At 46.9% G+C, this 285951-nt stretch overlaps 4 protein-coding genes, 3 long non-coding RNA genes and 2 pseudogenes across 14 annotated transcripts in view; 5 read left to right on the top strand and 4 right to left on the bottom strand.

Moving 5' to 3' along the window:
• SMIM10L3 (small integral membrane protein 10 like 3) overlaps positions 1-13301 on the top strand; it is a 14468-nt gene extending 1167 nt beyond the window's left edge. The window contains exon 2 of the mRNA XM_084763927.1: positions 13164-13301. Within this exon, the coding sequence (XP_084620053.1) occupies positions 13164-13184 (21 nt within the window). The 3' untranslated portion in view covers positions 13185-13301. The remainder of the gene's footprint in view (positions 1-13163) is intronic.
• Positions 13241-15023, top strand: FAM220A (family with sequence similarity 220 member A; the record flags this gene model as incomplete). The annotated part of the gene is made up of 1 exon (XM_084763925.1): positions 13241-15023. The coding sequence occupies one exon, from the start codon at positions 13241-13243 to the stop codon at positions 14033-14035; it is 795 nt and encodes a 264-aa protein (XP_084620051.1). The 3' UTR covers positions 14036-15023.
• Positions 15024-55468: 40445 nt separating this feature from the next.
• Positions 55469-66085, top strand: LOC311587033. Its single transcript, XR_014775738.1, has 4 exons — positions 55469-55554; positions 57194-57269; positions 63883-63954; positions 65910-66085. It is a non-coding gene; the product is annotated as an uncharacterized lncRNA (long non-coding RNA).
• Positions 55706-56246, bottom strand: LOC311586324 (large ribosomal subunit protein eL43-like; annotated as a pseudogene). Its single transcript has 2 exons — positions 56232-56246; positions 55706-55986 (listed from the first exon to the last, which is right to left on the bottom strand). The product of its transcript is annotated as a large ribosomal subunit protein eL43-like (transcript).
• Positions 66086-76450: 10365 nt separating the features above from the next.
• Positions 76451-173426, top strand: CYTH3 (cytohesin 3). Of its 2 annotated transcripts, none has more exons than XM_084763447.1 (13): positions 76451-76649; positions 145800-145882; positions 147716-147780; positions 148441-148507; positions 155390-155508; positions 161693-161773; positions 164665-164777; positions 164984-165132; positions 166055-166166; positions 170210-170286; positions 170365-170436; positions 170526-170680; positions 170898-173426. In XM_084763447.1, exons 1-13 carry the CDS (start codon positions 76616-76618, stop codon positions 170968-170970), a joined length of 1200 nt encoding a protein of 399 aa, XP_084619573.1. In that variant the 5' UTR covers positions 76451-76615; the 3' UTR covers positions 170971-173426. The 2 variants fall into 2 exon arrangements, with proteins under 2 accessions (XP_084619573.1, XP_084619574.1); XM_084763448.1 differs by lacking the exon at positions 76451-76649 and adding an exon at positions 102988-103061.
• On the bottom strand, positions 173308-212104 carry USP42 (ubiquitin specific peptidase 42). 4 transcript variants are annotated; one of them, XM_084763445.1, is made up of 24 exons: positions 212053-212104; positions 210472-210627; positions 209612-209768; positions 204471-204613; positions 203182-203320; positions 201387-201502; positions 198666-198799; positions 192199-192445; positions 190902-191102; positions 187696-187806; positions 186884-186986; positions 186153-186220; positions 185490-185560; positions 184490-184572; positions 183608-183719; positions 183082-183222; positions 182814-182914; positions 181302-181455; positions 179926-180654; positions 179742-179836; positions 177536-179017; positions 176432-176724; positions 175010-175043; positions 173308-174518 (listed from the first exon to the last, which is right to left on the bottom strand). In XM_084763445.1, exons 8-23 carry the CDS (start codon positions 192434-192436, stop codon positions 175036-175038), a joined length of 3990 nt encoding a protein of 1329 aa, XP_084619571.1. In that variant the 5' UTR covers positions 192437-192445; positions 198666-198799; positions 201387-201502; positions 203182-203320; positions 204471-204613; positions 209612-209768; positions 210472-210627; positions 212053-212104; the 3' UTR covers positions 173308-174518; positions 175010-175035. The 4 variants fall into 4 exon arrangements, with proteins under 4 accessions (XP_084619571.1, XP_084619570.1, XP_084619569.1 ...); XM_084763444.1 differs by lacking the exon at positions 212053-212104 and adding an exon at positions 211603-211618; XM_084763443.1 differs by lacking the exon at positions 212053-212104 and adding an exon at positions 211425-211561.
• A 61-nt stretch (positions 212105-212165) lies between these two features.
• LOC311587032 lies at positions 212166-221349 on the top strand. Of its 2 annotated transcripts, none has more exons than XR_014775736.1 (2): positions 212166-212304; positions 216733-221349. It is a non-coding gene; the product is annotated as an uncharacterized lncRNA (long non-coding RNA). The 2 variants fall into 2 exon arrangements; XR_014775737.1 differs by having other exon boundaries at positions 212170-212309.
• Positions 221350-229927: 8578 nt separating this feature from the next.
• On the bottom strand, positions 229928-230897 carry LOC311587286 (small ribosomal subunit protein uS5-like; annotated as a pseudogene). Its single transcript has one exon. The product of its transcript is annotated as a small ribosomal subunit protein uS5-like (transcript).
• Positions 230898-262861: 31964 nt separating this feature from the next.
• On the bottom strand, positions 262862-274996 carry LOC311586272. The gene is made up of 5 exons (XR_014775505.1): positions 274742-274996; positions 273417-273472; positions 272234-272416; positions 264350-264501; positions 262862-262990 (listed from the first exon to the last, which is right to left on the bottom strand). It is a non-coding gene; the product is annotated as an uncharacterized lncRNA (long non-coding RNA).
• Positions 274997-285951: the final 10955 nt, after the last annotated feature.

Here is a 285951-nt window from a genome sequence, read left to right as displayed (position 1 = left end):
TTTTGTTTGTTTGCTTGCTTGTTTTTGTTTTTGGTTTTTTGTGGTTTTGGAGATGGACCCGGTGGGATCTTTGCATTTCCTATAGGCAGGGGCTCGCCCCGGCCCCAGACTTACTGTACACACATCGTTCCCTGGTGTACAGAGGAGCCAGTTCTGAGTAGCGTACCTAGTTTTTCTGTAGTTGGGTCAAAATAAAGTGTAATAGTCTTGGTGTGTGTAAAAATGACCTCTGACACAGGTGGTTACAGACCATGTGAAATGTGAAATGTGAAACCAAGTATGTAGATCAAAACTGGTGAAAGTGAGTTAAGAAAAACCAATTTTAAGGTCCAAATCGGGATGCTTTTACTTTTCTTTGGGGGTGGGGGTGGGATGTCAGGTGTGTACCATCCCACCTGGTTACGAGGTGCTGCTGGGATCAGCCTTGGGGCTTCCTGCTTGCTAGGCAAGCACTCTAACAAGGAATCTGTACCTCTGCTCCCAGATCAAGATACCCTTGCATGAACAAAGCCTTGTGGCATCTTAAGTGATAGCAGGTCTTGGGGCAGAACCAGCAAACTTTTACAGCAGGTGCCACAAATAAGCAGAGTGTTGGGTGTTGGGAACTGAGATAAACCAGGAAGCCTGTGTTCTTGCTGATCACCAACCTGTAGAAACAAGGCCCCGGTGTTCCTGCCTGATCTGGTAACCTTCTCTGAGAGAAATGAGGCATCCTGATTTTTAGACACCAAGTTAGCTCAGAGTTTTCAAGCAAAACAAGCAAAAAACCCAACAACAACAACAACACCTTTGGGGATAAAACAAATGTGTTTGCAGTACATGTTTGACCTATCCAGTTCCCACTTTGGAAACCTGGCATCTAGAGTTACATATGATTCATACTTAGTTAGCAAATGACATGAAAAACTACAAGAGATTACTATAAAATATTATGTCTTGAGGAGCGCGGTGGCTCAAGCATTTAATCCCAGCAGAGGCAGGCAGATCTCTGTGAGTTCAAGGCCAGCCTAGTCTACAAATAAAGTCCAAGACAACCAGGGCTATACAGAGAAATGCTGTCTCAAAAAAAGAAGGGAAAAAAAAAAGCTCCCAAAAATTGTGTCTCAAATTGCCATGTTTTGTAACATTAAAAACAACCACAACAGGCTAGGATGTGGCTCGGGTGGCTCAGGCTGCTTGCCTAGTCTGCACAGAATCCGAGGTCTAGTCCCCAGTGCCGCATAAACTGAGTGTGGTGCTCCATGCCTGGAATCCTAGCATTGGGGAGGTAGAGGCAGGGCAGTCAGGCCTAGGATCAGCTTTGACCATGTGTCCAGACCCTGTGTAAATAAACAAAACCTAACAGAACTTCCTCGGGTATTCATTTGTTTTCTGTACCCTTCCTTAGTCTAAGCCATTCTCCAGTTGCTAGCCTGGACTTTTATGTATTCTCCATCTGTTTCCCACTGGTCAGTTAGAGGCGTCACATACACATCTTACACACACACACACACACACACACACACACAGGATGCATCTATCTGTGAGTGTCTACCCCAGGAGGCCAGGAGAGTTGCTAGATCCTCTGAAATAGTTGCGAACTGTCTGACTCCCGTTCTCTGCAAGAGCAGCAAGCATCTCTAACAGGCGAGCCATCTCTCTGGCTCCCTAGAGAAGTCTTCTAAACATATATGTCATGTCCCGGCATCCTTAAACGTGGCCATAGCGAGGACATGCTTATCTTTAGCACGTGTGGATATGGCTTCCTAGCCCCTCACCCAGCTCACACCTCGATGACTGAGTAGGCCTTATTAGGGTCTCCTCTTTACTCCCTTCTCCCGGGGTACGGGGCGTGTCTTCCCTGGCAGGGACACTCTTACAGTTTAGTTCTTTCAGAGGGAACCTTTGTAGTCTTGCACCCGTTTCCTTTGCTGCAGTTTGTTTTATAAGCGATACCCAGCGGCAGATTCCATGCCCGGTGTTTCCTAATTGCGTATCTGTTTGTAGGACAGTGAGATCATCTCTGGAAAGGTGAGTCAGATCCATATTTCATAATGGGGAGCGCGCACTGTACTGATGAAAGGCAAGTGGGTTTGAAGGGTGGGAAGCGGATCTGTAACGCGTGGAGTGAGCAGTGAGTGCAGGCCCTATCCATAGCGCGTAGCAAGGGCAGCTCCGTGGGTTCCAGAGCAGGTCATGATTCGGGTCTAGCCAGCTTTAGAGAAAGGAGCTGGGGGGAGCCAGACACGGGCTGGGTCAAGTGGGCCCAGGTAGAGCGCTTTCACCAAGGGCTTTGGGAACGTCTTTTTTTTTTCCCTTCTGAGACAGGGTCTCACTGTGCAACCTTGGCTGGCTCAAAACGCTGTAGAATTCCTTATGTAGACCAGGATAGCCTTACATTCAAAGAGACCTGCTTGCCTCTTCCTCATGGCCCATGTACCACTGCCCAGCTAGAAGAGGATTTTCTAAGACCCTTGTAAGGCTTGATCTTGGACCTGGCCTTTTCATGCTGGGGGAGGGAGTGTTCTGGGTTACAATGCCATACCTGCGACCGATCAGACTCAATCAATCTCTCTCTCTCTCTCTCTCTCTCTCTCTCTCTCTCTCTCTCTCTTTCTCATCAATCACCACTGCACAGCTTCATACTTGAAACCTTTACATCTGCTGCTTTAAGCTCCCCTGAAGGCTCCAGGGCTTTTGTTCATCGTGAGAAATCACTAATTATTATTATTAATTATTATTAATTACTCTGACCTTTGGGCAAAGGAAAGCGCAATAAGAAGCAGTCTGACTAAAGGGGACGCTGGAGCAGCTCACGGCCCTTTTCCCTTCAGCATACTGTTCCCTTCCTTCATTATGGGGGAACTGGAATGTGTTTAAAAGACTGGGCCCTACAGAACGTTATTTCTCCCGTATTTGAATCTCTTGTTCAGGGGCTGGAGAGATGGCTCAGTGGCTAAGAGCACTGTCTGCTCTTCCAGAGGTCCTGAGTTCAATTCCCAGCAACCACATGGTGGCTCACAACTACCTATAATGGGGGTTGATGCCCTCTTCTGTCATACATGCAAATAGAGCACTTAAATAAATAAATAATAAATATTTAAGAAAAAATAAAAAATAAATCTCTTGTTCATACGTTATTTGGGGTCTCCCTTACCCCTTTGGCAGTCCTGGGTATGGAGTCCAAGGCCTCGTGCACACTAAACCTGGGTGTTCTTGCAGAGGACCTGGGTTCCTTTCCCAACACCCACAAGGTGGCTCACAACCGTATGTAACTCCAGTTCCGGGTCTGTAGGCACCAGATGGACATTCATACACACAGAGCAAATCTTTAACAAAAATTTTTATTTTTAATTTTTGTGTATGGATGCTTTGTTTGCATTTATGTGCACCGTGCTTGCCCCCGGTGCCTGTGGAGGCTGGAAGAGGGGATCAGATCCCTCAGAACTGGATTTGCCGGCAGCTATAAACTGCCATGTGGCTGCTGGGAATTGAACCCTGGTCCTCTGAAAGAGCAGCCCTTGCTCATATCTGCTGAGTCATCACTCCAGCCCGCAAATAAATAAATCTTTAAAAACAAACCAGTTTGTGGCCAGTGAGATGGTTAAAGGTGCTTGCCACCAACTTTGGCAACCTGAGTTGGCGCCCCAAGACCCACATGATCAAAGGAATGAACGACTCCTGAGGATTGTCCCGTGACAGAAGTGACCACAGAACTCCACACACACACACACACACATGTGTCCTCCCATTCTGCCCTCCCTCCTGTTTTCACCCTATTCCCCTCCCCTAGGTCTATGACCGAGGGGGGTAACAAAAAGTTTTTAAAAGTACTGTTTGCAAACAAATCGTGTGCGTGTGTATGTGCGTGTGTGTTCCCAGCTACTTGGGCTACTTGGGAAACTGAGACAGGAAGATCACTTGAGTCCAGAAGTTGGGGCGTGTTGAGTCTGTGTGCTTTAGGTGGCTTTAAGCTCACTAATTGGCCTAGATTGGCCGGCCAGGGAGCCCCAGGGATCCTCCTGTCTCCAGCAGTTCTCCGTGTCAGCACATGACAGCTCACACAGCTTTTTCCTGTGAACTCTGGAGGCTGGAGCTCAGCTCTCACGCTTGCGTGGCAAGTGCTTCACTGACTGAAGTGCCTCCTCAGCCAGTTTGTGGTCAGTGTGGGCAACACAGTGACAAGATCCCTGTCCCAAAATAGAAAAAGGATCAGAGAGACTGCTCTTGGAGAGGAGTGGAGATTCCTATCCAACACTGATGCTTACGCTCAGCAGGTCAGGACAGCTTGTAATTCCTGCTCCAGGGGACCTGTTGAGCTCTTCTGGCCTCTGAGGGCACTGCACTCACAAGAACATCCCCTCCCCACCTTAAAAATAAAATACCCCTCCCACCCCCCTGCTGGGTGTGGTGGCGCAGGCCTTTAATCCTAGCACTCTGGAGGCCAAGGCAGGTGGATTGATGCGAGTTCCAGGCCAGCCTGGTCTACAAAGCAAGTCCAGGACAGCCAAGGCTATACACTGAGAAACCCTGTCTGGAAAAACCAAAAAATAAAACAATAAATAAATAAAACAACCCCCCTCAAAATAAAGCCAGGTAATCTTTAATTCCAACACTTGACAGGCAGAGGCAGGCAGATCTCTGTGAGTTCTAGATCAGCCAGGGCTACACAGGTGCTCTATCTTAAGCATACAAAAAAGAAAGGGAAAAAAGTGCTGCTTTTAAGTAAGCCTCAGTCTTCTGAGGCTGTTAGCTTCCCAGTTTTTCACACAGCATGGGAATACAGATGGTGGAAAGTGTGAATCTATACCAATCACCCATAGTAAAAGCTCTGTGGGTGGGCCCTAGTAGCACACACCTGGAATCCTAGCACTTGGGAGGTGGGAGCTGGAGGATCAGGAGTTCAAGGCCAGCCTGGGCTACACGAGACCTTGCCCCTCTCTAACCAAGAATTAAAAATTAAAAATATCTAGTAGTTTAAAAAAAAAACAAACTGAGTGTTGGTGGCACACACCTTTGGTGGGTGGCTCTCTTGAGTTTTCCCATGAGAAGCATGGAGCAAATGTCTTAGCCCCAGGTGACCCAAAAAGAAGGCCAGAAAAGGACAGAGAAAAGACGGTGAGAATCACAGACCAGGAGATGTCCTTGTTTTGCCTGCTGCTGCTTTCTCCCTTCTGCCCTATGCTCAGCAACCCTTCTGTGCTCTTAACCACTCTGCTCTCTGTCTCCCTCTTCCTCCCCTTCCCTCTCTGACCCCCTACTCTCCCCCAAACCCCCCCACCTCCCCATCCCCATTTGTTGAGGCAGGGCTTCTCCTCTGGCTGTCCTGGAACTGGCTTTGTAGACCAGGCTGGCCTTGAACTCAAGATCTGCCTGCCTCTGCCTTGACTTAAAGGCATGTGCCACCACCCACCCACTTCCTTTCCTCTGCTTTAGTTTTGGGGATTGGACCCATAGCCTCTTGCCCACTGAGCTACATCCCTGGCTCCTTGCTCCAGTCTCCTCTTTCTGTTATATCTTAATTGTTCTGTGTGCATGTGTGCCTGAGTGTGTCCATGTGCCCACAGGATGTCATATGGCTGTGTGGAGGTCAGTGCACTACTTGCAGGAGTGTCTTGTCTCCTACTGTGTGGGTCCTGGGGCTTGAACTCAAGGCATCAGGCACGATAGCAAAGCACATTTCCCCACTGAGCTTTCTCACAGGCCACAGCTGCTCTTTCTCCTCTCTCTTCGTGGGTTTCAGGGCCCTCTCACCACCTGGACATCTTTTCCCCCTTGTGTTTAATAAGTGTTTGCTTTACCAAGCATTGTGCCACACGCCTGGAATCCAGCATAGAGAGATGCCAAGGGAGGAAAAATTCATAATGAACATGAACTCACATCTCAAAAGGCCAAAATATAAAAAATGAGAAAGTATCATACTAGTTAAGTGTATAATTCAGGGAGGTTAATACCTTTCCCTATCGGGCGCTGTCACCTCCCCCATTCTCAGAGCTGCTGCTTTACATGGAAGTCTCCCTCTTCTTCTGAGGGGGAAGGGGAGCTGGCTGGCATCCGAATAAATCAGAGAGGACCTCAGTGATAAGCGGACACTTTAGTAAAACCTTGGCAGAGGCGTTGCCTCATTCATGCCTGGGTGTGAGGATTACAGAACGTGGACAGAGGGCAGAGCTGTCACCAGGACCCACGCCTGGGGCGAGCCTGGAACAACAGGAAGCTGGCGGCTGGGGTAGTGAGCCAGGAGGCGCGTGCTAGATTTGTGCAGAATGCATTGGAACAGCTCCCTCTTTGCTTTTTCTTGGTAATTTAGAGGGGGGGGAGTGTGTGTGTGTGTGTGTGTGTGTGTGTGTGTGTGTGTGTGTGTGTGTGTGTGTGGGTTGGTTGATTGGAGGTTGATTTGTCTGAATCAGTTCTCTCTTTCTATAACGTTGGTCCTGGGGATCAAATTTGGGTCATCAGGTTTGGCAAGAAAGTGCCTTTACTTGCTGAGCCATCTCACTTGGCCCAGCACCTACATTCTTTTTTTTTTTTAATGTGTGTGTGTGTTGATGCAGGTGCCTGTGGAGGCCACAAGTAAGGTGTTGGATCCTCTGGAGCTGGAGTTACAGTGTGGGTGCTGGGACCTGAACTTGGGTCCTCTCCAGGAGCAGCCAACCCTCCTGTCCTCAGAGCCATCTATCTCCCCAGGCTCTTTCCTGTACTCTGGACTTGCTTAGTTGTGTTGAGACAGCCTCGCCAGCCTGACCTAAAACTCATCTTAATAGCTTCGGCTACTGGGATTTCAAACCCTTTGCCCTATCCTCCTAAGTCCTGGGGTCACAGGCTCGTGCCATCACGGCAGCCCCCTTGACCTGTGGGGTCACAGGTTAGTGCCATCACGGCAGCCCCCTTGACCTGTGGGGTCACAGGTTAGTGCCATCACGGCAGCCCCCTTGACCTGTGGGGTCACAGGTTAGTGCCGTCACGGCAGCCCCCTTGACCTGTGGGGTCACAGGTTAGTGCCATCACGGCAGCCCCCTTGACCTGTGGGGTCACAGGCTAGTGCCGTCACGGCAGCCCCCTTGACCTGTGGGGTCACAGGTTAGTGCCATCACGGCAGCCCCCTTGACCTGTGGGGTCACAGGTTAGTGCCATCACGGCAGCCCCCTTGACCTGTGGGGTCACAGGCTAGTGCCGTCAGGGCAGCCCCTTGACCTGTGGGGTCACAGGTTAGTGCCGTCACGGCAGCCCCTTGACCTGTGGGGTCACAGGCTAGTGCCGTCAGGGCAGCCCCCTTGACCTGTTTCAGAACGATATGTTTCTGAATGAGTTTTAGAAATAACTGTGTGTGGTTCAGGCAGATTTTACAGTGTGTGGATCTGGGGCTGCGGAAAAGGTGAGACCTGACACCACAGATTGTCCTTGACCTTCATATGTGCGCTCATGCATGTGCCCATCACACATATAACGACTGTTTTAAAGTATGTGAACTCATTCTATTTATAGCAACGTTAGAAGACATTTATCATATTTAAGATGATGGGGACACACGAGCGTAAAACTGCTTACTGCTTTCCTCTGGGCCTGCACTTAGCATGTGCTGGGCTCTGGGCTCCAGCCCCAACCTGTCTGTTCTTGGAGAGGGAAGGCCCAGTTTCTTCCCTCCTGTTAGTTTTGTAAGGGTGCAATAAAATTGTATAAACATGAACTCCTTCTACCTGCACAAGAGTGAATGCAGAGGAGCTGGGACTGTAGCTCAGCAGGGGCGAGGGCCTGGCTTAACATCGTGGGCACGGGGCTGAAAGGACCACCCACAGAGTGGAAGAAAGCATTTCTTGGTAAGTTAATTTGGTAAAGGGTTAATACCCTGAATAGAGAAAGATTTCTTACAATTAAAAAGAAATAGAATGAAAACCGAGCAGCCCAATCCAGTTATTGGCAAAGTGCTGGAATAGAGATTTATCTAAGAAGGCACACAGCTGTCCTTGAGAAGATCCTGGGCTCTAAGAGAAAGCAGATTTCAGGAGCAGTGGGAGGCCATGTTATACCTGTTAGGATGGCTGGTGTTACGGCAGAGGGTGGGGGGAAGGGTTGCAGAAATAGATGTTGGTATAGGTATGTGCCCTCAGTACTTGTGTGCTGCTGGTGGGGATGTAAAATGCTCGGCTGTCATGAGAGACTGGTGGTTCTTCACACAGCGGAACGTGGACTTAACACACAGTCTAGTAAGTCTGTTTCTGGGTATGTACCTGAGAGGTCTGAAATCGGTTTAAAGTCCAGTGCTCCAGTCTTAGTAAACAGTGGCCCAAAGGCGGCAGCAGCAAGTCTGTGGACAGGGGAGTGGATAAATATTGGCCTGGGGAATGTGGCTAGGCTGGAAGAGACCTTGTCTACATGCCCTGAGCCCTGGGTCTCATCCCCAGGGCTTCATACAACCAAGGCAAGGTGTGCTAGGCCCGTAGTCCCAGTACACAAGAAGCGGACTCAGGAGCATCAGGAGTTCAAGGTCATCTTCAGCTATATAGTCACTTGAGGTCAGCCTGACTTTTTTTTTTCTGAGACAGGGTTTCTTTGTGTTAGCCTTGGCTGTTCTGGACTTGATTTGTAGACTAGGCTGGCCTTGAACTCACAGTGATCCCCCTGCCTCCGCCTCCCGAGTGCTGGGATTAAAGGCATGTGCCACCACGCCCGGCTCCAGCCTGACTATTTGAGACCCTGCCTTCACGATAGATAGTTAGGTAGATAGATAGATAGATAGATGATACATATAGATAGATAGGTAGATAAAAAAGAAAGGATAAATTAAGGACACAGTCCTGAGAACCCCTGCAGACCTTTCCCTGCCTTCTCTAGCATGAGCATACTACTTGGATGGCCTCAGTTTCTTCCACCCTTGTGCTTTTCCACTGCTGGATCCCTCTTTGAATCTATTAATAGTTGCCACTTCTGCAGATCATCTTCAGTTGGCTGCCGCACCTCTGGGCTGTTGTCACTCTCTGACAACGAATTATGCTGCTGTGGGCATCTTTGTGCGCATGTCTGTGTGTGGTTGTGTGGAGCATGTGAGTGTAGGTGCATGTACTCAAGCGCACACTGAGATTAGCTTCTCACTGAACCGGAAGCTCACTGTGTCAGCAAGCCTTGCTGAGCAGCAACCGCTGGGGATTTTGTCCCTGAAGTCCTGGGGTGACAGGCGCTCATGTGGCCACACCTACCTTTTTGAGGTGTGTTTGTTTTAAGTGTGGGGGATTTGAACTTAGGTTCCCATGCTAGCACAGGAAGTGCTGTTACCCACTGAGCAATCTTCCCAGCCCTGCTTTGTTTATTGAGACAGGGTTTTCCGACCTCCACCCTGACTTTATACCCAGGCTGTCTTGGAACTTAGCCGTGTATTTTTACACAGGTCTTGAACCCAAGATGGTTCTCTTGCCTCAAGCCCCTGAGGCACTAGTCACCCATACCTAGCTGTTACTTGAAGTTTTAAAAAGTCTGTTCCATTAATTAATTTTTCTAAAAGTTTTGTTCGTTTGTTTATTATGTATACAGTGCTCTGTCTGCATGTATACCTGCAGACCAGAAGAGGGCATCAGATCACATTATAGATGGTTGTGAGCCACCATGTGGCTTGCTGGGAATTGAACTCAGGACCTCTGGAAGAGCAATCTGTGCTCTTAACCTCAGAGCCATCTCTCCATCCCCAATTAAAGATTTTTTTTTTAGCATGTTATATTTTGGATTTGCTTGTGGTCATGCTTGTGTTTGTTTACTTTTAAGGGAGGGGAGGTTTGAGACAGGAGCTCATTGTATGGTCTAGGATGGCCTTGAAATAGAATTTTTCTTGCCTCATCCTCCCAAGAGCTGGGATTCAAAGTATACCATGGTGCTCACCCTGAAAATCATTTTTGAAGGTTTATTTCTATTTAATGTATATGTGAGTGCCCACAGATATATCTGTGCCCCACATTGCATGCCTGGTCCTCAAAGGCCAGAAGAGGGTGCAGATTCACTGTAACTGGAGTAACAGGTGCTTGTAAGCAGTCATGTGGGTGCTGAGTTCAAACACCAGTCTTCTGCAAGAGCAGCAAGTGCTCTGAACTGGTGAGCCCTCTGTCCAGTCCCCTGAAGTTTGTTTTGTGGAGTCAAAGACAGGGTTTCTCTGTGTAGCCTTGGCTGTCCTGGACTCGGCTTTGTAGACGCCTTGAACTCATAGTGATCTGCCTGCCTCTGCCTCCTGAGTGCTGAGATTACAGGTGTGTGCCATCACACCCAGTGCTTAACAATCTTTCTTGATATTTGATGTTTGTTATCACTAGAAAATCCTTCCCAACCCCAAGGATATGAGGGATTCACATATATATTCTGGTGCCGTTACTTTATATGCTTTTGAGATAGAATCTTACAATGTAGTCCATGCTGGCCTCGCGCTGGGGAGCCTCCTCCACACCTGCATTACAGTCATGTACACCATACTCGTTGTAACTTGGGGTGTGTGTGTGTGTGTGTGTGTGTGTGTGTGTGTGTGTGTGTGTGTGTATGTGTGTGTTTGAATCAAATCAAATCAAATCAAAGGCTTAGCCAGCCGTGGTGGTACACACTAGCACTTGGGAAGCAGGGGCAGGCTGATTTCATTGAGTTCAAGGGTAGCCTTGTCTACCTACATAGTAAATTCTAGGCATAGTAAGACCCTGGTCTCAAAAACAAAACAACCAAATCAACTAAGAGGTCTGTGTGTACAGTACAGGCTAAAGGGCTCTCCCATTGGGCTTTCCTCCTGTCCCTCCGTATTGATTTTGAACCCTAAGCTGGCCCTCGGACACTAAATAGTTGAGGATGACCTTGAACTTCTGCTCCTCCCTTCTCTGCTCTGTGAGTGCTGAGAGGACAGTCGTGCGCCACCACACCAGGTTCACGTTAACTTTCAGAGGCCAAGGACAACCTCCAACGGCTTTCCTCAGGTGCTGTTCATCTTGTTTCCTAAGACAGTCTAGTCTCTCTCACTGGCCTGGAACTTGCTCAGTAGGCTAGGCTGACTGCCCAGCAAAACTCTTGGACCTGCCTGTCTCCACCATCGTAGTGCTGGGAATAAAAACTACTGCTTCCCCTTGGGTTATAGGACTGGAATTGGGGTCTTTCTAGCCCTTATTTTCATTTTAATTAAAAAATTTTATTTGTGGGTGTGTGTATGTCCACAGCAGCCAGAAGAGGATATTGGCTCGCTCAATGCTGGACTTTTAGGCAGTTGCAAGTTGCCTTTCTTGGCTGCTGGGGACTGAACTGGCTGCCCCACTGAGATGCCCTTGTCTATTGTGGTTTCTTTTCTGCCTTCGCTTTACCAAACATCCCAGCAGCCTATCATTTATTCCCCGAGACACTGGGCAACACTGACGACAAAAGCTGCTGCCACCGCCGCTGCCTGTGGGATGCTGGCTGGAGAGGCTGCTCGGCGCTGTCCCACGCTGAGCCCACAGCCCCACTGGAGGAAGGACGCCAGGTTGCCCAGCTCCCCCAGAGCTGGGTGCATAGCTTCTCTATTGAATGTGCTTTTGAGCAGATGTGTGGCCAGGAGACAAGGCGTGGCTGTGGGACACAGATGCTTGCCTAGTCAGTGGAAGAAACTTAGTGATGTGTTCTCCCTGTGGTCATGAGTCAGCTTCCCTTAGAAGGGTGGTGATGCCTGTCCTCATCCTCCTTAGCGTGGGCCCAGCCGGGGCCCAGCCGTACCACAGTCCACTTACCCACGCTCCACACCTGCAGGCAGGCTAATCTTAGAGTGTGTGCTGGAGCCATCAGCACCCAGGATCCTGCTGGCCCATTGTCCTGCCCTTAGGACTAGCCTTGCTAGCTTGCTTTGGAAAGTATCAGGGGCAGGATATTTTTAGGTTACAAAGCAGTGGTAGTCTGGATTGTCAGGTGCCTGAGGCCATTAATAGCCTGGGTTAGGGAAGGTGAGGAGACAGGCATCCGGCAGGGCGGCAGCTGCCTAAGTGGGTCAGGCCTATTGTCATCTGGCAGGTTGGCTGCCTCATACAGGGCAAGGGCTTGTGTGATGCCTTCTCCCGGCTGCCATGCGGATCTTGGACGTACCTGGGAGCCTTTGCGCCCACTGCTCTGTTATGTCTCTTAGCATCTTCACATGGCGAAGGGACTGGATGTTGAGGGGCTGACTCCCCCAGTATTGCATTTTACTTTTCCCTTGAACTTGGAAATAAACCCTCCTCTGTCAGCGTTTTGCTGGGCAGGTTTGTTTGCCGTGATTTACCAGTGTTGCTTCTTTTGTGGACTTCACATGGATGGGTGTTGGGGCGCTATAAGACCTGGCCCAAAGGGGTTGTTTGTGTCTTTACATATACACTCACAGAGCAGAGAAAGGAGGATCTTGTTTGTTTGTTTTTTGGTTTTTTGAGACAGGGTTTCTCTGTGTAGCCTTGACTGTCCTGGACTCAAGCTCACAGCGATCCACCTGCCTCTGCCTCTTGAGCGCTGGGATTAAAGGCATGCACCACCACACCTGGCTTGTTTCTTTGTTTGGGTTTGTTGTTGTTGTTGTTTTTTATATATGTTTTATTCACATATTTGCGTGTTTGAGTCAGGGTATTATGTAGCTCAGGCTTGTTACAGTATTTTGTATCCGTTCAGCCTACAAAGCCAATAACTGACACAGGGAGACTGAAACATACTTTAAAGCGGCCAGCACTTCGCCGGGCAGAGTCTGAACTGATTCTAATCTACTCGTAAACTAAACAAACTACTCTAAACCTTATAACATACATATATTCCGACACTTTCCACTATGACCCCTGGGCCGGTCCATGTTCAGTTCCCACCATCCTCCTCCAACCATCCAAAAACCTCTTCCCTCTCCAACTGTCAAACTTTTCTCCTCCCTTCCAGGAAGTCCCACCTTCCACTTCCTGTCCTTCTGCCCAGCTGATTGGCTAAACAGCTCTTTATTGACGATTGATACATTCATTTAGCATTCCTCCACAATGGCGGGCTTTAGACCTGCACTGGCGGTCCTCCTGGCTCCATCTCTGTGCTGTAAGCCCACGCTAGTCTGGAATTCGTTACAGAGCTGGGCTGACCTATGACAGTGGTCAGTGCTCCCACTCTCTGGCTTCTGCTCACTCTGTGTTTGTGGATACTTCGTGTGTGTGAATGTTTTAACAATCCTCTGTCACAGATTTTCATTTGATTATCTTTTCCAGGTTCATATTGAGATCCACTGAAGGCCACCCCTGACTGATAGGCATCACCCAGCTCGCTGCATCAGAGGGCGCAAAACATGAGGGGCGGAAGAGGGGCCTTGGGTGTTTGCCTGACCAATGTAAGGCAGTCACAAGGAGGTGACCTGGACAGACTATCATGCGGCCTTAAGAAGAGAAGTCAGAAGGGGAGCCCCAGCCCATCAGCCGTGCCTTTCTGGACAGACCAGCCTGCAGCAGATACCGATGGAAAATCACAGGCCACGGTGGCGGCATCTTTGGAAGTGACACATGATCAGAGCAAGGCCAACCTCACACTTCACAGTGGCTACAAAGTGCTTCAGTATCTGAAGGGGTCAACGGGAAGAGAGGCGGCTCTAGCGGCCCCTGTAAGCAAGGCTGTGGCTCTGTCCTCTGCTCCTTCGGAAGAGCATCTAGCTGGGGTGTCCTTTGGCATTGTGGAGGCATTGGGAAGTGACTGGCCAGGAAGAGGGCCCAGAGCCACAGACAGCCGTGCACAGTACCCCAAAGGAGAGTCCTGGGTGTCAGGATGGCCAGGCCATCCAAAACTGAGAGAAATGGGATTCCTGAAAGGTGAACCGCTAAGCGCTATCCCCGAGGGGCTGGGCACCGGGTTGGAACTGCCTTACCCATATTCTGAGCCATGCCAGCTGCCATGTGCTTATGCCCAGTACAAAGCTCTGCCAGAAGAAGAGACGAAATGTGTGTCCCTTGACCATTTAAACCCCGTGTTTTCAGAGCAAACAGTAGGGTCCGAGAATGCGCTCGTACGTATTTCCGATGATCTGCAGATAGTCGTGGGGTCGCTGGCTGTGCAGTCCTCCAGAGTAGCAAGTCTCAGCTGCCATAGTTAAGGTGCAAGCCGAACAATAAAAATAGCAGAGTAATTTTAAAGGTTGTCTTACACTTTCTTTTGCATTCAGTCTGGCACACGCTGCAGCCATTCGGTTCCTGCTCCAATTCCTGTGGCCAGACACCTTGCCAGTTGATGCAGAGGGACATTTTTTGAGCGTGTTTTTGATCATTTCAGAAAGACACTCAGAACTGGGAAATAATTAACTGTGTCTTGGGTATGCAGCTTATAATGTCCACTCCTTAAATGACCTTTATAAAAATTAACAAAGTACAAAGAGAGAGAGTTACTTTGGGGGAAAAAAGTCTTCACTTAAAAGAGGTCACACAAGTCCTGTATCTGTGAAAAGGAAAATACTTCATTTGTGATCTCTGTTTTGTCAGCAGATAAATCTTAAACTCTCCTGTGATTTAAAATTATCGTAAATTTAATACTGCAACTTCTCCAAAGTGCCTCCATTGAAAAACTGCAATTCAAACGGAAGGCGAGGAGCCTGCGAGAAAGGACATTTGCTGGCTGGTCTCAGACTATAAAACGCAGAACTGGTAAGACTGGACATGGCCAGAGCGAGGCTCACAGGAGGCGCAGAGGACAGCTACCGTCAGACGGCCAGAGGTGAGCGGGGACAGGCGGCATCTGGGATGCTTGCCTTGAGAGTGGCTCTCCACAACGAAGGACTCTGCGCTCAATGGCTCTCCTCTGATCAGTCATCCGGAAGGACGTGTTCGCTTTAAGATCTTTTTCTCTGAAGTAACTCTCCCTTTGTGGTTTGTTGATAAGTTTAATAAAGGTCATGTAGAGAGTGGACGCCTTTAAGCCTCCCACCCAAGGGATAGTTAAAAACAGCCATGGGGGTGGGGGCTGACTGTATATGTCATTTATATTGTGTGCTAAATTACTATATGCCATGGGCTATTTTAGTGTTTTGGGAAAATAATAAAATCTGTCCTTTAGCATAATAAATATGTTTTATTTTGTGTGTGCGCTTATATTCTCGTCTTTTTGTTAATGTCGTCATCTTCCTAAAGTTTAATCATCTTTAGCACTGGGTGAAAGATGTTGCTGTTGAGCTCAAAGATGAGCTTGAAGAAAGTTGACACAAAGATGAATTTGAATTTTCCCCGTCTTCCTCCTCCCTCCTTCCCTTCTTCCTTCCTCCCTTCCTTCTCCTTCCCCTTACCCCCTTCCTCCCTTCCTTGAGCTCTTGAGCCCCTTTTCTCTCTCTTCAGATTCTGAATTAATGCTTTGAGGCCAAGTATGGTACCAGACACCCAGCACTCAGGAGGCTGAGGCCTGAATTCTGGGTCAGCCTGTGCTGTTTCATGAGTTCAAACACAGCCTGGTCTATGAATTAAGTTCTAGACCAACCTGGAATCCAAAGCAAGACTGTCCCAGGAAACAGAAAAGGGTCTAGGGAAGCAGCAGCATGCTTTCTGTGCAAGCCTGGCCTGAATTTGATTCCTAGAGCCCATGACAGCCGCCCATCATGCTGTGATTGTTACAGCACTAGGGGGGGGGTTGAGTCCCAGGAACTTGGCCAGCAGTTCTAGCCTAATTGGTAAAGTGCAGACCAGCGAAAGAGCCTGTCTGAAAAAAGGTGCATGGCCGTGGGAGAGAGTGACACCTGAGGCTGATCTGGCCTGCACACACCTGCATGAGCATCCCCACCTGAGCCTCCAGGTGTGCAGGGTCCTTGCCAAGCAATCATCTCTGGTTGGGTGAGGTGGCACACATGTGACCCTGGCAGTTAGGGTTTTTTTGTTTTTGTTTTGTTTTTAAGACAAGGTTTCTCTGTGTAGCCTTGGCTGTCCTGAACTTGCTTTGTAGACCAGGCTGGCCTCAAACTTTAACGGTGATCCTCCTGCCTCTGTCTCCCAAATGCTGTAATAAAAGGTGTGTGCCACCACGCCCGGTGACCCTGGCACTTGGAAGGCAGAGACGTGGAAGTGTCTAGAGGTTAGGGCTAGCCTGGGCTATACGATGAGAGACTCCAAACACCAAGAAAGCTGGACATAGTGTCTCACACCTGTAATCCCAGCATTCAGAAGTGGAACAAAAGAACAAAACCAGGCATATGGCTTCAAAGAAGGCCTTTGATAAACATTTGAGAGAAATAGTACAGCAATATGGTTCTTCAGAACCCATAATCCTAGCACTCCTCAAGCAGAAGGGTTGGTTTGTTTTGTGTTTTTGAGTTTGAGGCCAGCCTGAGCTGTATATACAATGTTCTATATGTATACAATTAGGTATATAATGTTCTGCCTGCCATGTGTGCTTGCCCACCAGAAGAGGGCATCAGATCACATTATAGATAATTATGAGCCACTATGTGGTTGTTGGGAATTGAACTCACGACCTCTGGAAGAGCAGACAGTGCTCTTAACCTCTGAGTCATCTCTCCAGCCCTTATTTAAAGACAAGGTCACATGTAGCCCAGGCAGGCCTTAAAACTCACTGCTGGCTGAGGACCTAGAACCCCAAGTGCTGGGGTGAGAGCCCTGTGTTTTATACGCCAAGTATATTCCAAACTCTATATTTTAACTGGAAAAGTTGGGGGTTGTCTTATATGCCAGAAAATACGGTAGCTGTGGATGACCTCCGACTAAACCTCTTCATCTGGAGTGCCACACTATGAGCCTGGACCTGTGTTGTGTGGTGTTGGGGATGAACACAAGGCCTCCAGCATGCCAGGCAAGAACTCAGTTTCTAGGTTTCTGTGTTGCTCCACATCCCCTACAGCTGCTGCCCTCAAGGACCAAACAATACATTTATTTTGCTTTTAGCAGCTATGCCTAGTAGAAAATGTCGGGCTTGTTATTCGCATCTGGAGATCATGATTTCCTTTCTTGAAAACAATTGGCACGAGTGACTAGGTCTTGAAATCATTAGGTGGTTGCAAGGCTGTGGAGGGTAAAAAGTGAATTAAGAAACGCACATGGGTAAATTGGCCTGGTGAGAGGGCTCAGTGGTTAAGTTGCTCACAGCCAAGCCTGACAGCCTAAATTCACATGTGGAAGGTGCGAACTAGTTACTAAAAATTGTCCTCTGGCCTCCCTGCACAAATAGTAAGTGAATAAATAAATACAGTTAATCTAGAGAATCCTACAGAACAATTCTGTTATGTCTGAGCAGTCAGTCTATAAATTTGAGTATATAATACATGGTTTGTGCCTATATGTAAAACCATAGATCGCATAACGATCTATTATTGGCTGGGCGTGGTGGCAAACTTATTTGTAATCCCAGCACTCTCGCTGTGAGTTCGAGGCCATCCTGGTCTACAAAGAGTCCAGGACAGCCAGGGTTACACAGAGAAACCCTGTCTCCAAAACAATGATTTTGTTTTTTTAAATGAAAATCCCAAATTCTTCTATTTTTACCAGGAGCCATGTGTTAGAGTGAAAAACCTGCTAGCTCAGAGAGGCAGAGAAAGCACCAGCTGACCTTCCTACTCAGCCCATGTCCTGATGGAAAAGGCCAAAAAACCCAAGGGCAAAGGCTTGCTAGCCCCAAAAGACAAAAGGCCAAGGAGGTGAGGAGCTAGAGCGAAAAGCCCAAGAGCTAAAGAGTGTTGCTTCTACATGCTGTTTTTTTAATATAGTTTTTTTTCTTTTAAGATTTATGTATACAGAGCTCTGCCTGCATGTACAGCTGTGCGCCAGAAGAGGGCACCAGATCACGTTATAGATTTTTGTGAGCCACCATGTGGTTGCTGGAAATTGAACTCAGGACTTTTGGAAGAGCAACCAGTGCTCTTAACCTCTGAGCCGTCTCTCCAGTCCTAAACACTGTCTTAAATACCCCTCAACTCAGCCGCTGATGGTGGCGCACGCCTTTAATCCCAGCACTTGGGAGGCAGAGGCAGGTGGATCTCTATGAGTTCGAGGCCAGCCTGGTCTACAAAGTGAGTCCAAAACAGCGAAGGCTACACAGGGAAACCCTGTCTTGAAAAAAACCAAACCAACCAAAACAAAAACCCCTCAACTCAAAGTCCCTCTTACTCTTTAGCTCCTGTCAGCTGGTTTCTTGATCTAGGGTTAATTTTATTAAATCCTGTATTCAGAAAGCTCTTCAAAAAAAGGTGTGTACTAGAGCTGACTGAACCGTACCTTAATCACCTGTTTACAATAAACAGAAAGTTCTTGGATTAAAGGTGTGTTAGGGCTCAACCATGCTAAACAAAAGACAGGTTTTTACAGTCACGGTCTCTGGGATCAAATATCCTGCAACATGATTTCTTTACATACAAGTATTTCTTTTTTAAAAAATTATTAAATATTTCTTGTGTGGATGAGTAAGCAGGCATGTGCTACAGTGCTAGTGTGGAGGTCACTATAATTATGTGTGTGTATATGTTATCAAAACCCATCAGTTAAGAGGCGTCTAATTTTCATTTGTACTTCGAACTCAACCCTTCATTAAAGAGCTATTTGTACAATTAAAAAAGAAATCTGAGGAGGAATGAGAGGCAGAGACGGGTGGATCTCTGAGTTTGAGGCCAGTTTGGTTTATATAGTTCCAGGCTAGCCAAGACTACATAGCAACCCAGTATCAAAAAAAAAAAAAAGTTTTCTTAAAAGTTCTTTCATTACAGATGTGTGTACATGCACATGGCCTGGCACAGAGGTAGAGTCCAGGGGACAACTTACAGGAGTTACTTCTCTCAAACATACGGGGTCCCGGGATTGGACCGGGCTTGGTGGCAAGCACCTTAACCTGCTGACAGGGAAACTCTGTCTCAAACCAGGTGTGGTGGCGTATGCCTTTAATCCCAGCACTCTAGAGGCAGAGGCGGGTGGATCTTTGTGAGTTTGAGGCCAGTCTGGTCTACAAAGAGTCCAAGAAACCCTGTCTCAAAAAACCGAAAAAAAAAAGAAAGAAAAATCCTGTCTTGAAAAATAACAAAAAACGTTAGGTATTGGGTTCCATCTGTAGCAACACACAAGTTGTTTGGAGGGACGGGAGCATGCCTCAGTGCCTTCATTCCCCAGTGTCACATAAAAAGATTTCAGTAGAAAACTCTAACCTAAAGGTGAACTGCAAAGCAGCAGTGGTGGCGATGCCGCTGACGGCAGTGGGAACCTTCAGCATCCTTGCGTGCAAGGATCAGACCTGCCAGAAGAGGGAGCCCCGTGTCCATCTAGGCAAATGAGCTGCTTCTGAGAAGCCTTCGCATTTTCTTCACCGGTTAGTTTCTTGAGGTCTTTGTCTCCCTGTTTCTATCTTCTTCCTTTCCTCCCTCCCTTCCTCCCACTCTCCAACTAAACTCCACATTTTGTTCATAGTATGTGAAGTTATACATACATACATACATACATACATATATATATATATATACACACACACACACAGACATGTTTATGGTGAAACACATACACACAATTTTTTTTTTTGAAACAAGCTTTTTTGTTTTTTTGAGTCAGGGTTTCTCTGTGTAGCCTTGGCTGTCATCGACTTTCTTTGTAGGCCCAGCTGGCCTCGAACTCACAGAAACCCGCCTGTCTCTGCCTCCCTGGGTGCTGGGACTGCAGGCATGCATCACAGTGCCTGGCTGACACAAACTCTGACTGACCTGGAACTCTTGGCAACTCTGTTTTACCCACCTGGGTGCTGGGATTACAAACATACATCATTATATCTGGCTTTTCTTTTTTCTTTTTTCTTTTCTTTCTTTCTTTTTTTTTTTTTTTGAGGAAGAGGATTTTGAAGCCCAGCGTGGTGGCTCAGGCCTTTAATTCCAGCACTTGGGAGGCAGAGGCAGGCAGATCTCTGTGATTTTGAAGCCAGCCTGCTCTACAGAGTGAGTTCCAGGACAGCCAGGGCTACACACCCCCTGTCTGGGGGGTGGGAGAAGAAGATTTTGAAGCATGTCCTTTTGGAGGTCAGAGGATAAATTTGTGGGAGTCAGTCCTCTTTTTGCACCATGCAACTTTCAGGGACCAGCTGCAGGTCTTTAGGCTTGCAAACAGTGTTTTTGTTTGTTTGTTTTTTTTTTTTTTGGCTTTTTTTGTTTTTACCCGTTGAACCCTCTCACCAGCCCCATGTCCAGCTTTTAATTAACATTCGATCAGTTTTCCATTTGCATTCTTTTTATACAATTCGTAAAGCTGCGCGGCACATAACACACATCAACTTGTGTACGTTTGCACCCGTTGTTGGAGAATGAGCCTGGGGCCCTGTGCGCGTGCCAGGCAAACAGCCGACTTGGGCACACCTGCGACCCCAGTGTGCACAGACACCTGAGAAGATGAAGCACTAGAGTTCACTAGTCTTGCTTATTTGCTCACACACAAGGAAGCGGATCACAGATAAACCTGGCCAGAAGTTAAAAGTGTAATTTGTATAAGAAGTGAAACAATGAAATAGATTCATGGTTCTGAGAGATTATTCTGAATTCAGTACCTCAGGCCACTGAGTTGGCTCGGCCCTCTTGACTTCATGTGTGCATTCTCTTGTTTTAAGAAATACTTATTTTTAGGCCAGGCGTGATGGTCGCACACCTTTAACCCCAGCACTTGGGAGGCAGAGGCAGGTAGATTGCTGTGAGTTTGAGGCCAGCCTGGTTTACAAAGCGAGTCCAGGACAGCCAGGGCTACACAGAGAAACACTGTCTCAAAAAACAATAACAAAAAACCAACATATATTTTTACAAACTGTGTGTGTGTGTGTGTGTGTGTGTGTGTTATATGTGTACAGGTACCCAGGGAGCCAGATCCCCTGGAATTGGATACACACACACACACACATCTTTGTGTATATATTATATATTAACATTAATAGAAAAGAATGAAAATTACCAAATTAGAACAAAAATAACGTTTGAAATAACTCATCAAGAACTTATAGCAGACAAGAAAGAATCATAACAACGTGTATGTTTTTATTTTTTTGAGATTTTATTTTTATTTTATGTGTATGAATGTTTTGCCTGTATATGTTAGTGTCCTACATGTCTACATGTGTGCAGTGCCCACAGACATGAGAACATTGGATCCCTTAGAATGGGATATAAATGACGTGTGTGTGTGTGTGTGTGTGTGTGTGTGTGTGTGTGTGTGTGTGTGTGAGAGAGAGAGAGAGAGAGAGAGAGAGAGAGAGAGAGAGAGAGAGAGAAGTGAAGATGGCAGCAGAGGCCAGACATGTCGGGTCCACCTGTAGCTGGAGTTTTAGGTCATCATGAGTCACTCGATGCAAGTGCTGGGAACTCCAGCTCCCCGTGGAGATGCAGGCATTACTCTTAGCCGCTGAGCCATCACTATGGCCCCTAATAAAATATCCTAAGTTCTAGGAATACTCCACCACATTTGACAAACTGAGTTTGATCCTCAGTACCCGCATGGGGGAACCCCCAAAGTTGTGCTCTGACTTCTACTTGGCGATTGTGGCCCAGACACATGTGCACTCCAAAATAATAGACAAGCATAAAAGGTTGTGGGCTGCCGCTTTAATTCCAGTGAATTGCCGTGAATCCTTGTGGGGTTTTGTCCGAGGTCTGTCAAGGAAAAATGCTTAATGATAAACTGGGGTGATCAAGTGTGTATAAATAGCCTGCAAGCTAGTTAGCATCTTAGGGATGCTTGGAGCACCACTTAGGACTTGTTCAAATAAAGCAGTTTGCTGGGATAAACTCCAGGCTTTCTCTTTGTTAAATATTTCTGTTTTAGCCTGTTACAGAGCAATTGCCAGGGTAGCTATTTCCTGTCTTCGGCTTGAGTCCCTCATGTGATATTCAAAACTCCTCTGATGTGTTTCCAAGATCTCAGAAACCAGAAGGAATTTATTCTAGAAATCTTTATCTTTGCGTTACACTGCTCATCGTTCTACAAGAAAAAGTTTAAATATTAATCACACTTATTTAACGTGTGTGTGCAAGAGCCACTGGGAAGACATAGAGGTCAGAAAACGTTTCCAGACTGTGGGGCGTGGTGGCACATATTTTTGATCCCAGCACTCGGGAGGCAGAGGCAGGCGGATCTCTGAGTACGAGGCCAGCCCGATCTACAGAGTGAGTTCCAGGACAGCCAAGGCTGCACAGAGAAAGCCTGTCTTGAAAAACTAAAAAACAAAACAGAAAAGCCCAGACTTGAAGGAGTAGCTTCTCTTTCACCACGTGGGCCCTGGGACTTGAACTCAGATCACAAGCCTTACCTAAAATTACCTTAACCCTCTGAGCTATCATGCTGCCTCCCCTCCCCCACCCAAATTTCTTTTCAGATAGGATCTTCTGTATCCCAGGCTGTCCTGGGATCCTCGTGCCTCAGCCTCTCGAGTACTGATTACATCCCTGTCTTCACAAGGTTGTTACTAATTATTTTCTTTTTGACCCAGGGTCTCAGGTGACACGGGCTGACCTCAACATCACACTATAGCTGAGAATGATCTTAAACTTCTGTTATTCTTGTTTCTGCTCCCCCCACCCCCAGTGTTGGGGTCACAGCTGTGGCACCTCCATGCTGTGTTTATGCAGTGCTGGGGATGGAACCCAGTACTCCCGTCAAACTGGGCGAGCACTCTAGCCCCCGAGTCACACACCCTGCCCTTTGTGTGTGGTTTTCTTGTGGTGAAGGATGGAAAGTGTTCATCAGCACAGTGCTGGGTACCTAGTCCATGCTCCGAGTGACATTCTCTCTGCCTTGATTTTACATTAGTTTGAGTATTTCAAAATCTATAGTCTTGAATTCTAAGCAGCTTCTTCTGCAATATGAAATGTTTTCAAAGTATCTTATCTTATTCCTTTTGAAACATTTCTTTTTTTCTTTTTTCTTTTTTCACATTGTATTATTTTTTAAAGTATATATATATGGCTGTGCATGTCCATGTAGATGCCTATGAAGGCCAGAAGAGGGCGCTGGGTCCCCGGTGCTGGAGTCACAGGCTGTTGTGAGCTGTCCAACGTGCTGGCAACCAAACTTAGGTTCCCTCCAAGTCCCGGGCTGGAGAGATGGTTAAGAGCACTGTGCTGCTCTTCCAGAGGTCCTGAGTTCAGGTCCCAGCAACCACATGGTGGCTCACGACCATCTATAATGTGATCTGACACCCTTTTCTGGCCTGCAGGCATACATGCAGACAGAACAGTCATCTACATTAAATAAATAAGTAAAAGAGCACTAAGTTCCTTAACTACTGAGCCATCTCTCCAGCCCCATCTGTCTTCTTCCTTAGCTCCTGCACTCCACCCCACCCTGTGCATGCTGGACTAGGGCTCTACCACTGAGCCATGTCGATGGCTCCTCACTGGGATATCCTGGAATATTCTAGGCCTGGGCTCCCAGCATCTAAAACACCATTTTTCATTCTGCTACAGCCCAAATGTGCAACTTCCGGCAGCAGAGTCAGCCACCCTCATCGCACTCCAGATGAAATCCATATTCAGGTTTCAAACTTGACCTTGGCATTGGTTCTGGAACTGTTCATCAAATTTGGGATGATTCATGAGAACATCCTGTACTGTCCCCCACGAGAGCTGCTGAAGACTCAGCCTTTGGGAGCCGATGCCCAAGGCAGGGAGGCAGGACTTGAAAGTGTCTGTCCCGGTGGAACTGCAAGGCTTCTTAAGGCGCCGTTGGGCATCTTCCAGCTCCAGGCGGGACTTGGCCTCCCCCCCTCGTTGCCTCCAATATTACCTCTTTTTCCCATAAATAGGATTTGGAACATTCCCCATGTGACATAATGCATCTTATAGTCAGAGGCAGGAAGTGAGTGTTTTCCGGCCGGGCCTGAGCGGTCCCCTGGAGGTGGAGCTGGGCAGGGAAAGGTTTTTCTTTTCATTCCCACTCTGCTGTGGGACATTAGGGCCCTGCTTAGAAGATGGTTAATGTGTCTCTTCGTTCTCTTTCATTTCTTTTTTACTGTGTGTGTGTGTGTGTGTGTGTGTGTGTGTGTGTGTCCCATGCAAGTGTGTATGGAGGACGGAAGACATTATCTTCCTTAATCACGCTTCACTTTTTTTTTCTTCTTTATTTTGGTTTTTTAAGACAAGGTGTCTTGGGATGGAGAGATGGCTCAGAGGTTAAGAGCACTGGCTGCTCTTCCAGAGGTCCTGAGTTCAATTCCCAGTAACCACATGGTGGCTCACAACCATCTGTGATGACATCTGGTGCCCTCTTCTGGTGTGCAAGTGTACATGCAGGCAGAGCACTGTATACATAATAAATAAATAAAAATCTTTTTTTTTTCCAAGATAGGGTTTCTCTGTGTTAGCCTTGGCTGTCCTGAACTCACTCTGGAGCGCAGGCTGGCCTTGAAATCACAAAGCTCCATCTGCCTTTGCCTTCTGAGTGCTGGAACCAAAGGCGTGCGCCACTGCCGTCCAGCCACTCTCCACAGATTTGAGGCGGGGTCTCTCACTGAACTGGAACTTACTGATTCTGCTAGGCTGACTGGCCAGTAAATCCAGGGTTACAGGTGTGCAAAGCCACACCCAGCTTTCATGTGAGTGCTGGGGATGCAAGCTTTAAGTCTTTATGCTTGCATAGCAAGGACTTTACTGGGCCATATCCCCAGCTCCCTTTAGAAGGACTTTTTCGTAAGCCTAGAAAAAAAATATATATATTTTTTACTTTCAAGTTTGTGTATGTATGTGTAATTAGTCAGGGTTCTCTAAAGGAACTGAACTCATGAAATGAGTGAGTGTGTGTGTGTGTGTGTGTGTGTGTGTGTGTGTGTGTGTGTGAACGCGCGCACGCACGCGTGTGTGTGTGTGATGGAAAGGCCAAGGACCCAGACATTATTCAGTCCACCAGGATTCCCAAAGAGTGGCTAGTCTTCATTCTATGCTGGAATCCTGGAGGAGGTGGCTCTAATACCAGGAAAGGAACGCCTCAGCAGCAGGGCAGATGAACTTGCCAACGGGAGTGAAGGGCAAACAGGCAAAAAGCAAAAGTTTCCTTCTCGCCTGTCCTCTGTGTGGGCGGCCATCAGAAGGTGAACCCAGATTTAGGGCAATCTTCTCACACATGATCCAATCAATAAACTCCCCCATGGAAATGGCCAGCGACTCACGTTTTAGTTGATCCCAGATGTAGTCAACTGATGTGTATGGGAACGTGCAGCTGTGTGCAGATGCCCATGCAAGCCGGAGGCTTTGGGTCCTCCGGAACTGGAGTTGCAGGCTGCCCAATGTGAGCTGCCCAATGTGGGTGCGGGGAACGGAACTTGGGTCCTCTGCGAGAGCAGTGCTCTGTTTAACTGCTAAGCCATCTCTCCAGCCCCAGTACGTTCTCTCTTATTGTTTTGAAAGCTCAGATAGCTCAGGCTGGCCTCGAACTCTGCGTAGGCAAGATTGGCATCGATCCTACTACCTTTTGTCCTTAAGTGCTGGAGTCGCAGGCTTGTGTCACCATGCTGCCCCTGGCACCAAATCTGTTCTCCTAAAGCATGTTAGATTTGCCTAGGCTAGGAAGCTGTCCATGTTGAGCATGGTCATGGGCATTGGTCATCACAGTATTAGAATTGATGATGCATGCTGGGCATGGTGGCGCACACCTTTAATCCCAGCACTTGGGAGGCAGAGGCAGTTAGATTACTGTGAGTTTGAGGCCAGCCTGGTCTACAAAGTGAATCCAGGACAGCCAAGGCTATACAGAGAGAGAAAAAAAAAAAGATGATGCAGGAGATGGGAGTTCAAGGTCATCTTGGGACACATAGCAAGATCCTACGCCCTACGCCCGCAAAAAGGAAGAAGATGTTAACATTACTAGACTTGGATGCTTCGGGGTGTGTCTACTTTATAAACAAAGTCAGCACAAATATTATAATGGTGCTTCCCATCTGCTTGGACCCTGTCCTGGGCTCTGCAAGGCTCCCATAAACAGTGAGGTCACCCGTCATTAGGGACACATCAGTTTCCTTCAGACGATGAGAGCAAAAGTGGGGCATGGTGGCTCACCCCCTATAACCCCAGAAATTGGGAGACTACATGATGAGCGACGAGGCAGCCTGGGTTACAGTGAGACCCTGCCTCAATCTCGAATATGTTTTCGAAACACAAGATTAGGGCAGGCAGCAGCCTTTGGCCGGCTGGTCTCGCGTATGAGTGAGAACCGTACAGCCAAAGCCAAACAGACGGGTCAGGTCTTGGAATATCCTACAGTAGTCATTTTGATTTTTCCAGGGAATGTTTTTCTTTCATTCAGCAGCATGCCAAGCTCTAAAGATAAACAGATGAAGGAAACAGGAGTCCATCTCACGCATCTGCAGGCTCGGAAGGAAATCGGTTGTTAACGTACAGCTGTGTGGAAGGCCTGAGACTGTTCTCAGGGCTGGGAGGGATCCAGAAGATGCTGGAAGAGGCTCTCACAGGCTCGCTGGCTGTGTGTGGAGCTTCATGGGTGGGGCTTCTGTCATACCAGCCCCGTTTTAGGTCTGGATTACCACTTCACAAGTGTCTTGCTTGTTTTAGGTGCTGGGAATTGAACTTGAGGAGATGCATGCTAGGTGTCTTTGTCCCTTCCTTCCTTCTTTTTGTTTTGTTTTTTGGTTGTTTTTTGAGACAGGGTTTCTCTGTGTAATAGCCCTGGCTATCCTGGAGCTCTCTTTGTAGACCAGGCTGGCCTCGAACTCACAGCAATTTGCCTGCCTCTGCCTTCAGAGCGCTGGGATTAAAGGCGTGCACCGCCGTGCCTGGCCTTTTCCTTTCTTTTCTTTCTTTCTTTCTTTTTTTTTTTTTTTAAAAGGTTGGTTTGTAATGTGTATGAGTGTTTGCCTGGATGTGTGTCATGTGTGTGCCTGGACTCCATGGAGACCAGAAGAGGGCGTCAGATCCTATAACACTGGCATACTAGACATTTGTGGCTGCCTCAGAGGTGCTGGGAACCAAACCTGAGTCCTCTGTAGGAGCAGCCTGTGCTAACTGCTGCTCTCTCTAGCCTGTGCTAGCTGCTGCTCTCTCTCCAGCCCATTTCTTCTTCTTTCTTCTCTTTATTTTCTATGTTTGGATATTTTGCCTTCATATATATCTGTGTACTACATGCGTGCTCAGTGCCCTAGCTAGACAAGGCCGCTGAATCTCTAGTATAACTGGATTTAACAAGTAGTTTTGCGACATCATGTGGGTGCCAACAATTAAATGTGGTGCTCGGGAAGGTCATCCAGGCCTCCTAACCTCTGAGCCATCTCTCCAGCCCCCTTTCTTGGTGCTGTGATAAAATACTCTGACAAAGGAAATAGTTTAGGTCATGATTCAAGGTCGGTCCCTTATGGTGGGGTAAACAGTTCACCAGGGCTTGAAGCAGCCGGCCACTTTAACATTCTCTGTTGTTTGGGGTTTTGTTTTTTGGGGCAGGGTTTCTCCGCCACTGCCTGGCACCAATTAACATCATTAAAATAGTCATCCAGCGGAATGCCCAGAGCTCTGTCTCCCAGGCTGTCCCAGATGCCGTCAAGCTGATGATTGTCACTCACCATCACACTCAGTGTTCTGTGGCCGAGCCACACCCTAAACACTTAATGGTGGATTTTTAAAAAAAAGATTTATTATGTATACAGTATTCTGCCTACACATGTGCCAGAAGAGGGCACCAGATCTCATTATAGATGGATATGAGCCATCATGTGGTTGCTGGGAATTGAACTCAGGGCCCCTGGAAGAACAGCTGGTGCTCTTAACCTCTGAGCCATCTCTCCAGCCCTTAATGGTGGATTCTAGACAAGGGCTGAGCTATAACTTAAGCTTTTTTTTTTAAAGTGTGTGTGGGAGTGTGTGTGTGTGTGTGTGTGTGTGTGTGTGTGTGTGTGTGTGTGTGTGTACATACACGCGCGTGCACACACAAGAGAGAGAGAGAGAGAGAGAGAGAGAGAGAGAGAGAGAGAGTGCTCTTGATGATGATGATGATGATGATGATGATGATTGGTTTTTTGAGACAGGGTCCCTCTGTGTAGCCCTGGCTGTCCTGGAACTCTCTTTGTAGACCAGGCTGGCCTCAAACTCACAGAGATCTGTCTGCCTGTTCCTCCCTGAGTGCTGGGATTACAGGCGTGTGTCACTATGCCCATCTGTGCGTGCAGGTGCCCTTGTGCCTTGGTGCTTGTGTGGAGGTCAGAGGACAACCTTGGGTATCTGTCTTCACCATCCACCTTGTTGGAGCCAGGGTCTCTCTTGTCCACTGCCTGTGGGTCTCAGCGCTCTGGAGGCTCAGGCAGGAAAACTGCTGTAACTTCAAGGCCAGTCTGGACAATAGAGCTTGAGAACTGGGTCACAACACACAAACACGGGGGACTAGAGAGATGGCTCACCGGTTAAGAGTATGTTCTAACTTAAGAAATGGAATTAACAGCCTGGACTACAAAGCTAGTCCAGGACAGTCAAGGCTACAGAGAGAAATCTGTCTCAAAAAACCAAAACCAAACCAAACAAACAAACAAAAAAATGGAATTAAGATCCGAGCACCCCCCCCCCCAAAAATCCGAGCACCCACATCAGGTGACTCACATCACCTGAAAACTCCAATTCCCTTTGGAGTTTTCTGATGTCCCATTTTGGCCTCCTGGGGCACCCATACATACCCATGCACATATACTTACATAGAGATACATACACGTAAAATGAACAAAGGTCTGGGCTGACATAATGAATACCTAGCAAGCATGTGACAGTGGATTCACTCCCAAGTATGGAGACACACACATATACACAGCTCACACATACACACAGCTCACACATACACACAGCTCACACATACACACAGCTCACACATACACACAGCTCACACATACACACAGCTCACACATACACACAGCTCACACATGCACACAGCTCACACATGCACACACCTCACACATGCACACAGCTCACACATGCACACACCTCACACATACACACACCTCACACATACACACAGCTCACACATACACACAGCTCACACATACACACAGCTCACACATACACACAGCTCACACATACACACACCTCACACATGCACACAGCTCACACATGCACACACTTCACACATACATACAGCTCACACATACACACACCTCACACATACACACACCTCACACATACACACAGCTCACACATACACACACCTCACACATACACACACCTCACACATACACACACCTCACACATACACACACAATGTGAAAAACACTGTGACTAATGAGAGTCTAGTTTTATTTTATTAACTTAGCAACAAACTAATGTTTTATTATTACCCCCTTCCTTCCTTTCTCTTTCTCTTTCTTCCTTCCCTTTTCTTTGTTTTTGTTTAGAATCTCACTATATATCCCTGACTGTTCTGGAACTTTCTATATAGACCAAGGCTAGCCTGCAAGTCACAGTGATCTGCTTTTCTCTGCTTCTTGCTGGGATTAAAAGCGTACAACATATCTATTCCCCTCACCCACACCCGAAACGGGCTCTCCTGTCGCCCAGGTTTGCCTAAAACTAACTATATATCTGAGGATGACCTTGAACTCTTTCTGTTTATTTTTCAAGACAGGGTTTCTCTGTGTAGCCTTGGCCATCCTGGACTTGATTGATAACCAGGCTGGCCTCAAACTCACAGGGATGCTCCTGCCTCTGCCTCCGTGAGCCCTGGGATCACAGTCATACACCGCTGGGACTGACTAGCTTGAACTCTTGATTCTCCTGCCTCCATCTCCTGAGTGCTAGAAAAAGCCACCATTTTATGTGGTACTGGGGCTTGATGCACTAGGCAAGCACTCTGGTAATGGAAGCACACCCAGTTCTCATGCCGTTTTCATGCCATTTCCAGAAGTACTGTTTTACTTCGCTCATATTCCCTGAGCCCTTTCCCTTGCCCAACTGGTCCCCTTTCTTTTCTCTAAATAAGGCCTCTTGGAAGCCATTTTCACTTTGAAGCTTCAAGCAATCCATTATATGTTCTTTCCCCCTTCGTTTTATTTGTTTATTTGGGTGTGGGAGGCACATGTGGAGATCACAGGACAGCGCGCTGGAGTCAGTTCTCTTCTGCCATGTAGGTCTGGGTCCTCCAACTCGGTCATCAGGCTTGGCGGGAAGCGCTTTTACCCATTGAGCCGTCTTGCCAGGCCTCATTGTAAGTTCTAATACAGGCAACACCTCAGTTACTTTTGGTGACAAATGGAGAAAATTTCCACTAATTGGACTAGCTCTCAAGTGTGGGTTTGCTACCAAATCAAGCAGCAGATTATTGGGAAGACAGGGTGAAAACGAAAGCTTTGTATATCGTGTCTGTGCTCAGCTTGATTCCTGCACTCAGGACCCCCTGCCTAGGGAATGGTGCCGCCTCTACTGGGCGGTGTCTTCCCACATGAATGAATTTAAGACAGTCCTCCACACATGCGCACAGGTCAACCCAAGGTAAAAATTCCTCTTTAAGACGGTTGTCGCAGTAGTGGTGGCAGAGCACGCCTTTAATCCCAGCACTCGGCAGGTAGAGGCAGGTGGGGATCAATGTGAGTTCGAGGTCAGCCTGGTCTACAAAGAGATCCAGGACAGCCAGGGCTACACAGAGAAACCCAGTTTCAAAAAACAAAACAAAACAACAACAACCAAAAGGCTCTGTCCTAGCCAGGTTGTAGTGGTAGCGCACAACGTTAATCCCAGCACTTGGGAGCCAGAGGCAAGTGGACCTCTGAGTTTGAGGCCAGCCTCGTCTACTGACTGAGTACCAGGACAGCCAGGACCACACAGTGAAATTTTGTCTTAAAACCCAAGCTGGGCATGGTGGCGTACACCTGTAATCCCAGCACTTGGGAAGCAGAGGCAGGCAGATCTTTGTGAGTTCGAGGCCAGCCTGGTCTACAAAGTGAGTCCAGGACAGCCAAGGCTACAGAGAGAAACCCTGTCTTGAAAAACCAAAAACAAACAAACAAAACAAAACAAAAACCAAAAACTAGGCCAGGTATGGAGTCATGTCTGTAATCCCAGCACTTGGGAGGCAGAGGAAGGTGGATCTCTGTGAGTTTGAGGCCAGTCTGGTCTACAGAGTGAGTCCAGGATAGCCAAGTCTATACAGAGAAACCCTGTCTCCAAAAACCATCCAACCAACCAATCAAACACACATTTCCCATCCCAGGTAGTTCCAGTTGCATCAAGTTGACAGGTAAAACCAACCGTCACAATGCCCCCCCCCCCGAAGATCTATAGATCTATATGTCTACAGGTCTGGTCCTCCCATCTCTGAATGATCAGTTCCTCACAGGAAATGACACCTGTGAGGGTCTGTTTTATGGTCCAAGGACCTCACACTTTAAGTATGCGTCACTTCCCCATGCCACCGTCCTGGAGACCAATCCTTCAACACTCGGGCTTTTGGAGACTAACCACACCCAAATGTGACAGCATGTGTCAGCGTGTCTCACAGATTCAAGACTGTCCGCTCCTATGTTCTTACTGCAGGAGTCCGTAGGGGCCAGATCACAAAGCAACACTTAGACCTGGGGCTGCATCTCAGCTGACTGCTCACTGGCAGTGACTTCAATGGTCTGACCTCAGTTTCCTTACTTGCGAAGTCCAGGCTTTACCAAGTATGGTGGCACGTGCCTGTACAACCAGTGTTTTTCTAGGCAGGAGGACCACATGTTTGAAGTCACCTGGGCTACATGAGGAGTCTGTCTTAATCAGGGTGTCTACTGCTGTGATAAAACACAGTGGCCAAAAGCAGCTTGGGGAGGAAAGGGTTTATTTCCGCTATTAGCTCCACATCACAGTCCACCACTTGAGGAAGTCAGCAGGAACTCAAACAGGGCAGTAACAAGGGGGTGTGGGAGCAGAGGCTGTGGAGGGGTGCTGCTTGCTGGTTCTCTCAGCCTGTTTTCTTTTTTCTAAATATTTTATTTAAGTTTTTAAAATTTATGTGCATTGGCATGGGGGTGCCAGATCTTGGAGTTACAGACTGTCATGAGCTGCCATGTGGGTGCTGGGACTTGAACCCTGGTCCTTTGGAAGAACAGGCAGCACTCTTAACCACTGAGCCATCTCTCCAGCCCCCTCAGCCTGTTTCCTTATAGAACCCAGGACACCAGCCCAGCGCTAGTACCACCCAGGGTGAGCAGGGCCCTTCCACATCAGTCACCAATCAAGAAAGTGCACCACAGGCCAGTCGGGTGTGGACGTTTTCTCAATTGAGGTTCCTGTTTTAAAAATGTCTCTAGCTTGTGTCAAGCTGACATAAAACTAGCCAGCCTGGAGACCTTTATGCTGGGAGTGTTGCTCAGCAGTATAGCCTTTGACTAGATTCTCCCAGAGAAGAACTAGAGGTGTGGCTCAGTGGTAGAGCACCTGCCTAGAATCCCCCAGTGAGGGGCTAGGGTGTGACTCAATGGTAGAGCACCTGCCTAGAATCCCCCAGTGAGGGGCTGGGGTGTGGCTCGGTGGTAGAGCCCCTGCCTAGAATCCCCCAGTGAGGGGCTGGGGTGTTGCTCAGTGGTAGAGCCCCTGCCTAGAATCCCCCAGTGAGGGGCTGGGTTGTGGCTCAGTGGTAGAGCACCTGCCTAGAATCCCCAAGTGAGGGGCTAAGGTGTGGCTCAGTGGTAGAGCCCCTGCCTAGAATCCCCCAGTGAGGGGCTGGGGTGTGTGGCTCAGGCTCAGAGAGCTTGCCTAGCATATGCAAAGCCCTGTGTTCCATTCACTGTAAGCACACACACACACACACACACACACACACACACAGAGAGAGAGAGAGAGAGAGAGAGAGAGAGAGAGAGAGAGAGAGAGAGAAAGAGAGAGAGAGAGAGAGAGAGAGAGAGAAAGGGAAATTGCACTATTATCCTCCCAAAGCCAATGCAAAAAATAAGTGAGAAGATTGAGTCACATCCACATAATAGACACAGGCTGATTTATTCTCTTCCCCTTCTCTAATCCTGAGGGGCGGGCAACAGTCTCAAGCTTGTAAGAATGCAGAGCCATGCAGGGAGAGGAAACACGGACCGCCATGCTCACCCTTGGCCTTTCAGCATGAATGGGGAACGAGAGATGAGTCATATCTATAACCACCGCCAGTGAAAAGACATCCAGCATCGTTAGCCAGGATGGAAATGCAGACTGCGTGCCCCAAACTGCTCTCAGCAGAGAGCCCTGGGGAGTTTGCAGGGAGGAGGCAGAGACATTGGAGCCTTGGGGTGCTGTCAGTGGGAATGCAGGGGTTGTCAGCGCATGGGGAAACTGTTTGGCAGTTCCTCAGAGAGTTACACGCAAGACCCCGGCATCTGGAATTAGAGGGGGTTGTGAGCTGCCCGGTGTGGTTGCTGGGACCCTAGCCCGAGTCCTCTGGCAGCAACTTCTCTTAACTGCGGAGCCATCTCCTCGGCTCCTGCATCGTGAAACTTCCTGCCTCCCAGAATAATGACAAACAGATGCCTGTATTTTGTTTCATTGCTTGTTATATATATATATGGATATTTTGCCTGTAGTTATGTCTGTGCATCCGTGCGCATGCCTGGTACCCATGGAGGCCAGAGGAGGGCATCGGATCCCCTGGAACTGGAGCTACAGATGGTTGTGAGCTGCCGTGTGGAGGCTGGGAATCAAACCCAGTTCCTCTGTAATAGCAGCCAGGCTCTTACCTGCTGAGCCATCTCTCCAGCCCCAAATTTGTTAGTTAAACCACCTACCCGGTGGGAATTTATGGTAGCAGCCTGAAAGATGATCAAACCATGGAGACAAAAGCAAAAACAACAACACCAACACCAAACCAACAATAACAACAACCGAACCCAACAACGACAACCAGAACAAGAGGGGAGTAAGGAGGCTGAAGGATGTCACGCAGTGGTAGAGTTGCTTGCCTAGCATGTGCAAGGCCTGGGGTTGGCTCTCTAGAACCGGAAAAGGAAACAAATGTATAAATGTAAAAAAAAAATGTATAAATGAATGAAGCAGAGCTGGGGCCAGTCAGCCAAGCGCTGGCCTCGCAAACACGAGACCTAAGTTTGGTCCCTAGAACCTGTGTACAGAAGCCAGGTGTGGTCCTGTGCAGTTTTAATTCCAGCACTGGAGAAACAGGACGGGAGGCTCCCTGAGGCTAACGGGCTGGACACCCTAGCCGTGGAGGCCGCAAGCAATGAGGATAAAGCTTGAGGGACAACACCTGAGGCCAAGCTTTGGCCTGCATATGCAGCTGCGCAAACACACACACACACACACACACACACACACACACACACACACACACACACAGAGTGAAATGGGATTCAGGGGGTTTGGATCAGTGCATTGCCCAGCAGTCCCCTAATTTGATACCTAGTAAGAAGGAGGATTTGATAGATTCTACAACTCCCATGAATTTTGTAATCATGTGAGAAGGCCAGACACAAAAGGTCACTTATTGCATAATTGTACTTACATGAAATGTCAGACAAAGTGAATCTACAGACAGCAAATACTGGTTGCCAGAGACTGGGGCGAGGGTCAAAGGACTAAGGGGACAATGAGTAAGGGTTCAGGGGACATTTTTGTTTTTTAGTGGTGATGAAAATATCCTAAAGTTGAGGATAGTGATGTTTGCACAACTCTATGCACATATGAGACGACATTGAGTTGTATACTTTTTATTTTTGAGATAGGATCTTTTTTTGTTTTGTTTTGTTTTTTTCAAGACAGGATTTCTCTGTATAGCCTTGACTGTCCCAGACTTGCTTTGTAGACCAGGCTGGCCCCAAACTCACAGCTGTCCACATGCCTCTGTCTCGAGTGCTGGGATTAAAGGTGTGTGCAACCACCGCCTGGTGAGATAGGATCTTTTGTGGCCCAAGCTGACCTCACATTTGCTATGTCGCTTGACCTGAATCGTCCCGCCTCCACCTTCTGAGTCCTGGAATCAGAGGCATGTGCCTACACACACAGACTGCACTATATCCACTGAGCCATGCTCTCAGCCCCTCACTGAGGAATTCTAAGCAGGCACTGTACTGTTAAGCTACACCTCCAGCCCCTCACTGGGGGATTCTAGGCAGGGGCTCCACCACTGAGCCACACCCCAGCCCCTCACTGGGGGATTCTAGGCAGGGGCTCCACCACTGAGCCACACCCCAGCCCCTCACTGGGGGATTCTAGGCAGGTGCTCTACCACTGAGCCACACCCCAGCCCCTCACTGGGGGATTCTAAGCAGGTGCTCTACCACTGAGCCACACCCCAGGCCCTCACTGGGGGATTCTAGGCAGGTGTTCTACCACTGAGCCACACCCCAGCCCCTCACTGGGGGATTCTAGGCAGGGGCTCTACCACTGAGCCACACCCCAGCCCCTCACTGGGGGATTCTAGGCAGGGGCTCTACCACTGAATTATGCCTACAACTCTCTCTCTCTCTCTCTCTCTCTCTCTCTGTCTCTCTCTCTCTCTCTCTCTGGCTTGTTTTTGTTTTTGTATGAGGCAAGGTCTCAACCGAGTATAGTCTGACCTTGAGTTTACTAAGCTGCTTATACTGCTCTCTAACACTAGAGCCTCCGACCTCGGCCTCTCTAGTGCTGGAATTACAGGTGAGCACCACCACACTCAGCAAAGCCACTTCTTCTCTTTCTCTCCCTCCTCCTCCTCCTCCTCCTGCTCCTTCTCCTCCTCCTCCTCCTGCTCCTCCTCCTCCTCCTCCTGCTCCTTCTCCTCCATGTATCCCTGGCTGTCCTGGAACTCTTTCTGTAGATCAGGCAGGCCTGGAACCCACAGAGATCTCCCCCTTCCTCTGACTCCCGAGGGCTGGGATTAAAGGCGCGTGCCACCACTGCCCAGTGCAAAGCTGCTTCTTAAATCATACTTGGAGAAGTAGGTGTGGGGTCGGGTGTGGGGGTGCGGTTGGAGTGGCATGCAGTTTGGGTTCAGGTGTGCTCCCTTTATCATTGATGAAGGTTAACTTTTTAAAAATAGAAAGTGAGTCCAGGACAGCCAAGGATACACAGAGAAACCCTGTCTTGAAAAACAAAAACAAAAACAAACAAAAAAGAAGAAAATTCCATTTCAGCAGAGAATTTACTCCTCACAGCAGCTCCCAGCATTCCTTGCTTTTCCTTCTTTGCTCTTCTCACCCAGAGCAGTGAATCTATCGCCTGCATTTCCCACGGCTGAGCTAGTCAACAACCGGCTATTTTTGCTAATCTTTAGGATTAGTCTTTGAACTGCTAGAAAATCACCGCCTTAAAAAGGAAATGTTTCTGCCTTAGAACTTCTGCTCTGGTGGAATAAGCCTGATCAGTCCAAAAAACAAAACAAAACAAAAATCCTGTGTAAGTGCCCGATGGCATACCTCAAAATGGGCCCCAGCAGCTAAAAATAAACCCTTACAGAACAGCAAAACGTAGGCCAGGCACAGAGTGACCAATAGACCCTTCTCCAGGTGAGGAGTCTCAAAGCCCAAAGGCTGACCTGCTCTTGACTTACTTTGATCTAGTACCAAAGCTGATGGAGATATATTATACGTATGAATCAAAATGCTACTCTGCCCCTTATAAATATATTCAATTATAACATGTCACTCAAAGGAAATATAAGCTGGGGGCATAGCTCAGTGGTAGAGCACCTGCCTAGAATCCCCCAATGAGGGGCTGGGGTGTGGCTCAGTGGTAGAGCACCTGCCTAGAATCCCCCAGTGAGGGGCTGGGGTGTGGCTCAGTAGTAGAGCACCTGCCTAGAATCCCCCAGTGAGGGGCTGGGGTGTGGCTCAGTGATAGAACTCCTGCCTAGAATCCCCCAGTGAGGGGCTGGGGTGTGGCTCAGTGGTAGAGCCCCTGCCTAGAATCCCCCAGTGAGGGGCTGGGGTGTGGTTCAGTGGTAGAGCCCCTGCCTAAAATCCTGCAGTGAGGGGCTGGGAGTGTGTCTCAGTGGTGGAGCCCCTGCCTAGAATCCCCCAGTGAGGGCCTGGGGTATTGCTGAGTGACATGGTACCTGCCTAAAATGTTCCAATGAGTATTTTAGGACTGAACAAGCATGCATAAGGCATTGAGTTTCATCTTCAGGACTGAGAGATAAACAGCAAACTAATTGGTCTTCTAACTACTTTTGGATTAACCTCACACAGAAGTTGGTTTCAACCAATGGATGTGGTTCACTTTAATTCCGAACAATGAAGGTAAAGGTTGTAGAAGGAAGCACCCATGTTTGAAAGTGATGTCTCATTAAGTGGCAGAAAAAGTGAGGAATCAGAGAAAGATTTGACAGAGTAGGACCTGTCCAACTCTCACGAGAGAGGAAAGGGTTGCAGAGAGAGAGAACAAGCTAGAAACAGGCGAAGACAGAATGAGCCAGAGAATGAGAAAGAGCTAGAAGATTAGATCAGATTGCTAGAGTTAGTTTGAGGCCAAGCCGAGCCTCTCAGAGAAGCTGAGAGAAGCCAGTTTGAACCAGTCAGGGGAGGAGTTTTGAGCCTGAACGGCTGAGTTGAACCAGCCAGCAAGAGTTCAGGAAGAACTAGAAAGGGTGAGCTTATTCAGCAGTAAGTCTTGGAAGCTGAAAACATTCTAGGCCTAGATTAGATTGAATGGAGGCTAGACGCTCCCAGGATGAGGCGTAGGTTAGCAGACAGAGGCAGTTAGCCTCCCAGATGACAATTACTTCAGACGAATAAAAGTTACAAACACAGGCACACACAAGAAGTGGGTGATTCATTCCGAGGACTTATGAGCATCTGAGGTATGTGAAACACGCTGTCTACAAATCCTGTAAAGACAGGAATGAAAGGTTAATAAAATTGCTTAATAACTCTGAGGGCCTTAAGAGGTGTATTTAACTAAGACCCTGCCCTACCCCTCGCCAGGTATGGACAATTAAGCCTGGAGGTATTGGGCAACTCCACAGTGGGTTTGAAAGAGTTCACTCAGTTTATTTCCATCATAATTTGGATGCTTGCTGTGAGGTTGAAAACTGTTTAAAATAATGTTATGTGCCTGGGGGCGGTGGTGGTGCATGCCTTCAATTCCAGCACTCAGGAGACAGAGGCAGGTAGGTCTCTTGAGTTTGAGGCCAGCCTGGTCTATGGAGCAAGTTCCAAGACTACAAAGTGCTACACAGAGAAACCCTGTCTGGAAAAACCAAAAAACCAACCAATCAACCAGCCAACCAACCAAAAACCTTTATGAGTTGGGAGCATGGCTCAATGGCCACAGTTCTCACCTCTGACATTCTTCAGCCGTAAAATACAAAAATGGTACCTCGTAGCCAGGTCTGGTGTTGCAGGCTGGTATTCTTAGCAGCCAGGAGGCGGAGGCAAGAGACTACAAGTCCAAGGCCTTGCCTGGGCTACAGAGGGAGTTACTTTGGTGAGGCGTTAAATGAACATAAACAAGTAAACAAAAGAAAATAAACAAGTAGTTGCAAAAATAAAAAGTAAAAAGGTGGTGGGGGATAGTTCCCTTGTAGAGCACTTAATTGAGCATGCTTGAGGCTCTGGAATTCATCCTCAGCACAACAAACAATAAAAATAGAGACCAGAGCTCAGGGGGTAAGAGCACTGGCTGCTCCTGCAGAACACCTCACCTCCATGTGGTAGCTCATAGCTGCCAGTAGCTGGCCGGGCGCTGTGGCGCATGCCTTTAATCCCAGCACATGGGAGGCAGAGGCAGGCCAATGTCTGTGAGTTCGAGGCCAGCCTGGTCTACAAAGTGAGTCCAGGACAGCCAGGGCTGTTACACAGAGAAACCCTGTCTCAAAAAACCAGAAAAACAAAACAAATGACTGCCTATAACTCCAATGCCAGAGGATCTGATACCCTCTTCTGATTTTCATGGGCACCTGGCATGCCAGAGGTACACATACATACAAACAGGCAATATATATATATTTACACACACAATATAAAAAGAAATCTTAAAGATAGAGTGAGACACTTACATTTTTGACCAAGTCATCAGTGTCTAAGCTTTCTATGTATTGAATTTGGGTCTTTTCTTCTTCTTCTTCTTCTTCTTCTTCTTCTTCTTCTTCTTCTTCTTCTTCTTCTTCTCCTCCTCCTTCTTTTTCTTCTTCTTCTTTCCTCTTCTTCTTCCTTCTCCTCCTCTTCTTTTTTTTGGTTTTTCAAGACAAGGTTTCTCTGTGTAGCCTTGGCTGTCCTAGACTCGTTTTGTAGACCAGGCTGGCCTCGAACTCACAGCAATCCGTTCTTTTTGGCTTTTTGACACAGGGTTTCTCTATGTATCCTTGGCTCTCCTGGACTTGCTTTGTAGACCAAGCTGTCCCTGAATTCATAGAGACTGGCCTGCCTCTGCCTCCCCGAATGCTGGGATTACTAGCAAGCACCACTACACTTGGCTGAATTTGGGTCTTTGCAACTTTTTTTTTCCAGGTCTACTGAGGGATGACGAACACATCAAACACATTACCTTTGTTGATTTACCAGTCTTATTTGTTTATTTACCTAGTCATTTATTTATTGGTTTTCCATTTTTTGGTTTAAATTTTTTTTATTATGTTTTATGTTTTTGGATTTTTCTAGACAAGGGTTCTCTGTGTAGTTCTGGCTGTCCTGGACTTTACTAGACCAGGCTAGCTTTGAACTCACAGAGCTCCTCCTGCCTCTGCCTCCTGAGTGCTGGGATTAAAGGTGAGCGCCACCATTGCCTGGTGTTACCAGTTATATTTATACTACAGCCTGCCTTCTTTTAATAAACTACCAGTGTGGTTCATCTGTTACCTCTTCCGTCATCATTGTCATTCTTGTTTCGAGCCAATGTCTCACTCACTATGTTACCCAGGCTAGCCTCAAACTCACTATGTAGCCCAGGCTGGCCTTGGGATCCCCCTGCTTCAGCCTCCCGAGTGCTGGGATTACGGGTATCAGCCACCAGACCTGGCTTTTTTTTTTTTATCCCTATGTGCTGTTGTATAGAGGTACCACAGTGTGCTTAGCTAGTCAGCCGTACTTGGGCATTGGGACTGTTTCTGCTCACACTTATGGGACTAGTTGGCCCTGAAAACCCAATTTTATAACTGGAATACCCCTTTATATTTAAAAAGTGATGTTTTATCTATTTATTGTGTGTGTATGTGTTTAATCACACCTATGTGGAAGGAGCTGGTTCTTTCTTTCCATCATGTGGGTCCTGGGGCCTGAACTTGAGTCTTCAGTCTTGGCAGCAGGTGTCTTACAGGCCCCGCCCCCACATCATTTTTGTTTGTTTGTTTGTTTGCTTGTTTGCCTGCTTTGGGGGACAGGTTTTCACCCTTTATTCCCTGCTGGCTTGGAACTCACTTTGTAGACTATGGTGTTCTCAAACGCATGGGCAGTAAGTAGATCCTCTTCTTGCCTCCTCCAGAGTGCTAGGATTATAGGCATGAGGGGCCACACCCAGCTGCCCATACCTTTGGTGACATTTTCTTTATGTGGCAGAAATGTAATGAAATAAAAGTGAGGGCAGGCTGGATAGCTCAGTGGGTGAAGTGCTTGCCTTGCAAGCCTGATGGCCTGAATTCCAACCCTGGAATCCATATAAATGTGAAGGGAGAAGAGAGAGAGAGAGAGAGAGAGAGAGAGAGAGAGAGAGAGACATAGAGACAGAGAGAGAGAGACAGACAGACAGAGAGAGAGACAGACAGACAGAGAGACAGAGACAGAGACAGAGAGACAGAGATGGAAGGAGAGAGCTGAGTCCACAAAGTCATCTTCAGAACTCCGTATGCACACCAAGTCACAGATGTGTTTATGTAATGGAACATACATCATGCAGATGTGCACACACAGAAACACACATACACTAAGTCCAATTCAAAAGGAAAAAAACCCCACCGCATAAACCCATGGAAAAATAATTCAACTTTCTGGTGACCTTGTCTCAAAAACAAACAAATAAAAAAGACAGAAGACATCTGTATATACCGCCCCCCCCCATTTCACAAAATATAATTAATCCGTGAGCCCTTCGGGATTACAGAAAGACACAGACTGCTGGGGCTCACCCAGCCTTGTTAAATCAGATGACAGCGGGGTGGGATTTGGTGCTCCATGCTTTTGTTAAGTGTTTCCAGTTATTATTATGACTGAGCTTTCAGCCACTGGTACAGTTTATACACTAAGAGTCAGAGAATGCTCCAAATACAACAAACATCTTGCAGCGGTTGGAAGACGTTATGAGCGAGGTCACCGAAGTGACAATGACCTCTCTGACGTGAAGGAGAACACAAACTGTTCCAAACATGGACCACAAACAGAGATCCTAAAAGAATAAAGCTCCCTCAAAGAAAAGCAATTCAACACACCCAGGTCGTGGAAACCACCGAAATTCATTTTTAAAAAAAATTCAGTTTCTCCATTTTAAAAACAATTTGTGCTGGGTGTGGTTTTGCAGGCCTCTAGTCCCAACACTCAGGGGGGCAGGAGTGGGTGGATTTCTATGAGTCTGAAGCCGGATTGGTCTACAGAGTGAGTTCCAGACCAACCGGGGCTACACAGAGAGACCCCCCCCAAAACCAAACCAAACAAACAAAACTTCTGTGGTTTTTGTTTTGTTTTATTTTGTTTTTTAAATGATTTCCTATTATTGCGAGCATGAATGCCTGTGCTCCCCTAACCACGCACTTGGAGGTCAGTGGACAACTCAGGAAAAGTCTTCCCCGTTCTACGTTTATGTGGGCTAACCTCCGGCTGTAGAGCTTGTCAGCAAGCACCTTTATCAGCTGAGACAGGGTCCCTAATCCTGAGGAAACCTCTGTCTCCATATGACATGTTAATTGTGTTAAAAATATAAGATATATGCCGGGTAGTGCTGGCTGGTCTCTGTGAGTTTGAGGTCAGCCTGATCTACAGAGAGAGATCCAGAACAGTTCAAGGCCACACACACACACACACACACACACACACACACACACACACACACACACCCTGTCACACATGTATATCCCCCCCCACATGTTCCCCTGCTTTTCCTCTTCCCTCCATCTTCCCCTCCCCCGCCCTTCTTTTCTTTTTGTCCTTCTCTTCTTTACTTTTAAAAAATATTTATTATTTTATTTTATTTTATTTTTATTGTTATCGAGGTAAGGTTTCTCTGTGTGGTTCTGACTGTCCTGGAACTTGCTCTGGAGATGAGGGTGGCCTTGAGCTTAGAGATCCACCTCCCTCTCCCTCCCAAGTATTAGAATTAAAGGCCTGTGCCACCACCAAGTGTTAAAATTAAAGGCTGAATTTTCTACCTTTTAAAGCTAATTGATGTTGTATGGCTTCTTAGTCAGTGTTCTATTGCTGTGATGGAACACCATGACAGAGGTAACTCTCTCTTTATTTTTAAAAAAGATTTATTTATTTTTTATTTTTATACAGTATTCTGCCTGCATGTGTGCCTGTGCCCTAGAAGAGAGCACCAGATCACATTATAGATGGTTGTGAGCCACCATCTGGTTGCTGGGAGTTGAACTCAGGACCTCTGGAAGAGCAGCAGGTGCTCTTAACCTCTGAGCCGTCTCTCCAGCTGGCTCACAGTTTCAGAGGTTTAGTCCATGATCATCATGGTGGGAAGCATGGCAGCGTGCAGATATCTGGATCCACAGTCAGCAGGAAGATACACACAACACACACACACACACACACACACACACACACACACACACACACACAGCATCTGACTTGGGCTTTTGTAACCTCAAAGCCCACCCCTAGAGACACACTTCCTCCAACAAGGCCACGCCTCCTAACCCTTTCAAATAGGACCACTCTCTGGGGGCCCAGTATTCAAATCTATGAGTTTAAGGGGGGGGCATTCATTTTTGTTGTTGTTGTTTGTTTTTTTGTTTTTGATTTGGCATCGTAAGCCTGTGGATATTTTAAAAAATATTTTATTAATTTATTCATATTACATCTCAATTGTTAGCCCATCCCTTGTATCCTCCCATTCCTCCCTCCCTCCCGCTTTCCCCTCCCCTATGACTGTGACTGAGGGGGACCTCCTCCCCCTGTATATGCTCGTAGGGTATCAAGTCTCTTCTTGGTAGCCTGCTATTCTTCCTCTGAGGGCCACCAGGTCTCCCCATCAAGGGAACGTGGTCAAAAATGGGGCACCAGAGTTCGTGGGAAAGTCAGTCCCCGCTCTCCACTCAGCGGTGGAGAATGTCCTGTGCATTGGCTAGATCTGGGTCGGGGTTCAAAGTTTACTGAAGGGGGGCAGGCATTCTTACCCAAACCACCACATATGGCTACACATTTTCTTTATCCATTCCTTTTGTTTTTGTTTTTGTTTTGTGTCCTTTTTTTCAAGACAGGGTCTCTCTGTGTAGCCTTGGCTGTCCTGGACTCGCTTTGTAGACCAGGCTGGCTTCGAACTCTCAGCGATCTGCCAGCTTCTGCCTCCCGAGTGCTGGGATTAAAGGCGTGCGCCACCATGCCCGGCTCAGCTATTTTATTTATTATCACCGCGCGTGTGAATATGAAGTGCGTGTGTCTATGAATGTGAGCGCGTGCGTGCGCGTGCGCGAGTGCCCTGCCATGTGTACGGAGGTCACAGACAGCTTTTGGGAGTGTGTACAGGTTGCCACGGCACACATGAAAGGTCAGAGGAGAATGATTCCGGAGTCGATCCTCTTCTTCCCTCATGTGGGTTCAGGGGATCAAGTGTAGGTCATCCGGCTCAGTGGCAAGCATCCATACCCCTGATCCGGCCCATAAACCGGTGCCTCGTCTGGCTTTTTAAACATGTGCCTCATTATCTGGTTAACAGACCGGGCTTTCGCGACAGTGCAGCAGCCTGCCGGTCATCTTGCATAAGCAGGCGTGCGCCCAGTGTTTTTCAGGCTCTGCTTAGGTCTGGCCCCAATCCTCCTGAAGCGCAGGGTTGTTTGTTATCTTTCATGCTCCCAAGTCTAAAAGAGCTCAAGCCTTTAGCTGAGAAATTAGTCACATGGGCTAAACGCCCTATTCAGTTTTTTATAAAGTTTCCTTAACACCGATGACCCCCTTCCCAAGCTCTGTCCTCCAGGAGGCTCCTGTTCCAGGTTTGATTTGACATCAAAGGAAAAAAATAACTCTCTGGTTTCGAGCTCCCATAGACCCTGGGAACAAAACTCCAGGATCTTTTCTTTGCTACTTTGTGGGAAAAAAAAGATCTGATGTTCGGCACAAAAGCGCCTGACTGACCTTGTGACTCAGATTAAGAATCAAAGTCCTCACTATGGCTCCCAGCCCTGCGGCATGGCATCGGGGCTCCCTACGCCTGCCTCCCCAACTTGGATGGATTCCAGGCACACCGGAAGCTTGGTGTGGACCCCTCTGGTCTTCGTTCCTCCTTAAGAGAGCTGCTATCTGAGCTGCGCTGCGGAGTTCCCTCTTTGGGCTGCCTTTCTCAGGAGCTGGTGGCCTCAGACCGTAAAGTGCTTGCTAGGCAGGCATAAGGACCCGAATTCAGATCGTCAGCACCCGTTTAAAGATGGGTGTGAAGCCGGGCATGGTGGCGCAAGCCTTTAATCCCAGCACTCGGGAGGCAGGGGCAGGCAGATTACTATGAATTCGAGGCCAGCCTGGTCTACAAAGCGAGTCCAGGACAGCCAAGGCTACACAGAGAAACCCTGTCTTGAAAAACACAAAAATAAAATAAAAAATAAAAAAATAAAGATGAGTGTGAAGCCGGGCGTAGTGGCGCACGCCTTTAATCCCAGCACTCGGGAGGCAGAAGCAGGCAGATAGCTATGAGGTCGAGGCCAGCCTGGTCTACAAAAAGGAGTACAGGACAGCTAGGAATGTTACACAGAGAAACCCTGTCTCGAAAAACCAAAAATAAATAGATCAATAAATAAGTATGGATGTGGTGGCCTATGCCTGTAATCCCAGTGCTGGGCGAGGTGGGGACAGGATCCTTGGGGCTGGCTGGGCAGTCAGTCTGCCTGACTTGTTAGCTTCAGGTTCGGTCTGTTGAGAAAACATCTCAAAAGATAAGGTGAAGAGGGACTGAAGAGGACAGCCAGTGTTGACCTCTGACCCACACACTCACACACAAGGGATACACACAGACATTCAAACACTCACACATATACACATAGGAGCACACAGAAAAACATGGACACGCGTGCGCACACACACACACACACACACACACACACACACACACAGAGCAATCCTCCTGCTTCAACCTCTTGAGTGTGAGATCACAGCTGTGCACCACCATGCCTGGCCTGCACATTAATTCATGACACAGTTACTTCTCCAAAGAGCAACTTCAAAATCTTCTCAGCAGGCCAGGGAGATAGCTCAGGGGACAACGGCCCCTGCACCAAAGCCAGGTGACCCCAGTTAGAACTCCGGGACTCCAGTCCTCTGGAAGGAGAGGACTGACTCCCACACGTTGTCGTCTGACCTCCACATGCTTGCACTGGTACAGGTGCACACTGACACACCCATACACACTACAGTGTTGGGCATGGACCCCGGGCTTTGTGCATACTAGGGAAGCAATTCTATCAACTGTCATTTGCAACATAGTAAATAATTCAATGTAAGTTAAACATTGTAACGGAAAGGTTAAAAAGGAGGAGCTGGAGAGACGCTTCAGTGGTTAAGATTGCGTGCTTAGCGGACTTCATCGGCCTGTGATTCTAGCTCCTGGGCTTCGACCACCTCTTCTGGCTCCTCCGGGTCTGCTCAGTCATGACAGAACAGGCATTCACACACACACACACACACACACACACACACACACACACACACACACACACACACACATTTTTTTCAACCCTGTCTTGAAAAATCAAAACAAAAAACAAACAAAACAAAACAAAAACCCAAACTTTTTTTGAAAAATAGTTTTAAAATTAAAATGATCCCATTGCTTGCTTGCATACTTTCCCCTAGCCAAAGCCCTTTTTTTCTTTTACTTGTGGTAAAATAAATATGACATTTTAAAAAATGTTATTTAGGGACTAGGGATGTAGCTCAGAAGCAGTGTTTGTCTTGCACGCACAAAAGCACTGGATTTAACACCTGGCACTGTGGGGTCGAGGGAGCTGCCCCTGAAGCTATTGCCACGTGACTAGTCCATTGGCATCAACACACTCACTGTTGTGCATCTGCAGCCTCCATCTTCCATAGAAGATTCTTCATCTTTTGAAAAAGAGATTCATTAAATGCTGACTCCTATACCTTTCCCCTAGTTCCTAATGGTTCCACACAGTGTGCGTGTGTGTGTGTGTGTGTGTGTGTGTGTGTGTGTGTGAGAGAGAGAGAGAGAGAGAGAGAGAGAGAGAGAGAGAGAGAGAGGGTCTCCTGTAGCTCATGTTGGCTTCAAACTCAGTATATCGCTGAGGCTGACCTTGAACTCCTGACCCTTCTACCTTTGCCACCTCCCAAGGGCTTGGATCACAGGCGTGCATCACCAGGCAAGGCATCTATCTATTTCCTGCTTCCTCCTTTGTAATTTTAGTAAATCACTGGGACATAGTTGGCCATTTGTGATGTTTGCTTCTTCCAGACTCTTGAGCAACCATTGCTACTGTCTGCTTCCTGGACATTTTCATCACCCCAAAAGGAGCCTGTATCCAATAAGCAGACACGCCCTCTGATCCTCCTGCGGCCCCTGCTCTCTGTCCCTATGGGTTTATCCAATTGCGGAAGTCTCCTCCCAATGGAATCATGTAACGCACAGTCTCAATGTCTGGCTTCTTTCTCATGGGGTGATATGTTCCGATAATAGGAGTATTTGGCCAGGCTCTAAGTTCTGTGATGAGAGTCTGCATTCTTGCCTGGGCCACCCTCCCTCCCTCCAACCTGACTTCTGGCATTGCCTCGGTGCACACGGAGCCCCAGCCTTTCCTCCCAGCTACCCTCCCACTGCAGAGGGTCCTATTCCCCAGCCTGGTGTTCTCTGCCCCTCAGTGATGGGCTGCGTCTTCTCCCTCTGCCCTGAGTCACCTGGTCTAGCTCTCAGGGCCTGTCTGGATAAGCTCCTAGTGTTAAGGGGCACCTCACTGCCTCCCCCTACCAAGCTTTCTCTTTTTCCCATTCATCCTACCTCCTTATAACCTATGTGGGGACGTGGCTCAGTTGGCAGAGTGCTTGACTAGCGTGCTTGAGGCTCTGGGTTCTATCCCCAGCATGTACTGTAAGCCTGGTGTGTGCCTGTAGTCTCAGCACTCAGGAGCGGGAAGCAGAATAGGAGTTCAAAGTGATGCTTGGCCACAGAGTGAGTTTGAAGCTAATTTGGGATGAGGCTGCAGTGAGAATTCTGGAATTTTGGTTTCTTTGTTTTCAGGGTTGTTGTTGTTTTTTTTTTTTTTTTTTTTTTCTCGTTTGTTTGTTGTTTTTCGAGACTGGGTTTCTCTATGTTATCTTGGCCATCCTGGACTCCCTTTGTAGACCAAGCTGACCTCAAACTCACAGTGATCTGCTTGCCTCTGCCTCCCGAGTGCTGGGATTAAAGGTGTGCACCACCATGCCCGGCTTGTTTTCATTTTAATCTCAGGTGTGGGGATATGGGCCTGCTTTGAAGCCAGCTGACTGGGACTTGTCTCCTGCTCTAGCAGGGGCGTGATTTTGCCAGCTGCTGATAGTTTCTGTGATTGTGTGACTTTTTTTTTTTTTTAATCCTGTGAACAGGATCCACCTGTCTCTGCCTGCTGAGTGCTGGGATTACAGGTGCGTGCCACCATGCCCTGCCCTTTTGCCTCTCTTCTTTAGTGTTATGGGGTTGAAAGGGTGGAAGAAAAGGAGTTGAGTAGGGTGGAAGAGAGAAGAACCCACAAAGTAACCAACACTTGGCCATGAGACTCTGTCTCAAATGTTTGGTTTTTATAAAATCACATTAATGGACAAATAACTTAGAAAACGTATGATTCTATAAGGGGATGGTTTATCTCATTTGATTCTACTCCAGCCCAACCCTCTCTGGAAAAAAATAGAATCAAGAGTGTGTGTGGTCATGTTCAGAGCACTAGATATATTTAGAAACAGAAAGTAGATTCTTTAGTGGGAAACATGTGAATGCGGAGTCCACCCATCTTTTTTTTTTTTTTTTTGGTTTTTTTTTTTTTTTTTTTTTGGTTTTTTGAGACAAGGTTTCTCTGTGTAGCCTTGGCTGTCCTAGACTCGCTTTGTAGACCAGGCTGGCCTCGAACTCACAGCGATCCGCCTGCCTCTGCCTCCCGAGTGCTGGGATTAAAGGCGTGCGCCACCACACCCGGCCGTGAGTCCACCCATCTTTGAAATGTTTTCTGTAAACTTTTTTTGGCCTTGAGAATTTTCAGATGACAAGTTCTAAGAATGGAGCTGGTAGATGCAACTCAAGGACAGAGCGTGCACCTCCCCACTCTCCCCTCCCCCCACCTCACTAAGAATATATACTAAGGGTCAGTGAGCTGGCTTAGTGGGGGAAAGTACTTGCTGCTAAGCCTGACGACCTGAGTTCGATTTATAGGCCCCACACAGTGGAAAGAGAGGGCGGACTCTCACAGTTGTCCTCTGATTTTCAAATGGGTGTTGTGGTATGATTCCCCCTCACATCAATCAACCAATCAGTACTTGTGAAAAATGTGTTTTAAATAAAGGAATCACACCGGGTATGGTGGCACATGCCTTTAATTGCAGCACTTGGGAAGCAGAGGCAGACAGATCGCTGAGTTCGAGGCCAGCCTGGTCTACAAAGCAAGTCCAGGACAGCCAAGGTAACATAGAGAGACCCTGCTCAAAAAAGAAAAGAAAAAAAAAAAAAAAGAATGACTCCAGGAGTGACCACAGGATGAAGAGTTCAAGGCCATCTTTTGTTTTGTTTTGTTTTGTTTTTTGAGACAGGGTTTCTCTATCTAGCCTTGGCTGTCCTGGACTCGCTTTGTAGACCAGGCTAGCCTTGAACTCACAGGGATCTACCTGCCTCTGCCTCCCAAGTGCTGGGATTAAAGGTGTGCGCCTCCACCACCTGGCTTCATGGTCATCGTTAGCTACTTAATGAGTTTCAGGACCCAGGCTCAAGGTTTGCACTCCACCCCCTCTCTCCTCTATCTGTCTGTTTGTGTCTCTCTGTCTCTGTCTCTCTGTCTCTCTGTCTCTCTGTCTCTCTGTCTCTCTGTCTCTCTCTCTCTCTCTCTCTCTCTCTCTCTCTCTCTCTCACACACACACACACACACACACACACACCAGAAAGGAGAATACACACACTAAACTGCAACATTTGTCATCTAAGCCTTTTGCAAGTTCATGGGCATATTGAGAAATGAAATATGACCTTAGGCCTTGAAATCTCATAGCTGTTTTTAGATCCGTAAACAGCTCAGAACCAGACAGTGGCCCCAGAAGTGAGGGATGGGTAGGGAAGCCGAGTGAGCAGGTCCAGGCGTTCCTGTTTGTTCTTGATGAATCTCTGCCCCCAAGAACCCTGACAAGAATCCTCCTGCAGATAAGCTGTGAAACAGAACTGAGTGCCATGTAGCCCAGACTGGCATCCAATTTGATGTGTAGCTAATAATGACCTTCAACCTCTCATGCTCCTGCCTCTACCTCCCTGATTCCCCACGTGTTCAGCACCACAGTTTTGTTCATATGGAACCTAGTGCTTTGGATTTTTTGTTTGTTTGTTTTGTTTTGTTTTTGTTTTTTTCGAGACCGGTTTCTCGGTGTAGTCATGGCTGCTCTAGACTCACTTTGTAGACCAGGCTGGCCTTAAACTCACAGTGATCCACCTGCCTCTGCCTCCCCAGTGCTGGGATTAAAGGCATGGGCTACCAGGCCCCACCAGGAACCCAGGGCTTTGTATGTGCTAAGGAAGTACACACTACCAACCGTGTCATTAGCATAGTGTGTGTGTGTGTGTGTGTGTGTGTGTGTGAGAGAGAGAGAGAGAGAGAGAGAGAGAGAGAGAGAGAGAGAGAGAGGATGAAAAACCAGAGCCTCACACAAGCTTGTCATGTGTTCCACCACTGAAATACACAAACAGTCCTGGGACTGTCGTGTGGGCGTGGCCTGTACTCCTAGCCTCAGAACTGTAGAGATGGGGGCATCCTCGCAGCAAACTAGTTAGCAAATTGAGCTGTGTATAAGTGACGTCTGGGTTTGATTGAGAGGCCCTGTTTTGTCTACTAAGGTAGAAAACCTCATCAACCTCAGACCACACACACACACACACACACACACACACACACACACACACACACGTGGACATGGTGGGAGGATGGGGGAGCCCACTTCCCTCTTTGTTCCTCACGTGGTGTAGGCTCCAATCATGTTAGGAAACATAGCAAACCTTCAACATCCGTCAAATCAAACTGAATGTGCTGCCACAAAGCCCTTTCAGGTTGTAAAGTGGAAATGACACCTGTTTTGTTTTGTTACATTTTTGGAAGAGAGTCTCCTTCAGCTCAGGCTGGCCTCAAACTTATTACAAGGCCTGCCTCATAATGATTCCTGCCTCCCCCCTCCTGGATGCTAAGAATATAGGTGCTCACAGCTGTATGTGGCACTGGGGACAGAACCCAAGACTCTGGGCATGCTAACCAAACACCCTTCCAACCAAGCCACATTCCCGGCCAATGTTTGATTGGTTGGTTTTGTTTGAGACTTGGTCTCACTGTGTAGCCCAAGGCTTCCTTGAGCCACAGAGATCCACCTGTCTCTGCCTCCCAAGAGCTGGAATTAAAGGCCACTCTGCCTGGCCCCATGAAACTTTAAACATGTCCTTTCTTTGTTTGCTTTGTTGTTTTTAACTTTTTTTTTTCTCTTTCATGCGTATTTGGTTTTTATTTTTGTCTTGGATTTTCGAGGCAGGGTTTCTCTGTGTAGCCTTGGCCGTCCTGGACTCGCATTGTAGACCAGGTTGGCCTCGAACTCACAGCAATGTGCCTGCCTCTGCCTCCCAAGTGCTAGGATTAAAAGCGTGGGCCACCACCACCTGGCGCTGGCATTCATGTGTATTTGGATGTGATATATGTGTGGTGGTTTAAATAGCTATGACCTCCATAGACTCGTGTGTTTGAATGCTTGGCCCATAAGAAGTGGCACTATTAGGAGGTGTGACCTTGTTGGAGGAAGTGTGTCACTGTGGGGGTGAGTTTTGATGTCGCCTATGCTCAAGCTGTGTGCCCGGTGTGGCACACAGTCTTCTGCTGTCTGCTGATGTAGAACTCTCAGCTCCTTCTCCAGCACCCCGGCTGCCTGCGTACCACCACGTTTTCCACCATGATGATAATGGACTAAACCTTGGAAACTGTAAGCCAGCCCCAATTGAAGGTTGCCCTTTATAAGAGTTGCCATGATCATGGTGTCTCTTCCCAACAATAAAAACCCTAACTAAGATAGTATGTTCGTTTGCATATATGTAGGGGTGTGTGTGTGTGTGTGTGTGTGTGTGTGTGTGTGTGTGTGTCTGTATAGTCCCAAGATTGATGTTGGGTGTCTCGCTCAGTCATTTCAGTCATTCTTCACCTTATTTACTGAAGGAGGGTCTCTCAATTAAACCTGGAACTCACCCTCTATGGCTAGTCTCAACAGCCAGCTTGCTCTTGAGGCTCCCCTGTCTCTGTCTCCTGAGCATTACAGTTACTATGCCTGCCTGCCCCCTGTTGCTGTGATGAAATACCCTGACAGAAAGTAACTTAGGGAGAAAGGGGCTTGGTTGCAGCTGACAGTTCCTAGTCACGTGTGGGAATTTCAGTGTGGGAAAGGTAAGGTAGGAACTTCAAACAGCTGGTGACATCACGTCCAGTCAAGAGCGGAGAGAAATGACCGCATGCAGGCTCGCTCGTGCTCAGCTCGGTTTTCTACTCTCATACAGTCCAGGACTCCCTCTGCCTAGGGAATGGTGCCGCCCAGAGTGGGCTGAGTCTACCCCTGTCAATTAACTTGAGACCATTCCCCACACCAACCCAAGATAATCAGTCCCACACTGGACTCTCTTCCTAGGCGAGTCCAGCTTGTGCCAAATTGACAAAGGTAACCATCATCCGCGGGCTCTGGGGGATCCCAAACTTTTTAACTGCTCACCATCTTGCCATCTCGAACAAGTAACTTTTGCCTTGAAATAGCTACTTGGCCCTGGCCTGTTGTAGAGTTCAGGTCTCTTTAATCAAACAGAAAATTCTTATGTTGAAAGGTACTTCCTCTTGTTATTTGATTGCCTTCCAGGTTTAGTCCAATTTCATCCAGATTGCGGTCAAATTTCTTGGTCATTTTTTAATGTGAGTATTAAAATATCAAGTCCAGAGTCTTTGTTCTGGGGTATTGGATCTTCATGCATACTGAGACATATTTTGGGACTTTTTTTTTTTTTTCTTTTGGACTCTTGACAGGAAAGAATGCTTGCTTTTATTTTTTTTTTTAATTTAAAAATTTTATTTATTTATTTATTTTAGTGTCTTGAAGCTTCCATGGTCATGTTCAAGTTCTAAAACTGTCATGCATTCTGATGAGGCATTTTATTTAACAGAGTATTTTGTCTTAATTAAGCCCATCTGAGGAGACATGCAGAGCCTGAAAGAATGTGCTCTCTCCTTTACAAGTCAATTATATTTATAGCATTCATAAACTAAATCACGAACAAAAGCAGGATTTTAGCTGTGGTGTGGCTGTGTCTTCTAAGTTCATGGGGATGGAAGAGGGTAGGGCCAGGCTTAGTCCAAACATGGAAAATCAAGACATTGAAAACAGGCAATTTTTTTTTCAGTGTTTTTTAAAAACAGTGCTGATTTTGTTTGGTTGCTTGAATTCCCCTCCCCCCCAAGATAGGGTTTCTCTGTGTAGCCTTGGGTGTCCTGGACTTGCTTTGTAGACCAGGCTGGTCTCGAACTCAGAGAGATCCGCCTGCCTCTGCCTTCCCAAGTGCTGGGATTACAGGCATGGGCTACCACGCCTGGCTTGTGCTGGGTTTTTATTTTATCCTTTTAAAACTTATGGGCGCTCTACCTGCATGTGTGTCTATGCACCATATGTGTGCCTGGTACCCACAGAGGCAAGAAGAGGGTATTAGATGCCTTAGAATTAGAGGTATAGATGGTTGTGAGCCACCAGCTGGGTGCAGGCTGTAAGGTTTGGCAGCAAGCTCCTTGCTCCTTTGCCACCTGAACCATGGTACTAGCCCTTTTATTTTTGTGAAAAAAAATTGAAATGTTTTTGGTGTGTACAAGTATACGTGGTGTGTGAAGATATATTCGTGCAAGCGTCCATAGCCATGCATGTACAGATGTCAGAGGAAGACAGTGGGTTTGTTATTTATTTCCTTGATCCTAATTTCTTTTTTTTTTTTTTTTTTTTTTTTTTTTGGTTTTTTGAGACAGGGTTTCTCTGTGTAGCCTTGGCTGTCCTGCCTTGATCCTAATTTCACTCCCTTCCAACTGCAGTGACAGGTGTCATGGGTCTTGGTGACTTGAACTCAGGTCGTCAGGTTTATACAATAACTACTCTTCTACCCTGATATTGGGATTTTATTTATTTTACTTGTAAGTATCAATTTATTTTTATTTTATGTGTATGTGTGTGGGGTGGTGGTGGTGGTGGTGGTGGTGGTGGTGTGTGTATGTGTGGTGTGTATCTGTATGTGTCTGTGTGTGTGGTGTGTGTATGTGTGTGTGTCTGTGTGTGTGGTGTGTGTATCTGTGTGTGTATGTATGTGTGTTTGTGTGGTGTATATGTGTATTTGTGTAGGCACAGTGTGAATATGGAGGTCAGGGGACAACTTTTAGGAGTCAGCTCTTTCTTACTGTGTGTGTTTTGTTTTTAAGATTTTTTATTTTATGTTTTTATTTATGCAGTATTCTGCCCACATGTGTGCCTGCGCTCCAGAAGAGGGCACCAGATTTCGCTGTAGATGATTGTGAGCCACCATGTGGTTCCTGGGAATTGAACTCAGGACCTTTGGAAGAGCAGACAGGATCTTAACCTCTGAGCCATCTCTCCAGCCCCCTAGTGCGTGGGTTTTGAGACTCTAACTCAGGTCATCAGCCTGGCCTAAGCTTCCCAGGGGTTGAACTCAGTTTGCTGGGCTTGACCACAGGTACTTTCCCACTGACCACCCTCATGGCACTCCATCTTATTTCTTGTTTGGGGGCGGGGCTTATGTGGCAGTTCCATAACACTGTCCATCATTAAAGGAAATCACCTTATTTCTTAAGACATGGTTTCTAACTGAACCTGGAGCTTCCTGGTTCACCTGGACTGTCCCTCCCTGTATCCATGTCCCCAATGATGGCACTACAAGTGTGCGCCACCGTGCCTGGTTTTTGCAGGGTTGCTGGAGATCCTAGTTTATTAACAAATACTTACCCATCAATCTTCCCACAGCCCCTCACCATTATAACTTCTAAAGGTTCAGATATCATCTGTGACCCACATTATGAAATAGAAATTTAAGAGCAGCTTTGTGACTTTGAGATGGCTTTGAACTCTCCTAACTTGAATATTCAGAGTCATGAGAGAGAGAAATGAGACAAGGTTTTGTTTTTTGAGACAAGGTTTCTTCGTATAGCTCTAGTTGACCTGGAACGAGCTCTGTAGACCAAGCTGGCCTTGAACTCCCAGAGATCCATATACCTCTGCCTCCTGAATGCTACAACTAAAGGCATGTGCCTGGTAGCTTCACTATGTAGTTCAGGCTAGCTTTGTACTCACAGAAGACTTGCTTGCTTCTCTCTTTCTCCAGGGGAGGCTTTTGTTGGTTGAGATCTCCTCCCTGGGGGAGTCCAGGCAGATGCTCTACCACTGAGCCACATCCCAGCCCCTCACTGGGGGATTCTAGGCAGGGGCTCTACCACTGAGCCACACCCCAGCCCCTCACTGGGGGATTCTAGGCAAATGCTCTACCACCGAGCCACACCCAAGCACCTCACTGGGGGATTCTAGGCAGGTGCTCTACCACTGAGCCACAGCCCAGCCCCTCACTAGGGGATTCTAGGCAGGGCCTCTACCACTGAGCCACAGCCCAGCCCCTCACTAGGGGATTCTAGGCAGGGCCTCTACCACTGAGCCACACCCCAGCCCCTCACTGGGGGATTCTAGGCAGGGGCTCTACCACTGAGCCACACCCCAGCCCCTCACTGGGGGATGCTAGGCAGGTGCTCTACCACTGAGCTACATCCTCAGCCCTCTCCATTTTTTCAGTATGCAGCAGTGGGTAGCTCCATTTCCTGGTCCAACAGGCACAGCTCCTCCAATCTCCTTGCCTTAGGTTTCATAAGAGTCATTTTGTTTTCCATCCTCCAGGACAGGCAAAGTCAACATCTATAATTAAACGTGTCACTTATTAAATTTCACACCTAAATGAGTAGCTCTTGCTGAGATGTGAGGATTGCAGTATGTCTCAGAATCAATGAAGAGGCAGTGTTGCCCGGCGGGGGGTGGAAACGGAACCTCCTCCGGGGGCTGAGTTGCAGATCATGTCCTCTCCGTGGGACTTCTCACTGGGCTCTGTAAGCCAGCACTCATTGCTCTTGAGGATGGATATTTGGGACTTAAGTGGATAACTGTAAGTCCGGTTTTAGTTGTCAACAGTGGCTAGGGATGGGATGCTAAGTAAATAAATATATCATATTCAAATTGCATTGCATTTCCCTCCCTCCTCCCCTCCCTCCCTCCCTCCCTTCCTTCCTGTTGTTCTCTCCCTCCCCACTGCCCTCTCTTGACAGGCTGTCTTCAAACTCTTTGTGTAGCCCAGGATACCCGTGAACCTGGGGTCCTCCTGCCTTCATCTTCCAAGTGCTGGGATTATAGGTGTGTACCATTATGCCTGGCTTGCCCCCCCCTCCTTCCATCCCTCCCTCCTTTAGCTTTCTCTCTCTCTGTTTTTTTTTTTTTTTTTTTTTTTTTTACCGTATATTAACCCATTGGTTGCAGGCTAGGCTAGTCTCAAATGGTAGCGCTTCTACTGGTCTTTCAGTTCCTCGAGTTTTCTGATGGCAGACTTCACCATGACGGCAGAAGTGGGGTCGTAGGGCCAGGCCCCACCAGCTACTGTTTTTATGCAGGAACCACAGTGCCAGGTGCCAAGGGCTCCTCTCTTCATCTTGGTCTTGCCACAGAAGGAGCAAGTGTACTTGGCGTGCTGGCTGATTTCAATTTTCTTCACCATTTTCCGGAGGGAGGCACCATATAGCAGGTCCCGTATTTCCCAACGATCCTAACCTTCTTGGTGCATTTAGCAATCTCATTGGAAACCAAAGTCAGAGCCTGAAGAGCTCCATTATTATTATTTTTCCCTAGACAGGATCTCACGTAGTCCTGTAGCCCCCACTGACATGTGCCTCATGATCCTCCTACCTGAGCCTCCTGAGTGGTAAGATTACAAGTGAGCACTATCACACCAAATTTTGATAAGCTGCTGGGGATTTAACCCAGGGCTAAGGTTCATGCTGCACCATGTCACAGACCCATCTTTTTCTCTCTATTACTTCTCTTTCTTCCATGATAAACTTGTGTGGGCATGTATCAGTGGTGTGGTAGAGCACCTGCCTAGAATCCCCCAGTGAGGGGCTAGGGTGTGGCTCAGTGGTAGAGCACCTGCCTAGAATCCCCCAGTGAGGGGCTGGGGTGTGGCTCAGTGGTAGAGCATCTGCCTAGAATCCCCCAGTGAGGGGCTGGGGTGTGGCTCAGTGGTAGAGCACCTGCCTAGAATCCCCCAGTGAGGGGCTGGAGTGTAGCTCAGTGGTAGAGCAGCTGCCTAGAATCCCCCAGTGAGGGGCTGGGGTGTGGCTCAGTGGTAGAGCACCTGCCTAGAATCCCCCAGTGAGGGGCTGGAGTGTGGCTCAGTGGTAGAGCACCTGCCTAGAATACCCCAGTGAGGGGCTGGGGTGTGGCTCAGTGGTAGAGCACCTGCCTAGAATCCCCCAGTGAGGGGCTGGGGTGTGGCTCAGTGGTAGAGCACCTGCCTAGAATCCCCCAGTGAGGGGCTGGAGTGTGGCTCAGTGGTAGAGCACCTGCCTAGAATCCCCCAGTGAGGGGATGGAGTGTGGCTCAGTGGTAGAGCACCTGCCTAGAATACCCCAGTGAGGGGCTGGGGTGTGGCTCAGTGGTAGAGCACCTGCCTAGAATCCCCCAGTGAGGGGCTGGGGTGTTGCTCAGTGGTAGAGCACCTGCCTAGAATCCCCCAGTGAGGGGCTGGGGTGTAGCTCAGTGGTAGAGCACCTGCCTAGAATCCCCCAGTGAGGGGCTGGGGTGTGGCTCAGTGGTAGACCACTTGTCTAGAATCCCCTAGTGAGGGGCTGGAGTGTGGCCCAGTGACAGCAAATGTTTAGAATGCCCAAGACTTCGGGTTAAACCCCTAGTACTACAATAAATTAGCATAAGGTGTCACAAGTGTGATCTTCTGAAAAGTGGAAGTTCAGTTTGCTTCATGTGCCTCTCCCTTTCTTAGGTCTGGAATTCTTGGTGAGAGAGAGGCATACGCTATTGTGGTCTCAGAGTCAGCATCTGAGAGTGCTTCACACCAGGTAGGTGGCTTGTTGGCCAGCTCCCCTCAGTTTTCTGGTTGAAGATGATTTAGATAGGAGCCAGAGAGAGTGAAGGCTTCAGAGAAACAATGTTTCCTTGCTTTCCTCTTTTGCCTATATTTCGGTTATGAGCAATTGGTTTTTTTCTTTGAAAATATGTTTTCTATTTTATTTTATGTGCATATGCGTGTATATGTTTGTGTATATGTGTGTCTTGTGGGTGCAGGTGCCCATGGAAGCCAGAAGAGGATATCAGATTCCCTTGTTGTTGAGCTGCCTAAAGAGAATTCTGGGAGCTGGACCCTGGTCCTCTGGAAGAATGACAAGTGCAGCCAGGAGGTGGTGGCGCACGCCTTTAATCCCAGTACTCAGGAGGCAGAGGCAGGTGGATCACTGTGAGTTTGAGACCAGCCTGGTACACAGAGTGAGTCCAGCACAGTCAAGGTTACACAGAGAGAAACCCTGTCTACACACACACACACACACACACACACACACACACACACACACACACAAAACCAACAAGAACAACAAAAATAATGTTTGGTGAGTGATTGATGTGGTAGGGCCAGCCCAGTGTGGGTGGGACTACCACTGGGTTCTGTAAGAAAGCAGACTGAGCAAGCTATGATGAGCAAAGCAGTAAGCAGCACTCCTCCCTGGCCCCTGCATCAGTTCCTGCCGCCTGGTTCCTGCTCTCAGTTCTTCTTCTTCTTTTTATTTCTTATTTTTGTTTTGTTTTTTCAAGACAGAGTTTCTCTGTGTAGCCATAGCTATGTTGGACTCACTCTGTAGACTAGACTGGCCTCGAACTCACAGCGATCCTCCTGCCTCTGCCTCCTGAGTGCTGGGATTAAAGGTGTGTGCCGCCATGCTCGGTTTTTGATTCCCCCCCCCCCCCCCATTCTAATCATGGAGTCCGTCTAGGCTGTGGCTCCTTCTGAGAATCCAGGCGCTCACAAGATCGCTCTGTATCGCTCTTGCTTGTCTTATAGCCCCATCATAAATAATTAATCCGAAGTCACGCCCAGGAAACTAATGGACCGGGTGCCGTCAGCTGTGTTGCTTGGGAGGATTTTTTTGTTTGTTTGTTTCTTTTCCTCAGGGGTCCTTTACCCCATTCACAAAAACCCAGGAAGCGGATAAGGCCTCTTCCATTAGCAGGAATGAGTTGTCTGCACCGAACACTTAGATCAGAAACCACAGCCGAATCACCTCGCCTCTTGTGCACTTCAACTTGAGGTCTATCAGACCCTGGACCACATATTTCCCCCTGTGGATCTCTCACAAGCCCCCTAAGGAAAAGGCCTGACTGAATTATGTTGTTTGGTTTGTTTCTGTACTAGGGACCAAGGTTTTGTGCATGTCCACGCTCTACCACTTAGTTATACCCACAACCCTCCTTTTACTTTGTGCGTGCATATGTGCGTGCTGGCGCGTGCGTGCCATAGCATACATGATGAGGTCAAAGGACAACCTTGGCTTGGCTGCTGGTTCTTGCCTTTAACCTTGTTTGAGGAGAGGGGGGCGTGTCTCTTTGTTGTTCACCTCTTTATATCTCAGACTAGCTCGCCCACGAGCTTCTGAGGATTTCCACGTCTATGACTCCTTATAGGCGTACGCTACTACAGCCGGCTTTTTGTGGGATTTGAACTCGGGTCCTCACACTTGTATAGCAACCAAGTCTTTATCCACTGAGCCATCTCCACAACGCCCCGCGTCCTCCTTGAGAACGAGTAGCCCAGGCTAGCCTCTAACTGGATATGTAGTTAAGCATAACCGTTGAGTTTCCTATCATACTTCCGGAGGGCTGCCTGGGGTGGCAGGAGAGTGGACCACCATGATGTCAGGTTTTTATTTTTATTTTTGTTGGGCTGTTGCTGAGCCTAAGGCATCAAGCAAACTAGTAAGCGCTCCATCACTGAGACACGGCCCCCCGCTGCTACTCTTTTTTTTTCCTTTTCCTTTCTGACACAGGAGCTTGCTGTGCTACCCAGGCTTTGCCTCGAATTCACGATGTATTTTGGGCTGGCCTCGAGATCTTCCTACCTCAGTCTCCTAAATGTTAGGAATTACAGGTGTTGCGCTACTACCTGGCTAAACATCGTCAAGTTTATACTGCGTCCAGTTCCCAAATATTTTCAACAAAGAAAGCCTCAGACCCACCCTGAAGTCATCTCCTCCCTCTGCAGCCCCAGTTCCTGGCAGCCACTTGATTCACTCCCTGTCTCTATGGATTTTTTTTTTCCCCGTATCCCAGCCATTTCCTATAAATGGAATCGTACAATCTGTGGTCTTTGTGTCTGCTGGCACTGTCACTTAGCGTGTTTTTGGAGCTTATCCATCCAGCGTCATGTATCAAGCCTGCCTTTCTTTTTAGTTTGGCTGGGTATGTGTAGGCATGTTCATATGTGTGCGTGTACCCATGAGTGTGGAGGTTACAAGTTGATATCCAGTGTCTCCTAGGTATCCAGGCAGGGTCTCTCACTTGAACCCAGAGCTCTTTGGTTAGGCTTAATCCAGCTAGCCAGCTCTCTCCAGGGATCCCCTGCCTTTCCATCCTGAACGCTGGAAACCCAGGTGGGCTGCCACACCTGCCTGGCATTTATTTTATTTTATTTTTTTCTGCCTGGCATTTATATGGGTGATGGGGGACCTGAATTCTGGTCCTTTTGATTCTTTTTTTTTTTTTTTTTTTTTTTTGGTTTTTCATGACAGGGTTTATCTGTGTAGCCTTGGCTGTCCTAGACTCCCTTTGTAGACCAGGCTGGCCTCGACCTCACAGCAATCAGCCTGCCTCTGCCTCCTGAGTGCTGGGGTTAAAGGCGTGCGCCACCACACCCGGCTCCTTTTCATTCTTTAGGAAGTGTTTTTACCCACTGAGCCGTGGCTCGAGTCCCACACCTTCCTTCCTACAGTTACATTCCACTACATGGATAGATTGCCATTTGTTCATGCAACTATACATTCACGGACCGATGTCTGGCCAGTTCCCTCCTTTTACAGCTCAGGAATGCTGCCGCTTTGAGTGCATTGTGCAGCAGGGATTTGCTTGGATGCCTCTTGCTATGCTGACTGACTGCTCTTTGTTCTCAGTTTCTGTATTAGCCAAGAGGCTGGCTCCCAGCTATGGAAAAGCCGTGGTGGCACACTCGTGTAATTCTAGCATCCAGGAGGCTAAGACATGAGGATCACAAATATGAAATGTAGCTTGAACTACCTATGGAATTCAAGGCAAGTGGGGCCTATATGTCAAGTTATTGCCTAAAAAAAAAAAAAAAAAAAAAAAAACAACCAACCAACCAAACAAACAAAAAAACCAAGCAAAACCAAAACCAAAAAACAGGGCTAGCTAAGATGCTAAAGTGCTTGCCATGTAAAAGAAAGCTTGGAGGCCAGCTGGTGGTGGTGTAGACCTTTAATCCAAACACTCCAGAGGCAGAGGCGGGCAGCTCTCTATGAATTTGAGGCCAGCCAAGACTACAGAGCTAGTTTCAGAAAAGCCAACACTACAAAAGAAACCCTGTCTTGAAAAAGGGGGGAAACAAAGTAAAATAAAATAGGAGAAAGAAAGAAAGAAAGAAAAGAAATCTCAAGGTACGTTGGCACAGTGCTGGGGAGATGAAGACGGGTAGACTCCTGGGGCTTGCTGGCCAGCCTAGTGGTGGGTGTGGGTGCGCACGCCTTTAATCTCAGCACTCAAGAGGCAGAGGCAGGCTGATCTCTGTGAGTTCAAGGCCAGCCTGGTCTACAAAGCAAGTCCAAGACAGCCAAGCTTACATAGAGAAACTCTGTCTCGAAAAATCAAAATAAATAAATAAAATAAAATAAAAAAGTAAAAAAAGAAAGAAAAAAGTACCTCATAGAGAAATACTCAAAGCATGAATATTGCATGCACATACATGTGGACACATACACACACACACACACACACAGAGGATCAAAAGAACAAAACAAAACAAAAGGCTGGTATTTCTCCTTCCTCACTTGTAGCCAGGCTGATCCTGCTGTGACCTCCTGGACGTTGTGTGACAAGCAACCCTCCTTGGCAAACCTGATGGGTAACATGTCTCAGAGGGTCACAGCCCTCCGTGGCCACCCATTAATTAGTAAGCTGCCTTGTCATATGTCCTGGGAAGGGTGCCCTAGGATGTGGTTTACACTTCTGTTATTAGTTTTCCAGAAGCTCGCAGAAGAAATACCAGATTCTGTGGGACAGGTGTAACGAGAATCCACCGTCCTGAGTCACCTCCCAGAGAGCCGTAATTTCAAGTCTCTGGTCAGTCTGTCTCACCTGAGTTTGCATGCTGACAGGCCCCGGCAAGCAAGGAGACACAGAAGTGGGAGGGGCCGAGTAGGAAGGAAATTGTATCCTCGCTTGGCTCTTCACAGGGTCTGGGGATTTTGTCGTCATGACTTTTCCTGGGGGAGATGGCCGTGAAGTCCCCACATCTATCTTCGCCAGTGAGTTTATTCAGGTGACTTATAGGACTATGGGTAAGGAGTTTAGTCGGTAGCACTGAGAGGCCCCTTGAAAAGCAAAACACTAAGACTGCAGAGAGCTCTGTACAGCTGGCAGGCAGCTCTCATAACAGAAGCACCTCTTCTCTCCTGAGCTATTTTATGAGTGAACTTGGGCACCTGCGCTAGCGCGCGAGTGTGTGTATATGTATGTGTGTGTGTGTGTGTGTGTGTGTGTGTGTGTGTGTGTGTGTACACACAGATGTGTGGGGAGGATGTCAACCTTGGGTATAGTTCCTAGGAAACAACCGCTTACTATTATTTATTTATTTATTTATTTATTTATTTGTTCGTTCGTTCATTCATTCGTTTGTTTGTTTGTTTATTTACTTTGTTTTGGTTTTTTTGAGATAGGGTCTCTCTATGTACTTCCTGGCTGTCCTGGGATTTTGTGGGTGGCGGCCTCTTTGTGGGGTCAAACGACCCTTTCACCGGGGTCACATGTCAGGTATCCTGCATATTAGATATTTACATTGCGATTTGTAACAGTACTAAAGTTATGGTTACGAAGTAGCAACACACGTAATTTTATGGTTTGGGGTCACCCCAACATGAGGGACTGGAGTAAAGGGTGCAGCGATAGGAGGGCTGGGAATAGCTACACTGTGTAGAACAGGCTGTCTGCCTCTGCCTCCTGAATGCTGGCATTAAAGGCATGCAGCACCACATCTGATCCTTTCTTTCTTTTTTTTATATTTTATTAATTTATTCTTGTTACATCTTAACGGTTATCCCATCCCTTGTATCCTCCCATTCCTCCCTCCCTCCCATTTTCCCCTTACTCCCCTCCCCTATGACTGTGACTGAGGGGGACCTCCTCCCCCTGTATATGCTCATAGGATATCAAGTCTTTTCTTGGTAGCCCTTCTGCCTGCCTGTCTTTCTTTCTTTCTTTCTTTCTTTCTTTCTTTCTTTCTTTCTTTCTTTCTGTTTTTCAAGACAGGGTTTCTCTGTGTAGCCTTGGCTGTCCTGGAATTGCCTTGTAGACCAAGCTAGCCTCAAACTCACAGCAATCTGCCTGCCTCTGCCTCCCTGAGTTCTGGGATTAAAGGACTATGCCACCGCATCTGGCTTACTCCTTAATTTTTAAGAGAGATTTGTTTTATTTTATTTATTTTGTATACTTGTGTGTACATGTTTGTGTTTATGTGTCTATTCATATATGTTTGTGTGTGTATGGTTTTTTTTGTGTATATGTTTGTGTTTTTTAGGAGCTTCCTGAGTCTTAGGTGTTGTTTTACTTCCTGTGCTTTATAAGTGTCATTTGCTTCCTCACTCTCACCCCACCTTCTAGGAGAGAGGCAATTAGGTTTGGAGGAAATAGCCACATAACATGGACATACACTAGGTAGGCGTGGTGGCACACACCTTTAATCCCAGCACTAGAGAGGAAGAAGCAGGGAGATCTCTGAGTTCTAGGCCAGCCTGGTCTCCAGAACTAGTCCTAGGACAGCTAGAAGATAGGTTAAAAAAAAAAAAAAGCTTGGCCTGGTGGCATAGACCTGGAATCCCAACTTCCTAGAAGCTGAGGCAGGAGGATCACAAGTTCCAAGTTCTGGGCTACAGAGTGAGTTCAGGACCTCTTCAGGCAGTTTAGGGAGACCCTCTCTCAGAATAAGGGAAAAGGAAAAAAAGGTTGGGGATGTGGCTCAGTGGTAGAGCCCCTGCCTAGAATCCCCCAGTGAGGGGCTGGGGTGTGGCTCAGTGGTAGAGCCCTTGCCTAGAATCCCCCAGTGAGGGGCTGGGGTGTGGCTCAGTGGTAGAGCCCTTGCCTAGAATCCCCCAGTGAGGGGCTGGGGTGTGGCTCAGTGGTAGAGCACCTGCCTAGAATCCCCCAGTGAGGGGCTGGGGTGTGGCTCAGTGGTAGAGCCCCTGTCTAGAATCCCCCAGTGATGGGCTGGGGTGTGGCTCAGTGGTAAAGCCTTTCAGTGAAGGCCTAGGAGCATGGCTCAGCTCTAGAACATTTGTCTAGCATGTTCACAGCCCTGGACTCCAGGGCCAGTACTCTGGGAGTTGGAGAGGGAAGAATAAGGGGGAAAGAAAAAGTAGGCAAAAGACATTCTCTGAGACTGAAATATTTCCTGTCTCTTAGATTCCAGAGGAACACGGCCAGTGGAAGCAATATGTTTGTTGGCTCCTCTCCTGCCATCTTGTGTGGTCTTTGGTAAGTTACTGTCTGGGAGCCTCACTTCCCAGGCTCTAAAAGGGATAATATCTGCCTTGTTTGGTGGATATGGAGAGGATTCTGGGAGCGCTCCAGACAAAGCGTGAAGGGTACTTAGTCTCCAGAAGGTCCTCAAAAGTAAGGGAGGCAAGGCGAAGGCGACATCGGTGGTGTTGGTGGACTTGCAGGGGTGGGCAGAATTGAGCCTCGAGTCACTCATTCTGTATACAAAATCTAGGAGAGAAAAGAAAACTGAGCCAGGAGCGGTGATGGGCACTTGTGATCACAGCATCTAAGAGGCAGACAGATGGCGAGTTCAGGGCCAGTCTAGGCTACAGTGCAGGGAAAGAACAAAAAACAAGAAGAGAGGTTGCAGTGACTAAGTGTGTGAGTGTGTCTCACCACATAAGCATGAGGCCTTGGCTTTGAATCCTCAGTTCCCAAACTAAGAAGCCAGGAGTGAGTCAGGAGGTGGTGGTGCACCCCTTTAGTCCTAGCACTCAAGAGGCAGAGGCAGGAGGATCTTTGTGAGTTTTAAGGCCAGGGTGATCTACATAGAGAAATCCTATTTTGAAAAGTGAGTGAGAGAGAGAGAGAGAGAGAGAGAGAGAGAGAGAGAGAGAGAGAGAGAGAAAGAGAGGGGTGGGGTGGGGAGGTGGGGGTGGGGGAAACAGACAGACAGAGACAGAGAGAAAATTTTGCCAGGCATAAGTGTGTGTGTGTGTGTGTGTGTGTGTGTGTGTGTGTGTGTGTGTGTGTGTATCTGTAAGCCCAGAGCTATGGGGGAGGAGACAGGAACATCTGTTGGCTACCATCCTAGTTTCAGGGTTAGTGAAAGACCCTGGTCTCAGGCCAATAAGGCAGGATATGCTAAAGCAGGACATCCAACATCCTCCCTGGCCTCTGTGAGCACGCATGGGTGCACATCTGCACACATATGTGCATACATCATACACACAGAGCACACAGAAACATGCTAAGATACCAAAAAATGGTTGGGGCTGTGGCTCAGTGGTAGAACACCTGCCTAGAATCCCCCAGTGAGGGGCTGGGGTGTGGCTCAGTGGTAGAGCCCCTGCCTAGAATCCCCCAGTGAGGGGCTGGGGTGTGGCTCAGTGGTAGAGCCCCTGCCTAGAATCCCCCAGGAGGGGCTGGGGTGTGGCTCAGTGGTAGAGCCCCTGCCTAGAATCTCCCAGTGAGGGGCTGGGGTGTGGCTCAGTGGTAGAGCCCCTGCCTAGAATCCCCCAGTGAGGGGCTGGGGTGTAGCTCAGTGGTAGACACCTGCCTAGAATCCCCCAGTGAGGGGCTGGGGTGTGGCTCAGTGGTAGAGCCCCTGCCTAGAATCCCCCAGTGAAGGCCTGGGGTGTGGCTCAGTGGTAGAAGTTTTTCTTATTTAATAAGCAAAAGGGAAGCTGAGTGTGGTACCACACACCTTTAATCCTAGCAGAGGCAGGAGGATCTCTGTAAGTTCCAGGCCAGCTTGGTCTATATAGCAAGCTCCAGGACAGCCATGGCTACACAGAGAAACCTGTCTTGAACAACAAAACCAAACCACCAACCAAACAGCAACAACAACAACAACAAAATACCAACCAACAAACAACACCAAAGGAGAGGGATGAAGAAAGGCAGGGGAGGCATGGAAACAGACATTTAGACGAATGGAAAGACTTTTCAGAAGCCAACGCACCCTTTCACCCTGCCTCATCTGCTCCCTCAGAGAGTGTGTCCCTGAGCCTCCTCTCTGCCTCCTTTGAACTTGCCCTGTGGAGGATGTTTAAAGAGCCCTGATTATTAAGCTCCCAGCCAATGGTCTCAGAGGCTTATGACGCCCCAGGCATCACATTGATGTAGTGTGGCCCCTAGAAAGTGAGTTTTGTTTGCTTGGTTTCCAACTCCTCCTTCCTCGCAGAAAAATGCTGCCTGGTTGAGGGAGTGTCTCTCTCTTTTTGTAGAAGCCAGTTATTCAGCTGCAGATAAAATCTGGGACTTTTTTCCTGGAGAGACAGCTAAGGTGACAGCTCCAACACTGTCTCCAGGAGTTGCTTTCTCCCCGTGACGTTAGCAAGATTCCCTGTAATGTACCCTGTCATCCCAGCCCCCAGGAGGCCAAGGCAGGAGGATCTTGAGTTTTGAGGTCAGCCCTGGCTATATAGTGAGACTTCTCTTTTTAAAAAATATTTATTTATTTATTATGTATATATACAGTGTTGTGTCTACATGTACAACTGTACGCCAGAACAGGGAAGCAGATCTCATTATAGATGGCTGTGAGCCACCATGAAGTTGCTGGGAATTGAACTTAGGACCTCTGGAAGAGCAGTCAGAGCTCTTAACCTCTGAGCCATCTCTCTAGCCCTCTAGTGAGACTTATCTTGAACATTAAAAGGATAGAAATTAGCCAGACAAGGTGGCACACACCTGTAATCCCAGCACTCGTCAGGCAGAGGCAGGCTGATCTCTGTGAGTTCGAGGCCAGCCTGGTCTACAAAGAGAGTCCAGGACAGCCAAGGCTGTTACACAGAGAAACCCTGTCTCAAAAAACCAAAAACGAAAACAAAAATAAAAACAAAATGAAAGAAAGTAGCCAGCTTTTGAGGTACACACCTTTAACATCAGCATCTGGGAGGCAGAGGCAACTGAATCTCTGTGAGTTCCATGACAGTCAGAGCTATGTATGAAGACCCTGTCTTTAAAAAGGGGGTGAGGTGGGGATAAAAATAGAGACTAGGCTTGTAGCTCCACTGGCAGAGTGGCTGCCTGGCATGACAAAGCTCTGGGTTTGATTCCTAGCTCTGCAGAAAACCAGGGAATCCAGCAGTTGAGTCAGGAAGACCAGACATTCAGAGTTAGTCCTCAGCTATAGTGCGTTCAAAGCTGTCAAAAAAATAAAAGGGGGTGGGGTGGGGGGGGTGGGGGCTGGGGGCAGGGAGTGACTGAGTCAAAGGATATTAGTTCCCTACGAGTGTTTTAATGAATGAGGGCAAACTAGGTGGATTAGAAAATAACTGAAAGGGCTGGAGAGATGGCTCAGAGATTAAGAGCACCGGCTGCTCTTCCAGGGGACCCAGATCTCCAGCACCCCAAATCCTCCCACCTCAATTTCCTGAGTACAGGTATTCACAACCGTGCTAAGGGTTTTTTGTTGTTGTTGTTGTTGTTGTTTTTGTTTTTTTTTTTTAGTTTTTCGAGACAGGGTCTCTCTGTGTAGCCTTGGCTGTCCTGGACTCACTTTGTAGACCAGGCTGGCCTCGAACTCAGCGATCCGCCTGCCTCTGCCTCCGCCTCCCGAGTGCTGGGATTAAAGGCGTGCACCACCACCGCCTGGCCCTGTGCTAAGGTTTTGATAGACGATTTTAATAAATTATATGGTAGGAGACTCTGCAGGGGCATCTCCTCATTAGGACTGGTTGCGGGTGGGCGTTGAGGTTTTCCACTTGACCTTGGCTGACATACCGGGTTGCTGGGGCACTTCATTATGGCTGAGCGTAGGTGGACTTGCTGGTTACCCCTAGGCATCGGCAGGTGGAGTGATCTCCCCATAGACCTCCCCTAACATCACCTCTCCGGGGGGAAAGGAAGGAGGTGCCTCATTTACTTTGCTGCTGGAATCAAATCCATTTCCCTGCTTAGCCTTTTGGGAAGGGAGGCATGGGGCCACGTGTCCTGGCAGCCTCCAGGGAGGGTAGGAGAGAGGTTCCCTGCTCAGCCTTTTGTGTTTGTGGTGGGAGTCCCGGTGGTAGAGGCTGAGCCTTATCGGCTAAACATTCTCTGTCCTGTCTGGCTACGCCTTTCCTGGTCTTGACTAAAGAGAGCAGTTTTTTTCTTTTTGGACACCCTCACAACCAACCCCGATCCCTAGATGCCAGCTAGTGTTTCTGAGCATTTGAATGTCTGGCTACTCTAGGATAAGTGGGCAGAAAGAAAAGGCAGGAACTTATCACCTGGTGTTCCTTGGGGCCTTACGCCCAGAGTCCATCTGCTGCTGCCTTCTCCCTACATTTTCCATCTTTTGATATTTGCTTCATATGCAATGCTCACCCACATCACTTGTATTAGTGAGAGGATTAGAGATCGCTTTTAATCCATCTGGAATCAGGAGTCTGTAGAAATGACTGCTTATTTATTTATTACTGCAGATTGAACACAGGGCCTGAAATGCTAGGCACACATTCTACCACTGAGCCACGCCCCCAGCCCCTCACTGGGGGATTCTAGGCAGGTGCTATATCACTGAGCCACACCCCAGCCCCTCACTGGGGGATTCTAGGCAGGGGCTCTACCACTGAGCCACACCCCAGCCCCTCACTGGGGGATTCTAGGCAGGAGCTCTACCACTGAACCACACCCCAGCCCCTCACTGGGGGATTCTAGGCAGGTGCTCTACCACTGAGCCACACCCCAGCCCCTCACTGGGGGATTCTAGGCAGGTGCTCTACCACTGAGCCACACCCTAGCCCTTCACTGGGGGATTCTAGGCAGGGGCTCTATCACTGAGCCACACCCCCAGTCCTTTTTTTTTTTCTGTAACAGGGTCTTATGAAATTGCCTAGGATTGTCTTTGTACTCTCTCTGTAACCCAAGATGGTCTTGAACTTTTGGTGCTACTGCCTCAGCCTCCTGAGTAACTGGGATTCCATGCTGGTCATCATCTTCGAAGTCAAAAGATATAGCAGTTCCAGAGCAACAGAGTCAAGGCAAGAACCTATACTGGGCTATTGACCATTTAGAGCAGAGTACCAGAGTTTTAGAAACCCTAAGATGCTCTCTAGAGAGCGGAGGAGAGAACCGGGGATGGGCACATCTTATTTATTTATTTATTTATCTATCTATCTATCTATTTATTTATTTATTTATTTAGTGTATGGATGGTTTGGCTGCGTGTATGTATACTTGTGGGGCACATTTTAATTATTTATTGTGTGTGTGTATGGGTGGTTTGTCTAAATGTATGTATATTTGTGAACTATGTACATGCTTCCTATCCGTTTAGGTCAGTAATGGGCATCAGTCTTCCTGGCACCGGCACTGTGGATGATGGTGAGCTATCCTGTGGTTAGTGGGAATGAAATCAAGGCCCTTTGGAGGGGCAGCCAGCGCTCTTCCTGGCCCTGATGCTCTTGCTTCAGTTTACCAAGCACTGGGATTACAGCATTTACCACCACGCCCAGCTTTCCAAGGGCAGTTTCTCATGGCGTCTCTCTGGGCCAGCGCTTGGTGTTGGTCTCATTTTATAGAAACGAAGGCAGAGAAGTGAACCGGGTTGCACAAGGTTACACAGCCAGGGAACAGAAATGTCCCGTCCCTCTGATTTGACACTGTGGGTTATCCAGGCACCAGTAGCTGTACCTTGTGATGATGTTTCATGACCAGGACCCAAAGGCAATCCCTGGGTGTGACGTGGCCAGAACTCATGATGGGTGTCTGCCCTGCTAGAGGCCAAATTACAGAAGCACAGTTGCTTGGGTATAGTCAAGCCCTCTTGAGTCATAGTCCTCACACTACAGGACCACTCAGCATCCTGTCACTTGCTGGCAAGGAACACACTTTCTGCATAGATGACCTCAATCACAGACAGATGTTCTGTGTCATTTTCCGTCCTCCCGCCCTCCCCCCCGTCCCCCAGCAAGATGGGATTTCTCTGTGTAGCCTTGGCTGTCCTGGACTTGCTTTGTAGACCAGGCTAGCCTCAAACTCACAGCGATCGATCCACCTGCCTCTGCCTCCCAAGTGCTGGGATTAAAGGCATGCACCCCATGGCCTGATTACCCTTTACCTTTTAAATCAACCGATTATACGTTCTGTACTCCAGGACAATATCCAATGACAATTTATAAAGCTGTGTTCCACAGACTGTGACTTAACTTCTTTGTGTGTATGTGGAAATTAAGTAATTTTTTTTTTTTAAATTTCAGTAGGGCAGGGACAAGCTCTAAAAACAAAACCAAACAAAAAGCCTGGATAAAGATAATAGCATTATTCAGGTTGGTGTACCGATAAATATTTAGTGGGTGGAAACAGGAGAATCATGATTTTAAGGACTGTCTAAGCTACTGTTGAGTGAGTACTCCTAGGAAGACATGGAAAAAAGAAAGGAAGAAAGAAAGAAAGACGCATTATTCACCTTCCTGATAAGGCAACAATGACAGATGGAAGAAAGGATCCCACCCAAAGTCTGGCTTAGTGAACCACTGAATATATTGATGTTACTTACAGGAGCATGGGTGACGCAAAGGCTGCTCTGTCACCAAAAATCCCACTCCACTATGGGTTATGGCTCATGAAAAAGCTATGTCCCTGGAGCTCTTAGGGGGAAGGTTCTTTTCCAGAAATTCCTGATGCTTACATAACCTGGTTGGGGAAAGGTAATCCTGGGAATCCTGTTAAGTTTTGGGAACTTCCTGTGCCTTGTAAGTTTTGTTTCCTCAGCCGTTGCTGGAGGTTTCAGTTCAGTGGCAATAGCAACAGCAAGCATCTCATCTCAAAAAAGCTGAGTGTGGGGCCTGAGGAGATGACTTGGCAGTGGTTTTTTTTGTTTTTGTTTTTGGTTTTTTTTTTTTTTTTTTTTTTTTTTTTTTGTGGACCCATGATGACTGGAGTTTGGATGCCCCCAAAATCCACATATATAAATGTCTGATGGGTGTGGTGCCCCCCCCCCCGTAATTTCAGCCACAGAGGATCAAGATGGGGTGATGAGAGATAGCTGACTCTAGAGATCCTTTCACAACAAACAAACAGAAAAAAAAAGAAAAAAAGAAATAGAAAAAAAAAAACCCCCACAGCATTTTATTGCTGTAGAAGACAATTTAAGTTATAATAACAATAATTGGTCCTGCCTAGCATGCCTTTCTTCCAAGGACAAATAACTGGGAATAGGGATCAGTTATTCTTTCCAAGTTTACCGTGAAAAAAGAAAAAAAATCTGGCCACCTTTGTTCCTGGAAAAAAAGGAGGCGGGGGGGGGGGGGGGGGAGGCAGAAATCAATCTAAAACAAATTAAGCTGCCCTCGGTAATGTGAGGCCAGGCAACAACTGATGTCAACGCTGGATTCCAGGGGGGAAAATGAGACCAAGTGGATGGCACTGAACAATTTGAAAGACAGAGCTTGAAGGACAGAGTGTCTGGGCTTTTGAAAATTTAATGAACGCTGTGACTCGCCATGTGAAATCCTCCTGTTTGTTTGGGCAGAGTGGAGCCTGGAGCCCACTAATCTGTTCAAGATCCTCTCTCTTCCTAGGTGAAATTAGATTTTTTTTTTTTTTGGGAGGGCAGGGGGAGTCGGGGGCATTGCTTTCCTTCCGTGACTGTGAGCCCACAGGGAACTAGCTGGCTGGCTGCCTCTATGTGTGTTCCCCAGACTGGACCAGACCCCTGACCACATGTAACAGATTAGTTGAGGTCTTGGTCCGCTGACTGTCATCACTGTGTCTGCATTCTTTGACCGTTATCAAAGGAGCTGGGAACTGTTCTGTCCCGGATCTGGCAGCAGCCATGGCTCGGCAGTGTGGGCGGTCTTTTTCCTGATCATGCAAAGAGAAAAAAGGGCCAAAAGAAGAGGGCATCTGAGAGCAGCGGTGCATGTCTCTTAATTGCAGCATCCAGAAGGCTGAAGTAGGAGGCTGTTGAGACCAGCCTGGGTTACATAGGAGATGTTGCTGGGACAGGAAGGGAGAAAGGAAAAAAGAGAGAGCAAGGGAGGGAGTGACAGAGATACACAGAGAGGGGGGGAGGACTAAATATTTCCTAATCACAGAAGCAGGAGGGTCAGGAGTTCAAGATTGTCCTCACCTGGGTTGCAAGTTCAAGGCCAGCCTGGGCTACATCACAGAAAGAAAAAGAGATAGGAGAGAGGGGAGGAAGGGAAGAAGGAAGGGGGGAAAAGAAAAAAAAAAACCTGGTTTAGGCAGGCCTTGGCTGGTGTGCCCTTAATTCTAGGAGAAGTGACTTCTGTCTGCTTTCACAGACTTCCTTGGACAAGAATGAGATGAATGTATTAAGGGAAAAAAAAAAAGTCCCAACCTCGTTGATGGAATGTGCACATTTTTGATTTCTTTGACTATTTCCTCCTTGGTTAAGAGACTGATAAGTAGGTTCCAACATGTTTGCCGACTGTCTTCCTCCAGCAACAACTGTTGTTTTTCTCCCCTTTTTTTTACATGGCCACACCCTGCAGGAGGTAGAAGAGAGAGACGACAGTCTCTTTAAGGCTGCAAAGGCAGTAAGGCATGAAAGGGCAAACATGAGAAAGGCTGTAGACAGGAAAGGGCATCAAAATCATAACGGGTAGCGTGGACACTTAGCATCTGTCCTGGGTTCCATTCCTTGAACCTGTGTGTGTGTGTGTGTGTGTGTGTGTGTGTGTGTGTGTGTGTGCTAGGATGGGATATAATTACTTCCTTGATGACTCTCTTTGTCCCTTTCAGTCCATCAATCCCAGGAAGACAAGCTCTGAATCTTAGTCAACTTTGTGTTCTGAGCACCTAGACCAGAGACCAGAGTATAAGAGATGCCAAAGGGGCTGTAAGGTAGCTTGGGTAAAGGTACCTGCCGGCAAGGCTTAGGACCTGAGTTCTAGCCCCAGGACAGGGATTTGAGTTTGAGTCCTCAGGGTTCACATGGTGAAAAGAGAAAAAAATCAGCTCTTGAAGGTTGTCCTCTGCCTTCCAGACACATGCCACACGTGTGCCTCTACACACACACAATTAAATGTAAAAAAGAGTGGTACCTATATCTATTTTCTGACCCAGTAATTGCAGCAATGTAATAATCCTGCTTAATAAATTTTCTCAGAGCAAGCCTTTTTAGAAGAGCCCTTTTATTTACAAATTTATTTAGAAAAATTTCAGTACCTCAGCTGGCTCAGTATTGAAGGCACCTGGCATCAAGCCTGACAACCTGAGTTTAATGCCAGGACTCACACGTTTCCTGTAACTGTTCTCTGATGGTCACACCTGTGCCATGCATGCATCCATGCACTGCCCCCTACAAATAAATTAATGTAATAAAAACATCTTTTTAACATCTGAAAAAAACAACTCAAAACTAGCCATAACTGAGTGTCTTAGTGGCTCCTGAGAGCCTTAAGTGTCCTTATATGAAGGTATAGCAGATATCTTTGTGGGATTTATGAAATACCAAAAAACCCCCTCATTTAAAAATTTTTTTCCTGATATTAGTACTTGTGAAATTTGAGTATCTTAAAGTTTTCTGAGTTCTTCAATAAATGGCAGAAATGACACCCTAAGCCTTTATTATTTTTCACCTAACATTCTTTCTCTTTCTTCCCTTCTTTCTTCCCTTCTTTCTTTCTTTCTTTCTTTCTTCTTTTTTTGAGATAGGGTCTTTCTGTGTAGCCTTGATTGTCCTGGAACTTACCCTGTAGACCAGGTGGGTATCGAACTCTGCGATCTGCCTACCTCCTCCTCCCAAGGGTTGCAATTAAAGGCTCGCACCACCACCGCCTGAAACACTGAGCCATCTTTTCACCCAACATTCTTTCTGGCTTTGTCAAAATGGGGCTCAGGGTAGCGCACAGGGCTAATACACGTTGCTTACAAACAACTTGTGTGCGCGTTATGCTAATGGAATCGGATCGGATGGATACCAGAAGCCGACTTCTAGACATGGACTCTGAGAGACGTATCTATAGACCACGCACCAAGAAAACAGAATCAAATACGAGTTAATATTAATATATACTAAATTGTACTATTGCTGCGTGCGCGTTCGTGTGCGTGGGTGTGCTATGAAGCACGTACGGAGGTCAGAGATGAACTTGCTAGAGTCCGTACTCTCCTTTTACCATGTGGGTCATGGGCATCAACTTCCTGTGTGGTCAGGCTTGGCAGCAAGCTCCTCTCTACCCACTGAGCCGTTTCACCAGCTCAGGGAATTAATAATGAAAAGCATTTATAATTGATGACATCTGAGCCCGAAGCTGCACCCTGGCACATTATCATGTTCAAAGATACGAAAGCTGTTATCTTTTGAGATAGCAAAACTGACAGGAACAGGATCAGGATCAGGAAGTCACGTGTTTGTTCATTAGAACTTGAACCTACATCTCTTTACTCCCGATCCGTTCTCAATGTGTCTCTGTCACAAGCCGCTAAAACCGCTCATCAACTCCCAGAAGCGAACCTTATGGTCTAGGAAGGACCAGAATGTCCGGTGTTATAATTCTTGAGCTTATCAGGAAATTGAACCCTTTGAAATCCTCCTTTAACCCTGAGCACAAAGGTGAAGGCTGTCTGCTTTGACAGACGGATGGTGGAGGAAGTATCCTTTGATTCAACGAGCAATTTGTAAATAGGAAACAACAGTTGCTGGAAAATTTTATTACAGATGAGCTATCTCCTCCCTTATAACGTTTGCCTTTCTTTAATGCAATTGAATTCGAGCAGAAAGGCTTGGGAGGGCTAACATTCAATGCTAAGGAGAGGTTACTGGAAACGAGACAGACGAGAGGAGAAAAGCCAAGCTGTAGATTTGGAACACGGACGAATGGAGGCCGTCTGCCCGGCCCTGGGCTGTGCCCACGGGAAATTGAATTCAGAGCTTCTGCTGCACCATAAATCCAGGGCAGCTGGCAGCAAGCCAAGGGAGGCTAACGCTCAACTCCAAGGGCATCTGACGCCAGACTGGCCAACCCCTCTAATAATGCTTTCTGAGAGCTGAGCCCCAGCTGTGCCGGACTTGGATTAGGGTTCAACGTCATGACTGCATTCATTTACAAACCTAATACTTTGTTAATGTTAAAATGCATCCAATCCGCAGGAAAAAAAAATGAGACTCCATTATTGTTATACACCCAAAGGATAAAAGGCTGGAATTACCCTAACATCCTGAAGGTGAAGAAAGGGTGGGGGCGGGGACACGGGATGGGGCGGGGCCGGGGGCGGGGGTGGGGAGAGGCTGACTTCTCAGTGGGCTCATTTTCAGATTTTGTTTTGTTCTATTGTTCTTGTTTTTTCCGAGACAGGGTTTCTCTGTGTCGCCTTGACTGTCCTGGACTCACTTTGTAGACCAGGCTGGCCTTGAACTCACAGAGATCTGCCTGCCTCTGCCTCCCTGAGTACTGGGTTTGCAGGTGTGTGCCACCCTGTCTGGCTCAGATGATGATGATGATGATGATTTCAGGCAGGATCTCACTAGGTAGCTCTGGCTAACCTGGAACTATCTATGTAGACGAAGCTCATTTTGAATTCAGAGATCTATCAGCTGTGAGTAAAGGTATTCACCATCACATTCAACTTTTATTATTTTTTATAATTAAAATTTATTTTTAATTTATTCACTTTACATCCCGATTGTAGCCCCGTCTCTCATCTCCTCCCGGTCTCATCCTCCCTCGCCCCTTCCCCCATAAATTTTTTTTTTCCGAGACAGGTTTTATCTTTGTTGCCTTGGCTATCCTAGACTCTCTTTGTAGACCAGGCTGGCCTCGAACTCACAGAGATCCTCCTGCCTCTGCCTCCCGAGTGCTGGGATTAAAGGCGTGCGCCACCAAGCCCGGCCCCCCAAAAATCTTTGTTTTAAATAAGCACTTTAAAAGAAAGATTTGTTTATCTGGGCATTGTGGCTCATCCTTTTAATTCCATCATTAGGGAGGCAGAGGCAGGAGGATCTCTCTGTTGGAGGCCAGTCTGGGCAGAGAAACCCTGTCTCAAAAATGTTTTTACTTTATTTCATGTGTTTTGCCCGCATGTATATATGTGTACCACAAGCACGCCTTGTGCCTGTGGGGGCTAGAATGTGCCAGAGACGCTAGAAGTGGAGTTAAGGACCGTCGTGTGTGACCATATAGGAGCTACGAGTCACGCCCAGGTGCTCTGGAAATCAGCCAGTGCTCTCGATCTCTGAGCCAAGCGGTCTCTCCAGCTCTTTATTCTTTAAAAAAATTTAATTAAAAAAAATCAGGTGTATGTCTGTGTGGATATGTGCATGTGAGTGCAGGTGCCCTTGGAAGCCAGAAGTAGTGGATCCTTTTTGGAGCTGGAGTTACAAGGGTTCTGAGCCTCCTCGTGTGGGTGCTGGGAACCAAACTCTGGTCCTCTTCAAGAGCGGCAAGAACTTGACAGCAGAACTTTTGTGTATGTGATGTGTGGACCGCCACGCATGTTAGGTCACAGTACAACTTTATAGAGTCAGTTCATCACTTCTACCTTTACAGGGGGGCGTGCAGTTGAGCCAATCATCAAGCCTGGCTTCGAGATCTTCTCCGTGCAGGCGCGAGTCGCAACCCTAGCCACCTGGTTTTGCAGAGCGGGGCGTCCCCGCGTTCCTGATTGACAGGGCTGCGTCTCCAGGATGCTCTAGAGTGGGTGACTGGAGTCTCGAAGCAGGGAGCTGCGCTGCAGGGTCCAAGTCTCCCGGCTAGCAGCTACCGCAGCTACTGCAAGGCTGGGCGGGGTCTGGAGGGCGGGACCGCTCGCGTCGAGGCCCCGCCCACACCGACAAGAGGGGCGTGGTTTGCATCACGTGACGGCGCCGGAGCAGTGAGGCCCCGCCCGGCCCTCCGTGGAGGCCCGGCCGCGACCCGGGCCGCGCGCGCTGAGGAGCTCCTCGGTTCTTCCCGCGGCCGCTTCTCCTAGTCTTGGCTTTCAGCCTCGTCGCTCCCGCCGGCTCCGGGCTCGCCGGCTGGCGGGGAGTGACCTCAAGATGGACGAAGGCGGTGGTGGTGAGGGCGGCAGCGGTGAGTGATGGAGGTGTGGCCGGCTCGCCGGGCGGCCCTGAGGCCGGGGGTCGCGCTGTTGAGAGCCCAGGCTTGAGGCGTGGGGGCCAGGCGTGGGGTGGGTGGGGTGGCGGTGACCGTGGGGACGTGCTCGGGCTGAGGCCGGGATCCGGGTTTCGCTGCGCCGGTGAGAGGACGTGTCGGAGGCAGCGGGGTCGTCGCCCAGCGTGGTCGAGGGTCGCAGGTTCGAGGCCGGGGTCTCCGCGGCGCAGCTCCTAGTCGCCTTTCCGAGATGGGGGGGCACGTTGCGGGGCCGACCTTCCCAGCGTCTCATTGCCAAGGGCGTCCACGCCCTCCTAAGTCCAGCTGTTTCAGACGGGGGGCCCCCTTCTCCTTTTCAGCTCTCCTCAGGTGTCTGGAGCTTGGGAGCTAGTGGATGGGGAGTGGAAAGTTTTCAATTTGGACGTCTTGGATGGCGGTGGGGGCGGGGGGGATGGTTGATCCATCGGGGAGATCACCACATCTTTGGTGTTTAGATAAGAAGTGTTCTCTGGGAATGGCTTAAGCGACAAGAGGGGCAGGCAACTCGAGGCTAGGTCTCAGCACGCATTTTTATCAAATTGGAAAAAAAATTGCTATAGGGAAGGTGTGTGTGTGTGTGTAAAAATAAAGAGTATTAGTAGCTCATGATAGAATCCTTGTCTACCATACTCGAAGCCCTGGGTTTGATTCCCCATCACCACCAAAAGGAAAATATAATTAAGAAATTAAAGGGATCAGGTAGGATCTCTTTAAAGCCGAGGGTGGGAATCTGGAGTCACGGCCAGCAAAGCTGTAAGACTCCCAAGACAGGTGCTTGTGGCAGACACCCTTGCAGAGTTGTTGGGTCGTCACTTCTCAGTGTTGCTCAGGCAGCTTGTGCCTGACTTTGAGTTCCATCCTGCTGCAAATTGGTTGTAAATTACTCAATGGCATACAAATTACTGTTGTGTCATCTTGTGAATCTGGTTTCCCAAAACAATAAGGGTCTCCGTTTGTGGAGTGCGTGGTTGGTTGAGAAAGCAAAGGGCTATGTATCCATCATTTTTTTAACCAAGCACCCCCAAGTTGAAGCAGTCTGGACTTTGAGTAACGATCTTCCTTTTTGCTGACAGAGTGATCAGAATCCCATGTAATAAGGGAGTGTTTAGGGGGAGAAAAAAAAGTCTTAATTACAGTCTGCTAGAGCAGCTGCCTGTAAAAATCAGCAGTATTGAAGGCTTCCTGGTGAAGTGGTTAATCAAGGTGCCTTCTAGAATTCCAGAGCTTCTCAGATTTTTTTTCCCCCTCTGTAAGGAAACGAGATAGCTGGGCTGGTAGGAAGTTGGCACTCCTGGTGGCATTTGCCAAGTTCAGTTCTCATAGTAAATGTCTGGGATAGCACAGTGGCACCGAGTGGGTGTTTTGTTTGTGAAAAGAAGGAGCCCAGTTGCAAACCCTCCTACATACCGGCTGCCGGCCTGGAGACGAGGTCTCTGTGGACGCCTGGCCTTTCCCTACATCACAGTTTGACCACAGTAGTTAGAAAAGACAAGACAGTGGCGATTTGACATTGGAATCCAGGAAGCTGTCTGGGTTGGCCACTGCAGGTGCTTCAGAGTCTGAGCCAACAAATGGGAAAGGTTTGAAGGTAAAAGCAGATGCAGAGGGGAAAACTTAGAAGCCAATGTGTATTATAATTCGAGAATTATAATAGAGGAGGATATTAAATATCAAAAGGGCTTAAAACTATCTCTGGACTATTAATAATCTCCTCTGGGACTATATCCCAGAGAAACACTCTTATAATTTAAAAAAGATGTTACAGTCAATGACACTGCATTCCATTGTAAAAAGTTAAAAAATGAGAGTAGTGCCCAGCAGGTAAGATTACTTAGAGCAGACATTAAAAATAAGTAATTACGGGGCCTGCTGTGAGGACAGCCTGACAGGCAGACTTCAGGAGCCATGTGGTGAAGGAGAGATCTGACGCCCACAAGTTGTCTTCTGACCTCCCAAGGCAAGCAGCAACAGGCTGGTACACACACTCAGTTTTAAAAAGTAACCAAGAATAAGAAGTTATTTTATACATTCTGGTCTAAACAATGTAACCACTGATATCTTTGTGGATTTTTCTCTTATATTTTTCAGGTTTTTTGAATAAGAATACATGCATTATTTTCAAATTAGAAAAAAAACCTCAGCTTATAAAATATGCTAAACATATACTGCTGTTTAATTCACCTTCCTGGAACATTGAGTAACTGAGAGATTTATTGATTTTTCTACTGAAATGCCAGACAGCATGCTAGGTGATAGAAAAGAACTTTTTAACTTTTATTGATTCAGCTTATCAAAAAATCCTTCTTACATTGTGAAAAAATACCTCCAGATACTTTTGGCAATCTTAAAGTATTTAATTTTGAACCAAGTAAAAATTTTCCACAATTTTGAAATGTGGGTCATTGTATAGTTCTTGTATGGATTTGATGCCTTCTGTATAGCGCTTGATCCATGGAGGTTTGAAGTTAACATACAGTTCCTTGTAGTAATCCCATTTCCATTTTCAAAAGCTCCTTTTCTTTAAAAAAATATTTAAAAAATCAGCCCATTGATAAAACTGTTTCAGGTGCCAGGCAATTACAAAGCATGGCATTATTTGGCATATCACTAAGAGTATAGGAGGGACATTTCATCTGTATCTGCAACTCTGTTTCAGCTTGCCTAGAAGATAAAAGTGAAATTTATTCCAATGGTAGTTATAGCAGGGGCCAAAGACCATTTAAAAGATCTTTTTATTGTTAGCGTGTTGGTCAGGTAAAAGGGACTTCAGAAATTGATTCCACTTGCCATTTTTATAATTGAACTGTTGGTCCAGGCTTTAACTATTTGTTCCTTGCAATGCAAGATAAGGAAAGGATGGAGCATGAAAGGCTGGAAGGCGGTTACAAGGAGGAGCAAGTGGGGGTACAAGATTACAAGAACACATTGTTCCTTGTAATGTGTGCAGGGTGTAGTTAAGGTATTTTTGCTTCCTTTGGCGTTGGGTGCCTTTCAGATTTTTCTAGAATGGTTCTTGAACTAGGCTTCCAGTTTAGAAAGTTCCTGGCTAGCTTGGCTCCTTGCCATCACCCGATCCCTGTCTCCCAGTGTGCCAATGGAGAGATGAAGTAGTGGGCGGGAATTGTACCCCCTGCATTCCTGTCATGTGGCTGCGGGTGCAGTTTGTGTTCAAGTGCTCTGAAGCTCAGGGTATCAAAATAAATACTGAAAGTAAAGCTAGGCTGAGATCCCACCTTTCACCTGTCAGACAAGCGCCAAGCCTCAAGTTTGAAAACAGTGCTGGTGAGGCCGTTTCAGCTTTTGCTGGCAGCAGTGCGAATTAGTCACGGCTCTCAAGAACGCTTAATGTACCCTGGGACCTGTTGGCTTACCCTTCCCTTGGGGGAGGGACTCCCTCCTGCAGGTGCATTTCCCAGACTCAGGGAGTGGTCTTTCAGAGCTGGATTTTGCCGGTGGGAGCATTTGGGGGAGTTGGGAGGCAGAAAGAAAGGAGAAATCAGGTTCTCGGCTAACTGTTCTGCCTCAGGCAGTTTCTCTGCAGCTGCTGTGCTTTAGGCTCCTGCCCCTGCCACAGAGCCTCGGCTTTTCTAGAGGCTGTCCTTCCCAGCCCCCTCCACCCCCACCCCCCTCCGGCTCTGAAAGTGCCTTCTGCCTTCAGCCTTCAGCCTTCCTACAGAAGGGAGAGCTTGTGGCTCCTGCTGGTCTCTGGGTTGTCTTACTGTTTCCTGTTTTTCTGTCACATGTGTAACCAATTCCCTAGGCCAGTTTCCCTCTACTTCAGAGCCTTAAAGAGATGGCTGTTTCCCTGTTTAGACCCTGATGTCTCTGGGAGCACCAGGCAATAGCTTTTAAGATCACACTATACATCTGTATCTGTAGACCCAGCAGTGCCGTTCTAAGAACTTAGCGTGGGGATACATTTGTACTTGTGTGAGGCAATAAAGACAAAAGATTATTCGTTGCCATGAATCTCCCATCAGCAGACCTGGGAGAATAAACTCTAGTGTGTGGGGTGTGTGTGACTGTGACTGAAGTTACAAAGTTGAGGGAAAAGGCAATGAGTTGATACAGAAAGACCTCCATGATGTTTTGTTAAGTTACAAAGGCAAGGGAGGAAAATAATGCATTGTTGGCTAGTTTTTCTTTTTCTTTTTTAAGGAAGTGCTTGTATAGGAATGAACATTTTTTTTCAGGAAGGTTAAACAAGGAACTAAGAACAATGATCACCTGTTCAGAGAGGCTGACGAATTGAAGTGCGGGAGGAAATGTTTTATTTTCTGCCTTTTATTTCTTGAAATTGGCTAAAGTTGAAATAAGCCTGTCTTCACCTTGCTAAAATTAGAAAACAAGTTTCAGGGGGAAATATGCTGTGCTGTCAGAAAGCACTCTTTTTTTGTTTGGCACAGTAGATGCCTGTAATCCCTGCACTTGAAGGCTGAGGCAGGGAGCTTGAAGTAAGCTTTAAGTCCAGCCTGAACTATATAGTGGGTTCTAAGGACAGTGTAGGCTACAGAATAAAACCTATTCAAAACAAACAGCAACAACATAAAAAAAACTCTACAAAGCTGGGTGTGGTGGAGGCCTTTAATCCCAGTTCATAAAGCAGAGGCAGGTGGAGTTCTGTGAGCTTGAGGTCAGCTTTTTCTAGATAGTAAATTCCAGGACAGTCAGGCTATATAGAGAGACCCTGTTTCAAAAACAAACAAAACAAAACACCCTCAAAACAAAAGCCATGCCAAAACCAAAACAACAACAAAAACACACTATCCCTAGAAGAGGAAGGAAAACAACCCCTTTTACAAACAGATTAATATCTCAAAATTTCCTTTGCTGAGGGAATTTACATAAGATAAAATATTAGGTATAGTCCAGGGGGCCCCCTGCATGCATTCCTTGTATTTGTAGGAAACTATAGCTGCTCTGCATTTGAGAAGCTTAAGAAATGGGTGGGAAGGCGAGTTTAGCATATGCACTGAGCGCGCTCCAGCAGCGCGCGGATACAGCCCTCTCAAGAGGCAGTCCCTGTGATGCCATCATGAGTAAGGCTGGTGAATTTCCTGTGTTCATGGAACTTAACGGTTGTTGGCATGGCAGACAGGTTTAAAAGGTAAACAGATTTCTAAGAGAATTGAAAATCATTCTAAATGTGTTGAAAGAGATCAAGAGGTGACGGGGAGGGTGTTGGAGGTGGGGCATGGACGTGGTGCAGGAGGTGGAAGGAAGCCCTGGGCCGGCCAGGACAGCCTCTTGGAGGAAGGACTCCTTCAGGTGCAGCCTGTGGGGCTAGTGACCCACGCAGAGCCCAGTGTGTGGCTTGGAGCAACAGGCAACAGATTTTACTCACAGTGTAGGAAGCCCATTTCAACCAGGACAACATTACATTTACGTTTCAGTAGTTTTATCTAATGTCTGTGCAGTCCCCTGTCAGGTCCTGTCTCCTGTGCTTTGTGTCTTCATTTAGTCACTCTGCCCAGCATTACCAGCTACAGATAGAACAGTGGGGGGAGAAAGGAAGCAAAGTAGTGTGCTTCAAATTTCACAGCTGATAAGTGGAGCCACGGCTTACTTTTATCTATGCTCTTGTTTGAATCTATATATTTTTAAAAGATATGTTTATTACACATACAGTGTTCTGCCTGCATGTGTGCCTGCACACCAGAAGAGGACACCAGATCTCATGACAGATGGTTGTGAGCCACCATGTGGTTGCTGGGAATTGAACTCAGGACCTCTGGAAGAGCAGACAGTGCTCTTAACCCCTGAGCCATCTCTCCAGCCTCGTCCCCCACTTTTTTTTTGAGACAGGGTTTTTCTGTGTAGCTAGGGCTATCCTGGAACTTCCTTTGTAGACTAGGCTGTCCTGGAACTCACAGAGATTCTCCTGCCTCTGCCTCCTGGGTGCTGGGATTAAAGGGGTGCCTCACAACCGCCAGGGCTGTGTGTATGCTCTCAACCCTTGCCCACCCTGCCTTTGTAAGAAGGTATTCCCGGGTCCCTTGTGAAGAGTGGGTTGGACGGCGTGGAGACAACAAAGAGGAAGTTGTGATGGTCCAGGTGAGTTAGAGTAACTGGCTGGATTGGGGGCACAGTGGTAAAAGGGAGTGAAAGACATATGTGACTTGTCTCTATGAAAACTACCGGCGTGGTGGTGCTCTGGAGGCTGAGGCAGGCGGATCTGTGAGTTCCGGGCCAGCTGGTTTATACGGTGAGACTGACTGAAAACGGACAGACCATCCAGCAAGCATTATATGTACTGCCCTCGTTGCTCAGGGTTAGTGTAACAGCTGTTGACAGTAGTGGTATGACCTTAGTGTTATTTCAGGTAAGTCCCTCCATCTCAGTATACAGCAGAACGGGTCCCTATCTCAGGATTCAGCAGCGTCATCCTTCTCCTTGCTCCAGCCAAACACCGCGTGCTGTCTTTCGCGTCTCTGCCTTAGCCTTGGAGCACCCTCCCCCACCCAGCTCCTCCTCGTCCTTGTTTATGCTACAGCCGAGTACGGTCCACCATTCACAGTCGGCCCTGCCCTCCCCTCGTCTTAATGGGACTCCTGCCCTCAGACCTTGCGGTGGCCCACATCCTCCACAGGGCTACAAGCTCTGTCAAAGGTTCAGGTTCAGAAAGGATGCCCTGTAGGCTTTGTGGGCCACATGCAGTCTGTCAGATATCTTCCTCTTGTGCCCCCTCCCCCCACTCCCACTCCAGACAGAGTTTCTCTGTGTAGCCTTGGCTGTACTGGACTTCCTTTGTAGACCAGGCTGGCCTCAAACTCACAGAGATCCACCTGCTCTGCCTCCAGAGTGCTGGGACTGAAGATGTGTGCTGTAACGCTTGGCTCCCTCCTCTCCCTTTTAACAATCCTTTAAAATAAACATATACATACACTAATTTATGTACTTTAATATATACTAAATTAAAAGCCCATTTGTTCTCTTTTGTAGTTTTGGTTTTTTTTTTTTTTTTACAAGTTCTCACTGTCTATCCCTAGCTGTCTTGGAACTCACAGAGATCTGCCTGCTTCCGCCTCCCAACTGCTGGGATTAAAGGCATTTCCCACCATATCCTGTCCCTGTATGGGCCATCTCTTTTTAAAAAGTTTGTTTCTTTTTAAACTTACATGTATATATGTGTGGCTGGCTGGCTGTGTATCTGTAGAGGTCAGAAGAGAGTGTGAGGTCCCTTGAAAGTGGAGGTGTAGGTGGTTGTGAGCGTCCTGACATGGGTGCTGGGAGCAGAACCCAGGTCTTCTCCAAGAGCAGCCAGTGCTCCCAGCTGCTGTCCATCTCCCCGGGCCCTGCTGTCTCACCATCCTCCCACTGCCTTCTCATTTCACTCTCTGCCTCAGGACCTTTGTTTTAGCTGCCCCAAGGCCTTTCCCCCAGCTGCACCTGGTACCTTCCTGATTGCATTCAGGATTCTGTGACTGCACTATCCCCTCGCCATAGAGATCTCCGTCAGGAAGCCTGCTCAGAACACCGCCCCAGTGTCAGTCTTTCCCTTTTCTTGGACTACTTTTTCCTTTTTTTAGTTCCATTTCTCTTAGTACTTGTCACCTCTTGCCTTTTGTGTCGTTTGTTTGTACTCTACTTCTTGTCTCATACAATATAAGTTCTAACCAGGCATGTTGGCATATGCCTTTAATCTGAGCGTTTACGAGTTAAGACAGGAGGGTCTCTGTGAGTTTGAAAGCAGTCTACTGAGATCCTGTCTTGTGCTTGCTTCAGCAGCACGTATACTAAAATTGGAACAATACAGAGATCCTGTTTTAAAAATGAATAAATGAATAAACAAACAATATAGGTTGTACGGAAGAAGAAATACTATTTGCTGCTATGCCTTTAATATCTAAAATACAGCTCTGTATATTTGTGTACATGATGTCCTTAGCAAAATTATTCATTGATTCATTGATTTTGTGGTTTATATGTGCATATGCATGTCTTTGTATGTAGTGGCCAGAGGCTGATGTTTGGTGTTTCCCACAGACATACGTATAGACAGACCCACATTTTAAAAAAGAAAGAGCTATATAAGGGCTCTCTAACTTATCTTTTTAAAAAAATATTTATTTATTATGTATTCAGTGTTCTGCCTGCATGTAACCTGCACACCAGAGGAAACCAGATCTCATTATAGATGGTTGTGAACCACCATGTGATTGCTGGGAGTTGAACTCAGGACCTCTGGAAGAATAGGCAGTGCTCTTATCCTCCGAGCTATCTCTCCAGCCCTCTACTTTATCTTTTAAAAATATTTATCTTTTCTGTTTTATAAACAATCTTTTTAAAAATCGATTGCCTATTTATTTATTTACTTATTTATATGCATTGGTGTTTCACTTGCATATATGTCTGTGTGAGGGTGTTGGATCCTCTGGAACTGGAGTAACAGACAGTTGTGAGCTGTTGTGTGGGTGGTGGGAATTGAACCCGGGTCCTCTGGAAGAACAGCCAGTTCTCTTAAGCTCTAAGCCATCTCTCCAGCCCCTAAACATTTTTTTTTTTTAATTTCATGTTTGTGTTTGCTTGAATGCGGATCTGTGTACCATATACATGCAGTGCCCACACAGGCCAGTAGAGAGCGCTATGTCTCCTGGGGCTGGGGTTAGAGGTGGTTATGAGCCACCATGTGAATGTTGGGAATTGAACCCAGGTCTTCTGGAAGAGCAGCCAGTGCTTTTAATGGCTGAGCTACCTCTCCAGCCCCTCACCTTATCTTATGAGAAATTTATTCACTGAACCCAGGCTCACCAGTTGGCTATGAGATTTGCCTGTCTCTGACTCCCCAGCTCTAGGCCTGCTGATATGCAGCATCCAGCCCAGCTTTTGTGTGGGTTCCTAGGATCTCAACTGAGGATCCCCAGTCTTGTGCAGCAGGCACTTCAACTCCAAGCTATCTCCCAGTTCTTAGTAAACACTTTTAAGATAATTGTGGTTACAGTTGTGTAGCAAGCACTCTGGTCCTATTCTCTGTCCTTTTCTGTTGGTTAAAGGCAGCCATTAAAATTTCCTATGGGGCCTTGTGGTATGTCTTTTGTGCTTTGACATAGGTGTGTATTTATGTACATCTCCTTTCTAATGATAAAATTAGTGCCAACTATATGGATGTTTGGCAGCTTGCATGTAAATATATGATGCCCCACATAATGGTGTACAGACTCTTGCTTGTTTTTCCTTTCTTTTTGAGACAGGGTCTCTCTTTGTAGCCCTGGCTGTCCTGGACTCACTTTGTAGACCAGACTGGCCTCGAACTCACAGAGATCTGCCTGTTTCTGCCTCCTGAGTGCTGGGATTACAAGGGTGTGCCACTGAACCCGGCTCTTGTTTGTTTCTCTTAATTTTTCTCATGTTCTGTGTTTGTCCTGTGTTGAACTCTGACATGTTAGTTTTCTATTGATGTGGTTACAGACAGCACTAAGATGAGCTCAGCAAGCTAGTGTCCTTTCATAAATGTGTGAGGCTTTCTGGGCTTGTTGTTTCTGGGTCTATGCTGGCATCACAGTCACTGGTTATGGGCCTGCTTTCCGTTTTCCTGGTTTCCAACAGATTGCCTTCTCCTTAGGAGCTGGTGTGTGCCATTTCCCAGTAGCCTCAGCATTTTAATCCATTTGGCTCTTAACTGTCTACCTGTTTCAGGAGTAAGATACATTGCTGTACCTTTTTATTTTCTTTGTAATTATATGGGTGTTTTGTCTGGATGGATGTCTGCACACCAGAAGAGGGCATCGGCTTCATTACAGATGGTTGTGAGCCTCTGTGTGGTTGCTGGGAACTGGACTCAGGACCTCTGGGAGAGCAGCTTGTGCTCCCGACCTCTGAGCCTGAGCCGTCTCTCCAGCCCCATAGCTGTGACTCTTGTTGCTTCTCTCGCAGTGAAACCCGTTTGAAGGCTTAAATAGACGCACTGTCAACTTGGAGGGTTTAGCAGTGCAGGAACCTCAGATTTGAAGATGACTGGGTTTTTAGCCTATGTTTGTGGTTTAGAGAGCAGAAGAGAGGGTTACTGTGTTGGTTTCATCAAAAAATGTCTTTGCCTTCTCCACCTTCAAAGGCTGTTTTACAGAGTGTACATTGTAGGTTACCAAGTTCACTCCCAAGGTGCTGGGAAGGGACCACTGCAGCCATTACTACAGGCTGAGTGTTTCTGTCTGGAGGTCAGCTGAGACTTACTGCTCCTTTGAAGCATGTACGTCTCATTTTCCAACTCACCTCTGGATGTTTTCTTGTTTGTCTTTCAGCTGTGCTGGGCCCAGAGTTAGTTTTCCTCTAATCTGTCCTGCTTGAGATAAGTTGCTGTGCTGTTTTCCTTTTTGGTAGGGCCATGGCAAGGCTTGATCTTAAAGAAGATGTGCAGAATTCTTGGCCATTGTCTCTTCATTGATTCCTTCTCCTGGAATTCTGATTACATGTAATTAGATGTGTCTTATGTGTTGTTAATGTGTATATCTGAAACTAGTATTTTTGCTTTTTATTATTTAAATCTCTCTCTCTCTCTCTCTCTCTCTCTCTCTCTCTCTCTCTCTCTCTCTCTCTCTCTCTCTGTGTGTGTGTGTGTGTGTGTGTGTGTTTTGACATAGGCCAAGGGAGGGTGTTAGCTATCTAGAGCTAGAGTTACAAGGCAATTGTGAACCACCAATAGATAGTGAGAATTGAACGTTGATTGTTTGCAAAAGCAGTAAGTGTACTTAATTGGTGAGCCATCTCTCCAGCTCTTTAAAGTTAAAAAAAAAATTAAAGTAGACTTTATCAACTTACCCTAAAATCTGCTGAAGATACATAAAGTATTTTGACCTTTTGGGAAAACAGTAAATGATTTTAGTAAGCATGGAAAATAACTCTTGTCTCCATCTGACTTTTGAAATTAACTGTGCTCATAAACTTTATAGCTCATGTCTGACACTCAAACAACACTATAGGATAGACTCTGGGCTTTAGAAATGTTGCATACATTGCTCAGAGACAGCTTTTTAGTTCGGATAAATGTCTTTCGGCCTTATGTAAATATTAGGAGAGGCTCACTCCAGTCAACTCTGTTGGTCAAGATGGTTCTGTAATTTACTTTCACAGAGCAAATTGACTTTCTTAGCTGCTCAGTTCTAGTAAGTCACCGAGCACTGTTCAAACAGGGGACGTGAAGTTCCTGCTGTATGCTCTTGTCAGTGGCTGGGCTCTTTTTTCCCCCCTTTTGACAACCTTACTCTTTTTTTTTTTTTTTTTTTGGTTTTCCGAGACAGGGTTTCTCTGTGTAGCCTTGACTGTTCTGGACTCATTTTGTAGTCCAGGCTGGCCTTGAACTCACAGCGATCCACCTGCCTCTGCCTCCCAAGTGCTGGGATTAAAGGCGTGCGCCACCACGCCCGGCGACAACCTTACTCTTGTAATTGATAAATAAAACCAGCAATTTAATCTAAAATTAAGCATTTTGATGATGACTGAAAGGTAATTACTGATTACCTTTCCTCCTGTCTTCATCCAGCTGTTTGGCAACATGGAGAAAAGTCTTACTGCAGTTTCTAGCTCACTTTCATGGGAACATATAATATTCCCCGTTTACTTTGGACAGCGGCATTTCCTATTTCTGTGGACAGATGCATATGAAACACATGCTCTGGAGTGGCGCTTGCGGTCCCCTGAGGATTCTCGGAAGGAGGAAATGGGTTGACCTATTTGGTTGCTATGAAGTAAAAACAGTCTTGTTTTCTTTCTTTTTTTTAGTGAACATCTGGGTTGCATTTATCATTTCACATTCTGGAGGTTCTTTAAAAACCACAATTTGATAATATGAGGGTTCATTAAAACAGTAACTATTTAGCTATTTCTAGAGTTGATTTAAATAATAGGGTGGCTGATGGAATTAAGTATTTTTTTCTTTTCTATAAAGCAATACCTAAACAATGCTCTGTGATTTGAAACCATAAAAATGGGACCTATGTATGTGGTGTGTGCGTGTTTTTGGTGGGGTGGGGGCCTGAGAGGAGGGTTGACCAGCCTGTTCGCTCCTCTGCTCCCTGTTACTGTGGAGCACAGAAGATCTCTCCCTACGGGGAACAGGGTCCTCATCACCACAGAGAGTCTGATAGTGTGGCTAACCCCCTTTCCTGATCACCAGTCCCAGGGACGAGGGCCAGCATGAAGGGCTGTTTGTAGATGGGTTTCTTGAGGGGGGAGGCTTTCCCACCTTAAATACCTACTGGAGGATATGGTCGTTATCTTACACTGGACTGTATCGAGCCTTGATGCTAGCCAACTGACAGGCATAGTGTCTTTTGTGCCCGTTGAGTCTAAGCCCACACTCTTATGGTCAACTTTGCTGACTTAATCTCCCTTGTAGCATCACTGTCTCTATACTTCCTGTCACATAGGGCAATAAACTCCGTATTAGAAGGGCCAGGAAGAGGTGTTGTCTCCTAGAGCCAGAGGTGACTGGCCTGAGGCTGTGAGGCAGCAGTATATTTCCTTCTCTCTCACTGAGCAAGGATCACATTGCTGTAGAGTGTGGAGAGAAAAGCGTTTTCCTTTTCGGTAAGTATTCAATTAATCATATATATTTGTTTTCTAAAGAACTGAGGTAGGTTATATTTCCTTTTTGAGATTAGCACTTTGTTCTATATAAAATGTATAAACAAAATTATCTTTTCATATGCTTAGGATATATCGTAGTTGTATCTGGCAGACTTTTACGATTACAGTTCTTTCAAACATAAATATTTTTTAGAGGTAAGGAATAGTGGTGCGGGCACTGACAACTTAACATTCTATTAGAAGACAGGACTCCCTTTGAGTTCTTGGCAGAGAGGAAATAAAATGATCAAGAATGCCCTTTGCCAAGTTTCACTAATTAGATTAAGTTTTTTTTTTTTTTGAGAAAAGATCAGACAAATGAATTCATTTTTGTTTGTGTTAGAGTATGGGAAAATAGAGGGTTTTTAGCATCTTTTAAATGTTTGGCCTGTTCACATGACAAGGCTGTATATCCCAAATGTGGGAGGCTGAGTGATTGCAGACTTTAATTCAATACATACTGCATTTTTGAGAGCATGAATGATTTTGAGAAGAAAATGATGTCTTTCATTGCCATATAGAAAGACTCTTCACATGGGACAAACCTAAAACACTGCGTTTTCTCAGGACTTGTAGGCTATCTGTGATTCTCAAAGTAACACAATTCTTTGCTTTCTGCTTTTTAAAAGACTGGCTCTTGCCGTATTGCCCTGGCTGAACCTTAGGCTTTTTTTTTTTCATCTAACACAGGAGCTAGACTCTGTAGTAGTCAAGTGGGTATTTATTTGCGTTGTTCCCCCCCCCCCCCCCCCTTTGCGTTCTCTGTCTCTTACTCCTCAGACCTTGTCCCCTGGCCTTCACTCCTGATGACAGCACTTAGAGCAGCCGAGTCTGAAGGAGGACATATGTGTTCCACCCTCATTTGGCTGCCGGGTAGAAGTTGTGATTCATAAAATGCCTAGTAATGTGGCTGGACATGCAGAACAGGACTAATTTTTCTTTTTAAATCTGGAAAGAACATAAGCTATTTCCCCGGGGATTCTGCTGCTATTAATGCTTTGGCATTTAGTTAGGCCTTACGTCTGTTAACCTTCCCATCACCTCTCTCCTTCACAGTGGAGGGCAGCTGGACTCGCTGGTCTTCCCGGCAGTTATTGTGGGTTATTTTGGTCTTGCATCTGAAGACGGGTGGAGACCATCTACTTTAGAAGTATTTTCACAAGTTCCACATCAAAAACTTGTATTTATTTGACTTTCCTGATTTACCTATAAAGGTTTTTGCTACAGTAGAAAGGAATTTAGTCTGGCTAGGAGTGTAGCCCTCGGTGTATCGACCTCCTTGCCTGCCCCAATTCAGGGGTCAAGCAGAGTTGGAGTGGCTTCTGTTTTGGAGGGTGCAGGAAAAAGTTGTGATTGGCAATATAATTAGTGTAGTTTTTTTCTCAAAACTTTATATTTTGAAAGTATTCAAACATACATTTTTGAAGAATGAGACAATAAATAGTCCTGTACATTTTCCAGTGAGCAGTTAAGTTCAGAATTGGCAGTTCAGTCAAATTGCATTTTATGTTTTCTTCACTTTAGTAACTATGGATTCATGAATTGCTAAAGTTTTGTTCAGTTTGTTCCTCCATATAATTTAAATGGTGTGTGTGTGTGTGTGTGTGTGTGTGTGTGTGTGTGTGTGTGTGTATGTGTGTAGGAAGTATATGAAAATAACTTACAAGTATCATTCCATTTTGTCCTTAAATACTTTAGTAGTGGTTTGCCGTGGGCGCCCTTCTGTAGAACCACAGCCATGACAACATAGGTCCACATAAGGAGTAATAGCAATTCCTGACGGACATGGGGTTCACACTGGTGATCTCAGCACTTGGGAGGCTAGAGCAGCAAGCTGCTTGGGCTTCTCTAGTAAGTTTTAGGCCAGTCTGGGCAGGGAGACAGACATACATACATACAGACACACACACACACACACACACACACACACACACACACACACACACACGGGGATAGGGTGTGGTGGGTGGAGGAATTCCATAGTATTTTACATACAGTCCAAATTCAGTTTTCCCTGATGATTCTCAAGGCATCTTTCAAATAATTTTTCTTTTTAGGCATTATTTATTCATTTTATGTGTGTGAGTGTTGTGCTTCCATGTTCCTCTATGTATCATGTGTGTACCTGGTCCCCGCAGAGGCCAGAAGACCCCTTGGGACTGGAACTAGAGAGGGTTGTGAGTTGCCATGTGGGTGCTGGGACTCTAGTCCTCTGGAAGCGTGAGCCAGTGCTCTTACCTGCTGAGCCATCTCCCCAGCCTCACCTTATTTTTCTAATTACGATTTACATCATATAGTCAGTCTCTTTCAGTTTTCCCACTTTTTTTTAGATGACTATAGCCTGATATTCTTTGCATACTACAGACTAGATCATGCATATGAACAAGAAAGATGTGTGTTAATTTCTTCTTTAATGCCACTTTTATTGCCAGTATGTTAAAGTCATCTTATTAATTCAAGGTCAAAGTTGTATTTGTTTCTCGTGTTTTTCTGGTAAACGTGGCCCAAGTAGATGACCAAAAGAAGTGACTACAAGGCCCAGATGTCAGTGGCTTGTGTGTGTGGGTGAGCTTGGAACCAGTGTGCAGTGGTTTGCTAGACCCACACCCATATGACAGTGATTACTTGTCTGGCTTAACACAGTAAAGACAGGGTTTCTCTATGTAGTCTTGGTTGTCCTGGGCTCACTTTGTAGACCAGGCTGGCCTTGAACTCACAAAGATCCACCTGCCTCTGCCTACTGAGTGCGGCGATTAAAGATGTGTACCACCCGACCTTTTTTTTTCTTCTTCTTCTTCTTTTTCTTTTCAAGAGGGGTTTCTCAGTATAGCCGTGTAGACTCACTTTGTAGACCAGGCTGGCCTTGAATTCACAGCTGTCCCTCTGCCTCTGCCTCTGAGTGCTGGGATTACAGTGAGCACCACTGCACCTGGCTCACGGTAAAGATTTTATTTGAATATCTGGCCAGGGCTTTATAATGAAATGAACAAAAGGATTGGAGATTTAGACAGACTGTTAATGTAATATACAAAAGAGGTGCTTTGCCGTTATATCCTTGGTCTAGAGCAAACTTAGACTCTGGGGAACGAGCCTGTCTTTCTTCTCTCCCTCAGTGCTTTCTTGCAGGCTTTAAAAAAAGAAATTGACTTAGCTGCAGCTGAAGCCAATACAGGATCCAGCTGTAACTTTTTGTTGTTGTTCTTACATCCGGTGATGGTCATAGCAAACTCATTGTATGAAAATTCAATAAAGGAAAAGGGCAGGGTGGGAAAAAATCGACACCCTATAAAAGCATTCAAGAAATAGCAACAGGATCTAGGAGTCTCCCGTTCAGATGGCTGATTTAAATTCCATTCTGAAGTATTAATTCTGTTTGTCACTAGTAGGCGTTTTAGTTTTTTTCCCCTTTTAATATTATGCACACACCATGTAACCAGAGCATGTACGTGAGGCTGACACATTTTCAGTGGGAGGCAGAAAATAGTAACGTGTGAGAACCCAGAGGACCCAACCCGCTCCTCATGCAAAACAGAGTGAGAATTCTTCAAAGTACTGTGTATGCTCAGGGTAGGATAGAGACATCGCCACCCCACTAAAGAAAGCCAGGTGCTCCTTAATTTTTTTTTTCTGGAATACTCCTATGTGTGCATTTACCATGAAGCCGTTAAGTTCAGAACCAGCAGTTCAGTCAGAAATTTTAATTTGATCGCGTCTGTTTCCGTCTTCCTACTAGAAAGCCGATGCATCTTGGCGTCTTTTAAGGACCAACTCCAGATTGTCACGCTGTAGCTGAAGGTAAAGAGTTCTGTGGTTAGTGGACTGACAATAAGGCTAGTGGCTCTCTCTCTCTCTCTCTCTCTCTCTCTCTCTCTCTCTCTCTCTCTCTCTCTCTCTCTCGCTGTGTGTGTGTGTGTGAGTGAGTGTGAGTCACAGTTCTCATATTTCTTCTAACTGTAGCCAGACATCCTGTTTGGGGGCTATTTGAGACCAGTTCTGCCTGTGAAGAAGTCGTGCGGTCTGTGGAAGCATTCTTAGTTATTCTCTAAGATTTGGCTTTATAGGCAAGTTTCCTTGAAAACCCCTGTGCACTATTTTTAGGTCTACATTTCTGTGGATCGGGGCATTACGAATACATACATATTAGCACAGAAATGTTCACTAGCTAAAGGTTTTTTAAGACTTACAGAAAAGCAAGCCAGCTGTGCTCTCGTGGATGTAACGGACTAGCCAGCACTGCCGGACATATTTAAGGGAAGAGAATCTATTTTCTAGAGTGTTGCTGGGTCTGTGCCAGCACGAGTAAGATTTTGAAGTCTCCTTTCCTATTTTACAGTAAGAAGGGTCCTGTCTCCTTGATCCTCATAAGTTCATTTTCTGCCTCCCACTGAGAGGTGCATTTTCATAACTGAGAAACTTCCTGCATGTCTTCCCCACTTTCTGCCTTATTAATGCTCCCCTACTTTGTTTGCTTGTTTGTTTAAATTTAGAATGGTCTGGTAGCTTATAAACTTACTTATAAGTGATTGATTTGCTGTTTTTAATAGCATTAAAGATCTGTGAGAAGTTTTAGATCTTACAAACTAATAGGAATCAGCTTTTCCCCCCACTAAAATTCACATCTTAACAGTAGTGTTTGGTGGGGTAACAAGTGTTAGGAATGGCTTGGCCTTGTGCATGTTAGGCACACACTCCACCACTGACCTATATTCCCAGTCCACAAATGTCACCCTTTAAAGTATGCAGTTGAGGGCTGGGGATGTAGCTCAGTTGGGGCAGAATGCTCGCATAGTATGACTGAATTCCTGTGTTACATAAACTAGGTGATGCAGACCTATAATCCCAATATGAGGTAGCGGATGGTTGGGCTAGAGAGGGGTAGAGATAGGAAGATTGGGAGTTTAAGGTCATCTTCAGGTATCCAGAGAGGTCAAGACTAGCCTGGGTTATACAAAACAGCTGCTCAGACTTAAAAACTCTATCACCACTGTCCTGTTTTTTTAGAATATTGTTATCACTTCACAAACCCTGTCCTTATTTCCAATCTCCTCACCTGGCAACCACTTTTTTGTCTGAACATTTCCTATTAGTGTGATTGCAGACCACAGGGGCATTTCTGCTTGACTCCTTTCACCTAGCACGTTTATTCATGCTGTGGGCATGGCTCAGTGTTCCAGGCTCATGCATGCTGTAGGCGCAGCATTCAGCATCATGCACTTCCTGTGAATGGAACTGATTGGTTTGAATATTGGGAGTGGTAGGAGATGCTGATCACTTGTGTCCTCATATGTGTTTTGGGGTTGAATCTGTGGCTGGTATATTATCCTGAAGGCTTTTAGATTTGCTTACATTTTTGTCACATTGAGAAATGTTAAAGTGTAGGGCTAGGAAGATGGCTCAACTGTTTAAGTGCTTGCTGCACAAACATGAGGTTCTGAATTGAGTCCCCAGACCCTAAGTAAAAGCTGGACAGGCATCTGTAATTCCAGGACGGGGGATGGAGGAGCCTGGGGGAGTCCTTGGGAACTTGTTGTCTAGCCAGTCTAGTGAGCAGGCAACCCCTAGGTTTGTCAAAGTTTGTGCCAAAAAATAAGCAAAGGTCTGGCGAGATGGCTCAGTTTTTAAAAGTGCTTGCTGCATAAACCTGAGAGCCCGAGTTTCATTTCTGGAACTCATAAGAAAGCTGATGTGGAAGCAAGCACCCTTCATCCCAGCACTGCTGTGGGGAGGTGGGAGGCAGAGACAGGAGCTTTGCCCAAAAGTTCTCTAGCCATCTAACCCGCAGAAACAGGAGAGAGCCGACCTCAGCAAGGTGGAAGGTGAGAACTGGCTCCCTGAATGTCGTCCTCTGACCTCCACAGGCCATGGTGCAGCCCCCTGCCCCTCCCCACATAGTAGTATTGTATAAGAAATAAGGTGAAGACACACTGAACGTGAGAGCAGGCAGGGACAGACGGGAGAGCACACCCACACAGAGTGGACCCCTCCTCCACACACGGACGGGGAAGGGGGAGCAGCACTCTTGGAGAGGTCTGTTAGTGTGTATGAACAGCTGCGTGGGAGGCAGCTGTGTTGTCTGGAAGATGTTTACTCTGAAGGCCAATGCATAGGTAGAAGGAGTTGTGATAAATTCTTAGCAGAACTGTGGAAGACCTACCTCAGAGACTGCAGCATGATCACAGCAGAGAGCACAGGACACCTAACTCCCACCCCCCATTCACTCTGAAATCCTGATGGATAGGAAAGGTAAAAACTGCTAGCAGTAAAGACTAGGGAAAAGGGGGTGGGGCAGGTAGGGTTATAGTGGCATTATAAGATAAGGAAGTCCTAGATTCCTAATGTGACGCATGGTGACTGTGGTTAATACTGTATCATATACTGGAAATTCATCTATTTTAGTTTTTATCACTTTAGATAACTGTTTGGGGTGGCCATGTTAATCAGCTTGAATGATAATCATCTCACAGTATATATGAATATCAAACAGCTCTTTTGAGACAGGATATGGATATGTAGATTAGGCCAGACTTGAACTCTCATAGAATCCCCTGCCTCTGCCTCCAGGGATTAATAAAGGTGCATGCCAGTACACACACATCCAAGACATAGGATGACTTTATTTGTCAATTATGCTGTAATTTAAGTGGAAAGAGACACCCACAAGGAAGGACCCTTTTGCAGAGGGTTAAGCTGTGAGAAGGAATAACTTTGCTAAGGCCACTTTTGATGCCATTTTCAAGACCTATAGCAACCTGACACCCGACCTCTGGAAAGAAACTGTGTTCACCAAGTCTCCTTATCAGGAATTCACTGATCATCTTGTGAAAACCCACACCAGAGTGTCTGTTCAGAGGACCCAGGCTCCAGCTGTGGCTACCACATAAGGATTTTTACAAGAAAAATAAAGTGGATTAATTCTGTTAAAAAAAAGAAAGAAAGAAAGAAAAAAAAAAAAAAGAAAAAAAAAAAAGAAAAGAAATGGGAAGCCTGCAAACAGGTCGAACAGAAGGAGGGGTATTTTTTTGAGATAGTTCTTTTGTAGCCAAGATGGGCTTTGAACTAATCCTCCTGCCTCCACCTCCTGGGTGTTGGGTTGACAAGCTTGTGCCACTATGATGGTGTGAGACTGGGGATTTAGAAGGAGCAGGAAAGGCTCATGGCAGCTCCTTGCAAGGCTGTGCTTGGGCAAGGGCGGCAAATGCGGGATTGTTTCATGCATAAGCTGGATCAGAAGGCCATCTGGAAGCCACTGTGCCAGAATGCTCCCCACGCCCTTCCCTCTGCTCATCCCCTTTCCTCTTTGTTAAGGGCACAGTTGATAGATACTTATTCCTAGGCAAACATTTCTCTATAAAAATGGAATTCCCTGTCTGGAGGAAAATTGGAACTCTCTGGGCATATCTTGACAACCCAAATAAAGTTGTTTATTTTTATTTTTGCTTTCTGAGGGCTTCTGAGCCTGTCAGCTCTTTATTCGACCCTTTACCATGAAGGAATGCTGTGGCTAGGCTTGGCTTGTGAGCCCAAAAGTTAATGTACCTTCTCACTCATCATGCAAACTCAAGAGGGAAATCTCCTGAGAGAAAACACTTAACTACAACACTGAAGGATGCCACATAGTTAATTCCATCTCACTTTTAAATGTGTGCAGACAGCAAGGATATCCAGATGGGTGGAAAAACCCAGCAGCATGAGAGAGAATTTAATGCAAAATATTTTTAGAAAGAATAGCTGGTCCAAAAGGAAGAGAATTGAGAGGATGGAAGAACACTTTTTAAAAAAATGCTAATTGCAACTTGCAAGGAATAAGTGACTAGGTACTAGAATTCCTCTAACTTCCTGTCTTCCTTCCTCGTGAATCAGCAGCTTCACGAGGATAGAAGTGATTGAGGGGGAAAAAGTGAAAAGCTGAATCATAATAGGTGGGATTAGCGTGAAGAAATACCAGGGCCTGACTCATTCACTGTGTTTCCTTAGCATTCAGTGCAGGGCTGCAAGAAACAATGTAAACCGTGATATGGGTTCTGCTAATTTGGGAAGTAGGAAAAAGGGCTGGATGATGGATCCCAAGTGACTCCGGGCAGCCAGGGGTGGATTTGTTCCTGCACAGCAATTAGTTTCAGGAGCCGCTGGACTAGGAGGCCAGAGGACGCATGTGGGCTCCATATGCTCCGAGCTACTAAGGCGCTTGTCTTCACACTGCAGCCTAGAGCAGTGGACAGTATGCCAGCCACCTGGAGTGGAAACCAGGTCACAGTTAGGTACAGACATCAGGGTCCAGAATCGACAGGGGCCGGGGGGCCTTATCCAAGGAGACCCAGACACACAGGGTGCCTAAGGGATGAAGCTGGACTACCCCAGGAGTGCGTCAGTGCTCCAGTGTACACAGCCCCTCCTGCTTACATCGAAGAGGTAGAAAAGTAAAGCAAAGCCAGCTCTCTGTGAATTCATGGCCAGCCTGGTCTACAAAGCGAGTCCAGGATAGCCAAGGCTACACAGAGAAACCCTGTCTTGAAAAACAAACAGACAAAACTCCACCCCACCCCAACCCCCCAAAAAGTACAAAGTAAAACAAAACAAATCCCACCAAACTTGGCAGTGTTACAAGCAGGGCCAGGCACTCTGTTTGGGGGGAAACTTGGGCATGGAAACCAATTGTTAAATAATAATAGAAAGAAACAGTCTGCTGCCAAAGCAAAATAAAGTGGGATGTAGATTTTGAGGTATGATTATGAAAAAATGAACTATAGGAACTTGAGGAAAATTTTAGCTAAAATGTAGAAATAGCTGAGTGCAGTGGCGCATGTCTATAATCCCAGCACTTGGGAAGGGAGAGGCAGACAGATCTCTGTGAGTTCAAGGCCAGCCTGGTCTACAGAGAGTCCAGGACAGCCAAGGCTACACAGAGAAACCCTGTTTTGAAAAAAAGAAAAAAGTACTTTCTATTGGTTGAGAGTGCTTGTGGTTCTTGCAAGGTTCCTAGCACCTTCTTCTCATGGATCACACCTGCCGGTAACTCCAGCTCCATGGGCTCCAGTGCCCACTTCTGGCCTCTGTGGACCCCTGCACACATTTGGCACAGACATACCTGTCTGTGTTTATGTACATACACATTTTAAAAATATTTTTTTTAAAGATGAAAAAGGCCATATATAGGTCAAGTTGAAAACTTTTGATTGAGATACAGAATTATGAAGTGAAATGAATAAGCCAAGAGAAAGAAAATAATATTATTAAATGCATTTGCAGAATTTTAAACTCTGCTCGGATCTAGGAGGAAGAAAATTTGCCATGTGGGAAGTTAAATTAGTGCTGTGATCTAAATAAGTATTGTTCCCGAGAAGATACCAAAACAAAACAAACAGTAATCAGAGGTACAATGGAAAAGTATCTTTGAGTTGAAAGAAAAACACCAGATGCTTTTGTATATTCAATGGGCTTAGTCTGCGTTAGTTAAAATTAGTGGAAGGAAATACATATCCTGGTGAAAAATTTAAGTTTCAAGGATAAAGTACTCTAGAACAGCCCAAGTAAAGCAAATGTGTGAGTTACTTTGGACTGGGACGTCAGGATGCACTTTGATTTGCTACCGCATTGTTGGATGGAATAAGGCTGAGAGCTTTGAGGGGGTAAAGATTGTGTTCAAGAATCAATCACCCGGGGCTGGAGAGATGGCTCAGAGGTTAAGAGCACTGTCTGCCCTTCCAGAGGTCCTGAGTTCAATTCCCAGCAACCACATGATGGCTCACAACCGTCTATAATGAAATCTGGTGCCCTCTTCTGATGTGCAGGTGTACATGCAGACAGAGCACAGCATACATAACACCAAACAAACAAATAAACAAATCTTTTAAAAAGCCCAATCACCCTAATTGTTAATTAGTGAAGAAAACAGAAAGGAGTGCTCTGAAAAATGCAGAGAAGGTAGAGCTAGCTGAGTGGGGAGATAGCTTGGTCCGTGAAGTACTTGCTGAGTTTGGATCCCCAGCACTGATGCAGAAAGCCAAGAGTGGAGGCATCCATCAGGAGCCCAGTGCCAGGATAGAGAGAAGCCCGGGAGCTCACTGGCTAGCCAGTGAGTCTGTGAGAGAGCCTGTCTCAGAAGGAAGACGGAAGCACGGGAACAGTGCACTCTGCATTGACCTCTGGCATCGGGAGGCACGCATAAAGGGTGGGGCTAGCGTGTGGGCTTCAGTGGGAGTTTGCCCGCCCATGGACTGAAGAGTTCTAGGCTGTGTCCTTTCTGTTCAAGAATGGGGGAGGGGTCTTCCCTGCAATCTTCCTGATGCTATCTGTGAGTTTTACTGTAAAAAGAAACAGCTTTTTCATAGATTCTGACACTCAGCTAAAAGACTTACTTGGTGTGCCTGGAATCCAGCTTCCACTTGTATCCAGCCTTTAAGGTCAGCCTGGACAGTGAGTAAGAGTCTGTCTGTCTTATTAGTGGCAAAAAGTTGGAATAACTTAAATGACAAAGTTTTTCTCATTTAAGTTTTATTGCTATTAAAAACACAAAACCAAAATAATGTCATTGAAATTTAAAGATAAATTTGTCTCATTATAAGCTTAATCATTAGAGTGAATTCAGTGAGAAGATAAAACAATATAGAGGGTATCCTGTGCCGGCAGATGCGCTGTGAATTCATGTCTTTGTCTGTGAAGATGAGTGGTCAGCATCAGGCGCCTTTCTCTGTTGCTTTCCACCTTTTTGAGACAGGGTCTTGCTGAACCTGGAGCTCTTTGACTAGACAGACTGGCTAGGGGTGTACCTGTTTATGATTCCCTTCTCTGTCCCCCACTCTGCACTGGGGGCAATGGAGGTGTGTGGCTGCCCAGTGCTGGAGATCTAAACATGGGTCATGTTTGCCCAGGAAGCGCTTTTCCTGGTGAGGTTATCTCCCCAGCCCTGTTTTAGGAAGTCTTTAAGCAGGTGCCCTTTTGTGCAGGTTGTTAATGGGAGACATGGAACATATTTCTTTAAAAATTGTATAATCTATGACCCACCCCAAAATTCTCATGAGATCTTTTGTTTGTTTGTTTGTTTGTTTGTTTGTTCGTTTTTTGAGACAGGGTAGGGTGAGATCTTTTTAATAGACCTTTATGAATATCTTGGTGCTATGTGTAGTTTCAAGTGTCTCCTAGAAGTCTTGGAACATTCTTGAAGCTAAGCAGGGACTTTTGCACCCTGCCCACTACTCTCCCCTAGTGTTAACGCCCTGTGCCGTAGCAGTTATGTGATGAAGTTCATCTGTTAGTCACTTGCTAGTTGCTTTGACAGAAGTAAGGAAGACAGGAGTTATTCTACCTTGCAGCTTGAGGACTTTCAGTCTGTAGCCACTTGGCCTAGTGCTTTGGGCTCATGGTGAGACAGGAACATCATGATAGAGTAGCACTGGTGGAGGAAGGCGGCTCACTTCATGGGAGCCGTGCCTTTCAGCATCCTACTTCTTCTGGGCAGGCCCTGACATGGACTGTGAGTCTGTTGATAAAGGTAGAACCCTCATGATTCATTCACTTCTCAAAAGCCTGTCACCTGACAACTAGGCCCTTAACACACAAGGGCACACTGTTCATTGGATTCAAACTGTAGCCATGTGGAAATCCACTGGCACATCTGCTGTTGCCCAAGGCCCATGGTATGTATTGGATTTCACCTTAGTGGTATGTATTTGTCACATCTGAAAGTGTACAGCATGCACTTTTTCATTAGAGTGCACAGAGCAGTTGCACTGAAGGTCTCCGTTTCCTACGCTTTCCTCCCTGCATCCCCACTCCTGTCTTTGGTGCTGGGAGTGAAACCTAAAATCTACACTGCTCTGAGAGATATCCTGGCCTACAGGATTTAAAATGTTTTTTATTTTTGCACAGCACCCTTCTCTGTGTGTATAGGTTATTTCCATTCCACCACACATTGCATTCCTTTACCAGGCACCCGCCCTAGTGCACTTTACTAAACACGCCGCTTTTCTGGTCTTGTCTGAGCTTCTTTTGTGTATTAGCAGTCACTTCTTCAATCTGACCATCTTTCCCTCCCCTGCTTTCTTTTTCGAGACAGGGTTTCTTAGTGCAGCCTTGGCTGTCTTGGACTCACTTTGTAGACCAGGCTGGCCTGGAACTCACAGAGATCCACCTGCCTCTGCCTTTGCCTCCCATGTGCTGAGATTACAGCTGTGCGCCACCATGCCCTGCTCAGAGTTATTCCTTTTGACTACAAAGGATGCAATTCCATAGATACCAAGTTTCATGATGCTTAAAATTTTTATATGGAACCCAGATGTGATGGGAAGCAATGAGGGAGACAGAGGCAGGCTGATCTCTGTGAGTTCGAGGCCAGCCTGGTCTACAAATCGAGTCTAGGACAGCCAAGGCTACACAGAGAAACCTTATTGGGGTATGTCTGTGTGTGTGTGAATGGCTGGGCATGGTGGTGCACATCTGTAATCCTAGCACTTGAGAGGCAGAGGCAGGCTGATCTCTGTGAGTTCCAGGCCAGCCTGGTCTGCAAATCGAGTCTAGGACAGTCAAGACTATACAGAGAAACCCTATCCCCCCCAAAAGACATGTACTTAAAAAGCAATTAATTAAAAAAGAACACATTGTGCTTAGAATATTAATAGTTAATTTGTGTCCTGGTTGCTATAGTTGGTTTCCTGGGTTTGAATGACAACCATTTATAAGGGTGCTTGATAAAATATAACAGTTGCCTCAGATAGTTATGTTTTCTTTTATAAATTAGAATGTTTGCACAGAGCCAGTTCCACTAATTGTACATTTCAGGCAAATTGGTGTGCAGGCCCTGTTCTAGCAACAGAGGGCAAAGGCTTCGGTGAGCATCATGGAATTCTTTTTCTTTTTTGTGTTTTGCCCCGCTTGGCTTCTTTGGAAATGAGATGAATTTGAGACTTCCAGGAGGAAGTGAAGACACATAAGTAACCCATTGCCATGAGTTGAGACCCATGTAATTAACAGTGATTCTTATGGGTATAAGCACATCATACTTGTGTGTGAAGGCCAGGTGTGCTGTGCTTCCCCCTGTCAGTCTCTACCTTTTTATTTTTTATTTTTTTGAGACAGGGTCTCTCACTAGACCTGGAACATTCTAGTTGGCTTGGCTAGTTGGCCAGTGAGTTCCAGGGATCTTACTGTTTCTACCTCTCGATGCTGGTATTATATAGATGTGACTTTTGGGATGTGCATGTACATCTGCACGCTATAAGAGGGCCCTGGATCTCATTATAGATGGTTGTGAGCCACCATGTGGTTGCTGGGAATTGAATTTTTGAACCTTACCTCAGCCTTCTAAATAGCTGGGACTATGGGTGTGTTCCACCTTGTCTAGTCCAGAATTTGTCTGTTGAAATCGTAGCAGCATTTCTCCTACTGGATAAACAGCTTGGTGGTTAAGAGCACTTGCTGCTTTAGTAGAAGGACTAGGTTTGGTTCCCAGCACCCACATGGCATCTCACAACCATCTGTAACTCAGGTCCAGGAGACTAGATGCCCTCTTCTGGCGTCCATGGACACCAGGCATGCACATAAATACACGCAGGCAAAACACTCACATACATAAAACATCTTTTAAAAAATCCTAGTCCCCAAGGTTGGGAGTTAGGGGTCTTTGATGGTGATTAGGTCATGAATGGGGATTAGTGCCCTCACAAAAGAGACCCCAGAGAGTTGCTTGCATCTTCCACCCCGTGAGGCCACAGCGAAAAGATGGCCACCTTGAGAGCAGCCCTCACCAGACACTGAATTCCTTCTAGACACCGGTCGTGGACTCCAACCTCCAGAACTGTGAGACACATACTTCTGTAGTTTCTAAGCAGCTTGGCCTAAGGCATCTTATTAGAGCAGTCCAGACAGGCAGAAGTGTAAGGCTGGAGAAAGGGCAAGGGCATGAAACGGGTACAAACTGCAGCTGCAGAAACTATGCTTAAGGTGCAGTCGGCAGGATTCCGTGGTCTTCACTCTGGTGAAAGCTGGGGCGTGTCTAACGTGGCGGAAGGTAGACGCTTGAGTTGAGAACAGGGGAGAAACAGACTGTAGAGGATAAGGGAGCAAATGCCTCTGCCAGCACCTTGGTGTCTGTATGGCTTTTCCTTGTGTATTTTGTAGTTGAAGATTGTTAGTGCTCAGGTGAGAGGCATGGAGGGTGAGGGTAACCAGGAGAGATTTTAGAAGGAGGAATGTGGATGACTGGAGAGCAAAGTTTTGCCAGAGTAATAGTTAGGGTACTGGGGGAAAAGAAGACCTCTGGGGGAAAAGGGACCCGAGAAGTCGGCGGGAGGGCGGGAGGGTGGTTGTGGCTGCGCAGAGTGGCAGAGGACTGCAGGGAGGTGCGATGTTGAGAGGGCCACACACCGAGGCCGGCACTCGAATGCTGATGTCTGTGCCCACTGTAGTTCTTGGCTGCAAATAACAGACGATGATGTCAGTTAATTTAAGTATGTGAGGAAGTCACTGGAAGGATGTGGGGGAAGTTCCAGAGCCTACAGGCAGTCTGGAAAGCATACCCAGAAAATTAACCAGAGGTAAGGGAAGTGGCCGTTAGAGCTAGAACCAGCTGTAACCAGGCCGCCTGGTCTGGGCTGTAGCTGCCAGCACAGGGTCCTGGTTGTTGCTGGTGCTGGCAAAAGTTTTCTAAGTTACTTGTTGCTGGTTGTTTAGTTTTTGGAGTCTTTTTATCCGAGCTTGGGCACACATATTGGTCAGCCTAATAATAGGAGGGCTCAGAAGCCGTCGCACAGATCTTTTCCTGTGATGGCAGCTTGCCCATCATGATGGACATTGTGATCCATCTGTCACTGTGGTCTTGAGAATTTTCACAGGAGCAGAGAAGTGGCAGCTGAGGTGAATAGTTGGAGGGTAGGACATGGGAACACTAGGTAGGATCCTTCTGAGCTCTTGTTGCAGACCTAAGTAAAGCTAGCAGTGGGCTCGAAGTTTGGTCAGTTTTATGAACTGTGTGTGTGTGTGTGTGTGTGTGTGTGTGTGGGTATACACTCATTCATGTTGAGGGATGTGAGGACCAGAGGTTAATCTCCTGTGTTACTCCACATTATCTACTTTGTCTTTTTTGTTTTTGTTTTTTTTTAAATAGGATGCTTTCATCAAGACTTAAGCTGCTAATTTGGCTCGACTTGCTTATCAGCAAGCCCAGGGGTTGGCCTGTTTCCACTTCTCCAGAACCAAGTTTACAAGCACATGTCACCAGCATGCTCCTCCCCGACTCTTACCTGGTGCTGGGTGTCCTGCTTGTGGTATAAGCACTTTACTGACTGAGCCAGCCCTCCAGCCCTAATAGGTACCTTCTGTAGGTCTATCCACGGCCAGACGGCCACTTGTCTCCTGGTTTATTTCAGTAATAACCAGATTGTGAATTTGCCTGGAATGGCATTAAGGGTAGTGTTTATCAGAAAATCCAAACGTGTCTCCAGGGTGATGAGCTGGTGCCTGGGACGTGTTTGGCGAATGTCTTTAGTGAGGTGAGTGTCCCAGGCCAGTATTAAGCCCCTCCCTAGTGTGAGCAGTTTTCTAGTTCTTCATGGGCCCCATTCTTGGGAGATAACTTTCTGATCATGTTAATTTCTAGTAGTCTCTTGTCTGTGTCAGGGTTATCTTTATGCTGGTGTGTCCCAAATCCCTTTTTGTTTAGCAGTTGCTATTTAAAAGAGTGTAAGAATGCATTGCCAAGAAAAAAAAAATTGCATTGCCTGCAGGAGTTTACTTGTACCGTGTACATGCAGGAGCCTTCAGAGGTCAGAAGAGGGCATCAGATGCCCTGGAACTGAAGTTAAAGGTAGTTGTGAGCTTCCATGTGGACATGCAGATCTTTTTTATTTAAACAGGTATTCTTTCAAAGATCATGTCAGTCCCCCAAGGCACAGGATTTTCTCTAAGTCTGGTTGTTATAAGGTAGGATGTACATTGGAATCTTGGTTGTTTTTTGTTATTGTTTTTTGTTTTGAGACATAGTCTTATAGATTAGGCTGTCCTTGAACTCTCTAGCCCCCTGCCTCCAGCTTCTGAGTGCTGGGATTATAGGCATTTACTGTCACAGTTGCTTCATTTTTATTTTTGACTAGTTCTGTCTCTGACATTTGCATTAGTCATCTGGCATTCTTCATTCACCTCAAGTTCCCCTTTCTTCCTTCTGGAACAGTTGTAGGTTAGCTTTAAGGACCTGTGGCTCTTGATGAGTTTGCAGTTGAAGGATGTTATGGTGTTTAATGTGGCTATAAGTAGTAGCGATAAAAATGGCAGAGGTATTGTTTTCCACTTGAACTGTGACCTCACTTGTAGTTCTTACTACAGTTTTTGAGATGGTTGCTCTTTTTGTATGATTTTTCTTAGATGTTTCTCTTCTTCCAGATATTAACGACCCCCATTTAGTGAGCCAGTGAGATCATTGGGGATTCTAGGGAGGTGTGAGTGACACATAGGCAGCTTCATCACCTAAAGCTCCACTCTGATACGAATGAACATGTAGGCAGTTGGCAGGCCACAGAGTGTCTCCTTAGCAGTTGTTACAGTTTGTACAATAATCTTGGGGAAGTACTTTGTGAATCTTGTAGGGTTCAGGAGCGTCCTGATAGTTGTGAGTTTTGTTTATTTCCTAAATAAGCTTTGTAAATTCCCGAGTCTTAGTGTGCTCCCCTCCAGTAGGCAGCGGTTTGGTTAGGAGGAATAGCTGTAAGAATATAAACCCCGGTCATTAGATGAGGAAACTGGGACTCAACCAGATTACATACCCTGTGTGAATAACCTTCATGACACTGCTAAGCAGGTGGAGTTGAGCCGGGGGTCTGGGACTGCTGCTTCCCAGGCCTTGCCTTGACAAGCAAGCCGGCTCTCTGAGCCAAAGCACAGCTGCTAGTAGTGAAATACCACATCTTTAGAAGGCTGAAGAGGCCTATTTTTAAAATGAGAAGCAGATTTTTACCACCTTTTGGGCACTTAAAAGCAGCAGGACTGCTTTCCTTTCCCTAGCTGTAGCTGAATAGCCAATGGGAGAAACAAGTCAGTAGGGCACTGGGCCTCCCCAGCCAACTCGAGTATAACTGTTTCCTCCTTGGATTTCCCTCTACACTTCATTTGGCTAGCTTGAGTTTTACCTTCTGTTCTACTATTTCAGACTGTCACTGGACAGCTGTTAAACATCTGTTACTTTGCTCAGAGAACTTGCAGTTGTTTGTGTCTCTACAGTGGCTCCCTGTATCCTGTTTGTGTGCACTCAGTGCTTTCAGAACGAAGCAGTTGCAAAGGGCTTTATGTCCTTTTGTCACTGAAACCTCTAACTCATGAGCCACCGATAAAAATGTCTAACAAAATTAGACTCTTTGTCCCCTTAGATAAATGGAGGGAAAGGAAGATAAGCCAAGGGGAAGAGGAAGCCCCCTATAAAAAGGGGCAATTTTTACATTCTTAGAAATGAGGCGCAGAGTGCCTGAGTTGAGGGAATCCTTTTGTGGAGGAAAGTGTGGGAGGGCGCTCAGCTGGAGGAGGCAGCCTGGATTTCCAGAAGCTAAATGTTAAAGTTGAGCATTGGTTTGGTTGTAGATAAGTTCCTTTGCCTCCACTTTTCAGTTTAAACAGTTCTTCTTCTTTTTTTAAATAAGGTCATTTTAGGGGGGAGTTTCTCTGCTCCCAGCCTAGCTCTCTCAATGTGGCCTGACCCTGAATCCTACCCTCCCACACAAATCAAGAATTTGATCCTTAGCTCACAAAGGCTTTTCTTTCTAGCTCCTCTCCCCTAGTGCCCTCCCTAACCCCCCAACCTCCACAGTTGGAGCTGAGTACTCAGCAGAGCATGCTGAGTGTGTCCTTCTGTTCCATGGTCATGGAAGAGCAGCCAGCACAGTCTTGTCTTCATGAATGCACTGCACATGTATGAGCTACTAAACCTCTGCAGACAGGGCTTCTCTTTGTAGCCCTGGCTGTCCTGGAACTCACTCTGTAGACCAGGCTGGCCTCTGCTTCCTGAGTGCTGGCCACTACACCCGGCCTGTGATCTATTCTTTTTAACATGCCTTTAACACTGGAAAGGAATCAGCACTAGTTTCAGATAGTTGATAGGATAAAGAATCAGGAAGATAACTTCTGGGTTGGGGTGTGGTTCAGTGCTAGAATGTTTGCTTAATGTGTATATGCCTCTAGTTCAGCCACACCCTGAAAAATGCTTCTTAGACTATTTTTTTCCCTCTGTGTAGTCTTGGCTGTCCTGGACTCACTTTGTAGACCAGGCTGGCCTCGAACTCACAGCGATCCGCCTGCCTCTGCCTCTTGAGTGCTGGGGTTAAATGCTGCCACACTGGGTATTGCTGATTAATAAAAATTAGTTACTGTAGGTGTGTGTGTTATGGAGGAGTTCCCACATGTCAGTGCACAGTGGACAGCTCTGGGTTGTTTGAGGCAGGGTTTTCTGTTGTTATGCTTCCTACTGGGGCCAGCTGTCCCTGGCATTACCCAGCCTCTGCCTCCCATCTAATATAGGCTGTTGGGATTACAGATTCGCATCTCTGTGTCGGGCTTTTATGTGGTCTCTGGGGATCCAAACTCAGGTTGCCAGGGTTATGTGGCAAGCTCCTTTAACCTGCTAAGCAACCCCTGAGGCCCAGGATTATTGAAATCTTAATTCTGGGAATGTTTCTCTTTGGATTCCTAAACCAAAGTCCTCTCATGGTTGAGAAGCTTGTTGCAAATCTTCTGTGTGGATCCAGGACACAGAGCCTCCTCTTTTTGGTTCTGACTTGAGTGAGAATGAAACATTCCCACTGACTCCAGGCTTCAAACTCTAGAATATGAACGTCTGCAGTCTGCTGCATGTGTCTCCTGGAATCTTTCCTCAGTATGTTCCTTTTTTCTTTTTTTTTAAAAAATAGCATTTCTGAGCTGTGAATGATTTTTCTGTAAAAAGCCTCTTCTGCCACTTTGTGTGTAGAAAAGAGGGAGAGCCCACCCATGTGCCAGCCCTGCCCTCTCCAGCAAGACCCTGCAATTCACACTGCCAACCTTTCTGGTCACTTCCTGCTCCATAGGAACTCTGGGGTTCTGACCACCTGTGAGATGTTGCAATAGTAGCTTTCCTTTGAGGCCTGATGGAAAGCAACGGTTTGGAGCAAAGTGTTGAGACATGACCACAGGGTCCTTGAGGACTTTGCCCTGGAGTGGCTGGAGCATCCTTGCAGAGTTTTCAGCCTAGACAACTCACTTTACCTTTTCCCCTGGGTTGTGAGATGAAAACCAGATGGGCCACGCCCCTCTTTGCCCCCTGTGTCCTAAAATAGCACTCTCCTACCCCCACCCCAGCATTAAATTCCTCAAGTGTTCTACCTTCTCAGTGTTTGTGAGTGGGAAATGGAATGCCAGATGTTCTGCAGCTGTATCCAGTTTGTCTCGAAGGGAGTTATGATTCAGGCTTTCCTGGCAAGATGGGAGGAAGCATCTCCGAGGCTCTTTAAGGCAATTTACTGGGAAGCATCGATTGTGCCTGTGTGTGGAGGTGTGATGGGTGCAGGGAGACTCTTCGGTCTGTGTGGAGACTGCTCAGATTTTTCTGTTTAAGAAACTGGTGGGCTGTTCTTTCAGAGGACCCGGGGCTTGCTTCCCCACATCCACATGGTAGCTCACAACTGCCTGTGACTCCAGCTTTCGGGGACCCAACACCCTTTTCTGACCTCAGGCAAAACACCCGTGCACATAAAATAAACTAAAAATAAGTAGAAAGAAGGCGGGGAGGGCTGAAAGATGGCTCAATGGGTACAAGCACTTCCTGCCAAGCCTTATGACCTTGAGTTCAACACCCGCATGGTGGGAGGAGAGTACTGATTGCCGTTAGTTGTCCTCTGACCTCCATATGGATGCACATGCATACATTCACCAGGTGGGGGCGGGGAGCCAGTCACAGGTACATTATGCATATACGCACTTTCTCTAACATTCTATTCTTTCTCCTTCTCTCTCATATAGTCTGCCCGAGGTATGTTTTGTTAGACTTAGTGACTTACTTTGTTAGGCATATGTCAAAAGACACTGATTAGGAAACATATAAGACCGATTTCCTCTTTGTTTAAAGGCAAAACCTTTTTTGTTGTTTATTTTTCGAGACAGAGTCTCTCTGTGTAGCCCTGGCTGTCTTGTACTCACTTTGTAGAGCAGGCTGGCCTTGAACTCATAGAGATCTGCCTCCCTCTGCCTCCTGAGTGCTGGGATATTAAAAAAAAATTTTGTCTGATAATCTGCATTTTGTGTGTGTGTGAACTTCATCAGTCTTTATTCCATAGTTGCTCTTTGTAGGCAGAGCAATATCTGCAGCACTTAGTTGGGTATGTGGTAGAGAATGTGTTCTTTCTGACCGTTACGACAGACTGTACTGGCTTGATAGCCAGCTTCGCAGGTGCTCGGTTCCCTGTATCCAGTGCTGCACCGTCCAGTTTTCCTGACGTTGGAATGCACAGAATGTGAAAATGAAACAGGTACAGAGGACAGAGATTAAACTAGGGATTCCAAAACAGAAAGACCAACTCCACATCTGGATTTATTTTGTTTTATGCCTGTGGGTGTGCTGCCTGCATCTATGAATAAAAGAGTACGCAGGCCCTTTGTGTGTTTGCTGGCTTGTGTTCCATGTGTCGTATGACTGTACCATATGTGTGCCTGGTGCCTGAAGAGCCCAGAAGAGGGTATTGGATCCTCAGAGCGGTGGTTACAGATGGTTATGTGCTTCCATGTGCTGGGACTTAAACTCTGGAAGAGTAGCCAGTGCTCTGAACTGTTAAACCGTGGCTCCAGCCCTTAAGAGCCTGTACTTTAAACCAGGCTGGCCTTGAACTTACAGTGATCTACCTGTCTCTGCCTCCTGAGTGAACTGAGGTACATTTTACATACTATAACATTTACTGTTTTGATTGCACAGTTTAATGACAGTTGCTACCTAGTTTAGCTTTTAAAAACTTTGTTTTTGTTTTGTTTTGTTTTGTTTTTTGAGACAAGGTTTCTCTGTTTAATAGCCCCAGCTATCTTGGAACTCTTTGTAGACCAGGCTGGCCTTGAACTCAGAGATCTGCCTGCCTTTGCCTCCTGAGTGTAAAAAAATTTTATATCCTCAAAAAATTCCTTACTACTGTTTGTGGTAAGTTCCCCGCCAGTCCTCTTTGACATAGCATTATGTTGTAGCGTGTGTTGGTGGATTCTCTTTCTACTTGAGTAGAAAGGCTATACAACAACTCTTCAAAAAAGATGTATTATTTTAAAAGTTGTGCATGCGCTGGGCGTGGTGGCGCATGTCTTTAATCCCAGCACTTGGGAGGCAGAGGCAGGGGGATCGCTGTGAGTTCGAGGCCAGCCTAGTCTACAAAGCAAGTCCAGGACAGCCAAGGCTAACACAAGAAACCCTATCTCGAAAAACAAAACAAAACAAAAATTGTGCATGCGTGCACGAGTGTGCATATGTGAGTACAAGTGCCTGAGGAGGTTAGAGGAGAGCATCAGACCCTGGAGCTGGAGTGATGGAGTAGTTGGGGTGGGAGGGGGTGGTGAGATGCCTGACGTGGGTGCTAGGAAGCAAATTTGGGTCTTCTGGGAAAGCAACACACATTCTTAGCTGTTGAGTGTAGGCTCAGTTTTCTTAACACTTATATTTTATTATGAACTTACTAACCGAGCATACCTCACTTATAACCCAAGTAACCTAAACAAGAGAAAAAGGAGATTAAAGAACACAAGATTGAAACCTTCTGGGTATCAGTTCCCAGGAATGATTCTCCTGGTGTAGTCAGAAGGATTTCTTATGCTAGAACCTGGAGCAGCCAGAGCCCAGAGCCCCAAACCTTCCCAGAGCCCCAAACCTTCCTTTGAGCGGTTCTCTCTAGGAGTGATGAACATCCAAACAATCCCAAGTCTCCAAACACCTCCTGTTTTTGGCTCACATTTACATCGCCTCTCAGAATCTGTTCAAGGATGTTTTTCAGCTGGTAACAACCAAGCTCCCCCACAAGATGGTTCGATTTGTAAGGGGATAAACATCACCTGCTCTCTCACAAGTCTGTTCCTCATCCCACACTTAGGATCTAAACAAAAAACATGTTTATTTCTCCTTCAGTTGAGCCATCCCTCCAGCCCCCTGCCACAATTGTTATAGTGGATGTTTTCATTGTTTCCATCTTTGGCTCTTGTGGTCCTTCTGTGAACATTGCTTAAAATGTTTGTTCTCAGGTATATATAGAGAAACAAAATTGATGGGTGTTTAGCTATATAGTGCTTAACTTTCTGAAGAGGCCAACAAACTTTCCCACAGTGACTAGTTCATTTTATATTGCCACTAGTAAATGTAGGACAATTAATTTCTTTTATTTAAAAAATATTATTTTTATTTTAAGGTTTATTTATTTATGTATATGAGTGCTCTATTTGCATGTATGCCTGCATGATAGAAGAGGGCAGAGCCTGTTTTAGGTGGTTCTGAGCCACCATATGGTTGCTGGGAGTTGAACTCAGGACCTCTGGAAGAACAGACCGTGCTCTTAATCACTGAGCCATCTCTCCAGCCCCAACAGTTAGTTTCTTTACATTCTTGCCAACACTTTTTTTGTTTTAAAAATATTACAGCCATTCTCATGCCTATGAAATGGAATGTTGTTGTGGTTTTGATTTGCATTTCTCTATGACTAACAATACTCAGCCTCTTTTCATGTGTTTGTTGGCATTTCTACATACTAATTTTTAAAACTTAATTTTATTTTATGTGTATGAGTGTTTTGACTGCTGCCTGCTTGCGTACCATGTGCGTGCCTAATGCTTTTGAAAGTCAGAAGAGAGTGTCCAATCTCCTGGAACTTGGGTTCGAGATGATTGTGAGCCACTTCGTGGATGCTGGAAACTGAACCCGGGTCCTCTGCAGTAGTAGTAGTGCTCCTAACCACTGAGCTGTTCCTTTAGACACCGCTTGCCCTCTGCCAGTTGTTTTCATATGGGCTCAGTGTGCAGCTCAGGTTGGAGCTGGAGTTCTAGAAATGTGTTGTGTGCCTTTTATTGCTCTGCTTTTGCTGTCATACGTAATAATGCTCTGACAGAGCCAAGGTCGTGAGGACTTAACCTCCACCTTTCTTCCAGGGGTTTTGCTCTTACACTGAGCTTAAATAACCCATTTCAATTGAACTTTGGAATATTATATGAGGGGTAGAAGTATAACCTGATCTTTTTCATGTTGATACTCCATTATCCTAGCATAGCTTATTGAAGAGACTATTGAGTAAATTCCTTTTATTGAAAATAGATCCCTCCTCACATAATATATCCCGATTACTGTTTCCCCTTCCTCTATTCCTCTCTCCCAGTATTTGCCCACTTCTCCTTTCATCCAGATTCCTCATTAGAAAACAAACAGCAGCTAGGTGGTGGTGGTGCACACCTTTAATCCTAGCGCTTGGGAAACAGAGACAGGTGGATCTGTATAATTTCAAGGCCAGCCTGGTCTACAGAGCAAGTTCCAGGACAGCCATGGCTACATAGTGAAACCCTGTCTTGAAACCAAAAGAAAAAAAGAAAGAAAGAAAGAAAGAAAGAAAAGAAAGAAAGAAACAAACAGGTTTCTAAGAGATAGTAATAAAGACAAAACCCAACGGGTTGAAGTTGAACAAGACAAACAAACAGAAAGAGCCCAAGGCAAGGAGAAGAATCAGAGGCCACTTGTTTACACATTCATAAGTCCCATAAAAACACTAAACGAGAAGCCATAATGTATACACAGAGGACCTGGTGCAGACCCACGCAGGCCCTATGTGTGCTGCCTCGGTCCCTGTGAGTTCACGAGCTTTCATCATGTTGATTTAGAGGCCTTGCTTTCTTGTGCCCTCCATCTCCTCTGGCTCTTACACTCTTCCTCCTGCCTCTTCTTCTGAGGGGAGGAATAGAGACATCCTATTTGGGGCTGAACGTTCCAAGGTGTCTCTCACTTTCTGTGTGATGTCCATCTAGGTGTGGGTCTCTGTGTTCCTATCTGCTGCAGGAGGAAGCTTCCCTGATGATGGCTGAGCAAGGCACTAATCTATGAGTATAGCAGAATGTCATTAGGACATTAGGAGTCATTTTAGTGTCATTCTCTTGTTGTTTGTTTTTGGAACAGTAGTAGTTGGTTTTACCCTAGGTCCCCGGCCTAACTAATCACTGGGTTTTGGTCACCCAACCACTGTCCGCTATGGGTTCCCTGTTGTGGAGTGTGGGCCTTAAGATAAATCAGATATTGGTTGGTTGCTCCTGCAATCTTTGTGCCACAAGCTTTGTTGCCCTAGCGTATCTTGCAGGCAGTATACTGTTGTTGGAAGGGCTATAGACTCTAAATGGCTTCTCTACCTCAGCTAGTTCCCAAATAATCGAGACAGAGGCCTTTTGGTTTTATAAAAGCTTTAAGGCACCGTGGCTGCGCAGGGGTCAGTCCTCTAAGCCATTTTGCTATTTCCCAGCTGCACACCCCAAGTTACTTACCACAGTTGTTCTTCCAGGACTGCTTCTGCTCTGTGAGGCCAGTCCTCATGGCCGTGTGCTCATGGCCTGGACTGCCCCACAGGGACTTCTTTCCTCTCCCTCTTCTGCTCAGCCCCTCTCCTCCTCCTCTTGGTCTGTTCCTCTCAGACCCCACGCCTGGAACCTAAGCTCAGCCTACTTCTCTCCTGTCCAGTCACAGGCCTCAGCAAATGTATTAACCACTTAACTTTGAATTAGGCAGAGCAAAGTTTACACATGAGAGAATGCACTCCTCTGAGCAGTGGCAACCAGATCTTGGGGGCCAGTAATTAGCATTAGAATACATAGCAGCAGACCAGTCCTCAAAGGGTTTGTTCCTGGCTTACTGTTTATATTTCTCTTTCGCTGATGTGCAGAGTACATCAAAGACATAGACATAGGGCGAAGGCTCCATGTAGGAACCAGCTCAACTTCTCCATGTTCATTGAGCTGTCTTCAGCAATGCGGCCTTGCTGTCAGTTTGTGGAAAGCAACATATAGTCTTGGTAACAGCCTCGGTTGTTTGGGCATTCCCATGGGATCCCTTTGGCCAACAATTCAATTAGATTTAACCCAATCCCTGTATGGGAAGCTTCATTTGGTGACAAGAAATGGCCAGTTGGGACTCTGTGTCCTCTGTTATTTGATTATTTCATTTAGGTTGTGGGTGCGTGTGTGTGCGCGCGTGCATGCACACACACACACACACACACAAGCTTCTGAATTGAGTACTTTTTGTGTTTATTATCTGCCTCAAAGTTCTGCAGTTTAGTCTGTTGCACTTTACCTCTATATTTTGAAGCATATTCTTTTGTCTGTGTATCATTGGATGTTTACATGTCCCAGTGTTTACCTACTAACTTGCAGTTGTTGCTAATACTCATATCACCTCTATTTTTGAGAAGCTGAGTTCAGGATCAGTACATTTTCAAATAGTTTATAGGAGAAGAAAGACTGTGATGCCACTGGAAGAATGTGTATTTGTGAAGGATGCGGGGGAGGTAAGGCTTTGAACATGTTTATTATTGATAAATAGAGTACGAATAGGGAAGAGAAAAGTTACTAGGGAGAGAAGGATGGCTTAGTGGGAGCAGAGTCCTAGAGTAGCAAAGAGGTGACATCTAGGACGTGGGCCTCTATGAGTGCAGCAGAGTGTGGCCCTCAGAGTGGTGAAAGAGGCCTGCTTTTACCTGTTTACCCGGTTCTGACTGTTTACATTCTTGAAAGCTAAAATGACTTTAGAAGAGCATTGACACATTTTGAATTTTGTAGACTAACTATGGAGGGCTTGAAGATTAGATTAAGATTAGGTATATGATGTTAAGTGGGTACATGACAGGAGTAGACTCATTCTTTCTTACACTTTGCTTTTGATTTAAAAAAATATATATATATATTTTGGTTGGGTGGTGGTAGTGCCTTTAATCCCAACACTCAGGAGGCAGAGGCAGGTCAGTTTGTGAGTTTGAGGCCAGCCTAGTCTACAGAGCGAGTTCCAGGACAGCCAGGGCTACACAGAGAAATCCTGTCTTGAAAAACAAAACAAAAAAAGTTTAAAAGCATAAATTTAAATAGTATTTTTTTTTCCTGAGGTAGGATCTTATGCAGCCCAGATTAGAGTCAGGCTTCACAGGTGGTTGAGGATGACATTGAAGTGATGATCCCCTGGTGTCCACCTCCAGAGTGCCAGGTCACAGGCTTGAGTCACCATACCCTATTTTATGCAATGCTTCAGATCATACCCAAGACCTAGTGGCCCCCTCTCCCCCATAGGGTTTCTCTTTGTAGCCCTGCCTGTCCTGGAGTTCATTCTGTAGACTAGGCTGGGCTCGAACTCATGGCAATATGCCTGCCTGTGACTCATGAGTACTGGGATTAAAGGCACATGCCACCACCACCTGGGAGATTTTTATTTTTAAATTACCATGTCTTTTTTATGGTTTGGTCTTAATATAGTTTAAGTTTTAAAAATTTGAAATTGATCTCATTATGGAGCTCACACTGGCCTTGAACTTGTAATTCTCTTGCCTCTCCATCTCAAGAGCTAGGCATGCCCCAAGATGCTTGGCTAAATTACCATTTCTTTGCACAAAGTTTTTGTCAAAAGCACAACATGTGCCTTAGTTACTTTTTCCTTATGCTGTGATGAGATCCTGAGACAGAAGCAACTTGAGGGAGAAAGGACTTACTTTGGCTCACAGTTGCGGCTTATAGTTCATCATGATGGGGAGGTCAAGGCATCAGGAGCTTGAAGCAGCTGGGCGCTGGGTATATACAGTGAGGAAGCAGAGAGGGGTGCACACATATAGATGCTCAGGTGTTCCCCAGGATCCCCTCTCCAGGAATGAATGGTCTTGCTCAAAATTAATGTATCACTTAATGCAATTGATGAACCTGTATAGACTTGCCAAGAGGTTACCCAGACATAGACTGTTCCTCATGGGTGTGCTGGCAGGCTCACCTCTTAGGGAGTCTAGATGCTGGTGGTAAGTTGACAGTTGACATGAACTGTTCAGGAGAGAGTGGCATTTTAAAACAAAACAAGGTTCTGCTTTATGTGGTGGAGAGGAAAGTGATAGAGCATGACTATAATTATTAGCAAATGAAGAGCACAGAGAATAGAGCAAGTCACTGTGCACTAATGCAACCTGGATTCCAAGTGCGTCTCCCACCCAGGTCTTCACCATTAGGACTGTAGTTTACCCTCGCTGTCTACAGGAATGCTGGAATCTGAAATGTTACTGCTCACTATCTTTATATAATGTTGCTCCCCTGCCTTCTCTCTGGGTCTTTCATTGGCTTTTGTCTGCATGCACTTGTATTTTGCTTTTTTTTGTGCAGTGGGGAGGAAAAAAATCACATGAATACATAAAGTTATGATTCAGTGAGAATTTTGCATTTAGAAAGTAAGACAGGCTTACATTTGTTGGGTTTTGATGATGAACTGCTCAGATTGCAAACTTCTCTCTTTGCAATTCTGGTGAATTAATCTGGGTATAAATATCTGATCGGTCTTTCTGCCATCTTTCTGTGCCATGACCATGGTATGCATGAATGTCCTGATGCTCTCCTCTGGCCATGCTCCACAGTCATCGGCTCCTAGCTGTGAGGATGAAGCATGGGGACATAGGTAAATTTGAGATCACTGATGACCGCAGACCTGGGAAAATCTCTGTGAACCTCACAGGCAGGCTGAACAAGTGTGGAGTGATCAGCTCTCAATTTGATGGTGCAACTCAAAGACCTAGAGAAATGGCGGAGCAGTCTGCTTCTGTCCTGTCAGTTCAGCCTCATTGTACTAAGAACCTCAGCTGGCACCATGGACCACGAAGAAGCAAGACGAGAATGTACAGGAGGGAAAACCCTGGCATTCTTTTTCTAGAGGTGCAAAACATATAAATAAAAAGCCTCCGTGGATTGTAATAAGTAAATACATGCATGCATGTATACATATATACATATGTAAATACATAAATATTGGATCTGCATTTAAGTGGAGAAGAACTGACTTGTAAGATTCACTTTTGCAAACTTCAAGTATTGAAGGAAAAAACTCTAATGTTGCTGTCAGTAAATGCTGTCCTTCAGATGCTTAGTTTACTTTAAATTTATTAGTTACTCATGGGTAAATAGGTTATCAAAGTGGGGTTTTTCCTTTAATTTTGTTTTTGTTTCTTGAGACAGGATTTCTCTGTGTATCCCTGACTTTACTGGAATACTCTCTGTCGTCCAGACTGGCCTCTAACTCAGAGATCCACCCGCCTCTGTCTCCTGAGTGCTAGGATTAAAGGTGGGCACCACCATGGCTAGGCTCCCTTAAATTAAAAAGAAAAAAATTGTGAGCCCTTGTGCCTGTGTGAGTGTATGTCTTATGTGCAGGAGAATATCTGATCCCCTGGAGCTGGGCTGTTGTTGGTGTTAGGAACCAACTTAAGTCCTGTAGAAGAGCAGCAAGTGCTCTTAGTTTCTAGCCTCTTCCTCCCCCTCTGCCTAACCTTATACTTAGCTTCCCAAGTGCTGGGATTATAGTCATGAATTCCCACACCTGCTTAAACAACAGTGTACTTTAGAATTAGTCTTTAAACTGTTCCTTTGCCATATTAGCTGCTTGTCAAACAAAAATGAACTATCACCTAAAGTTTTAGTCCACACACGTGTGTATTCGTTCTGACAATTTAAAGATGCCAGTGATGCTGCTAGCTTAGTATCATCACCGTGACAGGCTCATGAGTGCAGAAAGCTGGGTCCAAGCCTTGCAACAGAGACAGCAGCATTGGAATTACATATTTAAATCAACAAGCTCTGGTATCCATTCAGAAATGGACCTTGACATTTGGGCTTGGGAAATTCTGGCTGGTGTTTCTTTAGCATGCTGATCACCTTCCCGTCAGATGCTGTGGTGAGAAGGGTGACCTCGGTCATTTGCCTTTGAGCCTCCTCGTGTTTTCCTTGTCCCCTCTCCCCTGCTAGTTTTTCAGTGATATTCTTACCACAGGTGCCCTAGGATCTCTGGCGTTAGAGACCAGAGAGGCCAGGTCCTACTGTCAGGTCACCAGGACATAGAAAACACCCGTTTTCCACGTAGGCAATGTAAAGATTTATTTCCTCTGTATATGGAAGTAATTGTAGGTTTATAGAAAGTTTCAAAGATTCTATACAGTGGTATTAATAACCCCTAACCCATTTGTTGGCATTGGGTGCCTCTTACATAACTGTAACACAGTAGCACCATCTTATATAACCATAATACAATACCAAAATCAGGAAATTGGCCTTGGTAAGGTGTATATAGCTGGTTCCACTTTCCTTTGCTGTGTTGCTGAGTAGGACAGCCTTGGTTGGCCCTCCTGCCTCAGCCTCTCGAGTGCTAGGACTGTAGTTGTGCACTATTGCACCTAGCTTTACAAAAAGAAAATTTTGCTAGAGTTTTGGTTGAAGTGACATTATACCTGTGCACCAAGAGAAGTGACATCTTAACGCTGGTGAGTTTTTCAATCCATGATCCTGGGCTGTCATCTGTTTCAGACTTTTTGTTTCTTTCCTCAGTATGATTTTCAGCATACAGATCTCGTACATGCTTTGTTAGACTTGTTTGTATTATCTTTGCATTTCAGAAAGTCCCTTTGCGCATAAATGCTTCCAGTTCTTCCTATTCTGCTGGTGCCTTCCTTTCATCAAGAGGAAACCAAGTTGCACCTTTAGCACTGGGGTTCATTCAGAACCATGTCCAAAGTTCTGTTTTCCATGCGGTCAGTCAGAGGAGACTGTCCAGCTGCCTTTCAGCAAGTCTTTCTGACGGTGTATATACTATCCAAAAGTGTCTCCTGTTTTTGACCCTCATCAGTAGTACTTAGATATTGTGTGTGTGTGTGTGTGTGTGTGTGTGTGTGTGTGTGTGTACATGTATATGCTTGTCCTTGGCAAGTAGAGGTCAGAAGACAACTTGCAGGGAGTCATTTCTGCCGTGTGGATGTGGTGATGGAGTTCTGGTCATCAGGTTTGGTGATACGTGCTTTTGTTTGCTGAACCATCTCACTGGCTGCCCGTGGTACTTTTTGTGTCATGTTTTCTACCACTGGTATGTCTATGAAGAATTATTCTTGGACCAGCAAGATGGCTCAGGGAGTGGCTGAGGCTGAGTCCTGGGATCCATGTGGTAGGGAAACTGTCTCCTACAAGCTGCCCTTTCATCACCACATGGGGACTGTAAACCGTGTGTTACCCCCATACATACAAAGTAAAACACAGTAAGGTTCACTCTGTACAATCACACAGATTTCCCTGTTGTTCGTTTTTAATTTTTTCTTTTTAAACACAGGATTTCGATATGTGGCCCTGTGTAGCCCAGAGCTCACTATATATAGATCATTCTAGCCTCAAACTCAGACATCTCCTGCCTCTGCCCCAGAGCGTGCTGGAATTAAAGGTGTGTGCCACCACACCTCGTCTAAAATCCACAGGTTTTTTGTTTGTTTGTTTTTGTTTTTTGGTTTTTTTGAGACAGATTTTCTCTGTGTGGCTTTGACTATTCTGGACTCGCATTATAGACCAGGTTGGCCTGGAACTCACAGCGATCTGCCTGCCTCTGCCTCCCAAGTGCTGGGATTAAAGGTGTGCACCACCATTGCCCGGCTAAAATGCACATTTTTACTGGTGATTTTTATTTATTTTTTTAATCTTTAAAAAGGTGGGTTTTTTTGTTTGTTTTTTGTTTTTTTTTTTAGTCTATTCGTGTTTTACCTGCATGTGTCTGTACCACATTTAGTCTAGTGTCCAAGAAGGCTAGAAGAAAGCCCCTGGTCCCCTGGAACTGGAGTTACAGACAATTGTGAGTCACCGTGTAGGTGCTGGGAACTGAACCCAGATCCTCTGTAAGGCAGCAAGGGCTCTTAATCACTGAGCCATCTCTCAAGCCCCTTGCTGATGAATTTAAAAGAAACTCTAGGATTAAAAAAAATATTTTTCTCAAAATCCTTTTAGCTTTTGCCACTGATGATTCAAAAGTCAAGAATCAGAAGTGATGGTGCATACCTGTAATCTCAGCACTAAGGAGGCTGAGGTCGGAGCATTGAGAGTTCAAGGCCAGCTACAAAGTGAGTTCAAAGTCAACCTGGGCAGCCTAGTGAGGCCCTGTTTCAAAGTAAAATAAAAAGAAAGCTGGGCCTATAAGTGAGTGGTAGAGCACCTGCCTTCTTATTCTGGGACTCAAGCCTGCTATACACTGTTCTTTCTCTATTTTTCCCATGCATTACTTAAATGCTTTTGTGAGTTTGAGCTTTATGGGTCTGCATTGTTTTTGAGTGTCTGTCTCTTTCCCCTTCTCCCTCCTCTATTTCAGCAACAGGGCCAGGATGACTTGAGACTTAGGTTCCTCATGCTTCTGCCTCCTAGCACTTAGATTACAGGTGTGTGCCACCAAGTCCAACTTGTATAACTTTTACTGGCTGCTACAAGGGTGTGTGTGCACATGCATTAGTGAGAATGCATTATGTATCTGTTACATACAATGCATCGTTAATGTTTACGTGATTATTCTATAATCGTTGATGTTTTACAAGTTCAGATGAGGTCTAGAAGCTTCTCATTTGGTCCTTTAACCATCTCTAATTTATGGTACACAGCAGGCAGTGCTAAGAGTTTTCTCCTCAGCACTATACTTGAGAAAAGCTCAGGTAGAAAATCATAGTTGTTCATTCCACCTATTCTAATACTCTGATTCCTTCCTGTACCGTGTCTTTCCTACTGGCTTTCAAGGCGAGTTCTGCTCCTGGCAAATGCTTCTTACTTTTCCTTCATTTTAGGATGTTTCAGTTTCCTCTGAGTTCCCAAAGGATAGTTTTGTCAGATGTGCAGTTGAGGGCTGACAGCTCCTTTCTTTCTTCACTTGAAAAATGCTGTGCTATTTCCTCGGGCTGGGAAGGCTGTGGTGAGAACACACTGTGGAGTGGGTGTCTGTGTCCTCTAGGTAAGGCATTCTTCTCTGTGCCTGGAAACTTTCATCCTTTCCCCTCTCTCTGAGAGGTGTATTTATGATGTGTCTTGGCATCGACCTCAGGGTTTATTCTGTTTGGAGTTTGCTTGGCTTCTTGAATTTATAGGGTTGTGGGGGAGTTTGTGCCAATTTGGGGAAGTTTTTTAGCCATAAAAATGTTTCTCCAGCTTGCAGTCTTTGTCTTCATCTGTGTGGGGAGGTACTCCACAGCTCTGTGGACTCTAGGTGTCCCCTCAGCTGTGGAATACCTCCTCCTTTTGGCTCCTTGAAGGTAAAGGGACTGTCAGGGACCTTCAGACTCTGCTCACTGGGCCTTTATTGACTCGGTTGCTCCCATTGCAATTTGGCACCCTCTGTCTGGCAGCACCCCCACATGTCTAGAGAGGCAGTCATGTGCTCCAAGGGATAGCTGGGGATGGCTCAGCGGGACAAGTGCTTGCTGTACAAGCTTCTTAGCATCCATGTAAAAATAAATGTGTGGCACTGCACATTGACATATGTTATGAGGATATTGGAATTGGAGACAGAGCAGTCCCTCGGGGATTGCTGGTCAGCAAGTCTAGCCTAACAGTTGAGACCCAGGTCCCACTGAGTGACTGAGGAAGATAGCTGAGGTTGACTTTGGCCATGCTCTCCATCCCTCCCCCAACACATGCACACCCAGAATTCTCAAAGAAAGAGGCCTCCCCACCAGGTCTCTTTTCTTCCCATGTAAAATAACTATGTTTGTGTTAAGTGCATTTATTGAAAATTGGTTTCTTACTAAAGGAATCTTAGTCTTTTGTCTAATGCTGATTGAAATCAGGGCACTGTTGTCTCTGCCCTGACAGTATGACTGCAGTGGGAAGAAAGCTCAGCCCTCTGCAGGGGGATGCTCTCACTGGTGGAACAATCCCCCCGCCCTCCGCCTGCTTATATCACAGTAGAGATTTTTTTAAAAGATTTATTTTTTTATTATGTATACAAATATTATAGATGGTTGTAAGCCTCCCTCCATGTGGTTGCTGGGAATTGAACTCATGACCTTTGGAAGAGCACTTAACCTCTGCTCCACCTCTCCAGCCCCACAGTAGAGATTTTAAATTGCTGTGGGAAGTCCTGGCAATTCCCCGTGTCCTTCAGGGTAGAAGAGATGAACATAGTGGATCTCAGGCATCCTTTATTCCTTCATTTCCTTTTCTTTCATTCTTTTTTTTTTCTTGGAGACAGGGTCTCTATGTAGCCCTGCCTAGCCTGGCATCAATAGGTACACCAGCATAGGCTCAAACTTACAGACACCTACCCTTCTGTGCCTCCAGAGTGCAGAGATTAAAGGTATGCCACCACCATACCTGGCCCAACATGCTTGATTCCTGAACTAGCAGGTTATCTATGCGTGATGCTTTCTAACTTATTTTTTTCATACAGTTTGGTGAATGTATACTCAATTTGTATAGTTTCTGAGGTCATTCATTTGGTGCCCTCGTGCCAGGGAACTGTGCTCCTGCTGGGCACTTGAAGGCAAAAAATGAAAACCTACACTAAGTTGGATGTCTTGAGTTAAATATAGGCTATTAAGGGATACTTGGTGATATTTGAGGATAAATAAAAGTAATCTTTGAAAAGCATTCCTTATTAAGGGATGAATGTTAAAGAAGAATGTCATTAAATGATTTAAAAAGCTAATAGTTTTTTTTAATAGATAAGAAGCCTTCCTAAAAACTTACCTAAAAAAGATTTTTAAAAAATGTGTGTGTGTATGTGTGTGTGTGTGTGTCTGTCTGTCTGTGTAGGTGCCTGTGAAAGCCAAAAGAGAGTATCAGTTGTCTTGGAGCTAGAGTTATGGGTGGTTGTGAGCTGGCCAAGGGTGAGTGCTGGGAACTGAACTTGGGTCCTCTGTAAGAACAGCAAGCGCTCTTAAGTGTTGAGCCCTCAATCTCTCCAGCCCTGAAAACTTTTCTAAATGATTTTCAGTGTTTTATGATGAAAAGTTTCATACTCAAAAGTTGAAAAAAATCAATGGTAACTAGGCTTAGGGCTGGCTTGGGATGCGGCTCAGTTGGTAGAGTACTTGCCTAGCATAGTATGAACCCAGCATGAAGCCCTGGGTTCAGTTCATAGCATTGCATGGCCAGGCATGCTGGTGCGTGCCTGTAACCCCACACTCAGAAGATGAACACAGGAGGATCAGAAGTTTAAGCTCATCTCCTTTGGATGTATATTGAGTTCAAGGCCAGTCTGGGCTGCCTGAGATCAGACTGTTAGAAACAAATGCAACTACTGTTTAGAATCTATAACCAGCCTTTTGCCTGATGTGCTTTATCACGTATCTGTCTGTTTATCCATCCCTAACCTGTCTATTAGTCCATCTTGGGGGTCATTTCACAGTTGCAGTTATCAACATACAATTTTTTATCATTTATCACTTTATCATTTTGGCCTGTTTTTATCACACAGTCCATGATGGGCCCGTCAAAGCTGTGTCTCTAAGAAGTTGCAGTGACTATTAAAGGTGCAGGGGATATTTTACTCCCTGTCCTTCCTACAAGACTATCATGAAGAGCACCCTTGCCTGGATGAACACTTAGTTGTGGAGCTTGGAACTGCATGGAGTGGAGTTTTGTAGGGGACCCTAGGATGCAGTGCTCATCTTGCTTGGGGCATACTCTTGTATTAGCTGAGGAATCTAGAAGAACAGATGGGATTTTGTTCTTAGGGATTAGAAGAGCCCACAAGGCAGTGAGAGAGTCACACTGAGGAACTGCACCTGCCTAGGCCATTGGTTCTCAAGGGCCCTGGGGGTTGAGGGCCAGTGAAATTAAGATGTCCTTTGGCTATTTAAAGACCGTGAGGAAAAGAAAGAGGGATGCTTTGCCAAGATTGAGATTGCAGTTTACAAACCAGGATCACATTGCCTTATTGTGTTGTAGATCTTAAAATGCTGGGCTCTGGTGTCATGAAAGGCATTCTGACTTTAAAATTATCTGACACAAAAATAGTTAAAATATCAGTGAAATATCATTATAGATATTTTTCTGCTCCCCAAATTTTGTTTTTAGATAATCTGACATTTCAGTCAGCACTGGGGTGGGTTTTCAGGAATTCACCAGGACCCTGAAATAATTTTGAAATAACTCTTTTGGTTTTTTGAGACAGGGTTTCTCTGTGTAGCTTTGGCTGTCCTATAGACCAGGCTGGCGTCAAACTCACAGAGATCTACCTGCCTCTGCCTCCTAAGTGCTGGTATTAAAGATGTGTGCTACCACACTCAGCTGAAACAACTCTTTTTTTTAATGAAAAGATTCTTTTTTATTATGTATATATGTGTGTGAGTATATGCATAGGCATGCAGGTACCCACAGAGGTCAGAAGGGGGCATCAAATCACCTGAGGCTGGAGTTAGCGGAGGTTGTGAGTGGACTAACATGGATGCTGGGAATGATCTCAGATCCTCTGCAAGAGCAGGGTGTGTTCTTTAACCCCTGTGCCTCCTTTCCAGCCCCATGAAGCAGCTCTTTATATGGCAAGACATTAGCAAGCAAATGCCTCCAATCCCTTGAGCAAATTTTTGGAAACAAACAAACCAACCTGTTTTCTATGTATTCTGAAAAGTCTGTCTGTCCGTCTGTCTGTCTGAATAGTTTAAATATGCTGCCAGGGAGTACTACCTGCATCCAATTCAGCAAATAATTTCTGAGCACCTATTGTGTGCTATAAACAATAATTTAGCACGATGCTACTGATGCTACTAATGCATAGCATTCCCATTGTTATGGCAAAGAAGTTGTCCCTGTTATTGCCATTAAAGATGGTAGAATGGAGAAATTGGGGCTCTTGTGCAATGTTGGTGCAATGTAAAAAGGCATAACTGTTATGCAAAGTAGTATGGAGCTTCCTTGACAAACTGAAAGTGGAGAACCACACGGCCCTGGTGGTAGATGGGGAAACTGTGGGCTGTAGAGATGGCTCAGTCATTAGGAGCACTTGCTCCTTTTGTAGAGGACCCAGGTCTGACTCTCAGCACCCACAAGGTAGTTCACAACCCTCTGTAACTCCAGTCCCAGGGGATGCAGTACCCTCCCTTGATCTCTGCAGGCACCACACATGTGGTGTACATACATACATGCAGGCAAAGCGCACACAAAAGAAATGAATCTAATAAAAGTTCTTTTGACAAATGAATAAACAACGTGTCGTGGGTTCATATAATTGAATGTTATTCAACCTTTAGAGGGAAGAACTGGTTTTTGTCTAGACTAGGTGCATGCTATAATCCCAGTACTGTGGGCAAGCTGAGGCAGGAAGAGCACCTTGAATTTCTGACTAGCCTGGGCTTACAGAATGACACCCTGTCTTTAAAAAAGGAGGAAGAAAGAAGAAGAAGATCATTTTGTTACTTGCTAGAGGGTAGACAAACCCCGAGGGTACCATTGTGCTGGGTACAGCAAGCCCTTAGAGAAACCCCTTACATGAAGTGTCTACAAGTAGTCAAATTCTTAGTGACGGAAGGTTGAGTGGGGGTTCTCTGGGGTGAACATCAGTGGGGGTTAGGTTAGTGTTTGATGGGGACAGAGCTCTATATTTGCACGATGAGATAGTTCAAAGGATAACTAGATGTGTGAATGTAGTTAACACTATGGAACCGTACTGTTTGTTTATTGTGTGTATATGCATATGTTGTGCACTCACACATATCACAGCATGTGTGAAGGTCAGGAGACAGTTTGTGGCAGTCAGTTCTCTTCAGCTGCCATGTGGGTCCCAGGGTTGGAACTAGTTCGGTGGCAAGTACCTTTACCATGTGCCTTTATTTGCTGAGTCTTCTTGCCAGCCACCTGAACTCTACTCTTAAAAGTGATTAAGAAGGCTTTGGGAGCACTGCCTGCCTCAGAGGCCCCAGGTTTGGTTCCCAGCACCCACATGGCAGCTTACACTGTCTGTGACTCCAAGTTCCAGGGGATTTGACACCTTCACACAGACGTACACGCTGGCAAAACATGAATACACATAAAATAATAATAAATAACTTATTTTTAAAAGGTTATGAAGGAGCTGGGAATGTAGCTCAATTGGAAAAGTACTTCATTATGCATGAATCAGGTCCTGGATTCAGTCCTCAGGAACACACATATGCCCCTGTGTACTCCTACTCCCACAGATGGTTTATTTTGATGTCTTAAAAGACATGGTCTAACTATGTAGTCTTGACTGGCCTCAGATATGCTGGACACCTCCTGCCTCTTTCCTCCCAGGTGCTAGAAGTGCAGGCCTATTACAATGCCTGGCTATGGTGGTAAATAATGTTTTGTGTAATAACAAAAAAATTATTTTTCTTAACTGAGAACAAGGGAACACGTGTGCCTAGCTTGTCAGGGCAGAGCCAGGAGTGAAACCTGGGCTTTGACACCGGAGCATCGAGTCTTCAATCAGGCTCTTGCTTCTAGACTGCTTGCTGGTGATGGGTGCTCTAAAATGATCTCTTGTAGGAAGTGGTTGTGGGCCTTTACTAGTGGGCTGGAGCAGGTCAGGCTGGAGCTCACGACTGAAGGAGAGAGGCTGAGGGGAGCTGGTGCTCAGGAGAGTTGCCAACAGGAGTGGACAGTGCCCAGGTGGGTGAGATCTGAGAGAGACCTGGAGGCTGAGGTGAGGAGGTTGGACGTCATCCCAGCTCGTCTGGGAAGCTAGTGTGATATAATTTGATTTGTACCAAAGCTCACTGGAAAGGAAATTGAGAAGATGTTTCAGAATATTTGTTTGTCCATTTTGTAATCAGATGTTGTATTAATCAGGGTTTTCTAGAGCAGTGGTTCTCAACCTTCCTAATGCTGTGACCTTTTAACACAGTTCCTCATGTTGTGGTGGCCTCAACCATAAAATTATTTTCATTGCTACTTCATAACTATAATTTTGTTACTGTTATGAATTGTAGTGTAAATACCTGTGTTTTCTGATGGTCTTAGGTGACCCCTGTGAAAGGGTCGTTTGTCCCCCAGGTTGAGAACCACTGGTCTAGAGTAAGAGAACTTGAGAATATAGAAAGGGTATTTATTAGAGTGGCTTACAGGCTGTGGTCCAACTAGTCCAACAATGCTGTGTACCAACAGAAGGTCCAAGAACGCAGTAATTGTTCAGTCCACGAGGCTGATGTCTCCGCTGGTCTTCAGCATACACTGGAATCCTGGAGGAGTCGGCTCTAAGACAGTGAAGGCGTGGGCTTGCCAGTGAGAGCGAGAGCAAGCGGGCGAGAGAGCGCCAGCCTCCTTCTTCCTTTATGTAGACCGCCGGCAGAAGGTGTGACCCAAAGGTGCATCTCCCCACCTCAAAAGATCAGAGTAAAAGTGGGTCTTCCCACTTCAGATGATTTAAAAAAAATACCACCTGGTGTGGTGTCACTTTAATCCTGGTACTGGGGAGGCCGAGGCAAGTGGAGCTTTGAGTTCCAAGACAGCCTGGCCTACATAGTGAGTTCCAAGATAGCCAGGGCTGCACAGAGAAAGTCTCAAAAACAAACAACAACAAACACCTCACTGGTGTGTATAGCTGCTTGGGTTTTAGTTATAGTCAGGTTGACAAGCAAGAACAGCCACCACAGATGTCTAATTTAAGACTAAGTTTTACCGAAGATTAAATTACTGCGTTTTCCACCTCACATTTGGTATTTTGGTGCTGTTTAGCAGAGCTGGGTGTCACATACTGTTCACGACAACAGTTATGCGTAGCCATTTGTTTTATTTTTTTAAGATTCACATAAAGAAGTGCTGCTCCCACTGCCCTGGGTGACGTCTGGTTGATCAGGTTGTCAGAGGTGGCTCTCAGGGTTGTTGGAGAGGGAGAATTGCTTGACAGGCCTGAATGTCACTGTTTTTCAGCTAGACTGATAGAATTTTTTGTTTTTTTGTTTTTTGTTTTTTGTTTTTTGTTTTTTTTTTGCTTTTTTGAGACAAGGTCTCTCTGTGTAGCCTTGGCTGTCCTGGACTCACTTGGTAGACCAGGCTGGCCCCGAACTCACAGTGATCTGCCTGCCTCTGCCTCCTGAGTAATGGGACTAAAGGTGTGCGCCACCACGCCCGGCTAGAATTTTTTGTCTTTTTTAGAACAGACTTAGATTTACATAAAAATTGAGCTGCTAGTGCATAGGTCCCGTCTGTTCCCTTCCACACATTCCTGTGCTTGGGATCCTCCTGCCTCAGCCTCCTCAGCAGCCAGGACTGCAGGGATCTGTCGCTGGATAAGTGGGGCTTACATTTCTTATTTTTAAAAAAATAAGAAAAAAACCCAACTTGTTCACCACCCCACGTATCTCTGGGAGCAGCTCTCCTACCTTGTCCCCTCACACCTCAAAATGCACACCTGCTCCAAGTTGGTGTGTACCTGCTTCGTGGTCAGGAGCCCCTCGCAGCTGCCGAGTTGTCTTCTGTCTGCAAGTGCTGTTGAGCCAACCAGAGACGCTGAGAGATGTAAGCCTCAGTAGCTTGGCAGTTGCATGTTCCCTGACCTCACTCATTTGTCACTGCAGCTTCTAAAGCAGCAGCATTTCAAGCTCACTGGGGGCCAAGAGCGACCCAGTTGGGTGGCTGGCTCTGGGCTAGGGTTGGAACTGTTTGGGGAGCCTTAATCACTGTTTAAGCCAGGAGCCATGTCTTGTCTGATCTATATGCTACTTTTTCTGTGTTTCCCCAGGAAGGTTGGGGAAAGTTGGTTGGCTTAGGATTTGACCAAGCAAACACAACTATTGTGTTAATAAGAACTTGATTCTTTTTTCCACCATGAGAGTCCTGGGCACTTGACTCAGGACATCTGACTGGGCAAGTGCTTTCACTGCTGAGGCGTTTCACAGGCCCCTAAGTTTCTCTGTTAACATGATATCTTGGCATGACATGTTTACTGTTGATGAACCAATGTTGATACATTAGTTAGCCAGTTCCATGGTTGACACTAGGGTTCCCTCTCTGGGGAAAGTGTTCTCCAGTTGGTTTTGACAAAAGAGTTCCCCATCAGTGTCAGAGACAGCTTCACTACCCCGGACAGTTCTCTGTACTTTGACAGTTCATCCTTCCCTGTGTCTCCCTCAACCCTTGGCCTGTGCCCATTGCTATAATTTTATCCTCCTCATGAAATCATGTAGTATTGTCACCTTTTCATATTGATTTGCGTGATGTGATGCACACAGGTTTCCACTGTGGCTTGGACTCTGGCTTGTGGATCTCAACATCGAGAGGCGGTTGGATCCTGAGAACTCTGGCCTAGTCAATGTATCCGTGTGTGTGTGACCTCATAATATGACAGCGCTGTTGGGAAATGGGGCCTGGTTGGAGGAAGTAGGGTGACTGTGGGCATGCCCTGGAAAAAGAAGACCTTGTCCCCCAGCCCCTTGCTATTGCTCATTATTTTTGCTTCCTGGCCATCAGCAGCCCTACTTGCTGCATGTTCTTCCATAGTGGTCTTCTTCACCTTAGGACCAAAGCAGTGGGTTCATCCAGCTGTGGCTTAAACAGTGAGCCAAACTGAATCTCATCCTTAGACTGTCTCCTAAGTATTTGTCACAACAATGAAAAATTCACTGCCACAACCTTGTAGCTTATTTCTGGGTCTGTTCCATGGTAGGACTGAATCTGTTTGTCTGTTCACCTAGTGAAGGATGTCACAGCTGCTTTTAGGTTTGAGTAGTAATGAAATGGCTGCTATAAACACTCATGGGCAAGCCTTCGTGTGGACAGTGTGTTCAGCTCAGCTGGATGACTCTGACTTGTGCTGCTTGCCTGTGTTTACCTTTGTCAGAGGCTGCCACACTGTCTTCCAAAGTGTCACCACACAGTTCCTACTCACGTATGTGTGAAACTTCCTCTTTCTCCACAGCTTCAGCTTCTAGATGTGGAAAGAGTCTATCATGTTTGACGTAAGAAGTTGTCCATTTCCTCCGCTGCTACTCACTGCTTTTCAAGTATCCTTCAAAATGTTAAATTATATTTTGTTTTTGTTAAAAAACACAGTGCTTAGCTGGGCATGGTGATGCATGCTTTTAATCCTAGCACTTGGGAGGCAGAAGCAGGCAGATCCCTGTGAGTTCGAGGCCAGCCTGATCTACAAAGCGAGTCTAGGACAGCCAAGGCTACACAGAGAAACCCTGTCTCAAAAAACCAAAACCAAAACCAAAACCAACCAACCAAACAAAAAAACCACACAGTACTTATTTTAAAATTTCAAAATCAAGAAGAGATTTGATTAGTGTTTAAAAATAGTAGTATTGCCTATTTACAGGGAAGAAGATTGAGTCACATACAGTTTAATAAGTAGCTCAAGGCTACTCAGCTAACATGTAGTAGATATAAGATTTGAGACAGAGCACCTCCTTGAGACTCAGTCTTCCTCTGTTTGGTTTTCTTGAGCCAAGGTCTCTGTGGTGGCTTGAATAAGAGTGGCCACCATAAGCTCTTGTATTTGAATGCTTATTCAACAGGGAGTGGCATTACTTGAGAAGGATTAGGCCTTGTTGGAGTAGGTGTGGTGTGTCACTGGGTGGGCTTTGAGGTTTCAAAACCCCAAGTCAGGCCCAGTGTCTCTCTCTCTGCCTATGGATCTGGATGTAGAACTCTCAGCTCCTTCTCTAGCACCATGTCTGCCTGCGTGCTGTCATGTTCCCACCGTGATGATAATAGACTAAACTTCTGAAACTGTAAGCCAGCCCCAGTTAAATGTTTTCCTTTGTGAGAGTTGCCGTGGCCGTGGCCATGGCCATGGCAATAAAACAGTGACTAGGACAGTCTCATGTAGCTCAGGGTGGCCTTGGATTCAGTGTCCTCTTGTCTCAGCCTCTCCCATGCTTGGACCACATCTGACTTACAGTTTCCTGGTTGTGCTCTGCTTTACATTGTTGTTATGAAATGCCCAAGACAACACAAAGGAAGAAAAGTTGTTCTGGCTCCCAGTTTCAGATTTCCAATAAGGCCATCAAAATCTGAATGTGGGAGCGGATCAATCTGTGGATGAGATTAGTGCTTCCATTATCTATTACCCTCCCAGAAGCTCCAGCTTTGAATAGTGCTGCACTGGAAAGCAAGTCCTCAACACAGGAGCCCATGAGAGAAACCAGCCCAGATCCTAACCACAGCACTGCTTCCATGCTCAGCGCACAGCATCCATGCATTTGAACGTCCATGTTCCCCAGTACATCTTAACAGTGATCCTCAAATTTCCTTGTTTAATAGAATCATTCCAAAAGGTCATTAAAATTCAGAATCCTTGGAGTCATGCCCAGAGGTTCTGATTTGAAAGGCCTGGGAAAAGGTCTGGGAACTGTATTTCAAACATGTACTTGTGCACATGTGTGTGTGTGTTGGGGGGGTTGCATAAGACCAGAGGTCAGTGTCAGGTGTCTTTATCTAATTTGGGAATAGGTCCTTCACTGAACTTGGAGCTCACTAAGTTGGCCAGGCTAGGGATGCTCCCGTCTCTGCCTCCCAAGTCATGGGATTACAGGTTTGACAGCTGTACCTGGCTTTTTGTGTAGGTGTTGGGAACCCAGACTCCAGCCATCATACTTGTGCAGTAAGTACTTATTTTCTGAGCATCTCCTGGTCCCAGATCCATGCGTCAGCACACCACTCTGGTGGAGAAGGATTATAGGCCACATAGTTTAAAAAAAAAAAAACTGTGGAAAATCGGCTAGAATGAAAGACTCTAAAGGAACATTTTTGTTGCATGTTTTAGAAAGCTGGCTGAGTCCTGGGTTCTTGTGTTTAGTTTTGCTGGATGGAGCTGGGGAGTAAGCTGCCCTCTGCCAGTGCTTTAGCAACTACAGTGGTTCTTCTGTTCCTTGGTGGTGGTTGACTGCATCTCCAAACAGGAAGAGCAACACTTGCGGCTTGACATGCCAGTTGTCAAGAGGATGTTTATATGGAGTCCAAAAGGCTAATTTGGGGACATTGCAATGCCAAGCTTTTTTTTTTTTTTAAAGTATGCAACATTGTGTAAAGACAAGGCAGTCATTTAAAATCATAATGATTGCTCTGATTCTCAATTTTTGCTCTTTTTATCTATATATATACAATGTGCTAATTTTTAAACCATTTTATCTATTGTGAGATAAAGGTAGTAACTTTGGATGAAAAATAGGCTATTCCATACAAAGTTCTTGATAGCTTTGAGTCACTGATTAATACTGGTTCTTACGTCTGGGTTTCAGACACTACCTTAGTGCCTTTATTTCTTAGGAACCCCTCCCCCCAAGAGTTGAAAGAGTTAACTATTCAGGTATAGTCTTTAAAAATTTTAAGAATGGTGTGTCTGTGTATGATGTGTGTGCCCATGTGTGCCTATGTGCAGGCCAGAGCATTGAGACCTCTGTCTGAACCAGAAACTTACTGGTTTGGCTAGGCTGGCTGGTCAGGGGCTCTTGGTATCACGTGTCTCCGCTCCTTTGATGCCAGGGATACAGGCTGACATGGCCATGCCCAGGTTCCAGCGTGGGTGCTAGGCATTTGAACTCTGTCCTCATGTTTACAGAGCAAGCACTCTAACCCACTAACCCACTCCACAGCCCCAGATGGAGACTTCTAAGGGAATAAAGTGTATGCTCAAGTTTGGGTAAGTATGCTCTAGTTTGGGTTTCAAAGGCTTCCATGTTAAAGGCTTAGTTCCCAGTGTGGCACTTTTGAGAAATGGTGGACCTTGAAGAGATGGGGCCAAGAGGGAGGCTGTAGTTCATCAGAGGTGTGCTCTTGAAGGAGATTTTCAGATTCCTGTTTTGTTTTCTTTTTCTTGTCCAAATTTGTCCATGAAGTGGTTTCTTCTTGACCATTTGTCCCTTGCCCCAAGCCCAGAAGCCATGGGGCCAAACAACTATGGACTCTACTCCACGAAACCTAAAGGCAGAATAAGCCTTTTCTCTGGATGTTTGTCATGGTAACAAGAATCTGACTGACAACACAGTACCCAAATGCTAAGTGTACCCTAGAGCTCAAGCTGTCTTATGTCTGCATATGCTGGATACACACACTGTGGAGTGACCACCCTCATCAAAATAGCACTTGGCACACCACAGAAGCTCTGCCATGCCCTTTCTCAGGCAGTACCATCTACCCCCCAGATTAACCACTGCTTAGATTTCTATCACCATGAATTGGTTTTGTCTGTTTTTGGCCTATTCTTAATAGTTCCTATAAAAATGTGGTCTTGGGGGTTGGAGAGATGGCTCAGTAGTTAAGCGTACTTGCTTCTCCTACAGAGGATGCAGGTTTGGTCTCCAGCACTCATGGTGGTTAACTATATAACACGGTGGTTATAGCTATGTGTAGTTCCAGTTCCAGGGGAGCTGATGGCCTCTTCTTACCTCTTTAGGCTCCTGCACACATGTGGTGCACAGACACACTCAGGCTCACACACACATGCCCTGTCTGTGTGTCTCTGTCTGTCTGTGTGTCTCTGTCTCTCTGTCTCTCTCTCTCTGTATGTGTATGTGAATGTGAATGTGAATGTGAATGTGTATGTGTATGTGTATGTGAATGTGAATGTGTATGTGAATGTGAATGTGAATGTGTATGTGTATGTGAATGTGAATGTGAATGTGTATGTGTATGTGTATGTGTATGTGAATGTGTATGTGTATGTGAATGTGAATGTGAATGTGAATGTGAATGTGAATGTGTATGTGAATGTGAATGTGAATGTGAATGTGAATGTGAATGTGTATGTGAATGTGTATGTGTATGTGTATGTGTATGTGAATGTGTATGTGTATGTGTATGTGTATGTGTATGTGTATGTGAATGTGAATGTGTATGTGTATGTGTATGTGTATGTGTATGTGTATGTGTATGTGAATGTGAATGTGTATGTGTATGTGTATGTGTATGTGTATGTGAATGTGAATGTGTATGTGTATGTGTATGTGTATGTGAATGTGTGTGTGTGTGTGTGTGTGTATGTGTATGTGAGTGTGTGTGTGAGTGTGAGTGTGTGTGTGTGTGTGTGTGTGAGTGTGTGTGTGTGTGAGTGTGTGTGTGAGTGTGTGTGTGAGTGTGTGTGTGAGTGTGTGTGTGAGTGTGTGTGTGAGTGTGTGAGTGTGAGTGTGAGTGTGAGTGTGTGTGTGTGTATGTATGTGTATGTGTATGTGTATGTGTATGTGTATGTGAATGTGAATGTGAATGTGTATGTGTATGTGTATGTGTATGTGTATGTGAATGTGAATGTGAATGTGAATGTGAATGTGAATGTGTCTCCCCCCGCCCTCCCAGCTCTTCTGTTAGTGGCCATTTGAATTGTTTCCACCTTTTGACTGCTGTCAGTAGTGCTGCTCTGAAGATGGACAAACACATTTTTTTGTGTTGACAGACATCTTTACTTCTCTGAGATACACACCTAGGAGTTGAACTGCTGTAGCATTATGCAGACTAACTCTTTGAAGAACTACCAAGCTCTGTTCCAAAGTGGCTATAATGTATCACATTTAAAAAGTTAAGTGTTTCATATTCCTTAAATAATTTATTTTGCTGATTTTTAAAAGTGAGTGCCTAGCTTACATTTTCAGTTTGTTTTCTAATATTGTCATGTTAGCCTGTGGCTTCCTAAGTGTTCGAGCTATAGTGCACAGATGTTGATGTGTGACATTTTTACACACATGGTATGTTTTTGGTCTTTTAATCTTTTTACTGTGAAAGACAATTTTTTGCTATGTCTTCTTTGACCAATAACTTATTTGCAGTTGGGATTCTTAGTTGGTTTTTTTCTGATTAACACAGTAGTTGCATATATTATTGGGGGCATGATGTAAAGTTTTAATTCCTGTATGGAATGTACACTAATTAAATTAGGTAATTAGCATCTCTACTCATTGCTCTGTAGTCTCAGACTCACTCTTCCAGGTCCCCTGTCCCACCTCCTCCTCTGCCTTGTGAAACAGGGTCTATGTAGCCCAGCGTGGCCTGAAACTCCTGCCTCCTGCTGCAACCTCTTTAAGTGCCAGGTGCCAGAGTCTGACCACCCCGAGGTGTCATAGAAAACCAGATCCCCTTCTTCCTAGCTAATTGTGCTTTGGTTTGTGCTACCCACTCCTTCCCCTCCCCTTCTCAGCCTGTAGGAATGACTATTCTCTCTTCTACTTGACGTCCATATTGCTAGCTTCTACATATGAGACAGAACATGCAGACATTTGTCTTATTTCATTTTACATAATGGCCTTTTGGATTGTTTTTAATTTCTAAGCAAATGGTTTTTCTAGTGACTGTTTTGTTGCTGAATTCTAACTTAATTGGTTCTGTGGTCAGAGAATGTGGTTTTCCCATGAAAGTCCCAAGAAACAAAGCCCTGTGCTCTGAGGAATGGGGTACTTGCTGTGGTGTGGGATGGCTCCCAGAATTGAGTCACTTCTGTGGCCATCCTTGGCATCATTCAGTTCCATACTCACCCATGTGGGACAGGTCCTTGGAGTCTGAATTAGGAGACTGCCATTGCTGCAGGGGGCTCACACGTGCTAGGGATCTAGAGAGTAAACTCCACAGATGGACAGGTAGATAAACACCTCCGTTCCCAGTCTTTTGCCCTCAAAGAAGCAGCCAGTAGAAGTAGACTCTGTTCTGCTTCTCTGTGTCCAGCCTGTGCACCATCTCATCGGCAGAGTCCAGTTGTCCAGAGGAGCCTATCTATCTGGGAATGCCATTTTAAGCTTGATTTGCCCCCTTACCCCTAGTTTTCATTTTTGTTTGTTTGATTTTGCTTGTTTGTTTTGTTGGTTTTTTGAGACAGGGTTTCTCTGTAGTCTTGGCTGTCCTGGACTTGCTTTGTAGACAGGCTGGCCTTGAACTCCCAGAGATCTGCCTGCCTCTGCCTCCCAGAGAGCTGGGATTAAAGGCATGTGCCATTGTGCCTGGCTTCTTTCCAGTTTTAAGGCAGAAGTGACAAAAATTGTGTGTATGACACTGTGCTAAATATTTTATTTAAAATTTTTTTATAATTATTATGTTGGGGTTGGCACACATGTGCCATGACAGGTGAATGTCAGGACAAACCTGTGAGAGTTGGCTCTGTTCTGACACCGTGTAGGTTCCAAGGTCACCAAACTTGGCAGCAAGTACCTTTCTTGTTAGCTGGAGGGTCCTACAGTGTAGTATCTGATGTATGTATACACCGTGGGATGAGTAACACATTTACTGCCACATGTATGTAGTACTGCTTTTACAGATCTACTTCCTTAGCAGTAGGCATGTATGCAGTTACTTCATAGCTGTCTTACTCAGGCTCTACGTCGGTCCTGAGCCTATTCTTCCTGTTTGATCAACATCACTGTTTTCACAGAGCAAATCCCTATGGGTTAAAGACACTTTACGGTGTCTCTCTCATCAGTCTCTTGGGGAGGGGGGTGAGAGGGGGCAGTATAGGGCCCACAGACACTCTCTATGACATCTCGCTTTATGTGGTTTCTAGGGATGTGAACTCAGGCCCTCATGGTTGCCTGGCAAGTACTGTACACGCTTACCTTACACTGTACACCATCTTTCCGCTCTCTCCGCCCCTTGCTTTCTTGCTTTTATTTTTAACTGTTATATACTATGTTTGTTGTAAATGTGCCTCTTCTACACATTAGCTTTATTTTTGTGCTCAGTTTTAAAAAATATTTTATTTAATATTTTACATTTATGTGCATTGGTGTGAGAGTGTCAGATCTTGGAGTTACAGACAGTTGTGAGCTGCCATGTGGGTGCTAGGAATTGAACCCTGGTCCTTTGGAAGAGCAGGCAGTGCTCCTAACCACTGAGCCATCTCTCTAGCCCCTTGTGTTCAGTTAATAACTTTGGGGTTTTAAATAACCTTTTTTCCCCTTTTATATTTATTGTACAAATGCCAGTTTCACATTACTGTGTTGCACATTCTCCAGGGCAGTTGTTATGAACTGGTGGTAGCATGTTGTCTCCTGCTTTGATGGGTTCACTCATCTTGCTGCATTCAGCTGGAAGGAAGGCCATGTAGGGGCTGAGCTCATCCACAAAATGACACTGAAGTGTTTGGAGGCTTAGCTGAGGTGACAGTGACAGCTGGGGGTCTGAGCTCTCTCTGTCTTGTGTGTGGTTTCTTCCCTCAAGGCTGTGGGCCTTGGCTTCTCTAGAGAGCAGTAGTCTTGGCTGTGTGGGCCTTTGTGGCCTTGCCTTGCCTTTCCCTCTCCCTTTGGTCCTAGGCACTGGTGACAAACAGATTCCCCGTCATGATAGGAGGAACTGTAAGTTACTGTGGACTTGGCTTTCTCTCTCCAACAGGAAAAACCAATGCTCTATTTTTTCCTGGTTTAATATTTAATATTTTGTATTTCTAATGGTGGTGTTGTGCCTTTTCTTGTCTTTGGTTGTTTGATTTTGCGATGCTGTGGAAGGAACCTAGGGCCAGCTCTGTAAGGAGTCCACTTGTCTTTTTTTTATATTGGTGGTTTTTCCTCATTCTGATCTTAATCCACCCTCCCATCTTTGGAATTTGAAACGCAATTCCTTTCCTGCGTAGCCTGGACATTTTTATATAAAATCATGTGAAGTCTACACTTACGGTTCATAACTCTTTTTTTTTTTTTTAAAGATTTACTTATTTATTTATTTTATGTATATGAGTGGTCTGTTTTTATGCACATCAGAAGAGGGCATCAGATCACATTATAGATGGTTCTGAGGCACCATGTGGTTGCTGGGACTTGAACTCAGGACCTCTGAAGAGCAGCCAATGTTCTTAACCTCTGAGCCATCTCTCCAGCCCCTGGTTCATAATTCTTAAGAGCCTGAGAAAAGCTTGTTTGCTTTGCTATTCACTGGCGGTGGCTGCCAGTGTCTAGTTCTTTACTGTGTGAGATACTGTCTATGGCACTGCCTTTCCATCAGAGTGGGTCCAGGAAGTCGGCTTACTCTCTGTGGCATCCCTCACCATCTGTCTCAGATCTTTTCTCCCAATACTCATTCTTTTAGGGTTTCCTTTAACAGTAGCACACAGGTGGCAACTTATTCAGTTTTTGATGTCTGTAATTGTTGTTTTACTTAATTCAAAGTGTCTTGGGACAATAAAGAGGGAACAGTGGAGGTTGAAGAAACCCAAGAGGGTACCCAGTACCAGGAGCTGATGCAGCTCCTGCATTCACTAGCAATTTGCATGTGCCCTTGAGGCTCCCAGTTCCCACCTGGCCCTTTGGCTCAGCCCCGCACCCCAGCCAGCTGGAGCACTCCCCATCGTCCCTTCCTGCTGTAGTCTCCCTGTGACTGGCCAAGTGACCCACTTGGATGTGAGAGTGTTGACTTGGCTTTATCACCTGCTAGAGGTCAAGTGGCTCTTGGTGGTGATGAGATCCAAAGGCTCAGTGCTTGCTCCTGCCGGCCCCCAGCTGCCCTTTTGTTCTTGCTGTCCACTCTCCCTGGTTTGTTCTTCTGAACCCATGCTTAGTAATGCTTGAATCATCAGTATTTGGAATGCAGGAAAGCTATTGTTCTGTGTACAAAGTTCCCACTTAGTGGTTCAGCGGGGACCAGTGTGCAGACTCATGCCTTGCCAATATCCTGTAGGACTGGCATGTCCCTGAACTGACCAAAAAAACCTACAAAACTATCAAATGGCAACAGGAAAGTTAACTTTGATACATTAATGTTGATACTTGGAAGGAAAGTAAACTTTAAAAGTCACAGACACCATTTTCTGCAGCTGAGAACCAAAAATACATGGTTGAGTAATCAAATGATCCAATTTCTGCTCATTGGATGATTTGTTATCATATTTGACTTCTAGTCCTTAAGACATAATGTTCCTGGCCACAGTTCATAACTGTAGGATCTTACCTTTCCTCAGGAGAGTTGTAGAACAGAATGTTAACTTTATGGAAGGTGTGTGTGAGAGAGACGCAGAGAGAGAATGTGTGTGTGGGAGTGAGAAAGTAAGTTATAAGGATAGCCGTAGGTACACCAACAATCCAGAATCAAGAAAATCACAGCTTCTTGGTACCTATAATTTGTCACACAATGAGACTATTAATATAATTTCATTGTTATGAAGTCCTTTCTCATCTTTGAAATACTGTTAGTTTTTTAATGTCAGTATACATTTTAAATACCAATACATTTTCTAAACTGTGTACAAAAATCCCTTATTTTTCATTGATTCTGAGATGTATATAGTTCTCTATTGTAACGTCTTGTGAAGAGGCAATGTATAACGGATGGAGCCTTGAGTTTTACTGAATGTGGTAAACAAAGCAGCAGTTCTACTTTCTTGAAACAATATTGTCACCTCAAAACCTGTTAGTTGCTTCAGTGTGTGTGTGTGTGTGTGTGTGTGTGTGTAGTGGAGGTGGGCTGTATTTGTGTGTGGCGGCAAGTGTAGAGGACAGAGGAGGTTGTTCAGTGTCTTGCTGTACGACTCACTGTCTTATTCACTTGAGACAAGGTCTAGAGCCATGTTGATGGCTTGTGAGCCCTAGTAATCCTCCTGCCTCTGTCCCCCACGGTGCTGGGGTTGTAGTTGTGCACAGCCACACCAGCTTCTTGAATTGGTGCTAGGGATTTGCACTCAGGTCCGAATGCTTGTGGAACAAGTGCTATCTTCCCAGTCACTGTACTGTACTCTGTTTCTAAAGACAGTGGTGTTTATTTGTATATTGTGTGGGCATTTGGCCTGTATGCGTATCTGTCCACCATGTGCTTGCTTGGTGTCTGCAGAAACTGCAAGAAGGTGTCAGATCCCTTGAAGTTACAGGTAGCTGTGTGCTCCCAAGTGGGGTCCGAGAATTGAACCTAGGTCCTCTGCCAGTGCTCTTAACCTCTGAGCCATCTTCCAGCCCTGTAATATGTACTTTTAATTTATCAGAGTCTGCCACCAAACATATTATACCATTTTTAATACAGGAAAATAGTATTTTTTCCTCTTGTTTTTGTTGCCATTGTTTTGTTTTTGAGGCAAAATCTCACCCTGTAGTTGTAGCTGGCCTTGAACGTAGGCTGATTCTCTTGACTCAGCCTTCAGAACGCTGTTTACAGGCGAGCACCACTGTGTCTAACTTCACAGTGATGAGCTTGTATTGTCTCTGTTCTTTTACTTTTATGTATCTAGTAAAGCAGTAGTACTCACTTTGCTTTTGTTTTCAACAACAGCAGTAAATCTTTGCAAGGATTTGCATCAGGACTGGAAAACCTTTGCTCACACTGCTACCCTTTCAGTACTGGTACTGTTTTGTATAGAGATTTTCATTTGATGCTCTAGTTTCCTGCCTGTACATCTGCTAATGATGAATTATTTTAAAGTTTTATTGTCTGAAAAGTAGCTCATTTTCACCTTTTTTCCTGAAAGATATTTTGCAAGCTTTGGGATTTTGCTCATTTTTCCCTTGCTTTTGGACAAAAGCGTAAGTCCAATCTTAGTTCCTCATCATGCTGGCAGCAGACTACCAACCCTAAGGTGCTTTGACTTGCAAATGTCTGCTTGAGGGAGGCAGGTACCTGAGAAAGGCGAGGACTGGTGGTCCAGGTCATGGATTTGTTCTGAGTCTTCTCTGAAGCCCTGCCAGCAGCAGAAAGGCAGGATTTCCTGCCTTCCTTCCTAACTTAGTTTTCCCTTGTGAAAAACAGTTGTTTGCTATCCAGAATCTGGACCAAAATATTTAAACTGTACTCGCTGCCTCACAGCTAACATATATTCATTATGCACAACAACAAAGAACTCAGACCTGTCTCCATGTGGTCAGAATGCTGTCGCAGAGATTTCACTGCCAGACCAGTCGTTGCAGTTAATTAGACTTTGTTATTATTATTTTTTTACAAGTACAAATAATTAAATGATGTAAGTAGGAGTGAAGTTTAAATCCATTAGAGAAAAATGAAAACCGCAAACATTTCTATAGAAACTACAACCTCAAGTGTTAAAAGCTGTACATAAACCAACTGCCTAAAAATCAGCATTTTAGAGCCAGGCAGTGGTGGCTCACGCCTTTAATCCCAGCACTTGAGAGGCAGAGGCAGGTGGATCGCTGTGAGGTCAGGGCCAGCCTGGTCTACAAAGTGAGTCCAGGACAACACAGAGAAACGCTGTTTCGAACCCCACCAAAAGTATTAATAGGGAAAGGGAGGGGAGTAAGTGAGAGGGGCTGAGACATGAAGGGGACCCTTCGCACATGCACACACGCATGCAGAAAACACCACAGCCCAAATGTTGGGATCTTAAATAGCTCAATTCAGATGTTACCCCTCCCCCATTGAGAATGAACTGTGGACTCAGAACCGGTCACCCCGGAAAGCCAGTGTCAGGAAAACATTGTTTTGTCCTCATAGCATGCCTGTTGACATTGAAAGGTTGTATGTTCAAGGATTAATGTGAGGTATAGTTTCAGATGCGCAGCAGAACCTCAGACTTGCTCAGCAGATGTGGAGGAGTCTGGCTTTACAGCTTCCTGTGGTCGGGAGCTGGGGCAGTCCTGGAGCTGCCCTGTTCTGTTCCCTCAGTGCCCCCTTGTGCCAGCCACAATGCTGTAGCCATGTCAGTTTCTGGGAAGAAATGTCTACCCACAAGGAGAAGCACAGGACAGACGGGGCGATCAGGCAGCCCCGCCCTTCCCTGCGTCTCTGCTCAGCTGCGTTGGCATCACAGGAAGAGTCTCACTCATACTTCTGTACCACTGCTGTGGCCTCTGTGTAGGATACGGTGAGAATGTTATGAACCAGTTAATCTCCAACTTCTGCTTGTCCACTGTCCTAGAAAATTTATAAAGAAATTAAAACTGGGTGAGTTCAGGGCCAACCTGGCTAACTTAGCAAAACTGTCTCAAAATAAAGGGTTTAGAGTGTAGCTCAGTTGTTTGGCATGTGCAAGGCTGCCCAACCCCCACCCCGCCACCACAAAGGATGGAAAGTGGGCTGTGGTAGGTAACTGCCTAGCAGGACCCTGACTCTCATACCCTGCATCACAAATAAAAGGGAGTAAAGGAGAAAGGAAGAGAAAGAAGAGAGATGGGATTAAACCCTCACAGAAACTTTGTTTAGTAATACCCAGAAAGATTTACCACAAACGGATTGCTTCTGATCTAATGAACTGAGGTTTGACAGTTTTCTAAACTGCTAAGACCATCTAAGAAGTGCTGACACTAAATTAAGTTACAGAAAATAGAGGGGTGCACAAATGCACAATAGGCAGATAGCAAATGTGCACAACGGAGCAGAGACTCGAAGGCCTTCACTCATGGGGTGTAATGGAGATGGTGAAGTTGCAGCAGGCCTCCCCTGGTCCTTCTTGTAAGAGATGCGGGAGTGACATTCCGAGCACCACAGAGATCTTAGGCAGCAGTGCTGTCAGAGAACGACTGCTGCTGAGTCTTCCTCAATTCTGTCACACTCAGGAGAAACAGTGTCTATCAGGTGACCACCAGGCACATCGCCACCTGTGCTGAAAATTCAACTCACAGACAAATGACAAAAAGCCTCGCCACAGTGAAGCTGTCACCCAGTATTATGGCGGGGGTGGGGGTGAGGGGGGGGAAATACACCTTCTGTAATTACCTCTTGCAAAGTGGAAACGCCCAAATGTTAAAATCCATGGTGGATGGACACCATTGCCTTTTTTTCTTACTTGAATTTGGAGGAAATATTTTTTCATTATGGTGTGTGTGGTGTCATGGGGCTCAAACTCAGGTTGGGTTTGGCAGGAAGCACTCTACCGGCTGGGCCACCTCCCCAGCTCTTCTCTTTTCTCAGACAAGAAGGTTTTAGTTGGAATTCTTTGTAACACGAGTGATCAGCATGTTATTGTTTAGTTCCTCATTGCCTTTAAAGGGTAAGACAGGCATTGTAGGAAGAGAAAAATCCATCGGAGGAGCATTGGCATCTTTAGAATGAAATCATCCTGGTGTGTCCATCCATCTCTGTTCTCTCTTAGCAGCCCTCTGGTCCTCAGAGATGGAGGAGGAAGACCTTTGGTAGAATTTCTTAGGAAAACTGCCTGCAGACGATTGATGTCTACAGCTGTCTCCTTCCAGACTCTCGTGTGTGTGTTGGTGAGGCCACTTTCAGGAGGCTGATCTGTGTACTTGACTAATACCGGGGTACTACTACTCTGGAGGCTGGCTAAATTGACAGGTGTTCTCTTTGTTAGAGTGGATGCTTGTGGTTAAGAGACAGAAAGTGTGTGCCTGTTTGTGCTTCATCTTTCTGGGTACTGAGCATTGCTGGGGTGCTCCAATGTAAATTCTTGGCTCCTTTTCTGTCTTGTCTTGGAATGCTGTTTGCGTTGGACATGCCTCCTACTTTCGCCAGTTGGTGTGAACTGAAACCTGAGAGAGTTTGGGCCAGTGAGAATTAAGGAGGCGTTCTAGAGGACCTTCTGGGGAGAAGCTGGAGGAGCCCTGAGGTGAGAAAGTGTGGAGCCTTAGCTGCCAGCTACTTTGCAAGGCAGGGGGAACACACGGCTTCCAGGGGCCTCGTGGAGCTCCTAGTTTGCCCAGTGTGTGCTGCACAACTTGTAAATCTGAGATTGTCACGGTTGGCATATGTTGAGCATCTTGGGTGGTGCTGTTGTTGTTGTCAGATATATGGCATTGCAGAACATTAAAAAAGAATTTTTTTTTTTTGAGACAGGGTTTCTTTGTGTTTGTAGCCTTTGCTGTCCTGGACTTGCTTTGTAGACCAAGCTGGCCTCGAATTCACAGTGATTACCTGCCTCTGCCTCTTGAGTGCTGGGATTAAAGGCATGTGCCACCATGTCCAGCGGGCATTAATTCTTAAAAAAAAAAAAAAGATTTTCTTTTCTTTTTTCTATCTATCTATCTATCTATCTATCTATCTATCTATCTATCTATCTTGTGTGCTCTCTCTCTCTCTCTCTCTCTCTCTCTCTCTCTCTCTCTGTCTCTCTCTCTCTCTCTCTGTCTCTCTCTCTCTCTCTCTCTCTCTCTCTCTCTCTCTGTGTGTGTGTGTGTGTGTGTGTGTGTGTCCATCCAGTCAGAAGGGGCATCTGGCCCTTTGGATTCAGAGGCACTTGTGAACTGCCTGATGTGGATACTGGGATCAAACTCTGAGCCTCTTGAAAGAGCAGCAAATGCTCTTAACTGCTAAGCCATCTTTCCAGCCCCATTATGTCTCCAATATCTCTTCTTTAGGGCAAATCAATCACTCTCTCTTATATTGGTGTTTTGTTTACATATATGCCTGTGTGAGAGTATTAGATGCCCTGGAGCTGGAGTTGCAGACAGTTGTGAGCTGCCATGTAGGTGGTGGGAATTGAACCTAAGTGCTCTTAACTGCAGAGCCATCTCACCAGTCCCGTGGTGTTAGCTTTAATTGTCAACTTGACATAATACAGAATCACCTGGAAATAAAGTCTCAATGAGGAGTTATTTAGGTTACATTGGTTGGTGGCTGTGGCCATGAGGGATTTTTCTTTATTAGGTTGAGGGGGGAAAGACCTGCTCTGAATGTGGGCAGCACCATTTCGCGTATGGTCTGGGTTCTAGAGAAAGAGGGCAAGGTGTGCACCAGCACGGCCCCACACATTCATCGCTCTCTGCTCTGGACTGTGTGCACCCCCATGGCACCCTTGCAACAATGAATAGCATGGCGATGGGGGAGCAAAGCTGAGACAGTACCTAAACAACACTAATGTCTCACTTCTGAGGTTCATAAGAGAATGTGTCTAATGTCTACACAAATGTCCTGAAATCACCTGGTGTTGCTTGTAGTTCTCTCTGACTTCCGTGTGAGGCTCCAGCATGTTTACCCATCCTGCTGTGGGTGGGCATTTAACTCCTTCGTTTTCAGTCTATAAGCTGTGCCTCTCCAGCATCATTGCACTTTGTGCTGCACTGCCGGGGGTTTTCTACTATAAATACTTGAAAGAACGCAGCTGGGCATGGCATCTGTGTGCATTCAGGATGCTGTCTGATGTACCGGAATGCTTCCCCAAGTGCCTGCTCATCTGTGCTCCTCGTGCCCTGCTCCCACTCCCGCTGTAGCCAGTCTAGTGAGATTGGCATGCATTTTTTATATTATCAGTTGGATATGTATAGAAAAAGTTCCTAGTTCTACATGGCTTGTGGTGGGGCTTGAGTGTGGGAGGCCAGCACCATGCTGCCTTTCCACTGCGTTTCTCACTCCCCAAAGTGTAACCACTTTGACCTTTCTTAGCTTTGTGTGTCTAGTTCAGTGCATGTTGTTTGTGGTACAGACATAGCACTTCAGGAGTGCAAGGCTAAGAAGCAGTTGAGAGCAGAGCAGGATGGCCTTGCCCACTGTTGCCTGCTGGGCGTTGGGTGTCTGCTGGTTGCCTCCCATGTCTTTATCTGTAGTTGCAGTCTGTAAGAGGGTACATAGAAGTACCCCACCGTATTAGCCTTTCATCAGGGCTTTGTGGGTGGGGAAGGTTTGTGATAAGACTTGGGGGCGGGATAATTAGCATTTTGGTAGGGTGAGCTGTGCAGAGATGTGGTTTGTGCCCTTTTCTGTTTCCCTCCAGAGAAGCCTCTGTGGCATGGGTCAGAGGAGGGTCAGGGGCCTCCGCACCCCACCTCCAGTCTCCAGCTTTACCAGCTGGCTTACCAGCCCCTGAAGTTGTTGACCTTTCTTTCTTCTTTTCAGTGCCTGAAGACCTGTCATTAGAAGAGAGAGAAGAACTTTTGGACATCCGCCGAAGAAAAAAGGAACTTATTGATGACATTGAGGTAAAGCGTCTTCGATTTTGGATTTGTGTGGAGTGCTGAGTGGGGTAGCTTCAAGAACACGTGAAAAACGAGTCTTCAGTGTGTGTTGTGTGAGAACCACAGAGCCAGAAGAGATGGCTTCTCCAGGCTGGTGAAGCGAAGGCTGCCCATCCCAAAGAGCACACGCTCTAGGGTACAGACCTCAGTGGGACTAGCACTCCCAGTAGCTGACTTGTGACCCCAGAGTTACAAGTGTTGGTGTAAACAGTGGCAAGAGCCTGATACGCACTGCCCTTTTCTTGGTATATTATCCCAAGCACTTAAGAGAGGTGCCTGGCACACATTTGGCAGTCTGTTTCCTTTGAATGAACAGACAAGCGCATATTGGATTCTAACTGTATACCAAGTGCCTCCTTGGTGGTAAGCACAGAATGACAAATTTAAACAGTAGACGAACACTGCCTTCCCACATTTGTGTCCTTGACTTGGAGGCCAGGATGGAGGAGTGTCTCACAGGAGAATAAATGAATGAAGCCACGGTTTCAGGGCTAGGGTATCTGTGATGTCTGGACACCATTCAGAGGCCTCCCGGGTGCTTTGGTGTGGAGCATCCTCAGGAAAATCAATCGTGTGGCTCTTTGAGATGCTTCCTAGTCATTGCCATTGCCAAAGTAAATGTCGCTTCACAGGCCACTTACTGTAGACCAGGCCTTGTCTTAGACAATGACCCCTTTCTAGGAATTTGTGTAAGTCTGAACTTGTTGCCACACTCATAATAGGGTTCTGAATAAAATGTCTTTGTACTTGAGAGGTAATTGGTGGTGGTTTGGCTGTAAGGTTAGCCTGCATTCTTGGAAAATTCTGCAAACCAGAGAGGTCCTTTATCTGAAGAATAAGAATGGATATTGTGTGGACAGTAGTGATGATACTGCTCAATAGTACGGACTCTTCCCTGAACTCCGGCCTCTTCATCCTGTCTCCTAGGATGCTGACTGTGCCTAGAGGCTGGGAAGCTATGAGGGGGAGCTGGCCAGTGGAGATTCAACCATTTCTGTCCCCTCTGTTTCTGATGTCTCTGAGTTGGGCCTTGTCCTTGGGGCTTCATGTCTCTCTATTTAAAGATTTATAACTAGTTATCACTGTGAACTTTTATATTATTTTAAGTTATGTGTATGTGTGTGGGTATATGCATATGAGCAAAGGTGCTCACAGAGGCCAGAGGAGGGAGATCCCCTTGGGGCTGGACTTCAGTGGGCATGAGCCATCTGATGTGTGTGCGGGGACTGAACTGAGATCCTCTGAAGACAGTAGCCTGTGCTCTTAACTTCTGAGCCACTGCTATAGCCATGTGAGGGTTCATCTCTTATAAAGTGACAGTCGTGAGACTGATTGGCGAACCTGATGCCAACCTAGCCATATCTGGCTTCCCACTTCCCCCAAGAATGCAGGCTCCCCATGTGTCCAGCTGTGTGTCAGGACTGCAGTGCAGTGCGCTAAGGCCTGCTGCTTGCCTCTACGTGCTTCTATATTTGTTAATTTCCCTCTTGGTTTTTCATATAAGTAATTATGAGCCTACCTAGTGGACTCCTGCAATGTGTCTGACGAGAGGTGGACATATTTTGTGTGTGTGTGTGTGTGTGTGTGTGTGTGTGTGTGTGTGTGTGTGTGTGTACACGCACGTGCATGTGTTCTCTGTGACATTGAGTCTACTTTATGGATACAGTACTACTTTTGGCCTTGTGATGCTCATATGAGTCCTTGGGAAGCTTGTGCCTGGAAGACCAGGATGTCTCTGGACCTATGAGTACAGGATAGTTAAGATACCCCATGACCTAGTTCTTTCTTTTCTGATAGAGGCTGAAATATGAAATTGCAGAAGTGATGACAGAGATTGATAACCTAACTTCCGTGGAGGAGAGGTAAAGTGTTTATGACTGACTTTCAGCCTGCCCGCCCTCTGTATCCCTGCCACCCTCCTCTAGCTGGGCTCATCAACTGGAGACTGCAGCAGGTGCAAGAGCTGGGCTGGAAAGTGGGAGCCCTTTGGAGTCGTCCATCCCTCCTCCCTGCCTCCTGTGTCCTCACCAACTTTGTAGGTTTGGGCATAAGCATAGGGGCTCTGAATTAACCTCTCTGTATCATGAGGAACTGTACTTGTAAATTTGTTTAGAAAGGCACTGCTTTTCACTGTTAGCCTTTCTGAAGAAGTGTTAGTGTAGATGGAAAGAAGCTCCAGCAGCAGTCTCAGCTGTGGACCGTGGGGGCTCTGCTGAGTACCACTGTTTTGTGTCTCAGCTGTGGAGGGTGGGGGCTCTGCTGGGTACCACTGTTTTGTGTCTCAGGTGTGGAGGGTGGGGGCTCTGCTGGGTACCACTGTTTTGTGTCTCAGCTGTGGAGGGTGGGGGCTCTGCTGGGTACCACTGTTTTGTGTCTCAGCTGTGGAGGGTGGGGGCTCTGCTGGGTACCACTGTTTTGTGTCTCAGCTTGACCTGAGGTGAACAAGGTGCAGGAGGGTGTGATTCTGCTTCACTCTGTGAAATAATTGCTAATGAGTTTTTTAAATTGTTTAAAACCACTAGCAAAACTACTCAGAGGAACAAGCAAATAGCCATGGGAAGAAAGAAATTCAACATGGATCCCAAAAAGGTAAGAGAATAGTTCTGTTCTTCCAGCATGCAAACGATTGGCTGGCTTTAGTGGCTGACTCCCTGTGGACCAAGGTGACTACATCAGCCCGTGAAAAGACGAAGTTGATGTTTCATTTTGTCACAAGCAGGATTAAGTGAGTGCTGGAATGAACTGTTAGCTGAACCTAAAGGCCTTTCTCACATATAAATAAATAAATAACAGACCTAGACTGGAGGGCTTAAACCACAGATACTTATTTCTCACAGTCCCAGGGCCTGCAGGTAGGTCTGAGCTCATGGTTGCCTATATGGTTGTGTTCTGGTGAGGTTCTTTACTTGGTGCAGAGAGCAGCCTTCTCTCTTGAGTCTCCAGGTGAAGAGGGTATGGAGCAAGCTGAGTTTAGAGTTTCTTCTTTTGCAAGGCTCTAATCTCCAACCAGGACCTTACCCAAATGAGCTTGACTCACCCTAGTTACCCTAGTTGTCTCTACCTCCACAGGCTATTGCAGATGTGGGCCTCAATGTGTGAGTTTTGAGGGACACACACATTGAGTCTATAGACACACCGGCCTATTTACTCCTGTGTCACCTTGTGAAGGCATAGGAGATCGTCAGTGATTAGTTTCAGGCTAGCAGGGACTGTCAGTCTCTGAGAGATGACACTTTAAGCAAGGGGCTTTGGTTTTGTTCGCTGGCCTGGAGGCCAGAAGTAGCACTGGGGTTTATAAATGAAGCAGGAAAGGTTGATTAGATCAAGGAAGCCTGGAGCTGTATCACCAGAGGCTGCTGTGTCAGGCGCAGCAGCGAGACAGCATCTTCTAAAGTTTAAGAGGGGAAGTGATTTAAAACTGAGAACTCTGTCCAGACTGCCCCTAATGAGGGAAAAAAAAAAAAAAGAATAGTGACATTTTTACATATGCGGGGATTCAAAAAGTTAGTCACTAACACCTCTTCTGATTACTCATTGAGAAACCGAGTAAATATACTCAAAACCAAGAAACACACCCACAGAGAGTACAGCAGGTGCACAGAGCCAGGTGTGGTGGCTCATATTTATAAATCCAGTTCTGAGGTCAAGGAGGACAGCCATAAAATTCAGGACCAGCCTGGACCACAGAGTGTGACACTGTCTTCTAAAACAGCCAGAAAAACAAAACAAAACCAAAAAGAGAGATACAAGAAACCAGCAAACCTAAATCTAAATAAGAAAGGGGTTATATGAAAAGAATGTATTTTAGGAGTCCCAAATTAGCTCAGTATATTTTATAAGAAAGGAGAAAAGGAAAGAAATAGAGACAGCTGAGGTTTTCTAGGTATTAATAGATACAGGTTTAAATGTTGAGATTTTGGGTTGCCATTAAAAATAGGGATGAAAAAAGGTTTGTAAATTACTAGGAAAGATAGAATTTAAGAAATCATGGTCACGGTGGGTGTGATGGCCTGGACTGCATGAGATCTTTTCACAAACCCCTCTTTCAGAAAGACCACCCCCTAAAAAATCCAGCAGATAAGAGACAGAGGAGTTCTAACAGGTCATTTCTCACCATAAACTTGACTTGGCTAGATTACCTAGGTTAAAGGTAAATAGCAGCAGGGGCTGGAGAGATGGTTCAGTGGGTAAGAACATGTGCAGGTGGAGCCCCAGCACCCACATGTGGCTTATGCCCACTATGCTCTACTTCCAGAGATTTTGAAGCCCATTTCTGGCTTCTGCAGGCACTGTATGCACACGATGCACTGACCTGTACACAGAAACAAGCAGGCAAACCAATAAATAGCAGCTGCCTCTTGCTTGAGATGACTGGCAGAGAAGGCTGGAATGAAGAGAAGGGGAAAGGGCTGGATGTGCCCTTCCGTTTCTACTGTCGACTTGTTTAAAAATAATTTTTATGCTGGGTGTGGTAGGGCCTTTATCCCAGTCCTCAGGAGGCAGAGGCAGAAGCAGGAAGATCGCTGTCAGCTCAGGGCCATCTTGTTTAGTGTCTAGTACTCTATATCTGTAACAGATGACTGCAAACTAGATGGCATAAGGCAGGACTCTACCCTCCTGCAGGAGACCAAGAGCCCAAGCTGAAGGTACAGGCAGAGTACCCTTCAAACTTGGGTGCTGAGTCTGTCCCGGCGTCTCTGCCCACTCAGGGCACTGACAGCAGGTGCTCCTCAGCTGTGACCACACCCTCCAGGCTCTGGTACCTTCTCTTCTGTGCACGTTTCCTCTTACTGTGTAGTCCATGCTGGCCTAGAACTCAAGAATGTCCCCTGAAGTGCTGAGACTGCAGCCATGTGACCCCATTCCTGCTTTAGTTGCTCTTTTAAGGACAGTCATCACGGAACTCAAAGCAGGCCTGCTCCTGCTGTCACTTCTTGCTGTGTCTCACGCCCTTTCTTGCTTGGTCCCTGGCTCTTGACTCCTCTCCTGCTTACAATCTGACAGTTCACTGGTGGAGTTTAAAGGAAGAAAGATTAGTTTGAGTTCAGTCATGGTCATCTGGATGCATAGCTTTGGGCCTGAGGTGAGTGAGGCAGAGGCCCTTTGCTCATGTAGACAGGAAGCAGAGAAAAGCAGGAAGGGGCCAGATAGATCCTTCAGAGGCATACTCCATTAGCCCACCTCCGCAACCAGATCCTAGCTTCCACAGCTCTGCTATGTTCAGCCTATCAACTGTGCAAAATCTTAACATTAATGAGGTCAGAACCTTTAAAATCTAGTCTAGTCCAGTCTAATCATGTCTGGAAACACACAGGCGTACTAGAGGTGTCCTTCACTGGCCTGGGTGTCTCCCAGGCTGACAAGATGAACTGTCCTAGGGTCTCTGGCCTGAACTCAGCAGGGGCCCCTGTTTCCCATGACCAGGGCTTGTGTCTCTTGCAGAAGGAACTCTTCCTTGCTAGGATCTGACATGTGTCCCTTCTGAGATTCGTGAGCAAGAAGTGACCTTGTTCTGACCATTTGACTTTCTCACATTTCCCAAAACAGGTGTATTGGTTACTTTTCTCACCTCTGTGACAAAATACCCGACAAGCAACTACAGGAAGGAAGGGTCTGTATGGTCACGGTGCAGTCTATTGTGGTGGGAAGGCGCGGCAGCCAAATCTCGAGGCAGCTGCTCATATTGCAGCCATAGTCATGAGACACGGATGCTGGTGCTCAGCGTGCTTTCTCCTTTGTATTCAGTCCAGGCACCCAGCCCATGGAGGGGTGCCACCCACAGTCAAGGTGGGGCTTCCCACCTCAGTTAAAATGTCCTCTCAGACAAGCGCTCCTCCTAGGTGACTGAGTGCTGCCAGGCTGACTGTCAAGATAGCTGTTACAGTGACCTAGTTCTGTGGGAGGGTGGAGGCTCAGGGCAGGCTCTGATCATCTAGGCAGTGTGTTCTACAGGCTCACTAGGACTGGCAGAGACCTGGGCTTCCAGGGTCTGGCACTCAGCTCTGAGACCACAGGCCCTGAATGAAGCCCCAGGACAGGTAAGAGGGGAGAAAAAGCTAGATGGCAAAGATGCAAGAGCCTCTTAAAGGCACTGGGACTGTGTCTGCCTGGAGGCCACTGAGCTCTTTTAGGGGGGATGGTTACAAACTCAACCTCATCATAGTCTCAGTCAAGGTAGTCTCTAGGGACCAGGCCTGGACCAGCCCCACTTCAGCCTCTGCTTCCATGAGCCCTTTGTTCCAGAATCCTGGGTGCTTTCAGATGCCCTCCTCCCTGCCCTTGGCAGATTTCAGAGTAGCATCTTACCAGTTAACACTCACTGTTAGTCTTATGAATCCTAATAACTCTAGCTAGGGTTCTGTAATGCTGGAGTACTGACCTTCAACCCTGACGGATATCGGATAGTAAATGTCCTATAATTATTGTCCCTCCCTTGTCGACCCTTGTACTGTGTCGTCCTGCTGGCTCACCGTCTTTATTTACTTCTATTTCTCCTCACCAGGATGTTTGTGATGGAGTGTGTGTGTGTGTGTGTGTGTGTGTGTGTGTGTGTGTGTGTGGCTTTTACAGGGCACCCAGGTGGGCATGCTCTTTCTCATTTCTACCAGAAACACATGAGCGTTAACTTAGGACTATCAGACTTAAATGACACATTTTATGGCCCACAGATTTTAGTCTTGAAGTATCTTGACAAATTAAGAAACAAAACCCTCAACCCAGAACAAAATGTCCTTGTATAATATTGTAGGCCACCTTTCTGGGGCCATTATTTCTCCAATGCATTCCCCCAGGTATCCCACACTAACCAAAATTAGGTTTGCTTTTTAAAAATCTTGCGTAAGCAGAATGAAAATATACCTGCCTGGGGCTTGGGAGAGGGTTCAGTGGATACGGTGCCTGCTGTGCAGGCGTGAGGACCAGAGATTGACCCTCCACACCACACAGAGCCTGGGCGGTGCATGGCCACCTGTAGTCCCCACACTTGGGAGGCAGAGACAGGAAAGCCCTGGGTCAAGATGGCTAAATAGATTGCCTAGAATTGGTAGCTCTGGGTTCAGTGGGAGACCCTGCCTCAATCAATTAAAAATGGAGCACAGTCCAGAAAGACATGCCATCAACTTAGGGCCTCCACGCATAAGCATCTACATGTGTACATCCACATGTGTGTACCATATACACAATAATCGAATACATTTACGTGCATATACCCTTACGCTGTTTTTTGCTTTGCACCAGCTCTGGGAGCCTCTCGTTGGTTTGTTCTTTCCATCTAGTTGCAGTCTCTTTCTATCTTTATCTTTTCTCTTACTAGTAGCCTGTTGCTGTCTGAAGTTTTTGGAAATGCTAAATAAGGCTGCCAGATGGATTGTGGGTGTATGAGGAAGCCAAAGCAGGCCTAGGCCTGGGAGTTTCAGCTGGAAAAGCCTCTCTGAGTTTGTAGAAACGCCTTGGCGGATAGAGACCAGAATTCCCTGGGCTCCCCCTAGCCTGGTGTCAGGGAGCTTGCAGCCAGCGCTCAAGTTGTGCAAAAGGTGAAGCTTTGTTATCATGGTAGGTCCTCCTGTGAAATGGCGCAGCGCAACTGAGTTAGGCATGGGGCAGCCCTTGTCTCTCGAAATGACCAGCTACACCTTTTGTAGGTTCTTCATGTGGACACATGTTTGGCTGATAGAAGTTCAGTGCTAGTGTGCCACTTGTTTTTGGCTTCAGGTAACAGAAAACCTATCCTCTTCCCCCCAAATTAGTTACACAATGGAGTTTTGTTTCTCATATAGTTGCTATGGCAATTAGAGGCTTCCAAGTGACAGAAGCAAGATGGTTATCACAGTCTTTGCCTCACATAAGGGATGCTGTGTTTCTGGGCATTGCATGGAGTTCAAAGTAGGAAGAAAGAGGAAAGACAGTGGAAGACCTCGCTACAGGTTTCCATTTATGTCATCTTGCCCAGATCTGTGTCACAAGGTTACTTGCATATAAGGGGGTGCCTCTAAAGCAGTTATTTGGGGTAAGATGGCAGGATTGGATTGGAGCAGGGTGACAAGATTAGAAAAAAAAAAGCACTTGCCACCCAAGCCTAATATCTGAGTTCAGTCCCTAGTGTTCTAGTGGAAGGAGAGAGCTGATTCCTGAAGGTTGTCCTCTGACCTCCACGTGTGCACTGTGGTGCACGCATGCCACTCACACGCGATACACCCACAATCATAATGTCCTCTGACCTCCACATGTGCACTGTGGTGCATGCATGCCACTCACACGCGATACACCCACAATCATAATGTCCTCTGACCTCCACATGTGCACTGTGGTGCACGCATGCCACTCACACGCGATACACCCACAATCATAATGTCCTCTGACCTCCACATGTGCACTGTGGTGCACGCATGCCACTCACACACGATACACCCACAATCATAATGTCCTCTGACCTCCACATGTGCACTGTGGTGCACGCATGCCACTCACACGCGATACACCCACAATCATAATGTCCTCTGACCTCCACATGTGCACTGTGGTGCACGCATGCCGCTCACACGCGATACACCCACAATCATAATGTCCTCTGACCTCCACATGTGCACTGTGGTGCACGCATGCCACTCACACGCGATACACCCACAATCATAATGTCCTCTGACCTCCACATGTGCACTGTGGTGCACGCATGCCACTCACACGCGATACACCCACAATCATAATGTCCTCTGACCTCCACATGTGCACTGTGGTGCACGCATGCCGCTCACACGCGATACACCCACAATCATACTGAGCAAGGAGGGCTAGCGACAGGGCCGTCAGGTGAAGGCGCCACCAAGCCCGAAGCCCTGAGTCCATCCCCAGGACCCCAGAGTGGAAGGACAGAGCCAATTCATGGCAAGTTGTCCTCTGATTATGGCCAGTATATGGGGTCGCACGTGTAAGTATATGTAATTTAAATTTTTAGTGAGTTAAAAATGATTTCCTTTTTTTAAAGGTAGGGCAAGGCTGCTGGAGAGCTGGCTCAGCTGCTCTTCCTTAAGACTGAAGCCAATTCCCAGCACCCACGTGGTGGTTTATAACCTTCTATAACTCCAGTCCTAGGGGATCAGACTCCCTCTTCAGGCCCCTGCAGGTGCTAGGCATGCATGTAGCACTTGCTTTGTAGACCAGGCTGGCCTTGAACTCCGAGATATCTGCCTGCCTCTGCCTCCTGCATGCTGAGATTACAGGCCTGAGCCACCGAGCCCAACGATGATAATGGTTTTCTTTAACTGCTTGTGTAATACCTGACATACACAGTGGCTCTTTCTTGAGTGGATGAAACACACACTGTTTTGGAATCCAGACCACATGAACCCCATTGGTCTCTGGCATTCTCACCGGTCCTCACCTGCCAGGTTCCTGCACAAAGCATGTTTCCAACTTTGAAAGTGGACCGTGAGCAGCCCTGCTGACCTGCATGTTCCATCCCCCATTGCTCCTCAGGGCATTCAGTTCCTAATTGAGAACGACCTGCTGCAGAGCTCCCCAGAGGATGTCGCCCAGTTTCTGTATAAAGGAGAGGGCCTGAACAAGACCGTCATCGGAGACTACCTGGGGGAGAGGTAAGTGAGGGGCCTCTCACAGGCCCTAAGCTGCAAGCTATGGGGACAGAGGCGATGCCCTAATGTTATTGGGATCCACATGAGGACAGGATATTGGGACACCTGGACATTTGGGGTTTCTACCATTCCAAAAGTTAAGGTGAACCAAGGAGCTAAAGAGAAGAAGGAGAAAACGTAGGGGTGACCCTCAATGATCAGGACTCACACGACGGCTTCCTAGATATACAGCAGGAGCACTCACAGCAGGAGCACTCACAGCAGGAGCACTCACAGCAGGAGCGGGAGCAGGTGACTGAGGGTCAGCTAGGGTCTGTGTCCGTTGGAACCCTTCCCTCAGTCTCCAGGGCCGTTCCCTCCTGGCCTGGAAACGCACCTTTGACTTCTGCAGGTTGGCCTAGAATTACCTCAGACTTCTCAGGGGTCTCTTCCCTGCTACTCTAGGTGACTTTCCTCCCTTCAGCTAAAGGGCCACCTGCTGGTGGTTTTGCTTTGCTTGACTTTGTGGGTTTTGTAGATCCTGCTGTGTGTAAGCCCAGGCGGGCCTCACTTTCAGCCGTCTTCTCTCTGCCTGGAAGGGCAGGGATTACAGGGGTGCACCGCCATTCCCTGAAGGGCCCTGCACTGCTTAGCTGAGGATTACAGGGGTGCACCGCCATTCCCTGAGGGCCCTGCACTGCTTAGCTGAGGATTACAGGGGTGCACCGCCATTCCCTGAGGGCCCCTGCACTGCTTAGCTGAGGATTACAGGGGTGCACCGCCATTCCCTGAGGGCCCTGCACTGCTTAGCTGAGGATTACAGGGGTGCACCGCCATTCCCTGAGGGCCCCTGCACTGCTTAGCTGAGGATTACAGGGGTACACCGCCATTCCCTGAGGGCCCCTGCACTGCTTAGCTGAGGATTACAGGGGTGCACCGCCATTCCCTGAGGGCCCCTGCACTGCTTAGCTGAGGATTACAGGGGTGCACCGCCATTCCCTGAAGGGCCCTGCACTGCTTAGCTGAGGATTACAGGGGTGCACCACCATTCCCTGAAGGGCCCTGCACTGCTTAGCTGAGGATTACAGGGGTGCACCGCCATTCCCTGAGGGCCCCTGCACTGCTTAGCTGAGGATTACAGGGGTGCACCACCATTCCCTGAAGGGCCCCTGCACTGCTTAGCTGAGGATTACAGGGGTGCACCGCCATTCCCTGAAGGGCCCCTGCACTGCTTAGCTGAGGATTACAGGGGTGCACCGCCATTCCCTGAGGGCCCTGCACTGCTTAGCTGAGGATTACAGGGGTGCACCACCATTCCCTGAAGGGCCCCTGCACTGCTTAGCTGAGGATTACAGGGGTGCACCGCCATTCCCTGAAGGGCCCCTGCACTGCTTAGCTGAGGATTACAGGGGTGCACCGCCATTCCCTGAAGGGCCCCTGCACTGCTTAGCTGAGGCTAGGCAGGAACACCGAGTGCCAAGAAGGGAGCTATTTAAAGCCCAATATTGCCCAGTTCTGTTTCTAGCTTTATTAAAAAAAAAAAAAAAAAAAAGCACTTGATCTAAGCCGGGCATGGTGGCAGGCAGATTGCTGTGAGTTCGAAGCCAGCCTGGTCTACATGGTGAGTCCAGGACAGCCAAGGCTACAGAGAGAAACCCTGTCTCAAAAAACAAACAAAAACACTCGATCTAAAGTGGAAGGTTCCCTAGCTCATTCAGGGAGGTCAGTACTACCTAAGACCAAAACCAGACAGTGATCAACCAAGAAGGCCACAAACCAGTATCTTATGACTATAGAAATTAGACTCGGCTGTACATGAAGACTTTGTCCCAAATGGATCTCCGTGTGCCCTTACAGTCTCTAAGGAGCATTGAAGTTTGTTCTCTCATTCTTCACCACTGGCATTTCTAGCCGAGGGCAGTTACTTTAGTTTACACACACATACACACACACACGCACATGCACACGCACACATGCACATACTTCAGGGCTAGCCATATAGGTCAGTTGTTAGAGTGCTTGAATCGCGTACAAGCCCTGGGCTTAATCTGCAGCACTGCATAAGCTGTCATGGTGGCACATGCCTTTACTCTGTGTTCTGAGGTTTAAGGCCATCCTTGGCTATGGACTGAGTCCTTGGCTAGCCCAGGCTATCTGAAACACCTTAAAACAAAACAAAACAAAAAGTCTAAAAGTAATACATCTGTAGAGTAAACAGGCAAAGACATAAGAGACCTCAGCAGATGTGGCAAAAACATTTGGCAGAATTCAACACTGTTTCATGATTTAAAAAAAATACTCATTAGAATATTAGGACTAGAAGTGATCTCCCCTCAACATGACAGAAACCTCCAATGAAAAGCCCACAGCTCATGTCAGGCCTAACAGTGAAAGATTGGGCATTTTCTTTGCAAAGAATGCTCTCATTACTGCTCTTCAATGTGGTACTGGGCTGGTCACATAGGCAACAGATTAAAGAAAAAAAAAAGATGTCCATGTTGGAGAGGTAGAAACAGAACAGTTTGCAGATGGTGTGATCCACACAGGGGTGGTGACCACCTGTAGTCCCAGGACTCAAGGGATAGAAGGGGGTGGGAGATACCCAGGGCAGTCTGGATCACTAGTGTAGCTGAGGAAGTGAGGGGCCCTGCCTCAGAAAGTAAAGTAGAAGGTGACCAAGGAAGCCATCTGGCATCAACCTATGACCCTCACACACATAACTAAACACATCTGTGCACCAATACATTTGCAGGCGCATGCGCGCGCGCGCGCGCACACACACACACACACACACACACACACATACGCACACGCACATACATACATATGCTGTCCTAATTCCATTCTGTTGGTGTGATAAAATACTCAGACCAAAGGCAACTTGGGTGGGGAAGGATTTACTTGGCATATACTTCTGTCCCAGTCCATCATTGAGGGAATCCAGAGCAGGAAGTCAAGCAAGGACCTTGGGGCAGCATTACTTTTACTGGCTTGCTCACTGGCTCATGCTCAGCTAGCTTTCTTTTCTACCCCAGGTCCACTTGCCTAAGGACAGTACTGCCCACAGTGGACAGTCATCAGACATGACCTCAGACCACCCTGATTGGTGCAGTTCTTAAGCTGAGGTTTTCCTTACTGATAGTCTAGGTTGTGTGACTCGAGGACACACAGGAAACTAAGAGGGAACGAACAGGCTCAGGAAGGTCGCAGGAGTCAAGTTCAGTGTGCCATAGCCAGATGTGTTTCAGGGAGCAAATGGAAAGCAGCTCTGTATACAGCAGCACTGAGAAGAAGCTGGCGTGACTTTAACAAGAGCTGTGCAGATAGCCTGCAGGCCAGAGCGATAGTCAGCGACAAGATCCGAACAGATGGAAAGCTGTCCCATTCCCAATTGACTAGTTGGGAAGCAGTCGACACGTTTCCATCTTGATGGGTAGATCTGATACACCATCAAAATCCCGTTTGCCCTTTTGGCAAAAGTCAGCAAGCTAATTCTGAAATTCATGTGGGAGAGTCTAGGACCAAAATAGCCACAGGCTTGAAAAAGAACAAAGTTCAGAAAACTGTTCTTATGATTACAAAATAAAACTGAAGTTATATTAATACAGTGCAGTAGTGACATAGAGGCAGATGTGTGGAAGACATAGGGCTGGAGAGGTGGCTCAGCAGGTAAAGCAGAGCAGCCTGGGCGCCTGGGCTTCATTCTTGGTGCCCACTCCAGTGCCTCACAAGTTCTGAGCTCTGCTGGACCTGAACTCACATGTGCACGCCCCCTCCCTGCCATGTACACATAATTACACATAAATATAAGAACTAGTCTAGAAGATGATAGAATGGGATTGAGAATCCTATGCTTACTCTCAGGTGATTTTTAACATATATTGCAAGATGAGCTGGGAAGGAATGACCCCAGCAGTGATGTCAGGGGATACCTGTAAGAGACAGCAGCAGGCGCCTCACTATACACATGGGTTAATAGGGGTCCAAGACACTGTGTGAAGCCGTTGAGTGCTTAGAAAGAACCGGGGACAAATCAGCATGGTCCTGTTATTGCCAGAGCTTCTTGGGTCTAGTGGCCAAAGCCCAAGCAATTAAAGAAGATGAGGTAAACTGAACATCATACTTTTTTTAAAAAATGTAAACATATATTTGTGTGTGAGGGCGATAGCATGCTATGGCACTTTGGCAGATCAGAGGACAACCTGTGGGAGTTGGTCCTGTTTTTACCACATGGGCTCTGGGTTCAAAGGCAGGTGGGTTGTCAAGCTTTGCATCAGGTACCTTTACTTGCTGAGTCAATTCACCAGCCCTAGATAATTACTGTTTGCTTTAGACGATGCTATTAAGAAAGAGGGAGGAAAAAAGAAAGAAAACAGCCAGAGCGGCGGTGAACATTTATCCCAGACAGCACTCGAGAGACAGAAGCAGGTGGATCTCTTAGAGTTCAATCAAGGCCAGCCTGGTCTACAAAGAAAACCCTGTCTTGAAAACCCAGAGGGTGGGGGTGTGGAGAGGGAGGGGAGGGAGGGATCCAGGGAGGGAAGGACAGAGGGACGGAGGGAGAGAGGGAGAAAAGAGAGAAAAGGAGAAAGGAGCTCCCTCAAAGAGGGAGGCAGGTTGGTCAGCCCCAATCGCAAACCCTAAATGCTGTAAAGATGGGAGTTTGCCTTTAACACAGCCTCTGGGTCCACAACTTCCTGAGGTTCTGGTAGCCACTGTCATCACAGGCCTTGTCCTTAGCTGTGGCCCTAACCTGGCTGCCACTGTGGTCTTTCCACACTGAGCAGCAGTGGGGTGTGCATGTGTGGACAAACACCTGGCCCAAGTGTGTCTGATGCTAAGCCACTTTGCCAGTTTAGCGGCTCATCTGACAAGGGCAGTGTTTCAGGATCAGAGACTCAAGACAGCCTCTCTTGTCTGCAGGGACAGGCCTTGCATGCCTCTTGAGAAGGTCTCATCATGTCCCCTTCTGGGGACGCAGGCTAAGGAACCATCAAGGGCCCTAGAGAACAGTACCACATCTTCCCAGCCAGAGTGCTGTTTCTACACTTCCTTCTTTTAACTTGAAACCTCCTCGTGGTGGGAGGGGTCCTAAGGCAGGCAGCACTAACCTACAGCCACTGCTTACTATACTGCGTGTGTGCGGTGCAAATTGTAGTTTTTATGCCAGGCTTTGTCTATTCCCTGAGGATGGTGGGTCCCAGGTGTGTCCTGCGAGGTTGTAGGTATTTGACCCTCGTGCAACCCATGGCAAGTGGCAATCCTGTGACAGGGCATATGGACCTGGCATTGCTCAGGGATGTCCTCAGAGCATGTGGTCAGCAGGCCTGTGGTGGGACGTGAGCTAAAACTCAGTGAGATGCACTGGCACATCACATTCTTTTTATTGCTATTTAAGTTTTTAAAAACTCCTTTTATTGATTGTGTTTTCATGTTTCACTTTTAAAAACCAATACGATCCGGCTTATGGTTTGTGCCGTTAATCCCAGCACTCCTGAGTCTGAGGCAGGAGGATTCAAGTGAGTTCCCTAGGCTTTAGTTCCTGGGTGATAAGGTGAGTTCCATGCCAGCCAAGGTTACAGAATGAGACCCGATCTACCTCCTCCCAACACAAAACAAATCGGAGGTCCCTAATGTAATGTATTGCGTTTCCCCCACACTTTCCTGGGTCTAGTGCATTTTATGCTTATGGCCTGAGAATGTTGCTACAACTTTTCTTACACTCAAAAACCCCATTTATAAAGCAGAGACCATGACAGGGCCTTGCCTAGGGCCATTCTGAAGGATCCAGGATGTAAAGAGAGCCCCTGGCCTCGCAACTGGCGTGGGAGTGCTTAGGACTGCTCTGAAGATGACTTGCAGGTTTATGGTGGCCTCCTTCCCGACTCCTTTCCGATAGGACATACTCTCCAGAGAGCCTCTCAGGTGCCCTTTGCATTGAGTCTGAAAACTGGGAGCATGGGTGCATGCCTGTGTCCCAGCGCTTGGGAGGTGGAGGCAGGAGGATCCTGAGTCCCAGGCTTCCTGCAGCCTAGTGGGACTCTGTCTCCAAGAACAAAGCAAATAAAAATTCTACAAACAAATTTACAATGAAGAGCATGGTTGCTTGCCGTCAGCTAACGTTACCTGCAAAGGCCTGCTGGGGACTGTGCCTTCTCCTCAGGTGACTCAGGTGTAATGTGTTTGCCTTCTTTCTGTTCTTCCTTAGGGATGATTTTAATATCAAAGTTCTTCAGGCTTTTGTTGAGCTGCATGAGTTTGCTGATCTCAACCTTGTCCAGGCCTTAAGGTGAGTGCTTGCCTCACAGCATGTGCACATAGGTGCAGTAGCCGTTGAGTCACTCCAGGCGACTGTGGGACCCCCCAGGACCCCTGTAGTTCTGGCAGCTCAGCCTCTGTGTCCTCTCCTGTGTGACACTCAGCGAACAGCCCGAGGCAGAAACCAGACTTGCTCAGGAACGGACAGCACTTGCCTCGCTGTGGCCATTGCTTCAGCGGCACCTTCTCAGTCTCTGCTGTCCTTCGTTCTGGGGATCCCTGCACTTGCTGTTACCCCACGTGTTGCTGTAGCACAAAGCCCTGGTAAGAGGTGCCTTCTGGAAGGCCTCGTTTTGGCTCACTGTTTGAGGGAGCAGTCTGTCATGATGGGGAAGGCACGCAGCTGCTAGGGTATAAGTAAAGATAATAAAAGCTGTTGACAGTTTTGCAGAAAGGAAGCTGGGGGTAGGTGCCCTCCATAGAGCTTTATTAGAGTTACAGGCTCCCAGCTATGATGCGGCATTGATACGGCAGAACCCACCATGTATATATAGAGCATGGTGGGGTCCTAAAGGGAGCCAGGCAGAGCCTTCTGTTCTGAGCAGAGAGGGGTTTCTTGCTCTTACAGGCGTCAGGGAGATGGGAGGTTGGAGACATGGGACAGTGCCATTCACATTGAAGATGGGCTTTCCTCATTTAAACCTTTCTAGAAACACCCTCATAGCTAGACATGGTCTGTCCCTGGGAGGTTAACCATCACAGCTTGGACATGTGCTTGCTTCCCATGCCATGCTTAGCACAGCCTCAGTGTCTCCTTAGCCTCTTGTCACTAGCTTTGGCCTCCCACCCCAAGCTTATAGGTGTGCCAAAGAAGGTGTAGATTGAACCATCGGTGTCATTCTGTGGCTTCCATATTGTCTGAGGAAAGCCACTGCCACTGTAGATCACATGTGAGGAAGGGAGGATGGCCCTCAGCGTTCAGTGCTGTTCTGCTGTCTGTAGCCTGTTTGGATGCCACTCAAGCTGCTGGGTCTGCAGCTTTGCTCTGTGATGGCGTGTCACTTGGACTGGGTCTTCACCCTGGTGTACCTCCTGTATAGGAAGAGGCAACAGGACTGGCCTGTTGGAGTCACCGCCTGTTCCACGCTGAGCATACACAGCCGGTTTTGGCTGTTGTGTCTTTACACTGTCTCCTCTACCTCTGGGGTTGTTTATACGGCCTTACCTCAGCTGCAGACTGGGATGTTCGCAGCCTTGGGATGTGGCCCTTGGGACACTGCTCAGCACCTCAGCCTGGCCTGAAACACTTGCTGGCATAAAACTATGCAGGGATCTTGCAAACTGGGGTCACTGGTCTTAGGTTTAGTTTTGGCAAACTATATGGTCAGAGACAGGCTCAGACCTGGTGAGCCAGGGAGACTGGTTCATGGCATAGCCATCACCACTGTGGCTCTGTACTTTCTTACTGTGTCTGCCTTAGAGTAAGATGGCAGAGTCGAGATGACTTCTCCTAGCTGCTGCCGACCTTGGGTTTGCTCCAATGGACTCTGTCCTGAGGTGCCTGGCTTGTAGCATGTTTCCTTCTGCCCTCGGGCCCAGCCAGGGATGCAGGTGGGACATGCTGAGTGGTGCGGGGAGGGTGGGCAGGCGTGCTGCCGCCTGTTTCACTGTTGAGCGAAGCTGCTTGCTGTAGGAGTAAAGTGTGAGGCTGGGTAAGAGGCCCTCAGTAGTGGGAGAAGGGAGGTCATGCTTGGGTCAGAACTTGATGAGGATGGAGCGAGCATCAGGAACCAGGGACACGGGCCCTAGGTTGGTAGATGCTGCTGCCCTGTAGTCTGAAGAATTGCCGTAAGGATTTTGTCTTTTGCCCTTGGGGATAGAAGATGTGCTGCTGGCATCCAGTGCTGAGGGCCAGGGGGAGCGTGTCTGCGGCACTCTCCTGACCCTACACAGAGGAGGAAGTGCCAGTGATTGGCCTGGTTCTAGTGGGAATGGGGCATCAGTGTATGGTGCTGTTGAGCCAGGATCTGACAGGGTGAGGGACTGATTGTGCCAGGAATCCCTCGCCTGGGGTCAGTGGTAAGGAGGAAGGAGTGGTGGCCAGGCCCAGAGAAAAGAGCCTGCATAGGAGGAAGAGCTCAGAGAGAATGGAGCAGGCCCTTCACCTTTGTAGCGCGTAGTAGCCGTTATAAGACCCAAAGCAACAGAGAAGTTTTTCTCTAGCCTGTAGATGTGACCTGTGCTCTCATCCTCATACTGAGCCACCTGCATGGCTACCCCTGAGCAGCTGGGTATGAGCCCCACTGTCCCCTTAGCCGGCAGGACAGCCATATAACCTTGCCCTCTGTGCTTACTGCAGACAGGCAGGAAGTGCTGGTGGGTGCCTTGCAGTCCAAGAAAGCAAAGCAAGTGTCACATAGAGCATCCAGGGAGGCGCTATTGAGAGAGAGACTTCTGAGGGACTTCCAGGCCCTGTGCTTGGGCCTGGTCCCTGGAGTCAGGAGTCACACAGCACCGACTGTGGCTGAGGCCTGGAAGATGTGGGTGGGCACTGACTGCTGACTGACCTTGCCTGGTGATGAGGGGTCCTGAGAGGACAGGACTCTTTTTCCTGTCAGCACTGTGGCAGCCATAAGGATAGAGCAGGCCCTGGTGATCACCTGGTACAAGTAGTAGATGCTAACATGAGGGCAAAGCATGCTGGGATGCCGGGCAGGTGGAAGGCCTCCTCCGCGGGCCTTGAAGAATTGCTTGTAGTTACACAAAAGACGCAGTCGCATTCTTCAGTTGCTGAACAGGAAGAAACCAGCTGGCTTCATGGTGGTAGTTCTGGGCTCTCGGACTGAGCAGGCTACACTCTTACTGTTGGGCCCAGATGTGTCCTCCAAGGGTCTCCCAGTGGCGTATCCTCTGCCTTTGCAGGCAGTTCCTATGGAGCTTCAGACTTCCTGGAGAGGCGCAGAAGATCGACCGCATGATGGAGGCCTTCGCCTCACGATACTGCCTGTGCAACCCCGGGGTCTTCCAGTCCACAGGTCAGCAGCCCGCAGCATCCCTTAGCTGAGGTGCTCCTGCCCAGAGCTCCCCATCACCTCTCCTGCCTCTGTAGGGAAGCACCCCTCCAAGCGGGCACGCCGTCCTGCCAGGGAGGCAGCTTAGGCAATACTTGTGGGGGGGGGTGCCCCATATACCACGTGGAAAAGCAAGTGGAGCTCCAGCCCCCGCCCCGGTCTTGTTGCAGACACGTGCTATGTGCTGTCCTTTGCCATCATCATGCTCAACACCAGCTTGCACAACCACAACGTGCGAGACAAGCCCACTGCCGAGCGCTTCATCACCATGAACCGTGGCATCAACGAGGGCGGGGACCTTCCTGAGGAGCTGCTGAGGGTGAGGCCACAGGCGCCGGCCCTGCTGTCCGTCTGCCCCAGTTTCCTAAGTCCCTGACAAACGCAGCCCTAAGGGAAGAAGCGCCATTGTGGGGCAGTCAGGGCAGAGACCTGCATCACCTCGTCAGAGCTAGCCAGGAGCTGAGGGGGAGTGTGGGGCGCTTAGCAGTGCCCAGCTCACCTTCTCTTCTGTACACTCTAGGGCAGTGCCAACCACTAGGAGGCTAGCCTGCCCTTCCCCCTTCCTCACAGGCACGCCTGAGCTGAGACACAACCAAGGCTGTCCGTCTTGTAGTCTCCTCCCTTGCCATCTTTTGTGGGGTTTTCCTACTTGTGTGTGTATGTGAGGGGCGGGGGAAGAGACCAGTCTTGGGTTTTTCTCTCAGTCATCTCTCAGCTGTAGTTTTACTTAATATTATTACCATTATTACCACTTTATAAATAGTTTGTGTGTGCGCATGGTGTATGTGGGGTGACGGCATGTGGCGGTCAGGGAACAGCATTGTGGAGTTGGTTCTCTCCTTCCACATGCGTGTGAACGCTACGCATGGAACTCCAGTTGCCAGGCTTGTGTGCCCAAGTGTCTGTACCTGTCGCGCCAGCTTACCACCTCCAGGTGTTCTGTTGCTAGTATTGTTTTCTGGAGAGAGGGTCTCTCAGTGGCCGGTAAGTCCCAAGGATCCTCCTGTGTCTGCTTGTGACCTGACAGGCACATGTACTAGCAAGCCAAGGCTCTTATATGTACATAGGTGCTGGGAATCAGAGTTGGCTCCTCGTGCTTGTCGGCAAGCATTTCACCCGCTGAGCCACCCCCTGGCCTCTCAAGTTACAATCCTGTCTCTCAAGCTGCATGCGATTCTGGGCAGGAGCCAGAAAGGATGATTGCTTCTCCGCTCCTGACTGGCTGCTCTCCTCCCTTACAGAACTTATATGAAAGTATCAAGAACGAGCCGTTTAAGATCCCAGAGGATGATGGGAATGATCTGACACACACGTTCTTCAACCCAGACCGGGAAGGCTGGCTGCTGAAGCTGGGTGAGCCGGGCAGGGCGGGGCCTACGTCCGCACCCCTCGGCCCACAGCAGCAGCTCCCCAGGGCTCCCTGCCCTGCTCCTTCTCTGGAGCCACAGCCCCAACTGCAAGGCAGAAAGATTAAAAAGGAAAGTGCGCTGAAGCCAGAGCCCACTCCGGGCAGCCACACATGGCAGCACAGTTGGCTGTGTCCCCGAGTCGTGGCCTCCCAGAGCAGGCCATGTTTGCAGCACTCACTGCACGACCCATCCCAGAAAGCTTGAGTTAGGATCCACGTGATTCTGGGTAGTTCTCTGCCTGAGAAGCAAGTGCCTTTGCCTCCAGAACCTGTGTGCTTTCTCGTGCTTTGGCGTGGCTGTGATTCTGACGAGTGGTTTAAATGTGCCTTCTTGTTGTTTTCCTTCTGCCTGTGGCTCCCACCTTTCTGTTCTGTGACGGGCTGTCCCTGCTTGTCCTGCGTTAGGAGGTAGGTACCCAGTGGCTTCCTCCCCTCCCCGGCGGCTCCCTCTCTCCCCCATGTTGGTCTGTGTGACGCTCTGGTCTGTGGCTGCCATTCATCTGATCCATTTGGCTTTGGCCTTGGCTGGGGCAGCGCCGTGCAGGCGTCGTGTGTGTGTGACACTCCCCCACCAGGACCCAGAGCACCTGGGACCAGACGCGCATGGGGAGACTGTGTGGGAACAGGCTTGCCCCCCACCTTCAGGGCCCTGCAGCAGTGAGGAAGCTGGTAACCAGACTGTCCTTACAGCACCCCCCCCCCCACTAACCAACAGTGTTTGCACCTGTACAAAGCCTTTCTCACTGGAAACTTAATAGCTTCCTGCATTAGGGACAGTTGAGACTTTTAGGGTCATTTTGACTCTGTGGGGATGAAGTGTCACGGAAGGTTGACAGTAAAACCTGTGACATGTGACAGCACCCTGTCCTGGTGATGTTATTGATGTGTAGTAAGAAAGATATGCGGGATAGAATTCTGATCATATTTTAAAGGACAGGTCACAGGAGGAAGGGGCTGTGCGATGGAGCCATGTGGCAGGCGCAGCTGTCTTACCTGTTGGCCACTCCCGGAGGGTCTGCTGGCCCCTGTGGCGTTTTTGGCCTCGGCCACTAGGTGACTCTGCTCTCGCAACATTAGAGTTCAGAAATGTTGTCAATGTTGGCCGTAACACTTACAGCGATAACCTTGAACCTGGCCACTGAGTGACTTAGATGCACACACTAAAGCCCTCGAGGAATGTGTCCCAGGGCACCAGCAGTTGACCAGGAGTCCCTTGGGGGATGATGACACTAACAGCTTCCTGGCAGGTCATGTGACTTCTGCCACTAGGAAGCAGCCAGTCCCTAAAAGGAATGAAGCCAAGGCAGAGGACAGCTGTGTTCTGTAACCCACTTTCTGGTGGCACATTTAAGCAGCCCTGAAATGAACGTGCAGCAGCAGCCGGATGCAGGGACCTAGGGCCCACCTTCACAGTGGACGCCGTCACCTCTGCTCCCCATACCAGCAGCTGCTGTGTTCACTCTGTTCCTGGGTAAGGTTGAGGCCAAAGCCATGATTACACGTGGCACGTCCATAGATGGCACCCAAGCGAGCTAGTGGGCGGGGTTAGCCTGCACTGGCCTCCCCCAAGTGTCTGGTGCCCATGGACACTTCTGCTTGTGGCCTCCCTCAGTTGTGTGAAGCACAGACAGTATTTGCTGCAGCCAGCTGATACTTCTCCAAAGTGCCAGGAGGGAGGAAGGCATGCTGGAAGCACTCTGAAGTCCTGCTGGGCTATTAGTGCTGGAGTTTGAACCGTTCACGTCAAAACATAGGATGTAGTTAAAATTGAATTATCATGGGGGAAAGGTGTACGTAGACATGAACATATCAGTGTGTTATTGTGTGTTCAGCTATATACGTGTCCACCTAAACATGCTTGGTAACAGTAATGAAAGTGAAAGCACAAACCCATGAAAGTGGAGCACAACTCCTGTGTTCCGGGCTGAGTGCAGGATTGATGAGCAGATGCCCCGCCCCTTGTTACCCCTGCCTGCTTGACCTGCATCTGAGCTGAATGGTAGCCCTGTGGGCAGCCTAGAGCCCGGCTAACTCTGCTCAGTGTAGGTGCCTACTGGCCAGGCCCCCTAGTCATCCGACCATGGGAGATGCCCCCAGGCCCTGGTCTTCACAGACACCCCTTCTGGGCAGCTGTGATTCCCACCCCTTGCAGGCTGGGTGGCTTGGGGCTGAGCAGAGCACAGAAGTGCCTGCCAGGCATGACGGGAGGGCAGGAGAGGGCAGGAGCATGGCAGGGGCTGCTGCCACAGGAAGACCTGGAGCAGCTCCACCGAAGGGGAGTCCATGGCTGGGGATGAGGGGAAGGGGAGAATTTGCGTGTTAATTCCCAAGTACCCTTCAGGCTGTTGTTGGGAAGGTGGCCAGCGTAGGGCTGGCGGCACCAGTGTAGTGGGAGTCTGCAGGAAGAAGCAGCAGAGGAGCCCGAGTTGTGAGCTTGCTCTCACCTGAGCCTGGGAGAGCACCTGAGAGAAGCTAGTTCAGCCTGGCGTTCTGTGTTCCTCCTCACTGGAGGAGTTTGGGACAAGAGAGGCTGCAGTGGTTTTTTTTTTCTGTTCCCCTGCATGGGATGGGACTTCCATAAATTCCAAGTTTCCTGTGTGTAGTGGGTGAGACAGGCCCTGACTTAGGGCAGCAGGACCCTAGTGAGGAAGCAGGGCTTCAGGCCTGCCATCAGGAAGGATGGCGGGACAGACAGAGGTATGCCTCACTCCAGGCTGCGGAAGCCTGAGGGGAGGACCTTAGGGCTTCTTGTGGCGTAGGGGTGTGCTGTGGTGGCAACTTGAGGGAGAAGGGTTGGGGCTGCCTGGCATCCACCCGCTGTGCTCGGGTGATTCCTACCCAGCGCACAGACTCCACTCCGTCAGGGTGAAGCTCCCTCCCCGGTCGCTACTGTCTCTTGTATTTGGAAGCCCTGTTGGGAACTGGGGGGCTCCTGCCTCACCCTGGGCACTTGTGCTCCCCACAGCCCTCCTGCACTTCCAGCACCTTCCTTTGCCTGCAGAGCTTAGGAGGCTGCAGCTGCGGCCCCAGGCACACTCCCCACCTCTTGACGTGTTGTGGAGGAAAGCACGCCAGTGCCTCTGTGTTGCCACTGTCAGTGCCAGGAGCCTCCAGCGCCATCTCAACTGGAGCCCCTGGTAACACCGGAATTTTAGTACAAGGAGCTTACCCTGTTTTGTCAAAAACAAAAGCTGTCAGTACAAATAATTTTGACTGACAGTACTGAATATATCTGGGTGAAGGGGTTCCTTTCCATAGTGAAGAGCAGGTACAGAGTGTGTGTGTGTGTGTGTGTGTGTGTGTGTGTGTGTGTGTGTGTGTGTGTGTGTGTGTGTGTGTCTGGGTTCCTTTCCATAGTGAAGAGCAGGTACAGCTAGTGTGTGTGTGTGTGTGTGTGTGTGTGTTTGTGTGTGTGTGTGTGTCCCTGTGTGTGTGTGTCTGTGTGCAAGTGCTCCAGATCTTGTTAAAAGATTAATTCAATCTAATAATTCCCTGGGCCAAGAGTAATTGACTTTGATGGATCCCAGGGCTGCTCAAAGTCCCAGTAATGCGATAACAGCCCTGACGTAACGGGATTAAGCCTGGACAGACCTGGGTGAGCTGGCTCTGACTTCATCGTGTTCATTTCATGGGGGAAATTACGCTCATCCATTACAACTAACTTTTCCAGGAAGCAGATTTGAAAGCAGTGTGTGACCTAGGGTCACCCTGGGTGGCTGTGGAGAGAAGGCACCTGTGTGGGCCCCGGGTTGGGGGTGCATGGGGGCCCCAGCCATCCCGGATAGCCAGGCCTCATGGCTTGCCCTTGACTTTTTAAAAACTGGGGTCAGTATGGGATGGTTTGAAGCCCAATTAAGCTTGGCTCCTGTGGCCGTTGAGCAGGGCAGTGATGCGGTAGTCGGGAGAGAGGGGTAATTCAGGGCTCCTCTCTGGGGCCTTGGGCTCCAGCTGCCTGAGCACCTACTTCACGGGGCTCTTCTGCTCCTAGGGGGGCGTGTGAAGACCTGGAAACGGCGCTGGTTCATCCTCACAGATAACTGCCTCTACTACTTTGAGTACACCACGGTAAGTGAGGCTGCACACTCCCTGCAGGTCCTGGGAGCCTCACCCTGTCAGGCCTTGCCTCACAGGTCTCTCTCCTAGGACAAGGAGCCCAGGGGGATCATCCCGCTGGAGAACCTCAGCATCAGGGAGGTGGAAGACCCTCGGAAACCGGTACGTGGTTTCCCTGTGCCTGTGCCTTTCCACCCTAGAACTTTGCAGCACCCCCACTGCCCTTGTGACAGCTCTCTTCTCTCTACCAGAACTGCTTTGAGCTGTACAACCCCAGTCACAAAGGGCAGGTCATCAAAGCCTGCAAGACAGAGTCCGATGGCCGTGTGGTGGAGGGGAACCATGTTGTGTACCGGATCTCTGCCCCCAGCCCTGAGGAGAAGGAGGAGTGGATGAAATCCATCAGGTGAGTGAGGCCAGCCAGGTGAGGCAGGCACATGGAGCCAACAGGGCGGGGTGACATGTGCACATGTTGGATGCCTTTACTCAGTGTGTCAGAAACTCAGAAGGCCAGCCCGGCTACCTCAGACGTGAACCGGCTGCTGGCTTGGGAAGCTGTGGGGTGGCAGGACTGGGCATCCAGGCCTTCTTGTAGCCTCACAGGGCTTAACTTTCTTCCCCAGAGCAAGCATCAGCAGGGACCCGTTCTATGACATGTTGGCCACGAGGAAAAGGAGGATTGCCAATAAGAAATAGGTAAATGCCAAGACCCAGACTCCACAGCAGACACACCAGCCACTCACAAGTGGCAGGACGAAGAGGCAGTATGGTGCCCGAGTCCTCCAGAGCAGACAGGCAAGTCTGTGCTTGGGGACACTGGTCGGCTGTGAACGTTTCCCTCCTGCCACTGTCCTGGCGTTGACCTCTGGGGGACCCTTGTCCACAACAGCACCTGGTGGTACAGCCTCCCTCCGGATCTGCACAGCCACATGGGACTCTGGAGCCAGAGCCTCTTCCACACCATGCCACACCTGCCCTTTGGGGCAGCACTTAGCTGTTCTAGAAGTCGCTGTTTTATATCAAAATGGGAAAGGAAAACCTACCACTTTTTTATTCAGAATTTTTCTCAGATATATAGGATTATAGCTTTTATATGCCTTTTTATATTCTGAAAATTATAATGAAAGATACTTAATTTCTAACAGTAGTATTTTTAGAATGGCAGCTATAAACTTAACTCCTGGACACAAGTATATCCTGTGCACTGGAAACAGTCTATATGCAGCCCCCATGCACTTGGGTGGGAGCAGGTGTGGCACAGGCAGCCACTGTGGGTGAAGCAGCCCTGGGCTGACCATAAGGATCAGTGTGCTTGGGAGACTCCAGGTGTGGCAACGGCCACTTCCTCCCACATGCTTCTCTGAGGCGACTGGTTCGGGCTGTTATCCTGTCAGAGTGCCGAGGCCTGGGAGATGGAAACAGGCGGTTTGTGTGTAGAACCGTATGAAACTGCTGTTTGATCTTCACACATGACAGTTCTGTGTGTTCCAGCTGCACATAGCTCATGCTCCATACTTAGTTGCTTGCTGTTTCAAGCTTTGCTTAAGTGCTCACTGACGTGTATTTTGATGTAGTGACTAGGCATGAGCAGCCAGAAAGAACCCACCTCTCCTCTGGTAGTGCTGCCCTCTCCAGCACCTGACATCCCTTTCAAGGAAGGGAAAGGCTGAAGATGGCACTGAGGGACACCTGTAGCATGTAGAACCACCCTATGTATACCTGGGCGTGACTTCAGGGCACCTTGTGCTTGGGCTGAGACTGGCTAAGGGGGTAGGGCCTTTTCTGTTGCACCTCTGGGAGGCTTGCTCATTATTCAGAGGACCCTCTTGAGGCTGCATGTGGCTTGTTTGGAAAATGGCTTTCCCCTGCAGAACTGCTTCCCTGTTTGTCTGCGTGTGTGTGTGTGTGCGCGCGCATGCGCGCACACACACACACACACACACACACACACACACACACACACACACACACACACACACACACACACACACACACACACACACCTGGAGCTTGCATCCCGAGGGTCATTGTAAACCTCCAACCAAATACATGACCTTCTGTGAGCCATCTTGAGGCTCTTGCCTCTGACCTTGGTGGTAGCTGTCATGTAAAGTGGCCAGGGGGAGGCAAAGGCCAAAACACTCCCTCATGTACCAGACTGATCACGTTTTGGTTTATTCCCAAGCTTCTAGGCTTTCTTTTACTAATACCTCAAATCTGAAACCCTTGCGTTTGAGCTGCCTGGCTGGTGTGCATGCAGCGTGGCTTCCAGTCTTCCACGTTCCCTACCTCCTCCTCCCCACGCCTCAGACCTGAACCTGCTGCTGGTTGGGCACCTGTTGGGAGGTGAGAACAAGCATTCCTTTCATGAGGACCCTGGTGAGCCTGTCCTCTCATGCCCAACCCAGGTGTGGCCCTGGGGAACAGCGCTGTTAGACAGTGAGGACATTAAGCACGAGGCCACCCGATGTCATCTTTAATGCCATAGTCATCTTTGAAGAGAGTTTGCCTGATGGCTGTTGGTGCTAAGAATCCTAAGTTACTGGCTGTCAGTATCCAGATGGAGTCACCTAACTCAGGTTATGTTGTGACAGTATTAACCAAGGCCATAAGGCCACTTCCAGGGCTTACAAAGCTCGGTCACACTCATGCCCTTCACTCTCTGTCTGCACTCATCATCAAAGCATTAAGCTCTACTCTGGCCAAAGACAGTTTGCTGTCCTGCTGGGCTCTGGGGTCAGGACACTTGATGTGGTACCACAGTGTACCCAGGGGAATGTGGAGATGCAGCAGCCTATGCCGTTCTTCGTGTCATACTGATCTCAGAGATACAGGTGCGCTTTGCTGACAAGTTAGGTCGTTACAGACCAGAAACCACAGGTTGTGATTTCTTTCTTTTTATCTTAGAAAACATTTCTATTTACAAGAGTTACTATGTAAATAATGTACATATGTATTAATTTCCGCAGTGTTTGTTATACAATGTACATACTCCTACAACATGCATGAAGAAATACCCTATTAATGTTGATATCAGAATTTCTGACTATTTTATTGCAAAGCAAACAGCTAGTAAAATGGAGGGCTTACAGCTGTCAGAACTATTGCAAACACCGTTGTTCCCTAAATAAAAACATACTGCTAAAACAAAACTGCCTAAGACTCAATTCTTCAAAACAGCTGTAGCTGTGAGCTGAGCTTGTAGAGGACAGAGTAAAACTGAGACAGTTGTTTAATTTGCTGCCATTTATATACTATATAAATCTTACATGCCGTATATACAGTGGGGCAAGTGCTTTTTTAATCTTAAAAAAACAAAGATCAACTTTAGACATCTCTGAACAACACAAACTGTATAAACCATACAGATTATTCAGATACACACTGTATTAAATACAGTCTTCCCCACTCCCATCTCCTGATGCAGGACCAGTGAATTATAAGTGTATCACAGTTTTATAGCATATCCATATTAAAAATAAAATCACAGTATGATTTTTGTCTGTAACTAGAAACTTGAAGGGATCAAGCTGACGACTCAGACTCCAATATCATATTGTTGAGACAAGACACAGTATAAAAAGTGTTAGGTAAAAAAAACATACTGTAGGCTTTACAAATAATGTCTGGATTATACATTCATAATGCAAATACTCATCATAACTGGTAAATTGATTGGAATAGTTCCACAAAGTTCAAAAACAGAACTTGTCTATAAAATACATCTTCAAATCTTGAATACAACTAAAATGTGAAGCAAATTAGTTTCTAGTGTCAGACATTGCAGAGGAAGCCCTCGAAGGTCTAGTGAGAGCTTGGGTCTTTAAATAAGTCTTTAAATTAAATAGACGCACTGTCGTTTGTCCTTCTGAAGTCCATGGTTCGCAGCTGGCCGTGCACCAGGTGTCTAGCGTGGAGGAACATTACATGAGATACAAGTAGTCAACCTGAGTCTGTGGTTAAGCAGCATTTGAGATGGTCTATTCCAGGGCATTATTGTCAGTGTGGCTTTATGTACACGGTAATTTACAACGTTCAGCAGTGTAGAAAGTATCCATTTGGAATAAGGGCAATTAAGAAAAGGTAAAAACTGAAGGAAAAAAAAAAAGGAAAGAAAAGAAAAGTTGTCCATGGTAAAATCTGTACAGTATTTACTAAAGAAGCACCACGCAGTTTGGACAAAGTTATTTTCTATGTTTATAATTTAAGCTGGGTTGGGGATGGCTTCTGTTGAAATGTTGAATCTGAAAGATAAGAGGGGCAGGCATTAGCCAGATGGAGGCTGGTCTGTTCTCTCCCTTAGTTGCTGGGTGCTCTCTCCGTTCCCTAACTGCTGTATGGAAGCACCTCCCTGTGATGCTAGGGAGGCGCCCTCTGCTGGGCCCCACAGCTGCCACAGACAACGCCTGATAATTAGCTATAAACTGAGCTTCTGTCGCAGCTCATTTTAAAACCCTCTACAATGATCTGACAGACTTGACATTGTCCTCTTCGCTTCACCAAGTGTGGGCCCTGCGTTCCTGTGTCTCAGCATCAGGAAGCAGAATGTAGCCGTGGCAATGGTTCCTCTCCGCTCTCAGTTATCTAACCCCATTTCTCAGCACAACTTCCATGTGTGGCCCTTAGCTAGTAGCTGAGTGTGCTGAAGGCACAGACATGCCAGGACCCACCCCGCCCCCATTCTCTTCGCAAGGAAACCCACCTTATAGCCACCAAATACAGGAAAATAGCTTACCGTATTTTTGTTATGAGACCAAGGCTTTAATCACCTGGAAGGCAAAGTAAGGAAATGAAAATGAGTTACCGTGTGTGTACCTGAAGACTGTAACCGTAGTCAATCCCTGCAGTTGGATATCAGCTGCTGAAAAATCACTCCTACGGGACGAGCAAGCAGACACCAGCTAGCAGTGCTACAGGATAGAGGATGCTCAAGAGCCACGCCCAAGACCAGGTCTCTGCCCCAGCACACTGCTGCACGGTCTCATGTGAAGATGAACATTCTTTCAAGCCAAAGAAATGAGCTGAGAATCATACAAAGCGCTGCAGGGCTGTGGTCTTGCAAGAGGGCCAGTGGTAAGGCCCCAGAGCAGAGGTCTGTGTGGAGGCTAGGGTGCAGAGGCATTAGCTGCAAACCAGTCACCAGTTTGGGGCAACCTGATGCAGCGTATGGGTGGACTGCCAAGGAGCAAAAGGTTCCACTCAGGGCCACAACACACACGATCTTTGGATGTCTGAGGCAGAATTGATGAGCTTTTTATATCAAGGGTTAGGTGATGAAAACCATTTTTGCCAGCATTCAAGGAGGCAAAGTCAAGGGGAGCTCTGAGAGTTCCAGGCCAGCCAAGGCTACACAGAGAAACTCTGTCCCGGGGGGGAAAAATCTATTTCAGTGGGACATGCCATGTCTCCCCCCTACTCAGTGGCATCAAAACAGTAAACATGAAGCGCATGGGCTTCAGCCAAAGGCTACTGCAGAAAACCTTTGACTCCACAGTGCTTCACTCGAGAACATAATATTCCTCAGCACTTTGAAGTGTTGGAGCCGTTCTCACCTGCAGGTTAGGCTGTGGCTCCCAGGGCTACAGGTTGCTAGCAGGCTCTGGCCCTACTGACATGCAGGTCCCATGGTTTTTACAAGCTCACTGGACACAGGCGAGCAGCCAAGCACTGGCACTGGCCTGTAATCCCGGTGCTGAGGATGGAGAGCTCTGCACTACAGGAAGATGAAGGCAGGGGCTGCTTTAACCTCAGTCAGTGTGCAGAGCTCCTCAGGGAGAAAAGATCCTCAGAGACCACCAGCCTGGAGCTGCCAGCGCCTCAGTCTGTAGCTCCACCTCTAGAGACCACACTACTGACTTACAGCTTAGAAGCTGGGGGACACTAGTGCCTTTAGGGGTTCAGAGGTCATGCAACACACACAGACATGCTTTAAACACATGTAGCACACAAAGTTCCAGAGGTTTGAGCACACAGATTGTGCTGGGCCCAGGGCCATGCACTTTAGTCCCTCCACAGAGCTGGCCACACCCGGCCAGAGGCCAACCCACCCTTCTGCCCACAGGTGGGTCTTGTTCTGCAGCATCTTGAGTCCACGCTCATACACTTCCGTGCCCGTTCTGTTTCTCTTCAGAATACTTTATCTTCCCCATTTTCTTACCGTGGCCATACTCTGACAGAAGGCATCTGTCAGGCCGGCTTTCCATCCTCAAATGCTTGGTTTTCTCCCGGAAAGGGCCATTGCCTTCCACAGGCAGGCCATCAGCCGTACCCTCCGTTCTCCGGAAATGGCCAACAGCCTCATAGCTGGAGAGCTTCGGTAAATGAGTCTCAACATCTTTCATAAAGTCCTCTGACTTCCTCGAATGTCTTTTCTTTTTCTTCTTTTTCTTCCGGTGTCTATGAAGGTCACCATCAGAGTATGCTGCTGAGAAGTCGGATTCCTGCTGGTGCCTGCAGAAGCAGCAACCAGAGTTCAGAACCAAGGAAAAGTGTCATCAGGGCTTCCCCTACCCCTGGACACTGAGCAAATCTGCTAACATTGTTTCCTTTCTTGCAAACAAGTTTTAGACGCAAGGTCTTCCTTCAACTACAACACCACACTCCCCAGCACTGCTTTGCCCTAATTCTGCCGTGTGTCCAGGCATAGGACAGAGGGCGACTGTGACCCGCTGCTGCCTGGTTACAAATGGCTATGGCAGTCTTCTTCCAGTTTAGTGTTAAGTGATGTCAGCTAAAAACCCAGGGATCGCATTCAGACATCAGACATCAACTGAGACAGTCGCCAGCAGTTAAGCTCCCAAGTGACGCAAAACCGCTCAGCATGCGACAGCCCGAATCCCAGCCCTGGGGACACTGAGGCAGGAGGATCTAAGTTTGAAACCAGCCTGGGCCTCAAAAAGATAAAAAAACAAATAACATTTAGACTTCAAAATGAGAAATGGTGGCCTAAAAAGGAGATAAAAGCCAAAGAAATAAATGGTGTATCTTAAGTTCACTCTAAACAGGCAGAGATGAAAACACAACAGATACAAGAACATGTGACAGGCCTGGGAGAGTTGTTAGGGACCAACCATTTAAAAGCTGTGTGAGACTTTAGAGATGTGTAAAATAATGAAATCTTAAAACTCAAGTGACTTAATAAAAAAAAAAAATCTGAGACAAACTGGTGGAGCAGTGGCCCAGCCTCTGGCCTGGCATGGTGAGGATGGAGCAGGCGCTGTGGCCTCTCCAAGCTTAGCCATTGGCTCCCTCCCGTGCTCACCTGCCATCGCGATCCCGGTGCTTGTCTTTGGACTTCTTCTTCTTCTTGGATTTTTTGTGCTTCTTCACCCTTGGCTCTTCTACAGTGTCCTTCTCCAGGCTTTTGTGGACTTTCTTTTCTGGGCGGCTCTCATCCTCCTCTAGAGTCTCATACCTCCGTTTCCTCGACTTGACACTTTCGTGGTCGTGGAAGCGCTCAGGGAAGCTGTAGCTGCTGCCCTGCACACCCAGGGACTCCTTCTCTTGGGGATGCCTTTCAAGGGACAGGGCAAGGCCAGGGACCTCTCGTGGGCTGTGGAAGTGGGGCCGCTCCTTCCCCCGGGATTGCAGCTCCCAGCCCTTGCGACCCCAGTAGCTGTCCTTGTGTGGCCGTCCAGGGTGGGCAGTGCGTTCGTGCTCACGACCATGCAGAGGCCGCCACTCGCGGGCCTCGCGGGCCGTGTACGGGGTGTACCTGTCATGGTAATACCTGCACTTGTCCCACCGCATCTTGTCTGGGTAGAATCTCTCCCTGACCCAGGCATGCTCATTTTCCAAATGGTGGTACCGGCTCCAGTCCTGCTCTGGGCCATTCCTAATCCGTGAGTGATGGTGGCTGTACCTGCTCAGGGAGCGGTGCTCAGGGCTGGCCCTGTCGCCATGGGCCAAGTGCTGGTCCCCATTGCAGTACATGTTAGCAGGGTGGCGGTCCGGCTTGGGCCGCTCGCGGCTGTAGCAGCGCCGCTTCTTACGGTGGTGGTCCTCCGTCCGGGCCCTACTGTCCCTCACGTGCTCCCCACTGGAAGAACGCTCTCTCCGGCTTCGATAATGTCCTCGATCCACTTTCCGGAGGCTGCCCATCTTTTCCTTGGCAGGGGAAGGCTCCTGAGATTTGGACCCCACCTTGCTTCCATCACCTCTGTCCCCAGCACCCTGTTTGGCCGCCCCTTCACAAGAGCTGGTGGTGGTCCTATCAGTCTGAGGGGGCATCGTGCCAGCAGAGGTCCCCGAGCTTCTGGAAGAATCTTCCGTTTCCTCTGACCCTTCTGTGCTGAGGTAAAGGAAGAGTTTCTGCTCACTTCCATCGCCAGGGAGGACTGAGGGAGCAGGGCTCAGTCTCTCCCCTGCTTCGGTTAAGGTGGAGTCCTGCAAGTTCTCAGCTATGTCCCCTTTCACTGCTTGGGTTGGCTGGCTCGGGTTGGCAGTCAAGTCTGCAGGGTCACACAATTCGGACAGCGGGGCATCCCCCAAGGTAGTACCGGTGCTGTTACAAAGAGCAGTGATGGAGGGCAAAACCTCCACAGGGTTAGCTGAAACAATGATGGAGGAGTCTTCTTTGGTACAGTTGATGGTGGGCTCCAAGGGTGACATGGTCATAGGGGTCGTCATACTTCCGTTGGTGACTGCCTCTGGTGTCTCAAGGGGACCAGTCTCATCAATGATGGGCTCCAGCTGTGAAACAGGGTCCTTCAGGGGGCTTTCCCCTGTTGTGGTCCAACTACAGCTGCATCAAGACAAAGAAACAAAGTGCCATTAGCCTGCCTGCCCATACAGGGCTGCCCAACAGTTCTACACAGGAGCCTGAAGTTGAGCCTGAAGTTAAGCATATCGGATGAAGCCTAATCAAGCATATCTTTGCTGGAAACCAAGTTTTTCTTTTCCCTCATTAAGCTAAAAATAAAATTTGTATCAGGCCTACCTCCCGCAGTCCTCAAGACTCGATACTTTCATATAAGTACCTGACTCATGTGAAGAGCTGAGTACAGCCAGGAATGGGGGCTACACACACATGTAACCCCAGCACCTGTGGAACTGGGCAGGAGTCTGAACGCAGCCTGCACTACACAGTGAGACCCTGTCTAAAAACACCTATATCCTGGGGGTTGTGGCTCAGTTGGCAGTGCTCACCTAGCATGCACAAAATCCTGGGCTCTGTCCTCAGCACTACATACACCAGGTGTGGTGGTGCACACCTGCCGTCCCAGCACTCAGGCGGAGGCAGGATTAAGAATTCAAGGCCATTTCCAGCTATATAGGGAGTTGAAGGTCAATCTGAACAAAGTGAGTTCCTGTCTCAAAAACAAAACCAATGCTTTCAGGAACACCACTGGACTGGAAAGGAGGTGTACGGCAGTTCTCCAGGCTGGCAGGTTAGCACGTCCCACGGTACCGACTCCCCGACCTCAAGTGCTTGTCATGAGGCTTCCCATCACTGACATGACTCCTACCTCTCTTCGCCCGCTGGGCCCTTCGCCTGGCTGCTAAGTTTGAAGGTCTCGAGCACTCTGTCTTCAGGAACAGACTGTAAAGGAGCAGGCGTCACCTACAATAAAACAGTTACTTCAGCTCCACATCTACTCAAGTCCAGCTAGGTGAGCTATGAGACTGGAGACCTCCCTCCCTGCCACTCACCTTTCCAGGAAGACCATTAAGTTTGGAAAAGAGGTTTTCTGTGTGTAGATCAGGCTGGACCTGGCAGCTGGCACTGTCAAATGCCAGGCTATTATCTCTCGAGTCACTGTCTGCACTACTAGCACCATTTAGCATGACGGATTCTTGAAGCTCATGCGGGGCAGCCTCACCACCCTCGTCTTCAGCTTCTGGCCTGGCACAGTGTGTGCTGGCTAGCATGTCCACACCATTCTCCTTGGCCATGCCCTTCGACTCCTCATCAGACTCCTCTGAGGATTCAGCCCCGTAGGGGACCAGCACACTAGAGCTCACTTTAGCCTTGCCGTTCACCATGGGCTTAGAACAGGAGTCACTGGGGGAAGCTGACTTTGCTACTTGATTAGAAACTGATGTCGTGGGTGCGTTCGAGGTAGACTGTATTGCAGAAGGGTTAGTGATGGTGGAGGAGGGTGCCGCCTTGCTAGGGGCCTCCAGAGAAGTGCCATGGAGGCTGTTACTCAGCTGTGCCTGTCCTTGGCGAACAGGCAACTTGTTGTGAATACTGATGGTGATTTTTTGTTTCTTGGGGTGTTCTGGAATCACTGAGGGCCTGTTAGCAGACCAGTTTTGCACAGAAGTCGAAGCATTAGTAGGACTGGCCCTGCTGACACTGGTGTTTCCGTTAGGGCTGGACACCGAACTACTTGGTGTGTCTTTCACTGGCGTGGTGCCATTCAAGTGCGGTGTACTCTAGAAGGAGGAACAGAACAGTTGGGTCAGTATTCTAGGCACACACACAGTTTGGCTAGGGCCCTTCTTTCTCATTTTGGTCTTGGTAACTGACAAGCTTGCCCTCTGTAGAAATAACCACCATTCTGCTGTTTACAAGCACAGACACCTTTCGCACTCCATATTTCTAAGATGACCCCATTGACATGAACAAGTATCCCTGAAAGAGCTTCATTTCCCTGAGTCCAACTTTAATTAAGAACCCAACTATTGGGCTAGAGAGATGGCGCAGCGGTTGAGAGCAGACTGCTGTTCCAGAGGACCCGGGTTCAATTCCCAGCACCCACGTGGCATCTCACAACTGTCTGCAGGTCCAAGATCTGACACCCTCACACAGACCTACATGCAGGCAAAACACAAAGGCACATGAAATAAAAATAACTTATGTATATATAAAGAACCCAACTATTTAGCCCATAAGAAAAGAGGCGCCTTCCACTTAGTCCCTAAGCAGCCACAGAATTACTCCCCCATCCCGAGGCCTCTGTAATAAAGGGTTACAGTGACTTCAGGCAGGAAGTTCAGGTGTAGATGAGGCACCTACTGCAGTGGTACCAGGTTTGTGATTCAAGCAGAAAGGAAATGCTTTCCTGACTCTCAAGTGTTACCTTCATCACATGGGAAGGCAGCTGGGGTCCAATAAACCCTGATGCCCCCTGCTTGTTGTTGACGACCCGCTGGCTGAGTCCTGGGCGGGGAGAGGACTGGCCAGGGCTATGGGTGGGATGGGTGGGTTCCCCTCCATTTTTCACATCATGGGACCTGGGGACACAGAATGAAATGGCTTGTGTGAGGAAAGACATCTCCTTACAAGATTCATTCACAAATTTAACAGCACTCAGCCCGTCACACAGAAACAGGAAATGGAGCTTCACGTATCGCCCATCATCAGACTCTCGGTGTGCCGAAGACGGCACAAAGAACTGGCTCAATGAGCCTTTTTTCCTCCCTCAGACACATTACATGGCCCCTGCTAGCCTGGAACTGGGTATGTAGGCCAGGCTGGCCTCAAACACAGAGATTCACCTGCCTCTGACTCTGAGTGTTGGGATTAAAGGTGTGTGCTACCACACCTGGCACCAAATGGGTCAATGAAATGTTTGTTTCTGGCTGGACTTTTTGTTACTGTTTTGGAGACATGGTCTCATTTTAAAGCTCTGGATGGCTTACAACTCCCCTGTGTAGCTTTGGTTGGCCGCAGACTCAGGGCAGTCCCCCTACTGAGCCTCCATGCCTGGCTCTAGTGGGTGTTCCAAACTATATCTCCTGATAGTTCTTCTATCTGAGAAACTATGCTTCTGTTTATGTTTTCAATGATAGATCTATACCATTAAAGAAAATCTGTAATATCCAAAATGGATACACAGAGAACTGTCACTGACTTCACATCTCCCATTCCGGTTTAGGCTTTTGGCCCATACTGCTCTTTTCAATACCTGCAGTTAGTATTTCACAGTTTCCCCTCCATACACATCCAGCACTTTTCCAGAACATCAAAAAACAAAACAAAACAAAACAAAAAAACAAAAACACTTCATGAAAATCCCTCTCAGCAGAAAGATCCAAGAAATCAAGGACAGCTGCCTCACACAGTGAGACCCTGATCTCTCCCACTCCCCAAACAAATCATTTTAACACTGGCACAGTGCCAATACACAGATGTGAAGATCTGGAGATAGCTCGAATTCTCAGCTGTTTGGGTATCCTGTGGGGCTGGGGCTCGCAAGCATGCATGAGACCCCAAATAAGAGAACAGCTTGGAGAAGGCATCGCATCTCTTAAAACGGAGAGCGGCTGAGTTAAAAGCTTGCAGCTACAGCAGGACAGTGGCGCTCGTGGGGCAGCACCTGACTGGAGGCCTGTGCTCAGAGCGCACAGGGACACCCAGCCCCTTCGCATGGCCCTCACAGTCCCTGGGCCGCTCCCGCCTTCTACACCTGTCAGTGAGCCAGAAGCTACAGCAAACTCACCACCGCACTGAGAAAGGCCTCCTTATGCTCAGAAGCACGGCAAGTCATCTAACTTTCTGTTTGTAAAAAGCAGCTCAAAATTAAACAAATTGATGAGGGGAAAAGAATCGACATAATAGCAAACCCGGTGACATGTTTTTAAGGCAATACCTGATATAAAAGAGCACGTAAGCCTGCTGGTTAAGCACCGATCTAATATCACTGGTGGACACGATGGAGTCATTCATCTGATACCAGAGGCCATTGCTAGCCTGCAGAGACCACAGAGAGAGGGAGAGAGGCCAGATTTAGTCTGACATCAAGGACCATAGTCAAAACCACCTAAGAAAAATAGGCCTTCACACCTCACTGTAGAAGTTCCACTGTTGAGCCCCATGTACTGTCCCATAGCAGACATATTAGCCACCCAACAGCTTACCTTTATGTAGCAAAAGTAGTGGCCAGCATGACAGTTAAAACCAGTGTGCACCAGCACAGCATACAAAACATAAATAATTGGTTCTCCATTGGGCTGAGACATGTAAGGCCGAATATCAAGGTACTCGGGATATTTCACATCCTAAAAATAAATGGGAAGAAGAGAAAGGTCTGTCGTTTCTGAAGACACGGGTTCTCAACTATAGGCATATTGTACCTAAGGAGGGTGTTCAAGGAAGTCACTTGCAGGGCCTATAACCCTTGACCCCAGAAACCTAATACCATGAATAGAAAAGACCAATGTGTGATCCCATAAATAAGGATCTGCACTGTGACCCTTCAACAGAACCTAACAGTGGCGGTTCTAGATGTCACTCACAACTTCTTTAAGTGACTCGTGCATGTGTTGTATCTCTTGCTTGACCGTGGCCACTTTCACCCTTCACTAACTGGGAAGGGGAAAATTCAACGTAGTGATGAAAAAAATCATGAATTGTGTATATATACATATATATAAATATATATACCTTAGCAATTTTTCCACCGGTAAAGTTGGCAAAACGCTTTAGTGAAATGGTGAGAACGTTAGAAGACCTATGGATGGTGAATCTCTTTGAGGCTGGAACCATTTTTTTGCACCTTGAAGTATAGGAAGGAAGGGTTAGGATACTCAGTGTAGACACATATTAAGTGTTTTGGTTTTATCTTTCTAAAACACCCTAAATTAAGATTTTAGAGCAAGGAAACTAAATACAAACAACAATAAACCATCCCCTTAGACCAACAGTCATATGATAAAATTAAAAATCAGCGGCAGAGCATTTGCCTAGTATGCACAAGGCCCCAGGTTCAATCTTCCACATCACCACATATACATAGAATAACTACGGGGGGGAACTGCCAAGTAACACGAAAGATGTAAGCTGGCAGTTCAGAAAGATCAAATCTCAAAAGTCAAGTGGGGCTGCACAGAAGACCCTGCCTTTAAGAAGACAATTCCAAACTCTCCATAGCTGGCAACATTAAATGGCTGCCTTGGGCTAGAATACAGCTCTGTGGGAGAGCACTTGCCTAGCACATGCCAGACTCTGGACTTAACACCCAATACCCAGATGGAAAAGAACAAAGATAAAATCAATTAGCCGGGTGTGGTGGCGCACCCCTTTAATCCCAGCACTTGGGAGGCAGAGGCAGGTGGATCGCTGTGAGTTCGAGGCCAGCCTGGTCTATAAAGTGAGTCTAGGACAATTAAGGCTACACAGAGACACCCTGTCTCCAAAAAGCAAAACAACAACAACAAAATCAATTAAAAAGCACTAACAACTGAGTCAATTTCTAAACTGGAATAGTCACAGGAAAGCAAAGCCCTCCCTTGAGAAGGTGGAGGGACACACGTCACCCAGGCATACTTGCTGCATTTGTAGGAATTTTCTCCATCCAGTTGCTCTGGCTTCACAAACTGCTCTAAAGCCTTGGTAACACTCTGAGCAGCCTAGGAAGAAGGAGGACATCAGCATCATGACACTGTGCATGGGATGGATAGACAGATAAAATATGTGCACACATGAGCCCTGTCCCCCCTTCCCTGTTGAAAAGCAACATGAAATTATATAATTTCTTGTTATTGTTTCTACTTTTATACATCTACACAAGAAATTATACTCCCTCCTCATTTTAAAGACAGGCAAATTAAAGTGAACAAAAGTAGACTGCAGTTTAACTTGCATTAGGATAAAAATAAAACCAGCAAGAACTAGGCATATACCTTCAACTCTCTACTTACCAGACCCTCCGTACCACTGCCCAGAACCTGAGGCAGAATCAAATGGCAACAGCAGACAGGCCATGGCATAAGCATAAGCCCATCTTCATGAACAGAAGGCCATCTAGGGCCTGAGACAGGGTTCAGAGGTTGAGAGTGCTTGCTGCTCTTCTAAAAGACCCTGAGTTCAGTTCCCACAGGCTGCTCACATCACCTGGAGCCCCAGCTCAAGGGAATCCAATGCCCCATTCTGGTCTCTGCAGGTGCACAGGCACACAAAACACACTCTCTCACAGATGCACACTTACCTGTGTGTTTCTTATACACATACATTAAAGATTCTAAACATTTTTTTAAAAAGCAAGCCATGTATTTCTGGAGCAGTATACAGCACACCCCTAAAAAATGAATTCTGAGAGGCAGCTTTTGTGCTTCTCTGAAGTATTTCTCCTTTGAATAAACTTATTCTATAATTAGAAAAACAAAAGCTCCAAACAACAACAACAACAAGGAGTGGGAACAAAGCCAATGAGCCAAAGTGCCTGAGAGCAACAACCATCTCAGAGCAACAACACTTTGGTTGACAGGAGCATGCATGAACTAGTGCAAGGATGCTGAACTTCACTACTGTTAACTGCTGAGCTCACCTTAATCTCCAATGTTATGTCCAAATACGGATCAAAAGTATCTGAGACACCTTTGCAATTTAAACATTTGACTGAAATAAAAGAAAATATCAACAGTAAGTAAGGTCTATTTATTGCCTCACCAACTACTGAAAAGAGAATACATTTCAAAATACAGAAATATATAACTTTTATTACAATGAGGGAAAAAAACCTGTAAGCAAATCCTATATTCTCTGGGTGGAAGAGAGATGAACCCAGCCCCTACGAGCTACTGGGCGGAATGTAAATCTCCATACCCTCTAGATACGTTATGACTCAGGAATTAGAAGACTTTCTCCTGAACACACGTGTGCACACACAGTAGTGTGTGTGTATGAATGCACTACAGTGCACTGATGGTATCTCCAAAACAGAAACACACTTGTCCCTCTACAGGAAGTGAAACGGGACTCTGGCTTCTTAGATCTCTGTGTTCACACAGAAGATGTTTAACATAAGAAATATGAAAATCTTACACAGTGTGCTCCAGGCTTGCTCGTACATACGCAAGGACCAGAAGGACATACTATAAACAGAGATCTGGGCAGACCTGCGGTCTACTTTTCCTTATTATCCTACCCCTACTGTTAACATTTTAAAGCCATATGCATGTATGTTACAAACTTTCAAACAAAATTTTACCTCGTGATCTTAGGTATCCTCCAAATATCTGGCATACAAGGGTGGTAGCCTGGGTGTGTCTGTCTAATCTGAAAAACAGTCAAAAGTGATGTGAGAGGACAGCCACATTTTAAAAGAAACAAGAATTCAGAGGAGAATCACAAAAGATGATGATGGTGGGACATGTGGCAGCTGGAGACTAGCCCACTATGAGGACTGTGCTTCTCTTTGCCAAGGCCTAGCAGGGAGCTGAAGGCCAAGCACCTTCTCTGCTCAGCACTGACGGTCAAGTCACCCGGGTCAAGCCTGGAAATCTCCAGACAACGAGAGCAAAGAGAGAGATGTGCAGGTGTCCAGAACACAACAGGTGAGTGAAGACATTTCATCCTCACTCTTCTTGTGTCTGCATTTGGGTTTTAAGAAGCTACAGAACTGGTAACCGAAGGGGGGAGGGGCAGATTCCTGAGTCTGGAGATGACTGAGGAAAGCATTAGGCCTGGCTAAAAGGGAAAAGCAGCTAGATTCAGACCCAGAAACTGACAGCAGCAAGACTGAAGCCTGTTGCCCAGCATCTAAGATCAACAAATTCAAATAGCTATAATAAGCCTATCATTTTAAAATAATGCAAATGGTGGGGGGGGGGGCGGGGAGGAGTAATGAGACACCAAAAGATACAGTAGACAGATGTGTGCACCTTCAAGGAGTGGCCGGAACGTCACCTAACAAAGCCACATTCATTCTGCTGTACTTACTTATTGCTGCCATTTAAACATGCCTTCTGCATGGCATCGACCGTATACTGAAGAAATTCATGGGCATCTTCTTGGTTCCCAAAACGGAAGTGTCTAGCTATGCCTTTAAGGTTTGAAGAAAGACAAGGCTTTGTTATTATGTATCTTATGCCACGGCAACACCCATAAAAGCAACACCTTGAACTCTATGTCTGGAAACAAATCTCTGAATGGCTTGTTTTTTGAGGCTGAGTCTTAAGTATCTCAGACATGTAATTGAAGATGACCTTGAACTTCTGCCTTCTGTGCCCAAATGTTGGGATTACAAGTGTACATCACCACTGTCAGGTAATCTCTTATTTTCAGCAACTTTTTAGGGAACAGGATTATAGTTGCCACTGTGTATACCCCATGGCACCTCTTTAATTACCCAGCTAGAAGTCTGAATGAGTCTTGTATTCAGTTTTACTACAACTTGGCAAACTACAATTATAAAGGCAGATTACGAAAAGCACATCAAGACAGCAGGCAGGCCGGCCCACACCTGATGCTCGAGTGCCTGGGTACGGGAATCAGAGGCCAGGAGCTCAGGCCAGATGGAGACACAGGAGGCCCTGTCTCAAAGAGCATCAAGTGTGCAAGAAAAAGAAAACTGCATACAAGGCCCACAAGGGTATACACCTGTGACTTCAGCACTTGGATGCAGGATGAGTTTGGGTCTATCTGGCCTACAGTGTGAGTCCCTATCTCAAAATACAAGGAGGAGGAGACACGGATGACAATTACTCACTACACACGGAATAATGCCATGAGATACCCCAGCTGAGACTTACGCCGCATCTCATTGATGACGAACATCGGCTTGATAACATCCCCAGGGTTGCTGAGTGCCTGGGTAATATGCGTTTGCATTGTGCACATCATACAAAACCCTTCTGCGTGGCCTAAAAGATAATGAGAATCGAAATGAGCAAACTGTGACAATATCCAACAGGAAAGTAGACCAGAAATGAAAGACAGAGACCCAGGACGCAGCGACAGTGCCAGCTGCCATGTGCATGCACTGAGCTTGCTACTATCGTTAATTGTCATTTAATTAATCTACAAAGCTTGAGTGATAAGTATATATCTGACTGTTTATAAAGACAAGAGAAGAAATGTGCCCAAAGTCAGATATTTACTAAGCAGCACACATGCAGGACAAAGGCACCAGCTGTTTCCGTGGAGGAAGGCTACTCTCTGTGCACAGTGTGACAACTGCAACAACAGAGACCTGTGTAGCAAAGCACCGACTTAGCATGTCCGAGGCTCTGAGTTCAATCCCCAACACTGAAAGAAAAAAACCATTCTTCATATACAAACAAAAATTAAAAAGGTATCACTGCCTCAAATAAAAAGTAGGAAATGTCGCCGGGCATGGTGGCGCACACCTTTAATCCCAGCACTCAGGAGACAGACTCAGGCAGATCTCTGAGTTCGAGGCCAACCTGGTCTACAAAGCTAGTCCAGGACAGCCAAGGCTACACAGAGAAATGTCTAGAAGAAAACATACTAAAAATATCTGTGACTTCAGACTAGGTAAAGATTTCTTTACATTTTACTTATTGTGTGTGCATACGTTTGGATACACATGCCAGTGTGTGGAGGTCAGAAGACACCTCCCTACAACAGGGGTCCCAGGTCCAGGTATTGAGTTCAGGTTGTCAGGCCTGGTGGCAAGCAACCTGACCCTCTGAGTAATCTTGCCAGCTCAAGATTTCTTAATAGAACACTTAAGATATAACTGATAAAATAAACATTAGCGAACTACAAATTCTGACCAAAATAGTTTCCAAAAGTCACTAAGATGAATGAAAAGACACCTGTCATACTGGAGAAAACATTTATAAGTCTTGGTCTACCATTTCCTAAATATATTAAATCCTCAAAATTCAATTGGAAAACTAGTTTTTAGACAGACAAAAGATTTAAAAGGGGGAGGGGGAGCTGTAGCTCGGCTGGCAGACTGCTTGCCTAGTGTGCACGAAGCCCTGTGTTCCATCCCCAGCACTCTATGAACAGGACGTGGTGAGGCACACTTGTAACTCCTAAGACTCAAGAGGCAGAAGCAGGAGGGTCAGAAGTGGGTGCCCCTGTCTGTGCTGCATGAGATCCTGTCTCAAGAGGGGAAAATGAATAGGCGTTTCATTTCAGCCAAGTAACTATCAAATCCCCAAGCTATTCCCATCATTACTAACTAGGGAAGTGCGAAGACAAGTCACAGCAGTCAGAAGACACTACCAAATATTACCCGAGAGGATTACAATGGTGAAGACTGGGGCTGAGAGCACAGCTGAGTGACAGAGCATCTGCACAGCAGGCATGAGACCCTAGCTTCAAGACTCAGCACCAAAATTAAATAAATAAATAAATACATAAATATATAAATAAATAAATAAATAGATAGATAAGCCCTAAGCACACCTTGTACTTAAAAAAACGTAAGGTGTGAACGGAGCTTTTACCCCTGCTGGTCAGGACTTATTCATCACAATGCCTTTGGAACAGTTCTGAAATGTTTACAAGTTATGTGCCCCACACAGGATAAAGCCATTTCATTCTTATGTATGTACCCAAGAGAAATAAAGTATTTGTTTTATAAAGACTTGCAAATATCCCCTATATACTCAGGTAATTAATTTTATTCCTTCTCAAGTCTCTGATGGAGTTGAAGACCAGATAGTTTAGTTTTACAGTTAAGCTTAGTTGTTTAGGGGTTTAGATGTTTTTAGGTCTACGTAGATGTTTTAAATTGAAAATGACGAGATATGATAGATATTGACTTACGTTCAGAATTTTAGACATACCAACATAGTAAAGATGTTGTCTTCAAAGCTTCCAAATACAAATAGCTAAAACACTAAGAACGTAACATTTATATAATTCCTGATTGTTTCACGGTTCTTCTTGCTGTAGGTAGTTCATTGTATATATTGTAATAATATAAATGTATATGTAAAAAATTTTTTAAATGATTAAAAAAACTTGCAAATATCCACAACATCTTATTTAAATTTTTCTGTGATAATGTATTGGAGACAGGGTCCCAAGTAGCCCAGGCTGCCTGGAGCTCACTTTCTATCTCCTCCTGCCTCCAGCTCCCCATCCACGTGGCTGTGTAATTATGACAGCTCAAAACAGGTAGATACATGGGACCAAAAGAACAATGTTGAATTAATGACGTCAAATCAGGCAAAATAAAATACGTACTTTGTAATATGCAACATCATAAAAAAATCAAACTAATCTGTGCGATGGCAGCGTATCAGGAGTTGCCTAGGGCAGAGGAAGTGATTAAGAGCAGCAGGAGGCGGGGACTGCAGCAGAGCCTTTTGGGTGTGATGACTACAGCTGAGGTCACAGTCTCAGAGGTGCACACGACACAAATGTCAACATACATCAACCTGGGAATCTGAAGTATGTGATTTACTGCATCCCAATGACACCTCAAAAAAGCCATGGCAAGGGACAAGGTCAGCAGTCAATCTTCAAATTAAATTATTTATTTCCAAATTTCCCTAGTTAGCACTGAGCTGGGCTTCTACTGAGTTAAAAGAACTAAAAAAAAAAAAAAAAAAAAAAAAAAAAAAAAAAAGGGCAGCTCACATCCAGGAGGCTGAGGAGGGTGTATGCCTTGATTTTAAAGCTGGCAGAGTTACATAGTGAGGACCCCCAATCAGGAGGTTCTGACAAAAGAAGCTTCTTTTCAAATACAGATCAAATTAGGTATGAAATGTACCTTATGCAACCCAAACACTAATCCTAGGAGGCCCTCCCACCCCACCCACCCTGGTTTCTAACCCAGCAAACCAACTTCTCAGTGATCACATTGACTTGGTTTCTTGTTGCTGTTTTGATTACAGGCTGAGGAGTAACCCAGGGCCTTGAGCATGCTGCACGAGCACACTACCACCAAGCTAAACACCAAGCCCATGGCTAAACACTTCATTTCAGAGGAAGACAGCACTAAAAACATGCACACAAAGCACACAGCACTCACATGTCTTGGAGTGTTCATGGGATAGCATGTAATTGGCGAGGGGTGGTGTGTAAGTCAGACACTGCAGTGCAGCATTGGCAAAGCAGGTATTGCCCAAATTCTGGAGCCCAGCGCCGACTCGGTGAGTCTGCTGCCACTTAAGACAAATCTTCTCAGATGGAAATAGAACCTTTTGAGGAGGAGCAATGCCATCACCTAGGACTTAAGAAAAAAAGAGAGCAAAAAGTTAAAAACAAACAAAACACACAGTAATGCCTGAATTCGAGCAGTACCCCACACCTCATTAGCAGCCTGCCACAGACTCAAGAGGAGAAAGTCCAGAACCTAGGATGAGAGTAACTCCACACTCAGTTGGCTTATTCACCAAATCATTTTCAAGGACACAAGGGGGACCCATACAAATATAGGATCTTAACAGACATAAAGTCACCCAAAGCAAAGTGTAGACTTCATTTAAACTAAAAACAAACAAAAATATTGAGAGGGCCTGCAAGAGGGCTCAGCACTTGCCAAACAAGTGTGATGATCTGAGTTCAGCCTTGGAACCCTCAGCAGAAGCAGAGAACTTGACCCCAGAAAGTTAGCTCTGACCTCTACATGTATTCCACAGCATAGGCACACTCAATATTAATTTTTAAAAAGTAATTAAATGGGGTTTATTTGTATTTCTATGTGTGTGCCATACATGTACACGTATGAGCACCGATGCCTGTGAAGGCCAGAAGAGGGTTTAAGACGCATATGCGGAGGGGGGGGGGGTGCGCGCGCACACACACACACACACACACACACACACACACACACACACACACACACAAAAGGGGTCAGTGGGTAGAGGTACAACTAAGTGGCCATGAACTGTTGGTGTTGACCGACAGCTATTATGAGAGTTCATTAGAATTAGATCTTTATGTTTTCTCATAAGTATCCGTAATAATGGTCTCGGAATGTACCTCAACTAACAGAGGGCCCAGGAAGTCCTGGGTTTAGTCCCCAGCACTAGCCATAATCCCAGCACTCAGGAGGTAGAGACAAAAGAATCAGATAGAAAAAAGAATCAGGCCGACATTGGCTACGTAATAAACACAACCCAAGATAAAGTTTATCCTTCCAGAAATTGGGAATTAAAAAGAAAAGTATCTTGATAACTAAAAATCAATCTATCCTATTTGTGTTACATGTTAATAGTGGGACAATGACTGTTCATTAGAGGAAAATGAAATAATCCAGTCTTGAAAATCACTACCCCTCTGCAGCATTTGCACACGAGTTCCTGGCAGTAATCCTGCAGCCATACCTTGGTCCTTTGGTGGTGATGGTTTTGATTTATCAGGAACAGATGAATTAGAATAAACTACAGCACCAGGCACCGGCCCTAATGAAAGTGTATGATTAGAGACGTCACTTATTGAAGACACGGCACCCCAGCTGGCAGAGCCTGTGTCCATGTCTTCAGGTGAGACCGCCTCAGAACTGCCAGGCTGGTTCTGACAGGTTGATGGGTCTGAAGGTTCAGTTTTGTCAACTATGGTCATTTTTCAACCCTGCAAAAGACAAAAAGGCACGTTTGTTTCAAAAGGTGAGAACAAGAGTCTATTTAACACTGTATCTTGGAAATTTGTGTCTAGCCATTTACAACTATCTTCAACCAAATCACCCAAATGTAAAACCTTAGCGGGGCAGGGACAAGGCTCCGGTGGCAGAGGCATTGCCGAGCATTCACGGAATCCAGGTTCCGTTTCCCGTATCTTATAAACTTACCCTGCACAGGGAGTGGTGCCTGCTGTAATCCCAATATTGGAGGTAGAGGCAGGAAGATCAAGAGCTCAATATAAGAAATTATCTCAAAAGCAGCAGCAGCAATAACAAAAGAAAAAAAAAACTAATCAAAAAACCCAAAACAACAACAAAAAAACCCTAAAAACCCAAAAGAGCCCTTATCTTGTAGCATATACCTAAAACCATCTTTCAGTTTATAATTAGGCACCTCAATTCACAATTATATATACTGAACTAAAAATAATTTTTCATCCCTACTGCTAAAAGCTTTAGTATAGAGAATATTTAGCTTTAATTTTTAACTCAAAAGTCTAAAATACCATTGTATGAAATTTGGAGTTCCGAAAAAATTATAGCTACAGAAGTCTTACCAAATGCATTTTCCTGAAGAAGTCCGTGTATATGGTATTTTAACTTTTAAAATAAAACCTGTAACTTTACTAACATCAAACTTTGAACACAAATATGTGTATTTCTCTCTGAATCTTATTTTTAAATCTATTAATTGAGTTTTTTCTATGTGCTGGGCATCATATTAATTGCTGAATATTAACTTACTAAATTTTCATGATAAACCTTTGAAAGATCCGTCAAAATCTGCAAGTGCTACAGAATGAAGCAATAAAAGTAATTCAAACTAGTCAGTGACAGGACCAAAAGCCAGGAAACCCAGCTGGGCCGCTGTCTAGCCATTTACCACCTAGTAAGCCAAGTGCTTTTAGGAACGGTCCTCAAAGTGTCCAGGCAGCCAAATGGACATGCCATACCCTGAAGAAAATCTTTTGCCCTCGTACAGTTCTTCCCCGTATCTGAGCTTGGCACGTTTTTTGATCTCTAGAACACTCCCCACATTACGCTCCCACCGCAGGGTCCGTTTTTAGTCTCTGCTCTGTCTGAGAGCCTGCAGGCTATCCTTTACATATTCTTTTCCAGTTTTCTACCTCTGGCCAGTTAACATGTTCAGTTCTCAGGTTCAGAATTCGTTCCTCTGGGATGCTGTCCCTGACAATTCCTTTCACTCCAAGACAATCAGAAACCCACCCTAAAGGGTTTCCTTGACAATGCCTTTCACCCCAAGATTGGGTCAGAAAGCCACCCTAAAAACTCCTTGTGATTTCCATGGTAGCCTGCAGTAAAAACTTAACTACCCCCTCCAACGCGGTATGGAGAAAGCTTTCCAAACATGTGTTCAACAAATGAATGAAATAATGCAAACAGGAAGTAACTAGTGTTTGCTGTCGGCACCAGCTTGTGCTGAGTGATCTACATGGTATCTCATGTACTTCTTTAAAAACTCTACATTAAGTAAGTATTTCTAAGATTTGGCCTTTCAACTAGTCTCTACTTTAAAGTGCAAAGGGTGAGAAAATGCTCATGAACTTACCACTTCAGTGAGCATGCCACCATGTGCTTGCTATTTACAGCAAAGTTTTCCTTAAAAGCTTCAGCCTTGCTTACAATTTCTAATTAAAGTGAAATAAACTCTAACAATGTGGGGACAGTTACATAAAACCAGAAAGTCAATCAATTACATCTGATTTGAATATTTGAATATTTAATCAATTCAAGATAAATGACTTTCACTCTCAAGAAAGCTTGAGCCTATTATCCAAATAAAATTTATACTTTTCTCATGCTACAGGCAAAAGGAATAATCAAAAAGAGTGTGTTGATGAAACAAAGGAAAAGAAGGAACTGGAGGCAGAGTTAAAGGAAGAAAACCAAAATTGGGTAATAAGGTAAACTAGCCTAAGTTAAAATAACAATAGCAGTAAAACCCCGATTTTCCTGGGATAGCAACCTTTCCAGACAATGATTAACAAGCAACCAAATGAAACATTGTACTTATTCTAGGTGGGGCTCAGGCAGTAAGTTTAAAAGAAAAAAAGTTAAGGAAAACACAAGTCATCAATAACTATGTTACTGTTTTGATTCTGGCAAGACTTACCAAACCCATTCACCTCCTATAGATACTCAGCCAGTGAAATGTTACCCTAAACCCACCAGGCATCGAACTAAACTCCACCTCTATAGGGACAACCTTTCTTAAAACCCAACTACATTGTTTAAGACACAATTCTTGTGGTTCCTGTACTTTATCCTAAGTAAAGCTTCTGAAAGTTGGGGTTCAAAATAGGACTGAATGTAACTACTTCAATGAAAATTGAGCCTCCCCCCCCAAACACCTTCTCATGATATATTAAATCACAAGAGCCCGTTTAAAAAGACTCTAGCAGGGACCACAGTTGAATAAATATGCACGACTAAGAACCTTTTCATGATTATGAGGAATAGATGCTAGGTCGCATTTATCTTTTTCATTTTAAAAAAGACTATCACTAATTAAACATTGTGTCACTCCACATACACTGAAGAAATGTGGTCAACACGTTTAAAAACACCAAATTGTTATGCTCGACTTCTTCATAAACAATACAAGTTCTTACAGCATTTAAAAGAAGCTTTGAAAAGCTACCACTTGAGTTTTAATTATATTTAGGTAAACAGAATGGTTAGCCTTAAGCCTCTGCAAACCAAATACTGTAATCTTGATTCAACGATTACAGAAAAGAAAGTGAAACTGTCCCTAAGTAAAAACAAATCAATGTAACTGATTATTCACAGACCTATGCACCTGCATGAGTGACACGGTAAAAGCAAGATGTTTAAAATGCGAACTTTGAAGAAAAGTTATCCTACACAAACAGCAATGAGAACCTGAGTCCGGGTTGTTACTTTGTAAAAGGGGCGTTAACTAGTTTCCCAACACTTTTTGTTACTTGAGTGTATTTACTTGAAAGAACTACAAACAAGCGAGCCCTAAGGCCTTCAAACATAAAAGAGCTATTCAACAAAAGTAATCTCAACTGTATTCATTCTAGGGAGGTTAGATTCCTAGATTGTAAAACTTTGGTACCTTCACATTTTCATTTCAAACATCTGAACCCAATCCTTCCCATCTGCCTTTTCCTCCAGGTAAGTTGGTTCTCCGAGCCCCAAAGATAAAGAACATGAGGGAGAAGGGCACACTTGCTTTTTTCGGAGAGAAATGAACTACGGGGCTCCTCCCCGCCCCCCCCCCCACACACACCCCAGCCGCCCGCCTCTCCTTCGGGTGCCCGCTCCGGCGTGGACAACTCTGGTGTTCTGCGGAGAAGCCTAGTAGACCGCGCCCGGGTGGGAAAGTTTGTCTGGGGCGGGGTGGGGGTGGGGAAGCCAGCCCCGAGCTCCGAGGGGCGCCCGGGAGCCGGAGGTGGCAGCCACGCGGGGGGCGGCGGGCGGGCCCCAAACGCCGGCTCCACTGTCCCGGCGTGCACACGCCCACCCCAGCAGCTCCAAACCCGGCCGGCCGCCCGGGAGCTGCCGGCTGCAGCCCGGTTGGGCCAGCGGGCCGAGGGGGCGGGCTGGGGCCGGTGGGGGTGGGAGCGCAGTGGCCATGGCAACCAGGGGGGTCCGGCCCTCCCCGTGCAGCCCCAGTGCTGCCTACGCTGCGAGCCCGCCCGCCTGCCGTGGCCACCGCCTCCTGCTTCGCGGGCCTGGCTCGGCCAGGAGGCAGCAGCGCCGGTCCCGCAGCCGTGGGGTCCCCGGGCCGCCCGGCGGCTGTAGAGGGGGCGGCGGGCGAGGGGCCGCGCCAGTCCCGGCGGGCCGCGGCCAGCTGAAGGTGGCGGGGCGGCTGAGGCCGGGAAGCCAGGACACGCGGCCCGGCCCCACGCCGGCCTGCAGCGGGCGGGAAGGAGGCGGGAGCTTACCTGACCCGGCTCGGCACTCGCTCCATCCCCCTCGGCCGCCGCCGCCGCTGCCGCCGCACACAGCCCAGCCGCCCGGCGGGGGACAATGACGTGCCTCCATCCGGGCACCGCCGCCGCCGCCTCCGGGTCAGCACCGCACCCGCAGCTCGCCGGCCGGGCCGCCAGGGGGCGCGCCCGCACGCGCCGCCGCCACGGCCTCCTCCGCCCAGGGGCCGTCGCGCAAGAGGCGCGGCGCGCAGCTAACGGGCCCGGCAAGCGCGGGAGGGGCCGTCGCCCAAGGGCGGCGGGGCACGGGCTGGCGTCAGCTAAGCGCCCGGCGCTGCCGGAGAGCGCACACTGATTGGTCCGACGCGCTGATTGGCGGGACGCACTGATTGGCTGGGTATCCAGCAGCGGGGCGGGGAGGGGCGGCTTCCGTCCCGAGCTCCCGGCCCTAGCTGGGGCCCTGCAGCGGGAGTACACCTGAGCTTCCCACCTCTGAGGAGTGGTACCCCTCCTGCGCTTGTCCCTACGAACGAGAACCCTGGACTCCACCATCTCCAGCTTTTCAGGCCCACGGGTTAGCACTGCGACGGGGTTGGGGAGGGAGCGCTTCGCTGTCCACCACACGGAGCCCGGCTGTGCAGAGGGACAGACCATGCACCCCCTGGACATTTCACCTCAAGCCTTAGCGCTGCAGTTTGAGGCAACAGAGGAGGCGCTTGCTCGCCAGGGCTACAGTTACACTTCTTGTCACTTACTGGATCGCAAGGTTGGACGAGAGTAATTCATCCTTGCATCTCTCCTCTACACGCCTGCCTGTGGCGTCCGTTTAGGACACAGCCCTCAAGTGCACTAACTGCTGACCCCTTGCAGCATCAGTTCCCTCCACCCTACTGACCCAGGGAGCTGTGATCCTGACCACCACCCACTGGCAGTCTTTCTCACTAAGCCTGGTCAGACTAGCTCCTCCTGCACTCCACCCTGGTTTCACTTCACTACTGTGGACAGTTTTGTTTGTTTTAAAACACAAAGCATGTCATTTCTCCTCTTCAGAAAAGAAGCTGAACTCCTTAGCTTGGGCATTGAAAGTCCTGTTTCCCAGTACAGGTGAGTCTGAGGCAGGAGGATGCAAAGTCTGAAGACAGCCTGTGCTACACAGTGATACCCAGACTCAAAACAAAACAACGCATTTCCTTCCTTTCTTTATGTGTTCCAGCCACAGCCTGCTCTGCTAACCTTTTAACATTGTTAAGAGCTAAGAGGCCTATACTTACCCATGCCACCAATTTATTACTGTTCCTGTAGGTTGGGGGCTTAGCTAGATGGCATCCATTTGTGCTGTGCCCCCATCCCCACTTCCTGGCACTGGACAGCCACTGTAACTGTGGCTGAAACGCTGTTCCAGCTGTGACCACTTCAAGTTCCCTGCACTGGCCTTAGGAAGCAGCTCTCTTGAAGCAAGACAGAGTAGAGTGGATTCTAGAAGGTACTATAGACATCTCACCTGCTCAAAGCATTGCTGCCTTGCAGCGCTTACCGTATACATCCCTCCTGGCTACATGAGTAGGCTGTGCCCTCACCGTTTCTTTCCTGAGGGCAGGCTTTTTTTTGAGAAAGGGTATCATCTAGTCCTGGCTGCCCCCAAACTGGCACTGATCCTTCTGCACCGACCTCAAGAGAATTGAGATTACAGGGGTGCCTGGTATCTCTCTCTCTCTCTGTGTGTGTGTGTGTGTGTGTGTGTGTGTGTGTGTGTGTGTGTGTAGTGCCCACACGTTGGCACATACATGTGATGGGGACATGCACATGTGTATGTGTGCATGTGCATGCCAGAGGAGACCTTCAGGCACCATGAGTCAGATGCACTAACATTTTTTTAAGACAGTGACTTTCACTGGCCTTGAGCATGCCAAGAAGTCTAGACTGGTTGGCCAGAAAGGCACAGGGACTTGTCTGATTTTATGACCTCAGAGCTAGGCAAACAAGGGTCCCTAGTTGCGTTCTAGTGTACCGTCACTTCAGCCAGCCCAAGACTTCACTTTGACTCTGTTCTCATGTGGGACAACTCCGTTTCTGGATGGGGTCTGTGACCGCATGGGCACATTCCTAACAAGTCTCCTTTCCGTGCCCTCCTGGGGATGTAAGGAGTGAACCTAGATCCTGCTCTGACATCTACACCCTGAATACTCAGAAGCTGTCTGGGAAAGAGGACACAGAAGCACGTTACAGCAGATAACCCAGGTGTCCAACTTACCTCAGGAATTAGCGGGAAGTAATGTGGGAGATGAGGAAGTCTCCTCAACTGGGGAGGAAGCTTGACCCTTAGGGTCAGAGGTATTGGGACCTGGTGACCTTGGTCCCTTTAGGCTGACCTCACCAATAAGCCTCCTAGGAGCAAAGATGAAAAAAATTGTTATTTAGAAAGGATGTTAAAGCTGGGTGCAGTATCGCACTCCTTTAATCCCAGCACTCAGGGAGGCAGCGACAGATGGATCTCTGTCAATTCAAGATCAGCCTGGTCTAAAAGTGAATCCAGGACAGCCAAGTATGTCTCAAAAATCGGGGGGTGGGGTGGGGGGGGAGGATATTAAGAGTTGGCAAGATGGCTCAGAAATAAAAGTGTTTGTTGACCAGAGTACTCGTGTGGGTCTCCCACAGTGAAAGGGGGGAAATGTGTGCTCTCAGACACCCCAAACTGTATAGTGTGCGTGCATGCGTGTGTGTGCACTCACACAGAAAAAAAAAACATTTTAACAAAAATTATTTTGGACTGTTGAGTGAGTTCATTGGGTGGAATGCCAGCATAGCATACAGACTCCAGGAGATTCCCTCCCCTGCACAGTGTAAAGGGATGCCTTTCATCCCAACACAGGGGAGGCAGAGGCAGGCAGATCTCTGTGAGTTCCAGGACAGTTAGGGATGCATACTGAGACTCTGTCTTGAAACAACAACAAAGCTGCAGGGAACTAAGTCAGGAGTTCAGTGTCATAATAAGAGCCATGGGGACTCCTTGGCCATCCTACACAGCTACACAAGATGGCAAAGTGGCACGAAAGGCTCCTCCCTTCAAGCCTCTGCTCCTTGTCATCTCTTATATGTGAGGGTGACGTGCATCAGGCCTTCCCTCTGGTGTGGCCCTGGCCGTACACATGCCTTGAAGCAGTGCTTCTTGTTCTCCGTGTCCTTTAGTTCTCTGAAGTTATCTAGGAAAGGGGCTGACGGGACATAGGACAAAAGAAAAGCCAGGTGTCTAATTCACCTCAAAAGGAAGGGGCAGTCGCTTGGGAGTTTTGGAGAGGGGGACTCCAATTGGTGGGGGCTGGCAGAGGACTTGACCCCAAGGGTCAGAGGTTCTAAAACCTGGTGATGTAGGGCTCTACTAGCTGAGTGCACCAATGAGCCTCCTGGGACAGAAGAGAAAGGATTGTCATCAGGGAGAGTTCTTAGGGACAAGCCAGATGGTTTAACTAATGAGGGCACTTGCCACTGGCCTGGCCGTCTGAGTTCATCTCAGGATCTACATAGTGGAAAGAGAACAGACCCCTGGAAGTTGTCCATCTACAAAGGACCCTGCACATAGGGTGCAATAGCACAGAACAATAATAAACGGAACTAAGATATTACGAGAAAGGAAATATTAGAAGTGTGGTGGGGCTGGGAGTGTGCTGTCCAAACATTCAGGAAAGCCGTAGCTCCTCTCCCCAGCTCCAAATAAAGAGTACAAAGTAGATGAGGCTTGTGGTTCTAGCTCTCCTTAGCCCCCGCGTTTGCTACTTTGTGGGTCCTTCTTGTTTCCACCCGCTCCACTCCTCTTCTTCCACCCTTTCAAGCCTGTAACACTAGATAGGAGAGGAAGAAGGATTAGGGGCATCGAGTTCCTTGGGGCAAGTTTGATTTTCACCATCAGGATATCTAATTTCTTCTTCCTCCTTCTGTCTTTCTTCTTTCTTCTTCCTCCTCCTCCTCCCTTTCCTTCCTCTTCTTCTTGTTTCTTCTTTCTACATAACTACTTAACTGCAAACAACAGCATCCAACAACCAACCCCAAGCGATCAGGGCACCCCATACCCCCACACCTGGATTAAAATGAAAATATATTCCCATAATATCTCTGTGGTTTTTTTTTCTCAAGGAAACCAGAGTTATAAAAATTCTCACTATAATTCTTGAACATAGAAGCAGCTGAATTAGGGTTCCAGGTGATGGTCATGCTACATGGTCAGTGGGACCGTGAGATGGTATTAAAGAAGCTTGTATGCTCTCCCCCCCCTTCCCTCCTCTCCCCCTTCCTTTCCCTCCCTCCCTCCCTCCCTCCCTCCCTCCCTCCCTCAGAATCTCTGCGCATACTTCTTTTTAGCTTTTGTGTTTGATGGAGGGTGTGCTGTGCAGTAGTGGGCATGTGCAGAGCACAAGACATCTTCAAGTATTGGTCGTCACTGTCTACTTTTTAGGCACAGGGTTTCTTCTTCACTGAATGCACCAGCATCACTGTCCTGTGAGTGTCCAGTCTCCTGTGCCCGGCTGATGTCTCCCACCTGCCTGCCAGGACTTTGCATGCGTTCCAGAGACTCAACTAAGGTCTTTGAACTTGCTGGACAACCACTGAGTGCATTCATCTGGCTCCCCTGCTGCCCCCATTTCTGACAGCCCAGCTAGCCTGTAAAGTGCTGTTTTTCCATGTGACCCTCCAACTGACTATTCGGGCCTCCGGCATGTTGGGATTACCTGCCCAAACCACCACATGTGGCTTTGTCCCCCCCACTCCCAACCTTGTATTATACCACTTGTGGCCAGGCCTGGAGGGTGGGTCAGTGACTGGCTAAGCACATTCCTTCTAGGTCTCCCTTGGGTCACGTGCTGAGGCTATAGGGTCCTTATCACCCAACTCTAACGGCTCCATCCACTGATACACTGCAGGTGTCTAGGTAAGGTGCTGAGGCCAATAAGACAGAGGGTTAGCCACGTGGCTAACTCACCTCAAGAAATAAGGGATGTAACTTGCAGAGGAGCTCCAGTAGGTGGACGGTGGACAATGGGCTCCTTGGGACCTGATGACCTTGGGGCCCTCAGTATAGGTACACCAACGAGTCTCCTAAGAGCAAAGAAATGAGTTTCTCATAAGAAAGCGTGAGTGGCTGGCGAGGCATCACAGCAGATAAAGGCCGTTGTGTCCCAAATGGAGGGGGAAAGAACTGACCGCCGTGAGTCATTATCTAACCTCCTTAGGTATACTATGGAGGCTTTTTAATAAATATATAAATTAACTTTTGTTTTGTGAGACAGGGTTTCTCTGTGTAACCTTGGCTGTCCTAGACTGTCTTTGTAGACCAGGCTGGCTTTAATCTCACAGAGATCTTTCTGCCTCTGTCTCCCCAAGTGCTGGAATTACAGGCGTGTACCACCGTGCCTGGCTGGATTTTTTGTTTTGTTTTGTTTTTGTTTTGTTTTGTTTTGTTTTTTGTTTTTTGTTTTTCGAGACAGGGTCTCTCTGTGTAGCCTTGACCATCCTGGACTCGCTTTGTAAACCAGGCTGGCCTCAAACTCACAGCAATCCACCTGCCTCTGCCTCCTGAGTGCTGGGATTAAAGGCATGTGCCACTACCGCCCGGCTGGAATTAATTTTTTAACAATAACCAAAAAAAAAAAAAAAGACATTTAGACTTGGAAATAAAGTCAACTGGTTGAGAGCTAGCCAAGGGCAGGAGGAGGCGTGAATTCCCTCCCAGCACCCATTAATGGAACACGGTGGCTAACGACTGTACCATTCCTGCTCCTGAGGGTAGACACAGCTTGGTGACATGAGTCCTTGGCCACCCAACATGGTTACATGAGACCATGAAATCCCACTAAAGGCTCTGCCTTAGAATCTCAGATAATTAAAAAAAAACAAAAAACAAAAAACTTTGGCCAGGTGGTGGTGTACACCTTTAATCCCAGCACTCCGGAGACAGAAGCAGGCAGATCTCTAAGTTTGAGGCCAGCCTGGTCTACAGAGTTCCAGTACAACCTAGAGCTACACAGAGAAACTCTGTCTCGAAAAACAAAAATATCAACTTGTGGACACTTGCACTGTGTGTGTGTGTGTGTGTGTGTGTGTGTGTGTGTGTGTGTGTGTGTTGTAGTAAGGGTGTTGTGAGCTTTAGTGCACATTTTGTAGGACACAGGTCATCCTTGTAGGCCAGGCTAAATACTGTTGCCGGCTTTGAGATGAGTGATACCTACTGGGCTTTTACATGTCTCTGTGGGGGGTTGGGAGATGGCTCAGTGGTCAAGAGCACTGACTGCTCTTCCAAAGGACCTAGGTTCAATTCCCAGCACCCACATGGCAGGTCACATATCTCCATGGGACTGGGATACAGTTGCCAGAAAGTACTCTGTCCATTAAGCCATGCCCAGAACTTCCCACTCCCTCTTTTTGGGAGTTCAGCTGTCCTGGAGCTTGCATCCTAGTAAACCCTGTGCCTGAGCTTCCTGTGTGTTGGCTTTCGAGATTCACACCACCACCTGTAACTTGGGCCCTCTCTGTGCCTTCTGCCAACTGATCTGACCTGAGACTTCCCTTTCCCCTGCCTGCCAAAGTGGAATCCCCTCTGTAGGTGGCATCTGTGACTATATAAAAATGCCATTTCCTCCTGTGTATCCTTCAGGATGTCTCCTGGGGCTGAGAGCTTGTTAGCATCCCAGCTCTGACATCTCCACCTAGCACAGTGTGTACCAATGAGCGGGGCTTGGGAGACAAAAGACAGAAGAGACGCCAAGAGTTTAACTCACCTCAAAAATAGGGTGAATAACTTGGGAGACTTGGAGAATTCACCTGGGGGAGGCCAACAGTAGACTTGACCCAAAGGGTCAGAGGTCCTGGGACGTGATGACCGTTGGTCCCCTCTGGATAGGCACAATCATGAGTCTCCTAGGAGCAGAGCGAAGGCAGATCATTAGAAAACTTGTCTTGGGAGCTGGCCAGATGGTTTAGCAGGTGAAGACAATTTCCTGCAGCCTGGGGCCCACAGGGCAGGAGAGAATGGACTCCCACTGGTCCACTGACCTCTCATATGCACAGCCCTACACACCCTGGCATGCCCACACAGAATGCATGCAGCTCATAAAAATACTGTAGCAAGGTAAACTGTATAAAGAATGGAGAATAAACTCCATTGATAGGGTGCTAGCTACAGCACAGGCTCCCAGCACTCAATAAACGGTTCAAAGTAGATCAGGCTGTAATCCTAGAAATTCTACAGGTGGGGGGCAGCTGAAGTGGGGTTCATGCCATCATTGGTGAGTTTGGAGTCTTTGGCCATCCTAGGTGCTACAGAAAACCACTAAATGCCATGGAAGACTCTAAGAGTCTCTGCTCACTGTTTTGTTTTGTTTTGTTTTGTTTTGTTTTTTATGTTTTGTGGTAGAGTTGGGACATGTTACAATGGACTTCTGGAGGGCACAAGACATCCTCACGTGCTGACCCTCACTGTCCACTGTTTCTTATTTAGCGTCTCCTCCTCTGCTGCGTAAACCAAGCTATCTGTCCCATGGAATTCCAGTCAGTCTCCGATGTCTGCCTGTATGTACTCTGGTCAGAGGAGAACTGGGAGTAGCAACACTCACTACCTGCTGCGCCTTTGCGCGTACTCTTGGGACTTGACTCAGCTCTTCACACTTGCTTGACAGAAATTCTATGCTTCGTTAATCCATCTTCTCCGCTCCCCCAACTTCTGATAACCCAGGCAAACCTGGGAGACACCTGCTTGCTAGGCTGACTTTGTATGTTAAAGCACCTGCCTGGGCCTTATGAGTGTTGGGACTACCCAAAGTGCCACATGCTGCTTTAAGCCGTATTTGTCTTCTGCCCCTTGAACCCTCATGTGCCGGTCTGACATGTGCAAACCTCCTCTCTGGGTGGGTCAGTGACTGTTTAACCACTTTCTGTCCAGGTCTCCCTTGGGTCACGTGCTGAGGCTATAGGGTCCTTATCACCCTACTCCATCCACTGATACACTGCAGGTGTCTAGGTAAGGTGCTGAGGACAATAAGACAGAGGATTAGCCAAGTGTCTAACTCACCTCAAGAAATAAGGGATGTAACTTGGGAGATGTAGAGGGGAGATCCAATAAGTAGAGAATGGACCGTGGACTTGACCCAGAGGGTCAGAGGTCCTGAGACCTAAAGACCAAGGTCTCTTTGTCCAGGCACGCCAGTGAGACTCCTAGGGGTAAAGATGTGGGTTATCATTAAAAAAGCAAGAGTGGCTGGCAAGATATCACACTAGATAAAGGCTTTTGCCCCCAAGTCTAATGCTCAAGAGTTGAATCACTGGGATCTAAACAGTGGAGGGAACTGACAGCCTTAAGTTGCCCTAGATCTCCTTAGGGATGCCATGGAAGACTTGTGACAATACACAGTATACACATGAATGACATTTAGTGTGAAGTTAACAAAGAATCAATACAAAAAAAAAATTTAAAAGACATTTGGACTTGAAGATAAAGCCAGTTGGTAGGGAGCTAGCCAAACATGGATCAAGCCATGAGTTCCTTCCCAGCACCAAATAAATGGCACATGGTGGCTCAGGCCTGTAATCCACACTCCCTAATTGTGTAACTAGCAGGAGCACAAGTTGAAAGTCATCCTTCGTGACACAGTGAGTCATCACCAACCTACATGGCTACATATTACCAAGATATGCCATTAAAGGCTCTGCCTTAGAATCACAGGTAGATTTCCTTCCTTTAAGTGTGTGTGTGTGTATGCCCACACACATATTACATTATGAGGGTGATGTGTGTCCTGGCACATGAGTAGACACGGGTCATTCTTGAGTCGTTTTCTTCAGTGTCCACCTTTTTTGAGGTAAGGCCCCAGTCTATCTGCCCCATGAAATTCTAGATGGTTTCCTGTGTGTCTGCCATCTTAGCATAGGGAAGCTGAGAATACAGATGGATGCTACCCACTAGGCTTCCGCAGGTCTTGAGACTCAACCCCAGCTCCCTTAGCAGGTGGTCTATTAATCCTTATCTCTCCAGCATCCCATCCTTTAGAGTCCTATGTTTCCGTGGCTCCTGAGCCTCAGCCTCTGAAGTCCCCTGTGAATGAATACCTGAGTGCTGGCAGGTGAGGCCCACACCAGCACATGTTCTTTTGACCCTCATGCTTGTTTGTGCCACTTGAGCCAATCTGGGAATTCCCCCCATAGCCCTGCCTGGCATTAGCAACCCCCACTTCCAGGTGGTACTGACTGGAAAACCATCTTATCTTCCTTCCAGATTTTCTTGTTTCCTCGGGAGGCTGTTTGTCCTTAATACACTACTGGTGTCAAAGAAAGGATCTGGGCCAGTGTAGCATAGAAGATGAGCCAAGACCATCTAACTCACCTCAAGAGACAGGGAAAGTAGTGTGGGAGGCTAGGAGAATTTTCCTGCAGGGGCACTCCAGAGTGGGGGCTGGAACTGGACTTGACCTCAAGGGTCAGAGAGTCCTGGGACCTGCTGACCTAGATCCCTGTTGGCCAAGCACACCAATGAGCCTCCTAGGAGCAGAGAGTATGTCTCATCATTAGGAGAAAAATCTTAAGAGGCCAGCAAGATATTTTAGCAGATAAAAGCTCTCATGGCCCCCAGATCTTCAAGATCCACATGGCTGCCCTCTCTCTTGCTACATAGACAGTATCATGCGTACAGAGCTGTGCACACACAGAATAATGACTGAAAAAGGTGGTTTTAATTAAAGAAATATTAAGAGTGGGTAATAAACTTGGTTGGTAGAGAATTACCTTAAAAGCAGCAAGTTTGAGTCTGCTCTCCAACACTAAATATACAGGGCACAAGTTAGATCAAACCTATCATTCTAGCACTCCCGAAACAGCTACGCGCCAAGGCTGTAGGGCCTCTCCCTTCCACCTCCTCCGTCAGCACCCTTAGTCGCCATGAGGGATCTCAGAAAAGCACCAGGGAGCCACAGGACAAAGACCAGTCAGGTGTCTAACTCACCTCAAGCAATAAGGGGAGTAACCTGGGAGGCTTGTAGGGGATCTCCAATGGGTGTAGGGGGAGCTGGTAATGGACCTGACCCAGAGGGTCAGCGGTCCTGGGACCTGATGACCTAGGTCCCTACTGGCCAGGCACACCAATGAGCCTCCTAAGAGCAAAGATGAGGGACAGTCATTAGGAAGGACAGTAGGGGGGTGGTTCAGGAGGTCGGTGGATCAAGGCTTTGCTGCCAGGCCAGCTACCTGAGTGAACTATGCAGATCCTCAGGACCCACATGGGAAGAGAGAGCTGACAGCACGAGTTGTCCTCACATGACCCATGTGTGTGATGGTATACTGTTGCTGGGTCACACTCACCATCCATGGGCTTCAAATACTTGTAATAACACGAGGCGTAGTCTTAGTAGGGAGGAAGTTCTGTTGACAGAATTCTAGCCTTGTATGCAGGAAGCCAGTGATTCCCTCAGCACCGAGGGGCACATGGGAGCTCAGGCCTTTGTCCTGGTTCCCCCAAAGGTGATGGGAGAGGAAACAGCAGTTCAAGGTCCTCTTTGGTGAGCCAGCGAGTGCCTGGCCATCCCTTATGTTTTCATGACCCCATGAGGGTCCATTAAAGCCTTTCCCTCTGAATCTCCACCTCTACTTCATGTCTTTATGTGTGTGCTTCCGTGTGTGTCTTCACACCTGTGGACTCACACACATTCATCTGGGAACAGGCACATCATGCCCCGTGACAGTATTTGGGGGAAACCAGGCGTCACAAGATGTGGTCCTACCCTTTTCTCCATCTTGCTCAGTATCTTTTACATCTGTGCCCTCGCCACAAACTGTTGCGTAGCTTCAGAATGTTTAAATCTCTGGTTGAACAAAGTTGCACGGAGAGCGTGCCCTATGTGCCCTCGGGGCTCAGTGCTGCCTGTGCTCTTGGGATACGCTCAGAGGCGTACGCTTGCCTGCAAGTGTCCTACCCATTAAGCCACGTCCTCAACATTGGATCTCGATGGCCGAGGTTCCAGGGCAGCCTGGAGCATGCGGTGTTTTCCAGGGTAATGTCTAAGTAGTAAGCTACCTCAATGGTAAATCTCTGTGAGCCCCTGAGTGTTGGTTTTTCAAGCCCCACCCCCTTCACCCACCTGTACTTTCAGGCCTCATTCACGTCTCCCATACCTGCTGACCCACCCAAGTCTTCTCCCCTGCCTAGCACAGGAACCACTCTCTCTCTCTGTGTGGGACGTGAGTGTACAACCATCCTTCTCGGTCCCCTCCTGGGCAGGGAAGGTCTTCCCTGTCCCACCATCAACATTTACAACCACGGGCACTGCAGGTGTCTCAGAAAGGAGCTGAGGGTAGAGGGCATGGGACGGAGGGTAATGCAAGTCTCCCGCTCACCTCAGGAAATAGGGGCACAGGGCGGGTATAGAAATCTCCTCCTGCAGGGGAGCTCCAGTGGGTGTGGAGCCAGGAGCGGACTTGACCCAGAGGGTCAGCGGTCCTAGGACCTGATGGCCTAGGTCCTACTGGCCGCGCACACCAGTGAGCCTCCTAGCCTCCTAGGAGAAAGATGTCGTAATGTAGGGCCTCACTATGAGCATCTTCCATCCCAGTGCTGCTCAGGTACCCCGAGGTTGTAGGACCTTTCCCTTTCCACATCCCCCATCATCATCCTAAGCTCCATGAGGGATCTCAGAAAAGCGCTAGAGAGCTACAGGACAAAGACCAGTCCGGTTTCTAACTCACCTCAAGAAATATGGGGAGTGACCTGAGGGGCTTGGAGAATTCTCTGGCAGAGGAGCTCCAAAGGGGGTAGGGGGGCGGTAACAGACCTGACCCAGAGGGCCAGTGAATCTGGGACCTGATGACCTAGGTGGCTACTAGTCAAGTATTCCAATGTGCGTCCTAAGAGCAAAGAGGAAACACTGCCATTTCCGCTATTGAGAGGCTGGTGTGATAGAACCACACCTTTAATCCCAGCACTTCAGTAGGAAGATGCAGGTGGATTGCTGTAATTTGTTGGCCACGCCTGTCTGCAAAGCAAGCTCTGAACAGCCATGGCTACACAGAGAATCCCTGTCTTGACAAATCTAAAAAAAAACAAACCAAAATAACAACAACAAAGTAAGGTCATTGAAGACTTTAGTTAACCAAAGCTTTTGCTGCCAGTCCAAATTCTGGCATGAACTATCTAGATCCTAGGACCCACAAGGGAAGAGAGAACTGACACCAGCAAGTTGTCCTCAGACCCATCCATGTGTGTCGTGGTTTCCAGTTTCTGGGTTACAAATCACAACCTATGGGAGTCAAATACTTTTAATAAAACAAAGCATAGTCATGGTAGGGAATAAGCTCCATTGGCAGAGTGCTGTTCTAGCAGGCAGGAAGCCAGTGGTTCCGTCCTTGGGACTGAAGGGCACATGGGAGCTCAGGCCTTGGATCCTGGGACTCCCAAAGGTGGTGGCAGAGGAAACAGCAGTTTAAGGTCGTCCACCGGTGATAAAGTGAGTCCCTGGCCATCCCACATGTTTTCCTGATGCCATGCGGGGCGATCAAAGACGCTGCCGGAATCTCCCTTTGTTCTGCTTCGTGTGCTTTCATGGACTCACCTGTGAGTATGTGGAGGACACTGGCAGTCATGTGCTCTTCCCCGTTCTCCTTTTTGATCACTACCGTTTCTCTGCTGTGCCCTCCCACTAGCTGTCAAACCTTCAGAATGTCTACATCTCTGCCTCCCAGGTGCACCGAGGAGCACAGCCCGTGTGGCCTGCTCTCCTCACCGAATGCTGTCTATGCTCTTTGGACTCACACTGCAATCGTCCTTCTGGCTGGCAAGCGCCTTACCCACCCATTCACCATCTTCTCATGTCTGGCTCTGCTGTACTACAGATGATCCAGGCCAGCCCAGGACCCGCCTATGTTTCCCAGGCCAACATCTAAATGATACATCTCCATGAGCCTCCTGCGTGTAGGCTCCTCACGCCCACCCCTTCAACCACATGTACCCACTCAAGTGTTCTCTCCTGCCGAGTACAGAAAACACTCCTCATATGTGTGGGATCTGTGAGTGTAGAGCCCTCTCCCTCAGATGTTCTCGGTCCCCTCCTGGGGAGGAAAGGTCTTCCCCATCCCACCTCCAACACTGCAACCACGGGCACGGCAGGTGTCTCCGAAAGGAGCTGAGGGCGGAGCACATGGGGTGGAGGGTAATGCAAGTCTCCCACTCACCTCACGAAATAGGGGGAACAACTTGGGATGCTTGTAGAAGTCTCCTCCTGCAGGGGAGCTCCAGTGGGTGGGGGGGGGGCCAGGAGCGGACTTGAGGGTCAGAGGTCCTAGGACCCGATGGCCTAGGTCCTACTGGCCGCGCACACCAATGAGCCTCCTAGGAGAAAGATGCAGGACTGTCACCAACAAAATCTATTGGTCCAGCTACCACACATAACTAGTGTTTTGATCAAGACCCATATGGTGCGGTGTGTTATTCCCACCCAGTCAGTGTAACCCACATAGCTGCTTCAGCATCTCATCTTTTCATATACTCTGGGTGGTGACGAACATGTGGCATGGTACCTCTACCACACGCTGTTGGTCCCCACTCACCAACTTTTCTGAGTCAGAGTCTCTTCTCCAACATGGCATTTAGGATAGATGCATAGAAGCATCTAGATAGTCTCTTCTCTACTCTCACCATACAAGTTCTGGCCTATGGTACTCCCTCAGTTTTTACATGTGTTTAGGGTACTCAGTCTCAGGTTTCCCAAGCTTATTGTGAAAGGACTTTTTATCCTTTAAGCCATCTCTCCAATATTCTCCATCCACTGTGTCTGAAATTCCAAGCTAGCCTGGGATGTCCTCTATTTTCCAGGGTGTCCTGGATTTAATACATCTGGCTATAGATGCTGACTGTTAAAATTCAACATGGGACCTCCCTGTCCGTGTGGTAACTCCTCTTTGGGTGGATCCTGCTGCTGTAAGGTCTTTACCTCCCACTTTTTGATGTCCCCATCCTTAGTAGTCTTGCAGAAGTATGCAGGAGGTGCAGTGCTGGCACCCAGGACACACGTTAAGCCAAGTGAGTAACTCACCTCAAGATATAGATGACGGTAACTCAGGCTCTGGAGAAATATACTGCAGGAGAGATCTTCTTGGTGTGGGCCCAGTAATGGACTTAGCCACAAGGGTTAGAGGTCCTAAGACCAGATGATATTGGTCCCTACTGTCCACACACACCAACAAGTCTCCTAGGAACAAATAATTGAAAATTCATTAAGTATCTTAAATCTGTTCCATCCCCCATCTTTTATTTTAAAATGATTTTATACTATGTGTGCTTATATATATGTATGTGTGGACATGTGCCACAATACACATATAGGGGTCAGAAGACAACTTGTGAAAGTTGCTTTTCTCCTTTTACTGCTTGTGTCCTGGGAGCCCAAGTGAGGCTGTCAGGTTTTCAGCATCATTACTCACTGAGCCATCTCTATGGTCCTGTCGCCCAGTTCGTGTGGTGTTTGCTGTGTATACAACCTTGGTTTATTCTCTTTCTCTTTCCTGTGTATGTGTACACGTGTCCCCTTGCACGCACTCATTTTCATGCATGGTTTGTAGAACTGTAATCTTGTGAACCTCAGGACTTAGATAGTTCAGTCTAGCTCATAATATTTTGAACTTGAGGGTCCAGGTCAACTAGCCAACAACATATCTGTGACTCCTCCCTACTCATTTCATTTTTTTGTTGTTTGTTTTCTCTTCTCTCCTCTGTCTCTTTCCTATCTCCCTCTCTCTGAAACTAGATCAAATGTAGACCAGGCTCTTATCAAATGGGTTATATGCCCCAGAATGATCTGTAACTCTTGACATACTCGCTTTCACTTCCAAGGGCTGGGATTTAATGACATGGGCCACCACACCGTGTTCCCTTTTCATGATGTCTTAGACAAAAGAATCAAACCCAGGCGGCTCTGAAATTTATATTACATGGATGTGCAGTATTCAGGGATTTAAGGTAGGAGGGCATTCCAGACACAGCGCTTACTTTTGGCCAGAGCAGAGTGACTGAAATTAGGTGTCATGGTCAAAGAAGATTAGGCTCTCTGACAGTCTACAAAGGCGGCAGGCGGTAAGGCCTGAGTCCATGGCCTCAAGGTCTAATGAGACCCTTGGTTGCCATCCCCAAAACATTACTGCTAAAATCTACCAGCCAGTTCTCGTACATGTGGTACCAACCCATTCTTCCCTACAGAAAGTGGAAGGGGCGGAGCCGGCGGAAGTTCTATTTCCACCAGGCGCCAAGAGATGAATGCGTAACTTCCTCTCAGAGAGGGGGGATACTTCCGGTGAAAGAACCCAGGCCAGCCCTACGGGTGCCGATTGGGGCCTAGCGCAGTGCGTTTGCGGGTTGTCCCTGCATTGCGCGCGCGGTAAGCGTTACTAACGGACAACTCCTGCCTCAGGGATCTCAGAGTGATGCTTCGGGAACTGTGGACCCTCTTGCCTGTTATCCCTCCTACCCAGCCCCTGATGATGTTCATGAAGGATTGGGGTATGAAACTAGGTAGCTGCAGCTGTGGCTCTAGTTAAGGACCGCGTGAAGCATGTTGGAGAATAGTGTTTCCAGCTCACCTCAAAGTTTTTAAAAAAAACAAAAAAACCCAAAAACCTACCCGGAACGGACGCCCAGATTCGCTGACTAGACAGTCGAGCAAAATCGATCTGAGAAAAAGAATTGGTGCACGTTAATTTGAACCAAATCTCCTAGGAGCCAAGACTAAAGAGTCAGCACTCACCAAAGGAGACCGGGGTACGAGTTCCTGAGAACCTGCTGTAAATACGCCAGCGTACTTAATGTCACTTGGAACCTCATGTTAAGTAACATCCAGATCTCCTTCCCAAATGAAGGACCGACCGTGGCACAGGTCAAGTAAGACTCAATCCTATTCACCAATGTGTGCGTGGGCGTGTGCGTGAATATAATAAAAATTTCTAAACCCTCATAAAAAATGACATTATTTGAGGACCCACTGTTATAATGGCACTAAAAACATAAGGGTGCTGTTTTTTGAGACCATGTCTTGCTATGAACAGGCCCTCCACTTGCGCTATTTCTCTCTTTGCTTCACAGTGCTGAAATTACAGGGTTAAGATGCTGTGCCCAGCCTCTTTGGTGGTTTTTCAGACTGGGTGTCCTTTAGCCCAGCTAGCCTTAGACTTGGGATGTAGCTGGGATTTGCCTTTGAACCCCTTGATCTTTCATCCTGCATAAGTGCTGGGAATACAGTGTCGTGCTACCATGCCTGGCTGGGTGTTCGTGATTAAAGCTTTGCCAGAAGAATTGTGTATATACATGAGAAGTTTATGGTTTGGGTTTTTAAAACAAAAACAACACTTGTAATATATCCTTTGCCTCTTGTACTGACATTGAGTCCTCAAAGCTGACAGGACTGAAATTGGAGTGACCCTCTTATACTGGCAGTTAGCTGTGGAAATCGCCATGTAAAGGTGTCTTTAATGGCTCAGGGAATAGCAAGAGTCAGGTTCAGCGAGGATCCCTTATTCACCTATGGGGAAATTAAGAAGGCGAGCCAGATGTGGCGGTACACTCCTGTAATCCCCGCACTTGGGAAACTGAGGCAGAAGGATCACTAACTTAGAGGCCAGTCTGGACTATAATGTGTGTTCTAGACTAGTCTGAGCTATAGAGTGATGCCTCGTGCCAGAAAATGGAAAGGAAGAAAAATATTTGAAAAAAGCCGCAATAGAAGTGGTGGGGGTGTAGCTCAGTAGCACATTGTCTAGGTCAGGCAAGGCCCTGGGTTGGACCCCCAGCATCACCAAATCTAAAGGAGGAGAGAGAGCAAAAGTAGGCGTGCTCACCTGCCAAGTCAAGCTGAACCTGAGCTAACTGTCACTGTGAAGGTAAGAGCTACCAAGTGAGGGTTCCAATCCTGATGACATCACAAGTGTTGCTTAGAAACGAGTAAACAAAAATTTTACTGGCCAGTCCTTAGCCCAACATGATGCTTAAGATATAGTTTATTATTTATTTATTCTTGTGCCACAAATTACCCTTTAACAAATATTTATTTACTCAGAGCATCTGAAAGTCCAAAAATCAGTGTAATTTTTTTTTCTTCCCTTTAAACAGTGATGAGAGGGACAAGATATCCATCATGGTATCTTTTGAACTCATTTTAAAGCCATGTAGTATTTATTCTGTGACAGGGATCCCACAGACCAATCTCAACAGAGTGAGAGGGAACTTGACAAGGGTGTGACAGCCAGGAGTGACTATTGGTAGGCACCATCTTGAAAGCTAGCTACCACCTTTTCCCAAACTCTGATTTGAAAGCACACTCACCCCCGTCTCTCTCAGGGCAGGCAGGGCTCACACCCCCAGTGTTCCTCCTACGCCTGCCTCCCTAGTGCTGGAGTTATAGGTGCCCCACTATGCCCGCCATTCATGATCCCCTTAATTTTTGGAGGCCAGTTATTATGTAGCCCAGCTGGCCTCATAGCAGTAGCTATGTAGCCCTGGGTGACCTCAAACTTGAGGCAGTCCCCCTGCCTTCACCTCCCAAGTGCATGCGATACAGGGATGTGCCACTATGCATGCCTAGGTACTTTTTAGCCAGACTTTGCCAAAAGTTTTCCATCTGAGAGTTTTGTGGTTCTATATTAATACCAAAAAAACCCTAACAATGCGTTTGCCTCTTGTACTGACATTGAGACCTTAAACCTGAAAGGATTGATTGTTAGCTGTGGAAATCACCATGTAAGATGTGTGACCCAAAGAATAGCAAGAGTTATCCACAAAGTGCCCAGAACTGTTAAGGAAATGAAAGAACATGAGGCATAAAAATACTGGGTCCTGATGTTTTAAAAAAAAAAAAAGCTTGATTTCTTTAACACCAAATAAGCAAAATCACTATATGATACTATATATAACATACTTACATATGTTTATTGGTCTTAACTCCCTGCTTCTAAATAAATACAGTTTTATGATTGATAGTATCTATGCATAGCTGTTAATAACCATATTTAAATATTCAGGCAATCATGACGGTTAGTAATGGTAGCTATTTGAGTTTTCTTTATGTCTGTTTGTTTTTTGTTTTGCTTGTTTTTCAAGACAGGGTTTCTCTGTGTAGCCCTGGCTGTCCTGGAATTCACTCTGTAGTCCAGGTTGGCCTTGAACTCAAGAGATCCACCTGCCTCTGCCTCCTGAGTGCTGGGATTACAGGTGTGCGCCATCACACTTGGCGGAGTTTCCTTTTGGCTCTATTGACTTCTAGTAAATTTAGAGAGCTGACCTTGTGGTGCTAGAGGCCGAAGCTAGGGCCTCGTGCATGCTAAGCAAGTCCTGTATCACCTGGTCACACCTCTAGCCTGAGAGGGCTGATCTTAAGTCTCCAGGGCTGTGGTTGGGAGGACCAATATTAGGGTGTGTGTTGTTAAGGGTGTTAGAGGGGACTGTAGACAATCTGTAAGCAAAGCCACGTAGATGTATACAGAGTACAGACCACCATTGCTTTAGAGTGTGTCCATCCGTGCTGTGAAGAGATGATGGAGTGGAGAAGGCGGGCATTAGCCAGCCCTGGTGGCCATGTTCCTCATTCACCTAGAGTTCAGTGGAGCCCAGGAAGTCGTCACTCTACTGAACTGTATCCACAACCCTTCAATGTAGTTTTAATTCACATTTCTTGGATGGCTAAGGTTGTTGAATACTTTGCAAGATTATTGGCTATCTTTATCTTTTCAGAAGTAGCTGTTCATTTCATTAGCACATTGATTGGGTTGTTTGAATTAATTGTATATACTGTAGCTCTAAATCCCAGGTTAGTCAGCAAAGATTTCCCCTCCCCGCCTTTCAGGCTGTGTGTTCCTGCAGTTGTTGCTTTTGGTGTCTAGAAGCCTTTTATTTGTATCCAGTCCTATTAGATGTTAGCAGCATTTCTGAGTGATGGAAGTTCTTTTCAGAAGGTGCTTGCCCATGTCTTAGAGTGTGTCCTACTTAAGGGCTTCAGAGTTCATCTTGCATTAGGCTCTTGGCTGGACTTTGAATTGGTTTTGGACAGGGAGAGGAGCTACAGATCTAGTTTCAGTTACCTACATGTTTTCCCAACACTATTGCAACAGACTGTCTTTTCTCCAGTGACTATTTAGGCATCCTTATAAAAACTCATGGACTGACTGTGGAGGTTTGCATCGGGGTCTCTATTCTGGTCTGTTATCTCAGTGTCTGTTGTGTGCAGGTGCCATGCTGTTTTGTTACTGAGGATTAGGAAGATCCTAATGTGGCCATGCCTCCAGCACTGCTCTTTTTGTTCAGTAATGTCCTGCTATATAGGGTGATTTTATTTTGATTTACTTATTATTGACGGTCCGTCCGTGCAAGCCTGGAAGTTGCTGTGTAGGCAAGGATGACCGAGCTCCAGATCCCCTGCTTCTACCCCGAGTGCTATGATTCAGGAGCACATCCCCGTATCTGGTTTATATGGTGCTGGGGACTGAGGCCAGGGCTCCTGCATACTAGCGAAGCACACTTCCAGCTAAGCCACATCCCTGGTGCACTCCTCATGTTTTGAGACAGGGTCTCATAGTGTAGACAAGGCTAGCCTGGAATTTCCCTTTCTGCCACAACTGGTCTTTTTGGTTTTTTGAGACAGGGTCTCTCTGTGTAGCCTTGGCTGTCCTGGACTCCCTTTGTAGACCAGGCTGGCCTCGAACTCAGAGCGATCCGCCTGCCTCTACCTCCCGAGTGCTGGAGCCACAGCTGGTCTTAAACTCAGCAATCTTCATGTTCCATTATGTTGCTCAGGCTACTTCAAATCCCTGAGCTCACATGATCCTCCTGCCTGGGAGGCTCCCGAGTAGCAGGGACTACATGACAATGCTACCTCACCTAGCATTTTTTATAAGTGAAATGACAGCTGAAAAGAAGCCATCTCACTTAGGTTTGTCGGCTGCTTGCTCCTCTACCTCCTGTTTATGGTATTTCTGCATACTGTTAATTGCAGGCAGTTGGGGTGGTGGTGGTGATATTGTTTGAAACAAAGTCTAAACTCATAGCCCAGGGTGGCCTCAAACCTGAAATCCCAGCAATTAGGAGGCCAAGGCAGAAGGCTTTCATTATATTTGAGGCCACAGCCTATGGCTTACACAGTAACTTCTATCCAGTCTGGGCTAAGGCTATGTGAGACATTACCTCAAAATAACAACAAACTAATGAACTCACGATCTTGACTGAGCCTTCCACTACTAGTATTATAGGCTAAACAATATGCCTAGCTAACTTTTATTAACAAATTTCTCCCCCTCCCTTTTGTTTTTTGTCTTTTTAGATATCCTTGGACAGCTTGAAACTCACCGCATTGACCAGCCTGACTTTGGACCCATGGACAAGCATGTCGCCTCAGCTTCCAGGGTGCTGAGATTATAGATTTATGCCACCATGCACAGCTCTGGTGGTTTTTTGGGGTTTTTTTGAGACAAGGTCTCCCTTTCTATCCCAGCTGAGTTACAGCAAGCCTCCTGCCCTGGCCGCTAGAGTGCTAGGTTTTCAGCTGTATATGCCCACACCCAACTCGCTTTCTGTACCTTAGGATGTTTTGGCATTTCCTAAAGCTTGAGGGCTTGGGAGAGTCTTATGCTTTTAGGGGAGGTCATTGTTTGGGGCCACAAAGCGCTCTCTACTAGGGGCGTGGCTATCCTAAACAAACCAACCAATCCTCAGTCTGTATTCCCAACAACTTCTTGATTTAAGTCTCATACTCAAGATAGTGTTTCTCTTCCTCTAACTCAGCCAAGGCCAGGTATTAGGAAACTGGCTACAACTCCTGGAGCCAAAAGCCACCACACTACTCCAGTTTGCCAGTGCTGAGCACTTTGCTGGGCCCAGGTTTGCTTTTCCCTTGGAAATGCCAGCAAAGACTCTACCTCAGACTTCCCTGCACCTCCTACTTCTTTATTTTAGGGGCCCGGGTTACTCTGCAACTTTCCACGTAGCCTACTGACCTTGAACTTGTGACTTTCCCTCATCAGGCTCCTGAGTGCTAAGATCGCATGTGCACGTCTGCACAGTGAGCATTCTCCCATCAACCCGTGTCTACTAAATACAGGCTTGATGCTTCCCCCTTGGCCTTGCCTAGCCATGGGGCAGCTCCCCTCTCTGGGTGGGATCTGTGACTGTAGAACCATCTTCCTTCCAAGTTTCCTTCTGGTCCCCTCCAGGGACTGTAAGATCTTTACCATCCCACCTCCAACATCTGCCTCCTTAGTAAGTACCTGTGTCTAGGAAAGGGGTTGTGAGGACACAGGACAGATGACAAACCACGGGTCTTAACTCACCTTGAGAAACAGATGAAAGAAACTCGGAGACTAGTGGGATAGTCTCCTGCTTCGGTGGAAAGCCTCTTGGTGGGGGGTGGGGGACTGTCAACAGACTTAACCACAGGAGTCAAAGGTCCTAGAACCTGATGATTTGGTCACTATCTGTGGCACCTATAAACCTAGAAACAAAGATGGGGGGTTGTTACTAAGAAAGGATACTGGGCGACCAGAAGGACACCTCAGCGGGTAAACCCTGATGACCCCAGTCCTATCCCCAAGACCCACACGTTAGAACAAGGTGACTCCTCCAAGTTGTTCTCTGATCTCCACATGTGCACTGAGGCCTGCATGCCCACCCACGTAAAATAAATGAATTTATGCTTTAAGAAAGGGCAGTGTGACTGAGGAACAACACAATTGGCAGAGTGCTACCCGAATGTGCAAGAAGCCATGGCTTCCTTCTGCCAAACCATGCCAAGGGCAGTCGGTAGCTCAGTCCTGTGCTCACGCACTGCTGATGGTGGGGAAGGCTGGACCAGGAGTTCCTGTCTTCTCTGGGCACACAGTGAGTCCTTCACTACGCTGCAGGGTTACAGGAGCCCATGCAGTGCCAGTAAAGGCTCTGCCTCCATCTCTGCTCAGTCTCATTCTTTTTAATCTCTGAGTGTTTGTGTATGAGTGGGGGGTAGGCAACACATGGCACGGTGCGTGTGTGCAAGCCACAGGGCCTCCCTGGGCATCAGAGCTTGTCCTCGGCCTTCTCTTGGGGCAGGGTCTTTTGTTCTCCTTTGCATGTGGCAGCCTAGCTGCCCACACGCTTCTGTAGAGTCTTCTCTCTCGCCTGTTCTCTCACCCCAGGAGAGCCAGGAGTACTAACACAGGGTGCCCCACTTGTTGGGCTTAGAGGCCCCCCATCACCACATGCGGGCCTTAACCCTCATTCTTCTCTTCTGCCACTTGAATTAATCCCTCTCTGTGTGGGATCTGACTGTATAACCATCTTCTTTCCAAGTTGGCTTAGGTTACCTCTTGGGATTATAAAGACTTTACCTTCCCACCTCCAATGTCTGCGTCCTTAGTATATATACACTGCAGGCATCCAGAAAGGGGGCTGGGTGGGCCATAGGGCACATAGCCAGCCAGGTAGGTATCTAATTCACCTCAAGAAATAGAGGGAAGGAAAAAAAAAAAAAGGAAATAGAGGGAAGAGACTTGGGACTTCTCTCTGAAGGGACAGCCTAAGGGTGAAAGGCAGTGCAGGGAAATGACCACTGAGGTCCGAGGGCCTGACAGAGTGACCTCGGTCAGCACCTGCAGCACAGCTCAGGCTCCTAAAGGCAAAGGGTCAGGATTGTGCTTAGAAAAGACCTGAGGGCTGGGGGTGTAACCCAAGTGCTTGCTTAGTTTGCCTGATGCCCTGGGTTTGATTCCCCAGCACCAGATGCAAATGTGGTTGCTCATGCCTGCAATCCCAGCTCTTGGGGAGGTGGAGGCAGGCCATCCTGTGCTACCCTGCAAGGTTGAGGCCAGTCAGGGCCACCTGGGCCTCAGTCTCAGAAAAGCTTAAAGAAAAATCAAGAAAACAAAGGGGATTGCAGAGGAGGGCTCAGTGGGTAGTGTGAGAACCCAGACCTTCTACCTGCTGCTCCCTCCCCCCAAAAATCAGGCCACACCCCCTGTAGTCCCTCAAAGCCAGGGACCCAGCTGCTATGACCTGACAGCGCTTATGGAGTTCCCTTCTCTCCATCCCCCTTAGGGTGCAAGCCCAGCCCCTCTGATGCCCAGACAACCTTGAATTAAATGAATGAAAGCACCTTCTCCTACTCAACTGAACTGTGCCTCTTTCCCTTCAGGGTCCTCATCCTGCTATGCCTGGTGACTCTCTAATGCTCTTTCACCTCAGGCCCCATCATGGCCGCTTCTGTCCATGAGCTGGTAGCTCTCCCTAATATGGCTCCATCAAGGGTGAATCCCTTCTGCCTCTATTTCCTGTGGTCCCATCTTTGTCTGTTGTTTACAGCAGGTAGCTTCTCTCTTAGTAGGAGTTACTAGGGGAAATTAACAGTTCTCTGAAAAACACCTGTAAAGCCAGCCATGGTGCTGTGCCTGTCACGTCAGCACTTAGGAGATGGAGCCAGGAGGGTCATCAAGACTTCAGGGTGACCTTCTGCTGTAGGCCAGCCTGGCCCGCATGTGTCCCTGCTTCATAAAGCCAACCTGAAAACTGTCAACAACAAAAATGTTATTTTGAGGAGGGGGATTGTCAGCCACACAACCCTTTCACGGGCGAGTGGCTGCAGTCACAGCCTTGCTGTTTCAGAGTCTTTATAATCACTGTGAAGACACTTGCAGCTGCAGCGGACAACGATGGCTAAAGCCCAGTGTGGACATCCTGCACTGACCTGGGAGCACAACACTCTTTTAAGCAAGAGAGGGTTGTGTAGACTCTACCTGACCCCATAGCTATTTATGCCCTGGCCAGAAAGGGAGTGACTGATTCGTCCTAAAACCAACCTATGACTAATGTAAAACTATAAACCTTATTTTGAGTGACAGACTGTGTCAATGCTGTAATACCCTTGTCATAACTGTATACTGGGTAAATAACTAGACTGCATAAGCTTTGAATTTTTTTACATTTTGAGACAAGGTCAGGACTCAAGCTGTATATAGCCAGGATTACTTTTTTTTAATGATTGATTTTTATGTGGATTGATGTTTTGTCTGCGAGAGGGTGTTGGATCCTCTGGAACTGGAGTTATAGACAGTTGTGAGCTGCCATGTGGGTGCTAAGAATTGAACCCAGGTCCTCTGGAAGAGCAGCCAGTGCTCTTAACCACTGAGCCATCCTTCCAGCCCCAAGTGATACTTTTTGAACTCCTGATTGTCCTGCTTTTAACCTCTGGACTGGAACCGTGGGTGAAAGCCACCTTGGCCGTTTTGATTGGCTTAGTTGAAACAGTGTTTCACTTTGTGTCCCTAGGCTGCCCCTGGAACTCACAGCAATACTGGGCCTCTACTTCCGGAACTCTGGACTTAGAATGTGTATACTGTCACTCTTGACTTACTTTCTTAGGATGTTTTTACATCTTCCAAAGCTTTCTGGATTGAGCAGTGTCTCCTACCCCTGCTAGGGTCACTGATTCTTGCCGGTAGAAACAGCTCTTTACCTGGAGCTTACTGTCTGCCAACTACAAACCAATCCAGAGTATAAGGGAACAACTAACTCACTGTGACCTAAAACAATGGGTTCACAACTGAGTGTATTCGAAGCCAGTAGAGCTCCGACTGCACAGGGATGAGGGATAAGAAATGTTAAGTACTAGTCTTTTCTATCAAATGTTGTAAAACTGGTGTTAGTGACAAAGAATTCAATCTTTTTGTATGCCCCACACAGACCTTATACGATTTTTATGCAAATATTTTAATCCCTCCCGCAACCTGGCAAAACCTTTGTTACACAACTTAAAGTGACTTAAATGGCAGACCCCTTCCGGTTTTCCTTCATTTTGTTTGCTCTGATTCATTTAAACTAGCCAATGAAAAACTCCTGTGAGGTCAGACCCCAGCCCAAGGGGAAAAGACATAGTCACCACCTACCTCAAAATAAAAACCAACTGTACTTCCTAGCCTGTGTGTTAGCATTTCTGAGCACTCCCTTTTGATCAAGTTTTGCTTTGCCTTTGTTTGGATCTTCCTTTGTGTGACCCTGAGAAGATTTCTAATAATTTGGGGCTTGTCCAGGATTTCAAATCCATCTGGGAGAATGTCCAGATCCTCTCCCGAGTCACGACAGCTGGGGTTGTTGGTTGTAGACGCTGCTTCATAGAAACAGAGTTTCTCGCCTCGCCTGAATACCCAGCCTCTCCTACTGGCTGGCTGTAAGTCTGTCTTCGTGGCCTCATGTTTTTTGGGGGACCAAAGGGGAAGAAACTAGAGTATATAAACTAAGAAAAATTAGGGAGTGGGGTCCCTACTACGCATCTGTGGAGAAGTTGGAATATGCACCGAATGAAGAATCCTGTGTGACTAGGCACTGCTTAGTGGCCCCTGCCCTACAAGGAAAGTTCTCACAATAAATGATAAAGTTATGTGTTAGCATGATTATTTCTTATGGTATTAAGGAAACCAGAAAGTAAAAAAAAAAAATTAGAAGGCTATAGAAATGAAAGGTGTGGTGATGCACGCCTTTAATCCCAGCACTCGGGAGGCAGAGGCAGGTGGATCACTGTGAGTTCGAGGCCAGCCTGGTCTACAAAGTGAGTCCAGGACAGCCAAGGCTACACAGAGAGACCCTGTCTCAGAAAGGAAAAAAAAAAAAAAAAAAAAAAAAAAAAAGATGGTTGGATATTTCCAGAATGTAAAAGAAAACTAGAAAGTACATTCAAATTGTGAGAATCTGAGTAAGTTATTTAAGATGAGACTTAGAGATATGTACATTAAAAATTTTAAGGTCAAAGCCCAATACACTGATGTTAAAACCTCCGTTTAAATCAATGGAGCTATTGATCTGCTCTTTATAACAAGCACAAGAACCGGTTACAATGTCTAATCAACGTTTATTTTTCAAGTGTTTGGTCTCTGCCCAGGTTTTATCTAAATATAACATAGTAGTTAAAAGTACCAGCCTGGTGTAACTGACCTTCTGGGTGTTAGTGGTGGTTTGAATGATAACGGTCCCTATAGGCTCGCTGAGAGTGACACTATTAGAGGTCTGCCTTGTTGGAGGACTTCCGATAAGGGTGTCACGGGGCGTGGGCTTGAGGGTTTCAAAAGCACAAGCCAGGCCGGTGGCCCACTCTGTTCCTGCTGCCTGCGGACGCAGATGTCGAAGAGCTCTCGGCTACTCCTCCAGCAGGTGTCTGCCTGCGTGCCATGGCACCTCCTGCCGATGATGCTGAGGGACTAAGCCTCCAAACTGTAAGCCAGCCCCAATTAAGTGCTGTCCTTCTTAGGAATTGCTGTGGTCATGGTGTCTCTCTTCACAGCAGTAGAACCCTAACTAAGATGCATTCAGTAACTGTGCTTTAGGGGCCTATAGCGATGTGCTAAGAAAGGTTTGCTTGGTGTAACAGCCCTGGCTGTCCTGGAACTCGCTTTGCACACCAGTGCTGAGATCAAAGGCGTGCACCACCACCACTACCTGATAAGAGGAATTTAAAGGGAGAATACTTCCCCCTTGCCCTCCAAGGTCAGCTGGGCCCCAGGAGGAGACTGCTCAAATGTTCTGTAACTGTGGGAAGCCATCTGTTCTCCTGTTCAGGGAGACCATGGAGACCCCACCCAATGAATTCTAACCAGTCACAAAAAAAGGAAATTTTTCTTCAATGCTTCCAAGCAAAGCCATGGTTAAGCAAGCGCTTTGTCCTACCCTCACAGAGACAACAGGCAAAAGGAAGGCTGAAGGAGCCAGAGGTTCCTCTCAAGCCCTAGTGATCCCTGCAGCAGATCCTCAACTGGCCTTAACCGTGAAATCAGGTGATTCATTTTGGTCACCTATGAAACCTTAAACACCCAGAGAGAAAAGACAACCCCAACTAAGATGATCAGTATGTGGGGTTTTGTCATTTGGTTGGTTGGTTTTGTTTAGATTTGTTTTGTTTTTTGACAGGCCAAGAGATCACATCCCCCAGACTTTGGACTTACATTCATGAGACATTAATTTAGATAATTATTTCTCACTAAGAGTTTTCTTCTTGGGCTGGAGGGATGGCTCAGGGGTTGAGAGCACTGGCTGTTCTTCCAAAGGTCCTAAGTTCAATTCCCAGCAACCACATGGTGGCTCACAACCATCTATAATGAGATCTGGGCGCCCTCTTCTGGTGTACATGCAGGCAAAACACTGTGTCTATATGATAAATAAATAAATCTTTAAAAAGAAGAAAGAATTTTCTTGATAAGAAACTGCAACCAGATGTGAGACCACAGGTCTTGCCTCAGTTCAAAACTACAGTGCTTGTCTGCAGCCCAAGGAGACAGACCTGCTACTGTTCTAACCTAAACATCAAATGAGGGATAAGTAATCTCTTCTCTCCCTAAGAAGCCACATGGGAGGGGTGGCATCCTGACGTTTGCCATGCAAAGGCCATCAGATGGTCTGACAGCAGACAGACCCTGGTCACCCTGACCCCAGTCTTAAAGGTGGAAGAAAAATGAATAGGAGCCCAATAGAGGGGACTTCTTGTGAGCCTGGCCAGATGCTCTCATGACCATGATGTGCTCTGCTTCCCCTGGCTCTTTTGCCTTTACTTCTCCCTTGTCTCTCTTTCCAGGCACCAGACAGGGACTTCTTTTCCTCCCTCTCTGCACCTGGCTGTTACACAGCTAAACCTAGGGTTCCCTCTTGGAGGAAGAGGGGATGATGAAAGCAAGTGAGATCTGGCTTGGCAGTTTAAGGGGGAAACAAACAAAAAGTAACCAGTTTATTTCTTGGCTAAAAGCCAGAAAGTTTCTTAGGACTCTTGGCAGCTTCATCCTTGCCAGAAGCCAAAGATGCCACCAATCAGATGGGTTCCTGAATACGATATTCTCATATATTCTCTCTCTCTCTCTCTCTCTCTCTCTCTCTCTCTCTCTCTCTCTCTCTCTCTCTCTCTCTCTCTCTCTCCTTCTAGTCAAGAGAAGAATAGTTAGGCTGGATCAGTCTTTAGGCCAACGGACCACCTCAACAATGTAGATTCACCTTTAACCATGCTAAATAATTAATTCCCTATATTAGGGACCTAATTTAGAGGCTTGTTGAGTCAGCTATTACTAAACAGGCATGTCCCCCTGATAAGAGTTCTTACTCTAAGCTGGGCAGTGGTGGCGCACGCCTTTAGTCCCAGCACCCGGGAGGCAGAGGTAGGAGGATCGTTGTGAGTTCAAGGCCAGCCTGGTCTACAAAGTGAGCCCAGGAGAACCAAGCTACAAAGAGAAATCCTGTCTGGAAAAACCAAAAATAAAATAAAATAAAATAAAATAAAATAAAACAAAGAGTTCTTACTCCAAGATATGACAGCAAAAGAAAGCCAACACCTTTTTGTTTGTTTTGTTTTATTGCCTCAAATCAGGGTTTCTCTGTGTAGCCTTGGCTGTCCTGGACTCTCTTGTAGACCAGGCTGGCCTTGAACTCACAGAGTGCCTGCCTCTGTCTCCCAGAGTGCTGGAGGGATGGAAGGCATGGGCCAATGTGCCCAGCTGCCAACACCTTCTTAATGAGTTTGAAGAAAGAGGAATGTATAAGAAATATTAAATATTAAGTCTTTCCCATCAAACACTGTAAAACCTGGGTAATGACAATGAATTCAAATCTTTTTATTTCCCCGTCTTTTAAGACTTTTATGCCAATGTGTTTTCCTTCCCCCATACGCCCAGAACCTGGTAATCCTTTGTAGTTGGACATAAAGTCCCTGCTATAGTCTCAGAACTTTGGTGACTAAAGCTGCAGACCCTTTCTCATTTCCCTCTTTCCTTTGCCCTGATTCTTTAAAAACAAACAAACAAACAAACAAACAAACAAAAACCAAATGCAAAAGCCTGTGAGGTGAGACCCAGCCAATGCTGAAATGACACTGTCACCTGTGTTAGAATAAAAACCAAGCGCCCACACCCCACTCCAGTCTGCTGCTTGCTCTTTTGCATGCGTCCTCTTGATCAAGAGTCAAGGTTTGCCTTAAGGCATCCTGTATAAGACACTGAAAATATTTCTAACAGAGGAAAAGGTTTTGGGTTGTTTGTTTGTTTGTTTGTTTGTTTTGCTTTTTTGAGACAGAGTTTCTCTGAGTAGCCTTAGCTATCCTGGACTTGCTTTGTAGACCAGGCTGGCCTCAAACTCAGAGATCTGCCTGCCTCTGCCTTCCCAAATGCTGGGATTACAGATGCTACCGCACCCCACCTGAAAATATTTATTTTATTTTGGTTTTTTGAGACAGGGTTTCTCTGTGTAGCCTTGGTTTGTCTAGACTTTCTTTGAAGACCAGGCTGGCCTTGAACTCACAGAGATCCGCCTACCTCTGCCTCCCAAGTGCTGGGATTAACAGCATATACCATCACATCTGGCTCCTGAAAATATTTCTAACAGGAAAAGTTTTTTGTTTTGTTCCTTAAAGGCAAAAACCCCCAAACAAACAAACAAACAAATAAACAAAACCAACCACATTTCTGTATTGGTGGAGATCAGGGAACTTGTCTCTACCTTTTCTACCAACTTCAAGAAACTAAACAATGAACCGAGAGAATAAAATTCCTCTTGAGAGTTAAAAGCAAGCCCTCTGACTTGGGTACCAGGAAGACACCATCTGGTTGACCTTAGTAGAACGTGTCTGCCTTAGTCATGATCAAAACAAAATAAAACAAATCGGTGTTGGTCCTTTGTTTCCAGAATGCTAGAGACCTGGTCTAGAGCCCAAACTCCGAGGCTGCCCATAGTTAGGTTCAGTCTATTTAACCAGCAGGCAAGTTGCAGCAACTGCCCTAAAGTACAGCAGTAAGCCACCATGCCAACTACCTAGGAGGTGAGCGGCAGCCCTTCCTAGGGCTCCTGCACATGCATTAGTGTGCCTGTTGCAAGCTCTTGCCGCTTGTGTATGTAATAACTTAATTCAGGGATGTTCACCAGTAGTTCTTTGGTTTTTCTAATGGCTCAGTGACAGGGTCCATCTCACTGAAATCAGTATCCCATCCTTGTGATCTAAGGGCTTTGCAATTAACTAAAAGAAACCGAGTTCAAATAGCAGAAACCTGCCATGTCTAAGAATCTCCATTGTTGCTTCTGGGTTCTTGGAGGTGTAAGCTGGCAAACAGTTTCCTTTAGGGGAAGGCAATGGTGTCCTTGGGAATGTATAAGACACTGCTGCTGAACTCTTCTTTCTTTCTTTCTTTCTTTCTTTCTTTCTTTCTTTCTTTCTTTCTTTCTTTCTTTCTTTCTTTCTTTCCAGAGCTGAGGACCGAACCCAGGGCCTTGTGCTTCCTAGGCAAGCGCTCCACCACTGAGCTAAATCCCCAACCCCTGCTGAACTGTTTCTTTAGACACCTTTGTGCCTTTTCCTTGAAAACTTTAAAACTCTTTCCAGCCAAACTTGGGCTGGAGAGAAGCTCAGTGGCTAATAGCACTTCCTGCTCTTCTTGCAAAGAACCTCAGTTCTTCTGTACTGTACTATATACATGCAATCAAAATACCCATGCACATAAATTAAAAACCATTACTGGGCCTGGAGAGATGGCTCAGTGGTTAAGAGCACTGGCTGCTCTTCCAGAGGACCTGGGCTCAATTCCTAACCCCCACATGGCAGCTCGTAACTGTCTGTAACTCCAGTTCCAGAGATCCGGCATGCAAACACAGACATACATCCAGGCAAAACATCAATGGACAGAAAAATGAATCTTTTTTAGTTTTTTCAAGACAAGGTTTCACTGTGTAAGAGCCCTGGCTCTCCTGGAATCACTTTGTGAACCAGGATGGCTTCAAACTCATGGAGATCTGCCTGCCTCTGTCTCCTGAGTGCTGGAATTACAGGCATGTGCTCTGCATAGAGCACCTGGCTCTATTATTGTTTTTTTGTTTTGTTTTGTTTTGGGTTTGTTTTTTTGTTTGGTTTGTTTGTTTGTTTTTTGTTTTTTTGAGTTTTTTGTTTTGTTTTGGTTTTGGTTTTTAAGACAGGGTTTCTCTGTGTATCCTTGGCTGGCCTGGACTCGCTTGTAGACCAGGCTGGCCTCGAACTCACAGCGATCTGCCTGGCTCTGCTTCCCAAGTACTGGGATTAAAGGCGTGTGCCACCATGCCCGGCTTATTATTGTATTTTAATCTGAAGCTTTCTTAGCTAGTTTCACAATCATTAAATCATCAACATAATATAAAAAAGTCCCATTCTAAAACTTAATGCTAAATATTTCTCCAAATTTTGTGGTTCTTAAATCATGTGTACATCTTCCCCCAGGCCCCAATAAGTATAAAACAAAAACCAAATCCTTTAACTCAGGGGTTCTCAGCCGGTGGGTCAAGCCTTCTCTGAGATTAAAAGACCTTTTCACAGGGTCGCATATCAGCTATCCTGCATATCAGCTATTTGTATTACAATTCATAACAGCAGCAAACTTACAGCGGTGAAGTAGCAGCCAAAATAATTTCATGACTGGGGCCGGTCCCAACATGAGGATTAAAGGGCTGCATCAAAAGGAAGGTTGAGCAGCGCTGCTTTAAATCTGCCGGACAAGGTTAGGCTGTTCCTTTTCCCTTTTAATTACATCCTTTCCTGGACAGAGCCCTCCTTTTTTTGGGAACACAAACGATTTGGCTCCAGTGTAAAGTAAGAACTCAACTTCCTCTCCAGGTCCACCCAGGACAAGCCTGGGACTCCTCAGAGACAGTGTGGATGGCACTAAAGGGAACCAGGTCGGAGCCCCCGGACCCATAGATCTGGGTCCTCAGCAAGAAGGAACTCAAGGGCCAAGCTGGTCCTCGCCTTCCTTCTCCAAGGACAGCTGGGACAATCCCTCCTCCGATGGCCACCTGCTGCTGCTACTTTGCTCCGGTTTGCCAGTGACTGACTGATGGGCTCCACATGGGGTCTGGAGGCAGCTGCCTGAGATGTCCTTTTTCCAGCTTACCTGGAGACTGGGGGGCAGCTGCCAGCAAGGCCACTTGCTTTTAAGTTTCTCTTCCCTGGGGCTGGAGAGATGGCTCAGTGGTTAAGAGTGCTGGCTCCTCTTGAGAGAGCAGACTTGGGTTCATTTCCCAGCACTCAGAAGGCAGATCACACCCTCCTATCACAGTGGTTCCAGGGCATCTGCTGTCCTGAATCCACACGGTGGAAGGAGAGACTCTGACCTTCACAGTGCACACCCACGCGCACACACTAAATACAATAGGATAAGTTTAGCAACCCAGGACCCTACTTGACTTGGGTCAAACACACACGCCCTTTTACTAATGATGCAGTTGGCAACCTGGAACCCTCACCTACATGGAACTGCACAGCCCCCTACTTTGAACAATGGAGTTATTATAGAAACCGTGTGGTTACTACTCTTTTGTGGTCAGTTTCCATTCAGACATGCCTCAAACATCCTGACATGGAAGGTAGAGGCTAATACAGCTCGAACCAGTTTGGAGAACAAACATAGGAAGATGAATTTTAGGGAAACACCCTGTGTTAGGGTTCTCTAATTGGAGCAAAACCATTAAGACCACACACATGCATGTGTGTTATACATAATATATGTGTGATATATAATATATATGTAAGAAATTGTATATGGCTTACGGGATGTAGTCTGGGTAATTCAACAATGGCCGTCTCACGACTGGAGTGGCTGGGAATCCAGCTGTTCATCCAGCTGTTCCTCAGTCCATGAAGCTGGATGTCTTAGCAGTCCAATGTGGTGCCGAAAGGTTGGAGGCTTGCTGGAGAGCGGCTAGTCTTCAGTGCGCACTGCAAGTCTAAAGCAGCTGCTTCTGTTAACAGCAGGGATGCAGCAGCAGGAACAGGGCAGATGACTATGCCAGCAAGAGTGAGGGCAAGCGGACAAAAAGTAAAGTCCCTTCTTCCTTAGAGGCTGCTGCCCTCCTTTAGGATGGGTCATCCCATCTCAAATAGGGAACAATCCATAATCTATGACATGCCACTTAGCAGCCAGTGCCTCCTCCTCCTCCTCCTCTTCTTCCTTCTCCTCCTCGGCCGTGACCCAGTGCCCTCGGCTACCCTGATTCAAGGAGCCCACTGCTCTCTCGTAGTGTGTTTGATCTGTAGTATTAAAGTTCCCTTGCAACCGCAACATGCACACACTTGCACACGTGTGTGCCAAGGACTTGGAATCGCCCAGCTCAGACAGCGACCCCTGTAAACATTTGGCAAGTTAGCCAGGAGGTAGAAATTCAAACCTTTTCCTGTCTCCCTGCTTCAAATTCCCCGAGCGTCTAGTTGTTCCCCGCCTGCCATGAATGGCTGTAACGGCTGGGTGAAGGAGCTGGTTTGATCTGCAAGCTGCTACTTCCCCGCACCTGGAAGAGCAGGTGTAGCCACAGCTGGGCACCCTCTTCTGGCTGCTTCACTTGGGAGGGAGAGTGAACACGAGGACGAAAGGGGTAGTGGTGCTGCATGTCCCCCTAGCTGAGGACTGGAAGAGACCCACAGCAAGCCAGATAGTTTAAGCAAGAAGCCTTGCCACAAAGTAGGTCCCCAGCATCGTTCTGGTATGGAACCAAACTTTGCTGAGATGTGATTTTTTTTTTAACAGAATTAATCCACTTTATTTTTCTTGTAAAAACCTTTATGTGGTAGCCACAGCTGGAGCCTGGGTCCTCTGAACAGACACACTCTGGTGTGGGTTTTCACAAGATGATCAGTGAATTCCTGATAAGGAGACTTAGTGAACACAGTTTCTTTCCAGAGATTGGGTGTCAGGTAGCTGTAGGTCTTGGAAATGGCATCAAAAGTGGCCTTGGCAAAGTTGCCCAGGGTGGCAGTACAGCCCCTGGCTGATGTGTAGCAGTTTTCAATACCGGCCATCATCAGTAGCTTCTTGGGCACAGGAGCTGAGACAGTGCCAGTGCCTCTGGGGGCAGGGATGAGACGCACCAAAACAGAGCCACAGCGGCCTGTCATCTTGCATGGAACAGTGCCAATCTTGTTCCCCCAGTAGCCTCTCTGCACAGGGATGATGGAAAGCTTGGCCAAGATGATGGCCCCTCGGATAGCAGTGGCTACCTCCTTGGAGCACTTAACACCAAGACCAACGTGACCATTGTAGTCCCCAATATCGACAAAAGCCTTGAACTTGGTCCGCTGGCCAGTCTGTGTCTGCTCCTGCACTGGCATGATCTTGAGAACCTCATCCTTTAGGGATGCCCCCAGGAAAAAGTCAATAATCTCGGACTCCTTAATGGGCAGGGAGAACAGATAAATCTCCTCCAAGGACTTGATCTTCATGTCCTTAACCAGGCAGCCCAGCTTGGTGACGGTGATCCACTCTTTGTCTTCGGCTTTTCCTCCACGAGCCCCGCGGCCTTGACCACTGCCTCGGCCACTACCGCCACTACCGCGGCCCCTAAAACCGCTGCCAAATCCCTCCTAATCCTGGGTCCCCCGGGTCCTCTGGGCCCTCCCGCTGCACTGGCGTCATCCGCCATTTGGTGTTTTCCCAAGGAAGAAAAAGATGTGATTTCTTTTCTTTCTTTTCTTTCTTTCTTCCTTCCTTCCTTCCTCCCTCCCTCCCTCCCTCTCTCTCTCTCTCTCTCTCTCTTCTTTCTTTCTTTTTTTCTGTTTGTTTTGTTTTTCGAGACAGTGTTTCTCTGTGTAGCCTTGGCTGTCCTGGACTCCCTTTGTAGACCAGGCTGGTCTCGAACTCACAGCGATCCACCTGCCTCTGCCTCCCGAGTGCTGGGATTAAAGGCGTGTGCTACCACTGCCCGGCTGAGGTGTGATTTCTAAGGTGCTTGTTCTCTGTTCTCCTTTTTGGCCTTGCTTTTTCTTGGGTCTCGTGTGTATCTAAATGGTCTAGTGTTATATTGCTGCAGGGGCTGACTGAGATATCCAACATCCTCGAGCTCCTCCAGAGGAACTGTCCTGTCAGGTCCTGCTCTTCCCGGAGCTCCAGCACCAAGAGCATGATCACTTAGCTTCTGTGCTTTAATTTTGCTTGAGTAATTAGTATGCTTGCTTGCAAAGGTATGCGAGTGGGCAACTCGAGGAGGAAGGAAAGAAACAGAAAGTGAGGGTGGGATCCCAGACTTTTATCCAGCCAGCAGGTAACCTTTCCCCAAGAGGCACCCTTCTCACACGCAGCATAGTTAAAAGCCACCGAGATGACTGGCACTAAAAAGCTCCCATGACAGGATAACCAGCTCAAGGGGCCAGGCAAATTAGGACCTTCCCGGAGCAAGACACACGGACACATCTTACCTGGAGTGCATGGCCTCTAGGTAAGGTGGCTTAGGTGCTGAAGGGTGTGTGAGGAGCTCAGTAAGAGGCCCAGAGCTACTGAGGAGCAGTGGGGGCTACTTCCCTCTCCTGACCCAGGAGAGAGTACTGTAGCTCATCCTCCTCTGGGGGAATTTCAACACTGGAAAGGTGTTTGATCAAAGGTTTAACTTCATCCCACTTAATTTATATTCCTATTGGAGGCCCTCAGCCTGATGTAAGCCTCTAAAATGTTATACATAGGGAATGTCACTCCATCTTCTTCCCTCTTGCAAAATCTCTTTAAGTCCCAGATAGTGTTGTAATTTAGTGCCCTATTTTCAGGACACATGGTACCCCAGATTGTGCTGTGGCCATGATGTGTTAACATGGAAAGACCATCTGGCTCCTAGTCGTTGGCAAGGAGCCAAATAGCTCTCGCTGGTGAACGGGAGAAACAGTGCATCCCCCGGCGCAGAGGCCGTATCTGCCCTTCTAGTTATGACTGAGAGAGATTTAGACAGGACGAGGTAGGCGCGCAGATAAGGGCTGAGGTACAAGTTACATAGTCTTTACACATAGATAAACATTTTGGATTAACACTTAAAACACTGGAATTCTGAATCACACACCTAGATTTCCCGGAAGACACAAACAAAAAAATGCATACACACAACAAATAAACAGAACTGTGTCACATACACACACCTCCCGCTTCATCTTACTACAGATTGGCTGGGTGGGACACCCCTCATCTGCCTGCGGTAACTCATCGGCAGCTTAGACAGAGGCTCGCTAGGTACAGGCAGTCGTGACTGGCAGCTGAGGTTTCCTCAGTCTCCTAGACTCAGGTCTCCCCACCGCTCAGGCCTCAGGGCAGAGCTGCAATCTCGGGCCGTGGCTGCCGCTTTATACACTTCTCCCACCCACCAGTCCTTCTCCACTATGTTATCAAAACTTCATCAGCAGACTCAAAGGTCTAGCACCGCTCGCCAGCCGAGAAAAGCTTCTGAAGGAAGATTTGGGAGTGTTCACTATCTTTCTCCTGGCCCGCTCTGACTATACAGTGGACATGAGTCAAGTCCTCAATAAGATGCCCCCTTAATCCCAGCACTCTGGGAGGCAGAGGCAGAGGCAGAGGCAGTCAGACCACTGTGAGTTCAAGGCCAGCCTGGTCTACAAAGTGAGTCCAGGACAGCCAAGGCTACACAGAGAAACCCTGTCTCAAAAAACAAAACAAAAAACAACAACAACAACAAAAAGTTCCCTTTACCAGTTTGGATCTGGTCTCTGTCGCTCTAAGTTGGGTGGTTTTAGACTTAGGCAGGTGTCCCAAACCAGCATGAAGGATCCCAGATACTGAGTTGTCAAATGGGAGGACAGGGGAAGAAAAACAAAGAGGACCAAAGCAATAGCTGGGACCAGGAGCTCTTGCATAAGCTGATAACTTATGTCAAGCAAATTTATTAAGAAGTACAGCATCGCTGATCCATGGTGGTGCACCTCTTTAACCCCAGCACTCAGGAGGCAGAGGCAGGTGGACCTCTATGAGTTTGAGGCCAGCCTGGTCTACAGAATGAGTTCTCGGACAGCCAGGGCTACACACAGAAACCCTGTCTTGAAAACCCAGAAGAACAAACAAACAAGCACAGCATTATATATAGTGTTTTGCAGGGGTGAAAATTACCAAGGGCAGCAGGGAGCTGCTAAGTCAGACAATGTTGGCAAAGAGAACACAGGAGACTTCAGACACAGCTGCCTAAGGGCTGATAACCACAGCCTATGGGGAAGACTCTGGTCCCAGGGCAGCAACATTGACTCTTCTGAGCCACTGGTTCCAGTCCTATACCAACCCTGCCAAGTCTGCTCCTGGACAAGGACGCAGAGCTAACGTTCCCTTTGTCCTATAATCAGGACCTCTGGGAAAGTCTTGAGTTGGCTTGGCTCCCCACAGGCAGGCCCATTTTGTTCACTGTATCTCTTTACTGGAAGTTGAAAAACAACAGTTGCCAAAGAGAAGGTCCAATCAATGGTATCAATTTGTAACCAAACACAGTGGCTTCATGGCTTGGTGAGTGCAAGGCCAACAAAGCACAGCGACACACACAAGATCAAGGAAGGAACTTTTGATGTTGTTGTTTGTTTTTGTTTTTTTTCTCCAGAGCTGAGGACCAAACCCAGGGCCTTACTCTTGCTAGGCAAGCGCTCTACCACTGAACTAAATCCCCAACCCGCAAGGAAGGGTTTTTATTGCCTGTAGGAGGACATTGGCAGGAAGGCATAGTTTCCAAGAATGGTACACTCTTGAAAAAGGAACGGTGAAGAATTTATCTGGGAAGCTTATTCATGTGGGGAAGGGACTTACAGATAGGCACATTCCTGAGCATGCCCAGTGTTCACATCAAGCCATAGTTCAAGAAGAAGAGATCACAGAATGCCCCTAAAGCCATAGAACAATGTAAAAGCAGTAGGAAGGGCAATTTTCTGGGGGTATTCATCTTGCAGTGCCCCCATCTTAACAGGAACAGAAACTTGCTGGTCACTCTTGACTTACAGCATCACTTGGCAACTACAATGGCCAGGAGAGAAAAAGCAATGTCAGATGCACCCAGACTTTCAGAAGAGGTCATTCTGAGGCTCCTGAAGAAAAACTCCTTGTCCTCAGCTTCCTCCCCGAAGCTTGTAGTTTCTTAGCAACCCATGCCACGTCTGGGGTGAATGCCGATTTGCTTGTTTCTCAATGCAGTCCTGTTTATTTCTAAGCTGCTCAAATCCCATGCAGTTCAAAAACCAAGCAAACAGCCCCCAAGCCTCTTATGTGAGGACCCCTGCACATTAGCACCTACTAACAAACTTTCTCACTCAAGGCAGTCTTTCTACCCCACTAAGTCACCACAGCCAAGTGCGCAAACTAGACCAAATTATTCCTATTGGCCAGTGCTAATCAGCTTGCTCAGCCCTGCACACCTTTCGCTCATAAATGCCAATAAAACTCTACCTCAGTCTCCCTGGAGACTGGAAGGAAGGAAGGATGGATGGATGGATGAGGGAACAAGAGTTCGGTTGGCAGCCTGTTTCTAACAATTCACAGTTCTCAAAACCATCTCCTGAGAGCCAGTTGAGGTACAGTATGACTACCATCTCATTATATACTTAGCAGAGACCGAAGGCTTGGCCCTTCAAGATAACCCTCTGCTATACGCCAGCCTGGCTGCACAAAGCAGGTTTTTCGGACAAGAAAAGTAGGGACTGTCACCCAAGCTGGCTTTCGCTTACTACAGATTTGAGTGGCTCGCTAGTGTGGCCTGTATTATAATCTCTGTGAGGACATAGCTTTCTTTCCTCGCTCTTGTCATCACTCAGTTCATCTAAACCTGCTGCTTCCCATTACGCCTTGCCTAACCCCCATTAACTCCATCTTTGGGGTGGCTCTGTAAACGGACCCCTCTTCCTTCCAAGTTTCATTCTGGCCCTCTCCATTGTTTGTAGTCTTTCTCATCCCACATCCAACATCTGCATCCTTAGCACACTGCAGATGCCTGGGGAGAAGGGATTTAAAGAGCACAGGACAGAAGAACAGCCGAATGCCAAACTCACCTTGAGGAAGCCTTGGTGAAGGTAGAAAATTAGCCACACAGAAGAAATCTCCTTGGTTGGGGAGATCTTTACCGTGAAAGGCCATAGATGACAGCACAAACCAGCCCCCTGGGATCAAGGACAAGAAATGGTCATGAGGAAAGGGTATCAGGGCTGGCTACGTAACCTGGTTGGTAGAGTACTTGGTGGGGATGCAGGAAGCACTCGGTTAGATCCCCAGCACCAAGCATGTTATATAAAGTGGCCCACATCTGCACTTGCATCCTGGGAAGGTGGAGAAGGGAAGGTCAGGAGTTGAAGATCATTTCACATTTCAGTGTCAAGGCCATCTAAGGTCACATGAGACTCAACCTCAAAAGCATCAAATAATCAACCTTAAAAGGAAAGGTGGCGAGACTGCTAAGTGTAGGTAACCTGTCTCTAAGACCTTAGAGACAGGTCTGTAGTAGTCTCGGGAAATGTGTCATTAGAGCCAGTCACAGTGTCACGCGGCCTGTCATCCCAGAACTTGGTAGGTGGAGCCCCAAAGATTGGGACTTTAAGGTGATCCTTTGGGCCAGCCAAGCCTACATGACACCCAGTTTCAAGAAAAGACTTTTAAAACAACTGTTAACATGTTAGTTGTGTCGAGTGAGGTGCCGTCAGACAAGCAGCTCCTTTAGGAGTGACAGGCTGCCCCACTCTCGTGGAAGCTCTGCTATTTGTGGACATTTTACAGTCACTGTGAGGTAATGCCAGAAGCTGCAGAGAACCACTACCACCATGGCTACAGCACACTCCAGATAGCCTGCACTGCCTTGTAAGGTAGCACTCCTAAAACAGAGCAGGTGGACCGTAGATGACTGTGTACTCATTTTTACCCTGTGGTATCCCGCCAGAAAGGTTGTCATTGGTACAAATATTATCCTTTGTTTGCATAAAGAGCTGTGTATGATTGGTGGAACATTCTTGGGAAACACCTTTGCAAGGCAAAAGAGAGTGGTTGGCTTGCTGGCTGGCTTGCTTTTGGAGTCAGGTTTTTGTGTAACCAAGTCTGAACCCAAGCTGATGAAGCAGCCAAGATAGGAAGACAGAGAGGAGAGGGAAAGAAAGTCACAGATGGGGGAGGGAGGAGAGAGAGAGAGAGAGAGAGAGATGCAGAGAGAGTAGGTGACCAAAATGTCTAGATTATATAGGGAAGAGCTCTGGAGAAACATCCAGCTCCTGAGCTGGAAAGTTCAGGGTAGGGAGCTGGCTATATCAGCCATACGGAGTAACAGGTAGGGACTGAGGGATGCTGGGAAAGCCTGGAGGCCAGGTCGGCTTTGATATACTAAATAGGCATCTCAGCCACTTGTCCCAGGTTTGAAACTTAACATATTAGACTTTTGTTGATAATAAATGAATAAGGAGTGACATAATCGCCTATGACCACTTCCTGCTGACATTGAGGCATTGTTATTGGGGACCCCGAAAGCTGGAATGTTGGCCAAGTCCAGGAGGAGCAGCTGTGACTGACACTCACCATCCAAGCTCTGCAGGAGCATCTTGGGCTAGAGATGTGAAGGCAGCAGCTGGAGCAGTTTGCAGTCTTTAGTTGATTGGAATCTGCTGGAACAGCAGTAAGGACAGAAGGTCGAGTTAAGGAGTTGGGGGAAATTTTTTTCTTGTGTACATTTGCAGCTTTTAGGCCCATGATCCTGGTAGTTGTGGGGAGGGAGTCACAAAACCAGAGGGATCGGCAATAGGTGGGGAACCTCAGGCTGCTGATTGACAGGTACTTATCTGGCGTCCTTTCGTCCCATGAGAGGTGGATTTAACTCGATTCACTGCAGCTTACAAGAATCTTTTGAAGTTTACAGAAAGATAAGTTTTAGCCATGTTAGCATTGCCGTGGTTGGTGATCTCTACTGAAACCCACCTGGAAGGGAAGCAAAGGCCCACACCTGTGTGTCACAGGAGACGCTTAGGAAGCAGCTTTGGGTTAGAAGCATGAACACTCTTTCCTGCGAGCTTCAGGGAAGGCAGAAACCTTCCGTGGGGCAGACGGGGCAGAAGCTCACTTGATCTTGATTTTCAGGATGATTGCGCTGTGAAAGAGAGGCCTCGTCCCTCTGTCCAGAAGACTGAGAAGTACTTTTCAAAGTCTATACTTAGAAGACAAACCAAGGGAAACTTAAAATCCGGAGTTTGTGACTATGATGTCAGAACTCCACTGAGCAACGTCAAAACTCTCAATTTTTGAAGTCTTAACATGACAGTAGCATAGTGAGGATCAGAACTGTTTTGTTCCTTCCTTTCATTTGTCTTAATTCACTTTCTTATCTCTAGTTAAACTTTTACATCCGCTAGCCTTCATAACTTGCATCACCACATCTTACTTAATACACCTTCTTGGACCTTAAAATACCCTTAGCTCCTCACAATTTAAGCTTTCATGCCCTCAGACCCTACATAAACTTTACCCCCTTTTTTCTACGCAGTCATTCACCATGAGACACAGTGGTTGATTACTGGGAGCAAGCACTGTAAATTGAGTTCCTTTGGATAAAGGAGTTACAGTAAAAAAAGTTACACTGAATTCTCTTTTCTGAGCCTGAAAAGGAGGTAAGCTATGTCTAGGCCTCATAGTGGCAGCTCTAGCAGAGTGAGGCCTGCGGCCTGGTTTTTACACAGGAAGGGATTGAGAAGGCAGCTTAAGCATTAGTTGCTGCAGTTAAAGTGCTGCATTTTCACTAGTCTAGTATTCAAACCCGTCAGAGACCTGAGAAGGATAAATTTCACCTGAGCAAACAGGAAATGCAGAGCAAGCTGCTTCCAAATCTATTAAAAATGACAGACCTACCAGCTACCTGGACAGTGACCCCAGGTTCCTTGTGGTTGGTACAGCAGTATGAGCCTTCGGCTGCCTGGCCTGGACGACCTGACAGACGTTTCTGTGAAGTAGGAACTTGGGAGGACTATCCTATCTTATCTAGACAAAGTGAGACAACCAACACCCCCAGTGCCCTGCTTGCCCACAGTTTGGACAGACAGTGTGTTGTCAGCAGTCGAGTTAAAGGGCAGTGTATTGCCTAGTGGCAGCTTTGCCACATTTAAAGGTGGAGGCTCTTCTGTGCCCATCCTTGTCTTTGGAGGAGATTATGTCTCTTTACCACAAGAACCCTTTTCATTAAACATTTTTAAATGCCACATATCTATCTAAAGTATATCTGAATAGACAAAGTTGCCTGTTTCTAGCTACCTGTCCTAGGCTTAACCTTGAAAACATACAGGAGGTTAAATAAAACTTATTCTTGTAATTAATTACATTAGTATTTAGTATGATGGCAAATAAAGTTCTGAGCACATTAAAGGATTTGGTTATTTATAAGGTGACTATTAACTTGCATTTCTTAATCACCCTTACCAGTTAGTAGCTCATGTAAGGTTAGGATTTTGCAGCTCTATCCCTGTTCAGTTTGAGCCTTAAAAATAACAATCTTTAAAGAATTGTGGGGGCTGGAGAGATGGCTCAGAGGTTAAGGGGGCTGACTGCTCTTCCAGAGGTTCTGAGTTCAATTCCCAGCATCCACATGGTGGCTCACAACCATCTGTAATGTGATCTGATGCCCTCTTCTGGCATGTGGGTATACATGCAGGCAGAATGCTGTATACATAATAAATAAATAAATAAATAAATAAATAAATAAATAAATAAATCTTAAAAAAAAAGAATTGTGTTGGGATTTTGATGAGAACTGCATTGAATCTGTAGATTAACGTTGGTAAGTTGGCTATTTTACTATGTTAATCCTACTGATCCATGAGCACCAAAGATCTTTCCATCTTCTGATATCTTCTTCAATTTCTTTCTTCAAAGACTTAAAGTTCTAATCATACAAGTCTTTCACTTGCTTGGTTAGAGTTACACCATGATATTTTATATTATTTGTGGCCCTTGTGAAGGGTGGTGTTTCCATTATTTCTTTCTCAGCCTGTTATCACTTACATAAAGGAGAGCTACCGATTTTTTTTTTCAGTTAATTTTGTATCCAGATACATTGGCACAGGAGACAACTTCCTGAACAGAATACCAACAGTGCAGGCCTTAAGGTCAACAATTAACAAATGGGACCTCATGAGGCTGAGAAGCTTCTGTAAGGCAGAAGACGCTGTCAACTGGACAAAGCGACAGCCTACAGACTGGGAAAAGATCTTCACCAACCCTACATCTGACAAAGGTCTAATATCCAAAATATATAAAGAACTCAAGAAATTAAACACCACCAAACCAAATAACCCAATTAAGAAATGGGGCTCAAAACTAAACAGAGAATTCTCTACAGAGGAATATTGAATGGCTGAGAAACAAAGAAATGTTCAACATCATTAGTCATAAGAGAAATGCAAGTCAAAACGACACCCAGATTCCATCTTACACCCATCAGAATGACTAAGATCAAAAATTCAAGTGACACCACATGCTGGTGAGGATGTGGAGAAAGAGGAACACTCCTTCATTGCTGGTGGGAATGCAAACTGGTACAACCACTTTGGAAATCTATCTGGCGCTTTTTCAGAAAAATGAGAATAGGGCTTCCTCAAGACCCAGCTATTCCACTCCTTGGAATATACCCAGAAAATGCCCTACCACACAACAGGGACATATGCTCAATCATGTTCATAGAAACTTTATTCATAATAGCCAGAACATAGAAACAGCCTAAGTGTCCCTCAGTAGAAGAATGGATAAAGAAACTGTGGTACATTTACACTATGGAATACTACTCAGCTATTAAAAACAAGGAATTCCCGAAATTTATGGACAAATGGGTTGAACTAGAAATGATCATAATGAGTGAGTTCACCCAGAAGCAGAAAGAGTAAAATGGTATATACTCACCTTTATCTAGACACTAGCCCAAGGAGCATGTCCCATGAAAGTCTTCACTTACCAGGAAAGTGGGTCAGAGGGGAGGACATCCTATTGGAACTTTAGGTGAGAGAATCATGGGAGAATGGGGAAATAGAAGGTTCCAGAGGGTCCTAGAAACCTACAAGAGGAACATTATGACGGGTGGATCTGGGCCCAGGGGTCTTGCTCAATCTATGGCCAAGTGCAGTAAACTTTCGAACCTCTACCCAGATCTAGCCAATGGACAGGACATTCTCCACCGTTGAGTGGAGAGTGGGGACTGACTTTCACACGAACTTTGGTGCCCCATATTTGATCACGTCCCCTTGATGGGGAGGCCTGGTGGCACTCAGAGGAAGGATAGCAGGTTACCAAGAAGAGATTTGATGCCCTATGAGCATATACAGGGGGAGGAAGTCCCCCTCAGTCACAGACATAGGGGAGGGGAATAGGGGGAAAGTGGAAGGGAGGGAGGAATGGGAGGATATAAGGGATGGGCTAACAATTTAGATGTAATATGAATAAATTAATAAAATGTTTTTAGATTTTTGTATCTAGTCACTTTGGTGAAGGTGTTTATCAGTTGTAGGAATTCTCTGGTAGAATTTTTGGGGTCACTTTGTATATTATCATGTCATCTACAAATAGCAATACTTTGACTTTTTCCTTTCCAATTTGTATCCCCTTGATTTCCTTTAGTTGTCTCATTGCTCTAACTAGAACCTCAACGAATTATACTGAAGAGATATGGCGAGTGGGCAGCCTTGTGTTGTCCCTCATTTTAGTGGAATTGCTTTAAGTTTCTCTCCATTTAATTTAATGTTGACTATGGGCTTGCTGTATATTGCCTTTATTGTATTTAGGTATGTGCTTTGTATCTCTGGTTTCTTCAAGACTAACATGAAGGAGTGTTGGATTTTGTCAAAGGGTTTTTCAGCATCTAATAAGATAATCATGTGATTTTTTTCTTTCAGTTTGTTTAAATGATGGATTATGTTGATGGATTTTCATATGTTGAACCATCTCTGAATCCCTGGGATGAAGCCTACTCAATCATGGTAGATGGTGTTTTTGATGAGTTCTTGGATTTGGTTTGCAAGTATTTTATTGGTTACTTTTGTATCAATATTCATAATGGACAGTGGTCTGAGATTTTCTTTCTGGGTTGAGTTTTTATGTGTTTAGGTATCAGGGAGACTGTGGCCTTATAGAATGAGTTTGGCAATGTTCCTTCTATTTCTATTTTGTGGAATAGTTTAAGGAGTATTGGTATTAACTGGTAGAATTCTGAGCTAAAACAAGCTGACCCGGGAATTTTTTTTTTGGTTGACTTTTAATAACCACTTTTATTTTCTTAGGGGTTATAGGTTTATTTAAATTGTTTACCTGATCTTGATTTAACATTGGTAAGTGGTATATGTCAAGAAAATCGAGCCGGGTGTGGTGGAGCACATCTTTAATCCCAGCACTTGGAAGGCAGAGGCAGGTGGATTGCTGTGAGTTCAAGGCCAGCCTGGTCTACAAAGTGAGTCCAGGACAGGCAGGAATACACACAGAAAAACTCTGTCTTGAAAAACCAAAACCAAAACCAAAAGAAAAGAAAAAAAGGAAAAAGAAAAAGAAAGAAAGAAAAAAGAAAGAAAATTGTCCATTTCATCTAGATTTTCCAATTTTGTTGAGTAGAGGTTTTTGAAGTAAGACCTAATGATTCTTTGTATTTTCTCAGTGTCCCCTCTTCATTTCTGACTTTGTTAATTTGGGAACTGCTTCTCTGCCTTTGAGCTAGTTTGCCTAAGGGTTTGTCTAGCTTGCTGATTCCCGCACAGAACCAGCTCCTGGCTTAGTTGATTCTTCACATTGTTCCCTGAGTTCGGTTATTTCCTGCCATCTTCTCCTCTTGGGTGTGTTTGCTTCTTTCTGTTCTAGAGCTTTCAGGTGTGCTGTTCAATTGCTAGTATGAGATATCCCCATTTTTCTTTTTTAATGAAGCCACTTAGTGCTATGGACTTTCCTCTTAGCACTATTTTCATTGTGTCCCATAAGATTGGGTATGTTTTGTCTTCATTTTTATTAAGTTCTAGAAAGTCTTTAATTTCTTTTTTCCCCCAAAGTCATTGAGTAGAGAGTTGTTCAGTTTCTATGAGTTTGTAGGCTTTCTGTTGTTTCTGCTGTTGTTGAGTTCCAGCCTTAATCCACGGTGGTCTGATAGGATACAAGGTGTTAATGCAATCTTCTTGTATCTGTTGAGGCTTGCTTTGTGACCAACTGTGTGGTCAGTTTTGGAGAAGGCTCTGTGAGGTGCTGAGAAGAAAATTTATTCTTTCGTGTTTGGGTGGAATGTTCTATAAATATCTATTAGGTCCATTTGATTGATAACGTCGGTTAGTTTCATTATTCTCTATTTAGTTTCTGTCTCAATGACCTGTCTATTGGTGAGAGAGGTGTATTAAAGTCTCATACTATTAATGTGTGGGATTCAGTAATATCTTTTTTATGAATGTGGGTACCCTTGCATTTAGGATACACACACACACATACTCAGAATTGAGATGTCATCTTGGTGGATTTTTTCTTTGATGAGTATGAAGTGTTCTTCCCCATCTCTTTTGATTAATTTTGGTTGAAAGTCTTATTAGATGTTAGGATGGCTACTCCAGTTTGTTTCTTGGGTCTGTTTGCTTGGGAAACCTTTTTCCAGTCCTTCAGTCTGCGATAATGTCTATCTTTGTTGCTGAGGTGTGTTTCTTGTATACAGTAAAATGATGGATCTTGTTTTTGCATCCATTCTGTTAGCCTGTGTTTTTTTATTGGTGAGTTAAGTCCATATTAATGACCAATGATTGCTAATTTCTGTTATTTTTATGTTAATAGTAATTAGTATGTGTGTTTCTATGTGCTTCCTTTTTTTATTTTTATTTTTTAAATTTTTTTGCTGGTGTGCGTAGGCATCAGGTTATTCTGTTGTAACTCCCCCCCCCCCACACACACACCTGGTTGCAATCCTTATTCTGAGAATCTCCTATCAATGTTGTATAAACTCTGCTCCCCAACTGTCCTCTGATATGCCAATAAAGTAGCTTATAGCCAATCGATGGGCAAGGGAGAGAATAGGGCGGGACTTCCTGCCAGCCAGGAGAGGAGGAGTCAGAAGAGGTGAAAGGATGAATCTGGGTTGGAGAGGGGGTGGGGAGGGGAATAGGGGTGGAGGTCAGATGTGCGGAGAGCAGTTGGGGAGGGGGTGTGTCCAGGAAAGAGAACGGAAATCGCTGGAGTGCATCTCTGGAAGTCTGTGGGGGTGACCCCATCTGAGTTCAGCCATGGGAAAGGGCCAAGAGAGATTAGAAGGAGCTGGAGCAGGGAAAGCTACAAAGTGCAAATATCACTAGGGTGCATGCTGGGAGGAAACCAAATTTGTTTAGAGGGTTAATAATAGAATAATAACTGCTCAGTTATTTATGTTGTGAAGGTTATTATTAAACAACTATAAAAGAGTCTCAGTTATTTATATAATAGCTGGTTTAAGAAAGAAACTCAGAAACAGAGTTGTGTAAAACTAATCCTAACGGTATGGAGGCCAAGGAGGGCCCAAAAAAGGATGCTTGAATCTCACTCAGAAGAGGAAATAGAATAGACATCTGAAGTAGTGAAGGGAGGGATCTCGGTGGCGGGGGGGGGGGGGGGGGGGGGGGGGGAGGCAGGGAGAGGGTAATGGGAGTTGGGATCAGGTGTGGAAAGAGTGGTCAGGAGGGGGTGTTATGTCTTAGAGAAGAGACATGTGTAGGTGGGCCTCTCTGGGACAGGGAAGGTTCCTGAGAGTCTATGGAGGTGACCCTAGCTGACACTCCTAGCAGTGGGGGTTAAGGAGCCTGAAGTTGCCACCTCTGTACCCAGGTGGGACTTCCAGTGGAGAGAGGGGGACACCAACCCAGCCATAAAACCTTCCACCCAAAATGTGTCTTGCCTACAAGAAGTGTAGGGATTAAGATGGAGATTGAGGAAATGGCCAACAACAAACTTGAGCCCCACCCCCCATGGGAGAGAGCCAACCCCTGTCACTATCAATGATATTCTGCTGTGCTTACACACCAGAGCCTAGTATAGCTGTCTTCTGAGAGGCTTCACCCAGCATCTGACGGAAACCGATGCAGAGACCCACAGCCAAACAATAAGCCAGGCTTGGGTAGTTTTGTGGAAGAGTGGGAGGAAGGATAGAAGGAGCCACAGTGGTCAAGGACATCACGAGGACCTACAGAGCAAACTCACCTGGGCCCCTGGGAGCTCACAGGGGCTGAACCACCAACGAAGGGACAAGCCTGGGCTGGACCTAGACCCCTACACATGTGCAGCAGATGTGCAACTTGGTCATCATGTGGGTCCCCTAACAGTGGGAGCAGGGGCTGCCTCTGACTGTGTTGCCTGCCGCTGGATCCCTTTCCCCTTAGCTGGGCTGCCTGTCAGGCCTCAATGGGAAAACATGTGCTTAGTCCTACTGTGACTTGAGGTGCCAGGGTGGGTTGGTACCCCTTGGGGGCCTCCCCTTCTCTGAGAAGGAGAGGTAGGAATAGGGAGAGGGGTGTGTGAGGGTGAGACTGGGAGGAGGGGAGGGAGGGGGCTGGGATCAGGCTGTAAAGTGATTAAACAAATAAACAAACAAGTAAAAACAATCTTTGAATTGAAGCTCTCTTAGTATCAAAATAAAACTTTTACTCATAGAAAGGTCCATAGCGAGACCAGCAGCTTTACTGATCCTGAAAATGGGCACAGCAAAGAAACCAAAATAGCCATTCTGTGGGTGAAAGGGGGTGGTGGGGGACTTGTGAGCTAGGGTGGGGCTGTGAGCAGCATTGACCTTGACAAGTTAGTAGGCACCACAGTCATCTGTAGAAGGGGCACAAGTTTCTCTTGCCAGCGATAAGGAGAGTGACTCGTTTTTTAGCAAGCACTAACTTTCTTCAAGCCTCTGAGGGAACAAGGGCTTTTGTCTAAATGCCCAACCTTGGGAAAAGGATTTTGTTGGGGGAACAGACATACCATTATAGAATATTGCAGTTTTGTCTATGTTTCAGTTTATCCGAACAGCTAAGGCTTAAAAGACAAAGAAGCTAGACAAACATCACTGTGAACCTCACCAGACCTTAGGAGTTTATAGATCTGGATTATTAGATATACCTTATTTATCAAACATATGTTGTTACTCATCTAAGTTTTCTACCAGCTTGGTGTTAAGCAATTAGCAAAGACATAAGTAAGTAGACAGACATCTTAAATTTAGCTGTTGTTAATCGGAATGTACCTTAAAATTTCATCATCTTATACAGTATATTCTAAACCAGAGCTGAATCACATATTCAGTATGTTGTATTAAATAGAAGCTTAAATTTCTCATCATATAAAGATCGATACCAATCTAAATATTTGGGACTTGTTGCCTTTTAAGTATAAAAGGAGATATAATAATAATTAGAGTTGATTACAAGTAAGAAGTTTTACAACTGTAGTTTATACCATGTGGTAATCTTTAAGATGAGGAGGTTGCCAGCCATGTGGCCACTTACATAGGGTTGGTCATCACTCAAGATGAAGGAGAGCAACACAGTTGTTATTTAAAAATATTTGTTTTCCTAGTAGATCTATGTGTCTTTATATGAAAATTGGATCCAAGTTATATGCATACATGCAAACATAATTAAATCCAAGTTACATACACACATATGAAATTGAATCCGGGTTAAATTCTTACACACACACACACACACACACACACACACACACACACACACACACACACATTTTAATTATAAGCCTTTTGTTAGAAGTTTAAAGCCAAATCTTGTTGCAGATTATATATATTTTAAACCATACCCAATGATCAACTTATAAATCCTCAGATAAGAATTTACAGCACAATCTTAAGACATTTTTTGTTTTTATTTTGAGAGCAGAGTGACAAGAAATAAGAGATAAAAGACTTTTTAAGACGGAGGAAATAGAACTTTAGAAATAAGATATTGGGAGCACAAAGCAGAGCAAGTTTAGATATAATATATTTGGGAATCATTTGTCTATAGCAGTGAGAATTTGGAAATCAGATGGGCCAATTTCTGACCATTGAATGAGGATAAGCTGTTGTAATAAAATCTGGAGGAAGAGAGAGAGCTTAGCATCCTTAGTGCACTGCAAGTGTCTATTGAAGAGGCTGGGAGAGACCAGGGCAGAAGACAAGCCATTGGTTGGGGGACCACAACTGCCCATGGTTACCGAGGAAGGGTTGGGGGAACTTCAACCCCGATACCTCAAACATGAAGATGGCAGGAGTTGGGTATCTCCCCCTCCCAACCTGGTGCCATAAAGCTGGATCCCCCATTATCAATTCAACTAAGAATTTAGTGCCCTGACAGTTATCAGACTTCACTCTGTTTGCCCTCACAAGGTTCTACTTCTCCCCCCACCCCCTCGTCCCGACCCTACACCCCCTGGGTATGTAAATGAAGCATCTTCTAACACCCCTGCCCTGGCCAATGGTACATGGCCACATAAACCTTGTCCCAGAGACCCTGGCCACCTCCCCAGAAGCATAAGTGACCACACACACACACACACACACACACACACACACACACACACACACCAAACCACTTCCTGGAAGCTGTTCCCAGGTGTGTTCATTACCTGGGCACTCATCACCATCCTAGACCTGCACTGCACTCACCAGCGCCTGGCTAAGCATCCCCTCCCTCCAGTCCAGTTCAGGGTGCAATGGGCCAGGCTACCCCAAGGGGGAAGCAGACTGGGGTACAGGGGAGTCCAGGAACCCCACAGCTCTGAGAGGAGGCCTGCTCAGCAGAGGCACTGCAGCTCCCAGGGAGGGTGTCTCCCGCTGAGCTGAGGAGCTCAGGAGCCTCTGCCCCTCCCCCACTCCTTTTTCCAGCATTTTTCTTCTTTGCTTCCCTACACCAGGCAGTAAATCTCTTAACAGAGATTTATTGGAGGGATGAATCCAAGAGAAGATGGACAAATCCAGAAGCAGCTACCTCGCTCCTGGGAGCAGGGAGCAGGGAACTGAGCAGACACAGCCTTTATATAGGATTTCTTAGGGGGCGGAGCTTCCTAGGGCAGAGATTTCCAGAGTGCACTAATGGGATTTTTAAGTCCTGAGCTTGGGGAACTCAGAGATTGGTGGGCTTTCCTGTTCAGAGATTGGTGGGTCTTCCTGTTCAGGGTTTGGGGGTTTTTGTGGGAAGCTCACGGACTGGTGGGGCTTTGTTCAGACTTTTTACCTAAAATTAACATAATCCTATTGAGCAGCTCAAGGTGACCTTTGTGACAGTTACAGAGGCTAGAAATGCTGTTATGACAGAGAGGTCTGGGGCAGGGGCCAGGCTGCTGGATCTCCTCAAACAGGGCTTTGGCCACTTTCCTGCCTTGAGCGTTTACAGAGTTTACAAAGTTTACAAAGGGAGTCCAACGCAGAGACGGCTTTCTCCGCAGCATCAAGAGCCCACAGAGACTGGAGAGGAGGTGCTGCCACCCTGGACAGCTCCCAGTGACAGCAGCAGGCTGAGACAGGAGAATTGTCATCACCATGGACAGCTTCCGCTGGGGCGGCACTGTCACTCTGACAGGAGTCACCATTTTGACTGTTCCTGTGGTGGTGTTGCAGCCTGGGGCAGGAAGGAGGAGTTCTAATAACTCTTGGGGGTGGGGGTTGGGCAGTGCTCATGCCACTCAGGGACTACAGCAACTGGTGCCCAATGTGGATGTAACAGTGTCTCCGGTACGAGTGCGTGATAGGTAAGTGCCCTCAGCCTTCAGCATTAGCCAAAGGCCCTAAGCCTCCAAGCTGAGGGCTGTTGGTGCATCTTTTCCTTCTTTGTTTTCGGTTTGCACCTTGTGTTGGGTTGAGGCACACTGAAAGGGCAGCTGACGCCTTCTGGTCAGGGCTACTCCTGAAGGCCCGGAACCTCTGTCTGAGTCCTGACAGCCTGTATGAGTGTCAACAATAATGCCCTGTCTTTATCTCCTTATTGAAAACAAATGTGATGCTGTAATGCAACAGCCAGTGAACACCACCATGGTGGCTTCAGAACTCTGAATTCCAGGCTTGCACCTGGGACTCTGAAGACTCCCTTGGCAGCTGTAAGGCTGTGGGAACACTGTTCTCAGGCCCTAGCGTTTCCTTTCCTAGTCTATCATGGGAAATGCCACATCACATCAAAAGAAACCTCAGATTAGGGAAATACAGGTCCTCTGGAAATCCCATGGAATCAAACTCACCAAAACAAAAAACAGGCTTCTTCGTTTTGGGAGGAAATCCTTGAAATAGTGCCATGTATGGACACAGGAGATCCTTATAGCTCTGACTCATGGACTTGAGTCGCCTACCTCACCTGGCGCCGAGACACCCAAGAAGGGAAAACGCCCTCCCCCATCTTCCGCCTATTATACCTGCAATCTGCCAATGCGTAAGACCCCCTAAAATGGGACCCACCAAGGATGCTGCATCCCCTAAGTCAGGGAAGTCTGATGATGATGATGATGGTCCGCAAGTCTGTCCTGTTCCAGTTCTCACAGGAAAGTAAAGCCATACACAAAGCCATCTCCTCCCCAGCCTCGGCAGCATGTTCTTGCCCAGTCCAATCCGGTTTCTATGCCTCCCTACCACCATACAGCTCCTCGGAGGAAGCGCAACATAAGCCTGGGCCCCATTCACACCTTCTGCCCCCATCTCCCACCCTCTGCTGAAGTGGAGGGACAGTTATGCCAGCCCACAGCCTCCCCTGCTTCTTTCCCCTCTGCCCAGCAATGCTGTACCCTCCAAGACCCTGCCAAGACAACGAAGAGAATGCCACATAAACCCTTGGCTGCTTCTCCTTGTCACACAACTTCGTAATCTCTGAGATTCTGTTATGGAGGCTAACTCCGCCTCTGCCTCTACTGCCCATAAGCCTCATGCCTATGCCACAGTCTGGGATTCAGGCATCTCCAGTCAATGTGCAACCCAGGCAGGCTAACCGACTTGACTGGTACCCCTATCAAGCTATATATTTAGAAGAATTCAGACAGGCAGTCAAGGAAGACAGCATTCATGCCCTTTTGACTAGATCTCTCCTCCAAAATAAAACTGCCACTGCAAACACACCCCAGGATTGTCAGGACATCTGTGACTCTTCCCTGTCTGGCCCATTCGTTTATAATGGGAGATACTATACAAAGATAAACGCCTTCAACAGATGAGGTGAAATCAGGGCCAGACAAACATCACATGGGGCTATGGTGAACATGTTGGCCAAGGAGCCTTTTCCACTGGGTCACAATGGTCAGTGTTGCCCACAGGTGGTTATGACCAAGTACGTCTCCGTGTGCTCTGGCTTCTCCCTTAGTTTCTGACTGAATTGCTCTGCTTGGCCTCAAACTAACTCTAGCAATCTCTTCTAATCTTTTGGCTCCTTCTCATTCTCTGGCTCGTTCTTCACCTGAGTCTGCAACCTGTCTCTGTAAAACCGTCCTAGTAAACTGCCTCTGAATTCCATGAACTGAACTGCCACTAACTCAACTCCTATGCGCTGCCCCTCAAGTCACTGACTCAGCCAAACTGCCTGAACAGCACTGACTAGAACTCAGAGATCTGCTTGTCTCTGTCTCCTGGGACTAAGGGCCTGTCTATACCCAGCCAGGTAACACAAACCTAGAAGTTCTTTGGATGTGATCTCTTGCCAGAGCAGGCACATTGCAAACATATCTGTTGAAAAAAAAAAACATGTTGCAAAAAACAAACAAACAAACAAAAAAACCCAAAACATGTTGCCAAAAAGATGGCAAACAACTGGAGACTTTAAACCAAGAAGGGGTGGCCCTCAGCCCTGACAGTAAGAGGGAAAACCACCCAATTAGGAGCTCATGGGTATTCAACATTTCAAAAGGATGCTACCCAAAAGTCATCATAAAAATAGATGACAAGCCATCCAAGTGCCTCAGTGACACTGAGACAACAAGAGGTCCCTCAATATTGGCCATGAATCCCTGGGCCTCTACTACTGGGTGTAGGGGAGCTGCTCCTATGCCTTCATCACCAAGCAGGCCTACAGATGGGAAGAATCCGATGGATCTAACTGGTCTGAAACACCCTCTAATAGCCAACAGCTCCACCGATCTCTGGGGGAACAGATATTTTAAAAGCCCTAGAAGTGGTGCTTGCTAGCCATCCAGAAGGAATCGCATCAGGATAGGTGACTATACCCATAAGAAAAAAATTTATATTCAAAGAAGCCTTAAAAACCCTCCTCCAAGTCACCCCCAATTCTAAGGGCCACTGTTAGATTTAATACTCCCAGCTGTTAGGACTCTGCTTCAGTCTGCCCACCTTGCGCTCTCTCTCTCTCTCTCTCTCTCTCTCTCTCTCTCTCTCTCTCTCTCTCTCTCTCTCCCTCCCTCCCTCTCTCTCCCTCTCTCTCTCTCTCTCTCTCTCTTACCTCTCTGTCTCTGTCTGTCTCTGTGTTTATTTCTGGGGTCCCCCACTCCCTTTTCCTTCTCTCCCTATGCTCATTTAATAAGCTTCTCCATCCGATATCTGTTACCAGGCATCCTATTTTTTTAATTATTAAATTGGTGGCCCCCATATTGGGAAGGCTCTTCCATACTGCCTAAGTCTGGGACCCTTTCTACCAAACTTGTTCTATCTAACACACTTCCCACAATCTCCTTCTGTTCCAAACTTCACTCTAAACCTCCATTCATTCTCATCCGAACCCACCGCTGCCCTGCTTCACACAGTGATTCTAAGCTGAGATAAATTTCTGCTGCTCTGCTTTCTCCGGGCACCTAGCTATGGGTACAGCGCTCAGGTGATTCGCTCTGCTGCATGGCTGGGTACCGCCCCACATGGCGCTGTTCGAGGCACACCCTACAGCTCTCCTTGGCTGTGTGGGGTGGACCAGTGGACTTCCGCTAGCTTGGACTGAAAGTAATCTGACTGCAGTCCAAATGCCCAGCCATGAAATCACCATTGTTCCTGACAGACTGTCTTCTGTTGGTAAGCAAATGCCCACCATAGACTGTGACCAATTCTGGGTCCCTCTGCCTTGGGCCAGAATCTGGAGTTGCTCCAGCCTCTTGGTTGGTTCTGCCTGCACTGAGCTATGTGGGCCATGTTCCGCCAGCTGCGTGCCAGCCTGAGGCGATTCCTTCAGCCACCTTAGCTGGAGCCCCTTGCAGAGGTGATCGCAGCACAGTCCTGTGGCTCCCACGCCTGGGGACCCCAGCCTCAGGCACTGGGGATTCTTGGAGCTCATCTGGAGAGAATCCTACTCTGGGTTTGGGTCACTCCTGCCACACTGGCAACGTGCAGATGGCAGGAAGCCGAGACGGGGTCAGCAGGGAACTGAAAACTACCACTGCCTCAGTTCTTCCCTGGCTGCTAAAAGACTGCACAGCCTGGTCACTACAGCCTGCCATACCAGCCGTGTCCCCGTGCTGTCAGCTACAGCAGCTAGACATCATAGTAGCCCATAGCATTTTCAAATATACCCACTACAATATGTGGCAGTCACCATGCTGAGTTTGGGGTAAAGGAGGTAGAGCCTCTGCCCTCTGTGTTGTCTTTGTTAAGGGCAACCATGTGATTAACTACCATCTTTGTGTTCAGATATCATGCATACGTTCGCCAGCCCTGTTCAAATCCTTACTATACTCCGAATACAGCTTCTAGGTTTTATAATGGTAACTTAATTTTGACTTTCACATTTTTGGACAGATCCAAAATAAGGCTTTTTAATTACCACCAAATCATGTAAAATGGAAGCTCCCCATGTTCAAACCTTTTCTTTGCTCTCCCAAAATTTTCAAGCATTGTCGACGTTGTCTCTTTCCTTATTTTCAAGCCTTTTCTCTTTGCTCTCCCAAGAGTTTCAAATGTACACCTAAAGGGAATTTTCTCCTTAACCTACTAACTTTGTCTTCTGCCCACACATATGTTGCAGTATCCTGCAAGACTTCCTACATCTGGGACAGCGCCAGAGCAGCGACCCACAGTGCTCCAGTCCAACCTCACAGATCATGTCAGCTGGACCTGCATTGCCCCTCCCAGCCGCAGATGTTCTCAGATTCTGGACAGCAAATGCAACAGCCTGCTCTTCCACAACCCAGCCAACAGTTCAGCCTTTTAACCCCCTGTCACCACCTACCATCAGCAGGAAGCAGTCAAAGACATTGATTACTTCACCCCTTATCCATTTACAAAAGGCTGAAATGGTGTGCTCCAGACCCAGGACAGACAGCTCCAGGTGCAGCACTTGGTCCTTGTCTGCTGCAGGACATGGCTGATATCCCCTGCCCTGTGACCTGAACTTTCAGGGCAGAGCGTTTCCTTCCCCTTCACCATATCATCTGGACGTTTGGTGCTGTTGCTTCTCTCTCTCTTTCCCCCCTTACCTACATTTATATACTTTAACTTACCTTATATGAAAAACAATCCAACATCCTCATTTTTTTTTTAAATTATAGGAAAAGGGAGGAATGTTAGGATTCTGCTTCAGTCTGCCTACCTGTGATGTCATTACCTACCTGCCTCTGGGTGTGGCCCTGCCCAGGGCTATATAAAAGGACAGACCTGCCTCCCCCACCCCACCCCACCCCACCCCGTCTCTCTCTCCTTTCTTCTTCCTACCCATCTCCCACTTACCTCTCTCTTCCCATCTCTCTGTCTCTCTGTTTATCTCTGGGGTACCCCTCCCCCCTCCTTCTCTCCCTGTGCTCGTTTGATAAACTTCTCCATCTAATATCTGTTGCCTGGCATCTTATATTTTGAATCATAAGACCTGCATTGACTGACTTCAAATCACACCCAACCCTAAGGGCCACTGTTAGACTGCATACTCCCTGCACTGACTGGCTTTCTTACAGGCCCATCTGGGTTAAACAGTGGCCTCTATCAGGGCAGATAGTTTACAACTAGTAAAAGAACAGCTTCTACTCCGTCACAGTCACCCTTTTCAAAGTCCAGGGAACACCCCCAAACAGGCCATAAGAAAGAACTTGAGGGGAATACAAACTGGTAAAAGGATTTAAGGGCAATTGATAAAACCATGAGAGCCCGGGGTTCTCCCCAAAGGGGGCTGCCCCATGTCTCAGCCATTCCTGACAACGCCCCTCTGTTGGCAATAGATGTCAAAGATTGCTTTTTTTCTATCCTTCTCCACCCTCAAGACTGGGAATGCTTTGCTTTTCCAATAATCCCCCATTAACAACTCTGGGTTGGCCTCATAATATGAATGGACTGTTCTTCCTCGGGGAAGGCTAACAGTCCCACTCTCTGTCAAGAGGCTGTGGCCACACATTAAAACCTCAGTTAGACAAAGGACTCAACAGTCACCCTTACATCGATGGCACCCTGGCATGGGGAGACACTTCCACTTCCCCTCCCTACTTAAAGAGAAAATAATACTTCACCTGTCATTCCCAGGATTTAAAATAGCCACACACAAGATACAACTTATTCCACCTATTACATTACTAGGGATAGAAATCTCTGTTACCTCAATAGGACTCCTCAAACTCACCCTTTCCTTCCCCTAAAATTTAACTCTTGCCTCCCTCCGAGCTTTTTGGGTAACCTTGACTGGCTTTGGCCCTGGCTCCCCCTTACCACAAGCACTCTTCATCCCCTCTCTGATCTCTTAAAAAGAAATAAAAACCCCTCCTCCCCATGAACACTCTCCCCTGAGGTGACAGAAGCTCTACATTCTGTCAATGTGGCCCTAAAAGGCATGGCACTTGCTAGATATGTCCCGACATTGCCAGTGCAGCTTGGTATCTTCAGTTCCTCCTCGACACTCATGGGAGCCCTAGATCAGCCACAGGAAGTGCTAGGACAGCGCCCCATCCCAGTGAGCAGGGGCGCCTAGGGCTCTGACTGAGGTCGATGCACTCCCCACCATGATCAAAAAGCAGAGAGAAGCAGGGGACTGCAGACCTCAGGCAAAGAGCCAGATACTCCTGTGGCGCCTTTTCTTCTTCATTCAGTGGCCGTTGTAAAATCGCTCTCAGTGCGTTATTAGTCTCACAGGAGTCCCAGGCCAGACTGAAAATCACGACCCTAACAAAAAGTGCAGTCCTGCCTTGCCATGATGGCACCCACCCACACAACTCCTCACCAAAAATCCTATTGCTAGAGCACCCCTGGTTACATGGGTGGGGCAGTTATCTGTCATTCTTCCAGTGACCCTCCAACCATATGATTCAGAGAATTATCACTCCCCCAATACAAAGAAATTTACACCATTTATCTAGCCTTAAAAGAAATTAATAAACCTTTCGATCACTTCTCAGACATTTATGCTGTCAGCCTGCTCCCTTGGCTGGCTAGAACCCTCTGGCTCCCTTGCTTCTCTGCATTCCACACTGCTGCACATCCAGCACAGAAGCTCCCATAGCCCTTTGCTCAACTTTAGAGGATACCAAAAACATGTTCCTCTTGTGCATCTCATAACTACCCCTGCATTACATACCAGGGGCACCAAATCCCCGGGTCTCAAATCCAATGCCCTCTGGAAAATCTATGTCACTCATGTTCTACAATTCAACCAACAAAAATACGTTTTTGTTACTGTTGACAGATACTCTCGTTTCATGTGGGCAACAGCCCAAATGGAAGAAAACTCAGAAAAAGATAGTTTACCACATGCTCTTCACCTTTGCCATCCCAGGCATTCCTCAACAGATAAAAGCTGATAGCGGCCTTGCCTTTACCAGATCCCAAGTCAGAAGCTTCTGCTCATAACGGGGAGTCATCCACCACGTGGGGATCCCTTACAACCCCTAGGGCCAAGGGATAAGAGAAAGAACACATCAAACCCTAAAATCCCAACTTAAAAAACAAAAAACAAATGCTTATCTCCTTAACATACAACTAGCAATGGCTCTGATTACTTTAAATATATTTAATATTTACAAGAGCTCCAAAATATCCCTCCCCTCCCTCCATTGGCCTCACGAGGGGGGTAATTCCTCCCATCTAGGTAAAATGATGTCATCCCTTAGATGAGATTTGGATGGGACCAGACCCCCTTCTTACAACTAGAAGGGATTTTTCCTGTGTCTTTCCACAGGACCAGCCCAGGCCTATTTGGGTCCCAACCAGAAATGTCCCACACCACCTCACAGACCAAGAAGATGGCCCTCCTCTCACTGTCAGATGAAGGACTGCAGACACAGAAGAGGCACCACCACCAACAGAGCAAGTTCTCCTGGGAGGACATCCATGACCTGGCGGCCGCTCTCAGGCCACATGCCCTCCACAGGCTTCCCTTGCTCTGTCCTTCTGGCTGCTTCTGTCATCCTTCACTCTAACCCTGCTGCTGCCCAGCCTCTTCCTCGCCCTCCCAACACCCACCACGGAAGATTCTCTGCTAGGGAGACCTATAATGGACACAACAAAATCCCAGGAACCCACGACTGCCCACATGAAGGACGCCAAAAGAGGATCAATATCCCTCTGCACCCCGATTCCATTCCCCCCATCCCTAACCCTTTCCTCTGCTTTCCTTAACCAGGCGACTTCCTCCAGGAGGCCTCCATAGATGGAGGTGGCAGACATTGGACATGCCAAATTGAACCCACCTGTTGTGGTGGCACTATGCTTCCCAATATTTTTCCCCCCGAGACAGGGTTTCTCTGTGTAGCCTTGGCTGTCCTAGACTTGCTTTGTAGACCAGGCTGGCCTCAAACTCACAGCAATTCTCCTGCCTCTGCCTCCTGAGGGCTGGGATTAAAGTCATGCACCGCTACACCGGGCTTATGCTTAAGACTCATTTTCAGCTTTCCATCAGCGATCCCCAGAGATCTATGGTGAATGGGAGTTCTGGGTAAGTTCTAGTCTAATGGCTATGCCAAACACCCCTTAGCTAACCTACTTGTCTCTTGGCAGCTTACCTGTTTGTCAGTCTTTGCTTACGTTTACCAGTCTTCAACAGGAGGATCAAACTCAAAAGGAGATCCAAGCCACCCTCCCCTGGCTACAGTACACACAGCTGACCTCCTTTCCCTAACCACCCACCCCACTCCACTCGAGGCTTTTTTGTGCTTCCCTCTTCCAGCCTCTATTGGCAGCTGTTCTGTTAACACTAGCTACATGAACCCCATGGGTATCTGCCCACAAAAGAGCTACAAAACATTCCTCTTTTCAACCCATCCTTCCCTTTTTGCCTTGTAGGATCCTCTTTAAGATCCCTTTTTACGTTTCTGCAACACCACTGGCACTAAGCCATGTGTTACCCCCCTCACTCTTATCTGGTGCAATAACATCACTAGTCCCTTCTTCAGCCCCCCTTTTCAAGGGCTTTGCACCCCTGTAATAATGGTTCCCTGATTTATCTCTATGAGCCCAAAGAATTTGCTTTACAGCTGGGAGGGGACCAAAAGAAAAGGGAACTCTTCATCCCTCTGCTCATCAGTCTGCGTCTCACTATCTCGCTGGGCCCCACAGGAGCCTCTGGAGCAGCCCTTATCCAAAAAACACCGTCTGGCCAGTGACTTCCAGGATAAGCCTGACCAGACCATGGCTTCCCGCACAGACAGTGTTGAGTGCCTCCAGTGACCGGTCACCTCCCTAGTGGGGGCTGTTCTACAAGGGAGAGCTCTGGACTTGCTGACTGCTGAACAGGGAGGGACATGCAGTGTGCTGGAGAAAGAATGCTGCTTCTATGTCAATGAATCTGTCCTGGTAGACCGCAACATACAAATGCTCAAAGATCTCCAGTGAGATCTCTGGGCACAGTATATACCTAACACCCTAACCCATGGTACTCAAATCCCCTGATGGCTTGGCTCCTCCCCTTCTGTGGTCCCACATTGGCTCTTGGGACCCTCCTCCTCCTCCTGGCACCCAGCTTCACCTGATAAGTAGCATTGCAAATACCACTGCCAATCAGGTTCTGGTTCAGTAGCAAACCATTCCCAAGGTAGACGTTGACTATGATACAGCTCCTGTGTAAAACAAAAGGGAAGAGGAGCTGTGGGACTGTAACGGCCCAGGGTTATGGAGCAAGGGTCAAGGGGGCTCCAACCCTGGATGCTTCAAACACAAGGACAGCAGGAGTTGGCTACCTCCCCACTCCCAACCTGGGGCCATAAAGCCAGTTTACCCATCATCAACCCTAGTAAGAATGTAGTGCCCTGACAGCTACCAGGCTTCACTCTGACCTTATAAGGCTCTGCCCTTGCTGCACCACCCCACCTGACCCTACAGGCCCTGAGTATGTCCATGAAGTATCTTTCAATACCCCTGCCCTGGCTAATGGTACACAGTCACACACAAACTTTGTCCCAGAGACCTTGGCCACCTCCCCAGAGGCGTAAGTAAACCGCCCCCAACACACATAAACCGAACTAGTTCTCGGAAGCTGTTCCCAGGTGTGCTCATTACCCGTGCACTCATCGCCATCCTAGACCTGCACTGCACTCTCCAGCGCCTGGCTAAGCATCCCTTCCTCCAGTTCAGTTCAGGGTGCAATGGACCAGGCTACCCCAAGGGGGAGGTGGACATGGGGCAGCACTTAGCAATGCCCTGTTTCTATACAAACATGTCTGGAGATGTATCCAGGCTCCAGAGGCAAGGGCCAGCCAGTCAGGGCTGCTTTTGGGTACATGCACAGTAACAGTGACTGAGAACATTGAATGAGCTTTAAAGAAAAACTATCACCTTACACATACACATAATTGAGTGTGCTCATGATTAAATCAGATGCACTATGGAAAGGGACATGCACAATAGATTAGAAGACAACCAAAATCTGTCCATCAAAATAGAGACCCACCTTCACTGTGCTCCTGGCAACCAGATCCTCCTCCTAAAGCCGGTGAAAGGAAGTCCCAAAGAACAAGCGATGTCCTTGAGCACTCTACTCAAGGAACCCAGTGCTGTCTTGCATCGGGTTGGAGCTTTATTATCTCTTGGCTTCTGAATAGTTTCTCACTCGCTTTGCAATCTGCGCTTTTTCATTTCTTTGAATAAAATTCCAGAACCTAGATGTGCCCAGTTCAGACAGTGACTTCCTCCTAGGATCAGGAGGCTGAGGGGTGTAAGTTCATCCTGAGGTAAGTCAAGGTCACTGGGGCCAAGTGAGACCCAAGCTCAGGAAATGTGAAAATAAGACAAAACTCAGGAATCAGCAAAGAAGCTCTCAGTGGGCAGTTTGTTTCTGGTCTTAGTGGAAACGCACGGTTCTCTCAGAAATGTCTGCTTTGAGCCAGTCATGGTGTAGCACACCTGTGACCCCAGCACCTGGAAGGTGGAGGCTCAGAACTGCAAGATGTACTCAGTTACAGGCCAGCCAGACCTACATAATACTGTCTCAGGAAACTAACCAATAGCTGGGCGGTAGTGGCGCACACCTTTAATCACAGCACTTGGGAGGCAGAGGCAGGTCAGCCTGGTCTACAAAGCAAGTTCCAGGACAACCAAGGCTACACAGAGAAACCCTGTCTTGAAAAAAACAAAACAAAACAAAACAAAAATCAAACAAAAAGAAAAAAAGAAAAAGGGCCAGGCGTGGTGGCACACGCCTGTAATCCCAGCACTCGGGAGGTAGAGGCTGGCAGATCACTGTGAGTTTGAGGCCAGCCTGGTCTACAAAGCGAGACCAGGACAGCCAAGGCAAGGCTACACAGAGAAACCCTGTCTCAAAACCAAACAAAAAAAAAACAAACAAAAAAAAAAAAAAGAAAGAAAGAAAGAAAAAGAAACAAAGAAAAAGAGGCCAATCAACAAAAGGAACACCACTAGAGAAAGACAGTTCTGTTGAGTGGGGAACTCTCAGCCAACATCCCTTTTCTGGCAACCAGCTGCACTGCTATCACAGGAGCCCCACCTTGGGGACACTCCATCAGGTGCAGTGGCCCACCACAGCTATGGCTGAAGAGCTGGTATCATTGTGACTGTGTCAGGCTGCCTTCACTGGCCTTGAAAAGTAGTGCTTCTGAGGAGCTCAGGGCAGAGGGAACTCTGATCCCTGTGGACCCATTGGCCAGGGCCAGGGGCTAGCACTTGTCCTGGCAACCAACCATGTCTTGTGACTGGTACAAACAGACTTTTGTAAATGAAAGTCTGCCCCTTATAAAATACACCATTCCAGCTTAGTGGGCGGCTGCTTGCTTGTTTTCTTTCTTTCTTTCTTTCTTTCTTTCTTTCTATTTATTTATTTATTTATTTATTTTTGTTTTTTTGAGACAAGGTTTCTCTGTGTAGCCTTGGCTGTTCTGGACTCGCTTTGTAGACCAGGCTGGCCTCAAACTCACAGCGATCCACCTGCCTCTGCCTCCCAAGTGCTGGGATTAAAGGCCTGCGCCACCACACCTGGCTTCTTTCTTTCTTTTTAAGTTCATGTCTCATCCAACTCAGGCTGGCACACTGCTGTTTATGTAGCTAAGGGTGACACTGAGCTTTTGATCTTTCATCTTCATCTTCCCAAATGCAGGATTTTCATGTACGTACCACCATGGCAGGCTTTGCTTTGTTTTGTTTTCTGAAAGAGTCTTGATTTGTAGGACCTTACAATTCTCTTGCCTTGATTTTCTAATTACTAGGATTATAGGGATGCACCATCCCAACTCACTATGTCTTAAGATATTGTTGACATATCATATTTTTCTGACCATAAGACACACCTGACCATAAGATGCACCAATTTTTAGAGCAGTAAAACAAGAAACAAAATCTGAACCAAATTAGTACTAATATAATAAAATATTTATTAAAATATGGTAATATTAAACAGTGTCAGCTCAGCAGGAGGAAAGACTTAGAGACTCAAGCACTTTTCTAGTTTTCTGGAAACCCCAAAATGTGGCCCCTCTGGAGTCAAGGAGGGACCAACGGTAGCTAGAGCTTTCTTATAGCTACATGTTTTACTGCACTCCCCTACCCTGCTCCCTGCTGCAAGATGACAGGCACCTGCTTACCCAGCTGGTAAGACTGGCATTCAGCTCAGTGCTAAAGTGGGTGGTGGGGAGGGGGAGGGGGCGCATGGGGGGGTTGGACAGACACCAAGCTCTGGGTGAGAAGGGATTTCAGTGATACGGCCCATGCCTGCTCCTGTTCCCACAGACACACTGAACCCTGTGCATGTTCCTTGGCTGGCACACTGAAGACATCGGTAAGTGACCTCTTTGTTGATGCCCAATGGACAGCAATCAGACCATAAGACACACCCTAATCCCCCCCCACACACCTTTGGGAAGGTGGGGAGTGTGTCTTATGGTCTGAAAAATATGGTTGGGAGAGACTCCTAGTTCCTAGACTAGCTAATTGGGGCTGGGATTGGGGGGTGGGGGGGTACACAAGAGTTTTCTAGCAGGAGTATGGATTTAATCTGCAAGTGAACCAATCCTATCTAAACTCCCAACAACTTCCTTATGTAATTTTAACATGCAAGGTAGTATTTCTTTTCACGTAAACTACCCAGGGCCGAATACTGGACAATCAGAACCACATGTACTCTCAAAGCCAGCACAGTCACTCCCATTTCCCAGTGCTAAGCAGTGTATACCTTCTTGGCTTCCTTTTCCAATTAAGGTTTTGCCCCGGGATCTTCCTAATTCCACATCCCTTTTTGAAAGTTCAGGCTGGCCCAGACATTCCTACATAGCTAGAGTAACCTGGCACTCTTGATTCTCCTGCCTCAGCCGCCTGCTCGCTGGGAATTACAGGTGTACATTTCCACTCCCACCTTTCTTCCTTCTTCTCTTTTCCATCTTTATCTAAAGCTGGTCCCGTGGTCATGCGAGGCATCCAGCAACCCTCTCTCCGGGTAGACTGCAACTCTTTCTCCAAACCTCACCCTAGCACCCTCCTGGGGGACATCAAGGTCTTTGTTGCCTACAACAGTTATACTGGCTGTCAACTTGACAGGATGCTCCTGGAGACAAGACCCAAGCACACTTGTGAGGAATTATTAGCGTAACTGAGGTGGGAAGGCCCACCCTAACTGTGCTGGCACCATTCTATGTGCTGAGGCCCTGGAGTAGATAATAAGGAGCAACTGCGCTGAACACAAGCACCCATCAGTGTCTGCTGACTGCAGATGCAATGTGACTAGCAGCCTCAAGCCCTTGTGACCTGCCGTGATGGACTTCCCTTGAACTGTGATTCAAAATAAGGCCTCCCTCCCTTAAGGGGCTTGTTGTCAGCTATTTTATCAGAGCAATAAGAACATAACTGACACAGAAAATTGTACCAGGAGTGGGGATGTGGCTGTGATAAACTTGACCACATGGTTCTCAGTGGGAAGAGCCTGGGAGAGTTTGCATCTGTGGGCCCCGTGTAACTACTGCACAAATAACTTAATGGCCCATTCTGCTGGGTCTTACAAAACAAAAATGCTAACAGAATCACAAAGAAGGAGGACTGGGGGGGGGGGGCATTTGTGTAATATTATGGTAAAGACTATGTGTGCAATCCGCTCTTGTCCTAGGATTGCCAGTGAGGCTGAATTTGAAGATGATGGACTAATTTGTTTGGCAGAAGAAATTTCAAGACAGGGCAGCAGTCAGCTACAGTTTGGATACTCAGTGGTGGCTGCCGTCATCCAAGTTTACAGTGAAAGAGAACAAAAATGAAGAAGCAAGGTATTAAAATTTTTGCTGTTTGGCAAGGAAAAGAGTGTGAGAAAAGTTAACCTTACAGACTAGGCAGGGCTAAAAGGAGTCATGACCAGGATCAAGATTGCGACATTAAGGAAAGATGGAATACTTTGTAAAGGAAAACCAGAACACTGTCGTGATGCAAGAAACCAACAGTTGGAGCACCTAGACAGAAACACAAAGTGTGGCTGGAGGGGTCCCCTACTGCTAAAAAGCAGATGCCAGGGAAGTGCTTTCCTAGGGTCAGCATGCAGAGGCTGATGCTACTGCCCTCTAAGGGGACAAAGCTTCATCATGAACTGTCCAAAGTTGGTAGCATCATCTTTGGAGTAGTGGTTTTACCAGGCACAAAACATGAAAAACTGAAGGGGACACTGGGTTTTGTACCATGGTTCTAGAGAGTCACTAAGGCCAGACCATGTGTGGCAGGAGGAGATTCCTTTAGGCAGCAGTTCTCAACCTTCCTAATGATGTAACCCATTAATAAAGTGCCTTATGTTGTGAGAACCACTGATTTAAGAAGACCCTTAGAAATAACTGTCTGTGAAGGTACCACATCTTGGAGTCCCTACAATATTGGAGACACCAGGACCATAGCGTATCCACTGAGGAAAACTTCAGGCATACAGTGAAGCCAAAATAAGAAAGAGACTGTGTGATGCTGGAGGAAGCGCCTGAGAGAGTGGAGCTGCCTAAGCAGTTTGGAACCTGCACCACCCCAGGGGCCAGATGTAGTAAGAACTTTGGCTTCTTTGGAAACCCAGTTATGTTACGTGAATGTTTTTGTTTTAATCCCAGATGTGGAATATAAGGATGCTGCTCCTCCCCTCCTCCTCCTGCTGTTGCTGGTTGCTGTTTGCTCTTTGGAGATATCCTGGTGATGAAGATCAAATGTGCCTCAAGGAACTCAACACCCCAAATGAGCAGAAAGTCGTCTCTCAACCTTCTTTCTCTCTCACCTAGTGTTGGGGGTTGGAAGGGGTACGGGTGGTGTAGGGAGGTAGGAAAAAGAAACCAATAAATAGCTAAAAATCCCAGCTACAAGTGGCACCCAAAGTGGGGCTAGGCGGAATGAGAAATCTGGTTTCTAATGCCATAAAGTGGCAAGGAAAGAAGGGATGACTATTTTGTTTCAGCAAAAAAATTTATTGCAGCTGCTGATACTGGGTTCTGTCCTGCTTTGCTCTGAGAGGAGATTTTTCCATTTCTTCTTCTTCCTGTACTCTGTTTCAAAATAGTTTAAAATGATGGCTGAGCAATTTGAAACGTTGCAAGTGGAAATGAAGGAATCTGAGAAACAAAAAATGAAATGGGAAAACCAAAAGGGTTACTCTGTTCTCTTGTTTTTAGAAGGGTTGCAGAGTCAACAATGCAACTGGAATGTTTGGGTAGAGGCAGAAGTACTTGGGAGAACAAAAGGGCCCGGCCCCACTCACTAAGCAAGAGAAGGGAGCTGGTAACAGCTGCGTTAGAAGCTGGTCAGCAGGTACAATGGTTAGCATGACAGAGGGAGGAAGCTGCAAATATTGAACAGCAAAACAGAGCAAGAGGAATGAATCTTGTCAAAGATCAGTTGCTTGGTGAAGGCTGGTACTCTGATTTACAAGAACAGATTTGATTTGATGCTGCTGCTATAGAACAATGTCGCTTAGTGGCTTTAAGAGCTTGGGATAAAGTTGAGGAGCCTGGGAAAGGGTCTATCTCATTACTAAGCTTGTACGAGGCTCTGGAGAAACCATCACAGAGTTCTTGCAAAGACTGGCTTCAGCTATAAACAAAGCCATATCAGACCCTGAAACAAGACAGGTGCTGATGTAGACGCTTGCATTTGAGAATGCAAATAGCGAGTGTAAAAGACTAAATGCAGCATCTATGCCTGTAGTCTTCACTTGGGGAGATGAAGCAGAAGGATGAAGAATTTTTAGTCCATCCAAAACTACATGAAACCCTGCCTTAAAATAGAAATAAAAGGGGCTGGTGAGATGGTTCAGCAGTTAATAGCACTGTCTGCTTTTCCAAAGGACCTGAGTTCAGTTCCCAGCACCCACATGGCAGCTCCCAATTGTGTATTACCCCAGTTCTAGGGATTCTGACACCTTCAGACCATTGCACATAGAATAAAATTAAATAAAAAAAATTTTTTTAAAAAGAGACTGGGTGTGGTGGCACACGACTTTAATCCCAGCACTAGGGAGGCAGAGGCAGGCATATCACTGTGAGTTCGAGGCCAGCCTGGTCTACAAAGTGAGTCCAGGACAGCCAAGGCTACATGGAGAAACCCTGTCTCAAACAAACAAACAAAACAGAAATAAAAATTGGGAGTGAATAAAATAAGAAAGTGACCAGAATTCCTCTTTCCTTCCTGACTGTGGATGAAATGTAAGCAGCTGTGTCAAGTGTCTGCGGCCACACATCTCCCACCATAGCAAGCCACATCCTGGAACTGTGGGCCAAAATAAACCATTGCAAGGTTAAACTGGTTTTTGTTGGTATGTTGTCATGTAAATAAGGAAAGTAAGTTTGGCATCCTATCTCCAACATGGGCAGTCTTAGTATGTTAAGGGCTAAGCTTAGGATCCTTTGCCTCAGGTAACTAGGAAAAGGGCTGGCTGGATGTGTGACAGGAGACAAGCCAAGTGTCTAACTCACCTCAATGAGGAGTTGAAGACAGAGAATTTCTGGAGTATTTCTTCCTGTTTGGGGAGATCCGAGTGGTGTGGGGCTAACAAATGGACACGACCTAGTGGGCTGGAGGTCCCCTGACCCAAACGGCCTCAGTCAGCACTGTCAGGACAAAACAGCTGTATAAGAGCAAAGATGAGGCACTGTCATTATGAAAGAGTATTAATGACAGAAAACAGATAAACATTTAGTATGTTGCAAACCAGTCCTCCACATCAATAAGCTAATTTTCTTTCTTTTTAAAAGATGTATTTATTTATTATGTATACAGTGTACCACCTGCATGTGAGCCTGCACACCAGAACAGGAAACCAGATCTCATTGTAGATGGTTGTGAGCCACCATGTGGTTTCTGGGAATTGAACTCAGGACCTTTGGAAGAGCAGCCAATGTTCTCAACCTCTGAGCCAAGGTTTTTTGAGACAGGGTTTCTCTGTGTAGCCTTGGCTGTCCTGGACTCACTTTGTAGATCAGGTTGGCCTCGAACTCACAGTAATCCGCCTGCCTTTGCCTCCCTGAGTACTGGGATTAAAGGCATGTGCCAGCACGCCTGGCTGAATAAGCTATTTTAAGTCAAGTATATGCACATCACAATTGTGCAGTAGGTGTGAATTGCTTAGTTTTATGTCAGCTTGATACAAGTTAGAGTCATTTGGGAAGAAGGGCTCTCAAATGAGAAAATGCCTTTAGAAGAGTTGCCTACAGTGCATTTCTAAAAAAATCAAATGATCGGTGTGGGAGGGCCCAGCTCCCTGCAGGAGTGCCACTCTTGGCAGGGGGTCTTGAGTTGTATAGGAATGGAAAACAAGCCAATAAGGCAGCCCTTCTTACATGGCTTCTCCTTCAGCCCCGCCCTCCTTGAGTTCCTGCCCTGACTTCCCTCAGTAATGGACCATTACCTGGAAGTCTAAGATAAAATAACCCTGTTCCTCTCTGAGTTGCTTTTGGTCATGGTGTTTCATCACAGCTGTGGGGACCCTTAACTTAGACGTGGTGCAGTCAGAAGTTCTGACTTGGATTACTGGTTAAGCACATGGCCACAATGGGTGCCAGAGCACACGTTCGTCGGGGACCTCAGGCTGGAGAGATTCAGCAGACAGGAAAGCACGCGGAAGGGAGGAGGTGAGCTAGGGATCCAGCCGAACTGCTAGCATTGCCTACAGTGCGTGAAGTCCTCCTTGGTTCAGTCTTGTGATGGGTAGTTTTATGTTAACCTCACACAAGCTAGAGCCATCTGAGAGGAGGGAGCCTCAGACATTTGAGATAATGCCTCCGTAAGACTGGCAGCAGACAAGCCTCCAGGGCATTTTCTTAATTAGTGATTGATAGGGGAGGGCACAACCATTGTGGGTGGTGTCATGCTGGGCTGACAGTCCTGGTTTCGATAAGAAATTGAGCCATTGGGCTGGAGAGATGGCTCAGAAGTTAAGGGCACTGGCTGCTCTTCCAGAGGCCCTGAGTTCACTTCCCAGCAATCACATGGTGGCTTACAACCATCTGTAATGAGATGTGGTGCCCTCTTCTGGTGTGCAGGCATACATGCAGGCAGAACACTGTATACATACATAAATAAATAATAAAAATAAAATTTAAAAACATAAAGTGAGCCACGAGGGCAAGCCAGTGGGAAGCACTCCTCAGTGGCCTCTGCATCAGCTCCTGTCTCCAGGTTTCTGCCGTGCTTGAGCTCCCTCCCTGATTTTCAGCCTTCAATCATGGACTGTGATGAGGAGCTATAAGCTGAGAGAAATCCTTTCTTCCCTCGCTTGCTTCTGGTCAGGGTGTCTTACCACAGCACTAGCAATCCTAAGACAAATCCCCGGGGCCCAAGATCCCAAATGTAGTACCTACGCGTATAGTCTTCACTTGGGGAGGTGAAGCAGAAGGATAAAGAGTTTTGAGTCCAGCCAACGCTACAGCAAAGCCTGTCTAAAAACGAAAATCAGGAGGCTGGAGAAATGGCTCAGTGGTTAAAGGCACTGACTGCTCTTCCAAAGGACCCAAGTTCAGTTCCCAGAACCCAGACGGCAATTCACAGCCATCTGTAAGCCCAGCCTCAGGAGACTTAACACCTGCACCAGGCAAGCCCATGGCGCATCATAGACAGACATGCAGGCAAAACACCCATGTGCACAAAATAAATAATTTAAAATCTTATAAATCAATCACTTTTATTAAACATGTTATTAAGACACTGAAAAACTGATCTCCTTATTTAAAAAAATAAAACTCAGGGAAATGCGAAGTTGTCTCAGAGAATTAACAAAGAAAACCCATACATCTCTGAAAAATATTTGTTTAGGGCCAGTCTTGATATCACATGCCTAAACCCTAACAACTGAGAGGCGGAGGCAGGAGAATCGGATCTTCCAAGTCATCTTTGGCGCCAGGTCAGCTTTGGCTCTGTGATATGATGTGTTAAAATCAACCTTGAAACAAACATTCACTACTGAAAGCTATTTCTGTTGAACAGAGAGCCAAGCAGTCCTCCTACTGAAAGTGGTCTGCACTGTGCTCACCATAGCCCTGCTGTTCTGGACATTTGCAAACACTGTGAGGACACGCCAGCAACTGCAGAGGACCACCACAATGGAGGTTAAAGGCCTGTTCTGTGGTTCTCCTCCTCCCCGGGGGTGGGGGGCGCTGTTGGTCACTAACCCACCAAGACAGGAGGAGTAGAAGGCGAGGTGCAGAGCCTGGAAGACCACAAGCACAACAGAGATCGAACACTCCAGGAACCAATTCAGGGAGCTAGTTCAGCTTTACTCAGGAAGAACAAAGCCTATATATATGTATGTATGTAGTATGTGTGTGTGTATATACAAACATATACATACATACACATATGTGTGTGTGTATGGGGAGTGGGTGGGGGCTTCCAGGATATGTGTACACAACTTGTTGGAACCAGGCACTTTAAGGATGCTTGTTTTGCATTTGGCAGCACACTCCTATCATATGAACGGGAACACAGTGCCTAAGCATCCTATAGGCACAGGGAGGGGACAGCTAGCAGGCAGCTGTGTCAGGGGCCGTATATCAAATGTGCTTAGGGGCATCTATGTGTAAAGACACTCTCCAGATGGAGTCAGGCAGAGAGCAGGAGGCCCTGCTGGCGAGAGGGAGTCCTGCACCTAACACGGAGCTCAGAGTGGCTATCCAGACTGGAAGGACCGCAACCTCAAACAGCAGGGTCCTTCCAATATTATTCCAGTTGTGACCACTTCAGACAGGATGCACTGGCCTTGGAAAGCAGCTCTCCTAGGCAAGACAGGACTGGTGAAGTTTAGAGGATTCTGCAGCCATTCTCACCTAGGCCAAAGGAGGGAGGGCTTTGCTGCTCAAAGCTCTGGACCGGTACAAATACAATGACATATTTGTATGAAGACTTATGTCATGATTTGTACAATATTCTTGGGACACGACATTCTCCTACAGCTTAAATAGTAAAGCCAGGTGGTGGAGGCAGCACACACCTTTTCTGTCGTCCAAGGGCACGCCTTTTATGTAATAGTCAACCCACCCTCAAACTGCGTGCCCCCAAACTGCTTCACTTAACTCTAACATTCAAATCAATATTCTCCTCCCCCAAATTATTCACTGCTAAACACCAAACAACTAGAAATGTATCCTGCAATAGAAACCGACCTGATTGATTTCAGTTTGCCAAGGCTTTGCAGCTTATCTGCCCCAGAAATGTCAATAAAGGCTCTGCCTCAGAGCTCCCCAACATTCCACTTCTTTTGAGAGTCTAGGTTAGCTTGAAATTTAATATAACCCAGGCTGAACTCCACTTAAAATTATCTTTCCTTGTCCTCCTGGGCACTGGGACCCATATCACCCCCATGTAACCCTTCCCCCTCGTTTTACTTTTGTCACCAATATGCAGCAATTTCCTTCTCATTGAATTATTTTATCCCAGAAGGAAGCTGGTTAAAACTCAGAAGTTCTAAATGGAGGTTACAGCTCAGGAAGTAAACAACTCATAAGTCTCAGAAAATCCCTGAAATTTAACAGAAGCACAGGCCCCACCCCTCGCTCAAGGTTAAATAAGCAGTAATGACTGCAGAGGAGACTCCAATCACATGAGCTGTCAGAAAAAGTGCTTCACCCTGTTGCGCTGCGTGCAAGTCTTGTAGAGAGCTACAGGGCTCCCACTTTCATGAGTCAACCATGTAAGAATGGGCTTTTGCTTTGTTTTTCAAGACAGGGTCTCTCTGTGTAGCCTTGGCTGCCCTGGACTCCCTTTGTAGACCAGGGTGGCTTCGAACTCACATTGATCTGCCTGCTTCTGCCTCCCAAGTGCTGGGACTAAAGGCGTGCGCCACTGGGCCTGGCTCAAGAATGGGCTTTTGATAATGCAAGTATTAATCCCTCACCCATATTCTATAAGTAACCCCAATAACCTCACTGGTTCACCAAGTTAGACTTGGGTGGTATTATTACTTTGGTTGTCAGTTTGCTATTAGATGAACAGATGAAAGGAAAAATGTCAAGTGACACCCACTTTATCCAATCTTGAAGCTTACTCTTTGTCCTGGCTGACATGTAGCAACTTCTTCTCTGGGTGGACTTTGCTTTGTTTTTGTTTTTCAAGACAGGGTTTCTCTGTGTAGCCGTGGCTAGGTTTCTGACATAACCCTTTTCCTTGTGTTACTCTCCAATGGATATAAGTTCCATGGAGAGAGATTACCATCCACATCTGCAGTGATCTGAAGGTGTCAAGGAAATGGGTCGGAAAAGACTAAGATGAGGGAAAAAGCCAGATGTTTTAACTCCCCTCAAGAGACATGACAGACTCTTAGAAACCAGGGGACTTCTCTCTGAAGGGACAGCCTAAGGGTGAAAGGCAGTGCAGGGAAATGACCACTGAGGTCTGAGGTCCTGACAGAGTGACCTCTGTCAGCACCTGCAGCACAGCTCAGGATCCTAAAGGCCAAGGGTCAGGATTGTGCTTAGAAAAGACATGAAGAGGGTTGGAGAGATGACTCAGAGGTTAGGAGTGCTTGTTGCTCTTCCAGAAGGTTCCAAGTTTAGTTCCCAGTACCCACAATAGAAGGCTCACAAACACCTGTAACTCCTGCTCCAGAGGACCTAGTGCCTTTGCAAGCATCGACACATACATGGCAAGAACACAGATAGATACACACACACACACACACACACACACACACACACACACACACACACACACTTTTTTTTAAAGGCAGAGGGCTGGGGGTATAACTCATTAATTTGCCTGATGCCCTGGGTTTGATTCCCCAGCACCAGATGCAAATGTGGCCACTCATGCCTGCAATCCCAGCTCTTGGGGAGGTGGAGGCAGGAGGACCAGGCCATCCTGTGCTACCCTGCAAGGTTGAGGCCAGCCAGGGCCACCTGGGCCTCAGTCTCAGAAAAGCTTAAAGAAAAATCAAAAAAACAAAGGGGATTGCAGAGGAGGGCTCAGTGGGTAGTGTGAGAACCCAGACCTTCTACCTGCTGCTCCCTCCCCCCAAAAATCAGGCCACACCCCCTGTAGTCCCTCAAAGCCAGGGACACAGCTGCTGTGACCTGACAGATCTTATGGAGTTCCCTTCTTTCCACCCCCCTTAGGGCTGCAAGCCCAGCCCCTCTGATGCCCAGACGACCTTGAATTATAACTTTAATTTTATCTAATACTTTCCTGTCTTGTGGCTCAGGCCACATAGACTAGGTCACATGATGTAGAACTTACCAGCCCCCCAAACTTGTAAGCCCCCCCTTCCCTCACGACACACACACACACACACACACACACACACACACACACACACATATCTCTGGAGATGAACAGTCTGTCTCTTTCCCTTCAGGGTCTCTGTCACGGTATGCGCAGTGGCTCTCTTTCCTTGCGCTTTCCCACTTCAGGGTGCCATCATGGCTGCTCTGCTCATGAGCCTGTAGCTCTCTGTAATAAATCTCTATGAAGGGCGATTCACTTCAGCTTCTGTTTCCAATGACCCTGTCTTTGTCTGTTATTCACAGCAGGTAGCTTGTCTCTAAGAGTTACTAGAGGAAATTCACAGCTCTCTGAAAAATACCTTTAAGGCCAGATATGGTGGCCTGTCACGGTGATTCGCAGCTGCCCAGGCCACAGGAGTCCTTGCCTAAACAAACTATCTAAACAAGCACTAAGGAAAACACTTAGTGGGCCGGGGGTGGGGGGGGGGGTGGGGGTGGGGTTGCGATTTTCAGTTAATCAGCCCTTTACTAGCAGACAGCTAGCCTAACCTCATGACCTTAGGAATCTGCTGATTGGGGTCTTTTACAGTCACTATGGGGGCACCCTAGCAGCTGCATAAGACCTGCTTCACCTGTGCTCCAGGCAGCCTGCGCTGGCCTTGGGAAGTAGCACTCTTAAGCCAGACAGGGCCAAGTAAAGTCTTGATGACACTGCAGCCATTTTTCACCAGGCTGGAGGGGGAGCACATCCCCCAGGTGGTCCAGCTGAAGGCTAGTGATGGATATAGACAAAAGTCTCTCATTTGGATGAAGGACTGTGCTATAATGGTGGTGTATCCTTTCCACACACCCGGGCCTAGCTATATACACTGGTTTCTTTTCTCATATTTATTTGGCTACATATTCTATTTTGATTTTTGAGACAGGGGCTCATGTAGCTCAAGCTGGCCCCAAACTAGCAAAGGATCAACTTGACTTCCTGATCCGCCTGCCTCTTAAGCCTTGGGACCATAGGTGTGTGCCACTAGTTTTGCTTAGTTTCTGTTTGTTTTGTTCTGAGAAGGGGGGGGGGTGTCTCACTTTGTAGGTCAGGTTGGCCTGCAACTCACAGCTCTTCTCTAGCCCTAACCCTCCCAGTATCAGGATTACAGGACTGTGCCAACATCCCTGAGACACTTTCTGAATCTTAGGATATTTTGACAGCTTGGGAGACTCTCCCTTACCAGGTTAGCTGTCTTTCGGAGACTTCAAGAGCTCTTTAGGGAGGCATGTCTTTCATCTACGAACCAACCAATCTTGTGTCTGCATTCCCAATACCTTCCTTATCTAATTCTGACACCTGAGTGTGGAAGAATGCTGAATGAATGTATCAACCGTCAATAAAGCGCTGCTTAGCCAATCAGCTGGGCAGAAGGACAGGAAGAGGGAGGCGGGACTTCCTGGAGCGGGAGGAGAAAGTTGGACAGTTGGAGGGAGAGAAGGTTTTTTTGATGGTTGGAGGAGGATGGTGAGGACTTGACGAGGACCGGCCCAGGGGTCACAGTGGCAAGTGTTGGAATATATGTATGTTATAAGGTTTAGAGTAGTTTGTTTAGTTTACGAGTAGATTAGAATCAGTTCAGACTCTGCCCAGCGAAGTGCTGGCCGCTTTAAAGTACGTTTCAGTCTCCCTGTGTCAGTTATTTGCCTTGTAGGCCGAACGGGTACAAAAATACTGTAACACCTTTTTCTTCTAAATCTCCTATGGTCAGGTACCGGGCAACTAGACACCAGCGATAAACTCAACTAGTCCAACCTGCCAGTGCCTTCTCCGTTCTGCACCGGCTTGCCTTCCCTTCCGACATGCCAGAACAAGCCGTCCCTCAGGCACGTCCCTCATTGCATTCTTTCCTGTTAAAAGAGTCTATATTCCTATACTTTCATTGCCGACTGATGCAAACCTATGTGTTCCCCTGGCCCTGCCTGACCAACAGCAGCCCCTCTCTGGTTCCGTGACCACATATGACCATCTTCTTTCCGAGAAGCAGTCTGGTCCCCAGTTGGGCCTGTAAGGTCTTTACCATCGCATCACCGACATCTGTACTCTACTGTAGGCATCAAGGGAAGGGAGGGGAGATAAAAGGGCAGAAGATAACCCACGTGTCTAACTCACCTTGCTGAAAACGTAATGAGCAGAGAAAAGTAAACACTCTGAAGAAATCCCCTTCGTAGGGGAAATCGTAAATGAAGATCGGCTTTCATTGGCTAACACTAGTGAAGAGATGTGACCACCAGGGTTGCGGGTCCTTTTATCCAAATGACCTGGTTCAGTGTGGCCAACAAAGCATACGCCTAGGGGCAAAGATGAGGGAGTTGTCATTAAGGAAGGTTATTAATGACAGATGACATGTGACTGGTATGACACGAGCCATCTCCTGATATGCTTAAGACATTTTCAATTAGGTACTTCCCAGCCTGAGGGGTGGGTATTAGGATTTCTGACTTCCTCGTTACAGGTCAAGCACACTGCTCACAATGAGTGCAGGAGCAGGTGCTCATCAGAGGGCAGTGGCTGGTGGGGTTTTTCTAAGTAGACTGGACAGGATTGAGGAAGGCAGGCATAAAATGGAAGACGTGGGTTAGGGAATGTGGTTGAGTTGGTAGAGTGGCTGCCTCGATTGCGCAAATCCCCGGATTCAATCCCTAACACCTCATAAATTAGGAATAGTAGTTGTGGTCTGCGCTGGGGAGGCACAGGCAGGAGGCTCAGACGTTCATGTTTATCCTTGGCCCATAGAGAGCTGATGTCTGATTACTGGAGACTCTGGAAAAGAACTGTATGGGGCCAGGGTAGCTGGAGAGATGGCTCAGAGGTTAGGAGCACTGGCTGCTCTTCCAGAGGTCCTGAATTCAATTCCCAGCAACCACGTGATGGCTCACAACCCCCTGTACTGAGACCTGGTGCCCTTTTCTGGTGTGCAAACACACACACAGGCAGAACATGGTATACATAATAATAAATAAATAAATCTTTTTTTTTTTTAACTGTAAATGAAGATGCTCAGGGAACATCTTGTCTCCGTGGTTGAAAACTCACAGGTGCCTGAAAAATACTTCTCTAGAGTCATCCGTGGTATCAAACGCCTGTAATTTCAGCATTTAGGAGTCAGCATGAGGAGAACAGGTTCCATGTCTTCCTCAGTAACGGGCCTGCCTAGGTGACTCGAGCCCCTGGAACAGGATGAACCACCCCAAAACAAAAACAAAAACAAAACCAGAAAAAAACAAAACAAAAAACAAAACAAAACAAAAAACACCCTTATTAGTGGTTTTGAGTAGGAGCTGCCCTCACCATGGCAACCGTGGCATTTCCAGCAGTTTACAGTTGCTAAGCAGACACTCCAGGATCTGTGGAAAACCAAGATGACCGAGCTGAAGGTACAGCCAGACAGCCTGCATTGGTGGTGGGGGGAGGGGGGGAGCAGCAGCAGCCAAGGCCAAGCAGATGCCCTGTAGCCATTTCCATCCAGGCTGGGAGGAGGAGCAGCTCATCCACACAGCCCAGGGGGAGACTTGTGATTGACAGTCACAAATACTTCATTCGCATGATGAGCTTTTGTAATGATGGGTGCAAAGCCCTTGGGCCCAACCACTACCTATTCCGCAAGCCCATCCCACTTTAAGTGCTTTTTGTTTGTTTGTTTGTTTGTTTGTTGAGACGGGGTGCCGTATAGCACAAGCTGGCCCCAAGCTGGCTACGTAGGCAAGAATCATCATAAACTCCTTGGCTACAGGTGTGGGCCAGTACACCAGGCGTGGCTCACTTTTTTGAGCCCCTGCACTAGTCCTTGGGTGTTCCAAAATCGGGCCTCTTCCAAATCACTTTTTGTTTGCCCGGTTTTCGTTTTTATAAGTAGAGCTGGCTGAGCTTGTAAGTTAAAGAGTAGACAGCACAGTCGAGGCCTGGAGCGACAAGGCCTTAGTTTTGGACATTTTAGGACAAGCCTTTGGCACCTGACCGCCCCTTTCAGCCAACACTGAAAGAGCCATTTCTCCCCTGTTCATAATTTCCTTTATTTATTTATTTTTCTCTTCCCCTTACTGACTCTTCCTCTTCTCCCCTTTCTCTGTCTTAATTTATTTTTTCTTTTTGAGACAAAGATGTGTCATAGAACCCACCCAGGCTGGCACCAAACTATGGTGCCTATGGTTTGATGGCTTTGAATTAATTCATTCTCTTCCCTGTAAGCTGGGCATGGGCCACCACATCGGGCTCCTTTCTTACGATTTGAGTGGGGACAAAAAGGCCCACTGATAGGTAGTTATTACTAAATACATAGTATACAGATGGTTATGAAGTGTTACAGACTCGAAACTAGGACAGCACACGGCAGATAACACTTACTTCTAGGCAGGGCAGAAAGCCAAGCAGGGTGTCATGCTCAAAAAAAAGGAGGGTGCCGGTAGGTTTTCTTTAGGAGGTTTGCTTGAAGAGAGGCAGGAACTGAGGCCTGAGTCCATGGCTGCTGTTGACCACCCTCCCCTAAGCCCCCCACCCCACAGCCTCCCCTCGCCCCGCCAGCCCGACCAAATACCCTACTAGAAAATTGCCCCCCAAATCTGGGCCTACACCACTCTAGTCCAACCTTCCCCCCTCCCCCACCCCCCATGTGGAGCCTGCAGCGAAACTGCCACGTGGAGAAGCACACACAGGTTGCTGTGGTGGAATTCCCGCTGGGCAAGAGGCTACTTCCGGTTGTGGCTCCATATGTGGTACGGGTACCGAGTGGGGTCTCAGTGGCGCGGACACTTCGCTAGATCTAGGAACTCAAGGAGAATGATGATGCTTCAGGGCTTGACCTCGTTTCCCAGGTTCCCTAGGTTGTTAGTTTGTTGACGGAGGGAAACCTGTTGGAGACTGTGTGGCCATATTCCCACCACACACACGCATGCGCGCATGGGCGAGCGCACGCACGCACACACACGTGCAGGCATGCACAGGCACATGCATACTCGCACGCGCCCCCCACCCCCACCCCCGATTAGTCTTTGAATGAATAGAAAAATCCATATCTGACAGAAGACTTTACAACCAGGTTGCTTAGAAAGCCAAGAGAAAGGATGAGAGCTCAGCCAAGAAAAGCCGAGCATTCAGTAACAGCGAGAGAAAACCTGAGGTAGATATGTCAGTTTACTTAATGTACCATCCCGTAATTTAGAAAAAATATCACAATCGTCTTTATAAATTAAAGAGATGTGATGTATAGTAAATAACACAACATTAGGAACTTACTAAACAGGCAACCCTCTGAGCGCCGTACTTGAATAATTGCCCAAATAAAATGCATCTGTAAATGTTGAAGATTTGAGGTTTGTGGGACTAGGAACAGGAAAGTACAGCTCTGCCTGGAAGTCCGGTAGAGAACTTTAGAAGTGTAATATTGGGTTGGTGAGATGGTCCAAGGGGTAAAAGGTGCTTGCCACCAAGACTGATGACCCGAGTTGGAGCCCCAGAATTCATGTGCTGGAAGGACAGAGTACTACTGTCTCCAGCAAGGTGTCCTGACTTCCATGTGCACCTCCCCACATAGACACTAAATGGATAAAGATAAGTAAATAAATGCAAATGAACATTTTTTTTTCAAAGCGTAACATTTCTTTATTCTTTTCCCAGGCCATCTTGTATCGTAGGACACGAAGGCCTAAAACTTGCTGTGATCTTCTCCTCTTAGTGTGGTCTAGAATTGATTTAATTTGCTTAATATGATAATTTCAAGTTGTATCATGAGCCTCCCCCTGCCCTTTTTTTTTCCCCCTGAGACTGTCTCATGTAGAGCAGTCTGGTCTTGAACTTGGTATATATCTGAGGATGAAGTTGAGCTTTTGATTATTTTGCCTCTGTTTCCTGAGTGCTGAGATCACAGGCATGTGCCACTGCACCGGGTGTAAGTGTTCATGAGGTGCTGAGAATTGAACCCAGGACTTCTTTTCTGTTTGTTTTGTTTTTGTTTTTCAAGACAGGGTTTCTCTGGGTAGCCTTGGTTATCCTGGACTCACTTTGTAGACCAGGCTGGCCTCGAACTCACAGCAATCCGTCTGCCTCTGCTTCCCGAGTGCTGGGGTTACAGTCGTGCACCACCACACCTGGCAGAACCCAGGACTTCTTACAAGGTAGGAGAGGACTCTATCGACTGAGTTACATCCCCAAGTCCCTCAGTGAAGTTTTAATTAGCAGTCTTCTGATAGCCAACGATGTTGAATTTTTTTTTCCTGCTTACTGGTCATTTGTACTTTATATTTTGAGGGCTGGATGTTTGATTTCATGCAATCCTATTTGTCAATTGTTGGCATAACGAGTGGAAAAACCTTTTTCAGAAAGTCCTTGCCTGTGCCTACATTCTGAAGTCTCCCTCTGCGCAACACAAACTTTCTCCTATAATAGCTTCAGGGTTTGAATCATACATTGATTTTTCTTTCTTTTTTTTTTTTAAATCTATTTTGAGTTGATTTTCAGACAGAGTGAGAGATGGGGATCTACTTCCATTTTCATATTTCTACCAGTTGTCCCAACACCATTTGCTAAAAGAGGTAGAGCTAGGAGAGTCAAGACTTCAAGGCTGTCTTTGGTGACCTAGAAAATTTGCAGGTAACTTGGACTACATGAGACCCCTGTCTAAAACAATAATAATTAATTATAAAATAAATAAATAAAATCAAGACACGGTAAAGCAATAAAACCCAACTACATAATACTAATGCTTCAAAATAAGAGCAAAGGATATGGAGAATTTTGAAAACAAAAAAAAATATATCAATATTTCCATACCCCAAGTTAACCACTGATGTTGAATGTTACTTGTGGTTTTACTACAAATTATGTAGCGAATAACATACTACCAGAGGCCAAGCACGTTATAAAGAAGAGAGGTTTATTTTAGCTCACAGTTAAAGTTTAAATTAGAGGAATTACATTTGGGGACTTTGTGCTGGCAGAGTCCCAAGGCTGCACAGGCCACCATAACGGCGAGAGACAGGACCATGAGTGAGGCAGCTGTCCTGTCTCCTGAAATAACCAATCAATCCAAAAACCCATTAGTCTGTTAATTGCATAAGTGGCTTATCCCGTTCATGAGGGCAGATAATTAATCTCCTCTTAAAGGTCTCACCAAGTCTCATCTCTTAATCTCGTAACGAGGAGTAAATTTTGACATGAATTTCATAAGGGGACAAACCATACACAAACTACAATAGCAGTCACTTTTATTATAGCGGTGGTGATCACAGATAGAGCTGGATTCTTCCTTGCAAGCCTTTGAGAAATCACTCCCTTACACCTGCTCAAGAGATAATTACTCTGCTAATTACTGGGATGTAGCCCAGAGAGCGAAATGCTCGCCTGGCATGCGTGAAACCCTGGGTTCAATCTTTGGCGCTGCATAAAGTTGGGCTCCTTGGTAGAGTCCTATAATTTTAGCACTTGGTAGGTGGAAGCACAAGCATCAGAAGTTCAAAGGTCAGTTTTTAGCTACATACTGAATTCTAGGGCACCCTGGGATACACTGGATCATAGACTCTGTCTCAGTAGGAAAAAAAAAATGACGATCACTCTTATTGTGTGTGTGTATATGTGTGTTCAGGTGTGCATGTGTGTATATAAAACAGAGGGCACCACTGAGTGTTGTTTCTCTGGCACTATCCACCTTGGGTTTTTGTTGTTGTTGTTGTTGTTTTGTTTTCATTACACTTTGCTTATTTGGTGTGCACATGTGCGTGTCACGGTGCACGTGTGGCGTTCAGAGGACTACTTGCTGGAGTCAGCTATTTCCCTCCACCGTGTGGGTCCCAGGATATCAGGCTTAGCTGCTGACGTCATTACCTGCTGAGCCAGACCCGCTTTGTCTTATAAAAGACTGTCTCCCGCTGGCCTGGAACTCACCAAGTAGGTTATTCTCCTGTGAGTAGGAGTCCACTTCACCTTATCGTTGAGGTTACAAATGAGTTCTACCATACCCAGCTTTTTAAAAATAGGTTCGGGCCAGGCGTGGTGGTGCACGCCTATAATCCCAGCACTTGGGAGGCAGAGGCAGGTGGATCTCTGTGAGTTCGAGGCCACCCTGGTCTACAAAGTGAGTCTAGTACAGCTAAGGCTACACAGAGAAACCCTATCTCAAAAACCCAATAAGCAAACAAACAAACAAATAATGGGTTCTGTAACCTTCAAAGTCAGATTCTTGGGTATTGAACTCAAGTCTTTGTGCATGTCAGGCAAGAACTTTTCTCACTGAGCCATCTACCTAGCCTTTTAAAGTCAGGAGCCAGCTGAGTGTGTTGGTACTTCCCTGGAATCCCAGCACTCAGGAGGCTGAGGTATTCGGTTTGAAAGCTCAATATCAGTCTGGGTTACATACTGAGCTTTGGGCTAATGTGGAATGTAGAGAAATCATTTCTCAATGGTGGTGGTGATGATGATGGTGAAGATGATGATGATGCTAATGATGGTGGTGGTAGTGGTGGTGGTGAAGATGATGATGGTGATGAAGATGATGCCAATGCCAAGTGGGTTCAGAGCTCAGTGGTAGAGTTCATGGAGCTCTGGGCTTGGTCCATAGCATTGTGAAAAATAAAGTAAGAAGCTGGGCATGGCAGTGGTGCATTCCTGTAATCCTAGCACTTGGGAGGTGAAGGCAGGAAGATCAGGAGTTCAAGGCCAGCCTGGGCTACATTGGGAATTCAAGACCTGCAACAGTTATATGAGACTTTGTCCCCAAAAAACCAAAACAACAATAATAAGAGTAATAGTAATGTCAGAATCACTTCCATGTGTATTATGACACTTTAATATGGCTACATGTGCATAAATAAGACACATTTTTGGCATATGTAAAATTTTGCATGTGTGACACCATGCTGTTTTTTTCTAAAGCTAAATTTGGAGTCAAACTGCCTGGATTCAGTCTGTTAAGGCTCTGTCTCTGCAGGGTGATGAAAATGCCTAAAATTATCCATGATAGCTCCACATTTCTCAAAAAATACCAAATTCACTTTACAAGAGTGAATCATATAATAAACAAATTATATCTTAACAAAAAAAAATTATAAAATAGATACAGGAGTTTGGATCCACAGCATGCACATAAATGCTGGGTATGCATGGTGGCCCACCTGTAATTTCAGCCCCAAAGGCAGTGATGGGATTCGCAAAGCATGCCAGCTAGCTGTGTCAGTGAGCTCTAGGCCTGAGGGCCCCTGCTCCTGTGAATGAGAGGAAATAAACCAAGGATGATTCCTACATCAACTTCAGGCTATCACAAGTGTACAGTGCACCCTCCTCCTCGAATAGGCCTAAATGCACAGCATGCCCATACACACACACACACACACACACACACACACACACACACACACACACACACCCTGGGGAAGAAAAAAATACAAATACCAATCAAAAGTGAGATGTGGGGGGAAAAAAACCAGAAAGAATCCTGGGTTTACAATGTGTAAGCCATGTGTCCTTGGGCTAAGTATTTAAAAGGCTTCCTTTGCCTGTATATTCTTGTCTATGAAATAAGAAAATCACAGTATCTTTGTAAAATGTTTGCCATGTAGACTCAATGAGTAAAAACACTTTAACTAGGTGAGGGGTAGGGCTGACAGAACCGTGCTCAGCAAATGTAAGCAGTATACATAGTCGCGTTGTGACTTAGGGTTTTCACTGTGATGAATCAATGTCCCCAATGATCTGACTACATACCTCTAATTGCTCAGTAATCTTCATGTACATTCATGATCTTTGTCCCATTTTTTACTGGTGGACAATGACTAGGCTTCTTTTTCTGCCGTGATAAAATATTCTGACAAAAGCAACCTAAGGGCAAAAACGTTTTGGGTTTTTTGTTGTTGTTGTTGTTGTTTTGTTTTGTTGGTTTTTTTTTTCTGGCTCCATGTTTAGAGGTACAGTTTTCCTGGCAGTGAAGTCACCACGGCAGGACTTTGAGATAGCTTGGTCACTTGAATCCATGGCCAAGAAGCAGAGAACAGATCCAACGAGATGGCTCAGTGTATAAGAGAGGCTTGTAGCCAAGCCTGACAGCCTGAGTTCAAGGCCCAGGATTCACATGATAAAGGCAAGAACCAACTCAGAGAGAACTGACCCCTACAAAATGTCCTCTTTTTAAAAAGAAGCAGAGGAAGTCAGGTGGTGGTGGCGCACGGCCTTTAATCCCAGCACTTAGGAGGCAGAGGCAGGTGGATCTCTGTGAGTTCAAGGCCAGCCTGGTCTACAAAGAGAGTCCAGGATAGCCAAGGCTACACAGAAAAACCCTGTCTTGGAAAAGAAGAAGATGAAGAAGAAGAAGAAGAAGAAGAAGAAGAAGAGGAGGAGGAGGAGGAGGAGGAGGAGGAGGAGGAGAGAGGAGGAGGAGGAGGAAGAAGAAGAAGAAGAAGAAGAAGAAGAAGAAGAAGAAGAAGAGGAAGAAGAAGAAGCAGAGGGCACTGGGATACAGTTCAGCAGCCTCCTGCTTACCTACCATGCATGAGCCCCCAGATTCTCAGGCCCCAGACACTGAGAAAAATAGAAGAACATGTTGAAACAGGGACCAATGAATCCCTGTACTGAGATCACTTCCTTCCTTTTATCCAGTCCAGCAACCCAGCCCAGAGAACATGGTGCCACTCACAGAGTCATGGCACGATGAATCTGTACAATCCCTCAGGGACAGTCTCAGAGGCTTGCCTTAATCCCGAGCATCCCTTGCAGGTGTCTACAGAAACTTATCTCTCAGATGAGTCTACTTCCCACCACATTGACACCACTAACTGTCACAGGCATTGGGGACATTAGAAGTTGTTATTATAATGCCATCCATGTTACTAAATGCCACCAAGTGCGTACTCTTGAGCACCTGTACTTATGGGCTATGTTTTGAGACAAACTCCTTTGTAGCTGGCTGTGACCTGCCTCCACCTCTGATTGATGTGTTGGCAATCCAAGCATGTGCCACTATGGCCGGGGTGACGTAGTGATGTGTCTGATTCACCTAAGTGACTCTGGAGACAGCTGACATGTGCCCTACAAAATTTATACATCTGGAGACAAAGATTCAATAAAGGATCCTGAGATGGAGGAATCAGTAAAATGGAGAAAAAAAAATTAATCCCAGGGGAGTGTGTTGTCATGGAAACAAAGAGAGAAACATGCCTTATCAATTTTGCTGTGGCCTCCTGAAGGTTCGGTTACACTGATGTGCTGTGACTACTTTTCTGTTTGTATTTAGTTCATGGCTTTTTGTATGGAAAAAAAAAATCACACTTTGGGGACAAGTGAGATCACTCAGCCCGTAACGGCGTTTGCTGAGCAAACCTGGCAAAAACTGAGTTTGATTCCAAGAACCCTCATGGGGGAACAAGAGAACTGACTAAACAGAGTCGTTCTCTGACCTCCGCATGTGTGCTGTGGCACACCCCACCCCCACACATCAATCGTGCTGGAGAGATGGCTCAGTGCTTAAGAAACACTGGCTGCTCTTGCAGAGGGCCTGGGTTTAGTTCTCAGCATCCACGTGGCAGATACCTGCACACAGGCAAAAGTGCAGCCGTTAGAAGCTGTGCTGTAAGTTGCACGCTGTCTCCTACAAAGTCTGCTTCTCTTCGTAAGCTCGCTTCAAACAGCCGACTTTTTACTGGTGCCCTCATTAGTGCTGGACATTTTTACTGACGGTGAAAAACTGGCACGGGCCGGATGTTGCACATCAACATTTTTGTTTCGAATTTGAAAGGAAGGGGGCAACATTTTCTCAGTCCTGGGGATGGAGCCCAGGGCTTTGTACATGCTGGGCAAGGGCTGTACTACTGAGCTCTGCGGTCTATACCTCAGGCTCATTCCAGTGTCTCCTGCGTGTGTGCGCATGCGTGCGTGCGTGCGTGCGTGCATGCATGTGTGCGTGCTTATTTATTCATGGAGGTGCTTATAGATGCTAGAAACTGATGTTGGAATGTCTTCCTCAGTCCAACTCTGTTTGTTTGTTTGTTTGTTTGTTGTTGTTGTTTTTGAGACAGGGTCTCTCACTGACCCTGGAGCTCGCCTTTAAGCTAGACTGGCAGGCCAGCTACTCTTCAGGATCCCCCTGTCTCCTCCTCATGCCCACAGCATTAGAACTGGAGCCACAGTCATAGCTGGCTTCATCTGTAAACCTGACACAACCTTAGAGTCACCTGGGAAGAGGGTCCTCAACTGAGAAATTGCTCAGATCAGATCACACATGTGGTGGGGCCATGTCTGCGAGGCATTTTCCTAATTTCTAATCGCTGTTTGGGGCTCCGCTGTATAAGCATGGTAGCTGAGGCTGGCCCTGGTGGCACGTGCCTTTACCAGCACGCCGGAAGAAGAGGCAGGTTCATCTCTATGAACTCCAGGCAACCTTGGTCTACAAAGTGAGTTCCAGGCCAGCCCAGGCTGCAGAGGGAGACAAAAGTAACTACAAATAATAATAAAAGAATGGGACCCCGAGGGCTGGAGAGATGGCTCAGTGGTTAAGAGCACTGGCTGCTCTTCCAAAGGCCCTGAGTTCAATTCCCAGCAACCACATGGTGGCTCCGAACCATCTGCAATGGAATCTAGTGCCCTCTTCTGGCATGCAGATGTACATGCAGACAGAACACTATACATAATAAATGAATCCTTTAAAAAAAAAAAAAAAAAAAAGGAAAGCCTCCACACAGCAGAGGATTGGAACAGCTGCTGGGACTCCCTGCCGGACTCCGGGTGAGAGTGGTATGGAAGAGTAGGGGGGGATAGAAAGACCCAGAGGGTCCAAGAGCCCCACAAGAAGACATCAAGGCTGGTAGATCTAGACCCAGGGGGAGCTGCACAAACTGCTGTACCAACCAAGGACAATGCATGCAGTAAACCTAGACCCCTGTTCAGATCTACCCAATGGACAGACTGCTCATTCTCCAAGGTTATGGGGAGAGCGGGCATTGCCTCTGACATGAACTCTGGTGCCTCCAATCTGATCACTTCCCCTTGGTGAGGAGGCCTGGTGGCACTCAGAGGAAGAGAAAGCAGGCTACCCGGATGAGACTGGTGGGCTGTGGAGGTCATATGGTGGGGGAGGAGGTCCCCTTCTGTCAGAGGTCTAGGGGAGGGGAACAGGAAGATACAAGTGAGATGTAATCTGAATAAATTGTTTTTTTTAATCAAAAAAAGAAAAAGAAAAAAGAATCGCACCTGAGTAAGTCAGAGGCAGTGTGCTGGTTAGTTTTATGTCATCTTGACACAAGCTAAAGTCATCTGAGGGGAGGGAAACTCAAGTAAGAAAACGCCTTTAGAAGTCTGGGCTGTAGGCACGCTTGTAGGATATTTTAATTAGTGGCTGACAGGGAGCGTCCAGGCCACTGTGGGTGGAGCCATCTCAGGGCTGTGGTCCCAAGTTCTGTCAGAAAGCCTGCTATGAGGCTCAAGCTGGTAAGCAGCTCCTGCCCCCAGGTCCATGCCGGTTTGAGTGCCTGTCCTTTGATGAAGAGCAGTGATATGGAAGTGAAAGCCAAATAAACCCTTCCTTCCCAACTCTAGCTTTTTGTGGTCGGGGTGCTTCATCACGGCGATAGTGACCCTGACTAAGACAGAGAGCAAGCCAGGAGCAGCTTTCCTTTATGGTTTCTGTTCAGGCTCCTGCCTTGTTTGTCTTCCCTGCATGATGGACTGCAACCTGTAAGAAGATAAACCCCAGCCGGGGCGTGGTGGAGCACGCCTTTAATCCCAGCACTTGAGAGGCCAGACAGATCTACAAAGCGAGTCCAGGACAGCCAGGACTACAAGAGAAACCCGTTCGAGGCTAGCCTGGTCTACACGGTGAATTCCAGGGTAGCCAAGGCTAACACAGAGAAACCCTGTCTCGAAAAACCAAAAAGAAAAAAAAAAGAAAAGAAAAGAAAGAAAGAAAGAAAGAAAAGAAACCCTTTCCTCTGCACGTTGCATTGTGTTTATCACAGCACAGCCACCGTGCCTTGATTTTACATGGGTGCTGGGATTTGAACTCAGGTCTTCAGGTTTGCACAGCAAGCACTTTAACCCACTGAGCCAATCTCACCAGACTCTGTACCCATGTTTTGAATGCCTACAGACTGTATCGTTGCATGGATGGTCTTAGTTTATTCAGCCAAATACATTGTCTTTTGGGCCACTGAGACTGTCTCACTCTCACATCTTGAACTTCCGATCTTACCGCTTCCCCTCTCAGGTCCTTGAGAGCACCATGCTAACTTAGCCTTTTATTTGGAAACATTCCTGAGAGGGGGATTGTTGAGTTATAAGTAATGGCTTTAAAAAAAAAAAAAGCTGTGGATACCTTCAGTTATATCGCTGTCCAGGAGGCTGCTCTCTCCTCCCACACAAGTGAGAAACTGTATAAAACAGTATGAGTCTATAAGGAACACATTAAAATAAAAAATATAACTATACCAATTTTGCACACCACACTAAATTTGAGGTCCCAATCTACCTTAAGAGCTTCTAAGGATTGTTGTTGTTGTTTGGAGACAGAGTTTCGCTGTGTAGCCCTGGCTGTCCTGGACTCACTTTGTAGACCAGGTTGGCCTCAGATTCACAGTGATCCGCCTGCCTCTGCCTCCCGAGTGCTGGGATTAAAGGCGTGCGCCACCATAGGCTCCACCTTATTTTTATTTTTATTTTTTGAGACAGGTTTCTTCTCCTTGAACCTGGAGCTCTCTGATTAGGCGAGACCGCTGGCTCCCAGGAACACACTTACCTCTGCCCCTGATAATGTCCAGTCTAGCATGCACAGTTGTGCCCAGCGGCTTCTGTGTAGTGCTAAGATTCTGAACTCAGGCCCTTACATTTAAGCAGCAAGCAAACTTATCTCCTGATCCCCAGGTGGATTTTTTTAAATTTGAACTTCAAGTTATGAGTCATGTAGGGTGGTCGGGGTCAGGTTGGGGGTCACAAGGAAAAAAAAAACCAACCTCTGGTTTTAACACAATTATAAAGTTAGTCTCAAAAGCCAAAGGAATTCCCTTTAGGTCAGATTTTCTCTGGAATCTGGCTGTCATTTCCCATTTTGCTATGGTCTCGGATGGATCAAAGCAAGCTCAGCTCTAGTTGAGTCAGGACTTGTAGATGGGTTTATTTATTTTTTTTGAAACAGAGCATCATTTAGTTAGCCTGCCCTCAAACTCACTATACGCTAGACACAAAACTCCTGATCCTCAATAAAACAACAACAACAACAACAACAACAACAAAACCTCCTGATTCTCTTGCCTCCACCTCGCAAGTGCTCAATTATAGGAATTAAAAACAGAAACCACTACAATGGGTGATTTTTTTTTTCTTTTTAGATGAAGTTATTGTATATAGGAAAGATTATTGATTGATTAAATAAATGGAATGAGCTAATTGGAGATGAAGCTATTATATATAAATTCAGGTTTATTGGAAGTGGCACAGGAGGGGGGTGGGGGAAGGGAAGGAGAGAGGGTAGGGAGGTGGGGGGAAAAGGGCGCCCTGGAACCATAATGTCTGGTTTATATAGTGACCCTCTGGGAGAGGGGGAAGCCCCGCCCCCTAGAGGGCGGGCCATATACTGCACCCTGCCGCAGGACCTAACAATTACCACTTCTAAAATTAGATTCTTTAGGTAGCCAATTTTTCAGATTTAGCCTACTAAGTTAGAGGCTGGAGAGATGGTTCCGCACTTAAGAACACTTGCTGCTCTTGCAGAGGACCTCGGTTCAGTTCCCAGCACCCCATGGCAGATGTCACCCTTCCGTAACTCCAGTCCCAGGAGACCCAGGGACCTGGCACACACATGAAAGCAGTTGGTCACCAAAATCGGTAAAATACTGCTTCAACCTCCCCATCACTTTCCCGA

This window comes from Acomys minous (assembly GCF_964271855.1).
Source record: "Acomys minous genome assembly, chromosome: 16".
Classification (NCBI taxonomy): Eukaryota; Metazoa; Chordata; class Mammalia; order Rodentia; family Muridae; genus Acomys; species Acomys minous.
This window is presented reverse-complemented; position numbering and strand designations above follow the sequence as displayed.

Bases quoted from the DNA above. Each gene is read 5' to 3' on its own strand.
- CYTH3 (XM_084763447.1), top strand. From the start codon at position 76,616: ATGGACGAAGGCGGTGGTGGTGAGGGCGGCAGCG. The intron at 147,781-148,440 runs GTAAAGTGTTTA...TAAAACCACTAG, and splicing joins CTAACTTCCGTGGAGGAGAG to CAAAACTACTCAGAGGAACA. The intron at 148,508-155,389 runs GTAAGAGAATAG...ATTGCTCCTCAG, and splicing joins TCAACATGGATCCCAAAAAG to GGCATTCAGTTCCTAATTGA.
- USP42 (XM_084763445.1), bottom strand. From the start codon at position 192,436: ATGACCATAGTTGACAAAACTGAACCTTCAGACCCATCAACCTGTCAG. The intron at 186,221-186,883 runs GTAAGTACAGCA...ACTGTTTTTCAG, and splicing joins TGTTTAAATGGCAGCAATAA to ATTAGACAGACACACCCAGG. The intron at 185,561-186,152 runs GTAAAATTTTGT...CTTTTATTTCAG, and splicing joins AGGATACCTAAGATCACGAG to TCAAATGTTTAAATTGCAAA.